A 288358-nucleotide genomic window follows, 5' to 3' on the forward strand; every position below is an offset into this window, starting at 1 on the left:
CAGAATAGTAGATAGAGACATAAGGAAATAGAATATGAGCAATGAATATGGGAAATATTTCAGGAACACTGTTAAAATAGCATTTATTGCTATAAATTTCCCCCCAAGCACTGCTTTTGCTGCACCCTGTAAGTGTTGCTATGCCAAATAGTCATTACCATTCAGCTCAAAATATTTTATAATTTCAATTGTAATTTTGCATTTGACTCGTGGATGATGTAGAAGTGCACAGCTCAGAGTCAAGGAGTGGCATGTTTTGTTCTAACATCTTAAGGACAGAGTATCTATATAAATTACTTGGAATTCTTCTGTAAGGAAGATTTATTTCTTCTTATATCTATCTATCCATCTAATCAGTATTAACTTATAGATAATTAATTTATATTTTGGGATATAATCCAATACTAATTAATTTTGTAGCTTAAATTGTTCCAGTTTCAGTCATTGGAAACTCTTTCATTTGGCTAACTCTTTGACATACCTCCATCATTGTGGGGTATTTTTGTTTGTTTGGGGGAAGGTTAATTTTTTAGCATTTCTTCATTTTCTGCACTACAAGATGCTTCAGGCTCATCTTGTATACTTCCTGCCTCAGAACTAGAAGCAGCCATTTCTCCAAGGAGCTCTGGTTCCTTTTCTTAGAGAATATTATTAGAAACCCAAATTTGGGTACTCAGTGGTGTGCTCAGGTCATTGTTTTTCATATCTCTTACACTGCCAAATGCAATCCCTAAAAGCTACAACCACTTATAACTTTGTGGTATAATGTTGGCCCCAAGTCACTTTTCTTTTGGGGGCCTGAGTTAATCAGGCTTTAAGATGAGAACAAAAATATCTTACTTTCTAGGAAGTAGGTGTCTGGACATCATGATTCCTTGGGGACCCATTCCACTCTTTTTTTTTTTTTTAATAGGTTGATTTCTTTTTTTTAAGATTTATTTCTTTTATTTCTCTCCCCTTCCCCCACCCCAGTTGTCTGTTCTCTGTGTCTATCTGCTGTGTGTTCTTCTTTGTCTGCTTCTGTTGTTGTCAGCAGCACGGGAATCTGTGTCTCTTTTTGTTGCATCATCTTGCTGCAGTCAGCTCTCCGTGTGTGTGGTGCCATTCCTGGGCAGGCTGCACTTTCTTTTGCGCTGGGCGGCTCTCCTTATGGGGCTCTCTCCTTGTGGGTGGGGCTCCCCTATGCGGGGGACACCCCTGCATGGCACAGCACTCCTTGCACACATGAGCACTGCACGTGGGCCAGCTCCACACGGGTCAAGGAGGCCTGGGGTTTGAATTGTGGACCTCCCATGTGGTAGACGGATGCCCTAACCACTGGGACAAGTCCATTTTCCCCATTCCACTCTTAAGACCTCTGTCAGCTGGGTCAGTGCTTCCCTGGTGCATAAGTGTCTTTTAATCCTGGGTAGAGCTATATCTTATACAAAGACATTTAGAGGAATCAAATCTATAGTATTTGCATTTTTCTCTTACAAACAGTTTTGCTCAGTTAAGTATGTTAAGTATTTATGACATCAGAGATAATATTCTCTGACAGTAAATCAAATAAAAAATTTTTAATTGCATAATTTGCCTGGTTGAAATTTTAATGAAAAATTTACTAAGTTTGTGAATGATGCTGGAACATGCATATTAATTTGATTTACCATCTTAGGAAAGAAAGTTGTTCCAGTCATGAATTGATGCAGAACTTTGTGATGCAACATGATCAGTAGCCCTTTCTGGGAGATAATTTTTGATAGACATTAATTGGCTTAAGAAACTCTTCCAAGACCACCCAGTTAACTTTCTGCCTTGCAAAAAACCTCAGGAATTTTAATCAGCGTCTTTCCCATCTTGCAGTGTTTCCCTTGCAAGAATTTTTAAAATCCTGTCTAAAATGATTATCTACTACTTTCCTCCCTTATAAAATGCCCCTACCAAGAGCAAATTCTTTATTTGCTTAGAAAGCTTATTCCCTTGCAACAAAACTTTGACTCAGACTCTGAAACAATTAGTCTGAGAAGTTACTTTGATAATATTTATATTTAAATCACTAGATTTTAACAATTGCCACAGTATCTGAGACTTTTTTTTATCAGCCAGAAAATAATACTTGAAGGAAAATTGGAAATGCTAAATTTAAAAATCAGTTAAAATGTTTCAAGTGGAGTGGTTGTAGCTCACTGATTGAGTGCCAGCTTCCCACGATCAAGGTCCCGGGTTCAATCCCCAGTCCTGGTACCTGCAAAAAGTTTAAAAAAAAAAAAATGTTTGGAATGTGATGGATGATAATTGTAAAGAAGACTGAATAGTTACAAAGGCTCAATTAACACAAAATTTTGTTGATTTATAATAGAAAAATTAGATTTGGAATTTGAATTGAAAGCCTAAGGATGAATTCTGTTTTTGGAGTGAGAGTTTTCATAATTAAATGTTAATTCTTTAAAAAAAAAATTGTCTTGAGGATATTTTTTCTGCACCCAAAGACATCCTTCAAGGGCATCAGAAAATTTAACATTGATCCTACCAAAAACTGCATAAGGAGATACTTGCAAACAAAGTAAGATCAGATTCTGAGAAATCAAAAAAATTAATGAGAGTAGAAAAAGAGATAAAGCAAAACGGACTTATTAAACTATGGCAAAGAGATTTAAAATGGAGTCAGAGGCAGTGGGGAAGTTACTCTTATGTACTTCTCTGTCAGAGATACAAACTGCCAAGGTCTGCAAAACCAAAAGCAACAATGTTTCTGAGGACATCTGGAAGCCATGAAACAACTACAAGGTAAAGAAATCAGCCAACTGTCTAACTTGAAGGACATTTGGAAAGTATCCTTCACTTTATTATATCTGCCAGTCATAATCCTTTATAAACAAGCTATGTGATCTTCTTTTTAAGAACCTTTGCTTGGAAGCCCCAAGGTGGGACACAGTTTGGGTTGCTACCTGAATCTGTGCTCCTGGAATTGCAATTCTAAGACCTCAAATAAATGCTTTTGTTGTCTTGCAGCTCTATCTGTAATTTCTTGGCTGACAGTAGAAATAAAAGTTTTGAAAACAAACCTATCCAATGGACTTGTGCCTTCCTTTTGAAGGATCCATTGTACTAAATTATAAGTTCTGCAGAGAGAGAGCACGACTTTTATTTTCCTCCTCTCCATTGCGTCCCTAGAATCTAGAATACCATAGTCACCCAATAAATACTTGTTGAATGATTGAATGACATGCAAGAAGAAATAGGCAAGAGAGATGCAGTAAACCTGGGATTGAGAGAAATAGAAATCAGTTTCTGGAACAAATAAATCACAAATCCCCACAAATACAAAATGGATGCATAAACATTGACACTGGGAGCTGTCTGCTTTTTGCTCTATTATTAATCATCTGTCCTGCCTGCTGAGGGCATTTTCTGGAAAGCCTGTATGGATGGACCCTAGGAGGAAGCCCAGTGCTTCACTTCCCATGGTCACCACTACACCTCTCAATAGCAAGGACAAATAGTATACACATACACACATTTAGGAGGCATCAGGGATTGAACCTGGGACCCTGCTTATGGAAAGCAGGCACTCAACCACTGAGCCACATCTAGCACATTTTGATGACTTTTGTGATGTGCTTGAAACCACATAGCAAGGGTTGTGCCTGGGCATCATATGAACTTATTGCAGAAGTTAAAATGACTAGGTGAATGAACTGGACTCTCCTTCATCTTTAGCCTTTAAAATTAATTGCTCTCTTGACTTTTGTACATATCAAAGGCTTTAAAAACACATTGCAGCTCAATTTAACAGAGGGATCGGGGACCTTCTAATGGAAGGCATGTTGATCCTGAGAGGCACGTTAGCAGCTGTGGGAGACATGAGCCCAGTGAGATGGTGGGAAATGTAGATATTCTGGGTACCGGTACCATGTTAACTTTCTCTATTTATAAAAAAGAGAAAGTATCTGGAAGGAAGCTAACACCCGCCTGTAGATGCTTAGGACAGCATCCCTGGTGCACCGCTTTGCAGTAGCAGTACAGCCCTTCCTGCGGATCCTAAGTTGAGATCCCTCTCCAAATGGACCTTTCTCTAACCAAGCAAAACTTTTTAATTTTTCTTACGCTGGGATAGAGAGTTAATTTAGAAAAAATCATTTGCCTGTGGCTGTTGGAGAAGCTGAAAAGTGTCTGTCTTTCTGCATAGTGCCCCTCATTGATGACTGCTGATAAAACCTAGAAATATTTTCAAAGTGAAAACATGGAATCAACTATATTTCCAACAAAACAAGATTATAAAAATATGAAACAAGAAAGCAATAGTTAAATGTATCAGATGATTGACCGGCAGGTTCTCAAAACACTAACGTTAATAATAATGGCTAACATTTCCTTAGCACTTAACCTGCCACACACAGCATTGTGCTTTATCTATATTAATTAACATAAACCTCATTATCAATCCACTGATGTTTGTATTATTGTATATGCCATTTTAAAAGTGGATTTACAGAGTCACCAAGAAGTGAAGTAACTAAACCTACAAACTTCCAAGTGCATGAAGGCAAAATCCAAACTCAGGCCGTCAGACCCCAGAGTACCCTGCCTCAAAATTGTGGGTACTTTTTGTATTCTTACTCTGACTTAGTTTCTAGATGGCAGATGCTCAAAAGTGAACTTTTACTATGAAAGATATTATTTCAATTCCCAATTTAAATATCACTCAGAGGTATTAGGCAACAACGGGCATTCACCAAAAAGGAAATTTACTGACATGTTATTAATAACTGTAAACACTTCATACACACATGATAGAAGTAGAAATATTAGGCCACAGAAAATGTTCGATTTGTTAGCAAATGAGAAGTTATACCTTACTATTCATCTCATGTTAAAACATCTTAAATTCCCTTTCTTACTTTAAAGCCAGTAGACAAAGAAAAAAAGATAAAATATTTATAATATTCGAATGTTTATAGTGACTATATTTTCTAACATTTATTTTCTAATGTAAATGAATTCATAAACTACCATATAAATTATATGTTAGTATATTGTATATATTATATGTAAGTATATTGTATATATTATATGTACCATGTCATATGTACCATAAAAATTGTATGTATCTATATTGTCTCAGGTTTCTGAACAGATTGCAATCTCCATGCTTAAAAAAAAAGTATACTTAGTCCTTAGCAAAGTGTTTGATATATAATGTATCTTAAAAAAAGATATTTGAGTTAAGTAAGTTAATAATTGGATGTTAATTATTATTCATAAGACAGCTAGAAAGGAATGCAATGGAACCAACCCTGAAAGCTTTTATTACTATTTTGTTAAACAAAAAAAAAAAGGAAAAAAAGTTGATTTGAGTAAGCATTCAAAATGAAGAAACAGCATTGTAAACTTCAGACCACATGACGGTAACTATTTGAAAGAATTAAGATTTAAAAACATAGAGACACGGGAATATGTAATGAAATGGAAATGAGTTTCTCTGGGTTGTTAGGGATAGTGTGGGGCTACACATTGAAATTTAGAACAACTTGATCCCAAGTAAATATAGTCCTTAAGGAAAAATGTGTTTCTTAAAATAAAAGACATTTTTTACAACTATGGTAAACCCTAATGGGGAATATGGGTGAGCATTGATGTTTTTAGAACATCACAGAATACTTTCCCGGCATATGCCAAAGATAATTATTCTCTCTGACTAAATCAAAGAGTATCGGTAACAGGGAGAGACCTGGTTTCTAAATGGATATAAGGAGTGGGTGTTTGATCCTTCATGGTAAAATATATAATATTTTAGAGCATAAATAACATTCCAATGATTAAAAAGAACTTTTAATTTTTTTCCCACTAGATGTAAAGGATATATGTGTATACATTTTAATGTCATATTCCAATACATACAAATCTTTTTATAAGAGAAAATATTAATGCTTTATGAATCTCAAGTGCCTTACATATATATGCAATTTCCTTTTATATGTTATTTTTGGTACATATTTATGCTCATTTTATTTATTGCCGTTTATGGAATTTCGTTTCTGAGCATGTCAGAGAAAAATTTAATGTCACTGGAGAATTTTTGATAAAACTCCAATAATACTCTTTAATAGTTTGTGTCTTACTGTTTTATTTGCTACCATATACTGTCTCTTCCATCTCCCTTCACCATAATAAAATGGCTTGGATACTTTTCAAAAAAAAACAACTTCTCTTCTCTCAGTTCTTTGAAAAATAAATTCCATCTCCCAACAACACAATCATATTTCTGAAAGAGATGCTCTTCTAGGTCTAGTATTTACGTTTCTAGTTACACAGCAGCCAGCTTGGAGTGGGAAGAATATCTTAAAATTCTACTCAAAAGGTCCACTGAATTAAAACAAACTAAATCCTCATAAGAAACATCCCATTTAAAACCTGGAATGTGATTTGAGAATGAAAATTTGGTCCCCAGATTTCACCCAGGGGTCCATGAAATTACAACCAACTTAGAACACTTACACAATTCCTTAAGAAATATATGCAGGAAATTTTCTTGAAGAAAAGAATAATAGAGGCAAGTGCTTAGAAGTAATAATGAATAACTTTGCCTAAGTTAACCAAGGGTCAAAAACCAGCATCAGTAGGAATAAGCAAGGGCTTTCATATGAGATGCAGGTCCTTGAGTTGTGGGAAACCACTTTCCTTGCCCATTCACAGAGATTCAATGTAAGTGAATTTGGTTCCTAGACAACATAAAATTTAAAATTTTACTAATAATATCTGTATTTCTTCTATTTTCTTAGTAAAAAAAATAAAGATGATGACAAACACCATCTCATAATGTGATACATTGGAAACAATGAACTATTTCTTATAAGAGATTTAGGTCTGATTTCTCAGTCTCTCATGAATTTTAAAATTTTCTTCAAAGTAACATGGCACTTATCTACCAGTCTCTGGAAAGAAGTTTAAAGATTAGGGTTTGTTTGTATTTTTATCTTTAAAATAACTTTATCATACTTTAAATGGCTTAATTTATAAACATAGAAAATATAGAAAATGTATTGAATTAATAAAAATAGCTCAATAATATATTTAGAGACATTAGCAGTACTTTGAAATAAAACAAAAGCAAAACCATTTTCGTAGTCTGCTTTATAACAGAATTTCCCTTTTGTTTTGCTTATAACATAGAACTCAAGTTCTCTTTCATGTCTTATCCTAATTGTCTAGAACAGTGTGATGGACATAGAGTGGTTAACCTTCAGTAAATATTTATTGAATGAATGAAACCCAGAAATAAGAAAGGTATGGAAACTTATGCTGTATACTACAAAGATATTCTTTGCTACAAAATCACAACAGCTACTTCTCTGGCCAAATCACTGGTGCATTTCAGAGAGACCAAAACATATTTGGACTGCTGTTTCCTGCTAAAATGTAATATACCTTTCCCTTCTACTATTAATTGCACTTATTCTCTATCTTGCTCCCATCTCCTCTTTGCTCAGTATTCTACAATGAAAAGAACTTTCGTAGTCAATGAACTCTACCTTGTATTAGTTGTGATTAATGGGTATATTATCTTTCAAACCCTTTGTATTTTAATAGATAAGATCTTTTGTGAACAGTGTTCTAATGCAAAAGAATTCTATTACTAGAGGTAGTTTTATAGGTAGACTCATATTTTATTATCTCTGAAATCACCCAATATATGTAGCTGCCTTTTCTGTGCACTTAAATAACCGTCCATGAAAAGAGAGATTAATGAACAGCTCAGATGCAAGTTCCATTCTCTGGAAAGAAAATAAATTACACATATTTGGATGATTTAATTTTATTTTTAAATGTTAAAAAATTAAAGCAATGAAATGGACTCATCCAGAAATGAAATAGTATATAATTCCTCCTCTGTGCAACTTTCCTTTCTGGTTGATCTGCTAAGACCTTGGGATTTATAACCTGCTTAAAATACAAGATTAATGGTTTATATTAAATTAAATTTGATTGTGAGTTTCTGTTCAAACAACTTGAAGTAGTTAGATTTGAATCAACTCTCCCAGTGGTACCATTATATGAGATGGACATAATAAAACATAGAAGGCGCTAGTGAGCAACCATAGCAAACAGGAACTGAATGGACTGCAGTCCTTAAAAGCAGGGATACAGGGTGTAAGCTCTCTATTTACCCATCGTTTCTTTGAAGGTATTTTCCAGTTCACCTCAGCAGAGGAGAATGGAACCCTAACCAAAAAGAGCATTCTATCATAAGTGACAGAAATAATAGTTGGGGCTGTCAGAGTGGCTAGATACTCTGGGGTAATATTATGGAAAAGGAGGAAACCAGAAGGGATGGAGCCTAACTATCTGTAAATAAACTTTTTTCAAGTTAAGGGTAAACTCCTAATTGCGCATATTTGCAGGGTAAGATTCCAAGAATTAAATGAAAATACTAAAATTCATGGGATCCAGAAAAAGCAGTGCAGAGGAGGAAATGCATATAATAGAAACTAAAGATATAAAATTAGTAAGCTATGTTTCAACCTTAGGAAACTAGAGAAAGAAGATCAAATTAAATCAAAAGCAAGCAGAACAGAGAAAATATGAAAATTAGAGCAGGAACATGTCACAAATCCCACACACTCAAGGGAAGGGGCACTCTGTGGTCACATCACAAAAGAGGGAGAGACCCCATCGCAGTAATAGGTGGTATTTAAGGTTGATAACATTCCGCACATCAAGAGAATTTGAGAGAAGTATTTGACACATACGTAGGACTTCTGGTGAGATCAGGGTGGGCACAAGCAGATCTGGACTGACTTGAGTGAGGCAGAAATGCTTAGAGGGTAGGACTGGGATAAAGTTCTCCTGATCTGTGTTGGGAATTTGCAAGATTTGAGTTTCCCACTGGTGGTGCCAAAGGAGAGAGCATGCCAGCTTTCTCATTGGCTTGCTCAGACATAGGGCAGATGGTAAAGGTGAAGGTCAACTACCAAAACTGGAATTCTACTCTTTATTACAAGGGGATGAGACAAAACTATGAACCAGGGTGCAGGATATTTGGGGAAGGGACAACTTAGAGCCTGTCCATCACAAAACTGAAGCAAAATGATCCTAAATGGGTATGCAAAACTGCAGATAGGAATAAAGAGCATCAGAAAGGATAAATATGAGGGTAGATACGAAATGATATTCATTGTCCAAAACTAAACAAGAATAGTGTCTTATGGTATTTAAAACATATACAGAAATATAATTTATGATAATATAGTACTAAGAGTGGGAGGGGAGTAAATAGAGCTTAATTATTTAAAGTTCTTTTACTTTTCAGAAGTGGTAAAGTTGCTAACTAAAGACATACTCAAATGAGATAAGATATATTTTGTTGTTTCTAGGCCTAAAATAACCATTATAAGAATGGTGCCTAAGGCAAAAATAAAATGTTGAGATGAAAAGAAATAATATAAATACTTGATATATCCAAATGAAGGCAAGAGAAAGGAAATAAATGATCAAGACTATGTGGAATAAATACAAAACAATTAGTAAGAAAACAGATTTTAAACTGTGATATTGGTAATTTTAAATGTAAATAAAAATAAACACTCTAAAAGAAAATATCAGCATGGATTAAAATGGTCCAGTTATACAATGTTTACAAAAGATATACTTTAAATATAAAGACACAGTAAATTAGATGTAGAGTAGGAAAAAAATATTTAGTATAAAAACACTAACCAAGAGAAAGTTATGAATAGCTATATTTATATCAGACATTTTAGATTTGAAGGCAGAAAATACTTCTGGAGATGAAAGTGGGAGGTTCCATAATGAAAAGATCAATTTAAGAAGAAGATATAAAAATCCTAAAATGTAAGTCCCCAATTTACATGACTTCAAAACATATAAGGCAAAAGATATTAATAGAATTAAAAGGAGAAAAAGACAAATACACAACCAGAGTTGGAGATTTTAAGACATCTCTCTCAGGTATGTTATAGCAAATGATAAAACAGCAAGGTGAACATAACTAACCAACTTGACCTTATTAATAGTTATAAAACACCAGGATCAATGACTGCAGATTATTCACTCTTATCAAGTGTATATGTTATAGTTACCAAATTAAACCATCTCTTAGGACATAAAGCAATCTCAACAAATTTCAACAGATTTAAATCATAGAATATTTTAAATCAGATTATTTGGAATTGAAGTACAATGAGTTAGTAGCTGTGGAATGCAGCTAAAGTAGTACTAAGGGGAGAATTTATAGCTTTAAACACCTATATTAGGAAAAAAGGGCTTAAAATTAAGGAAAAAAAAATAGGAAAATAGCAAACCAAGACCAAAGAAGATAGAAAGAATGTAATAATAAATAATAAGAGCAGAAACCAATAAAATATAAAGTAGACCCACAATAGTGGGGTGATAAAAGGATAGAGATGAATAAATTTGCTAAACCTCTAGCAAGACTGATGAAGGAAAAAAAGGAAACACAAGTTAACCATATCACAGACATCACAAAGCAAATAAGAGCATCTTACTATATTGGTTAACTATTGTAAAATAAACTGTACCGTATCTCAGTGACTTAAAATGATAATCTTTCATTGTCACTCATATGTATGGGTCAGCTGGATTTTCTATGATTAGGCAATTCCTAGTTAGGAGATTCTGCCTTCCCACTGCAAGGTATTGCAGCTGTGGCTTACTCTCCTCCATGTGCCTCTCAGCCTTCTCCTGGAATTAGTGGGTTGGCTATGATGCACGTGCTTGCATGTGTGTGTGTTATATTAATAACAAGCTCAGACCTCAAGAATGCAAATGGAACCACAGGAGGCCTCCTAAGTCCTAGCTCAAAATCAGAACCCCATCACTTCTACTCATATGTTGTTGCCTCTGACATGACAGTGAGGTCATGGCAAGCATATGAATGGAGGGATAGAGGAAGAGTTGGGGCACCAATTCAATCTACTTCAATTATGGACAATTTTATGCCCATAAATCTAATGACATAAAAGAAACGGACAAATCACTTGGAAAACACAATCTGGCAAAACAAACATGAACAAATAACCAATCTGAGTATTCCTATACCTATTAAGGAAATAGAGCCTGAAATTATAAACTTTTTCACAGGGGGAAAAATTCTTGACATGGATGGCATCACTTGTGACTTTTTTCCCAGAAATTTACAGAAGTAAAAACAAAATGTTATACAAATTCTTCCATAAAATAGAATAAGATGTATGCCTTTCCATCTCATTTTTGAGGTTTACTCAATCTTGACAACAAAATTTCACAAGACATTGTAAAAAAAAAAAAGATTGCTGGCTAGTACTTATGAATACAGGCAAAAATACTAAGCAAAATTGTAATAAAACAAATCCAATACTTTGTGTGTGTGTGTATATATATTACTTATGGGAAAATATATCACAATCAATTTGGTTTTATGTCAGGAAATATTGCAAAGATTATCTCAAAATCTTGAAATCAATATAGGTCACTACACTGATAGAATAAAGGAGAAACACTCTATGGTTAGTTCAAAAGAGATTCATATTAAAATAAGCAAACTAGGAATAGAATAGAGCTCCCCTAATCTAAAAAATTTAATTAAAAACCTTCAGCTAAGATCATATTCAAGGTGGAATTACTAAACTTTTTCTCCTTGAGTCTGCTAACAAGTCAAGGATGTTAATCATGACTTCTATCAAGAATTTTCTTTAAAGTTTGTGGCAGTGCAATAAAGCAAGAAAAAGAAATAACGTGTTCAAAGATTAGAAAGGATGAAATAAAATAGTATTCACCAAAGGCATTAGAAACACCAATATTATGTTTTAAAATGTAAATTAAGTGCATTCCAAATTAATGTTTGCTGTATGTGGGTGTGGGAAGGACAACTCCCCTCTTAGTCTGAAGCAGTCAGAGAGGACATCACCCCAAATCCCTCAAGACTGAGGAAGGAGCAAACATAAGGGGGAGTATAACCACAGACCAAGGTACATATATTGTTATTGTCGTTACCTTGTGTTAACAGAAGTACTTGTAACATTGATATAAAGATAGTGGTTGTCAGATGTTCAGAAAGGAGGGGCAGTAATGAATAGTGGAACTTGGCATATTTAGGGCGATGAGATTTTTCCCCACGATACTGCAGTGACAGACCCATGACATTATGCATTTGTCAAGGCCTATGGAACTGTACAGCACAAAGTGTAAGCCATAATGTAAGCTATAAACTTCCTCCTATTTATTAATGTAGCAATGATTCAATATTGATTCATTAATTATAACAAATGTAGCACACAAATCGAAGAAGTTAGTAATAGGGGAAACTATGTGTGTAGGTGTTTGTGTGTGGGGAATATATGGGAATTCCCTATACTTTCAGAGTAATTTTTCTGTAAATGTAAATCTAAAACTACTCTAAAAAAAGTTTATTATTACAAAAAATGGGATGATACTGTAAGCTTTAAAAAAAATGAAAATTCACCTTGCAAAATAGACATGGGAATTCACAAGAGGGTTCTGGGAAAATGAAGAAAAAATGCAATTAATAGTGACTAGTTCTCAACCATATTATCATTTGTTTTTAAGGTATAACAATTGAAACAGTTTATAATCTGTATGATGGAAGGATGTCCCAGATATATTAAGTTTAAAAAAATAATGCTTTTTGCTTTCATTTAAAAAAAAAGTTATTCCTTTTCTGCTGGTCTAAGCACACAAACATGTTTTTTTTTAAATAATCATAAAAAAATTGCTTGCAGTGTTCCCTTTGCATAGCAAAGGTAATGGTAATGGGTGAGAGCTTCTATTTCTTATTTTGTACTTTACTGCAGAATATTTATGTTTTCTAACCATGTATATATATTTCTTTAATTTCATTGCCACTAAGAATGGTGCTTATGTGAAATTATGAACTATTATTTAATTTGTTTCTTTATAAATATCAATAAAAAACTAATATGCTTTCTAGTAAAAGAAAGGGGGTTGAAGGACTGATCTGGAATGATCTTGAAACAGCCTTGCAGCTGTGTATCACTAGACAGTCTTATAATTTTAGGGCAGCAGTAGTGGATGTTTTGTGTGTGATACATATTTAAAACAGTAAATAAAATCAATGCTCTTTTTGTTTTGTTTTGTTTTGTTTTGTTTTGTTTTGTCTTGTTTGGGTTTTTAGATTTCAAAAGGAATTTCTTTCAACAGGGCTTTTACTCCTGAGTTCTTTAAGTTTTTTCAGAAAACTTGCACTTTGCTCAATGCTGTCAGTAAGAGCTGAAAGCTCTCTGCACCCAGTGTGAATGTGCTTTTTAGACTGGTGTATAAGTGGAAAACCTTTGAGAATTCTTTACCAAAGATATTAAATTAGTTCATCATTGGAAGGCCTTTGTGCACTTTAGTGTTCCAGCGAATAGCCTGGTAAATGCAGAGGAGTAGAAAATGAATTAAAATCATGAACTGTAATAAACATTTCAAATGAGCTCTCATCTCTGGGCCTGGCTTGTGGCAGTGTGGAACCTTGGCATCTCCTGCCAGAAGAAGTTACATGTCTCAACCAACCTTCTGGCTGCCAGGCAGGAAAGTCGCTGGAATGAGCCTTAATGAAGTCCAAAATAAGAACCTTTGTAAATAGATAGCAGAAGAGTGCTGGGAAGCATGCAAAGAATGCAATCCTTGAACTAAATTACCTAAATGGAAATTATTCACCAAGAAGCTTCATCCTGATGGAAACTCCTGGTCAATTTATGAAGAATTCAGTAGGTAAAAAAAAATTCCAGGCTGAGTATTTATTTTTAAGGATTTATTGTCATGACACTAGAGGAAAAAGATGGCATGATCCTTCAAGAACCATAATGAATTTTATGCTGCTTGTTTTCCTCTTTAAAACATTTTAATACCATTTTAATGACTTTTAGAAAATATTAGTTGAGTCAGAAAGGACCTGATTCAGTCCAAGGTGTTCCACCAGAATAAATCTAGAAGTCTTAGTGCTACCTCTTTTGTCATTTATAGAGAGAAAAAGCATTTATACTTATTTAAAAGAGAAGCAGAAATAATAGTAAAAACAGAGCACGTAGTCCTCATATTACAAAATTACAAAAGCAAGTTCGTCAAAATATATATGAGTCACTATTTGAAACTTGAATCAGTGTTTCTCATAGAAGGAATGTGAAATTGTTTAAGGTTCACAGAAGGAATTGTGTTCTACTATTACCATTACATATTTTATTTTTTAGCATTTGGGAAAATGTATCCTAGGACTCTTAGTCAAGATTCTTACACGCAAGTCACAAAAACTGGCTAGCTGGCTTGCTATGAAATAGGAATGTGTTAAATGGACATAGCTTAGGAATGCAGTTTGTTGTGGGTGGACCCAGATCAGGAACCAACTGTTAACTGTCAGCACCACACTTGTCTCCTTGACCCAGCTTACAGGCTTTTGCTGTTTCAACATATGTGGCAGTCAGTATGTGACCACCCAATACCTCCTAAGGATCATCTAGTCCCTTTGAAGAATCCACATCAGACTCCCCAGACTGTATCTTAGTTCTAATTCCAAATGCCATTTAACTGGTATACTTTGGGCCATGTGTCCATCCAAAAGTTCAGTTGGTTGCAGGATTCCAACCTGTGAGAAAGATGCAATTCTCAGATAAAGAAGTCTTATGCAGTGCAAAAACCCTGAGAAAGGTTTTCCAAAATGAGTTTGAACTCACATCAACTGCAGATGATAGCATGGTCCAAGGTGAGTGCAATGGTATAGCAGGCAATTTCGTTGATGACATGTGGGGACAAAGTCAGCCTGGCTCCCAATAAGAGTGAGTAGTTAAGTGGATATACTCATCCATTCTTCCTATTTATGGAGGAACACTGATGTGAGGTGTTATTGATGGGGGACACATGGTTGGAAGGGCGTTCTCCAGTGCATGTATATAGGGTATATAAAAATGTTCAGATATTCGTGGGGGTATTGTCATAGTAGGCAGAGTTACAAATGATAACTGAGGGAGTGCTGAATTTCTAGCCAGGGGAGCTCTGTCACATTCCCCAATGGAACAGCAACAATTCCACAAGTGCCAGGGCAAAGACCACTGAAGAAGGATGGTCCAATGATGAGCCCTTGGTACTGATGATTATGCTTATGACCCGTGTGCCTGAAATTTCAACTATGCCAAGAGTTGCAGGGTGCCTAAGAGTTACCTCCTGAGCTCCTCCATGTTGCTCAAATGTGGCCACTCTCTAAGCCAAATTCAGCATGTAAATGCATTATCTTCCCCCCAGCATGGGTCATGACTCCCAGGGATGAGCCTTCCTGGCACTGAGGGATTACTACCAAGCACCAGCTGGTGGTGCAACTATAAAAAGATCTTGAATAAAAGGGGGAAATGATAATGACAAATGAGTTTATATGACTAAGAGACTTCAAAATGAGTCAGGAGGTCTTCAGAAGGGTCACGCTTACGCACGGCTCAGCAGGATCCCAGAGACAGTCAAAGTAGATACAACCCCAGGTACTAGTGCTCCTGAGGGCTATGGAGACATACAGGTTCTCTGGTCATGGCAGATGGCTCTGGAGTTCAGTGCCTTGTCAGTGAGCTCCCCTTTGGAATTTGTGCTCTTGAGTGTGATGGAGTTAGACTCAGATATGACCTTTCTACACATGCCTCTTCTGTCACTTTTACTGAACCTGTGGTTGGTACTGGGGTTGGTGTATATTCAGGAGACTTGAATCTCTGGACTGGCCATGTGCCACCTGGGCCCTGAGCCTCAGCAGAGTTGCAGCTCCTACTCTTTAGTTCATTGGACTTACCCATGTCAGCTAAAAGGGAGGTGAATATGGTCAACCACCACACCAGGAAACCAAAAGTGCCTACAACTGCAAGCAGGAGAATCACATCCATCAACCATGTGGGATCTAAGCCCCCTTTCGATTTAGAGGTAGAGTGGACATCACCATCCCAGGGTCTACAGGATGGAGAAATAAAATATGGATTAGAGTGGACTTACTGGTATTCTGCTATAGAACTATTGTGACTAGTAATGGAAGAAACTGTAGCATTGATCTGGAGAAAGTGGCCACAGTAGTTGCTGAGGGCAAGGAGAGGGAAGAAGAAATGTCATGTGGGTGCATTTTTGGGACTTGGAGTTGTCCTAAATGATATTGCAGGGACAGATGCTCCTGCCATATCCTGCCATAATCTACTGAATGTACTGGGGGAGAGTGTAAACTACAATGTAAACTATTATCCTTGTGGTGCAACAGTGCTCCAAAATGCATTCACCAAATGCAATGAATATGTAACAATGATGAAAGAGGTTGTTGATGTGAGAGGATTGGGGTGAGGGGGTATATGGCAAACTCAAAATTTTTAATGTAACATTTTTTGTGATCTATTTTTTTAACAAAAAAGACAATAAAAATGCACTAAAAAAATAAAAGTTACTACACACACAAATGAAAACAGAACTGCACATCACAAAGAGTGAATCCTAGTGTAAACAGTGAGCTAAAGTAATTAACATAAGTAAAATAATATTATTTCATGAATTCTAACAAAGCTACCACACTAATGCAAAATGTTAGCAATAGAGAAGACTGTGTATGAGAGAGGGGGTATATGGGAACACTGTACTTCCACATGATGTTTCTGTAAATCTGCAACTGCCCTAATAAAAAATTGTTAATAATGAAAAAAAAAAAAAAAAAAGAACACACTTTCCCACATGTCTGGTCTTACAGGTCATTCTAAGTGTGTTGAACTGGAGAATAAGGGCCAGGTAAACCATAGTCAAGAAGAACTAGAAATGGTCTGATGTCTCTTCTCTTGTTTGTATTTTATGGAGACATGCTCTTTTGTAGCTGGGGTAGCTAGGCCTTCCACAAAAATCCTTTATGTTTTCCAACTTTATTCAAATGCATCAATCCATTTGATCTCCAAGTAGTCTCTAATAGAAGAATTTTTCTTGCTTTAAAAAGTAGAAAATGGAGAGTTGGCATTAGTGCTAAGGTTGAAAAATCATGATCAGAGACATCTGCAACTTTGTGCAACTTCTGGGAAATCTCATGTAACTTCTGGGAAATCTCATGTATTCTGAACTAGTTCTCCCTTGCTGAAATGTGGAATTTATTTTTTGAAACACCGAAGGTATATTAGGTTTATTAGAATAAGATAGTGACTGCAATCTTCACATAAGACATTTATAAAATAGAGTGGGAAAGCATCCAAGTACAAGATGGTACAAATGGTAGCATCTGATGGTAAGCCATCAGCTGTCGGTGTCCTCCTGCTGTCTCTTCCAACTATCATTGCCTGACTCTTGAAATTTTTGTGCTCAGTCCCTTAGGTGTTCACTCATATTGCCTCACCAAAGCCAGCTCTTTGTAGAATTATTTCATACGGGAACCCATTTTTAATCATCCTGGAATGCACATGGTTTTTTAAGCCATTCTGACCCATTCCAACCTATTTCACATACCAGTCCATAAATGCAAGTCTCAAATACATGTGTAAGGCAATCAATCCAGAACCTTTTGGATTTAATGATTGTGTATATTCTCCTCTAATTAAGTTTCGTGATTCCTTTTTTTTTTTTTTTGTAGTTTACTTCTTTGTCTCTTGTGCTTCAGGTAGGAACTTTTCCTTTGGCCACTATAGATTTATACTGTAAGTAAAACTGCTATGAATATTTTTGCTCATGTGTTTTGATGGACAACTGCATTCATTTTTTCATACATATTTTCTTAGGTATGAAATCACTGAGTCATGGATTAGGCTTATGTTTGGCTTTAGTAGATGGGGCCAAACGGATTTTTCTTTTTCTTTCTTTTTTTAAATTAATTTATACTCCTATATTAGCCAAAGGGATACTGATGCAAAATGCCAGAAATCTGTTGGCTTTTATAAAGAGTATTTATTTGGGGAAAACATTTACAGTCACAAGGCCCTGAAAAGTCCAACTCAAGGTACCATATGAGGTACTTTCTCACCCAATGTCTTTTGACATGTGTTGAACAAGATGGTGGGCAATGTCTGCGAGGGTTCAGCCTTCCTTTTTTCCTTGTAAGACTCCGTGGACCCAGCTTCTCCCTATCTCAGCTGAAGGCTGGCATAAGGCTCGTGTCTCTCCACGGGGCTCCTTTCTTTCCAGGCTCAGCTGCTCTGGTCTCTTCACAAGGTTGGCTGTAGACTATCAGGCTCATTGCTCTTCCTGGGGCCTCTGCCCTGTCTAATGCAGCCTTCTCTCTCTCTCCTCATGTATCTGTCTCTGTGTTTACTTCCATGTGAGAGTGTGCTTTATCAGCCCAAGGGGCTGAGGTTCGATGCTGAGTCATACTCTAATGACATGGTTGGATCAGATCCCTAACCGTAACAGGATTTAATCAGACATCTCAGCTGAATCTAATACAATCAAAGGGTTATCACGCCAGAGGCACTGACCAGTTTACAAACATAACCTATATTTCTTTTTCTGAATTTGTAAATAATAGCAAACTGCTACAACCATTGTCTGTTAATATGTAAGATTTCCATTTGTTCTACCTCCTCACCAAACTTGGTAGTGTTGTTTTGTTTTTTCATTTTTGGGCATTCTCATGGGTTTGGAGATTAACTTCATTATGACTTTAATTTGCATTCCCTAGTAACTAATAATGTTGAACACCTTTGCCTTCAGGTCAGTGGGAAATCCTCATTTGTGAAGTACCTATTCAAATGTTTTGCCCATGAATATTAATTGGGTTGACTGTCTTTTCTCACTCACATGTAGTAACCATTTATATACTATGGATATGAATCCTTTTTCAAATATATGTATAACAATATCATTCGGTAGAAAGTAACTTGCATTTTCACTTTCTCAGCAGTGTTTTTTACTGTTATTGAATTAATGAAGTCTAACCTAGCAAATTTTTCTTTTATGGTTAGTGCTTTCTGTATCCTGTCTACAATTTGCTTGCTGCACCAAGAGCAGGGAAGTTTGATTGTTTCGTTTTTCGCAATTGGGTCTACAATCCATCTAAAAATAATGTTTGCCTACAAAAAGAGGTAGGGGTCGAGACTGAGATTCATTTGATCCAGAATCATCAGGAAAGTGGAGTAGAGAGAGCCACAGGTGGGGGGCCAGGCTGATGGGAGGCCCAGGATAAAAAACTGCTTGATAAAGGAGTTCTCTGTTGTTCAGGAATGGTTGCACTAGTACACTTGCCATGGCCAGCTATCAGCAGGGACCATGTAAAAAGAGCATGGCTTTGGCATAAACACTGCAGTACAATGAAAGTGTGGCAGCTGGAGACTCAGCTCACCACATCTCCCACAGCAAATTTTCCCTTGCAAGATCTGAGTGTTGCGCTTCCTTGGCTGCTGCTACATTGCTGAAAAGTCAATACTTTATAGTTTTTAAACTGTTAGTTTACAGTTTTTTAAACTTTTACATGTTCCTCTCTGATAACTCCAATATCTGAATCACCTGTAGGTTTGTTTCCAGCGTCTACTATTTCCCTGAGTTCTGATGGTGTTATTTTTTAATCAAGACATTTTTTCTTTAATAATGGATTTTGAGTATAAAAATATCTTGTGCGCCTGATGAAGGGTAAATGCATCCACTAGATGTTGAAGAATAGTTTGTAGTTGTAATTAGGCCTGGTCTATTTCAGTGGTCCTCGTACTCCTAGCTCATAGCCCTAACCCCTAAGTCCAGGTTCTTACTCCTTGGGTCTAGGCCCCACTTCATGTAAAGAACTTCCTGGTTCACACAGGAGTTTTTAAAGGTAATTCGAACTTGGCAAATCTTTAACTACAGTCATAGTCTCCCCAGAGCAGGTGAATGCTGGAATTTCTGAGGAACTTTTTAACTTCCTGGCTGTTTTGTTCTTCTTTATAGTCTGAACTCTCACCTTATGACTTAAGAGCTGCCAATAATTTGAGTAAAATCTGTACATAGATTTCAGAGTTATCTTCTCTTAGGAATCTTGCCCTTCAATTCCAAGTCACTTTGGCAGCCTGAACTCTACCTCACAATATTTTCGCAATTTATACAAATATATATTAATGGCATTATAGTGAATTTATTTTTTGCAGGTTGTCTTCTTTTTCCTTCAACAGTAAGTATGTGAGATTCATCTATGTGAGATACATGTAACTCCATTTCATTCATTATATTTCTCAATACTATTCCATTATAGGAAGATACCACACTTGATTTATTCATTCTCATATTGATGGATGTTTAGGTTATTTCACTTTTTATTGTTGCTGACAATACAATTGTGAACTTTCATGTACATGTGTCCTTAGAGTACTCTACTAGAGTTACTGTAGGGTACATACCTGGGAGTCTCATCGTATAAGTATCTTCATGTTTACTGTGTCATGACAGATTATTTTACAAAGTCACCATATTGGAGAACATACTCAACTGACAATGTGTAACAAAGAATTTCCTTTAGCCCATAGTTTTCAAACATTTGATAAAGTTATATGTTTTACTTATTTCCAATTAGATGAATGTAAAATGGAATCCCATTGTGGTTTTAATTTTAATTTCCTGATTAGGAAAGCATTTGAAAATCTTTCTGTATCATTTTTAACTATTAGGTTTACTCTCTTTGAATTGCCTAATTACATTTGTGCATTTTCTATTGGGTGGTTTCCTTTTGATTATTGATTAGAAAATGTATCTTTATTTTTTTCTATTATATTGAAGTTGAATATATGTTCTTAACTTTAAATGAATGCAGTTTGGAAGGTTTTAAAGGCTTTAAAAGATTTGATATTCATTTATAAAATCAAACACTTTCTTCTTACACAAGGCACTAGATGAAGCAATTATTTTCCCAAGGACACTCACACATTCAATGACAGAGCTAGGTTTAGAACTTGTATCTTCTAACACCTCACCCAGGGCTTTTCTAGTTTTATGGAACAAATAGTTATCAAGAGCCTCTGTAGACCAAATATAATCCTATGCCGAAAATGTTGACATGAATGCTATAGCCCAACCCTCATCATCTGAAACTTTCCACCCCCACTGAACTTCTTAATGTGGCAGACAATGCCAGTTACTTGACATTCTAAAATATACAGTGCCCTTCCATATCCTTTGGTTTCTGCATGTGTTTCATCTTTCAGGCAATACTTCTTCATTTCTTTGCCATAGTTTTTTTTTTTTTACTCGTCCTCCAAAATTCAACATAATTATATCTTCATATGTAATTTCCCCCTTAACTACCTTAGGCACTGTTAGACATTTCCTCCAAGTGACTGATATTATCATCTTTATCTTATTTATTTTTAGGTCTACATTCCTGCAAAAACTGTGATCCTTGAGGAGAGGGCCAAACGGGTTGTATTCCCAGGGGCTATAAACATTAACAGTAACAACTGTTTGTTGGATGAGTGCATGATTGGTGGAATTAAAAAAAAGCTGGGGAGTCATATCCTATTCAAGCAACCATGTATTCCAATATGATAAATACAGTAAGTGCTTTAATTACAATGCATGCTACACTGGGCAGGCATAAATATATAACAGAACTATCAATTCTAGTTTTGGAGCCTTTTAAACCCTTTCCCACCCTCTTGACCTGTTACCTTTTAATATGTTTAAGACACATTTCTAATGACTATGATCTATGACCATTTGACTTATTGTCACAAATAGCATTTGGGCAACTGTTAGGTCTGAAAGGCAAGTAATTACTTAAAACTTGTTTCCAATTTTAAGACTTAGCTTAATTTGATAGGTGATCCTTTTGAGGATGTTAAAGACTCCCTCTGGACCCCAAAACAGACATTTTCTCTCCACATGCAAAATACATTCAAAATATATCACAGCATCCCAAAAGCCTTAAGTCACTTCAGTAACAATGCTAAGTTCAAAATTTCACCAAAATTGGGTATGTGGGTGGTCTGTCCTGGAGCACAACTTCCCTCCATCTGTGGACCTGTGAAACCTAAAAAATGAGTTACCTGCTTCCAGTATACAAGGGAGGGATAGGTATAGGGCAAATATTCGCATTCCAGAAGGGAGAAATTGGAAGGGAAACAGGGGTCATGGGTCCCCATCAATTGTAAAACCCAGTAGGGTAAACTCAATTAGATTTTAAGGTCCAAGAGTCACCTATGTATCAATGTTTTGTCCTCTGGCCCTGACTGAGCAACAGCCCCACTCCTTCCAAATGCTTGTGCAGCAGTCGTGCTCTTCCTGACCACAGGGGCGAAGGCTCCACCCTCTCCAAGCCTCAGAATGGCGGCCAGTCTCTCCACAAATGCTGCGATATAGGCCTTGCCCTCTCTAAGCATTGGGTTAGCAGCACTTGCCCTGAACAGAGAAGTGGAAGGCCTCTACCACCCAGCACCAAGGCAAATGGCCTCCCTTTAAACATACTTGGTGGGCACACTCTCTTGGCTGGAGATCTTTTTGGTCGAGACTTCAGCTTCCAGATTTCTGTCCTGAAGTCACTCATCCTTCAGTTTGACCCTGCGTTATTCCTTTCAGTCCAGGCTGGCAGTGTCTATCTATGCATACAGTGTTCACACACACACAAAAACTTGTTGGCTTTGGGTCTAGTTCACAAGGATGAAAACCACCAGACAGAAGGGATTTCAACAGATCCTTCCTGCATAACAGCATTTCCAGTCCTGACTTTCACTGAAATGGTTGACAAGATCCACGTTCAAGTCAAGTAATCCTACACATCGAATGCTATTCTTTTCTTTTTTTTTTTTTAAAGATTTATTTTATCTTTGACAGAAGTACCTTCAGAATTCATATTCCTACCAACAATTTATTCAAAACAATCTACACTTTTTCTATCAAGCACCTCACAATTTTTCTTGTCTCTGCCCATCACTCAGTCACAAAGTTGTTTCCACAGTTCTGGCATTTGCAATAGCAGCACCCCACTCTCCTGGTGCCAAAATCTGTTTTAATTTCATTGGCTGCTCAAGCAAATACCATCAATGCATGAGCTTAAATAATGGGAATTTATCTATTGGTTCACCATTTTGAGGCTAGGAAAAGTCCACATCAAGATGTCATCAAAGCAATGCATTCTTATTGAAGATTGTGACATTCTGGGGCTGGTTCCTGGCATTCCTTGGTCCTTGGCTGAAATTTCTGTCACGTGGCAATGCACATGACAACCTCTCCCGGCCTCTCCCTTCTCTTTCAGGTTCTGTTACTTTCAGCTTCTAGCTGCTTCCTCTGTGGCTTTCTCTCATCTGAATTTCTTTCTGCGTATAAAGGACTCCAGTAATAGGATTAATACCCATTCTGATTGAATTGGGCCAAACCTTAACTGAAGTAACCTCATCAAAATGTCCTACTTACAATGTACTTATGCACAGGAATGGACTAAGTTTAAGATGTATTTTACTGGGGTACATAGTCCAAACCTCTAAAATAACCCTCTACCAGCTGAATCCATTTTCTACTGAAATTGCTTTGGCCAGATGTCTGAAATGGTAACCAAAAAGTGAAATTCATCACCTGCTTTTTATAGCTGTGCTAGGTGAGAAAGTGCCAAATAGAGCCTCAAAAAGATTGTGACACTCTTGATATATATAAATCTTTTTAGATTGCTTTCATGCTTGAGAGTCATCAGGAATATCTTGCTATAACTTATTGTGAAATTGGGAGTCAGTCAATAACTTCAAAGCCAAAATCACTTCAATTCATTTATTGCTTTTATTATATCTAGTATAATGTTGCTAAACATGTAAAGTAGTTTAGAAATTATACGTATTTCCACCAGAATATATTAACTAGAAATAATATTTCCTCACTGTCTTCCTGGTTAAAATGTAGACATTGCATAAACAACTCACTAAAATAAAAAAACAAAACAGTCTCAAATACATTGTTCTTCTAATTGTAAGTCAGAACACCTTTGGGTATGTGTACAATTAGCTGCAGGGTATATGCTTGTAAGCTGCCCCCACCTAACTTGCCTGTGTGACTCAGCAGATTAATGCCAGCCAGCAGGTCAATGCCTCAGTTTCTCTTACCAGACTTACTAGGTTTTCTGTCCCCTTCCTCCTTAGTTCCCTATTCTATCCTGCCTCATAGGGGGTGATTGCACAACACTTGGCAGAAGAAATTAATAGAACTGTGAAAGAATAAAATTAAAAACACTTCAGAGGGAGCACAAGCCTGCTGACATCTTGATTTTAGACTTCTGGCCACCAAAATTATGAGAGAGTAAATTTCTATTTTTCTTAAGCTACCAAGGTTTATGGTAATATGTTATAGCAGTCTTAGGAAGCTAACACATTCATCTGCAAGGCAGAGATAATAATTCCAGACACATGGGATGGGTGTTGTGAGGGTTAAATGAGAAATATATAAATATGCACTCACCAACACATACACGTATACACACAATATCACTAAGCTCAATAAATGGAGCTTAAAAGAAGATCTTAATTTATCCCCATAAAGCTGAGTTAGCTATCAGCATTTCTTAACTCTGCAACCCTTAAGTCCTCATGTACATAACTCACTTTGCATTCATTTTGATTTTACTTTAATAGATAGCCTTTGATCTTTTTCCTGGATATTCTGCTTGTCTATCCCCAAATTCTAAACTAAGGATATAATATATATTATTCTTATTGTAAGGAATTTCTTGTCTGAAAGAGGAGACAATAATATAAGATGGTGGACCTTGTATTCTTAGAATGAATCAAGTTGGTGGGAGAGCAGAGGAGATGATTATTAATTCTGCCAGAGTTTCCCAAAGGAGATGCTGCTGAGCTGGATCTGCCGACTGGCCACTATGACCCACCTTTCCTCTCAAACATTTTTTTTTTTTGAGGTACCAGAGCTAGGGATTAAACCCAGAACCTCATACGTGGGAAGCTGGTGCTCACCCACTAAGCTAGATCGGCTAACCTGAGTTGATTTTGTCATTTGCTTTTCTGCTGTTTTTTTTTTTTTTTTTAAGATTTATTTTATTTATTTCCCTGCCCCCTCCTCCCCAGTTGTCTGTTCTCTGTGTCCATTTGCTGTGTGTTCTTGTTTTTGTCTGCTTCTGTTGTTGTCAGTGGCACGGGAATCTGTGTTTCTTTTGGTTGCGTCATCTTGCTGTGTCAGCTCTCCATGTGGGCGGCGCCATTCCTGGGCAGGCTGCACTTTCTTTCGCGCTGGGCGGCTCTCCATATGGGGCGCACTCCTTGGCGTGGGGATCTCTTACGCGGGGACACCCCTGTGTGGTGCGGCACTCCTGCGCGCATCAGCACTGCGCATGGGCCAGCTCCACACAGGTCAAGGAGGCCCGGGGTTTGAACCACGGACCTCCCATGTGGTAGGCGGATGCTCTATCCTTGGGCCAAGTCCGCTTCCCTATTTTTGTTCTTAGGAGGCATTGGGGATCAAACCAGGGACCTTGTACATGAGAAGCAGGCTCTCAACCGCTTGAGCTACATCTGCTCCCCTTAATCATTTTTGCTAAGGGTACTACAAAGGAAATGGAAACCACTAAATTGACTGAACTTTCCTAAACCTCTAATCTTTGCAAATAAACTGTCTACCATGCTTTGTTCAGTTTTCCACCCTCCACTTTGTCCCCTCACTTTCCTCAGTCCTTACTTCTTTTTTCTATGCCCCAGCACTTCTCCAGTTTTCTTCTTAACTCTTTCATTGAAAAAAAAAATTAATTCTCCCTCCTCCTTCTGCAACATCCCATACACTATGACTTTAGTGTTCTCTTTTGATCTCTATTTTCCCTCCATCCCTCACATCTGTGCTTAAAATAGTCCCGGCCATTTTGGTTTGTTTACATCCTTCCAGCCACTGAAATCTCTTGGCAGAAAGGAGGTTGATGGGAGGACAGCGTGACACTTTCTCTAGACCCAGTCTCTTACTCACAGATCCAGATGCCTCCTGAACATCCATTTGCATGTTCCATTGCAATCTTCAATTTCACGTGCTTAAAACAAAGCTCATTATCTTAACCTTCAACTGCTTCTTCCCTTTCTCTATTTCACTAATGCCACAGTTAATTGACCTTTCGATTAACCTGGTTGAATACCTTAGTTCCATCTGTAACTTTTCTTTGCCCTTTCCATTAGTCATGAAAATTTGTACATCTATCTCCATGTGGCCTTTCCCTAAATGACCAAATCTACTTTCCCCAGCTTCCTTTTCTACTGCTTCAAGATAAAAGGTAATATTTATCTCAAATCTTTGTTAGAGCACATACACATACTAGATTTATCTCTTTTCAAAAACTGAGGCTGGTGTTTCCATTATTCTCAATTATCAGAGGAGCTTCGAAATGTTCCCTCCCCAGTATCACACCTCTAGTAAGTGACATGGCCAGGAAGGGGCCCAGGTCATCTCAGACCACTCTTCCACTGCACTGTGACACCTTCTACCGTTTTTCTAAGCTGCAGCCATGCTCCTCAGGATCCTTTTACCAAGCTATCTTGAATCTCCTTTGGAAACGTTCCCAAGCTCAGTTATTATCTCCAGGGAAAATGTTCTCAACCCCTAAATCCCGGGTGAATTGACAGCTGCTCCATGTAGCCCTTTCCCACTGGAAGAACCACTTCCTGGTAAATATCTACAGCTCTATGTTTATCCCGCTTTCCAGGCACGTAGGATGCATCGAGTTGGAGTTATTTGAGCACATTATACGCTTCCTCTTGTAGCATTCAAGTTCAAATCTGGCTTCTTTTCATTTTCACTTACAAAGGAAATGTCTGTGGCCAAGTTTTGCATAATAATTTTTACAGAGTGACTCATTTCTTGATGGGGTTGGGTTTCTATTTACAAATATTTTTTTAAGTTTTTATTTAAAAAAATAGGAGGTGCATAAATATAAAACAATATAGTACCTACACTTCAATATACTGTCCAGTTTCCAAAACAAACATTGCCAATCATGGTTTATTCCATGCCCCCTACTGATCCACCTACTCTATAATTCCTGAATTTGATGTGTCTCATTCTCATTCATTCAGTTTTTACTTTTTCTACATATGAATGAATCTCTAAACATTCTTACAAATCCATTCCCTAGTAAAAGCAAATTTGCAAGAAAGCCGAAGAAATGAGTGATGCATTTCTTTAAGGCTCACTGAATTTCTTAGATCTGCAGATGGATTTCCCTCGAGATTTGCTGGACTAATACTCACTTGAAGCCTAAAGCAAATATTTATTTTTAGTCTGAAAAATATATGGTCAGCTTCTCAGTCCCCAAGAGGAAAAACAGGAAAATGTCTGTGGTACCAGCTGTTTCATTAAACCTGAGAAAGCATTTTTGTTGTTTCCATTCCTTGCTAATATATTTTTATATAGAAATTTGTATATTAATGTAAAATGCCTCCTCCCTTAGAAATCAAACATATCACATAGTAAAACATTTTTTTAAATGTTCTTTCTCTTTGTAATTTCAGGATATTTTTTGAAAGTATAAGGACATATTTTATGGAATTTAAGATACTATTTATAAAATTAATTAAGTATATGAAGAGAATTTTTGTTATATAGAGTATAATGTAAAGGGAGACTTTTTGAATTGTGATGTTTTATATATATAATTAGAGGGAAATAGTTTCCTTTAATATACATTAAATACTTATACCCATTTAAAATAATATTTTATAAAGAATAATAATAAGATGAATATTGATGAACTCACCATCCAATTTAAGAACTAAATTGTTATTAATAAAATTTATCAACCTGTGAGCTACTTACATTTGACATTTCTCTCCTTTCCATTTTTTTGTTTTTCATTACTTTATTTTTAGAGTTTAGTCACATTTTATTTTTATAGTTTACTCACATTATAATAGTTGGTAGTCATCTAAAACTTTCTTTTGTCACTAAATAGTAAGTTCTGATGCATGTAGCTCTAGTTCACCAAATTTCCTTAATCTATCATATTCCATTTTTAGAATAAAATACCTGATGCATTCCTTCTCCTGTCAATGTAGTTTGATGTTATTTCAATTTTTTGATGGTACAATCAACACTGCTGAGAAATTTTTGATGGTACAATCAACATATCTCTAGTTGCACATGTATTATACTGTCTCCTGAGAACATAATAGAGATTACTGGATTATAAGGTATCCAAATGTTTAAATTTACAAGATAATGTTTTGTTGTGTTCCAAAGTGATTGTACCATTTCATAGTCCTGACAGAAGTGTAAGAGAGTTCTGTTGATCCACACCTATATCAATGCTTAATATTATCAGACTTAATGATAATCAGTAAATTAGTGGGGTTTTGTGGTCTAAATTTAACATTTCTTGATTGCTAAAGAGATAAAACATACATAAACAAATAAATAAACTTTTAAAAAATATTTATTTTATTTATTTCTCTCCCCTTCCTTTCCCGCAGCTGTCCACTCTCCGAGTCCACCCACTGTGTGTTCTTTTTGTCCGCTTCTGTTTTTGTCAGCGGCACGGGAATCTGTGTCTCTCCCTGTTGGTCATCTTGCTGCGTCAGCTCTCCATGTGTGCAGCACCATTCCTGAGCAGGCTGCACTTTCTTTCATGCTGGGCAGCTCTCCCCTCGGGGCGCACTCCTTGCTCATGGGGCTCCCCCATGAGGGGGAACCCTGCAAAGCACGGCACTCCCCTCGCATCAGCACTGCACGTGGGCCAGCTCCACACTGGTCAAGGAGACCCAGGTCCGAACCATGGACTTCCCATGTGGTAGACGGATGCCCCATCCATTGGGCCAAGTCCGCTTCCCATAAATTTGTTTATTTACAGACAATTTATGTTCCCTTTCCTGAGAAATACATGTCGTTATCATTTACTCTTCTTTCTACAGGGTTGTTTTCTTTCCCTCATCCATTTCTAAGAATTCATTATGTATTTTTGATTCTATAACTTAGTTACTTTTAGATGTTGCAAATGTCTTCTCCCAATTTGTGGACAGTCTTTTTACCTTCTTTATGCTGTACTTTGATGAACAGCGGTCTTAATTTTAATATAATCGAATTTATTCAATTTTGCTTTTCTGTCCCCAAGTCAAAATATTCGCCTGCATTTTCTTCTAAAAGTTTTTAAGTTTTCCTTTCATTTCTAAGTGTTTATTACATCAGGAACTTATTTTGGCCTGTGGTGTAAGAATGTAATTTCATAATTTCCATAACCAATGCTCCCAGCAGAATTTATGGAATTGAATATTTTCCCCATTACTCTGTTGTGCCACATCAAGCACATATCAGCATGTATTTATGGGTTCTGTGGCTCCTCTCCTACTTTTCTGACCCCTCCTACTAGAACTACCAGTCAGATTTTGATTAGAGAACATGCTTCCTTAAATGAAGCTGATATCCTCTATATTTCTGTTCTTGGACTTCTGTTTACTTAGTTGAACTCTATGCTATTGCCAGTAGCCTGCTCTCTTTGACCTACAAAAATGGCAATTTCATATACTTAAATAAAATACCTACACCCATTTTAATGCCTTAACTCTAATAATCATTATTAAACTGCAAACATATAATTCTCCCCTAACATGGATCCTTGCCTTCAAATCGAAATTTTCATTTCTTTGCTATAGGCTATATTACACGTGAACTACCGGTACCTCAAACACAACACGTTCAGGCTTTCAGCCATTTTTTTCTTCCTCATCTCTCTTTCAGGCTTAGTCAAATACCATGTTTTCTTTTGAATTTTCTCAGACTGATGCTTTTTAACCTAAGCATTTTCACCCCTCCAACATTACATTTTGCCAAATCCTGTTCATTTTTTCTTTGTACAGTTTTCAATGTGGAAATTCCATCTATTCTTTATATTCCTTTTGAAATCATTTCAACAGCTTATAACTAATTCCAATTTTTGACCGCTCAACAATACAGAGACATAGAGGATTCAGGCAGATAGAGATCAAAATATCAATTGCTACAAGTTTAGCTTTTGATATGGTTAAGTTTTACAAGACTGACCCTACTAAAGATAAAAACCATGAACTTCGGAAAAAAATATTTTTAAAAACCCAGTTAAGTAAAGGCAGTAGAGACTGTACAAACGTAGGTAAATTCAGGAGAGGAGTCAACTCTTAAAAGAAGGAAACAGCATGGGTTGACTTTCCCATTTTTATGACCTTTAGCATGAAGGCAGATGTGGGTGAAATCAGTGACATGTGGGTGAAAAAAAATATTTAAAAGCTACAGTCTTTTTGGTTTGAAATACCAGATGAAAGAGTTAAGGGAAAAGACAGCTCCTGGTGGGTAAGGAAGGTATCTCAGTAAGGCCCAGAGAAAGGGTGTCAAATTTAGTTCATAAACTCCAGCAAAATCTGTGGGTAAACTCTGAATAATTATTACATGGAGAAGAGTCAAAGCAGCCCAGCTAAGGATAAAAGAATTTAACTGAGATTGAGGCTGTCTCTTAAGACTCATTGTTTATAATTTAATTCAACAAAGTGAGTTACCTGTTAAAACCAAATCAAACAAAAATAAGCTCTTTTGAGGATTATAGCATAATTCAATGCCCACATGGAATCCAAAATTTTCTGACATATTAAGAACCAGGAAAATGTGACATAATCCAAGAGAAAAAAAATCAAAAGCAATCAACAAGCATAACTCTAAAAGCACCCAGATGTTGGAATAGTATTCTAGGGTTTTACAGCAGCTGTTAATATTATGCTCAATATGCTAAAAGAAAATATCCTTACAATAAATAAAAAGATAGGAAAATCTCAGTAGAGAATTAAAAACTATAAAAAGAACCAAATGTAAATTCTAGAATTGAAAAATAACATATCGGTCATTAAAACGTCACAGGACAGGCTTATCAGCAGAATGTGGTCAAAGAAGAAAGAAAAGTGAAATCTGGAGTTGAATTAATAGAAATAATATGATCTAAAGGTGCCAGAACAAATTTTTTTTTTTAAAAGTTGGCAGAGTTTCACATATTTGACTACAAGGTCAAAAGAGTGTGGAATACATGTTCAAGGGCTAAAAGAACAAACCTGTTGATTCAAAATTCTACATGCAGCAAAAATATTTTTTCAATAATGAAGTTGAACTAAGAACATTTTAGATAAAAGAAAACTAAGTGAATTCATCCCCAGCAGACCTGCACTATAAGAAATACCCAAAGAAACTCTGCAGGCTGAAGGAAAATGATATCACAGGAGTAAATGGCTATCAGGAAGAGTGAAAAACATCTGAAATGGTAGCATGTGGATAAATATTAAAGATTACTTTTCCATTTAATTTCTTTAAAACACCTGACTGTTTAAAAGCAAAGATTAAAATAATGTCCGTTGGAGCTTATATTTTATGTATTTTAATACACATGACAGATATAGCATAAAGGATAAGACATTAATGGGCTTATACTACTGCAAAGTTTCTACATTTAGCATGAATTGGAACAGTATTAAGTCTAAGTAGACTGTAAAAAGCTAAAGAATGGCTGTTAAAAATAATGTAAATAAGTATAGCCAAAACAGCAAATAGATACATTAAATTGGAGTTCTAAAACTATCCAAATAAACCAAAAGGAAAACCAGTAAAAGAACAAAGGATCAAGAAACAGCAGCAGAACAATCAATAAAATGATAGCCCTATATCCAAGTACATTAATGTTCAAGCAATTATTATGGTCAAAGAATTCTAATTAAAAGATAGGATTGTCAGAGTTATATGCTTCCTACTTAAAATGCACTTTAAAGATAAACACAAGTTAAAAGTAAACAGATGGTGAGAGATGTAGCATGCAAACAGTCTAAAGAGACTGGAGTGTTTATAATAATATCAGATGAAAAAGACTTCAAAATAAAATGTATTTCCAGAGATAAAAAGGGACATTTCAAAAAAGGGACATTTCATAGTGATAAAAAGTTTAATTCTTCTCTAACATATAATAATCATAAATATGTATGGACCTGTATTAGTCAGCCAAAGCAGTGCTGATTCAAAATACCAGAAATTGGTTGATTTTCATAAAGGGTATTTATTTGGGTAGGAGCTTACAGATACAAGGCCATAAAGCACAAGTTACTTCCCTCACCAAAGTCTATTTTCACATGTTGGAGCAAGATGGCTGCCCACATCTGCAAAGGTTCAGGTTTCCTGGGTTCCTCCCTTCCAGGGTCTTGCTTCTCTCTGGGTTTGGGTTCCTCTCTTTCCAGGGTTTGTCTCTTCCTGGGCTCAGGTTCCTCTCTTCCTGGGACTTGCTTCTCTTTCCTCTGTGAACTTACTTCCTGGGGCTCCAGCTTAAGGCTTCAGCATCAAACTCCAACATCAAAATCCTTAGCTTTGTCCCTTTCCATGCCTTTTATCTGTGAGTCCCCATCCGCCAAGGGGTGGGACTCAATTCCCTAATGATGTGGCCCAATCAAAGTCCTAACCACAACTTAATCATGCCCAGATACAGACCAGATTACAAACATAATCCAATATCTATTTTTGGAACTCATAACTATGTTAAACTGCTACAGGACCTAAGAAGAGAATTTCCAAAGAACATGAAGCAAAAAGCAGAATTATAGGGAGGGAGAAACAAGCTCACAAAAGAGGTTCTAACTTTCTTCTCTCAGCAATTGATGGAACAAGGAGACAAAAAAAGTCAGAAAGTCATAGGTAATCTGGACAATGTTATCTGTATTAGTCAGCAAAAGGACTGCTGATGCAAAGTACCAGAGATCTGTTGGTTTTTATAAAGAGTATTTATCTGGGATAAAAGCTTACAGTTACAAGGCCCTAAAGAGTCCAACTCAAGATTACTTCCTTCCCAAACTCTGTTGCCATATTTTGCAGCAAGATGGTGGGCAATGTCTGCAGGGTTCAGCCTTCCTCTTCCCTCTTAAGGCTGCATGGATCCAGCTTCTTCAGTCTCAGCTGTGGGCTGGCATAGGGCTTGTCTCTCTTCCTGGGCATCAAAGCCTTCCCAGCTGAATCTAATACAATTAAAAGGCATCATGCCCAGAGGAACAGACCAGTTTACAAACATAATCAATATCTCTTTTTGGAATTCATAAATAATATAAAACTGCCACATTATCCATCACCTTACTCTTGATATTTTTAGAACACTACACCCAATAATTTCAATGTACACATTCTTTTTTAAGTGCGTGTGATATGTTCACCAAGATACACCATATGTTAAACCATAAAATATGTCTCATTAATTTAAACAATTGAAATCACACAAAGTATTTCTCTTACAAGACTTAATTAAACTAGAAATATATTGTAATAAGATGCATAGGAAAATCATAAATTTTTATGGTAAATAATACTCTTGGGTCACAGAAGAAATCACAAAGGAAATTAGAAAACGTTTCTGACTGATAACTAAGATACAATATTTTGACATTTGTGGGTGAAACTAAAGCAATGTTTGAAGTGAGTGTATACCTTTATATACTTTTATTTGAAAAGAAGAAAACTGAAAAATCAATGACCTTAAGAGACCCACAAAATAAGTATAAAGTAAGCCAAAAGACAATGTAAAGAGAAGGAAATTAATATTAACAATAATAATAATAAAACAAATCAGCGAAATGGAAACAAATAATATAGAAAGCATTCACAGTAAAAAGTTGTTTCTATAAAATACACCTAGAAAATTATTAACTCCTAGCTAGACTAACTAGGAAAAAAAGAGAAAGAACACAAATTACCAGTAACAAGAATGACAAAGGAACTATCACTATATATCTTAAAGATTTTTTTAAAGATTTATTTATTTTATTTATTTCTCCCCACCCCCCTGTTGTCTGTTTCTGTGTCCATTCACTGTGTGTTCTTTTGTATCTGCTTGTATTCTCATTAGGTGGCTCCAGGAACTGATCCTGGGACCTTCTGGAAGGGGGAGAGAAGCCATCATTCTCTTGCACCACCTCAGCTCCCTAATCTGCTGTGTCTTTTATTGTCTCCCCTCTGTGTCTCTTTTTGTCATGTCATTTTGTTGCTCCAGCTCTCCGAGGGGGCCAATACTCTTGTGCAGGGCAGTATTCTGCACAGGCCAGCACTCCACACAGACTAGCACTCCGCATGGGCCAGCTCGCCACATGGGCCATCTTGCCTTCACCAGGAGGCCCTGGGCATTGAACCCTGGACCTCCTATATGGTAGATAGGAGCCCAATTGCTTGAGCCACATTTATTTCCTACAGATATTTAAATAAGAATTAAAAATACAAACAACATTATGCCAATAATTTTGACTATTTAGAAAAAAACAAGTTCCTTGAAGAACAGCACTAATCAAAACAGACATAAGATAAAAAAGGAAATCTATATATCTCTACATCTATTTAATAAGTTGAATTCATTGTCATAAACCCTCACATAAATAAAACTCCTGGCTAAGATGGTTTTACTAGTGAATGCTAGCAAACATTTAAGAAAGAAAGTACACCAACCTTACACAAATTCATTCAGAAAATATAGGCAGAGGGAATATTTTCCAAATTATTTTATGAAATTAGTAGAATAATCAAACCAAAATCTATGAGACATTACAGATATCTAGTCAAATACTCCTCATAAACACAGATATAAATAAATATATAAATATGGCAATATTTCATGACCAAGTGAGTTTTCTCAGTAATGCAAAGTTGGTTTAGCATTCAAAAATCAATCATAGTAAACTACCATATGAGTGGACTAAAACAAACAAACATATGATCATATAAATAGGTACAGGAAAATCATTTGAAAAAATTCAAAATAAAACTGTTCATGATTAAATTAAAACCAAACAAGCAAACAAGGAATGTAATCTGAAAAGGACAGCTATTAAACATTTCCTACAGTTTGGAAAGAAAAGCTATGAAAAGTCTATGGCAAACATCATGCCAAATGCTCTAATATTGAATGTTTCCCCATAAATTCGAGTCTAAGGCAAAGATATCCACTCTCATGATTTCTATTTTGCATTTTAATCGAAATCTGGCTGGTGAAAAATAAGGCAACAAAAGGAAATAGAGGGGAGCAGATATGGCTCAAGCCATTGAGTGCCTACTTCCCACGTGAGAGGTCCCAGGTTTGTTTTCCTGTGCTTCCTAAAATAAAAAATAAAAAACAAACAAAAAAATCTCTAAAAAAGAAACTCAGGGGAGCTGACGTGGTTCAGCGGTTGAATGCCAGCTTCCCACATAACAGGTCCTGGGTTCACTCCCTGGCCCCAGTACCTTAAAAAAAAAAAAAAGGGAAATAGAAAGTATAAATATCAGAAAAGAAAAGAAGTAACATTTTCTATTTGTAGATGACTTGTTTAATTGTCAAATCTTAAGGCATCTACAAATTAACTTCAAAAGCAAATAAAGGAAGTTCACTTGTTTACATGATACAAGGTTAATGTATAAACTTAATTGTAAAAAATTATATATTAACAGAAAACATTTTGAAAATAAAATAAACAATCAGTAACATAAAAAGCATTCCATTTCTAAGGATAATTTTAACAGAAGATGTGCAATACTTCTACACTAAAAACTATAAAACAGTTCAGGAAGAAATGAATGAAGATCTAAGTAAATGCAGAAATCAACAATATTCATGGATTGAAAGGCTTCATGTTGTTAAAGTATCATTTCTTTCCAAATTGATTCTTTCCAATCCTAACCTGCCAGTGTTTATGGTAGAAATTGATAAGGAAATTCTAAAATATGTATGGATAGGCAAAAGAAATAAAATAACCAGTAGGAGGCCCTGGCTTGGCTGAGGAGAGGTCGTATAGTTCTGAGGCGCAGGTACTTCGGGGGAACAAGGCGCGGGGTTTGGAAAACTGAGGTATTCACCTTAGAAGATGGCAGCTTTTCCAAAGAAAAAGAAGCAACTATCTTTGAACTGTGACAAGATTCATCTGGTGGAGTAGTTTCTTCAAGAGAATGTAAACTTGATGAAAGTAAGCATTTTCCTTCAGAGGATTCTCTTAAGGAGAACAAGAAGGCAGTTTCTTCTGAATCCATTGTCTATCCCATATTCAGTGTGTCTTCAGTCAACACAAAAAGATCTCTAGCTGAAGAACTGTCTTCTCTGGGATCCATCATATCTACTAACATCTTGAAACAGACGAATACACAGAAAAATACTAATACCAAAGATACAAATAAAGAAATTAAAGACCAGTTCATCATTGATGCGGGTCAGAAATATTTTGGGGCTACTATGTGTAAGTCTTGTGGCATGATCTATACTGCTTCCAACCCTGAAGATGAACTACAGCATGTTCAGTATCACCAGAGATTTCTGGAGGGAATCAAATATTCAGGTTGGAAGAAAGAACGTGTAGTAGCAGAGTTTTGGGATGGGAAAATTGTGTTGGTCCTGCCACATGATCCAAATTATGCTATCAGAAAGGTAGAAGATGTCCAAGAACTTGTTGATAGTGAATTAGGATTCCAGCAAGTTGTTCCCAGATGTCCAAACAAGACCAAAACATTTCTTTTTACATCTGATGAAAAGAGAGTAGTTGGGTGTTTAATTGCAGAGCCCATCAAACAGGCCTTCCGTGTATTATCTGAACCAGCTGGCCCAGAAGCCCCAAGCTCTAAAGAATGTCATAGGGCTTGGCAGTGTTCAAATTTACCAGAGCCTGCAGTGTGCGGGATAAGTAGAATCTGGGTCTTCAGATTGAAGAGAAGAAAGCGCATTGCAAGACGACTAGTAGATACTCTCAGGAATTGCTTCATGTTTGGATGTTTTCTCAGCACTGATGAAATAGCATTTTCTGACTCAACACCAGATGGCAAATTATTTGCAACTAAGTACTGCAATACCCCTAATTTCCTTGTATATAATTTTAATAGTTAAAGCCAATTTCAATCATAAAACAGTCACTATGTGGATAAGTACAAACATCCCTTTATCACACAAGAAATATTTAAATAAAATAAAATTTGAAAATACCAAGATAGCCCCTTTCACCTACTACCACTCTCCCACCACCCCCCCACACACACCCAGTTTTGTTATTTAGGGATTGTAAAGTCAGGGCTAAATTTGTCTGATTATCTGGGGATTCAAAGAAAGGAACAATCTTTAGATGACATATACTGATTAGCACTCTGAATCCTTAATTATGAATCTTTGTGGCTGTAACTGTAGAAAATGTGCCTCATAAAAGAACATTGATAAAGCAAGATGGTTTTCCCCATAAATGTGACCATTTATTTTTTTATAAAGCACACTTTTAAGCCAGGACTATATCCTGCTCCATCAGAAGTAATCAGGTACCTTTAAACCCAGGCAAATAAGTTACTTGCCCAATTTTAAAGGTAATTCCTGAATTATTTATACTAAAGTTCTCACTTTATAGGCACTTTGCTGAAGCAACTCAATTGGAATGTATTTAGAAAGTGTTTTGAATGTCAAATTTGTAATAAGAGAAGGTGGGAAAGAATAAGTAAGATATTCTAAGCCTTTTATATAGAACAGAATTCTAGAGCTTAATGTTTTAATCTTATAAATCAATCAAATGCACACCTCTCATGAGATTTAATTAAAATTAAACTTAGTAAGTACACAATTGTCATTTCATTGATTTTTGTTCTATGAAAATGCTTATACTTATTATCATTAGTGAACTTGTTACTAGTAAAATGATGTCTTTAATATAATGGATGCCATGTTGTTTTAGATGTTTCCTTTGATTGCATTTAATTTTTTTGCTTGTTTAAAATCCACCCTACTTGTTCTGAGATATCTGGCAAAAGTCCTGACAAAATGTATAGTAACAGGACCAAGGTCAGTAAATATGTCTAGGCAGTGGACAGAGAACATGGTAACATGTAAATAAATGGCAATGTACACACATTTTCCTACTATAATTATTGGATACTTACTTTGAAAAGCAGAGAATTATTCAGATTGTTTTGATTCCAAAAAAATCACTTAACTGCTCCCTGGAAATATGACTCTAGGGAAGTAGTTTTAAGTTTTGTTTTTAAGGTTGTAACAATGTAGAATCTGTTCATCTGTAATCTTTATTTGTTTTTAGGTTAACTTGGGCCCAAAATTTAAAAGCTTACATCCAAAAAAAGTAGGGAATAATTAAAATGTTTACTTACGTAAACATTTGAATGGTGTTTTCTGCACTGCTGTTTTTTAAAGAAATTATTTTAAATATTTTATTTTAAAAATTTTATTAACATTATTTGCTTAATGTTTTTGTGATGACATGATTAAAGTTCTTTTCAATAAAAAAAAAAAAGAAATAAAATAACCAAAGCAATCTTGAAAAAGAATAAGTTTGGACATTTATGCTACTTGACTTTAATATTTTAAGCTACAGTAATCTAGAGAGTGTGACACTGGTGTAAGGATTGATAAACTGATGAATGAAACAGCATAGAGAGATCAGATATAGGCTTGCACATTTACAGTTATTTGAGTCTCATCAATGGTGCCAAAGGAATCCAGTGGGAAAAAAAAGGAAAGTCATTTTAACAAATGATACTAGAATAATTAGATATTCATGTGATGAAAAAAATGAACCTTGACCATCTACTTATAATATATAAAAGAAATTTGAGATTCATCACCAGCTTAAATGTAAAAACTAAAATTATAAAGCTTTTGGAGGAAAACTTAGAAGAATATCATTATGATTTGAGGGTAGACAAATATTTCTTAACAGATCTCACTAATCAATAATCATAAGATAAATGTTGATAACATAGATTTCATGAAATATTTCTTATTGAAGAGATCATTAAGAAAACAAATAGGCAAGCCATGGTTGGGAAAGAATATTCACAAAACATATCTGATAAAGTACTGGTACCCAGGATATATAATTATGATAAACCAACTATAACTAAATAACAAAAAACACATAGAAACCTATAAAAAAATATGAGTGAAAGATATTCACAAAATAAGATATACGAGAGGCCAATAAGCCATAAAATTTTTTTCAAAGCCACCAGTGCTCAGATATATTGAAATTAAAATCACAATTATATAATATTACATAGTTACCAGAAAGGCTAGAATTACAAAGATTGATAAGATCAATTGTTGTTGAGGACATGGAGAAATTGGAATTCACATATTTTTGGTGAGAATGTAAAATGCTATAACTACTTTGGATAAAGTTCTGGCAGTTTCTTATACAACTAAATATACATGTAGTCTGCAGTTCCAATCCTATGTAGTTACCCAAAAGGAATACAAACATATGTTCTCCAAAATACTTGTGCAAGATTATTCATAGCATATTTATTCATAGTAGCCCCGTATTGGAAACAGTCTAGATGTCCATCAATAGAGGAATGGGTAAACTGTGGTATATTCCTACCGCAGAATGCCCCCTCAACCAGAACAAAAGAATGAACAACTGAGAGAGATGAGTCTCAAAAACATTATGCGGAATGACAGAAAGTTTACACAAGAGAGTTCAAACTGTATGGTTCTATTTATATAAAGTTCAAGAATAGGCAAAACTAATCTATGGCAGATGGTGGAAAACATCCAGAACAGAAGTTGCTTCTGAGGGGTAGGGGGAAGAAGTGACTGGGAAGTGACATGAAATAACTTTCTGGGCTGATAGTAAGGTTCAGCAACTTGACAGGGATTTTGATTACCTTGGTATATGCATTTGCCAGTACATAGCATATAAATACTTAAAGCATTTCACGGAATGTTTGTTTTACAGCAAAATGGAAATAAGATGTAATGATGTGCATGCTGAAGGTCTTAGAGGAAGGTTTAGTGTCGTCCTCACTAGCCAGTGACATACCTCAAAAAATAAGATGAATCAATGGATGATAGAGAGATGGGTAAATGGATAGTTACGTGTTAAAACCTAGATAGTAAAATGTTAATAGCATATTGGTATTTGCTAGAAAAATCTTTCATCTTTGCTTTGTATTGGAAATTTTTAATGATAAAATGTTGAAAATGCAAACAAAATTGAAAATGGAGAGATATCTAAAATAAATTTGAAAATTAAAAATTATAGTAAGTCAGCTGATACAGATGTTGAAGAACTTGACTTCATTGTGTTAGCCAGGTGGAATTGTTACCTGCAAGTCTCAGTTTTAGACATCACCACAACCTCTCAAACTTCTCAGGACAATCAGGGGCTTCTTCTTGAGGTGGAGTTTACTAGATGGCTGGAAACCAATCAGGTACATCCTAAAAGAAAGAGGAGGTGGGGGCTCAGCTGCACATTCCCTGTTTTTAATCTAAATTCAGATACTCCATCCCTGGAGACAGGAAGTGAGGAGATGAAGAGAGACCAAAAGAGCACCCTAATTAATCTTCCTTCACATTAAAGGAAATAACAGGAGCGAGGAATAGGGTCCAACAAAAATACTGAATACTTCAGGTTGATGAAGGAGAGCTACTTTATTAAGAAAACCAAAAACATCATTGATGATTTCCCTCATTTGGAGACTAATGGATTCTACATAGAAAGAGTGGACAAGGTTATCCCGACACAGAGCAAGACTGAGCAATATCTTCACTACTATGACGACGCTTTTTCCCTTTTCTTTGAGCATCAGTTTATGCACACATACACTCACACACACCATTCAGCATGCGACATCAGGCTTACAGGCCCTTCTAGCAGCCGGGAAAAGGTTTTGTGGAACTCAGGTTAAGAACTTATGCCTTAAATGATGAATGACTCCCAGTTTCGTTCCTGAGTGGCTTGTGACCACCCTAGTTAAAGCACTAACTTTGAATAGATAGTAAGAAATCTTCATTAAAACTCAAATATGCAATAAAGAAAATGGGATATAAATTCCCAGGCATGACAGGGCAAGTATTGTATGATTTCACTTAGATGAAATACCTAGAATAAGTAGTTATTCAAAGAGGCAGAAAGTGGATTACAGGTTACCTGGGGCTGGGAGTGGGAGAAATAGGGAGTTAGTGCTTAATGGGTGCAGAGTTTTAGTTTGGGATGACCAAAAGTTTGGTAATGGGTGGTAGCACAATATTGTGAATGTAATTAGCATTACTGAATTGTATGCCTGAAAGCAGTTGAAATGGGGACTTTTGTGATGTATATATGTTGTCACAATAAAAAAAATTAATGGATTGGAAGCCATGAGAATAAATCTCCATGAACAAAGTAATTACCCAAAATTAAGCCCAGAAGATGTTTATAATTAAGTGCAAAAGAACTTCCAGGTAAGGGGAAGCAAAAATAGCATAATACCATAGTAGAGACAGTAGTAGAGATTTAGACTCAAACGCTAAGAGAGAATAAGTAAGTATTTATTTAAATAAAACTGCTGGATCAGGTGACTAGAGGAGGTCCTTGGTTACATATAGTGTGCACTCTCCAAAGTGGTAAATGCCAGAAAGGAGAGGCAGAAAAGGCCACTGGTAGACCAGACACGGAGGTGTTGACTGTAGGGAGATTTCGCCTCATTAAGAAGAAGGCAAGGTTAGTCATCAAACTACCTAAATCGATCACCCAACAGCCTCTTAATGAATAGTGAGAGAATACCGCCTTGCAAGGAAAATAACCCTCTGTCAGCATGAAGAAGCTGTTTATAAATAAAAGTACCAAGGGCACCTGGTAGGACATAGCTTACCCAGAGCGCCCCTTTTGTGAATGGAAATCTCAGTCAGTCATCTGTGACTCATTAGGCTGCCCACGCCCTGAAACAGGGCAGACTCGTCCCTTACTGTTTCAGTAAGTTGTTGTTCAAAGGGAGAGGAACGCACACCAAATCTCTATTTGTCGTGACTGCCAGAACGCATTACAATATATAAAGAGGCAGTAAGCTGAATTATAAGTGAATCTTTCTGGGAAAACGGCACTTCAGCTCAGCCTGCCAAAAGTGCTGCAGAAACAGTAAAGGCATGCCAAGGAAGGAGGGAAAACAGAGGGGCCTTCTTTCAGATGGGAAGGCAAGAGGGATTTGGTCCTCAAGTATTTAAACTGAATTCACCTGAGATTTTTAATCAGTGTGATGATTGTCAAGCAGAAAAACCCAAGTAGACACCATAAGGCTGATACATACTTACATATGTTTGTGGTGTTAATTGGGGTGGGGCAGGTGAGTGGGGGAAGACTATATTAATAAAGAACAAAAACAATGTAGCCGAAGATGAACTCGGGAATTCTGGAAAACAGGATATAAGAATATTTAATTCAAACCTTTTATTTAAAGCCTGTTCTATGCAGTTCCTGTGTGGGATGAGGAAGACTCCGTCCCTGTCTTCCGTCACTCATCATTTAATCATGGTGTTGGGTCTTAACCTCTTCAGTTAAGTAACTGTTTAATTGATTATGTAGATAATACCTTACACAGATTGGGTTCACCAGGAAGTGTTGGTTGAGACAGTTAGGAGAGGAAAAGCCTCGCTGGGGAGAAATACCTGTGAAAGACGAGCAGAAGCAGGGCTGAGTGGGAGAGCCATAGGTCCACCATGCCGATTGGCAAAGTCTCTGCCAGCCTGAAGGGGGCGCTCCAGAGCAGAGTTTACAACTGACTTAGAGGTGACTTGCCTCCAGCAGAAATGGCTAAATCCCTTCTCAGTCAGCGGGCACAGTCCTAAGCAGAGTAAGATCAGGCAGATCCTAAAGGAGCAAACAGCTGGAGGATGCCAGCTAACCACAGTCACTGGTTGGTCCTTTTTGAAGGGATTTCTGAGAGGCATGTCTCTGTGTCTGTACAGAACTAGAACACAAATCAGGAGAGTCTGTGTCAGCTCCCAGAGGGCCTGCTAAGACAGTGGGGCTACGGTAGAGCCAACTGTGGCTGCTCACTCCAGAGACAAAAGGAGACTGTGGCCTGTCCCCAGAGGTCAGAAACGAATATGAACTTGACTGATTTCTGGAAGGCCATCACAGACACCACACTGGTTCTCCACCACTGAGAAGATGAATGTGCTGAAGGATGATCATTATTCATTGCCCAGACTGGAGAGGAAAAGATGGACTACCTCTTCACCCTGAGGCAAGTGGGGACAGTTTTAGGGACTAGAGACCTATGGTATAAAACTGTAGGAGTCACCCGTGTCCACTTTGTATGAGGAACCTGGTGGGTGGTGCTTCTCAGGAGGCGAGGCTGTAAATGTAATGCTGCCCTTGGAATATGCAGAGTTCTAGTAATTTCGGGGAAGTCAAGGACACAGGCCCACAGTCACCAAAAAGTGTTCCTGGATCCGCCTTAGGGAAGAGCCCCAGGGACACTCAACACTGAGAATGTGCAGGGCCTGCCTGGTTGGAATGCCAGGGAGGGAGCACTTGCCAGCGAGGGAGCCCTTTCCTTTCAAAACACATTAGCTAGGTACACAGATCATTTACCTTTTGAAAACTCCTAGGTTTAAGCAAATTCTTATTTTGTTCCACCGTTGTTGGAAACATGCTATGTTGAGAGTGCAAGGCCAGAATAGTTCATCCATCATTGGTTCATAATTGCCAAAATTTAAGAAGATTGTAACAGTATCACTTTGAAATATAATTCTTAGAGATGGGACTGATGGAAAATTAGAGGGGAAAAGGGTTGTTATGGGTCAAAATAGCTAAAAGATAGTTATCATGTTTATTTTAAAACTATCAGGCTAATTCTTGATATACATACATATTTCAGAGTTATTAGGGATGAGAAATAGAAATTAAATATTGTATCTACTCTGTTGTCCGTTGACTTTGGGAAAAAAGACATATAAAAAATCACGTGGATTCCAACAGCCATGGGAACTTTCTGAAAGGGAAACATTTTTCTGTTTCACGCTCTTCAAGAGGGTTTCATATTGTGATGATAGAACCTGATCTCAGAAATAACTGCTCCTTTGTGTCATATCTAAATGTCCTCCCTCCTTCTCCTCCTCCTACCCCTGTATCTTCTCCTCCTCCCTCTCTTCTCATCCTCATTCGGTTTCTTCTTTTCCTTCTCCTTCCTTCTCCATCCCCTGTTTCCACGACTTTCTCTTCTCCTTCTTTCTCTTCCTCCTGTTACCTTCTCTCTATTCTTCCCCTTCTGCTTCTTGTCCTTTTCTTTCCCTTTCCTGGGTGCCTTCTCACTGCATCACATAGAGTTTCTCATGAGGAAATTGCAGGGCAGTAAAAGACTCCCACATCTCTTTCCATCATTCCTCACCTCTGTTATTTAGTTATTTTGCTTTTCTTATTTCTCTCTCTTTATAAAAGTGGAGCTACTCAGAACTAATTAAAAATTTGTTTCACTCTAGCAATTTTTATAATATCTTGCTGGCATAGCTTTTATTAAATTTTATTTTTAAAATTATGATGAACATTAGTGAGTGGAAGAGTAATGCAAAACTCAAAATTAGAGGAGGAAGAAATAGAAGAAAAGAGGATGAATTGGTCTGAGTTGAAAGATGTACTCAAGGGAGTTAGGAGCTGGTACAGGAGAAAGATTGGCCAGTGGCCAGATGTCAAAACATACCCCAATTTTAGGACCTATTTTAAAGTTGTTACATAGGTTGCCTGCTAAAATGTCTGAATTCCAATGAGTAGATGCCGAGTGGCTTTAAATCATGAACAAAGAACAAAGAGAAGTGATTCTAATATAAATTTCCATTTTTCTCTATTCAGTGCAGACAGCATGCTCATGCCTTTAAGTTGTGGACAGATGGCTCATTGACAGGCGGTGGGTATTCATATGTGCAGGATTGAATCTCATTACACTCTAACAAGAGGATCATAATGGAGACAATCAAAACCAAGCCTGGCTAATTATATGCAAGAGACACTGTTGTGGTCTTTTTTTTTTTTTTTTTTTAACTAAGGGCAGGGACATTTTCATGCAATCTGAGAAATCTGAGAATGAATGTTACTTTCATTATCTTTTATTTCCTTTGTTCCTTGAAAATCTAAGTAAACCAATGCAATTTAAAACTAATTTCCAATTTTATTATGGTTATTATTTTTATTATTGTGTTTTCCCATAGTACTATATAGGTAAGACCATATCTCCCTGTTGCTTACTGTTACCATTGTTTTTAATTTGTCAGAAGTCCTTTAAAATACCTGTTATAATCCACTCTCTACCACTAAGATTGTGCAATCAAAAAATAGAAAAATGTTTCTGTACAATCTGCCAGTATCATTAACAACAAATTCACCAAATTTCATATATAGTAAATTACACAGGTTTCTTTTTCAGTTTTTAATCAATAGTACATAATATAGCTCAAACTATATTTAAAAAGCATGTATTTATTTATTTTTTAAATGCATTTAAAAGATTAGCAATCTCATATATTCTGCAGAACTCATTTAATTAAGTGTATGTATCAATGCAAGGACTTTTGGGGAGTAGAAATAGGGATATGCTTGTGTTTTTCTTTTTTAAATTATTAACAATTTCAAAAATTGGGCCTGTGAGCATCCCAATAAAAAGAACTAAGCTTAGTAGCATGAAATGCTAATCATTTCAAGTGCTATGCATATAGGTAAAAGAGACTAAATGAATAAACTACAAGATCAGTAAAGGGATAATAAATCTTTTTCAGTGTGACTAAGGGCACACATAGTAAGTGATGTTGGGTGGGCACTGAAGTCAGAAAATATTGTTGAGCATCTATGTACACAATGTGCTGAAGTGGTGGGGATGAGGTTGGAGTTGGTTTAGACAAAACAAATTAACCTGAAAATTATCTTGAGACAAACCCATAGACATGCCAGGTAAAATAATACAAATATTACTATTAATATTATTTTTAGGAGGTATCAGGGATTAAACCCAGGACCTTGTACATGGAAAGCAGGCGCTCAACCACTAAGCTACATCTGTTCCCCAATGAGAGTTGGTTTTTTCATTTGTTTGTTTATTTGTTTGTTTTTAGGAGGTACCAGGGACTGAACCCAGGACATGGGAAATAGGTACTCGACCACTTGAGCTATATCTGCTCCCCCAGTATTATTTTTTAACAAATAACTGAGGTGCTAAGAAGGGAAATCCTTGTGGGGCAGAAACATACCACAGGGGAAAAATATGAGCGGAGATGTAGCTTTTCTCAAGGGGGTTTTAAAGAGGGGCAGTGACCCAAACAGAGTGTTGCTCTGTCACCCCTTTTTGGAGCCAAGTAAGAGGCCTTCCACCTGCATGAATTGGGAAGTTGTAAGTAAGAAAACAGCAGTACTCCCAAGGGAAAAAAAAAAATCCACCTAATTTGTTCAACCACACAGAGAAGATAAGGGAAAACCTTGTCTACCCTTTGCCAGTCTGGGGAGAAAAGTCTTCCCCTGGAAATTCTAAACCCCCAGTCTATATACAGATGGGGTTTGGAGATGGAAAGTTCAACAGTGACATGATCTAGGAGTACAGAGCACCAAAAATTTATATAAAGCCTGTTTCCTGGGCTTGTAGAGACACCACTGAGGCACCTGAAAAAAGCAAAGGCTGGCAGAATTGCTCTGAAGGGAAAGATAGTGACTCTGTCTAGGGCACCAGGGCTCCCAGATAGAGACCTACATAAATTGGGTTCACAATCCAAAATTATAATCCAAAATTCACAATTCATAATTATAAAAAATTATGTTTTATAATTTATAGGAGCAAGAGACTGTATACCCAAATAAGCAGGAGTAGAATCCTGAGGCTTTCCAATAAGATAATAACCCAATAGAAACTGTAAAATAAATAGATTTAAAATAAAGGTACAAAAGGTGTTGAGAGCATAAGAAAGTGATGCTATAAAAAAGTAATTAAAAATAATGAATAAATGTTCCAGAAATCAAAAGAAAACATAGTCATGGTGGTAGTTTGAAATTGTTTTATGAATCCCCAAAAGGACAAAGATTAGGTTTGTAAACTAACCCATTTCTGTGAGTGTGAGCCCCTTTCATTTGGATATGTCAGGGACCGTGACTCAGGTTGAGTCTCCTCCTTCTTGCTGGGACTGATAAATATGGAGATACAGGAGAAGGAAGCCAACATATTTGATCCTGCGATAGGAGAGAAAGGACTCCAGTTTAATCCACAGCTGAGCTGCAAGGAGAGAAACCCCAAAGTGGCTCAAAGAGCTGAGGCCCCGGGACAGATGAGCATATACCTGATAGCTTGCAGCTGAATTCAGGAAGAAAATAAAGCAGCAGAGACTGATAAAGGAGGCCCAGAAAGAGGCAAGTCTTGTGCCTGATTGTTCATAGCTAAGCTCCAGGAACTGGGATCTGGGAGATGGTGAGCCTGGAGGGGAAGGCAGAGACCTTGGCAGAGATTGGTGGCCAACTTGCTTCAGTGGCTGGACAACAGGATCATCAATAGCTGACTTTGGTGAGAAAGCATCTCTGACAGTGCCTTGATTTGGATATTTCATGGCCTTGGAGTGCTAAGCTTTTACCCCAAATAAATCTCCTTTATAAAAGCCACCCATTTCTAATACTTTGTATTGGCAGCCCTTTAGCAAAGTAAAATATTCATGCTAATTAAAATCTTAATGAATGGGTAAAATTGCAGATTAGATACAGCTGAAGAAAGAATTGGTATGGAGGAATATTAATATAAGACAGTATTTTCAACCTTGGCTGCATGTTAGACTATCCTGGAGTTTTAAAAAAAAAATCCCAGCACCCCAGAACAATTAGATCAGCATCTCTGAGAAGGATATTCAGGTATCCGTATTTTCAAGTCTCACAGATGATTTCAATGTGCCCTCAGTTGAGCAACAGCTGCCTCCAGAATAGCAAGGAAGAACAGAAACAACATGATCCAGGAAAGAATACAAAAAATAGGTTTGATTTAGTTCTATGTGCCAGGCAACATCCTGGGCATGGGGATAATAAAGTAAATGATATTCCAAAACTAAGAATTTCAAAGTACATTCTTAAATGGAGTTACCACAAAATCAAAACCTACTAATGTGCTAATTTTAAATAGGAAATTAGATTGCAGTTGAAATTTGGTTATAATATAGAGAGTAGTATATAAAAATAGCATATTTAGGAATCTCAGCTCAATGGGGTATGCATGTGAAATTACTGTGCATTTTTCCCCAGTAACGTTCCCTAACTGTGCCAGACTGAAACACCATCAGGTCACAACCCTCCACAGCTTTGGGTCCCTATGCTGAGGTGGTCAGAGCAGGCATTGAGGCCAATCTTTCCCCAGACTTCACCAGTGAATCTTCTGGGTTTCCCTTCTCAGGGTCAACTCCCTCACTTCTCCATCGCGAGAGGAAGCAATGGTCTCTCCATGAACACTGAACTCATTAAATATCACGACTTTTCCAATCTACCCTTTCTGTGTCTAGAGATGGAGGGAGGGAAAAGGTGGGTGGTGGCTGGTGTTGGGGTCTAACCTGGAGCCTTTAGAGATCTGTGAGAAGGTAGATCAGCCCCATGTACGGTGATTCCATGGTTTGAGAATGAGTTCTCCTCAGCCGTGGGCCAACATCTCAGGCTGGGAAAAAGGGAATTACCTCATTTCACCCCATGCATGGCAATGAGGGGAATGATACTTCACCATCCCAAGATAATAAATTAAAAAGTAATTATTATAAATTAATAAACTGTTTCCTCCAGCCCAATACTTTCCCATAAATATTGATTCATAGTGCCTAATTTTATAAAGCAGCAGCATTGCCCTTGATTGGTATACGTTTTTCATTCATTTTGTAAAATTCTTGAAATATGGAAAAATCCCATTTCAGAATTATTTCCTGGAATTAATTATAGCATAAGGTTTATCTTATTAAATTTCTTAAAATCAGTTGTAAAGTGGTATCCATTTATTCCAACTCCCTAGTTTGCTACAGTTCCTATTGATTCAGTAATTCACATAAAAGATGATGTGAAGAAAACCAGGCACATCTCTCATTAGGTAAACATCTAGAGTGCTGATTCCTATCATTTCCTACATTATCCTGCCGCCCAGTGGCATATTTTATTATAGTATGCTAGCTGGAATCCTCTCTCATTTGCCCTCATCGGTATTGTTATTTAAAAAAAGAAATCACAGTGACAAGTCAGACTTGCCCACTTTCGTGCAGCACTCTGAATATGTAGAAAAAAAAAACTAAGATTATTTTTTAAAAACATAAGAGAAAGGTCCCAATAATTTTATTGACCTTGTTGGATTATTAATAAGGCCAAGCAATATGGTTTTAAGATATTTTGATGAAAATTTATGGAATCAGAGAGGTATATGGGTCCCTAGAAATAATTTCATTAAAGTTGCATCCTATATATGAGAAAACTTAAGCCCATATTATCAACATTTGTTGAAGTCCTCAAAGCTAATTAATAAATTTCAGATTAAAACCCCAGGCACAGTGAGTCACAGCCAGGGCTTTTTCTGCAATTTGGCTTTATTCATTAAGAATTGCCCCACTAATTTATCGGAAAGAGAATCAGGAAGTCATGGGAATAATTAGCAAGATGAGAAAAGCTCAAGCATCATGTTATGGAAAAAATTAAAGGCCACATGAAACAACACTACATGTAGAAAGTGAGGGTTGCTGCCTGGAGAACAAAGGAAAGTCTTCGGGGCCTTCAACTCAGGGCGGTGCTTCAGCTCAAAGGGAAGCTCGTCACTGTCGTAATAACTAACACTTGTCCAGACAAAAGAGACATATTCTAGCTGCTGTGTTCTTTAGTTATACGAAGGGAAAAATATTCTCAAATCCTTAGGTGATATTATACAGAAAAAAGTAAAGCTCCGTTGAATTGTCTCTAGTCTTGATACCTGACCCTGCACTGAAAGAAAAGGAAGAAATTGCCAGGATTGGGCTTTACCTTTTTTTCCCTCAAACCTTTGTGCCCACATCTACATCACCATTTCTTGCTAGAAAAAACCTATCTGTTACAGTTTCTTGAGTTATTAAAAAATTATTGTCTTGTGTTAAATCATGTGTGAAATTGACAATTCCAAGTCATATTAGAAGTGTGATCTGAGCAGTCACTCTACTAGAATAATAGAGAAAATATTACTGCAGTTATTACTTGTCCTTTTTTTAACTTGTGCAGAAAATCCTCAAGTAAAAAGAACAAACAAACAAAAACCTTCACAATCAAATCCGCAACTGGGGGAGACTCTTACTAAAAAATAATTCCAAATTTGTGCCTTTAGGAAGATGAAGTTTCCATATTCCTTAGGATACCTAAATTAGAAGAGAAAATTTAGACTAATGCAAGGCAATGATTGTGGCCCTGGTGGTAACTAGGTGTTATAAAAATAAGATACTTTCCATTAGAAATAAACCTCCTAAAGATAAAATGTGTTAGTATCACTCAGGAGTTTGTTAGAAATGTAAATGGTCAGGCCCCGCTGCAAACCTCCTGAATCAGAATCTTTGGGAATGTCCTTTAGGTGATTCATTTGCATGAAAATGTTTAACAGGGAATAGCTGAGTCCCAGGAGATGGGTTCTTTCTTTGTTCTTTGGATGCTTTATTCCTAACAGCAAAACCTCACTGTTAAAACCTACTATGCGGTTATCAGTTATTGTCTCTCAGCTCCAAATTCACCCTTTCTTGCCCCATTTTGCAAAAAATGGAGAGGAGTCCTCCAACATTGCCAGCTGGCACACTGTTGTCTGTTGTCAGTAGGGGGGGCTGCTGTACTGATATGGGGGGGGGGGGGAAAGGGGCTTCTCTGCCTGGTCTGGAATGCTCCTCCCACTAGGCCAGTGCTGGGCTGACATTTTCCAGCGCCCGGCGGCCAGCAGCATCCTTGGTGCCCATTAGGCATCATCACATCAGAGCACCAGGTACGAGGCAACTCCCCACAAATTGCTTCCCTGGAAGTCCCTTGAGCAGCTTTGTGGTGAGTCCTGAGATGAAGCACATTCCTGATGATGAGTGTTTCCTGGCACCCCAGAGGCCGGATTTCCAGCAAGCTCCACCTTCAGGCCACCTCAGTGACCTCTCTTCATCCAGTCGAAGCAGGCTGGTAAGTTAGGGAATTAATAGACGGATCTGGAACCTGGCAGCGAGTCAGACATCAGTAACCCCCAAGATGGCTGCTGGGAGACCCCCACCCCCAGGATTCTGCTCTCCAGAACAAAGACTTCTTCTGGATGCAAAGAAAAGCCCCGGATGTTCCCTAGGGACTTTATCATTGGGCCCTCACGGGGAATTGACCGGTGGGGTAATCAATCAAAGCAGGAAACAGCTGGAGCCTCTCCCCTTCCATTAGCAAAGGGCTGGAATAATTAATAGTTTATAAAGCAGAGCGTGAGGCCTGAGTGCCCTCTTGCCTCTGGACCCGTTCCTGCCCTCTGTGCACTGCTCTTGCCATTTTTCCTCCGCCATGTGGCCATGCAAGTAAAACCTGGGCATTTATAATCTATAATGGGGAATTGTAGTCTGTAAATCAGTTTTCTTTATCCCTTTTCACCTCCTTTCTCTTTACCTGGAACCCCTGCTCTGTTATTTCTCCCATTTCTCTTTCCCCGCTACCTGAACAAAGTACTGGCCTAACTCGCCAGGTGTGCTCTTGAAATTCATTTCTGCAGTATAGCCAAGATCCTAGACAAAATCTGGTAACACAGTGAGCCCTGGCTTGCCCTCTCCAACAAGGACTGGATCACAGTCCCCAGGCAGGGGCAGGGGATGACAGGGTTGGAGGGCTCTGCCTTGGCTTCTCTCTCAGCCGCAGGAGGAGTGGCTCCTACAAATACTGGCTACTCCTGTCAGCGGTTTCTTATTAGCCTAATGCCCTGTTACAGTTATTAATTCTTTATATTAAACTTTCCCTGTTCAAATTACTGCATGGATTCTGTCTCTCCAAGTTAACCTCAAATGACGCATTTAGCTTTTTCATCGGATCCTTCTAGAATATAGGTCAATTCATGGGTAGTATCAAGTTGCAATTCATGGTAAGCCCAAACAAATCAGTCATATCATTATTTAGATAGATAAATAATTTGACTTTTTATTAAGGAAACACCTCCTGGACAGCAAATCTTGAGCAGCTTTTCCATTGTTTGGATTGATCCATGCTGAACTCCTACAGGCATCTAAGAATAACAATGGTGCCTTATACATAGCGCCTTATAGCTTTGCAGTACTTTGCAGTTTTCAAAACATTTTCCCATTTCTTATATGATTTTGAATGCAATTCTCGAGGTAGAAATAAACTTGAGGCAATAGTTCTGGTAAAGTTTACGATCCAGGAGTGAAAGAGAAAGTTGTATAAGCAATGTGAGCTGCCTCCTGTGCAGTCAATTAATGTCAAATTCATGGCAAGTGCACTTTGTAAATATTCATCCTAAGTACCTGATACTCAGTTACTCTGGACCCTTAATGAACAATTCTAATTGTTATAACATGTTTTTAGGAGAAGCAGAGAAGGGTTATCGATACCAGGGCCCTGCTGACAAAATTCTCGATCTTTATGGGTATTGGCATCAAGTGAAAATATATAGGACGATGACCGTGCAAGCTTGGAGAATCCCTAGGAGATCTGCCTTACCTCATAGTGTCTGCTTCACATCACTGGAATTTTAGGCTTTCAAAATCTCTCAACTGTGTCAGAAAATACAATTTTTGAAATTATCTTCATTTCAGAAGAAATCACTTTTCGCTTGGCAATGTTCCCCAGTCGCTGCTAATCCAGCACACCCTCCCCATTCCCGTGACCAGATAACCTGCGCTCAGCAGCCGGAGTGAGGATGTCAGGCTGCGATCTGCAGACACTGGGGTATGGCTATCAGTTAGACACCCCCAGAGCTAGCTGCCTCCTCCTACCCTTTCTCTAAATGCAGGGCTTTCTTTTTCTTTTTTTTTTTAGATTTATTTCTTTATTTATTTCTCTCCCTACCCTCCCACCCCCTCGTCTGTTCTGTGTCTATTTGCTGTGTCTTGTTTCTTTGTCCGCTTCTATTGTTGTCAGTGGCACGGGAATCTGTGTCTCTTTTTATTGAGTCATCTTGCTGCGTCAGCTCTCCATGTATGCGGCACCATTCCTGGGCAGGCTGCACTTCCTTTTGGGCTGGGCGGCTCTCCTTATGGGGTGCACTCCTTGCTCGTGGGGCTCCCCTACACGGGGACAACCCTGCGTGGCAGGGCACTCCTTGCGCGCATCAGCACTGGGCACGGGCCAGCTCCACACGGGTCAAGGAGGTCCAGGGTTTGAACCGTGGACCTCCCATGTGGTAGACGGACGCCCTAACCACTGGGCCAAGTCCGTTTCTTTTTCTCAACAGCATTGACAGCCATGTGATGTACGATGTCTTATTCTTTTTCCCATTATCTGTCTCTTTACTCTTAAGGTTGCCACCAGCCCAGGTGAAATGTGAATTTCAGATAATCAACAGACAATCTTACGATTTTTTTCAGTGTAAATATGCCCCATGCAAAGTTTGGGTCATACTTATACTTTAAAAAAAAATTATTTGTTGTTTAGCAGAAATTCAAATTTCTCTGGTGGAGGGGCAGAGCCGGTAGGGGTGCCCAGCATGGATGAGGGCAGGCCTGCATGTTCCTTGCTGCATCCCCCTGGCTAGGCCGGCCTCAGTGAAGAAAGAAAGGGGTTGCTCATTTCACAAGTGAACAGAGGCTCATTTCAGGATGATCGGCCACACTTCCCGTGAGCTCACTATGCATCAGGCAGCTTGCGAAGCGTTTTTCTCTTGTGCAATCTCACAGCCACATTCTCCGGGATATGTTATGTCCTCTTTCTTAATGAGGACACAGACGTTCAGAGAGATGAAATCATTTTCCTCAACGTCCCAGAGCTGTAAGTGGCGGAGCCGAAATTCAAATCCAGGCCTGCGGGACTCCAGGCTGCCCCAGGGCGCAGGGCCCATCTGGAAGCCCGTGCCAGGGGGTCTTGCTCCAGCAGCGGTTCTCAGCAGAGAGCGGTGCTCTCCCCAGTGGACAATTGGCAATGCCTGGAGGCAGTTCCAGTTGGCATATCTTTGGGCCTCGCTGCTAAACATCCTACAAAACGCAGGGCGGCCCCCACAACAGAGAATTTTCCAGCCCAAATGTCAATGGTGCAGAGTTGAAGACAGTTTCTCTGTGGCTTTGTCTCCCCCTTTCCACACGTGCTGCCTCTGTTCCTTCCAGCCAGTATCACCTCTTTTTAAGACAGTGGTAGAACCTCCTCACTGATCCCTGCCAGTACTCTACCCCCTGCCAATCTTTTCTCCACACAGCAATCCACAAGCTTTTTATAAACACAACTTGAGTCTTGCCCCTGCTGGTTGAAAACACTTTGCCGCTTGCCCCTGCCCTTGGACTGGAGCAGGGCTCTCTGCCCTGGCTTTTAGGCTCAGCGTGCTTGGGGTCCTGGCCCTCTCCTCACCGCCTTGCCTATTTTCTGCTCCAGCAAAAGCAAACGGGGGTGCTGTTGTGGAAGCAGAAAGATGCAATGATCACGCAGGGAAGGCCAGGACTCAGTAATATTCTTGGGAAGGAAAATTTATTAACGACCGGCCGGGCTCGGGGACTCCTGTTCAAAAACTGGAGCCCGGAATAGGATCTTTGGGTTTCTGTTATACAGAGGATATAGGAGTGGGGAGTCAAATGGTGCTTATATGCAAAAGGACTACTTGTGAGTTTCTTAAAGTTTCAAGTGTTTTATCTGAGTATCAGATAGAGCTTGAATTAACACATACTCTCTGGGTAGGCTTGAATTAATACATACCCCACATTCTGGGTAAGCTTGAATAAACATATTTAGCTTGCACACACAGCCCAGGTTATGTATGAAGAAACACACAGCCCCACCCCCCACCCCCAGCCCATATCATTGCCACCGTGCCTCTTCCCTCCTCTAATCCTTGGATCTACTCGACTGCCCTGTTGGTCCTTCTCTTCTGGCTCCTTGGACAAGTCCTGCTTATTCCACAGAGCCGCGGATTGCAGGGGTGAAAATTGCTGTCTCCAAGGTCGGCTCCAACACTGCCAGGCTGGGGGGGCCTGGGCCAAGTGCTTGGCCTCTTTGGGCCTCACTTTCTGCATCTGACAAATGGGGGTAATGAGAGGGTCGGTGCTGTGGGGCCTGAGGGTGCTGCATGGCCCTGCAACACTCAGCATAGTGCCCGGTACATTCTACGATCTGGGCAAAAGTAGCAGTTATTTTAAATGAGATTAATTTGATTCTAGTGATTAAAAATACAAGCAAAACATTCATGCTGGAGGCTGGGCTTTAGGTCAATTCTGTGATTTGATGCAAAGGTTGCCCTAAAGCAGAAGCCTCCTGCTTTGTGGTGGTCTGGGAGTGGGGGGTGTGGGGCAGGGTGTGAGGAGGGAGGAATGGGCCTGATAAATGGGCGAGGGTCGCCCTCTAGTGGCACCAGAGGGAAATGATGGAGAAAGGAGCCATTGTTCTTTCCCATCGCAATATGCCCATAGGGGCTGCAGCCCAGGCCAGAGTCTCTGGATGTCACTAAACTATATAGGGAAAAGAGCTGGACATGGTCATGGAAGGCTCGTTGTGCTAGGGAAAGCCTCCAAGCTTCTCTGCGGCAGCTCCCCGTTGTCCAGTCAATATCCACTCCTCTGAGACGGAGTTCGAGTCCCCTTGACCCTTCCCAAGCTGAATTGGGTGCACCTCCCTGTGTTTCTAAAGGTGGGAGCAGCTGCTTTCAAAGCCGGGGCATATTTTCAGGGCCCTCTCCAGTACCAGATTCTGCCCAAGGTTCCACTGAAGAGGGAGACTGACGCAGACCCCGCCCATGGCTCAAGTGCTCGCGACGCACAGGACCTCAGGGAAGGCACTGGGCTCCCGCAGCCGGGGGAGGACCGGGACGCAGCCCTGGACTCAGGGCATCGGGAACAAGCCCGAGAGGTGGACAAAACCAGCAAGGCCACGAGGAGGAAAGAGCAGAGCGATCGGGGAGAGAGAAGCCTGGGCAGGAAGCAGGTGCGGGGCTGTGACGGGTGAGTTTTAGAACCTGGAGCCTCTTCAGTCTGTCCAGATTGTCCATTGTTGGCTCCCCAGCCCCTAAAACACACCTTGCAGGTGACAGTTACACTGTAAGTATTTGCTGAATGGCAGGACTGGCTGCTGAAACACTTGACAGGGAAGGAGAGGCAGTGTGTTACAAAGAAGGAACACTTAGCTGGCCTGCCCTACCCCTGGTCTCAAGCCCCTGTTACCGACCTGGACAATGTGGGGCTCAGAAGGGCAGGACATTCTCTGCTAAAGAAATGCTCTGGGAAGAAGGATCGGTTGGAAGACAAAGAGATGGTTCGTTGAAAAAGGAGTTCACAGTATAAATGGATGTGCAGATGATCGGGTGACGCAAGAGACCCAAGGTAATGTGTGGCTTTGCTAGAGAAAGTGGGGCATTTGAGATGGCTCCAGCGACATTTGTTTAACGAAACTCAATGTCAAGAGGATGAGTTGAGTGTCTGGACCAACAGCCTCTTACTCTTTCTATCACAACAGATTTACCCAAAGTGACTTGTGATTGCCTGTCCTTTTGAGAAACCTGCTCCTTCCTTCCTCCCTCCCCTCCCCCCCCTCCCTCCTTCCTTTCTGAGTTAACGTCTATAGATACTTGGAGAAATAACATTCCAAGCAGAGGGAAAAGCAAGGATAAATGCCCAAAGGTGGGGCATGCTTGGTTTGTCAAGGAACAGCAATGAGGCCAGTGTGGCTGGTGCAGAGATGTTTGATCACGCTCAGAAAAGCTTATTGGGGGTCTCTAACTCCTACTCCAAAGCTGCTTCTGTGACACTGATCAAATTAGTGAGAAGATGGAAGATAAATCACTCAGAAGACTGAGTCGAGAGCAAAGAGTAGTTCCTGTGATGACTATTAGGTCAGAACGATAACAAGAAAGCATTGAGGAGAGAAGAGTGTTTGTTTATTTAGTTTTCGGTATTTCTTGAAATAAATCAATTTTATTGATGCATAAAGCATACAATCCATCTGAAATGTACAACCACTGGTATTTGATATAATCACATATTTGTGCATTCATCAATTCAATTTAGAGCATTTTTATTATTCTAATAATAAGAAACAGAAACCAGAGAAACAAACAAAAACCCATCAACTCCCAATGTCTCTATGCTTCCCCTGCCATACGTAGCTGTTATTGTGTTTCTAGATTTTTTAAAATTTTTTATATTGATAGAATCAAGTTATATGTAGTACCTTGTGTCTAGTTTCTTTCCCTTAGTATATTTCCTTTTTTTTTTTAACCCTTACTAGGAGATTATTAATGTATTTCTCTATACCCTGTCAATAGTTTACTTTGGTTTTATTTTTGCCTGATATTAGCATCTTTTAACATTAACATACATTTGTTCAGTTTCAAAGAAAAACAGTCTTATATATGCAATATTACCATATTCCCATTTCACATGAGGTTTCACCATGCTTTACATTTTGCTTTTAATAAGGTCATTTATTTCTCTGGGTCCCTGCGACTCTGGGCAGTAGACTGTCTCTGAAGTACCTCCTGGCTCTGAGCGTGGTACCTGTGGGTACTCAGGTGGGGGGGTTTAAGGAGCAGCAGGCTGGGTGAGAAGCCCTCCCACTCTACAGCACACTGTACCGGAGAGACAGCTGAACCCCACAGAAACATGGTCAGGTGCCAGGACTGTCTTAGTCGTCTGCCAGGACAGCTGTAGTAAAGTACCGGAGACCAGCTGGCTTAAATATCAGGCATTTATTATTTTGGTTTTGGAGCAACAAGTCCAAAGTCAAGACGCTGGCAGGGCCGTGCTTTCTTGTGGTCTGCAGCCTTCTGGTAGTGGCTTGCTGGCAATCCATAACTCGGTCCCTGCCTCTGTCACATGGCCGTCTCTCTCCCTGTCTGTCTCCTATGCCTGAGTGTGTCCAGATTTCCTCTCCTTCTATGCACTCTAGTCTTGAAGATTGGGGTCCAACTTGATCAGGTTTGGCTTCATTCTTAAATGACAAACATCTTAAGTATCCTATTCATGAATAAATCCTATTCACAAATATCCTATTCACATCCATAGGACCAAGACTTGGGATTTGAACATGCCTTTTGGGGGCCCATAATTCAATCCGTAATAGATGGGTTGAGCGAAGACCAAGGCTGCTTCTTCTCTGAAGGCTCAGTGCCCAGCAGAGTGTCTGGCACTGTAGAGGGAGCAATAAAGTAGAACTGAGCAGGACTGGATCGAAGCAGAAAAGAGCATGTTGTTAAACCAAGATTAGACAGATAATCCCGCCAAGGGTTCCCCAGTTCTCAGTTCTAGGCAGGAGTGTCACAGAGGTTTTCTTGTTCTGGGGCAGCCCTGCCTCTTTACACAAGCCTTTTAATACAGCTGCACTTATGGTCATTTTCAACCTGTGCAGCTGAAGTTGGAGGTCTGGAATTCTTGTCCTACCCAGACCTCATCCATGGCCTTGCAGCCCAATGGACTCAACTCCAGTCTTATTCCAATTCCCATAGGTAATGACCAGCAGATGCCTCAAGAAGAGTATTTTAGTTCTCCAGGCTGTTTGAGCAAATAGTATGAAATTGTTTAGCTTAAGCAATGGGAATTTGTCTGCTCAGGGTTTTGAGGCCAGGAAAATGTCCAAATCAAGGCATCATCAAGGCAATACTTCTTCCCTGAAGACCAGTATTCTGGGGCTGGTGATCCTTGGTTCCTCTGTCACATGGTAAGGCACATGGTGGCATCTCTGGTCTCTTCTTTCTCTTCCAGGTTCAGTTTCAGCTTAATGCTTCCTGTGGCTTTCTCTCTCTCTCTCTGTCTTTTTTTTTTTGTCTAAATTTCATTCTTTTATAAAGGACTCCAACAAATGGATGAAGACCCATCCTGAATGAGGCGGTCACACCTTAACTAAAGTAGCCTCATTAAAAAGTCCTACTTACAGTGAGTTCACACCCACAGGAATGAATTAACTTTAAGAACATTTTTTTTTCCTATGGTGCACACAGTTCCAAACCACCACAAAGAGATTATGTGTTTGGTTTGGTAGTAAGCTAAATTGGTTTCTTAGCTTTCCTTTGCCCTCTCCTTCTTTCACTCCTGCAGGAAACCTAACAATCCAACTATGTGTTGGAAAAAACAAGTGCCTGCAAATGGCTTGCAGGTCTATAGTCTATGGTCTGAGCTACCACAGGAAAACTAGCAACAACCACATGAGTTCCAGACTCACAAACAGGATCTTCTTCGCAAGTATAGTTAGTATAAATGCCAGAACAAGTTGACACACTCATATTTGGAATGGTTGGTAAATGTTACCACACAGGAGGTTTTAGGCTTTTCCATTAGAGAGTCATAATGTTTCACATAATTTTTTCCCTTCAAGCTGTTCATGCTGGCTTGTGACATCCGTTTGGCACTTCCAGCAGCACTTGGAGTAATGGAAGGGGGAGTGGGGGGCTCTGCCAGACGGCGTCGTGTTCTGCCTCTACTATTCACAACCTCTTAGCCTTGAACAGGTCACTGAAACTTCCTAATATTCACTTTACTTGTCTGAAAAATGGGCATAATGAGTCTCTACTGCTTTCCCCCCAATGTGGTCTTAAGTGTCTACATGGACACAGGGACTTAATTTTTAAAATTTAATACATTTTTAAAAATTTGCTTGATGTTATTTCTCTGGCTTTTCTGTCTTGTTCCTTTTAAACCTTTCTGGCCTTTTGATTCTTGGTCATATTTTTATCACTGCATAGACCCCAAATGCTTAAATAAACAAAATAAACCAGGGAAAACAAAACAAATATCCCCAAATACTATATATACTATGTATTTATTTAGCAAATATAAATTAAGTAAATCACTAAAATCAAGGTTAAATTAGGGGCCTTTTCTGGGATTCTGTTTCCTCATGTATAAAAAGAAAAAGTTGGATGATGTAACATTTTAAACCTCTTTCGGTGCTAAAATCATCTAGTTTTATAAAGAAGCAGCTACCTGACCCTATCTGCTACAGTTCTGAGCATGCACATCAAGAAATCCTGCCCAGTGTTTCCCAAACATAACCATAAAAGTCACCATTCTTAAAATATAGATGCCCAGGCACTGCCCCAGACCAGCTGAATCCAAATCTTCAGGGATGAGGCCTCAGAATCTTTTTAAGTTGCACACCCCAGGTACTCTCACTCTCAGGTGAGTTTTGGAAATGGTGGTTTTGTTTAGAGCCTCACAGGAATCACATTTCAGTAGATATCTGAGTGCCTTCCATATCCTCACAATCCTGGAAGGAAGATACCATGGAAGCCAAACTTCCTTTCTGCTCACACTTATGGCTCATGTTTCAATTCAGTTTTCCTTTCACCTTGTTTTAAATACATGTATCTTTTTGTTAAAAATATATGACCTAGAACCAGCAAGATGGTGGTGGAGTAAGGAGCTCCTAGAGTCAGATCCTGCAGGGCAGTTAGCACACACCCAGAGCTCTCTGGAGCTAGCTGAAGCACCTGTTAGGGGGCTCCAGGAGACCAGAAGAGCATCCTTCAACATCCTTGAAGGAGTGGAAGGAGGAGATTGTTCATCTACAGAGAAGACTCATAAGTAGAGCACTCCATGCCATGGAGGCTGGTGCCCATCCTCCACGGGAGGCACAAGCCACCTCAGGAGCTGTTCTGTGGCTGGAATTGAAAGCTCCACTTCCCCAAAATGGGGGAGGAAGAGACAGTTGGGCACAAATTTTAGCTACTGATGAGGAAATTCAGTGGGCTACAGTATAATCCTGAGAACAACTAAAGTTTGAGCCTGTCCAAGTCAGAAAAAGTCTGGGAGCTGCCATCTTAACTCTGCACCTGGCACGAGGGGAAGCAGGGCAGACTGAAGATCCCAGTGCTGGGGAGGACCGGCTTCTTTCCATCCAGATCAGATTGCAGGTCTAGCCTAGGCCCCAGTGCCACCTCCAGCAGGGAGGAAGCTGTGGGGACCTGCGCCAGCCTTTCCAGGAAATTACCTGCCAAGTCATGGAGGCAGGTGACTATTGTACTCTGGCAGCACGAGTCGCCCCAGGAGCTGCTCTGTGATGGGAACTGGAAGCTCCATTTCCCAGAAAGAAGGAAGGAGGAGACCGTTGGCTGCTGATTTCAGTTACTGATTGGTAGACTTGGTTGGCTAAGAGATAACCCTGGGAACAGTTGGGGTGTGAACCAGCCCAAGTCAGAAAGAGGCCGGTGGCCACCATTCTGACTCCGCCCCCAGCCGGAGGGGAAGCCCGGCTGACTGAAACTCTCAGTATCAGCAGGAACCAGATTCTTTCATGCAGATCAGCCTGCAGCCCTAGCCTAGGCTTCAACCCTGCCTCTGGCAGGGAGGAGGCTGAGGAGCCCTGCACCAACCTATACAGGTAACTGCAGGGAACTTTGGCTGGCATAGACTGAAAATCAGAAGTCTACCGGGGCAACTGCAGTCATTTTGGACCCGCACTGCATAGACTGCTGCCCACACCTGCAGCTCCATCTCCACCCAAGGCAGGGGAGAAAGGGGCGTGAAGCTTCATAAGTCTCTCTGGGCAACTACAGTCTAGGCCTGCACATGGATTATTCCACACAGCTGTGACTCTGTCCCTATCCCTGGCAAAGGAGAAAGTTGGAAGAAGCTTCATTGGTCCCTAGTGCAATGAGGGCAGCTTGAGCCTCCACACCTTACAACACCAATTACAACCTTGGCTCCTACAGCACAACCATCAAGGGAGAAAGGATAGGAAGCCCTAAATTAAAGAGAAAAACTGCACCCAGAATAAATACTCTAGTAAGCCAGATGCGAAGACACCAACAAAAAATTATAATCCACTCCAAGAAACAGGAAGCTATGGCCCAATTAAAGGAACAAGATAAGCCTCCAGGTGACATAAAGGAGTTGAGACAACTAATCATAGATGTTCAAACAAATCTCCTTAATAAATTCATTGAGATGGCTAAAGAGATTAAGGATATTAAGAAGACATTGGATGAGCACAAAGAAGAATTTGAAAGCATACATAGAAAAATAACAGCTCTTATGGGAATGAAAGGCACATTAAGTGAAATTAAACAAACATTGGAATCATTTAATTGCAGATTTGAGGAGGCAGAAGAAAGGATTGGTGAGTTTGAAGAAATGGCATCTGAAAGTGAACATACAAAAGAACAGATGAAGGAAAGAATGGAAAAAATTGAACAAGGTTTCAGGGAACTAAATGACAGCCAGAGATGTGGAAATATACATGTCATGGGTGTCCCAGAAGGAGAAGAGAAGGTAAAAGGGGCAGAAGGAATATTTTAAGAAATAATGGTAGAAAATTTCCCAACCCTATTGAAGGACATAGATAGCCATGTCCAAGAAGCACAATATACTCCCATCTGAAAAAATCCAAATAGACCAACTCCAAGACAGGTACTCATCAGAATGTCAAATGCCAAAGACAAAGAGAATTCTAAAAGCAGCAGGAGAAAAGCAATGCATAACATATAAGGGATATCCAATAAGATTAAGTGCTGATTTCTCACCAGAAACCATGGAGGCAAGAAGACAGTGGTCTGATATATTTAAGATACTTCAAGAGAAAAACTTCCAGTCAAGAATCTTATATCCAGCAAGACTGTCTCTCAAAAATGAGGATGAAATTAGAATATACACAGATAAACAGAAACTGAGAGAATTTCTAAGCCAGAGACCAGATTTTTCAGGAAGTACTAAAGGGTGTGCTAGACCCTGAAAAGAAAAGACAGGAGAGAGGGGCCTGAAAGAGTCTAGAAATGAAGATTATATCAATAAATGTAACTAAAAGTGTCAAAAGAGTGGTAAAAATAAAATATAACAGATAAAACTCAAAGAGTCAGGAATAAACTTAACCAATGATAAAAAGCACTTATATTCAGAAAACTGCAGCTCAATGTTAAAACAAATCAAAAAAGCCCTAAATAATTCTGGAAGAACACTCCATGCTCATGAATTGGAAGATTAAATATCATTAAGATGTCAATTCTACTCAAATTGATATACAGATCTAATGCAATCCTGATAAAAATTCCACCAGCATTTAAGAAAAAATTGAAAGCATGATCATTAAATTTATTTGGAAGGGTAAGGATCCTGAATAGCCAGGAACATCATAAAAATGAAAAGTGAACCCTCACCTCCAGACTTTAAATCATAATACCTACCTATAGTGGTAAAAACAGCATGGTACTGGCTAAAGACAGACACAATAGACCAATGGACCCAAATTTATGTTTCAGAAACAGACTCTCAGAGGCATGGTCAAGTGATTTTAGACTAGCTTGTCAAACTCACACAGCTCAGGCAGAACAATCCATTCAACATATGGTGCTGAAAGAATTGGATGTCCATAGGTGAAAGAATGAAAGAGGACTCCTATCTCACACCTTATCCAAAAATTAACTCAAAATGAATCAAAAAACTAAAAATAAAAGCAAGAGCCATAAAACTTCTACAAGAAATTATTGGAAAATACCTTCAAGACCTGGTGGTAGGTGGTGGATTCTTAAAGGACATAAGAGGAGGACTGAGTGGACTACAGATGTTTAATGCATGTAGAAGTTTTAATTAGCTTTAATATAAAAGTGTGGAAATGTATAAAGTGGATGGTAACACACAGTGAGTAACAGCTAGTTTATGAATGGGGGTGTGACTGAAAATGGTAGTCTAGGTATGTAAATGCCAATTGACAGAATGCTAGAGAATAATCTAGGAACTGAATAGCACAGTAAACCAAGAGGTGGATGAAAATTGTTGTTGATGGTATAGATGCAAGAGTGTCCTTTGTTAGCTAGAGCAAATGTTTATCACTACTGCAGGGTGTTGGGAATGTGGAGAAGCATGGGAAATATACAGCCGAAGTGACATATGGACTGTGGTTAGTAGTAATAATATAATATTTTTGCATCTATGCAAAAGATGTATTGTGTTGATACTGAGGCAGTATGGAAAATGTGAGCCAAACATACACAATGGACATGGTAGTAATCAGATGATATTATTTTATCTGTAGCAAATGACACACGACATTGTGGTATGTTGATGGAAGGGTGTTGTTTGGGAATTCTGCACATGTGCATGATTGTTTTATAAGTTTACAACTTCTGTCATAAAAAATATATTTAAAAAATGATAATAGGGTGGGTTGGGGGAAAAACACACCAAATGTAAGATAAGTACTATGATTAGTAGTGAGATTTTGACAGTGTTCTTTCATAGTTTGTAACAAACGTCTCATGACAATGCAAGGTGTTGGTGGAGGGTTGATATATGGGACCCCTGTATGATATTATGCATATTTGCTTTGTAAGTTCACAACTTTTACTATACACTTAATTGTTTATGTATGTTCATATATAAATGGTATAAAGATAATAATAATAGGATTTGTTGGGGGAAAATACTTTGCTTAGTAGTAATATTTTGACAATGCTCTTTAATCATTAGTTAAAAAGGTTTAACAATGCAAATTATTGGTGGTAGGGTGAGTTATGAGAGTCCTGTGTGGTGTTAAATATGTTTGTTTTATAAGTTCACAATTATTATTATACACTTATTGTTTGTGTATGTTTATGTATGAGTGATATATTTCAATAAATTAAAAAATATATATATATATGACCTAGAATATGACCAAGTGGGTTTTGTTGTCCAGAAATTTAGAATTTGCCCTGATTTTAAAGGAGAATTAAATAACTTTTGTCTTTCTTTCCTTGTAACTAGCCTCCTTGGAATCTTACCCTCCATCTCTGACAAGATGGGGAAAGCATTCATCATTCTACATGAATGACAGGCATCAAAAGCTAAACTTTAAATAAGTCCCCTCAATTTTGATGTTAAGAAATTCCTGTGGGCAGCTGCATGTGATTTTTCATTTCCCAAGAGCTCCTGGAACTTTGTGTAGAGCTAACAGACCCCTCAGGCAGCCTGGACTAGAGAAGAAGCTTTGCTGCTTATTTACTCTCTGGCTTCGGACAACTTACTTAAACTCCATAAGCCTCAGTTTTAGTATGTATAAACATGAAAGTAGCATCATTCCCTCATGTCCAAAAGGATTATATGAGATATGGATATTTATCAGGTATCAACTGTTTCATGACACTGAAAGCATTCTTTTCATAGTAATCTTATCATTTTAAAACTTACTTATAATTAAATTGTAATTATATATAATTTAATTATATAATTAAATGTACATTAACTTTAAGTGGTATTTGTAACCCATGATATAAATTATGACATTAAGGATATGACTTTATTTCCTTATTCTTTGTCCTCTCCTCATGTTTAAAGAAAATCAAAACCAGTTTTGAAATTCAAGTGCAAGTTTAGCTAAAGAGTAATGTCAGAGCTTTGCCTTTTAGTTTCTCTGGGCAAGGACCTGCGAGCTGACTAAGTCTAGGAGAATGGGCAGGATGTTCTTCCTGCACCCAGGCTGCTGCTCTGGTCTGGCCTAGGACCCCTGAATGTCATCCCCTCCACTAAGAGGATTTTGGGCAGGTCCTTCAGGAAGGCTTCCAAGTCCCACGTGACATAGGAGCCAACACCCGCCCACCCAGACTTTACCTACCCACGACCTGTCACCTCAGGGGTGAGCTGGCCCCAGCCTCAGGTCTCTGTTTCTTTAGAAATCCACAACCTGTCTTCTCAGGCTCACCCATGGGAGCCACTACCTTCTTCAATCTCCAGAGACACACAGCTCCCAACCACCTCCTCCCCTTTGTCACACTCACCCCACCGTTTGGCCCTGAATGTCCCCCACAAAGGCCAGTGCAAGGCTTTCTAAAGAACCACAAAGAAAGCAGTAAGAAGTGACCCCTACTGTGACACCACAAGTAGAAGAAGGGGTGAATGGGGGCAGCGGTTGCAGAGTAGATTGCTCTGACAGAATCCAACAAAACCAACAAAACCCGGCAGTGCACAGGAAAGCAGCTTCATCGGGCTCCTCATACATGCTTTTGCTCCACATCAATGTGTGGGCAGATGAGAGGCTCACGGGTAGACAGTTTGGTAAGTCCTCACCACTTTCTTCCTGTTATCTGGAACTTGCCAGGCCTGTGCCTGTGGAGGAGACTCTCGGGTGTGTCTTCTCTCGGGCGTGTCTACCCAGTGCTGCTGCCATCCCCTCCGGACGCAAGGGGTGTTACTAGCGCATCCTCTTGCCCACGGGTTCCCTTTGTCTTCCCTCTAGTGTTCTAAACCAGGTACTACCTGCTCACTACTTCCTATTATTAGACACAGCTCGTCATCACAAAACTAAAATCGCTAAATGTGACTTCTGATATTATTTAGTTCAATGTCCTCATTGTAAGATGTCAAGTAGTTAAGAGACTTTCTGGGAAGGCAAACGTATTAGCATAGAATAATATATTAGTTTCTTCTTAAAAAAATAAAGTTCATGTGTCATGTTGCATTCCCTATCTTATGTGTACAGATATTTTCTAGTAGGTTTCAATTATATTTACAAGCAGTTTATTGTCATTTTTCCTCCCAAACTAGCTCTTGACATTGCTTGTCACACTACTGCATTTATATTTACTAATTCATCAGTTAAATTCATAACAATATTATTAGAATTTTAGACTGTTTTCAAGTTTGGAGGAATAAATACTTAGTTCACTTTTTCAAAAAGAAGAAAGTGTAAATGATACTAATTTACCTTTGAATTCAGCTTTGGTGATAACCTTGGAATCTTTATGTGAGCTGATATTTAGAGGAGTTAATCTGTAAGTTACAGCATTTTCTTTATTTATCCATTTCCTATTATAAAAATTTCTATTTAAATTACATTGTGGTCAAAATACGTGTTGTACAAGTTTGACAATTGGGAACATTTGAGGAGTTATTTTTCATCTAATGACTTCCAGGAATTACTTGAAAATTTTAAAAATAAGTTGGCAACAGAGTTCAAAGATACAACCATAGATTTCTACTGAATGAACATTATAATTTATATTATACATATCTTCTATGTTCTTGTTTATCTTTGATCAAATTGAATATGTACTAGTCAGCCAAAGGGGTGCTGATACAAAATATCAGAAATTGGTTGGTTTTTATAATGGGTATTTATTTGGGGTAGGAGCTTACAGATACCAGGCCATAAAGCATAATTTTCTTCCCTCACTAAAGTCTATTTTCACGTATTGGAGCAAGATGGCTGCCAATGTTTGCGAGGGTTCAGGCTTCCTGGGTTTCTCTGGGCTCAGCTCCTCTGTTTTCTCCACACGGTCAGCTGTGACTATCAGGTGAATGGCTCTGTCTCTTTCCCCAGGACTCCAGCTTAAGACTTCGGCATCAAACTCCAACATCAAAACTCCAACATTAAGAACCCTCAACTCTGTCCTTTGCCATGCCTTTTATCTGTGAGTCCCCAAAGGGTGGGGACTCAATGCCCTAATGACATGGCCCAATCAAAGCCCTAATTATAACTTAATCACGGCCAAGTACAGACCAGATTACAACATAATTCAATATCTATTTCTGGAATTCATAACCGTGTCAAATTGCTACAAGGACTATTTCATATGAGTCAGTATTTTCTCTATTTTTCAATTTTGCTCATTTATTTTCACATCTTACAAAAGTGATATATGTTCATTTTGGAAAACATGGAAACTAGAAACACACACAAAATATACAGCTTATAATACAAAAAGTCAAAATTAGCCTTTCAGAAGTTTGTGTATTCTCTTTTCCATCATCAGTAACATCTATGTACGTGTGTGTGTGGACATGTATGAAGGTAAGCATGATGTTAAGTAACCTTATTTTTATTCTTGATAGTAGTGAGTTTTTTGTCATGTCATTCAATGTTCCAGCAAGATTGTATTAATTATATTTTTACAAGCTGTGTGTGAGGTATCCATATTCCCATATCTTTGGCTAAATTGGATATTATACTTTTAAAAACCTTATCAATTTAACTGATTAAAAATGATACCATTTTCATGGGCCTATGTGTGATTAATAGTGAAGTTTATCATTTCCATCTATTTATTGGCTATTTTCATTACTTCTTATTTGTAGAACCAATTTTATTTTGCCAATTTTTATGTAAGGATATTCTTGTTTTCCTATTAATTTATAGTTGCTCTTTATATGTGTGGAGGTCTGGTGGGTCCCCTCCCTTGAGGGAAACTCAGCCTGCAGTATGCAGTGGCCTGCATGTGCCAGGACACAAGCTAAAATATAACAGACTCCTCACAGGGAGGTAATGCACAGGTGGTGTCGTGGACTGTAATTTTCTCCAGGCTATACAGTTCCTTCCTACAGTAACATCACCAGACCCAATTTATGTGCTTCATGTAACCCTAGGAAAAACTGTTATGAAATGTGTTTGTTCTGAAACCCTATACATTGTCCCTCATTTTCTCATCTTTTTACTGAGTGTTATCTTCATTCTCCAAACTGCTACCTCCAGAGACCCTCTTCTGTCTGTGAGTCTCAGTAAATAAAGCTCGTGTCTCACACTGTGCTGAGCCCATCCTTTGGTCTTGTCGCTGCCCTGATTTGTGCCATTCAGGAGCTGGGTTGTAACAGTATATAAAATACAGCATGCCAAATAATAGCAATGAATCCTATAAAGCCAAAGCCATCGGAAATACCAACAAAAGCAGACTAAAATCTAAGCAAAGTGTGGGAATTAAATGTATTCTACTCAGTTTTTAAATTATCAGGTAGTAAAAAATAATGGGGCATAGAGGATTTGAATAATATAAATAACGAGTTCCTTATTTTTTCCCCTTCTTCAGAAATATCAACTATTAGTATGTTGGATCTCTGTTGCCTTATCAGAATATCTATTTTTTGTTGTTTGTTTGTGCTCATTTCTTTTTTTCGTCTTCCCTTCCACTTTTAAAAATTTTATTTAATTTTTTTATATCAGTGTTATAAGTTATTCCATTAACAGAAGATAACCACAATAACTATAAATCTACTTTTGTCTGTGGTTACACTCCCAGCTTATTTTTGTTCACTCTTCAGTCTTGAGGGATTTGGGACTCACTCTCTCAGTGGGCTCTGTCTGGGAATATATGAAAATCTATTTCCCCAAAATAACACAGTTACACTCACTTATAATTCCCCTAATCATGATTCTTTCCTTCCATTTTGAAAGAACCTTTTAACGTTGTTCTTTACCTCATTCTTTGGGTTTTCTGTAGTGGATCCCTGTCTCTGAAGCACCTTATACTGTTTTAATTATGTTATGCTATTATTTGTATCCACAAATTTTTTTCTCCTTTTTTTCCCCAACTCCCCTTTCTTCTCAGTTTGCTATCTTATTTTATTTATCTCTTGATCAATAGAGTCTTGATTTCATTCCTTTGAGACACAAAGCAATGCTATCTAAAAATGCTTTTACTTTCCAAAGGTAAATCATAATTCTATTCTGTCTTTCTCATTCTAAATTTCTTTCCTTTTATATTGTAGACTATTTTGAAGTATTATTTTGTTGTTGTTGCTGTTTTTGTTCGCTTAGCCCTGAAGAAAGTCAGCTCGATCTTTACATGCTATTTGACCAAAAGGTAGAACAGACTTGTCACTGCTTTCTGGATCCTGTAGATCATCTTCACACAGCATAAACTGAAGAACAGGAACATGCCAATTGTTATTACTAACCCACTGCTCAAAGGGTCTAAGGTATACTGGAATTAGAGAATTCATCTAAAATTTTTTATGTAGAAACATTGGTGTAAGAGGCTAGTTTCCCCAGATTTGGACTTTTGCTCAGGCTCAACTTTTCTCCACATACTAGTTTGTCTGTATCTGGTTTACCTTCTGATGTTGCCATAAGCCAAGTTGTTAGAGTGTTCAACTCACTAAGGAAGCCCCATCACCTCTAGAAAATGGATCTCCATGATGTAATAAACCTTTTAAGTTAGTGAGAACTTGAATAATATCCACAGCCCAGACTATGAAGTTTGGTTTATACGTAACAGTTCTCAGCCTTCTCACATGCCTCTGCACTCTTTAAACTTTGGCAATGAAAGGGACTCCAACCTGAGTGGTAGTCCTGTGTGGTCTTCATTCCCTGTATTTGCACTGACATCCTTTTCAGCCTTTGCCTCATATTGCAGCATCTCTTCATAGACTTAGCTGCTTTTCTTGTTGTGGTTAGTATTTTCTCCATCTGCTTACTCAACTTAGAATGGAAGAAACACACCCAGGCCTAGCATTTGTCCCTACATAATACTGGAGGAGTTTATCAATCCCATAGTTCCTTTTCATGTTGCAAATTCCCTTTTCTAGATCTAAATCTGGCCTAGGTTGATGAGAGCCCTTCCTTCCAATTGTAACGCACAGGCTTCTATTCTTCTAGGGTACGGCTGTTACTCTAATGGATATTCTCTTGCCTGACTCTTGGGTCCTGTGATGGACCTCGGAAGCCAATCCTTGTTCCTTTCTGAGGAGCACTGTGAAGGATCGGCCTGAGATGGCTGCCTATTACCCCTAACGTGAATCCCAAGCACTGGCTCAGTCCTACAGGACACCACAGGATGAGGCCTCTCCCTGTGTCTCCAATCTCAACACTTGCCTCTCCCCACCCACTGCACTAACCACATTGTGTTCTTCCAGTTTTTTCCAACCACAAGAACTTGGTACATGGCATTTTAATTACCTAGAGCACCAACAAATATCAGAAGAAAAGACATTTCTCCCACTCCTCACACAACTACCTCCTTGTGATTTTCTAGGTCTCTGCCAAAATGTCACACTATTAAAGAAGTATCCTCTGATTACCCTGTCTAAATTAGATCTTACAACTTGTTATTTCCTACAACTTGTTTATTTCCTTTATGGCATCAGTAGCAGTCTGATATAGTTTTGAATTCCAAAAGTATATATTGTATTACATTTGTAAATTGGTCTGTCTGAAGTTTCACATTTACTTAATTAAATTATGATTAGGACTTTGATTGGGTTATGTCAGTAGGGCATTGAGTCCACACCCACCAAGGGATGGGGACTCACAGATAAAAGACATGGCAAAAGAAGAGTTATGAGACTGGAGTGTTGAGCTGGAGCCCTGGGAAGTAATCACACAGAGGAGTGAGGAAAGAGAAGGAAGCCCCAGGAAGAGAGGAACACAGGAAGCCCGAATTCTTGGCAGAGGTCGGCAGCATCTTGTCCCAACACATGGCAATAGACTTTGGTGAAGGAAGTAACTTATGCTTTATGGCCTGTTAACTGTAAGCTTCTACCCCAAATAAATACCCTTTATAAAAGCCAGCAGATTTCTGGTATTTTGCATCAGCACCCCTTTGGCTGATTAATACAGCATCTATCATAATCTGGAAGCACAGATATCCTGTGTGATCTGATCTCTTAGAGATCAAAACTCAGGATCTAAGTAGATTTGGTTTACCAAATTGATATACCCTTTGTACCCAAACTCTCTCTTCTCACTCTTTCAAAGGCAGCAATCATATATTCAGATAAAATAATATCCCTCACTAAAAAACTCATGAATTAAATGGATTTGATACTAAAGGATACTAGTAATTATGTTTCTTGTTTATATTTTGATTTTCTCTCCCTACTGTGAGGGCAAGATCTCTCATTTACTCTTGTGTACCCAGTGTCTTGCAAAATAGATACTCAAATGCAGAGGTGAATGAATGATGCACTCCTAGCACACACTTTTCCCACCACTCTGTTTTCCATATGTAACAAATGAGCCTTGGTTGTCCCATGCCTCATTCTAATTTCTTTAATTATCTAGTGTGTTAATTTTAGTCTCTTTACGCATTATAGAGTTAGCAATGATAGAAATATGTATGGAGGTGAGAGTGTATGGTTTCTGAATAGATTTATTGTACATTTATATGAGTGATACCCATTTTTATGGCCAAAGCAGCCTCTGCATGCTGCTATTAGTATAAGCAGTAGTAATGAAGCAAACTCCTTTTACTAAACATTCCAGGACTATTTTGTTTGCTTCAGAGTTTGATGTATATAGCATGTTGTTCAAGAACATGCTTGGCATCCCATCCCATCAATTTTACAAGAATCAGAAATTCCTTCTGGAATTCAGCATATGGTCTTCTCTTATCCTTATAATCCTGCAAGTATATGTCTTCTTTTTTTGGCAGGATGAAGTATTTAAAAAGAACTCAGAACACATAGATCAGACATATCTAGTGGACATCACACAAGTCCAAAATCCCAGATGTAGCTCTGCATTGAACTGGGTTGAGGGTCACTTTTGTAACCTTATAAATTATTTAGCCTTTCTTATTATCCAATTAATTAACTTCAATAAGCTCCTAGATTGAATAGGAAAGATGAGATGACATGATTCATTGTCAAGGGACACTAGCCAACCACACAGATTAACACTCCCTTTCCATGGTGTGAAGGTTGAAATGCAGATGGAATTTACACACAGCTGCAGAAAAAAGAATGCAGGCCAGCTGGCGTGTCCAACGGACATAGGAAGAAGCCAATTGTCCAGCCCCATTAAAGTTTGTAGAGGCAAAGGGCTATTTGCAATTTTCCTAGACAATAACGCCAGGAGGGAAGGAGAGTCTTGGCTGTTAGATCACAGTGAAAGAAAAATAGAGTGACACTGAAGAAAAGACAGCTCTAAGGGAATGGACATCCTGGTGATCTTTGTAGTCATGAAATGGTGCTCTGGAGTTATATGCAGAAAGACTAGATGTTAAAGCAAAAGGCTTTTATTTTGGTAAACATACATTTTAGAAAAGTGTTGAGTGGAGCTCAGTAGAAGCTTTTCCAAATATATGTGGCAGTGGGATGAAGCATATCTGCAAATCTCCTTATGTGACTTGATATTGGGCAATGGGCTGTGTGACAATAATTGGAAGTTTTGTGCCATCTAGGTTTTCCAAGAAATATTGCAACACAGCTCTAAATTGAGTAATAAAAGAGTCTTGGGAGAAAGGAGGGGAGGCAAAAGAGTCCAGACTGATATTTGCTTCATCAAGAGCAGTTTTTGAGAATTTGTCAGTTTCCTGAAGAAAATCTAAAACAGTTAAATTTGCATTCAGATTGTACAAATTTGGCTATGTAAATAACTGGCTGTGTAAAAGTTACCTGGTGAGAGTGTTTAAAAAATACAGACTCCTGGATCCCATCCAGACTAACTGAATAGGAGTTGTATGGAATGTGTATCTATTATCTGCATTAAAAAAAAAAAATCTTCTTTATGTCACTCTGTTTTATAGCCAGGTATGGAGATCTCTGATATAGGACATAGGGATATGTAAGAAAGTGTTTAAAATAGTAGGTTGTATTTTACTGATACATTTTAATAGAATATTGAAATATTAATATTAATCCTTAAGCTCCCTGAGGGCAAGGACTGACTTATACATCCTTGTGTTTTGTCCACCATTTTCAAACTGACCTTCTTGAACTATTGCCTTTGCCATTTCCCTCCTTTCCTTAAGAGCCTGTCATGATGCTTTCAATTGCAGGCCGTGATGGCAAAAAATTATGCTCTGCCAGAGACAATTAGAATATAGGATAAAAAATATAAAATAATTGTTCCTGGATACTAGATAACATAGAACTATGACTCCTGGGAAAGGAAACAAATGAGGTGGGCTCTATAGTCCTGGATTTCTACCCACACTCATATTCTGGACTGTGGTGCAGGGATGGTGACCACAAGCAGAGCACACCTGTCCTATTGAGTGGGGCAGAGCTCAGAGTTCAGTGAGGCTGAGGTGACTGGAAATTATGGAGAAGAGTTTAGGATAAGAGATAGACACAAAAAGTAGTTTCAGAACTCTCCACAGAGTTCCCTTTGAGTCTTTGGTTGAATATTGAATTACATGTGTGAAAAGTGAACCTTCATGGACCCAGGAAAAGAAAGACTGGGATGCCATCAGTTGAAAAAATTCCAAGTGCTCATATAGGTTGGGTATATATTTGAGCTCTGACAAGCCCAATGGAAATACCCTGCTAATCTTTGGGGCATCAAGTGGAGACCCCAGAAGGTCCATATATTAACAGTAAAGTTAAAATATTCTTAGAGTAAAGGCTACTCTAGACTTGAGCTATTAAAGCTTAAATGTGAGCCTCAAAATGATCAAGTTGTTCTTTAAAACATTGAATTATTTTCCAGGAAAAAAGTCAAACATTCTTTTTGGAAAAAGAAAATCTGGATATTCCATGCATAATATTCAGAATGTCTAGCATGTAATAAAAAAATGCAAGACATGCCAAAAAATGGAAAAATGAATCATAATCAAGGGAAAAATCAGTCAATAAAAATAAACCACAATGGCAAAGATGATGGACTTAGCAAACAAGAACTTTAAAAGATGCTAAAAAGATGCAGTTATTATAAGATGCTAAAAGGATATAGTTATTATAAGATGTTAAAGAATGCAGTTATTATAAGATGCTAAATATAATTAGAATTTAAAGGAAGACATGAATATAATAAGGGGAGAAATGAAAATTATAAAAAATAAATAAAACTTCTAGAGATGAAAATTATAATATCTATTTAAAAAGAAAAAAAAATTAACTGGATGGTTAACAGTGAATAAGGCCCTGCAAAAGAAAAGATCAGTGAATTTGAACACATATCAACAGTAACTATCAAAACTGAAAGAGCAAAGGGAAAAAATTGGTTGGGAAAAAAATACACTTCTGGAATGGCAGTGTGAGGAGTTTCCTGTGGACTCTCATCCCAGTGAAACAACAAAAACTCGCCAAAATTATATAAAAAATAACCATTAAATGCCATTGGAAATTGTCCTATAGGCATACAGAAAGTAAAAGAAAACATTTACTTAGGAAAATCTACTAAATATCAGTAAGAACAACAATAATCTATGTTATTTGAGTGATTACCCAGCCCTTCTTTCCCAGCTCAGTATAAAAAAACTCTACTTTGGCTGGGTTTGGCTAAAAATACAGAACTCCCTTACCCCCAACTCTTAATCTAGAGCTATGGTTTCCTTCCAGGAAGGACAGGCTATTAGCATTTCTGATATCCCAGTTGTCTGTGCAGAAAATCTATTCCAGGAAAATGTGCCCAAGAAGTCTGGGACCCTTTTCCTCCACTCAACTCCTATTCATAAGGAAAAAGCTCTACTGCAGGCAGGCTAAGAATATTGGCCCTTCATTGCCCTTGTGCCAGCTTACTAGTAGGGTAAAAGTTCCACAGACAGAAAAGAAAACCAAGAAGACCAGGGCCTCTCACCCCTGAACTCTGCTCATAGGGTGTCACTCTGAGGGATGCAGATGGTTGCCCTTCCCCCAGCTCTGGAGAAGTGGCAGATAAGTTCTACTCAGGGGGAAGAGGCAGACTGTAGGAACAGATTTCCACAGTTCTTCCTAAGGCGAGTCACTTTATTTCAAAAAGAAAGTGGAGAAGTTCAACCCTAAGGGCACTGACAAAATCAATGGAGAATTTCATGGATAACAATTAAGATAAAAACAAGTGAAATGGTAGACCACCTATATGTTTAAGAGAGATAACCAGGGAAAGGGAGCTAAGATGAGCCCTCCTGAGATCAAAGCAAGCCTTTAGGACTGGACTTCTCAAAGACCACCCATGAAAAGGTGCCCAGTTTTAATTAGATTCAGATTTTGAAGTGCTTTGGACCCCAACAATATAGAAACCAGTGGCAAAATCAATAAAAAACAAAACAATAGAGAAATCAACTTGCAGTTAGTGGATAACAGTTAAGTTCGATAACAATAGAGGTAGAAAATCCAGCAGCTTAAAAGGAATATAAAGGAAAGAGAGACATAGAAAGCCAGTATAAAATCACTGTCAACCATAGGGTGAGGAGAGGTTTGCGGTGACTTTGCATATAATCAAGGATGTGCTCTCTGAGAAGAAAATTGGAAGCTGGGTACTAAAGGGCAAATGGACTTCACTAAACTAAGCCAAATCACCAAACAAACACATGAAAAATACAAGCAAACAACAACAAGCTCTGGTGGGTGCGTGGATCAATATCCAAGCTGTTACAATATATAATCTAAAATGTCCAATTTTCAACAAAAAATTGTGAGATATGCAAGAAACAAGGAAGTGTAACCCATGTAGAGGAGATTAGGCAAGAAATCTCCCTTGAGAGGGTTCATGTGGTAGATTTAGCAGACAAAAGTTTCAACTGAAATAAAAGAAATCTGTATATAGTTGAAGAATTAAAGAAAGGTGTGATGACATTGTCTTATCAAATAGGGAATATCAACAAGGAGATAGAAAGTATTTTCTAAAAATTGGAAATTATGAAGGAGAAAAGTACAATAACCAAAATGAAAATTTTTCTAGAGGAGTTCAACTGCAGGAGGCAGAAGAATCAGAAACTTGAAGATAAACCAAGAGAGATTATACATTCTGAAGAACAGAAAAAAAAAAAAGGATTAAGAAGAATGAATGAAAAAAAAGAAATAATTGCTGCAGGATTTCCTCTAGGTTCTTGGCTAAGTTACAAGAAATGAATTACAAGAGCAAACAGGTTATTTAGGCCAGGAATTTATTAAGGAATGGAGATAACAGAAATGGGAGAAAAGAACAGATTAAAGGTCCCAGGTAGAGAGGAAGGGGCTGAAAAGTGATAAAGCAGGCTGATTTACAGACTACAACTCCCCATTACAGATTATAAATGCCCAGGTTTTCCTTGTAGATCCATGAAGGGGGGAAGAAGGCAAGAATAGGGTCAGTTCAGCCTTTGTTCTTGTGTTTTAAACCATTAATTACTCTGCTCCTTTGCTAATGTTGGGGGAGAAATCCCAGTTTTTTTCTGTTCTGATTGGTTATCCCACCCATCAATCCCCCATCAATCCACCCATCAATATCCAGGGCTTCTCCTGGCTTCTGGAGGAAATCTTGTTCTGAATGGGATTTCTTGCAAGGGTCTTCCAACAGCCATCTTGGGGGCACTGAAGGCCATGTGTTTAATGGTGTGGTTTTTCTGCCAGGTTCCAGATCTATCTATGGATTCCCTAACTAGCCTGCCTCATAATGGCTGAAAGACATCTCAGATATGATGAAAAATATTCTTTATACACCCAAGAAGTTCAATGAACTTGGCAATTTAACAATTGGTAAATTGGACACAACCCAAATGTCTATCAACTGATGAATGTAGGAATAAAATGTGGTACAGTCACACAATTGATTAATATTTGGCAGTAAAAAGGAATAAAGTTCTTATGCATATAACAACATGGATGAACCTTGATAAAATTATATCAAGTTAAAAAGGTCCATCACAACACACCACATAATGTATCATTATCATTCCATTTATATGAACTGGTCAGAAAAACAAATCTATAGACAGGATATTGATTAGCAGTTGCCTACGGGAGAAATGGGGATGGATTGCTAATTGATTTTTGGATCTTTTGAAAGTGATGAAAATTTTCTAAAATTTGGTCATGGTTATGGTGATACAATTCCATGGAAATACTAAAAATCATTGAATTATGCACTTTAAATGAGCGAATTGGATGGAATGTGAATTATAACTCACTAAATTCTTTAAAAGTTTTTAATTTGGTACCAATCATGAAAGCTTTTGATCTATAATTCTCTTTTTATTTTTATACATATATATATATTCCTAGTTTTTGGAATCCAGTTTATTTAATAAGGTGAGATAATCTGATCTTTAAAAATTTGTAGATAAAACTCTTATCTCTTACTTGAAAAAATTGGTGGTATATCAGAATTTAGAGTGGAGATAGAAGGTTTTAGATTCATGCTTTAAGTTACTCAATTGTGAATTATTTCATCTGATTTCTAATTCTCATGAGATTAAATTTGATTATTAATTTTTTCTAGAACATTCTATTGTATCTAGGTTGCAAATTATTAGTAAATAGTTTATATTTTTCTTTTTAAGTTTCCAGTTATCTACAGTTGTAGTACCTTAGATATTCTCATGTTAATTCCTAAAATTGTTTAATTCTCTCAACCAATTTCTGCTTTTAATTTTTTTCCTTCCATTTTTTTCTATTTATTTTATTCTTCTCATTTTCTACTTAATTTCAGTGTCTTGTTCTTTTATTTTTCAGTCTGTAAAGGTAAATAAACACATGACAATACTGAAACTTTAGACCAGCATGTTCTAGTGACTTTAGAATTTCAACTATTTGGGATTTCAAATATCAGAGGATTTTTAAAAAATTCTCTATTCCTAGTTTAAATTTGAAGAAATATATGCAAATTCTTAAAAAAAATCACAGTCAACATTTCTGGATATGGTCAGAAATAAATTGTATCTCTGTCTAGGATTCTACTTTAATTTCATAAAGGAGAGAAAATAAGTGATCTCATTTTTCTCTGACCCTATATCTTCTGCTGCTACATAAGCAAAGAAGGTGTTTTGTTGTTGTTGTTTTTAACCTGGAAAATGTTATTCTGCAAGAAATGGGGGCAGGATTGATGATGGATTCAGTAACTGAGTAAGAATGTTCACGGTTGGCATAAAACATTTTTCAAAAATCATTCTGAATAGGTGCAGTAGGCACTATCTGATTTGGCAAAACATCTTTCACAATAGCTTAGTCCTGGTCCTTGAAGAGCATTAGGATTTCAGAATAGTAAAGCATCATATTTGATAGTTGGCATGGATGAGACATCTTTGGTCCATCTGCAGGTAGAATGCAGGCAGACAGGAAAAGGAAGTCATGTGTCTAGCTAGTGCCTAGATGGGCTCCAGAGGAAAAGCTCACCAGGTGTTAGAAGACTGCTTCGAGTTCCAAAGACTGGGAAAAGCTAGGTGCCAAATTGGAAGAGAAACTGAACTAGTCAAGGAAGTAGAAACAGTGAGGATTTATTCACTCGAGGTTTAAATTTTCCAGTACATAAATAATGTCCTGGCCAAAATCCCCATCCATTAGCTGTCTAAACAAGAATATTAATATTTCATCCTTCTAGTGCTGGAATTCTTTACATGATTGCTATTGATGATGCATTAAATGGTTTAAAATGAAGTTAATAAATTACATGGTCCGTGATCTCAAAATTTGAATCTATCCATAAGAAAATAAAACATTGTATATGGAAAGAAGCATAATTTATTGAGAATATCATGGACTCTGGAGGTAGCTAGCTATACTACTGTTTTTATCTCTATCTGCCAAGTCATTATCTTTCTAAGTTTCTGTTTTCTCTTCTCTATAATGAAAATAGCATTTGATGAATTGCTTTGTAAACTGCTTTGCAAATTTCAGGCAAATGTTAGCTAAGGGAAGCAAATAAATTCCAAAATCTTATTATTCTCAGGCAGTAGATGTCTTCACTTAGGTCAGACTGAGTATCCAAAGCCAAAATCTCAGAAAGGTCCCTCTTTGCAATGCTAATTTTTCAATAACTAGATTCTCATGCAAGAAAACTCTCTTCCTTTCTTCTGTTCCCTTCTCTCTCAGTCTGTGGCTCTGTGGTGGTTTAAAGCTGTATGTACCCCAGAAAAACATGTTCTTAAATCGAATCCATTCCTGTGAGTGTGAATCCATCGTAAGGAGAACCTTTTGATGAGGTTACTTCAGTTAAGGGGTGGCCTAGCCCATCAGGATGGGTCTTAATCCTATTACTGGAGTCCTTTATAAAGCTTAATAAAATTCAGACAAACAGAGAAAACCAGAGGGAGCAGCCTGACGCTGACCATCAACAGAACCTGGAGGTGCTGCCATATGCCTTGCCCTGTGACCAGTTTAGGACCAAGGTTTGCCAGTAGCCAGCCCCAGAACACTACTGGGTTTGGGAAGATAGCGTTGCTTTGATGATGCCTTGATTTGGACTTTTACCCAGCCTCAAACCGTGAGTGAATAAATTCCCATTGTTTAAAGGCCTAGAAAAAAACAGTCACCCTTTTAAGTTCCTTTCCATCACATTACGGTTACTATTATAATCATTGTGTCTTTATCCTGGACTCTGGGAAAGTCAGTTATGACTTTCAATGTCTAGGAAAAATAAAGAATAAAAATAAAAGACCAATATTTAGCTCTTTAATCGGCATGTAACATTACCCAACCCCCAAACTTTCATTTTTCTGAAATACCACATTTGGGATTAGACTTTGTCCTTACATGCAATTCAAACAGCACTTGTCCCTCCTGTGAATTTAGCCTGCAGGCCAATGAGAGTCAATCAGTACCATGGTGCTGTCACCTGCCTGATATTTTTCATCCAGCAGATAGAATATCCTCAAATTGCTTTCCTAATTGCAGCAGCTGTCCTAATTAGCAGCTCTGACATTATGATCTTTCCAGGTCAAATGCACTTTCTGTTAATTTCAATGGTAATATTTAATTGATTTTTAAATAATATTTTTGGAGTATAGGAGAAATACCATGAAAGATCAAGATATTCAGAGAAAGCTTGATGTGCTATTGATATCCAGAAGGGTTATTTTTTTTTAAAGTAGCTCAGAATTTTGGACACAACACATTTTCAGAAAATGATGAAAAGGTCAGATTCCAATATTGTCTTCTATTAACTATTGATGTTTAAGGCTATGTTATATTTTTTCAAAGCCCAGGAATAAGGCATTTTAGTCTTGAGGTCAACTCTTCAACACCAAGGACTGGCTGAACATGACTCTCTTCGTTACCTGACAGCTGATTCAACACTAATTCAGTGAGCAAGAATCTTTAGTGGAGGTCTGAGTATTGTGGCTTCTAGCCTTGCTACTCCAAGTGTGGTTCCAGGAGCAGTAGCCTTGGCATCAACTGGGCACTTGTCAGAAATGCAGAAGCTAAGGCCCTACCCGATCCATTGAATCAGAACTTACATTTAAACAATACCCCCAAGGACCCGGATGCACATTAAAATCCAAGATCTACTGACTTAGATGATGCATGTGCAAATGAGACACCATGGGAAATTCTCAGAAATTTGGGAATAGAAAGGGATCCTCTAGCAAGGGCTGACAGGCTGGAGGTAGATGGTGGTGTTAGGAACCATTAAATATATTATTTCAATTAATGTCGCTGAATTTCAAACCCAAGTGCCCAGTCTCTATGTTTCTCATTTGGAGAACACACATGGATAATGGCATTTAGACTTTTTTTTAAACTCAAACTTAGGACAATTTACTTCTGTTTTTAAAAGAGGGGTTGTGATAAAACAGAAAGAGTAGTACCAAGTATGTTAGTGGGATTTACTCATTTACTAACAATAGCTTATTACGGTCTTACAATGAGTAAGATACAGTGTTAAGCATAGAAAATAATGAACTCAGAGTTTAGTTAGGAAACAAGAAAAAAGAATTAAAATACAGTATCATAGGTGCCCTTCTAGGGGACAGAGAGATTGAAAGGTGATTCCTAAGGGGTATGGGACTTTTCTTTTTGGAGTTATGGAAATTTTCTAAAATTGATTGTGGTGATGAATGCATAATTCTGTGATTATACTAAAAGCTATTCTTTGTCACTTTGGATGGATCATATGATAACTTAGCACATTTCAGTAACACTGCTTTTATAAAAATGGGAGCCCATCTAGAGGGAATCACAGGGAACTTAATTTGAGAACATGTAGGAGGAGTCCTTAGGGTGGGGAGCTTTTTGGGGTCCACATTAAATAGGAACATCATAAGCTTTTAGAGCTAGAAGGGGCTTTAGAGATATGTGATGATATTTTATAATGCAAAAATATCAGGACATATATTTTTCAAGTACTGCTTTATGTCAGGAGACAACACAACAGTGTATTTTCAATGAAGGTTGTCCCTGAAAATCAGATCCCAAATTTCTGAGAATTTCCCATGGTGTCTCACTTGCACGTGCATCATCTAAGTCAGTAGATCTTGGATTTAAATGCATATTACTACACACTGAATTTGGCCCAGTCTCAAAAATGTCCTATATGTCTTTGTCTAGAATTTTGGAAGAAGATAGTGACTTTCTAGATGAATAGAACACCTTAGTCAAAGACAAGGTCTTTGAGAGAATATTCATTCATCCAATTAACCTAACACTTATTGATTGAACCCCTGCTATGTACAAGGCCCTGAAGATCTTTAAGAAAATGGCATCTCTGCTTTCAGGGGGATGTACAAAACATGAGTAAGTGTATAACATGAAAGGTGGTGATATGTGCTACAACATTTTCTAAAACACCAAGGAAAGAGAGAGTTATGGAGGAGGCAGCACTACTTCATATATGGGAGTCAGAGAAGGCCTCCTGAAAGGGAGAAATATAATTGGATGTACAGAAACCTGGAGCAAGAGCGTATGCAAGCAGGAGTTTTCCTGGTGTAGTTGAGGTTCTGCAATGAGGGCTGGAGTGGCATGATCCAAGTAGAGTATTCTAGATGAGAGCAGAGATGTAGCTGGGGCTGGGGAGAGGGATCCGTCACAAAAAGCCTAGCCAGCTATGGTAAGGACTTTGAATTTCACTGTCCTACTCTCAGTGAGAAGGAAGTCATTAGATGGTTTTGAACAAAGGAATGAAATAACCTGTCGTAGGTTTTAAGAGAATGACTCTGTTTGCTATTTGGAGAAACAGAGAGTAGTGGGTCCTAGATGGAAGCAGTGATACCTGCTGTGGTACAAAGTGGGCATGGACTCGCATGTCCTTGGTGCCATGATGTAATTGCAAACAAAGTTTACTGGGATGATTTGGAAGTAGAGGGGCCTTGGACGTGCATGATCCCGGTCCTGTAACCATCTTGTAGAAAGACCTGCTTAGGTGGAATGCAGTTGGATCCATCATATTAAGTGCTCTAATAGAAGGAGCCAGGCTCTGTATTGCTCTACATATTTATAGGGGAAGGGAGGTTGGTTGCACATTGTCAACTGAGTCGTGATGAGGGTTTCTTGGCTGATGGAATAGCCTGTTAGAAATAGGGGATCTCTGGAATCAGACTCTCTTGCCACCGAGTTAATTCAGAGCTGTAGAAGAAGTAGAAGAGGAGGAGGAGAAAGAGAAGAAGGAGCTTCACAAACTACCCATGTCTCTTTTGAACCAGTTAGGAGACTTGTACAGGCAAAAGAGAATAGAAAGCGGTGGACGAAGGAAGGGAGAGATGAGGAACGGGAGGCTGGAATCAGGATGCAAAGGTCCTCGGTTTTCATGCTAAAGGGTTTGGGCTATAGTACACAGAAATAATGCCAGGTTCTGCTGGACAGGGTAGTGCCCCCAGCATCACAGGACATCAGAGCACCAGCCTTTCAAGTGGCTGACAGAGCAGTATCCTGAATTCACTAAAGATATGTAAATGGTGAATTGCTATGCAAGTGCAAGGAATGGTGGCAATGATGATATACGTGATGAGTTTTAGTATCTTGGGTCATTAGAAGTCCCCCACCCCAGATAAAACAACATAAAGAAAACAAACCAATGCTTCCTATTCCTCACCAGTACATTTGGTTTAAACACGGTTTAAAAGGGTATAGCATGTTTAATCAGAAAGGTGGACGGAGGCAATGGGTAGAGAAATAACAGGAACACAGTTTGTTGAAAAGCAGGCACACCCATCAGTGAAAGCATGTATAAAGGCAAAGCCATAGGCTGTGAGTGGAGATGCAGGAAACAGAATGTCCACACAGGACACGACCCAGGTTTTGTAATGGGAGCAGTGGGGGTTAATGTTAGAAAGCTTTTTTGGGTGAAGTAAGTCAAAGAAGGCTGAATGCTGAGAATTAGGGAACCAGTAATAACAAAGTAAAGCTAGAAATCAGCAGCCCCCAAACCTGCTGCTCAAAGACTTAATAGAAAAAATTTCTTGATCTAAGTTGATTCCAAAACTTGTATGATTTCTTAAGGACATCTTACTTTCATGGACTTCTGGCTCTTTGCATGAGTTCTTTGCCCTGCAACATATTATACCAGTTCAGATGGAAAACTTAGCCCCTCCACCAGTTTCACCCATGGCTCAGACTGACACACATACTCTCAAAGGCATTTGTGAATCACATAGAAGTATTTTTTTAATTCCCCCTCCCCTTGTGGGTTTTGCTTGCTGTCTGCTCTTCTATGTCCATTTGCTGTACGTTCTTCTGTGTGTCTGTATTTATTTATTTATTTATTTTAAATTTACTCCTCCCACTCTTGCGGCTTGCTTGTTGTCTGCTCTCTGTGTCCATTTGCTGTGCACTCTTCTGTGATTTTACTTGTCTCCTTTTTCGTTGTGTCACCTTGCTGAAGTTGGCTCTCCACAGCACTTGCAGGCTGGCCGTTCTCCAAGCGTGCAGGCAAGCCTGCCTTCACAAGGAGGCCCTGGGACGTGAACCCAGGGCCTCCCATATGGTAGAAAGGAGCCCAGCTGATTGAGCCACAGCTGCTTTCCATATAGAAGTATTTTTTGTGCATTGCACTGTAAAAAACCTTAAAAACTTATTCTGGCTGGCCATTGTTAAGTAAAAGCTACACCAAAACGTAATGGCTTAAAATAACCATTTACTTAATTCATAATTTTGTGGGAAAAAAAAATTGAAAGTCTATATATGTTTGCATCTATTTATGAACTCTTTATTCTTTTCACTTGACCTATGTGTCCTTTTTATTGTCAATACCACTATCTTAATTACTTAGCTTTATAGTACATTTTGAAATCAGGTAATGAAGGTCATTAACTCTTATTTCCAAAAATTATTTTGGCTATTTTAGGTAATTTCCAATTCCATATACATTTCAGAATCAGTTTATCAAGTTCTACAAAAGAAATCTGCCAGTATTTTGATTGAACTGGCATTGACTCTGTCTTAATTCAAGGAGAATTGACATATTAACAATATGAGGTCTTCGGATCTATGAACATGGTACTGCTCTTCATCTATTTAGTTCTTTGACATTGACATCTCTCAGTAATGTTTTGTGTATTTAAGTGTATGTCTTGCACAGGTTTTGATTAATTTTTTGAGCTTCGTGGAAATGGTGTTTTTTATTATTACTTCCATTTTTTTTTTAGGAGGTACCAGGGGTTGTACCCAGGACTTCATATACAAGAAGCAGGCAGTCAACCACTGAGTTACATCTGCTCCCCAGTGAAAGTTCATTTTTACATTTGTTTGTTTCTTTTTAGGAGGTGCTGGGGATCAAACCTGGGACCTCATACATGGGAAGCAGACACTCAACCACTTGAACTACATCTGCTCCCTTCCAATTGTTTTTGATAGTGTATAAGAATACAATTGATCTTGGTCAATTGACTTTTTTTTTTTTTAAGATTTATTTATTTATTTCTCTCCCCTTCCCCCCCTCACCCTGGTTGTCTGTTCTCTGTGTCTATTTGCTGCGTCTTCTTTGTCCACTTCTGTTGTTGTCAGTGGCACAGGAATCTGTGTTTCTTTTTGTTGCGTCATCTTGTTGTGTCAGTTCTCTGTGTGTGTGGCACCATTCCAGGGCAGGCTGCACTTTCCCTCGTGCTGGGTGGCTCTCCTTATAGGGCGCACTCCTTGCGCATGGGGCTTCCCTACGCGGGGGACACCCCTGCGTGGCACGTCACTCCTTGCGCGCATCAGCACTGCTCATGGGCCAGCTGCACACAGGTCAAGAAGGCCCGGGGTATAAACCGAGGACCTCCCAAATGGTAGACAGACACCCTAACCACTGGGCCAAGTCCGGCCCCCTCAATTGACTTTTTATTTAGGGAAATTGCTAAAATTAACTCATTATTATGAATTATTTTTTCTTAAGATTCTATCAGATTTTCTACATAGTTGATCATGTGGTCTGCACATATAAAGACAATTTGTTTTTTTTTTCTCTTTCCAATCTGAAAACCTGTTATTTCTTTTACTTTCCATATTTGTCTGATGAGGACAGCCATGTGAACCATGTGGTGGGCTCTGCCCACTAACTAGATTCTACTTAGAAGCTATATTCAAGATATCCAGTTCAGATTCTGGAAGGCTGGCAGGTTTGAGGTCATTATTTGTTGACTGTAGGAAGAAGGAAGTAGAAGAAAGTGTTATGTGCAACCTAAGTGTTCTGGGGAACTATGGGAAACACTTTATTCCTGATACTCTTTCCTTCTAGCCTTTCCCCGGTTGAAATATTACCATGCACCTCAAGAGGGAGCAATTATCACACAGTTTCTCACTGACTTGTCTTCCGTTGCAAACACAAGAATAGCATTGCAATTTTCATGTGTTTTTTAAAATTTTCTTTTTCTTTGATTTGCTCCCAAATTCACATTTGGTAAGTAATGTGAATTACTACCAAATTCACAGTATTCATTTTTCTCTCTCCTCATACAAAAACTTCATGAAATAATACTTAAATATGCTATGTGTGAAGAAAGCGGATATTATCTATACTTTGAGAACCTTTTTTTAATGCTAACCTGAATCACCAGATTGAATTCAGAGCCCATTAATGCATTTTAACCCACAGTTTGAAAAACATACTTTAAGCCTGTGTTCTCTCATGTTGTGAGAGGCTAGTTTCCAAGGGCACACATCTTCTATGCTGATCAATCCAGCAATCTTATCAGGGCATGTCAGAGAAAGAGTTACTTGTGTCCCATCAGTCCTCAAGTCAAGCCATGCAGCTTGACAGTATTTTTGTATGTCTTCGTTGAAGATGCAGAAATTGTCAATCTGTGGGAGGAGTCCATGGGTAGGTCCACCTGGCCCAAGGCAGTAGCTGGAAGCACCCACCTATTGGTTTGGAATCCTCTGTAACAAAATGGCATTCAAAGGCACTGTGGTTTTGCTTCTTTGTTTAAAGATATGCCAGTCTTCAAAGAGTATGTGTTTATTTATGTGAGTAGCAGGAGGAAGTGAGGGTAAACCAGGGAGCTTTTGAAAATGTAAAAATCATTATAAGAATGGAAAGTACTGATGAGGCCCTTTTAGTCACATGCAATAGCTATGTAGAAGAAAAGTGGGTTTTAAGATGACAGAATAGCTAAAAGTCTCATGGTCATAGCCAACTGTTCAGCCTCAACTCCAAAGGCCTGGAAGGTGAAATGTCTGAATGACTCTGCCAGCATTAAGGTTCTTGTACTGAGTCACAATAGTGTCAAATAGTAAAATAAGAAGGGGCATCCCATGACTGATTAATAAGGGGGCAGAGAGGGAGGCATTAGAAAGCAGATAGAGGCAAAGAGGGCAGAGGAAGGAAGTTACCTGCATATTGTGTATAAACTACACTCTGCTCATGGGATCCAGAATTGCCTTGACTGCCATATTTTTGAGTGGGAAACAAAATTGTGTATAAATGAAAATTTCAAGTGGCTTCCCTCTGGTAGTGTGACTGAAGCTTCAGCTGACGTAGTGACAAAGCATGTGTGAAACACTTTCACCAGCTCCCCATCCTTCAAGGGCACTAATATAACTGCCCTTTACCACCACCTTCACAAGTGAATTTCAATTTTAAGAAGGGCTAAAGCTCTAATTCAAAGGAGCACATATGTAGTAGGAGAATAAGACCAAGCCAAGGTCCACAGGAAGGAGGAATACGGTAAGGATCAGAGTGGACTTAATGATATTCTATTCATGAACTATTGTGGTTAATAATCGAGAAAATGTGGCATTGATGTGGAAAAAGTGGCCATGGTGGCTGCTGGGTGTAGGGAATGGGAGGAAGAGAAGAGATGTGGAGGCATTCTCGGGACTTGGAGTTGTCCTGGGTGGTGCTGCAGGGACAAGTGCCAGATGTTGTATGTCCTCCCATGTCCCACTGGATGGAACGTGGGAAAGTGTGGGCTATGGTGTGGAACACGGGACATGGGGTGCAGCGATGCCTGGAGATGTACTCACCAGACGCAATGGATGTGACATGATGATGGGGGAGAGTGTTATTGTGGGGGGAGTGGTGGGGTGGGGGCGGTGGGGGCGAATGGGGACCTCATATTTTTTTAATGTAATATATTTTAAAAAAATGAATAAATTGAGTAGAATTTGAAAAAAAAAAGACAAAACCAACATCATCAAGGTCCATTTTAAAATCTACAGTTAAAGAAGCTTATCAATAAAGTGGAGTTCATTCAGGAGAGAGTAGACACGATGCTGAGGGAATTAAAAATCATGTTCTCTGAAGACCTTTTTCCCCAAGGATCTTGGTGTAATTTGCCTGAAGGGAAGACTTGGGAGGGACAGAAAAAATACCTTTAAATGTTTGAAAACGTGTTAGATGGAAAGAGAGACTCGATTTGTCCTTCGGGACCCTAGAAGGTAGAACTAACACCAGGAAGGAAAATTATGGGGAGGTAGACTTCAGTTCAACATGTGGAGGGATTTTCTAACAGTTATTGTTGGACCATGGTGAAACAGCATTAGCATCTCTATGACTTTATTTTTTTATTTTTAAAAAAGCTTTAGATTACATAAATGTTAAATAAAAAATATAGGGGATTCCCATATGCTTCACGCCCTCCCCTTCCCACACTTTCCCATATTAACAACATCTATCATTACTGTGGTACATTTGTTACAACTGATGAACACTTTTTGAAGCATTGCTACTAACTGTGGGCTATAGTTTACATTACAGTTTATACTCTGCCCTGTACAATTTTATAGATTATGACAAAATGTATAATGGCCTGTATCCGTCATTGCAATGTCATGCAGGACAATTCCAATGTGCTGAAAATGCCCCCACATTACACCTTTTCTTCCCTTTCCCTCTCCTCAGAACCTCTGGTGGCCACTGCCTTTATATCAATGATAAAAGTTCTTCCATTGCTAGAATACTAATAAGTCTATAATAGAAAAATAATAAGTCTACTTTAGCCCATTATTCATTCCCCAATCTTGAGGATTTGGGGATCATGAAGCCCACTCTGTTTCTAATTGAGAGGGGGCTTATATCCCATGGGGCAGATGGATAGAACTATCTTTCTTGCAGTTGCAGACACTCTCTTTTCCTTGTGATGGGTGTTGTCCATCATTATCTCCTTGTTAGTTGTCCTGGGTGAGGACAATCAACTAGAGAGTAAGTGTTGAGATTCAGGGCTCAACCAGAACATGAACAGATCAAGGATTTAAGTCTCTGGGACATATATTAAACAAGTATAGTGCTAATTATATGTTCAAATAAAAGGGGCAGGGAGCCATGTGTAGGGAAACTGTAAATGAGTCTAACTCTGTTACACTGGGGAGCATAAATTTCAAAGTAATACTGACAGGGTATTGAATTCCTGAGCTTATCTGTCCTGCTTATAATGTCTGATGTCTCTAGAGTCCTCAGGAACCACATTGTTTGAAGCCCTGTTTACTGTGGCAGTAAATGGGATCTTGCTGAGATATGCATAAGGGTAACCTCTGGAGTGACCTCCTGGCTCACTTTGAAATCTCTTGGCCATAAAAGTAATTTGTATTTAATATTTTCCCCTTTTGGTCAAGATCTTTTCCCAGATGCATTGCTAGTTGGTACTTGGTAATAGTCCTTCTGTGCCAGGGAGGCTCATCCCCAGGAGTCATGTCCCACACCCAGGGGGAAGGTAGTACATTTATATGCTGAGTTTGGCTTAGAGAGGGACCGCATTTGAACAACAAGGAGAATTTCAGGAGGTAACTCTTAGACAATTTATAATATGAGTCTAAGTTTCAATTTCACAAGAAAAGGGTCATAAGTACAATCATCAATTTCAAGGACCTCGTATAATGGTCTGTCTTCCTTTACTAGGCACTGTCCATGTACTGGGGGGTTTCTTGCCATTCTATTAGATAATGTAGCAGTACTCCCCAGGATAGGAATTCAATATTCTTTTGGTTATTGTGTAGGTCTCCACCCACTGAGACAACTCCCGTGAACCTTGAAAATATTCATATGCCATAGAATTATGCCCCAGGTGCACCCCTCCCCACATTCTCCTATCACTGACACCCTGTACCAGTGATTCTCCCCTGCCAGAGTTGTGATTCCTTTGGTGATCAAAAACCTTTCCAAAAACGAAGCCCCCCCCAAAAAAAACCAAATTAAATAAAAAAGGTAATTAAATTAGTAAAAAAACCAAAATACAAAAATAAAACATAAAAAATTTAAAAAATTGAAATAAAATAATTTTTTAAAATACAGTATGTCTTTCATTACTGAAAGATCTGTTATCTTTTATATACAGGGACAATTTCTTCCATATGTTCTCCCAGTGTCTTTTTTTTTTTTTTTCATTTTATCTTTCAAGAAGCTTTAAGTGAACAAAGTCACACAGAAAATAGAGGAGATTCCCATATACCCAATACCTTCCCCCTTACCTCTCTCCCCTATTAATAACATTTTGCATGTGGATGGTACATTTGGATAACTGATGTATAAATGTTGAAGCATTGCTACTAACCATGGTTAATGGTTTACATTTCACACCATATACTTTTATGGTTTTGACAAAATTTAAAATGACCTGTATCTGTTATTTCAAGACCATGCAGAACAATTCTATTGTCCTAAAAGTTGCCATCTCTTCTATTCTATCCCCTCAGAACCTATGGTGACCACTAAATTTCAATTTTTGATGAATACAATTCATAGCTTTTGGGATAATATTGAAGGTTTGACATATTTGTCTGTTTTCCCTTATTAGGCACTGCCTATGTTCTCAAGAAGTTCTTGCCCCTCTAATTGAGAACATAGCGGGACTCCCCAGGACGGGAGTTTAATATTTTCTTGTTTATCTCTGTGGGTCTCCACCCACTGAAATAACACACTATGACAAGATGAACACTTACGTATTCCATAGTGGCATGCCCCAGGGTCACCCTATCCTGCACCAGTAACCCTCCCCCACCATATTTGCTGAAAAAACATTTCCACCATTGTAGCTTTAACCACAGACCTGCAAATCCCCAGAGTTCACCTGCTCCTTCCTCCAATTCTCTCCCCAGTTCCATGGATAGTCCAACCCAAACTCCCCATTCAACTCCCCCTCACAGATGAGCACTGCCCAAACCAATCACATTGCTGCACCACTCTCATGCACATCCACTGCCCAACCACACCCTTATACCTTATCATAGATTTTGTCCATATGGGTATCAGCTCACCACTCTCTACTCCCTTTCTGTTTCCTGTTAATGTACCTTCCAGTCTCTAGCTCTGTGAGTCTGCTCAATTTGCTTAAGTCATATCAGTGAGGTCATGTAATATTTGTAAAAGTGACTGACTTACTTCACTCAACATAAGGTCTTCAGGATTTATCCACGTTATCTTGTGTGTTAATACTGCATCCCTTCTTACAGCTGACTAGTATTCCATGGCATATATATCACAGTTTGCTTATCCATTCATCTGTTGATGGACATTTGGGCTGCTTCCAATTTTTGGCAATAGTGAATAATGCTGCTATGAACATTGGTGTGCATATATCTGTTTGTGTCCCTGCTTTCAATTCTTCTGGGTATATACCCAGCAGTGAGATTGCTAGATCATATGGCATTTCTATAGTTAGCTTCCTGTGGAACTGCCAAAATGTCCTCCACAATGGCTGCACCATTCTACATTCCCACCAGCAGGGGATAAGTGTTCCCTTTCTTCCACATCCTCTTCAACCCTTGAGGTTTTCTGTTTTTTTAAACAGCCACCAGTCTAATGGGTGTAAGATGATATCTAATTGTAGTTTTGATGTGCATTTCCCTAACAGCTAGTGATGGTGAACATTTTTTCATATACTTTTTAGCCATTTGTATTTCATCTTTGGACAAATACCTATTCAAATCTCTTGCCCATTTTTTAAAATGGGTGGTTTGTCTTTTTATTTTCTAGACATAGAATTTCTTTATATATGCTGGATATTAGGCCTTTATAGGATACATGGTATATTAGTCATCCAAAGGGGTGCTGATGCAAAATACCAGAAATCCTTTGGCTTTTATGAAGGGTATTTATTTGGGATAGAAGCTCACAGTTAATAACGCATAAAGCATAAGTTATACTTCCCTCACCAAAGTCTTTTGCCATGTGCTGGAGCAAGTTAGCTGCCAATGTCTGTCAGGGTTCAGGAGTCCAGGTTTCCTCTCTTCCCAGGGCTTGCTTCTTTCTAGGCTCAGGTTCCTCTCTTCCTAGGACTTGCTTCTGTCCAGGTTCAGGGTTCCTCTCTTCCTGGGGCTTGCTTCTCTTTCCTCACAACCAAGCTCATCTGTGTGCTTACTTCCTGGGGCTCCAGCTCAAGACTCCAACCTCCCTTCTCTGCAGTGCTGTTTATCTGTAAGTCCTTGCCCAACAAGAGGGTGGGGATGCAACATTCTACTAATGTGGCCCAATCAAAGTCTTAGTCATCATTTAATCAAGTGAAAGTAAAGCCTCTGAATCAAATACATTCAAATATGCCCAGAGGAAAAGACCAGTTTACAAAGATAATCCAATATTTCTTTTTGGAACTCATCAGTAATATCAAACTGCTACACACCAACCTCTGAAGTCCAAAAAGACATTACAGTATTCCAAGAACCTTAAATCAGTTACAATGCTAGGTACAAAATCATATCAAAATCAGTTTAAAGAAATACCATTTGTCTTGGGGAAAGTCCCATCTGCTGTATACCTCTGAAACGTACAAAACAATTTATCTGCTTCCAATACAAAAATAGACAAAGGATAAATATTTTCATTATAATAAGGAGAAGTTGAGAGGGAAACGTGAGTTATGGGTACAGAACAGATCAGTAAACATACGGGGCATCCTCCATTTGATTTCAAAGTCTAAGAGTCATTCTTAAAAGGATGGTTTCTTCTCCTTGGTACCTCATGAGGACCCACCCTTTCCACACACTTACCAATGGCCATTTTCTTGGTTCCACCTTCATCAAGCATCTGGGTATTGATCAAGCTCTAGACCTCACCCTCCAAGAAAATTTGGGTGATTGTCACACCTTACCTAATCTAATCTTTGGGTTAGAGACTTAACCCCCTAGTACAATGAGGTGAAGGCAACATCCTTCCTAACCTTTGGCATCAGGCTCAACCCTCTCAGAGCAACAAGCTGACCACCTGTCCTTCCATAATCTATGAGGGATAGGCCTATCCCTCTCAGACCTATGGGGTACTGACCTTAACCACCCTAATCCTGGAGGAATGTGGTTCACCCTCTCTGTACCCTGGGGCAGCAAAACTCTCCCTGAACATTGGGTGGAAGCATCCACCCTCCTCAACTGCTAGGGCAAATTCACTCTCTCTGGACACATGGGTGGGGTTCCTCTCTTGGCCCAAGGTGATGTCTTAATTCCAGATCTCAGCTTCCATGGTTTTCATCTGTTTCCCCTTCAATCTCTCTTTTCCATGTCCCTTTTAGTCCAAGCTTACAGTGGTTTTGTTCATACAGCTCTCTCAAAAAGCTTTTTGGTTTTGCATATCCAAGCCATCAGATAGTAAGACTCTCCACAAGTCTTTCTGAGATAACTGCATCTTCAATCCTGATTTGCAAGTTCTAAGTTTAGTTAAGTCCTCAAATGGGGTGCTATCATCTGGGAGTTTGATTTTCAGAGGCTTGGAATTTCCAGAATCAGTTTCTGTTTTCTTTGTGCCTGACAGTTCAGTCCAGCTTATCTCACTCATCTAGCATTTTGCTATTAACTGCAAGGAGAAGCCAAGACATATTCTCCAAATTTACTTTGAAAAGTTCTTCATCTAAATGCCCAGGCTCACCATTTTCAGATTCTGTCTTCCATAAAACATCAGGAGTCTCTTGCTAAGTTCTCTGCAACTTTAAAGCATGGATCACCTTTCTTCCAGTTTACAATAATAGTTTCATCATTTACTCCTAAGGCATCACAAAATGTCTCCTTACTGTCCATATTACTAAGAGTCTCTTCAAAACAAGCTAGGCCTTTTCCATCAAGCATCTCACTATTCTTCCAAAAAAAATACCACTTACCTATTTATAAAACTGTTCCAGCATTTTGCTAATTGCAAAAGCACAATCCCATTCTCCAATACCAAATTCTATATTAGTCAGCCAAAAGGATGCTGATGCAAAATACCAGAAACCTGCTGGCTTTTATAAAGGGTTTTTATTTGGGGTAGAAGCTTAGTTACCAGGCCATGAAGCGTTTTACTTCCCTCACCAAAGTCTATTGCCATGTGTTGGGGAAAGATGGTTGCTGACATCTGCCAAGAGTTCAGGCTTCTTGGGTTCCTCTCTTCCCAGGGTTCCATTTCTCTCTGGGCTCAGCTGCTGTGTTTTCTCCACAATGTCAACTGTAGACTATAAGGCTCTCTAGGCTTTGCCTCTCTGCACAAGGCCAGCTGTAGATTATTAGGTGAATGGATTGTTTCTCTTCCTGGGACCTTCTCTCTTTCCTCATGACCAAGCTCCTCTGTGTGCTTACTTCCCAGGGCTCCAGGTCAAGACTCCCAACTTTGTTCTTTACCATGTTTTTTCTCTATGAGTCTCCACCCAGTAAGGGTGTGGGAATGCAACGTCCTACTGATGTGGCCCAGTCAAAGCCTTAATCATTATTTAATCAAATAAATGTAAAACCTCTGAATCCAATACAGTCAAGTATGCCCAAAGGAAAAGACTAGTTCATAAACATAATCTAATATTTCTTTTTGGATTTCACCAATAATATCAAACTGCTACAGGTGGTTACCAAATATTTTCTCCCATTGAGTAGGCTGCCTTTTCACTTTCTTGACTCCTTTGAAGAGCAAAAGTTTTTAATTTCAAGGAGGTTCCATTTATTTATGTGTTTTTGTTTTTGTTTTTTTGATGCTTGTGCTTTGGATGTAAAGTTTGTGAAACCATTTCCTACTACAAGATCTCATAGATGCTTTCCTATGTTATCTTCTAGGAACTTTATAGTGTTGGCTTCTATATGTATATCTTTGATCCATCTTGAATTAATTTTTGTATAGGGTGTGAGATGGCGATTCTCTGTCATTCTTTTGGATGTGGATATTGAGTTCTCCAAGTACCATTTATTGAAGAGGCCATTCTCTCCCAGTTGAGTGGACTTGGTGGCCTTGTTGAATATCAGATAACCATGTATATGAGGATCTACATCTTTCTACGACTTTTACATTCAGCCTTCGTAAATTTATTCCTTAGTTTTCCCTGAAGATGCTTATGTCATCAGTCATTGCCAAAGTCTGTCCATTGAACAGACTGATTTTATAACTTCTCACAGCACCACCTTGCAATTGAATGTTAAATACTCACTAAGTTGGATCCAATGGAAACCAGATATCAAATAGTATTTTTTATCATTCAGGCAAAAGTTGGTGCAAAGCTGGTAGACTTTTTGGTGTGCAGTTGAAAAATGCAGAGTTTTCTACAAGGTGAAAAGTTTCATTTCTGACTTGCATTTTTGGAGTGATATTCCTTATACCTGAGACCTTAAACAACCTTCCAGTTAAAAACCTGAATCCAGGACAGCATTTTAATAAAAAGTTAACATTGAGTAATTGTTAAAACCATGTGTGTTCTTCCTGAGAGTGAAAATGTATTTTCAAATGTTAATTAATTCAACCTCACAGGAATCCAAACAGGAAAAGTAGCCAGTGCTGCATAAAGCACTGCCACCTCTCCTACCCTGAAAAAGGTTCCTGTGGGAAATGCTAAAAAGGGTTCATTTTATAATGGGCCATCCCTCATCCTCAGTTCTTTAGATGGGGCTGTTTAGTGTATGGTCACATTGTGTACATTTTAAACAGCAGCTCAAAGCAATAGCTTTACATAACAGCACCGATAAGCCTACACTCCAGAACATAAACACAATGCTTCTCAGCTACTGTGGCCTCTGCAAAGGTTTTTCAGATGAAAGCCTTGCATCAAGCCCTTGAATTCCTGTCCTTTCCAGCAAAAAAAGTCACAGTCTATAGCAGCAGGAAGTTTTACAAAGCTTATCTGATTTCCAGTTCAGTGACTCACTATAAAAGGGAGAAAATAAAAAGGACAGGAATCAATCTATTTTGAATAAGGTGAATGCAGCAGACTGACATGAAGGGGATACTGCATGCAGATATTAGACCTGAATCTATTATTTGGACAATCCGATTGATAGCTTCTACTGGGTAATCTATAATGTGTATGTGTATTTTGAGAGTATGAACATAGCTTAAATATATTTATCATATAGTCACATGTTCTATCTACATGATATATATGTGAGCTATAAACACATTCTATCTGTCTGATTCAGAGGCTTAATAAAAACAGTAATTTTGAGCTCAATTATTAAAAATTGCCAGAAGCAAGCTTGAAGTCTTTTTCACTTTGCAAGCACAGTGTATTCCAAGGCACTCTGTCACCTCCTGCCTCCATAGGAAAATCTCAAATCATATCCAACATGATGGTATTTTATGAGGATAACAGGAGGTAAAATACCAAGTTAAGTTGAATTAATACCTCATACATGGTAGTTATGCAATAATTGTACATTTATTTTAACATAAATTAGGCTACATGGATAAAGAGGAATATTTTCCATTTAAATATATCTTTCTAGTGGGCTTCTGAAAAATAATCTCTTAGTTTCTCTGCCTCAACTATATAAAGTCAAGTCTTTTCTATTTTTATGATTTATGACAATAATTTTCACTATTATATAATACCTTACTGTACTAATGACCTCATAATTCAACAATATTATAACAATTACTTCTAAAAAATCCAATTAAAGAACTATGAGCTTAAAATTTAGGCATCGTTCAAATTTGATGAATGATGGTCACCTCTAACATAGACCTGAGACAGTTTGTTCTAAAACTTATTTGAATTCAACATTAAAAATAATTTCTTTTCATTTCCTCTAACATTTTAGATTTTAAAAATTTACACTGCAGTTGAAAATTGCCTTTTCTGATTTCAAAGCATCAATAAAATTTATGCATATAAAATCCAGTCATAGCCCAAAGGATATCTAATGAATACAAGTTAGGGCATCCTGCTTTGGAACCTGAAAAGCAGGCTTCAACTACCGAATAAAGCAATATTAAACTATGATTCAGCAGTGACCTAAAATAGGGCAGCTCTAAGGAAACCATGAGGTACACAAAGTTCTATTTAATACTTTTCATGATTTGTGTCTTTCTCCAATTCAGAAGATCCCTTTCCTTCTCTTTCAAGATCCTCAAATGTTGATACTTTGCCCTTCGAACTAACTACTCTACTCTCAATGAATGATCTAAATTAAATTCCTTTCTACTAAGATTCACATTTCAGATTAGATGCCATGCTTGGTAGTGGTTAAAAGCTCTGCATTTAAATGATTTAGTTTCAAATCCTGGTTCTACTACTTACTAACTGGTCCAATTATGCCTTCTGAAATTATTTAGACTCCTCAAAATGTGCTAATGTAGGTTCTAATAAAGGAAAAGAATGTGATACATACATGGTGATCAACTTTAGCTACCAGGCACAATAAGTTTCATGAGATATTTATTTAAATTGAGCAAGCCATTCTTTCAATCCTTTGCCAGCCACCCAGTTTAGTAAACAAATACTTTGTGGGTGGTGAGTTCACCATATATGATGTTTTGTGGCCCATTGTTGTCCTGCACCTGCAGGAAACTGGGATCCTTGACCAGATGATTTCTAAGCAGAAAGTCCAAACTGGAGGAATATTTTCTGTTTGAATTTTTGATGACGTTTGAAACATTTGCTACCATTACAGGAAAGGAAAACCAAATTCAGAATGAGTATCTATCCCATTCAAAATCTGTCAGTATGCTTCTGGGGCTGTAGGAAATTGGTTGATGTGATCTACTTGCCACCCATGGGTGAGTCTAGATCCTTTATATGCATAGTCCATGGTGTCCTTCAGTCTTTGTTGTCCCCTCAGGATCATTTACAAAGAATGGGTCAGGGCATCGGCTTGTTGGTTCCAGTTCCCTTTCATATGTGGGAGGCGTTTTTCTAATGAGCATTAAGGAGTAAATAAATTCTCTAATGGACTTTCCATGTTCATAAAGTTGTCCATTACATGGGTGGCTTTTTATTATCTAATTATTTAATTCCCATTATCCAGAGCATATTTCTAGTCCTTTGTCTACTACCCTAATTATTGGTATAACATTAAATTTAGTGGAAGTAGTTGTTGTAGTAGTAGCAGCAGGAGTACTCTCTAATTTCTCCAATACTTTTAGTACTCTTAGTACAGACCATTGGGCAGATTTATGTTTCCCTTGTGAGAGAATGTAGCCATCAGTTGACCCCAATATAGCTGCTTTTTGATTAAATTTTGATCTTCTACCCATAAGATACCATTAATAACCTATGCTAATTTTTTTTCTTATTTTCTGATAATTGACTAAAAGTAGATGCCCATTCATTGATGGGAATAAGTACCTCCTCAGGAGACTCAATGGCAGGATTTAAAAGTATCGGTACTACTTGCTTATAAATGTAATGCATGACTCCCACAGTTATCCTTGTCACGTGTTCTTGAATACACTATTTTCATTGAATGTGGATCAAACTTTGTGTGTTTCCCTCCTTTTTAGACTACTGCTCTGATGTAACCCATAATTGGATGAGTATTTCAATTCTCAAAAAGGTTTTAAGTCTTTCTGTTACAAAACACATTTTCAATAAAGGTCCAATAATAATCTAAAAATTGTCTCTCAAAGAGTGTACAACTGGAAGAAGTCTCAGAAAACTTCACAGTCCAGAATCCTAGTGGCCATTGCCAGGTGGGAGTCAAAGACTTTTACCAAATGACCCCAGAGACTACAAGTGAGTTTGGCTGACTCTGCTAATACTATCTGAATATGGAGATTGCACATGAAACTGATTGAGCAATAGCTCTTCAGATTTCCAGTAAAGCCCATTGCTGTTCAGAGCCCAACGTAAAGTTGGTTTTCTTCCATGTGACTTTATGAATGGAAGATAGCAGAATCCTTAAATGTGTAAAATGATCCTCCAGCAACCAAATTTTCGTTTCTGTTTTAGAGTAAGCAGGTAAACAACTTATTCTTGGTTGTTTGGGTGGAATGTCTCTAGTGGCTCCAACCCATGCTATTTCTAAGAATTTCTTTGTTTCTGCTAGGACTTGTGGTTTAGCAGTATGAGTCATTCATCCTTGTAGTGGTCATATAATTAAATAGCATTGTTACTCAGTCTTTGCTTGAGCTTTAGATGCAAATAACAACATTATATCATCAATGTAATGATTGACAGTGCTCTCCAACTGAGTCAAATTCACACACAAAACATTGATAAAGGAAGGATATGAACAGGAGGAGAAAGAAATCACTTTCAGTCCTTAGAAGTCTGAGGCAGCTGGGCCTGAGGTACAACTTCGAAATTTCCTTTTTTGTCCTGTAGGATATGCTTTGTTTTCAGAAGGTGAATTAGCGGGACACATGTGAAATGCCTTGGTGTCAGGAAAAACATAGTCCCATCCTGGGAAAGAATTTTTTATACCCCTCTGATCATGTAGCCAAAAGCAGGATACATGATCAGGTTTGATAACAGAGCTTATGATAACACAGCAGACATTAGGAACAAACCATAAATTTGCATATTTTCTATAAATAGGGTTGACCAGCTTGTACATGCTACCTCTTTGGTATGTTTCAGAGCCCTAGTATGGAAACACATTAATTTCTAGACTGCACATTTCATTCTGGTATAGCGAAGTTCAATACCATGAATCCAGTCATCCTTGGAGATAAGCACAGATTAGAAATACACTAAGATTTATGATGCATTTATACTCTAGCTTTGTGATCTATTACAAATTTCCCAGCTTGGTTGAGATTCAAGTACTCACATATATAAAATAATAAAAATAATGCCTACCCTTATATGATCATTGTATACTTGAACACAATAAAGCATGTAAATTGCTGAGTTCAGTGTCTGGTGAACAATAAACAGATTTTAAAAATAGAAGCAGTGTTCTAATATGTATTGTGCATTTACCATAGTGAAAAAAGCACAAGATCTTAATTTGGAGCAGTGACTTATCTCAGCTCCTAGTGGAAATCAATTTGGAGTGAAAGCAGGAAAGAAATATATAGGAAGTAGAGAGCAGTGATGCTTATCTACCTCATCTCTTCAATCCAATCTTTTGCCCTCCTTGTTTTCCTCCTACTTTTGATTTTATTCTTTTACTGAATTTATTTCCTAGGTATACCTAACTGTCATAGATCTGGCATGCTGTAGAAAGGAAAAATATGTGGGTGGCTCTGATAAAAACAAGACATTCATATTAAAAAAATAGATGTTCTCTTATTTGGAATAAGGGACACTCTCCAAGGACTGCTCTCAAAAGGTATCTGAAGAGAGGTGGGGCAAGATGGCCTCTGAGTGAGTGTACCCTTGTCATCTCTCCTGCAAAAAACTGGCTGAGTGGGAACAGAATCCTGCCCAAGTGAGCAGTTCTGAGAACATACAGAGCAGGAGGTATCTGGAGAGAGTGTGACAAGAGGAGTGCTTGCTCAGGGTAAAATAGTAGGGTTAATTTCTAACACTGGAGCCTGAAGCTGTGGGAAGCAAAACCCTTCCCCTAGGGCTGATAGCTGCAGCATTCCCTGGACACCTTCAGTCACACAGCTGCGTTCCCAAGTCCCATGTTCCCCAAACATGTGATCCCTGAACTTGTGTTCCCTGAACCGCGTGTACTCTGAAACTCACATTCCCCAAACCCCATATTGCCTGTAACCCACATTCCCCAAACCCGCATACCCTCAGCCCACATTCTCCCAAGCCCACATTCCCTGAACCTAGTACTCCCCAAACTCAGGCATTCCCGTAGCCCTCCAGTCTTGGACAAACTCCGAGAGTGGGAGGGTTTTGGTGAAGGATACAGAGGGGCCCGAGGAGTGGAGGTTCAATTGTCTGGTCCCCCCTTAATTTCAAGTTTGGAGGAGCATACCTGCTGGCTTGGAGAGAAGCTAGGAAGAGAGGAGAGGTGAATCTGTTGAGAGATCCCAATTTACCTAAAAGCCCTGGGATAGGGAAACTTGGTCTGGGAGAAGGTGGAGTAAGACAATTAACTAGTGCCGCATTGCACACCTAAGAGTGGGGAACAGTAGGATGCTTTGTAGGTTTCCAATCACATATTTAGGGTTCCTGGCAAGGTGTGGGTGCTCTCTATTGAAGAGACTAAGTCATTATTTTCTGTGGTGAGTTGGTTCACCAGAGTCCTGTTTGAATCTCCAAGGAGAGCCCTCACATAGCCTTCCTGCTGCCCTGAGAGAGAGGGAAGTGAGGAAGTGAGAAAGGGGGAAGGATAGACTCCTAAGAAGTTTATTCAACTGCAAAGAGAATTCCTTGCTTGAAGCCTTGTCTGGTCTTTTTTTGTTTTGTTTTCTTGTCTTTCCTTTCTCTTTATATCCCCATGGTCCGTCCCCCCCCCCCCGCCCCTTTTTTCTTGCTTGCTTTTTTCCTCTTTTTCCTTTTTTCCCCCTTTTCCCTCTCCTTTTTTCTTTTCTTCTTTTTTTCTATTAGGTGCTTCGGGCAGTGTTTCTTATTTGCTGTGCTCCTCATCCTCAATTTCCTTTTTTCTGTGTGTACAGATTTTGGCTACCACCACTATCTCTTCTCTTTTACCTCTTTCTATCTTCCATTGTCTATTGTTTCTCTTACACTCTCCCTCTCTTTGTTTAGCCCCCAATTTTTCTCACTTTTTATTTCTAACACCTCTATTCTATTTTCTATTTTTTACTCATTCGTTATGTTATAGACATTTCTTTTCTCTTTCCCTCTCTCCTGACCACATTGGCCTTTTAATTCATACTACATTCTTCCCTATACTCAGTTAACCATTTCATTGTAGGCACTCCACGTTTTTACTGTAATAGCTCTACACAGCTTACATGAGTTTAATATCCATTCTCCTAGATCTCACATGGTTCTTCTGCTAACATTTACTATCAATACTACTATTATATGTTTTCTTTTATTATCTCTTTTGCTTTCTCTGGCCCTAATATTTTCCTTCAAGGGAACTTAGACAACAAGGAAAAAGAACAAGAAGAATAAAGTGTCAAAGAGAAGGTTTAGCATGCACACAAAAACAACACCTAATGCATAAAAAACAACACCTAATGCACACAAAAACAACACCTAAATAAACCCTGAGACTAGATGGAGAAGCCAATCAACTGAATAAACCCATCAAGATAAATTGATGACCAGACAGCAACAAAAAATTGCAAACCATACCCATAATCAGGAAAACATGGCCCAATCCAATGAACAAGCTAAAAACCAGGAAGAGGAACAGAACATTGAACAACTAATCAAAGCCCTCAAAACATATATCATGGACCAATATAATGAAGTGAAGGAAGAGATTAAGGATATTAAGAAAACAGTTGGAGAGTATACAGAAGAAATTATAAACATACACAGAAAGATAACAGATATGATGGTGATGAACAGCACAATCCAAGAAATAAGAAATGCACTCTCAGCAAATAACAGCAGATTTGAAGAGGCAGAGGAAAGAATTAGTGATATGGAAGATAGTACATCTGAAATCAAACAGTAGAATTGATCAATAAAAAGATAGAAAAAATCCAGCAGGGACTTAGGGACCTGAATGACAATGCAAAACACACAAACATGCTCATTATAGGCATCCCAGAAGGAGAAGAGAAGGGAAAGGGGACAGAAGGGATGTTGTAGGAAATAATGGCTGAAAACTTCCCAAACTTGTTGAAAGAGATGGATTGTACATGTTTAGGAAGCATAACACATCCAAGAAGCATAAATTCCAACAGGCCTACCCAAAGACATATACTTTTCAAATTATCCAATGCTCAAGATAAAGAGAAAATACTGAAAGCAGCAAGAGAAAAGAGAACCATCACATACAAGGGAGACTCCATAAGATTAAGTGCTGATTTCTCATCTGAAACCATGGAGGCAAGAAAGCAGTGGTATGACATAGTCAAGGTACTAAAAGAAAAAAATTTCCAATCAAGGATACTCTATCCAGCAAAGCTGGCATTTAAAAATAATGGAGAGTTCAAAATATTCACAGATAAACAGAAACCAAGAGAGTATGCCAACAAGAAACCTGCCCTTCAAGAAATATTAAAGGGAGTTCTGCAGGAGGAAACAAAAAAACAGGAGAGACAGAGTTGGAGGAGAGTGTAAGAACAACTAAAAAACAAAGAAAGAGAGAGAGAGAAAAAAAGTAGCATAGGACAAACACAAATCCAAAGAAAATATGGCTAATATAAGTAATGCCTTCAGAGTAATAAAACTGAATGTCAATGGATTAAACTAACCTGTCAAGAGACTCAGACTGGAAGAATGAATAAGGAAATATGACCCATTAATATGCTGTCTACAAGAAACACATCTTAGACCCAGGGATTCAAGGAGGTTGAAAGTGAATGGCTGGAAAACAATCTTACAGGCACACAATAACTAAAAAAGGGCAGGAGTAGCTATATTAATACTGTACAAAATAGACTTTAAATGCAAAACTTTGGTGAGAGACCAAGGTGGACACTACATATTAGTGAAATGGATAATCTTTCAAGAAGAAATAATAATCATAAACATTTATGTTCCTAACAATGGCACCTCAAATACATGAGGAAAACACTGGAAAAAATAACTTAAGGAATAGATGTCTCTACGATTATAGTGGGGGGTTTTCATACACCACTATCACCAATGGACAGAACATCTCAACAGAGAATCAATAAAGAAAAAAGGACTTTGAACAATATATTAGGGGAACTGGGCTTAATAGGCATATACAGAACATTACAACCAAATACAGCAGGGTATATATTCTTCTCAAGCTCACACAGATCATTCTCCAAGATAGACCACATGCTGGTTGACAGAGAATGTCTCAATGAATTCAGAAAGATTGAAATCATACAAAATAATTTCTCTGACCACAGTGGAATGAAGCTGGAAATCTACAAGGGCCAGAGCCCAAGATTTGGCACCAAAATATGGAAGTTAAACAACACACTCTCAGACAAACAGTGGGTGAAGGAGGAAATATCAAAGAAATCAGTAACTACTTTGAAACAAATGAAAATGACAACACAGCATATCAAAACGTATGGAATGCAGCAAAAGATATACTGAAAGGGATATTCATAATCATAAATTCATACATCAAAAAAGAAGAAAGAGCTAAAATTGAAGATCTAATGGCACACTTGGAGGAGTTAGTAAAAAATCAACAAACTAACCCCAAAGGAAGAAGAAAGAAAGAAAGAACAAAGATCAGAGCAGAACTAAATGAAATAGAAAATAAGAAAGCACTAGAAAAAATAAACAAAACAAAGAGCTGGTTCTTGGAGAAGATAATAAAATTGACAAACCTTTAGCTAGACTAACAAAGAAAGAAAGAGAGAAGATGCAAATACACAAAATAAGAAATGAGAAAGGGGATATCACTATTGGCCCCACAGAAATAAAGACTATCATAAGAGGATACTTTAAAATACTACATGAGAACAAGAAGGACAATTTAGAGGAAATGGACAAATTCCCAGAAACACATAAGCAGCCTACATTGATCAAAGAATAAATTGACAATCTCAACAAACCAATCACAAGTAAAGAGATAGAATCAGTCATTAAAAACCTCCCAACTAAGAAGAACCCTGGGCCAGATGGCATCAAGGGTAAATTCTACCAAACATTCCAGAAAGAACTAACACCGATCTTGCTTAAACTCTTTCAAAAAATCTAAATAGAAGGAACATTTCCTAACTCATTTTATGATGCCAACATTACCGTAATACCAAAGCCAAACAAAGATACCACAAGAGAGAAAAATTACAGACCAATCTCTCTAATGAAACTAGATGTGAAAAAACTCAACAAAATACTTGCTAATCGTCTTCAACAACACATTAAATGAATTAAACACCATGACCAAGTGGGTTTCATTCCTGGTATGCAAGGATGATTCAACATAAGAAAATCAATTAATGTAATACAACACATAAACAGATTGAAAGAAAAAAATCACATGATCACATCTATAGATGCAGAAAAAGCATTTGACAACATTCAGCATCATTTCTTGATAAAAACACTGCAAAAGATAGGAATTGAAGGAAACTTTCTGAACATGATAAAGAGTATATATGAAAACTCACAGCTAACATCATTTACAATGGTGAAATCCTAAAATCTTTCCCTCTAAGATCAGGAACAAGACAAGGATGCCCACTATCACCCCTTCTATTTAACATTGTGCTAAAAGTACTTGTTTGAGCACTGAGGCAAGAACCAGATATAAAAGGCATCCAAATTGGAAAGGAAGAAATCAAAATTTCATTATTTGTAGACTACATGATCCTATACATAGAAAGCCCTGAGAAGTCTACCACAAAACTTCTAGAACTTATAAATGAGTTCAGTAATGTCGCAGGTTATAAGATCAAGGTGCAAAAATCAGTAGCATTTCTGTACACCAATAATGAGCAATCTGAGGAAGACATCAAGAAACAAATACCATTTACAATAATAAGTAAAAAAATCAAATACCTAGGAATAAATTTAACTAAAGATGTAAAGGACTTATACAAAGAAAACTACAATACACTGTTCAAGTAAATCAAAGAAGAGTAAATAAATGGAAGAATATTCCCTGTTCATGGATAGGAAGACTAAATATCACTAAGATGTATATCCTACCCAACCTGAGCTACAGATTCAACGCAATCCCAATAAAGTCAACATAACATTTTTTAATCAACTAGAAAAACTAACTATGAAATTTATTTGGAAATGAAAGAGGTCCCAAATAGCCAAAGACATATTGAAAATGAAAAATGAAATTGGAGGAATCATACTACCCGATTTCAAAACAGAACTACAGTGGTGAAAACTGCATGGTATTGGCACAAGGATAGACACACTGACCAATGGAACCTAACTGAGAGTTCTGATATAGATCTTCATATATACAGTCATCTGATGTTCAACAAGGCCATCAAGCCCACTCAACTGGGAGAGAATGGCCTCTTCAACAAATGGTGCTTAGAGAACTGTATATCCATATGCAAAAGAAGGAAAGAGGATTACCATCTCACACCTTATACAAAAATCAACTCAAGATGGATCAAAGACCTAAATATAAGAGTCAAGACCAGAAAGACCTTGGAAAACAACGTAGGGAAGCATATATAGGACCTTGTAATAGGAAATATCTTCATGAACTTCTCACCCAAAAGAACAAGTAGATAAATGAGACCACCTCAAAATTAAAGCCTTTTGCACCTCAAAAGGGTTTGTCAAGAAAGTGAAAAGAGAGCCTACCCAATGGGAGAAAATATTTGGTAACTATATATCTGATAGGAGACTAATATCTTGCATATATAAATAATTCCTATATCTCGAAAATAAAAAGACAACCCATTTTAAAAAATGGGCAAGAGATTTGAATAGCTGCTTCTCCAAAGAAGGATACAAATAGCTAAAAAAGCACATGAAAAGATGCTCAAAATCACTAGCTATTAGGGAAATGCAAATCAAAACTACAATGAGATACCATCTTACTCCTATAAGACTGGCAGTTATCAAAAAAACAGAAGATTACAAGTGTTGGAGAGGATGAGCAAGACTGGGAACACTCATCCACTGCTGGTGGGAATGCAGAAGGATCTGGAGGACAGTTTGGTGGTTTCTCAAAAAACTAGCTATAGATTTGCCATATGGCTCAGCAATTCCACGGCTGGGTATATACCCAGAAGATCTGAAAACAAGAACACAAACTGATATATGCACACCAATGTTCACAGCAGCATTATTCATTATTGCCAAGAGTTGGAATCAACCCAAATGCCCATCAACAGATGAATGGATAAACAAAAGGTGGTATATACATACATGGAATACTACTCAGCTATACTCAGTAATATAGTACAAACACATGGAATAACATGGATGGATCTTTAGGATCTTATGTTGAGTGAAGCAAGCCAGGCATTGAAGGACAAATACTACATGACCTTTCCGATATGAAATAAGCAAACCAAGCTGTCTCAGAAAGCTAAAGACTGGATGATAGGCTTACAGGAAATTGGCAGGGAGAAGAAGGTTGTGAGCTGACACCTACATGGGTAAAATCTATGATAAAGTTTAAGTAAGTATTTGTACAGGAAAGGGATAAGATGGGGACATAGGGATCCTTTGGGGTGGGACTTTGCAGGCTTGAGGGGGGCTAGGGTTAGGAGGATGGGTCAGATAGCCCAAGTAATTGGGATGAGGGTTGGGGGAAACAGTTGAACATGGGAGATTGTCGGGTATGTGGTTGAAACTATAATGTTGAGAAAACTCTTTAGAAAATATAATAAGGAAGGATTCTAGGGAGTGTGTGAGTGCTCATCTTGTCATAGTGTGTTTTATCATTGGGTGGAGACCCATACAATGATGGGAAGGTATACCCACATCCCCACATCCTGGGGAGGCCTGATGTTCTCCAACAGAGGAAATAGTGTCTCTTGAGAGAATTGGTGGCTCCCAAGGGGGGAGGACAGTCTAGTATGTCAAGCCCTCAGCATTGTTGCAAGTACTGTGAATTTGGACTTCTAAGCAGTGAAGCTTGATTGTACTTGTGCACCCTGAGGAGAGGGGGAGAGAGTAATAGAATAGATGGAAGCAGGGTAATTGGAGGGCAATGGAAGTGGTCCACAAGATCATGCAATGATTGATATAGGACATGTTAAATTTCACCAAAAATGTATAAAAGTCTATAGGCTAAAATGTAAACCATAATGCAAACCATAATGTAACTAAAATTTTAGAAAATTGTACAGTCTAAAATATATATCATAAGTAAACCAAAATGGAACCATGTTTGGTAGCTGTGTTTCAATATCTGTATATCAGCTGCAGCAAATATAACATGAACATGTAAAAAGATCATTGCTGGGGAAGGGGGAAAAGGGTTTGATGTTGGATATATGGGAGTCTCCTGTATTGTATAAGTGACCTTACTGTGATCTAAAACTTTTTGAAGACAAAATTAAAAATTAAAAGAAAAAAAGGATGTAGACAATGAGGAAGAAATGAAAGAAATTGCCTTGCCATTGTGCATACAGGGCAACAACTATTGCAGTGATGAAAGGCAAAACGTTAAAAACAAAGTTTTATGATATTTTTCATTTTTTAATACTCCAATTTATTTTTACTTCATTTTAGTTTTTCCAAATTAGTAGGTATGGTATTTCTAATCTTTAAATCTATCATTACTATCTTTTTCCTACTAATTGAAATTGGCAATATAATAGGCTTCATTTCTGAAGAAGTTTTGGACCACAGAGGGGTTCAACTATGGCAGGGGAGGAACACTGGTGTGGGGTGTTATTGATGGGGGACACATGGTTGGGAGGGAGTTATCCAGGGCATGTATATAGGGCATATAAAAATGTTCAGATATTCTTTGGGTATTTTCACAGTAGTTACAGTTACAAATGACAACTGAGGGAGTGCTGAGTTCCTAGCCAGGGGAACTCTGTTACATTCCCCAAAGAAATAGCAACAATTCCCCAAGGGCAAGGGCAAAGACCAGTGAAGAACGATGGTACAAATGAGTTTATATGACTAAGAGTCTTCAAAAAAGAATCGGGGGTTCATCAGAGGGGTCACGCTTATGCATGCCTCAGCAGGATCCCAACGTAGATGCAGCCCCAGATACTGGTGCTCTTGGGGCTAGAGACACACAGGTTCTATGGTCATTGCAGTTAGCTCTGGAGTTCAGTGCTTTGTCAGTGGGCCCCACTTTGGAATTGGTGCTCCTGAGTGTGATGGATTTGGACTCAGATGTGACTTTCTACACATGCCTCTTCTGTCACTTTCACTGAACCTGTGGTCGGCACTGAGGTTGGTGTATACCCAGGAGACTTGAATTTCTGGACTGGCCATGTGCCACCTGGCCCTGAGCCTCAGCAGAATTGCAGCTCCTACTCTCCGGTTCATTGAACTTACTTACCCAAGTCAGCTAATAGGGAGGTGAAGATTGTCAACCACCACAATAGGGAACCGAGAGTGCCTACAACTCCAAGCAGGATTATCCCACCCATCAAACATGTGCTATCTAAGCCCCTTCTCAATTTAGAGGTGGAGTGGACATCACCATCCCAGGGCCCATAGGATGGAGGCATAAAATATGGATTAGAGTGGACTTATTGGTATTCTGCTGTAGAACTATTGTGACTAGTAATGGAAGAAACTGTAGCACTGATGTAGCACTGAGAAAGTGGTTATGGTAGTTGCTGAGGGCAGGGAGAGGGAAGAAGAGATGTGATGCGGGGGCATTTTTGGGACTTGGAGTTGTCCTAAATGATATTGCAGGGACAGAAACAAGACATTATATATCCTGCCATAACCCACTGAATGGACTGGAGGAGAGTGTAAACTACAATGTAAACTATAATCCCTGCAGTGCAGCAGTGCTCCAAGCTGTATTCACCAAATGCAATGGATGTGTGGCAATGATGAAGGAGGTTGTTGAAGTGGGAGGAGTGAGGTGGGGTGGGGTGTGGGGTATGTGGGAACCTCTTAAATTTTTTAATGTAACATTTTTTGTGATCTATTATGTATCTTCAAAAAATACAATAAAAAAATAAATGCTCATATGAAAAAAAGATAACTGAGGGAGCAGATGTGACTCAAGTGATTGAGTACCTGCTTCCCACATAGGAGGTCCTGGGTTGGTCCACCAGTGCCTACTAAAAAAAAAACCAAAAACAAACAACAAGCAAACAAGCAAAAACAAAGCAGGGAAGCTGAAACAGCTCAGTTGTTGAGCCCTTGCTTTCTACATATGAGGTCTGGGGGTTCAATCCCTGGCCCTGGTACTTCAAAAAAGAAAAAAAATGGTAACCAAATTTGACTTTTTATGAGGTACATGAGGATTTGGTAATTTCTAGAACCCACTTTATTTACTTGTGCATTAGTTATTTCTCCAAGTTGAATTAACCTCATTGCCAAATAGCATTTGTACATAAAAGGATGCACATCTACGGTGAGGGTCCCTCCTACCTCTCCTGTCTGTCAGACAGAGCCACAGTCGTTCCTTAGCCAGGTGTACTTGAGTTTAGAGAGAAATCTTGTGAATGGAGTGACTCACTTGGCTTTGTGGGCTAAAAGCTTTTTGTTGATGTGGTGACCTGGAGTTATATACCCCAGAAAAATGAGTTCTTTTTTTTTTTTTAATATAGAATGCTTCATGAATTTGTATGTCATCCTTGTGCAGGCACCATGCTAATCTTCTCTGTATCATTCCAATTTTAGTATATGTACTGCCAAAGCAAACACCAAAAAACATGCTCTTAATCTGAATTCATTCCTGTGGGTGTTAAATAGGACTTTTTGATGAAGGTACTTCAGTTACAGTGTGGACCAACTGAATCAAGATGGGTCTGAATCCTATTACCAGGGTCCTTACAGAGAAAGCCAAAGAGAGGGAAGCAATGGGGAGCAGCCTGAAGTTGAAAGTCAACAGCACCTGGAAGAGCAATGTGCAGTCTCTGCCATATGCATTGCCATGTGGCAGAAAAACAAGGACCAAGGATTGTTGGCAGCCAGACTCAGATTGCCACAATCTTCAGAGAGAAAACATCACCTTGCTGATGCCTCGATTTTGGACTTCTCCTACTCTCAAAACTGCCAGCCATTAAATTCTTTTTCTTTAAGCCAACCCACTGTATTGGCACTTATTTTAGTAGCTGGGAAACTAAAACAGATGATATTGGGGCAAATTGGACTGATGTTCCTTCCTTGCCCAACTCAGAAGTGTGCAGTGCATGGCAGCTCAAATATAAATAAACAATGTGATTAAGTAAAAGCTGCACTGGATTCAAACATTTAGAGCAATCATTTTCAAAATTGTATGCTGTGAACTTCTTTTCTCAAATGAACCCTTACATGGAATCCCAGCATATAAAACATATTTAAATGAAACTTCTCTTGTTAATAGATGTGAAGAACACTTGAACACTAACTGCTCAAAGCCTATTCCCACTCAGGAAGACGTAGAACAAGAGCTTTCAGAAAGGGAACCAATGCCCTATTACTTTAAGCCTTGCTTTCAAATATCAGAATCACAGATCTAGAAGGAACCTGATCAGTCATCTAGTCTGGAGTTCACAAGCTCACACACCTCCAGTGCCTCACATGTAATGTAAACACATCTCTCTGTGAGACATAAGAAGGGGCAGTACCTGGCACCTACTGAAGAAGGCATTCATATTCATATTTGTTAACACACACACAAAACATCCATGAACCTAATCTAGTTGCCTGTGTAAGCCCTTGATTAATGCCAATCTCTTCATTTTGTAGATAAGGAAATAGAAATAAAAAGAGATGACATGTTTCACAGCTCTCATTTCCAAGGCCAAATCCAACTCCTTCATCTCATGACCGAAGAAAGGCATCTCAACCTTTTTGTGATGAAGAACCATTTGTAAATGTATATTTCTATTTTCAATCTGTTGCAGATTCAGACTTTGTAAAAAAGAAAGATGAGTCACTTGAAAAATTAAATAAGACCTACAGTGTGGCAGCCCCATTTCAAAAAATTATTCAAGTCAACCCATATAAAATCAATCTGTCAAATTGTTTGGGAAGTTCATAAATGCTTACTCTTAATATCTGTTCTTACCTCTTTAGTGAAGGGGAGCAAATGTCTAAGGACAGACATCAGTCGATGGGCGATGCTTAAAGCAGCACTGATATAAAGGATCTGGGTTTGACCTATAGATTTAATTTAGAATTCCAATGAGGTCTTTGCTTATGCTTATCTAGGAGAGTACAAAATGAACCATTTCATTTAAACAACCATCAGTATCTTCCATTTTTATCTAATAAGTATCTATGGTGGCTTTATGAAGGGATTTTGTAAGAATGTCAGCCTCAGCCTTCTATTTTTAAACTTGTTTAAAATAGACAACAGGTAGAAGGCATATCTTTGTGCTTTAGCAAAAATTACAGGAATTAGACTGCAGAAACATTTAATTGGGGCTTCGTTCTTGTGTTCCCTTTTTTTATATATAGAAACAACTTCAGCTGGTCCAAAGGTTCTTGCTTAATTGGTTGGTATACAGACAGAATAGAATAACTCAGTGAGATTTTCAAAAGTACCAGGTAATACGATAGTGGTTCATTTCTTTATTGCAAAAATTTATTAGTCCCTGTTCTTACATTCAGAGTTAATTTAGGAATATTCTTCACGGTTAACTAGTAATGACATTTTAATTGGAAAGCAAAACAAACCTCAAAAAATCCTTAGAAGAATCTCTTGACTTAAAATTAGTCATTTTAAATTTCAAGTTTTATATCTGATGAAATGTTGACTTGAGGAGATGCTTGAAATTTTATTTAACAGGTGATAAATGTTGGGAAAGAAGAGAAAAGGGGATTTATTAATATTTATTTGGTGGTGGTTCTATTTCTTCTCCTTGAACAAGAGCATATTAATGTGGCTTCTTCTAAGAGAATCATATGGGAAAATCAGTCTCTAATATTTGGAGAAGCAAATCTTCCCATTTCTTAGAATGTGTGTTTTCTTCTAGGATACTATACCTAGAAGATGTTTCTTCTCCCAATTGATTCATTTAGTCCTTCTCAACAAACAGTCCGGTCCTTTAAAAAGACTGATTATTCAATAAGTCAGACTGACATTTGAACAGTATCCTTCCTTTATATGGATGTAACACATTATCTTATCTTCCTAATGAAGAATATTTTAGACAATTGTTCAAAGGCAATGGCTATACTAAATGCTTATGTTGTATTTTACATAATACAATTACTTCTCTTAGAAAACATAAATCTTGAAGTATGTCACGCTCAATTGTAGGTGTGAAAGAGCTTGACACTGGGATCATATTTCCTGGTACACAGTCAAACTGGGTTGACCCAAACTGCCCGTGTATTGTAAATACCAATACAACCAGTGTATGTAAACTTGAAATTAATCCTACTGTTCTAAGTCTACTATAAGGTGTACAATATCTTTTATGGGTCATTTCTACTTGAAAACCTCATCATTTAGCTCAAACTCAACACATTAAAAAAAAATCATCGCCCCCACATACCATACTCCCTGCATTAGGGCCTCCATCAAAAGACCCCCCTGCATAACTCTAGTGTATATCCAAGTCTCATTAAATACTTGAAAACAACTGTCTATTCAATCTCTTTTATTTTTGCATTAGACGTCATTTCTCCATATCTTTACTTGTGGACCTTCTGCCTTGTTTCTTTCCTGGCTTGCCATGAAATCATACTTACTGCCTTTACAATCAATTCTCACATCATTGCCAGATCGGTCATTCTAATATTTAGATTCCAGTTTGGGGCCATATTACCTGTTGCAAAAGCCTTCACTGCCACTTACCATAATTGTTAACTTCAGAGTGAATCTAGTTTCGAGGTTAGAATCCAAAATCAAGGTGTTAACAGAGTCATGCTTTCTCTGAAGTAAGTAGATTTCTGGTGGAGGCTTGCCAATGACCTATAATTCGATCTCTTCCTCCATCACTTGGCTCGTTCTGTCCCTATCTGTCTCCTATCCTGACTGTTTCCAAACTTTCTTTGCTTATAAGGATTCCAGTCATGTTAGATTAAGGCCACACTGATTCAGTTTAGCCTCATCTTAACTAATAGGATCTTCAAAAATCCTATTTACAAATGAGTTTATATCCAGGACCAGGGTTTAAGATTTGTGGGGGACATGATTCAATCCATAATGCAGATGTTCAAATCCCAAAGTTATCTTGTACTGCACATCTTCACAGAGCCATCTCTATTGCTTCTACAGCTAGCATTACAATTTCAGCTCTAGCTTTCTTATTCTTAGTTTACTTTGCCACTGGCAGGAAGAGCTTTAGTCAGAGTCTGCTCTAAAATGAACTCCAAGCAAGCTCTCCATTATGCCTACCTCCAGCCATGGGAAACATAAAGCTTTGTCCCTCATTTCTGCCTTGATATTGTTGGATGCAAGATGATACCTTTTAGATTCCTTAAGGATAAATTTTTGACAGTATGCTTGCAGGGTCTTCAAAAGACCAGCAGACATGTATGTATCAAGCATGTTGGCTGATTTCCTTGAAGTGCCTCTCTCCCTTGCCCTGGCACCTGCGGTGTTTTGAAGCTATATGTATCCCAGATAAACATGTTCTTAAACTTAATCCATTCCTGTGGGTATGAACCCACTGTAAGTAGAATCCTTTGATGGGGACACTTCAGTTAAGGTGTGACTCCCTCCAATCAGGGCAGGTCTTAATCCTATTGCTGAAGTCCTTTATAAAGAATGAAACTCAGAGAGAGAAAGTCACAGGAGACAAGAAACTGAACATCAACAGAACCTGAAAAAGAAGGGAGAGACCAGGAGATGCCATGTGCCTTGCCATGTGACAAGCTAAGGACCATGGATCACCAGCAGCCAGCCCCACAGTCCTTGGGAAGAAAACATTGCTTTGATAAGGCTTGATTTGGACTTTCCCAGCCTCAGCCTGTGAGGATAGAAATTCCCATTGTATCACATGACCCATTTCATGGGTACTTGCTTGAGCAGCCCAGGAAATTAAAACAGTACACTTACCTTTTCAAGTCATAGTGACCTAGGTATTTATATTTTAGCAAAATACAATTGACTTACTTGGGACCTGAGGCAATATAAAATTGTAAGAGTTCAATGTTTATGGTCAGAGTACTGGATTTGTGTTTCTATTCCATTATTTATGAGCTGTATAACTTTGGCAAGTGATAAACTATCTCTATTTGTTTGTTTGTTTTTCCAGTGGCAAAATGGGAATAACCACAGGCTCTATTCCATAGCATTGGTGAGAAGAATAAATGAGGTAATTAAAGTGAAAGAGTTAAAATAGGGTCTAGCAAATAACACTCAACTACTTTTAGTTGTCAATAAAAGTCATCAAAATAATTCTTATTAAAAAAATGCCTAGTCTTCAGAGGTAGGCATTAAATTAAGGCAATTACTAAGCTTTCAGCTAGCTAGCAGCAAGATGCCCCTGGCAACAACAGCTGCAGTGATTTGCAGGGAATAAATACGGAACATATTAATCTGGGTAGCACATGTCCTACTACCCACCATTCTCTCCCAATATTCACATCTTGACCTGACCTCAAGAGACAGACAGGCAAAAAGGCAAAAAGGCAAAAAGGCAAAAAAAAAAAAAAAAAAAAAAACTCCAGAAAGTAAAATGGACAAGTCTTCTCTAAGCATTTCTTTTTGTTTTCCACATTTGCAATAGTAGTGGTCCAATTAAGAGGTCTGCTGGGTTCCCAGTCAACACAGCAAAATCAATGCCTATTTTCTGTGTTCTATGGTAATATTTTTGCCAAGAAGTCTATGCAGGGCTATAAAGAGTATATTACTTGATGACAAATTCCTTTTACCCATTATTAAACAACACAGACTCTAAACATATAGTTTTGATTTTAGAGGTTTTTTTTTTCATTTTTTAAATTATTCTTTAGGTAATACTTGAGAATTACTTTTGTCTGAAACCCGATGCTTGCTTCTTATGTGGTTTTTGAGCTATTGGTGTTGTGGATGATGGTAGAATCTGAAAACTGCTTTTGATATCTGCATTAATTTATTGTTGTGAAGTTCTTAAAAAGTGAAGCTCTACTTCACAGACTCAACAATATAGAAGACTGGAAAATTAAGGTGAAAAGCCTAAGTCCCTCTTGGAAAGATAAATTCACTCTATTCTTCATCTGCCCCAACTTGACCATCAGTAGCTCTGCTTTGGGGCATCTATTGCTAAAGTCCCAGCAAAGCCAAGGGACAGATCATTTTGCTTCAAAATTCGCAGCACTAGAGTTGTATCAAAAGCCCCAAAATGAATGCGTTAAATATAGGTCCATCTCCAAAAATATATGCAATAAAAATATTCCTCATTTCACTTCTAGTGGTCAGTGTTACAAGGTGATTGCTTCTTTACAGGCTTTAGTGTATGGCAGGGAAAGAAATGGAGTAGAGGATAAAAATCTGTGACTTGCTCCCAAACTAAGTTTATTACTACCGATTATCAGAAATGTGGCCTTTCTGACTACAGTGAAATTGATTAGAATATTTAATAAAATATTTTTACAATTGGATATCCATTAGCTGTGTGTGGAGAGCATTATTTTCATTCAGAATCTCATAATACTGTGAACTTTTTAGGGAAACTCAGATTGCTTTTCTCCTTTCCAGTTATCAAAGTAAATACCCACCTATGTGTGGCAAATACTATTTATTCTCTGAAACTTACTTATCACATCTTTTATGTAATACCAAAATATGTGATGCATGAACAACAACAAACAAAAGATAATCTATTTGATGAATCATTAAACATTCACTATTCAATAAGTTTTTATGGATTGCTAGTATGTTCCAAAAAGTTAATTATGTGCTGGGGCTAGAAAAAGAAAGATGTGGTATTTACCCTCAAGGGAATGGCTATTAATGTTAGAGAAATAACAAAACAAAATTAAGGTTTTCAGATAGTCATTTTTCATTGCAATTGTACATTCTACTAAGTGGATATTTGTACATACTTGTCTTTCTCATGGGGCAGCAATTTATTCTTATTATCTACCTATCAATCTATCATACTATACATGTATACATATACATAAGTTCCATGTGAATATATAGGCATACATATACATACAAAATTTCAAAAAGCAAACCTTTTGAATTTTACTCATAACTTCAGAATATGAACAATGGTATGCTGCTAACTTGTTGGTTAACTATACATTTCTGGAGCTTAAACCTCAAATATAGAGAAAGTAAAAGTTAAATGTTGATCAAACTACTTTGAGAAAAACATAACAAAAAACTCAAAAATGTGTTTGGCTGGTAAGACAGTTTCTATAGTGAGGAATAACATCGTCTTTATGACTGGCCCATTCAGAAAATGTAAGCAACTTATTAAAGCATGTTTTTGTTTTTGTTTTTATTTTTAAGAGCTATAATAGATAAATAGATTTGCTATATTTTGTATAGTTGAAGATTCATCCAGATGTGGCATGCCGGGATGGGTAAGAGGATTTGTTCTGGAGCACAAAGCCTGGGCTTGAAACACAAGGCTGGTCATCTCCCAGATGTTGGACCTTGGACAAGTTACTCAGCATCTCTGTGCCTCCATTTTTTTAACTAGGTAATGGAGGTCACTGCAGTATTTACTTCATGCAGTTACTATTATAACTCAATGAGCTGTTGTGGTAAAATGCTTGCATGCATACTGGGCATGCAGTGAATTTTCAGCATTAGTAGAAGGAACAGTAGTAGTAGAAGAGCAATAACAGTGCTAGTACTAGCGGTAGGAGTAACAGCATTAGCAGAAGGAGTAGTGGTTATGGTTGAGGTTATAGCTGAGAAGAAGAGCAATGGCCCTCTGTTTTCATTTTTAGCGTGTAATTCTCAATTTCTATGTGGACAGACCAGAGAGGAAATGGGCTAATGTTGCCTCAGGAGGGAATTGTATTTATTTTATACACACGCTTTGAATATAACCTTCTAAATGAGGTCACTGTGGAGAAGAAAGAGCCTCTCTAAATGGCTGAATGCTGATGTTCAATTATGAGGAAAGTTCTCAAGTAAAGGATGGTGGCAGTGCTGCTTTTGTGGGTCCAGGGGGCAATAATTGGTTATGACAAAATATCTCTTCGATTACTAACAGGAACAGGATGTGAGACTAGATTCCATACTGCAAGGAAATCATATTTTCCTATCTCTCAAATATCCATTTCTACCTTGAACAAAGGGTTTAGCTCTGTTTGCATTTTATCATTCAACTGAAGCTTAAAAATAGGTGAAATATTTCTAAATATAAGTTGTTCATATCTTGAAACCCAACCAGTCAAATGACGATATTTTTCATGTCATTTCTTTGGTGTCATGAAGACACAGACAAACCCTGTTGAGAATATGACTTTTAATATATGAGCGCACTTCTGGAAATTGAGGAATATTAGATGCTAAACTTAGTTTCCGAGGGAGAGGTTGTGTCATCACGTCTAACAGGAATGGAGAAGCTAGGAACATTCTCTATGACAACTTCTAGTTCTAGTCATCTTTCAGTCTATGAAATAAAAAAGTCATTTCCTATGAATATAATTCCCAGTAGAAGATAAAAATTGTTTCTATTGTTATATTACAATTTGCTTTTTGCTTGCTCTATCGTCAGAAAATGAGGTCCCCCAAATTAAGGCTCATGTCTTAACCTATTTTTTTGGCATTACATCAGTCTGACAAATGGCATCCCTGACCACCTACACCCCTGCCACCAAAAAGTTTATTTGATGGAGAAACCTGTGAGTAAAAGAAACGATTAAGACCTTGGATGTTTCCAATCTTTTTTTGCTGCCATATTACGCTATCTGTGTATCTTCCTAAGCAAAGTAAAATAGAAAACTAGAAAATAATCTTGAATATAAGAACTGTTTAATGGGCTGATCTCATTGACTCGATTGAAAGTGAAAAGAGTTTCTCAAATCCCTATTATGCAAGTACCTAAAAATCCTTGCTGTCAAATCTTTCCTCAAAATCTGAGTACATACCTGGTTATGCTTGAGCTACAATATCAACTTCTCTCAGCTCTTGTATGAATTACAACTAAGCCATCTTGCTGGAGAGATTGCATCAATGGAAAAGGCTAGAGAGTCATTCCAATACCAGGCAGCATGTGCGAAAAATTGGGGACAATGTGCTCACCCCTGCATGAAAACATCATCCCAGCCTCAACGGCCTTTAGCATGTTCCAGAGCTGTAAATCTTGTTTTCATTTTCCTTTTTCTCAGTCATTTGAACCCAACATCACACCTTTTTCTATGCAGAATATTATGAGGAAACAGAAGGCATGTTTTTCAAATTTACATGACATGAAACTGTCAAGGATCATAAATGTGTAGTATTTCAGGATCTGGATCCAAAGAAATATTGATGGACAAATAAAAGATTAATAAGATAAAGTCCAGCAATTACACCTGTAAGATGTTTCACTTCAATCCCAAATGAAATCAACTCCATAATTGTATAATGGAGAAGAATTAATTTTTAAAAAACTGTGCATATGGGAAGTGGCTGTGGCTCAATCAGCTGGGCTCCCATCTACCATATGGGAGGCCCTGGGTTTGTGTCCCAAGGCCTCCTTGTGAAGGCAGGCTTGCCTGCAAGCCACCAAGTGCCGCCCAGCCTGCAGGCACCGTGGAGAACCGACTCAGCACGGTGACACAACAAAAAAGGGAGACAAGCAAAAACACAGAAGAGCGCGCAGTGAATGGACACAGATAGCAGACAGTAAGCAAGCTGCAAAAGGGGAAGGGAAATAAAATAAATAAATACAGACAGAAGAATGCACAGCAAATGAACACAGAGAGCAGGCAGTATGCAAAAAGCCACAAGAGGGGGTGGGGATAAAAAACAACAACTGTGCATTTAAGTTTACTTGGACACTTAACTGTCTCCCATCTAATTAACAAGATATACAAGAGCTTACCTTCATTATGGGAGGGTGAGAAAAACAGGAAGTCCTGCACTCCAACAATGTTGGCATTTTATCTCCAACAATAAAGATATAACTTCTAATTTAAAGCTTATCAGGCCGCGAGTGGACTATTTTAGTGGAAATATTAGTATAATTAGTGTAAACACTAGAAAGGAAATTTGGCAAGCTAGAACTTATCTGATTAGGAATTGTATGTATGACTAAAATAGACTGGGAAAGGGCAAATGAAATATGACAATTGATGAAGGAAATGGGAAGGCTTAGCCTGGTGAAGAAAAGATTCAGGAGGAACCCAAAAGTTCCTACTTTTAGGGTTCAAAAGGCAAAAGTAGAGCCAATGGGAGGTTGACTTTGTCCCATCATGTAGAGCACTTTTATGGGAAGTTGGTACTACAACAGAATGAACTGCTTGGGCAGTGATGGGTTGTGAGTTTCCTAAGACTGTATATGTACAAGTATTTGTGGATGGTTTGAAGGCAACTGGAACCTACAAGTTATCACTAGAGTTAATAAATTATAAAAGTCGCATAATTTATCTTCAGACCATGTAATTTTTCACTGACCAGAGACACTTTAGCAAATCAAAGGAGGGGGCACTATTAGTAATTATGCCAGGGTGGTACATGTCAATGAGATTTTCCTGGAAAACTGGGGGTGTCTGAGCATCATAGCCTTGAGCTTTTGTTCATGTCTACTTTTCTATGAGAATGTTCTCAGGAAGCTTCACTTTACAGGCACCTGAGCTCCCTATCAAAATGATTAGCAAATAAGATCTGGACTTCTGAGAAAGGGAGTGAAAAAGACAAATCCAAACATACATGGAAGCAAAAAGGTTTGACTTTCGTCAATCCCTGCAACTTTATTCATAATAGCAAAATCTCCTTCCAATTTCCTTGTCTATCTTTTCAGGGATCATGTTCTAAAGTCCAACTGTCCAATCCCCCACAGCAGTGTACCAAGCATACTCAACTTCTGGTAAGTTTTCTTTACTCCAGTGTACCTCATATTCAAACCCCATTTTTCTAGTTTAATTGGTTAACTAAACTGAAGCACTATTCACTTAATAAATGCATCCACTTCTCTTAACCTTCCAGTGGGTACTTGCATCCAAAACTGGTGTTTCCTCTTATCCTAAGAGAATTATAATAGTTTGCATTTCAGCATGCTCCATAGCAGTGACTTAATCTGCAAGAAGATGGGGATGAGAAAGAACCTGTACCTGTCAATCGTCAATATAGAGAAACTAACTGGGGGTCATTTAGACACAAATAGCAGAGAGGTGGACAGTCAAGATCAAAGGTGTCTACCATGATGTTTCTCGAACTCGGCCCTAATGTGGAAGCTGAATAATAGCCCCTTGAAGGTGTGTACATCCTAATGCTTGGAACCTGTAAATATGTCACAGCAGTAATGGAAAACAAAAACAGACTTTTGGTGCCTGGAATTGTGGTGCTGCTGTAACAAATACCTGAAAATGTGGAAGTAGTTTTGGAATTGGGTAATGGGGAGAGGCTGAAAGAATTTTGAAGAGCAAGATAGGGAAATCCTAGATTGTCTTTGACAGACTGATAGTGGAAATATGGATATTAAAAACACTGTTGGGGAAGCCTCCAGTGGAAATTAAAAACACTTTCTTGTAAACTGGAGGAAAGGAGATCCTTATAAGATAGTAGAAAACTTAGCTGAATTCTGCCCTATAATAATTTGGAAAACTTCTGAAGATGAACTTGCATATCTACTGAAGGTATTTTCAAGGAAAGTGTTGAAGGTATAGCCTGATTTTTTTCTTGCTGCTAATAATAAAATGCAAGAGGAAAGAAAATTACTGAAGGGAATAACTATTAAGCAGAAAGGAACCAGGATCTGATTTTGGAAATACAGATCGCAAAATATGCTAAAATTAGAAGGCTCGCTCAAGAAAGCAGGATCCGGCGAGAAAGCCAAGAGTGTAGTTGGACAACCTTTTGCTACTACTTCAGAAGGATTAAAAGGTCAAAGTATTCAGCCACAGCAAGGGCTCTGAAAAGTTTAGGATTCACTTAGCCATCTCAGCAGAAGCCAGGGACAGAGGGACTAAAGATGTCACTATTCAGGGAAGATCTGCAGAAAAGACTCTCGTGTAATGGAGTGAATTCATGAGACATACTTCACCGTGGCCTGCTCTATTCTGCTTCTTTCATCACTTTGCTTAACCATCTGAATCTTCTGTCACTCTTTTCAACCAAGCAACAGATTTGCTTTTTTGTTCTTTGAAGAGCAAGACGGGCATCCGAAGTAGGTGACTTGGGATGTTATAAACTTTTTGACACCATGCAGCCTAAGGCATTCTGGTTAGCATGGCTATGGGAACAAAGTCCCTTTGCACCTTTGTTTCCTGTAAGATTACTCTGAATTAAAAATAACATCTTTAGAGGATAAGAAGCATGTAGGGATGTAGGGGGCTTTCTGCCTGGCAATACTGGGTAACCAGGACTCATATTGATAGCTTTTCTTTATTAGCTGCCTACTACTTAACTCTTTCCAGATTATATCATGTCATATTTACAACAACCCTATGAAGTAAATATCATTATCCTCTTTCTACAGCTAAGGAAACTAAGTATTTTCCTACAACTGGTTTGTGGCTGAGTTAGGATCTGAAGATTACCAGATCTGTTTAGACTCCCTTTCCAGCTGTGTAACTTCCCTGCAGCAGCGTATTAATTTCCATTGCTGCTATAATAAATTAGCCCAAATCTACTGGCTTAAACAATACAAATGTATTAATTTACATTTCTGGAAGTCAGAAGTCTGAAATGGGCCTCACTGGACTAAAATCAAGGTGTCGGAGGGCTCTGCTACCTCCAGAGGTGCTAGAGGATAATTATACTTGCTTTTCCAGCTTCAGTGGCTGTCCCAGCATTCCTGCATGTGAGGTGGCATCATTCCACTGTCTCCCTCTCTTCACATCACCTTCTCCACGTGTCTGTCAGATCGCCCTCTGCCTCACTCTTATAAAGATACTCGTCATTGGATTTAGGGCCCATCTGAATAATCCTTAAGCACCGACTCACAAAATCCTTAATTAAATACATGTTTTGTCATGGAAGGTTTTAATAGCCACTCCTTTACCACATAAAGTAGTACTCACAGGTTCTTTCAGGGGTAACATTCAGCATACCAGAGTTGGTTATTCCATTACTGCAATATGTTTGCTGCTTGAGTGTATAGAGGTGGGGTTTTTTTGTTTGTTTTTGTTTTAAAATTTTCCTCTGCATCCCTCTCTCTTGCCAATACAACTTAGGTTTGGAATACAGAGGGAAATTTTCTTCTGATATCTCTGGAAGTCTCCATCATTTCAGTGATAAACCCTTCTTCATTAATGGGTTGACACAAAAATCTGGCCCAGTGTCGAGAGACAAAGTGCCTCGTGGACAACTGTTCACTCCCTAAGGCCTTAATTCCTCTCCTCTCTGGTGTGGTGTGTTCTTTTTATTGTAGGAGGCTGAGAAGAAATGCAAAGTAACCTCCCTCTCCTCCCTAGCAAGTTTGCCAGGTTTGGTGTTCTGAGTTTTGGATGCCTTTTTTCAGGAGGAAAAGAAATCTCATTTTGCTGAGCCAAAAGGAGAAGTTGCCAGCACTGGGGCTGTGGCCAGGACTGCTATACCAAACCCCATAAACTGATTGCTGAAACAACAGGAATTTGTTATCTCACATTCTGGAGGCCCGAAGTCCAACATCAAGGTGTTGGCAGGGTCGGCGTTGTTCTCCAATGTTTGTAGCATTCTGAGGCGACTGGCCAGGAATCCGTAACAATCCCCGCCTCCGTGGCACGGTGACCTCTTTTCCCTCCTCTGCCTCCTACTCACTGACTGCATCAGAATTTCCTCCGCTTATAGGGACCTCAGTCACTATTGGATGAAGGCCCACTCTGATTCAGATTGGCCTCAACATCTTCAAAACTCCCGTCTAACAAATGTTCACACCCTCAGAACCAGGGATTAGGACTTGAACACGTCTTTGTAACTGAATGATTTGCTCTACCACAGCCTCCTTTCAGAATGCTGCTCTTCAAAAAGCCTTTGGCTGAGAGAAATGGAAATGGTTTAATGCGGGAAGGAGAGCGGTGTGGAATAGTTTCCGAGGAAGCAACGGGGACTGGAGGTTTCAAGTGTAAGTGTGAGCCTGTGTATGAACGCCTGTGTGTTGCACCAGTATGTGGCAGAGAAACTCGCCCCCAGGACTGGCTTTATGGAGGTGGGATCTATGCAGTTGTTAAAGTTGCAAGTTTCTAGACCTTTACCCAAACATCTGAAATCAGAAGCTTTGGGAATAGGTCTCAGGATTCTGAACAGTTGGCAGTTATAGGAGATGAATGTTGCACACAGCCTCTCAGGGAACGATGGGCCAAAGAGTGCAAAATCCTGCATTCAGAGAACATTTGCTTTTGGAAGGTCAAGCTATAGGAGACAAAAGCACTGAGCCACTTGGATGCCAGTTGCCAGTTTCCCCTTTACTATGGGCTAATTATTTTCTAGGGAGCAAATCTTTTCTCCTATATTTAAAAACGTCTTTACATTGGAAATTGGTCAAACATAGCTAGTAGTATTCAAATATTGATGGAAGATTTCTGGCTCAGGGAGGCTGGTTTCTAATACTGTGGGAGTCAGAATCCACCTATAAACTTTCCTCCTGTGTCTTCCTTGGGCAGATACACCTTTCTTTCTGTGGATCTCCAGGCTTAGGGCACACTCACTTGGGGTTCTGATTTTACGCTGCCAGATCAATGTCAGGCCACTGGCAAACTTGGCTTTAAAATTAGGATTTATGTCCATGCTGGGAGCCGTGAAGAAATCTGCTTCATGGTGTGGCTTGCTGAGCTTTGGCTTCCCTAGATCTCAAATTCCTGCTTGCCTCTTGCATGGAGGCCTCTCCTGGCTTACAGAGTCTCTCCCTGTTAGATAGCAAGACGTCATACTGCATTCATAAGGTCATCAGAGAAGATGCTAAACACGTCATTCTGCTACTTACAAGCTATATACCTTTAGGCAACGTTTCTGCAGCCCTTCCAAGCCATCATATCTAAAGAAAGTTTATGTAATATCATGGCGAAACATAGAAGAACTAATGCATTTAAAGTGTTTATTATAAAGGCTGGCAAAGGAAAGTATCCAATAAATGTCAGCTATTATTTTTGTTATTGTTATTCATTTCATTGCACTGTTGTAAGTGGTGGAGCTGAGCTCAGGCTGCTCTGATTCCAAAATCCAAACTCCTTTTTTAAATCACTATAACAGAGAGTGGGGAAATGGGACTGTACCTTAACTTCAAAATAAACCCTGGTGGTTCTGGATGTCTGCCTGTGTGGCATGGCCATCGTGAATGGGTGTCTGTTCAGTGTGGCAATCAATTCATAACTGTGCAATCTAGGAGAAAACACTGCCTAGAGTTGCTGTGGATTAACAGAATTCTCACAGCCCAGCTTTAAATACCTACCATTATTTTTGTTTTCCTTGTTTACTTTAGCTAAAGTTAAATATTTTGTCAAATAAAGTGTTAGTCGTTATCTTTCAACTTGTGCCATCCATTTTCCTCTATAGAGGAAAAAAAAGGCTGCACTATATTCCTTTGGAATAGATAGCTAAAATCTTTCAAGGAAACCTGTAGTGAAAGAAAAAATTACACACTGATGTGTTATTATATTTCAATCCTAGGGGAACTGTTGAAACCAGTTTTAAACTGAGTAATAATTTTGCAGTGCTTTAACAATGCTTCTGAGGGGAAATCTACAGAAATGTCTTTCAATAAACAATGGGGGTGGACATTTTTTAAAAAACCTTCATATTACACAGCCTATTAATGTTTCATTGTAACATTTTTTTTCCAAAGCAATTTACTCTATTCAAGATGTCTGATGATGCAGAAATGTCTTTTCTTTTAATAAAGAATAAAAGATAACATTTACAAAGTGACTAGTTCCAAAAATGATCAGATAGCAAAATAAAAAATGTTTTCTTCCTTGCAAAAGCCATTTGGAAGAAGACCTTATGTGTTTAATGTCTCTAATATTTCAAATAGGTAAAAATGTATAACATATTTCCTCCTCCTAAGAAATGTGCGCTATTGCAGTAGAGAAGGATTTGGACCACTTACCTCTGCCACTAAGCACTTTGCTCCGTTAGGGGACAGGGGAAGGGATGGTCATTCCTGGAAAAGGATACCCCTTTACCTGTACTTTGGAACATGCCCACCCCTCATCACCCCCAGGAAACACTAACCTGCCATTTTGGTAGAAAATTTGTCAGAGTTTGCCAATTCAGGTAATAGCTCACTAAATGATATGTCATACAGGTCCAAAATTTGCAAAGGGTGCTTTTTATCTGATGAAAATCAATGAAATAAGTTTCAATATTTATCTAGCTACTTATGAGCAAATATAATACATAAAAAATGAGGAAATTTAAACAAAAGATGGCAAAAAATATGGGTCCCAAACAACCAACCTGTACCCCACAGCACATCACCAGTCCATCGTGGCGCTCATTTTGCAGAGTCCATAAAACTTCAGAGTTGTTCTCAACACAGCAGTTTGGCAAGATATTGCCTTTGATCAGTATGGTAGACATGAGGAAATTTTCACCCTCCCTCATACATTTTAAATTTGTCATGTTTTCCTACTTCACTATTTTTGTCTTCACTGTGCCATATGCTGGTTTGTGTTTCCATCTCCACCTACAAGAAATATCTTACCTATATCTCTGGACCCTGCACACATTTCCCTCCTCCAGGAAATCTTCCAAGATGCCTCAATAGGAACTAAGGTCTCCTGCTGTAGCCTGTGTTCCAACAGAGGTTTACCCATTTTTATCTAATGCCAGCCAGCTAGTCCTTATATTTATATAACCTACCAGGTTTTCAGTGCTTCAAGGGATTGTTTTTTGTGACTGATTGGGTGGAGACTTAATACAATCAGGGATGGATACAATGACAAATGAAATTTGTCTCTTCATTTTGGGGAATGGTTGAGAAAGGTCTTCAGTTTTAGGAAGGAGAGCTGCATCAGTTTAAGTAGAAACACAGAGTTGTTTTGTTGTTGTAGGGAAATTTCAAACGTGTGTAGAAAGATGAGTAAGTACTGAGACTGTGCCAGTTATTGATGTATTGCCTTCAGCTCCAAATCCACTCTTTTTTGCCCCTTATTTTTATTGTGGCTGGACCCGGCAGTCATTTCTTCTTTTCCAGCAGGATTTAAGTTCTTTGCCATTAGAGGGCATGAGAGAGACGATGCCAGGTTAGAGCAGAAGGATGTTTCCTTTTTCTTTGGGCCACTGTTTGCCACGTAGCAGCCGGTGGGGGCGTAGCTTTCTGAGTTGTTCAGGCATGGCCACGCCCTCTAGCAAGGTTCCTCTTCACGCTCAGACAGTGTTCTTCTGGGCGGTTCTGAATCCCAGCCTTGGGGCAGGAGAGGGGTCTTCACAATTCTGAGTTCCGTCCTTGTTCTTTTTGCTCAGCCCTAGGAATAGCGCATAGTTCAAGCATTTGATACTTCCGTGTTCGTTAAAGCCATTTAAAAAAAAACCCTTTCAGTAATTAATTCTGTTTTTCTCTTTGAACATTATTTATATTATATTTTTCTTATTCAAATTATTGGCATGTGTTTTTCTGCTAACTGGACCTTGACCGCTATACACCAGGATCCTGACAATTTTCTCTTATGTTTTCTTGTAGATATTTTATGGTTTTAGCTTTTACGGTAGGTCTCTGATCAATATTGAATTGATTTTGGAATGGTAGGAGGTAGGGATCATGGTATATTTTACTCCTTATGGATATCAAGCTGTTTAAATACAATTTATTGAAAAACTGACTTTTCCTTTCAGAATACCTTGGTAACCAGTGATGGAAACCAATAGACCATATATTTGTGGGTGCCAACTTTTGGACGGTTTATTGTGTTCCATTGATCAATATTCTTATCCCTAGACCAATAGCACAGTTTGATTAAATGCCTAGTAGAATTCAGTAGTGAAGCTATCTGCATACAGAGTTTTATAGGAAGTGAATTTTTAGGTACAAATTTAATTTTTTAATAGATTCAAGGATAGAGCCTGGTTATTTTTTCTAGAGTGAGACAGAGTAGTTTCATTCAAGGAATTTATCCATTTCATCTTTATCAAATGTATTGGCATAAAGCTGCTTATACTATTTCCTTATTATACTTTTACTGTTTATAGAATATGCATTTATGTCCCCTCATTCCTGGTATTGATAGTTTATGTGTTTTCTATTTTATCATAAGTCTTACTTGAAATATATCAATTGTATTGAACTTTTCAAAGAATCTCCTTGTTTCTTGATTTTCTCTATTGATTTCTGTTTTTAATTTCACTAATATCTTCCTTTATTTTTATCTTATCCTGCCTTATGCTTGTTTTGAATTTAATTTGTTTTACTTTTCCTGGTTTCTAATAGGGAAACTTAGATTATGGAAATGATCATTTTTGTTTCTTATAAACATTTAACCTATAAATTTTCTTCTAAGTACTGCTTTAGCTGTGTTCAATATATTCTGGATGTTTTGTTTTTTTCTCTTTCAAATAAAATATTTCTTAATTTCCTTTATGATTTCTTTTTTGATCAATAGGTTATTTAGACATGTGGTGTTTGTTTTCCAAATATTTAGAATTGTTAAAAATACCTTTCTATTATTTATTTGTAACAATTCTATTGTCCAAGAGAGCCTACTTTGTCTAATTTCAATCCTTAATTTGTTGAGATTTGTTTCATGGCCCCAATTACGATCTACCTTGATAAATGTTCTATATACACTTAAAAATCATGTGTGTGGAAGTGGATGTGGCTTAAGCAATTGGACTCCCTTCTACTGTATAGGAGGCCCAGGGTTCAATATCCGGGGCCTCCTGGTGAAGGCGAGCTGGCCTCTGTGGTGAGCTGGCCCATGTGGAGTGCTGGCCTGTGCAGAGTGCTGCCCCACACAGGAGTGCTGGCCTGTGCAGAGTACTGCCCCGCACAGGAGTGCTGCCCCATGCAAGAGTGCTGCCCCACGCAGGAGTGCTGCCCCATGCAAGAGTGCTGCCCCGCGCAGGAGTGCTGGCCCTTGTGGAGAGCTGGCATAGTGAGATGATGCAACAAAAAGAGACACAGAGGAGACAACTGGGGTGGGGTGGCCGAAGGGGAGAGAAAAAAAAAGACACAGAGGAGAAACAATAAGAGGCACAGAAGATCAGGGAGCTGAGGTGGTGCAAGAGAGTGATCATCTCTCTCCCACTCTGGAAGGTCCCAGGATTGGTTCCTGGAGCCACCTAATGAGAATAGAAGCAGACACAAAAGAACATACAGCGAATGGACACAGAGAATAGACAGGGGGGAGGGGGAATAAATAAAATCTTAAAAAAAAATCATGTGTGTTTTGATAATGTTGGATCTAGTGTTCTAAAAAATTAAAAAATATAAATTAGGTCAAATTGGTTGACAGTGATATTCAGATATTCTATGTCCTTACTTATTTCTCATTCTCCTTGTTCTAACAATTACTGAGAAGGGAGTTTTGAAATCTGCTTAACTGTTAACTTATCTAGTTTTCCTTACAGTAATAGCAGTTCTGTGGTACATGTTTCAGAAGCTTTGTAGTTCTGTGCACACACACTTAGGTTGGTGGGTGGGGTGGGGGGTGCTTGGTCCAAAGAGTCAGTAGTTAAGCTGGATTTTGGTTTTGTTGTTGTTATAACTACTTTTTCCATGAGCCACGGGCTTCAGGTTCATCCCACAGTTGACTGCCTCAGCCTGTGCTTAGTGGAGACCTGGGGTTCTTGGGGAATTATCTCAGTGCACCTGCTCTACCCTGACCTTTGAGCAGTTCCCGCACACCTGTGCTAAAGAGGGGCTCTCGGGCGGGCCTTTCAGCATGCCAGTGCAGTCCTCACGTGGTGGTCTGCTGCGGCTTGTTACTCCACACCCTGCCCTCGCCGGGAGCACTCGCAGTGCTCCTGGCCCAGCCTCTGCAGGGGTGGGCTTGCTTAGTGTCTGCTCTCTCCCCAAACTCTGCCTTGCTCTGTGCCAGGTCTTAGCTGGGAAATCCTCCTGACCCTCCCCTGGCTTTATATCGGTGCTGGATATTGTGCCCCAAAGGATTTTTTACCTACTCTCCAGGCAAATGGCCTTATTTTCTGCCCTCCCCACAAAGGAGTGGATCTTTGCCTGGCTCTGAGAGTGGGAGCATTTTCTGCCCCTTTCCCTGCTGCTTGTAGGTTTTCCTGCTCTGACATAAAGGGTCTGGGGAAGTAGACAGGGTTGATTCCTGGCCTTCAGCCCAGATTTCTACAGCCTAAGTAGAAGCACCCTGTATTGTTATTTCTTAACAGTGTTATTAGATAAATTGCACATATATAAAGAGTACAATGTGGGAAGTTAGACATTTTTACATGCCCCGAAACCTCCTCTGCTGTCAAGAAGTGAATGTATCTATCATGCCCCAAAGTTTCCTTGTGCCTCTTTCACAAACACAGCCACCTCTAGAATTAATCTCCTCCCTAACCTCTGGCAACCAGCAATCTATTCTCCATCCATAATTTTATCATTTTGTCATCTGTATTGTTTTCTTGCTTGTTTGTTTTTGGGAGGTATTGGGGATTGAACCTGGGACCTCAGACACATGAAGTGCTCACTCAACCACTGAGGTATACCTTCTCCATTGTACTGGTTTTTAAAATCAATAAAAATCTCCATTATTCTCTTCCCATTATCTTTGCATGGCTGACCCAATCCCTTGGACTTTTGTTGGATTCAATCATCAGCAGTGCTGAAGATGCTAAAAGAGTCATAGAGAAGTCTCTTGGAAACCTTTCATTTTGTAAAATTGCCTGTGAAGATACAAGGATGTGAGGGAAATGAGATCAAATTTGATAACTTGGCCATTAATAATCAGACTTGTTCAAATGTGTTAGCCAAAAGCCTATATGAATCCATGTACCAGCTCGGCCATGAACCTCAGCGGAGTTGCAACAACTACTCTCCAGTTCATTGGACTCACCCAGGACAACTAACAAGAAGGCGAGGATGGACAAACACCATACCAAGGAACCGAGAGAGTCTACAACTGCAAGCAAGAGAGTCCCATCCTTCAGCCATATGATATGGAGGCCCCCTCTCAATTAGAGGTGGTATAGGCATCACCATCCCAGAATCCTCAGGATTGGAGAATAAAATATGGACTAGATTCAACTCACTCATATTCTACTATAGACTTATTGTGATTCTAGCAATGGAAGAAATTATATCACTAATGTGGAGACAGTGGCCATTGGAAGTGATGAAGGCAGGGAGAGGGAAAAAGAGGTGTAAGATGGGGGCACTTTTGGTACTTGGAATTGTCCTGAATGACATTGCAATGACAAATACAGACCATTATATATTCTGCCATAACCCACAGAATGGAGTGGGAGAGAGTGTAAGCTATAATCCATGCTTAGTGGCAATGATCCAAATGTGTTCATCAATTGCAATGAATGTACCACGCTTATGAAAGTAGTTGTTAATGTGGGGGGGGGGGGGGAAATATGGGGAGTGGGGCATATGGGAATTCCTTATATTTTTGTGTGTAACACTTTTTAAAATCTAAGTATATTAAAAAAATACGTTAAAAAAAGACTATATTAAAGTAAACATCTAAAACTGTGCCCTATTAAATGTGTTTAATTGAATTAAGTAGAATTATTTAATAGAATTAAATAGTAGCAAAGGAATGGAGAAGCATTATCCCTATAGTGTTTCACTGGCACTCTAACTTGCCTAGGAAGTTCACTTCAGTGTCATCTCTCTGCCTGCCAAGGGGCAACCTTTGCATCTATCCCTGATTGCCTCTCTTCTTGAAAAGTATTGTCATGTACTTTGTGTGTGTCACTTTATTCCTGCAAAATTGGCAGATTCTTATTTTGCTACCCCCAAATGCAAGCAATTAGACCCTATTCTATCTAGAACCTACTGTTTTTTTTTTTCTTTAAATAGGGCAACATAAATTGGTGTAGTATCTTCCAAAGATGCATTTTCTATACTCCTAGACACATTTGATTAAAAAAAAATAATCCATCTTCTTGGTGCCTTTGTGTGTATCACCCAGGATTTAGGATAATTGTGCCCTTACATACTGATGGAAATAGATCTCTATCACTTGAGTTCTGTAGTCTGTGTCTTTGGAAATCCAAAATTGGAGGTTTATCCTCAGAAAACTAGGTCATGCCAAAATATCTACAATGTGCTTCCATCTGCACATGTTCTATCCCACACTTATGACTTGGATGCACATGTATTTATTTCACAGAAAATAAAAAAATATCACCCAGTGAAGTGCTTTCCACTTGACTGAGAATCAACAGTGTCTCTCCACCGTTTTTAACACTGGCTTACACTTACATACTTTAAATAAAAAGTTATTCATATGTAGGAAAAAATAAAGTTAATCACAAATTTACTTAGTCCAGCAATACAAAGTATGGATTAATTTTCAAGGCAAATCTGAATTTCTAAAGAGCAATTAAATATAACATGGAATAAAAATTTTGAATGACACCTATTGTATTTGTCAGCTAAGGGGGGGTGCTGATGCAAAGTGCCAGAAATCCATTGGTTTTTATAAAGGGTATTTATTTGGGATAAAAGCTTACAGTTACAAGGTTCTAAAGAGTCCAACTCAAGGTGATTTCTTACCAAAGTCAGTTGTCAAGTGTAGAAGAAAGATGGTGGGTGATCTCTCTTGGTCTCTCCTTCTTTCTTCCTCTTAAGGCTCTGTGGACCAGCTTCTTCCTATCTCGGCTATAAGCTGGGATGGGCTCATCTCTCAGGGCTTCTCAGCTGTTCTGTTCTCTTCACAAGGTTGACTGTAAACTCTCAGGCGAATGGCCCATCAAACCTCAGGGCTCTAGGATCAAAACTGACAATTTTCTCTCTTTTTCTGTCTTCTTCTGTGTGTCTTCTTGAGTGAATGCCCATTTATATCAGCCCACCAATGGGGTGGGGGCTTAGCCTGAGCTATACCTTACTATAAAAGTCTGTTTTATTGGTTTCCTAAAGGGGCAGGTCTCAACCCTGCGTGCCCTAATGACTTGGTCAAATCAAAGCCCTAATCTTAACATAATTTAATCAAAGACATCGCAGTTGAATTTAATATACAATCAAAGGATATCATACCCAAAGGAACAAACCAGTTTACAAATATAGTCCTTTTTGGAATTCATAAATAATATCAAACAGCTACACCTATGCACTGTCCCTCAATTACTGATGTATAAGTTTAAAGGGTACAAAAGAGTCTAGAGGATTGTGTGCAGTGTATGATACACTATGAAAAGTCTGGTGTTTTTTAAGGTTAATAATATTTCATTTAATTGTTTCAGAAAGCATCACTGCCATATACTCCTTCCATGTCCTGTGTCTATGACAAGTGTATGTCTCACCTCACTACCTGAAAACAGAATGCAGGTGATTTATTTTCTGATCCTGTATTCTCCTGAATGGTTAAGTCTCCTGGTGTAATTAGTACAGTGAAACAGAGACAGAGAACCATATGGCTTGCAAAGTTTTGGAAGACTTTACTTGGTTCTGGTTGCCCACTGGTCACATGTTTTTACCCAAATAGGCATCTGTGTCCTCACAACTGCAAAGAGCTGCTTCAACTCCAGGCCAACTGATGGTGCCTTAAATTCCTGCTTACAAATATCAAGTGGGCAATCCAAAATTCTCTTCAATTACATTTCCTTGAGATATTTGCCTAGTGCACTCTGAAGGGACCATTTCACATTTACCCCATTCCATACCCACTGAGGTCCATTTCTCACTAGACTGAAGCTGTTAGGCAGACCATCTCACATCTACCTACCTACCCACTTTGCACATTCACCATTTCCATTTTTGGCAACTTACAATCAATTCTCTATAAAATAATCAGACATCTTATTCAAACAATAAATAGAGCCCTACCTCTTCTCTAAAACATTCCAGTGACTTTCCATGCACTGAACACAAAAATCTGAACATGGGTTTTCAAAGACCTACCAGAACTTGCCTTTTTGACACTCTCACCACATTCCTCCTCAGCAAATGTGTCCCAGCTATGCCAGCCTTGTCTTGGTTCCTTCACCATGCCAAGAGCCTTCCAGCATCGGGACTATTCACCAGCTTTTCGTGGTACCTGATTTTACATCCTTGGATAGGCCTTTCATGCCTACTTGCTCTAAAGGAACCTCCCAGTCATTCCTTTTGCTGCACCTTCACCAACTGAATGTTGGTCAACAGCACCATAGACAGTCCTCTTGGAGCCTAGGGCATAAGGGAAAATCAGCAATGCGGAGCCTATCTGTTTTAGCTTCCTTAGGTGCTCAAACAGTTTGGCTTAAACAATGTGAATTTATTTGCTCAGGATTTTGATACAGGGAAAATGTCCAAATCAAGGCATCACAGGAATGGATTCAATTTAAGAACATGTTTTCTGGGGTACATGGAGCTTCAAAACCACCAATTTACCTTTATTTAAAATTTTGATATTTTTCATCATGGATTTGTGGCATTCGTTTAGATTTTTTAAAATATTGCATTGAAATATTACTTATCTTGATTTTTGTGTTTCTCAACTCCCCTTGAAATTATTCATGCAAGGTGAGTACCTTATTTGCCTTAACGTCAACCTGACCCTGTTGTTCCCAGCATGCTGTTTATTGGTGGACCATTGTGCTGCCTTTGCTTTCCCAGTTTTACCTACAAGCTGTGGAAATACGTGGACAGTGTTATGGAATATCACATGGGTGACAGAGTAGCTTGTCCATGAACTAAAACTGTAAGAGGTACTTGTGTTCCAGGTGGATGTGGGAAAAGATGGAACCCAATTCCTAGTGCAGTTATTCAAGGTAGGTAACTGTGATTTGAGTGCCTCTGGGGGGAAGCCTCCCTTACAACTCTACTGGAAGCTGCAGATGTCTTCCTACACAGCAGATTTCTGGCCACCCAAGAGGCTTTGATTAGTGCATCAACATGGAATTCTCCCATTTGCAGAGAAGAAAAGAGCAGATCCCTCAAGAAGAGTAGGCTTTCAGTGATGAGGTTGGGGATGCTGGATTCCTCTAGGTTCTTGGCTATGTTGCATAAAAGAATTTAAGAACATGAAGTTTAGTTAGGCTAGTAAAAAGAGTTTATTGTGAAATAAGAGAAAAGAACAGAAGTATACTCACAGATGTGGATGTGGGCTCCTCCAGGCAAAGAGAGAGCATTTGGGGTTGGGAGACTACCTTTATTAAGCCATATTCACTCCTCCCCTTTCCTGATGTTGGGGAGGGGTCCCAGCTGTTTGCTGTTCTGATTGGTTACCCCACCTGATAGCTGTCAGGGGACCAGTGGTGAGGCCTTGTTGTCTGGGACCAATGGGGAGGCTTGTTTGGAGTTATTTGGGACCTCACCTTGACCCTGGAAAGAGGTCCAAATGGGACCTCATGGCCAGGGTCTCAGTGGGATCTTTCTGGCTTATTTTTAGTAGCAGCCTTCCCTGAGGGGTTTCACAGCCATGGTCTCTGCCGGGTCCCAGCTGTGACTCAGGTCTTCCCTCTTTCTCTATACTATACTAACCTGCCTCAGTAGCACATGGAGAATCATACAGGTTAGTCAGGTTGGCGATACAGGTGGAACAACAGTGTAAATTATAACTGGAGGAGTCAATGAACCAGGGCGGGTTCGAAGTGCAGGTCTGGGAGTACAGGCTCTCTCTGAATGTTCTGGTCAGAATTTTGTTTTGACACCCAAGAGTACACTGCAGAACTTCCTTCACTTGTTTTTATTATTATCTTTCTATTATTTAAGGACAAGTCACATTCTTATTGTTTGCACCTAGACAGGCTGTTCCTTCCACTGCACCCTTGATATTCCACTGCTACAATGTAAAAGAAATAAGGAAGATGGATTTTAGGCTCCAGGAAGCTAAACAGTAAGAAAACTGAAATTAGTGTAGGTGCAACAAATTAAAAGCAGTGAGGGAAACTTGGTGACAAATAACAGAGAAAAGAAATAGGCAATGGTATTTATGGTGTTTAAAGAACTCTGCTTCTGTGTAAAGCAATGCCATCCCCAATTAAAAAGAAGAAGAATTAGGACAAGCGATGTTTACATAGCTTAGTATGGAGAAATATAATTTAGGGGCAGTCTGTTTTAGAATTACTTTAAACTTAAAAATACATAGATGGGAATAAAGAAATAAAACAAGAATGATGGATGAAGAAAAACGATGGGAGTCTTTTAAAAAGCAGCAAAAGATGTTTAGAAGGTCACATATAAAAGGAGAATAATGAATGCCAACTCTTGTCAGAGGAGAAATAATCACAGAAGAAGACTAGGCCTCCAGGTTAGCTAGAGGAAATACTAGGAGCTAGTCAGCACTTTCAAGTCAGCCAGAATGGGGGCAGAAAGAAATGAATTACAACGAAAACAAAACTACTAGAACTGCAAAGTACTTGTCTTTAGTTTGAATGAAAAAGAAAGAATATTTAAAACCTTGGAGGTAATAGATCCATGTAGAGTCAAGATTTCAGTGTATATTCCATTTGTGACTGTCCTGGCCACAGGGCCCCCATCCCAAGGAAATAATATGAAATCAGGAGGGGCAGCATGGCAATGATGTATGCAGGACTTAGAAGCTGTATCCTACGTGGTTAGGCCTCAGAAGGAAAACTCAAGCTGTGAAGGACATACATCGGCAATTATAAATGGCTTAACTTGAACCTATACATTCCTGAGACCTTTCTAAGTACAGCTTCCCTGTTGTTTCTCAGACTAACGCTGGACAAGGAAGTGTGGCTGCTTGTCTTCTGTTTAACCCATTAGCGTCACCACTTAGAAGGTATTGAAGTGGGGGATGATGGATTCCTCTAGGTTCTTGTTACTCCAGTTTAGCTAGTCCAGTAATTTATTGAGAAATGGGAGAAAAGAACAGAATTATGCACCTAAAGTGTGATGTGGGTTCCTCTACCCAGAGAGCCTTTGGGGTCTTTGGGTTACCATAATTAAGCCATTATTCTCTCCTCGCCTTCCTAATGTGGGGAGAGGCGCACTAGCTCGTTGCTGTTCTGATCGGTTACCCCACCTGTTAGTTCTCAGGGGACCTTTTGAAAGTATCCGGGGCTTCCCCTTGACCCCAAATGGGATCTCATTCAAAATGGAATCTTGTTCCAAATGGAATCTTGTGGTCAGGGTCTCGCAGGGTCTTTCTGGCTTTATCTTGGTGGCAGCCTTTCCCTCAGCGAGTTTCAAGGCCTTGTGTCTTGCAGTCATGTTTTCTGCCTGGTCTCAGCTGTGGCTCATCTTCTGTCTCCCTAAACTAACCTGCCTCAGTATTATCAATCGGTCCATTCTTCCAGTACCCTGGACATGTATTTTTTATTGTATTGTATTTATTTATCCTCCCCCTTTGCCGCTTGCTTGCTGTTTGTTCTCTATGTCCATTCACTGATTCACTGCATGTTCTTCTGTGTCTGCTTGTCTCCTTTTGTTGTGTCATCTTGTTGCACCAACTCTCTGTGGACATGGGCCATCAGCTCTCTACGAGTGTGGGCTGTCAGCTCTCCATGGGTGTGGGCCACTTGCCTGGGAAGCCAAACCAGGGCCTCCCATATGGTAGACGGGAGCCCAATCGGTTAAGCCACATCTGTTTCCGTGGACAAGTATATTTCTGGGATCAGAGCAACACGGATAGCGTGCTGCTTAGACAGTTTCTTTTGCGCTTAACATCTCCATAGAGTATTGGCTCATAATAGAGAGGTGATGGGCAAAAGAGGCAATACTTATCACAAGACCTATAGTGTGCTCATAAATGTTTAACAACCAGCTCTCCCGCAAAATGAAAGATAATAAATTTGTAGCATTTACCAGTTTCCATGCTGTAAATCTTCCTGCCATGCCCATTTCAATTGACCAATGTGACTTCACCAAGTGCAGAGATAGAAGACAAGTACACCACTGCTCATGGCCCAATTTTAATTGTCTACATAGAGCCCAATATTTTACATTTCTCTTGTTTGTGTTATTGTTTCTTTTATTTGAATGGAGTCACCAACATTTAAGTCTTATTTACTAATATATTAATTACAAGGCATTTAACAGTACTGTCACATAATAGGACCCCATAATTACGTGTATGTTATTGTTTATAATAACTCCTAACATTGTAGAGTACTTACTATGTGCCAGGAATTATTTTAAGTTCCTGAGGTAGACTGTATGACTTGTTCAGTTATCCACTCCTTTTCCCACTCTTGCCATGTATTATGTGTTGAACAGTGTCCCTCCAAAAGACATGTTCAAGCCCCAACACGCAGTCTCCTGAATGTGACCCTATAGGAAATAAGATCTTAACTAATGGTTAAGATGAAGCCAAAGTAGATTAGGGTGGGTCCTAATGTAATTGGGCTGATATCCCTTCTAGGAGAGGAGATTTGAACACAGACAGATAGTCAGAGAAGACAGCCTTGTTATGGAGGCAGAGATGGAGTTATGCCCAAGCCAAGAATGCCATGAATTGCTGGCAAGCCACTGCCAGAATTGCACAGACTGCAGAGGAAGCCTGGCATTGCCGACTCCTAGATCTGACCTCCTGACTCCAGAAGTGTGCAATGATAAATTTCTGTTGTGCCAAGCCACCCCGTTTGTCATACTTTGTAATGGCAGCCCTGAAAAATGAATTAATACATCATGCTTCCCTGAAGGCTGAATTCACATCACCGCCTCCTTGATTTGGGGCTTGGTTTGATGACTTGCTTTGGACAGTGTAATGTGAGTAGGCCTGAATATATTTATGTAAGCAGATGCTTTAAATGTATCTGCATGGTTTAACTCTGCCCCTCTAGTCACGAGAACATCAGGCCCCGTAGTTTTGCTGTTTCAGCTTGGGACTGTAATAAAAGTCATGTGATGGTAAGTCAAATCCAGGTGAGTCAAAGTATGCCTAGTATGGCCCCAGTCTTTGTACACTGTGAGCAAAAAATAAATATTTGCCAGCATAAGCCACTAAGATTTTGGGTCTTTTGTCACCATGGCAATAGCTGACTAATGTAATGGTAAACTCAGTGCTCATTTGATCTTTATAACAACTCTCTGATATAGTTTCTTTTATTATCCACATTTTATAGATGAGACAATTAGCGAACAAAAAACTCACTGAAGTTTTCAGATCTCATAAGTGGTATAGCTGAATTTTAACTCAGGCAATTTGACTACAGAATCCACTCACTTGATAGCATCTCAATAAATAAACAATGGTAGGAAGAGGCAGTGTGACATTTCAATTCTAGTTGAAAACTGTATTTTGATAGATGTTTAAACGTGTTGAAAATAAGATTGCCATATGTCTAATTTTACCATGGATAGTACTGGTTTATACCTATTGTCCTAGCATAATTATTAATAAGCTGCTTTTTTCACTCTCACCATGTCCCAATTTGGAAAATTACTTCCTCACTCTATTTAAAACCAATTCTCTTCCATGGCAACATTTTTGCAGCCTCTTTCCACTTACCTTCTTCTTCTCTTACCTCTCTTTTCTTACCTTCCCAAATCATTTTAACAAGCCACATGTATGACAAACAGCTGGAGCATCTTCAGGGGACAACTGTATCTTATGTGACCTATGCCAATGTCACCCATATCCCGTATCAAGATGATCCTACCTAGGAATCATGTCCTATTTGGCAAATCCTAGGATTCTTATGACCTATGGAATTCCCCATGAACACTGAGGAAAAAACCTCAAGATGGATTCTGTTACCAAGGAACCCTGGTGTTCTCTTCTCCCAGGTTGGGCGTCAGCACGATAAGCAGGTGCCACAAATTTAAGGGAATATTTGTGTGTGAATGTTCTAAGAAAAAAGAAACTCACATAGTCCTTATATTTATGGCCCTGTTGGAAGGTAAAGAAAAATTGAGCAGTTACAGGAGGTCACAGCACCACCACCTCCAGAAGAGAGGGTGGAAGCCGAGCCTCCGTCCCTTAGGTATAGCTACCTCTTGCTCATGCCAACTTCCACCATATTCCCCTTTGAAGCCACCCTAACAAGAGTTAATCTAGAACATTTATGTGAGTTCTAAAACTCTTCAAATATCATTCTCCAACTCAAAGGAATCAACTAGATTTTCATGTTAAAAGTGAAAATACTATCTCATTGCATTTCTACACTGTGTCTTTATAAAACCCAGAGAATATGTCATTCCAGCCAGGCTATTATTCCAGAGAGTTTGAGTTTAATCATTTTTGTTTTATTGGAGCAATGGAAAATTTTCTAAAAAATACTATTCCCCCCTTCACCTTCTTCACTCGTGCCTGTACTACACTTATAAATGTAACTATTGTGGATTATTAGTGAAGAAGATTCAGGCCACATGTATTGTACCAGTATTTGCCAGGCACCCTGTTTTACTGTGTAATCTCATATGATCTTGTTAAGAAATTTGTAACTACCATCCTTCTGTTCTGTGATGCTTTTCTGGTCCCTGCCTCAAGACTCTTGAGCTTATTTTGTTGGATTCAGCAAGACAAGCTGATGCCTTCACCAGTAAGAGAACTGATCTGCAATTCTGTTGCTTATGTACTTTGTTTTCTTTTGTGCTTTTTATTTGCTAAGACAAACCTGATGCTATTCACATTTGTAGTGCGTGGATACCCACATTCACTCTGGGGCACAAACAGCATGAATTCCATGTAGAGAAAAGATGCCATTGTTGTCTGTCTTAGTTTTTGTCTGAATTTCCTTGCAGCTCACTATCTCCAATGCATTGTAACTGCTATTCTGAATGTTTTGCTATTTCTCATGTCTTCAACATCTTTAGTGACATTCTTTTGATTCTTCATATTGGCTAGTTTTATTCTTGATACTTGGTTACCACTTAGATGCTCTTTAAAAAAAAGTTTATGTTTGTCTTTGTTGATACTGTTAAATACTTTTCTATTTTATTATTATATTCTCTTTCTGTTTTCTTTCTTCTACTTTTCTTGGGCTTATTTTGGTCTTCTTTTCCTAAGTTCTTGAGATAGATTCCTGGCTTTCTTTTTGCCCTGGGTACTCCTTTAGCAGCATTACACCATTTTGATATATTGTATTTTCAAAATATTTTCTAATTTACTTTGTGACTTCTTCATTGATATGTAGGTTAAGAGTTTTATCCAAAGCATTGGGGGATTTTCCAGTTTGTTTGTTTGTTTTATTTCTAGCATTGTAGTGAGAAGACATGTGCTGTGTGATTTTAGTTATCTGAAATTTTTGACACTTGCCCTAAGTGGCAATATTGCCAATTTTTTGTAATTATTGCAGAAATGCTTGAAAAATGTGGTTTTGCATTTGTAATGTACAATGTTCTATGTTCCAGTATATTAGTTTGGTCAACGTTCTTAATTGTGCTATTAAACTCTTATAAATCCTTACTAATAATTTTGTGTTTCCTCTAACAATTACTGAGATAGTAGGTTTATAATTCCCTCCTACAGTGTTTATATCTAAAGACTTTACATCTCAGGTATAACCATTTCTTAGAGAAACAAAAAGATGGCTTAGAGAGTAGAGCCAAGAACTGAAGAAAATACATATATTTTATTCCCTATACATGGTAATACCATTTTTCAGCTGGAAATTTGTTCCTTATTATCTAATTACCATTAACTAGACAATATTTTTAGTTATATACACAGAGACTAACAAATTCTAACTCAAGAGAGAATCAACTAATTATTCTTTTCTTTCCTGTCTTATCTACTTTCATCCTTGAAAATAGAGTGCATAAGAACTTTATTTTTAAAATCCTGTGAAGTATATTCCAAAGGACTGAATTGTTACATCATGTTATTTGGAATTTTTCTTCTAGAGGTAAAAAGAAAAAAGTATATTCCTGTAAGCCAGTTATTGAAATATGACATTTTCTTAGATTTGGGGTTATTTATCATTGATAAGCAGCTCCATATATCCAGAATTTGGTGAAATGAAAGTCTTTAGTGGAGTATTTATGACTATGAAAACTTGATCTATTTTATTTTTAAACAACCATTGAATATAAGTTCACATTTGTAAATATGTGTAATACATTAAAAACGGTTTGGCATTGTTATTTAAACAACAACACTTCAATATCATATTTCCTCTTAGCTTCAAGTTCTCATAAATAGTTTAAAAAGAAACATGTTTGGCTGATTTGTCTGGGATCTATCCTTAAGCATATGAGAGGGAGTGTTGGCATTTATTAGTGCCTAGTCTAGACATGCACAATAGGTTTTATTTCCTGTTCTGACTCTGGTGAATTGCCTTTAGAATTTTCCTATGTTCATCATGAAATGATACCATGATGTATTAGCAAACAACTCATGGCTATGGAAAAAGGGAAATAATGCTTACATGTTATTTTTGACATTCATGGCCTACAGGATGCCGTGGAGGCTGTTAAATACTTAATGTGCTAGGAATTGAATCACATCAAAAGCAGAATACCTACCTCACCACCCCCTGCTCCCAGTAAGTGGTAAAATGGAATTTTTACAGTGGGCAAACAGTGTTTCAATTAGAGATTACCATCAGCTGCAAGAAAGAACTCAATTAATGTGTGTATTACTCAGGGTTCTCTAGGAAAACAGAATCAACAAGAAATATCTGTCAATAGTAAGAGATTTTACTAGAGTCTATCATGTGACCACAGGGATGCACAAGTCCAGGTTCCACAGGCAGGCTGCAACCAGGGGCTCCAATGAAAGTCAAATGAAGGTTCTTGATGAGTTCTGGGAGACCTGGCTGTCCAAACACAAGCTGGAAAATTCTCTCAATGCTGCAATAACTTCCCCTTTTAAGGCATTCAACTGATTGGATAAAGCATCACTCATTGGTGATGGCAATCTCCCTGACTGAAGTAATTTTAATCAGCTATCTATGATTTACCACTGCAGGAAAGTCAATGGTGACTAAAGTCCATAAATGTCCTTGTACTACAGTTAGCCCAGTGCTTGCTTGGCCAAACAACTGGGCACAGTTACCTGGCCAAGTTGACACATTAGCCTAACAATCACAGTGTGTGACAAAGAATTCAGGAATATTCTTTTTCTAATACTTAGGAGGTTGTTAGCATCAGTGTAGGGATGAGTTCCTTTACTTCTTTTCTCATTTCCTCAAGATTTCATGGCAGATATGGCAATTCCCACCATGATGTCTACATTGTAGTTAGGAGGGAAAACAGCACTTCCACACTGATGCTTGTGCCTAATGGATAGAACTGAGTTATGTGGCCATAGCTGAAAAGGAGTCCAGGAACTTGACTTTCTGGCTTTCTAGGCTCAGTCGTAAAGAGGGCTAAAGTGGGTATTTGAGTCAACCTATGCTGTATATCATAAGGCCTACATTTCCCCATTAAACTGAACTCCCTTAGGCATAAAATGAAAAATTATAATTTAAAGCAAAGAACTTTCTGTAATGAGAACCAATAAAAATAGTTTTTATAGCATTTTAACATTAACAAAATGCAACAAGCTATTGAGATTGTATCACTGTCCCCATTTTACAGATGAAGATATTAAGGTTCAGAGTTGTTGTACTGCCTACTCATCATTGCACAACTTGAAAGGAGCAGAGCTAAAAGTTAAATTCATTTCTTTATTTGAAACCTGATATTAATTCCACAAAGCAGCACAAAACTTTCAAATCCTCTCATTTACAGTAGAACAAATTTGGGCCTCATAAAAAATCTCTGCAAGATAATTTCTTACCTTTATGCCATTATATAAATAAAGCTATGATTAAACTCTTTATCAGTTGTTTTCCCCCCTTTTCCATCATCACTGTTGCATTTTGGCTAGGAGAAAAGTGAAAAAAAAAAGAAAGAAAATACACAAAATACTAAACTGATATATTATGATGCTTGGTGATTAAATGAACATTGTGAAGTTATTGCTTTGTAGGAATTCAGTTTTGTTTGGGGTGATGAAAAAATATTGCTAACAGCTGGTTGATGATGATAGAACAACATTTAATTGTATGCTTAAAAATACTTAAAAAAGGGAATTTTTGTTATATATATGTTACCACAATAAAAGTTGTTTTAAAAGTACATTGAATATAAGAATTTGTATCATTGACATAAAGGCAGTTGTCACCAGAGGTTCTGAGGGGAGAGCAATGGAAGAATAGGTGTAACATGGGGCATTTTTGGGGTATTGGGAATGTCCTGCATGACACCGCAATGATGGATATAGGCCATTTACATTTTGTGAAAACTTATAAAATTGTGTGATGCAAAGGTAAACTATAATGTAAAATATAGACCATGGCTAGTAGCAATACTTCAATATGTTTTCATAAATTATAATAAATGTATCACACTAATGAAAGATGTTAATGGTAGAAAGTGTGGGAGGGGCAGGGGTATATGGGAATCCCCTATATTTTTGATAAAACATTTATATAATCTAAAGCTTCTTTAAAAACAAAAAAATTTAAAAGTACATTGAAAAATCATAAAAGAAGAAATGAATGTTAATGTAATCCTAATATTAGAAAAGGAATCCTCGCTAATAAAACCATAGGTTGATCCTTGATTTGAGGATTAAAACTGAGTACTTTGATTTATTTATTTAAAAATATTTACTGAGCATTTACTTTGTTCGGTTAGTAAATAAAGATATAAAATGGTCATCAGTAATTCTTGATTATATCAAATAACTTAGAAGCACTACTAAGTCACATACATATTTTAAGTAAGTGTATTAGAGCCAAAGGGGTGCTTATGTAATGTACCAGAAAATCTGTTGTTGGCTTTTATAAAGGGTATATATGTGGGGTGAAAGCTTATGTTACAAGGCCCTAACAAATCCATCTGAAGGTTGATTTCTCACCAAAGTCAATCACAACATCCTGAAGCAAGATTGTTGCCAATCTCTGAGGGTTCAGTTTTCCTCTCTCAGCTCCAGGCTGGTATAGGACTTGTTTCTTTCTGGGCTTTCTCAGGGCTGCAAACTATCAAGTGAATGGCTCATTTCTCTTCCCCAGGGCCACAGGATGAAAATTCTTTTCTCTGCTGTATCTATGGAGTTTTCTTTCTCTTCCTGTATATATCTCTGTGTCTTCTTGAGTGAGTGCCCATTTATATCAGCCCATCAAGGGGGCAGGGACTTAACCTGAGTTATGCCCTACTGACATGGTTGAATCAAAGCCCTTATCTTAACATAATTTAGTCAGAGACATCTCAACGGAATCTAACACAATCAAAGGGTATCATACCCAGAGGAACAGACCAGTTTACAAACATAATCCTTATTTTTGGGGGGTTCATTAATAATCTCAAACTGCCACACTCTACCGTCTGAATCCCAAAAAAGAGATTACAATATTCCAAAAAACCTTAAATCCTTTCAGTTAGCAATGCTAACTCCATGGCATCTCATAAACTATGACTGTCAGAATCACATCATAATAAGTTTATAGAAATATAGTTTGTCTTGGGGCAAAGCCCTCTCTGGCTCTAGACCTTTGAAATTTACAAAAAAAAAAAGTATTTTTTTCCAATATAGAGAAGGACAGACAAAGAATAAATATTTGCATTACCACAAGGAGAATCTGGTAGGGAACCATGTGTCACTGGTCCCCAACAGTTCGGAGGACCTGTGGGCATACTCTATTAGACTTCAAAGTCTGAGAGTCATTCTTAAGAAGATGGTTTCTTCTTCTCCTTGGGGACTCATGGCAGCCCACCCTTTCCACAGGCTTGCCCAACAGTCCTTTTCTTGGTTCCACTCTCATCAAGCATCTGGGTGGTGACTTAGCTCCAGGTCTCACCCTCCAATAATGTTGGGGAGATGGCCACACTTTACCCAATCTCTGGGGTACCATCTCAACCTTCTTAGTATAGTGAGGTGGCAGCAACATTCCCACTAATTTCTGGCATAGAGGTCCTCAGAACAGTGAGGTGGTCATCTGGCCTCCCCTAATCTATGGGGAACAAGTCCACCCCTCTCAGGGCACTGGAGTGTTGACCTCACTCCCCCCAACCCTTTGGAAATATGCTCCATCCTCTCTGTAGCCTGGGGCAACAAAACTATCCCTGAACAGTGGGCTGCAACATACATCCTCTTCAAATGCTGGGGCAAACCCACCCCTTCCATACACATGGTGGGGTTCCTCTCTTGGCCCAAGGAGATATCTTAATTCCAGACCTCAGTTTCCATGGTTTTCCTCTTAAAGCCATTTTCCCTTCCATTTCTCCCCTCCACGTTTCTTTTAGTCCAGCCTGACAATAATTTTGTTCAAACGAGCTTGCAAAAGGCTTACTGGTTTAGCATGCAGGAAGCAGGGGTCCAAACCAACAGACAGTAACATTTTCTACAAGTCTTTCCTGGATAACTGCATTTTCAATCCTGGCTTTTGAAAGCCTTTTTGTAAGCATTTGTTTCAGTTTTTAAATAATATGCTACAAACCATCTCAAAACCTAGAGACTTACAATAGCAAAGATTTACTATTTCTCACAATTGGTTGGAGTGACAATCTGGGTGGTTCTTCTTCTGGTATACCCTGCGAACATTCATGTAGTGGCTCCCATTCAATAACTTGAACTCCAAATGTCCTCACTCATATGGATAGTAGTTGGTGCTGGCTATTAGGTGGAGTGTCTGATAATGTTCTCAACCTTCAGTATGTTAGACAGGGTTTATTTTCATGCATTGTTGTCTCAGGATTCCAAAAGGGTAAAATGGAGGCTGTAAGATCTCTTAAGGACGAGCCTTAGAAGTCGCACACACAACATTATTTCCACTGCATTCTCTTGGTCAAAGTTAGCCATGAGATAATTTCATATTCAAAGAGGTGGGTCAATAGACTTCAAGCCTGGGAGGAAGTCTAATAACGAAGGGTTTGTAAATAGGGCTTGGAGGAATTATTAAGGAAATTCTCAAACAACTTTACCATAGTCCACCCTCTGCCTGCAATCATTCCCAATCTTCCCACACGTCCAGCACACTTAAGTCTTCCACCAAAGTCTCAATTATGAGTGTGCCAACCTACACTATATCCAGATTGTTGAGCCTAAATGTGAATAAGGCTGTTCATGTGTAGCTACCCTTAATTTAGACATCTGTGAACCAAAAACACAAGTTATCAGACCCCCAACTTCTCCTTCCTATCTCAAGTTAACATAAAGGAGAATTGGAAGCAGAATTTAGTCAATGGTCTTATTTAATTCTGAAATCAAGCAGACAAGATATTTCCCCAGGTCTTCCATTCTAGTGACAGCTGATATTCTTTGGTTAAGGCTTGTAGCAGTTTAGTATTATTTATGAATATCAAAAGTAGATATTGGATTATGTTTGTAAATTTTTCTCTTCCTCTGGGTATATTAGATTGTATTGGATTCAGATGTTTCACTCTTACTTGGTTAAATTATGACCAGGACTTTGATTGGGCCACATGAGTAGGACATTGAGTCCCTGCCCACCACTCATAGAAGAAATGACATGGTGGAGGAGACAGAGTTTTAAAGCTAGAGCCCTGGGAAGTTAATACACAGAGAAGCAGATATGTGAGGAAAGAGACAAGGCTCCATTAGACACAGCAGAGGCCCTGGGAAGAGAGATGAATCATTTGCCTGAGAGTCTACAGCTGGACTTGTGGAGAGAGCAGAGCAGGTAAGCCCAGAGAGAAATGAGCCCCAGGAGAGAGAAGAGACTTATCCCAGCCTAAGCTGATATGGGAAGAAATTGGGACCACGGAACCTTAAGAAGAAGAGGAAGGCTGGACCCTTGCAAACGTCAGCAGCCATCTTGCTCCAACATGTGGCAACAGACTATGGTGAGGGAAGTAACTTATGCTTTATGGCCTGGTAACTGTAAGCTTCTACCCCATATAAATACCCTTTATAAAAGCCAATAGATTTCTGATATTTTGCATCAGCACCCCTTTGGCTGACTAATGCAAGGCCTGTTTCTATTTATTGAGAGTCATGTGTTAATCCACTATTCTCTTCAGTTCTTGGCTCTGCCCTCTATGTTTTTAGCTCTGTCCCTTAAGGCATCTTTCTCTTTTTTTAAGAAATGATTCCTGACTGCAGCTGAATAGATTTCTCAGCCTTTTCCTCCCCCGTAGAAAGTTGGAGGTCCAGCCAGCTCTTACCTTTTGTACCGTCTGGGTTTCTTCCCAAGTGAGCAGTGCTTTTGTCAGTTCAACTCTTTAAAACCTTAGAGGTTTTCATGTGTTTACTGTCCACTCCATGTCCCAAAAGCCATGTCCATAATTCTTTGGGACATATCCCAAAAGCCATGTCCATAATTCTTTTCAGGACAGACTATTCTCTATGTTAATGAGATTCTTAGAAGTATAAAAGAAAGGTTTATTACCACCTGAAATCTTTTCAGGTCTTAACAAAGGGTTTTTCATGTATACCCTTGACTCAATCTTTACCTTCAGGTCATTTGCTAACTTTGAGAATGTTTTGTAGCTGAATATACTAAAAATTTCCAACTCAGGATAACCTGGGATCTTCATATGTTCTCTGTGCTTCTTGCCAATTGCATACTTCCTTCTTCAGTCCATCGATCTCTGTTTCCTATTGTATGTAACTAAAAGAAGCTAATTAACATATGAAAAATTCCTCCTGGAAATTTCTACAATTCACTATTTAAACTTTCTTTCAAGTTACCATAGGCCCAAAGTTCTACTAACTGCTCTAGCCCTATATAACAGTGGTTCTCCCGGCTGCGGACTCCATTGTCACATTTCCACTCAGTCTCCTTACTGCACTTCCCACCTCCACTGGCCATTCAGTCCCAAAGGCACTTGTTTTGTTCACCTCCTACTCTCTCCATTGGTGAGAGAGGGATTTCTACCCTAAGGTTATGAGGTTGACTGGCTCTGGATGGATGAGAGTGACAGCAGTTTATTAGTCACATATATTCACAGTCTGGGAAGGAGTTTACCACACACCCATAGGACCATATGAGGATTGCACTCAGGAACAGATTGAGCAACCAGGAGCTGTGGTAGGTAGGTTTCACACTATCATGAGGGTGGGGTGCCCCTTGGTTCCCAGAGGAGGATGTGATTGGCTTGTTTGAGTAGTTTCACAGGCTGACTGCCTACTGCAAATCACTATTCAGAGATAAGCAGGAACTGTGCCTTGCCCTCTTGATGAGGAGGGTTGTTTGATGAGGGAATGCAATCTGCAGAAACAGAGTGGAGAGGGAAACTTGTTAGGACAAGCAAGGCCTTCCTTGTGGTTAGGACATTTGCCAAATGTCAAGACAGCACAAAATATTGGGCCTTCATTTTCAATCTTACATCACACCAAGGTTACATGTTTTTCATTTCTGTTAAAGCAGCAACTCACTTCTAGGTATTAACTCCTGCCTCATTTATCTACTGCTACACAAGAAGCCATCCAAAACTTAGTGACTTAAAACAACAATGATTTCTTATTTGTCATGATTTGGTGGTTTGGATAACTGAAAGTTTCTTTTGCTGGCCTTCCTATGATCTCTCAGTAGTTGAAGTTATCTGGTGGCTTAATGAGATTTGAGACTCCAAGAGACTTCACTACACATCTGAAAGATTGTGCTGGATACTGGTTGGTTTACCCCAACTCTACCACATGTGACCCCTCAGGCACCAGTAGGTTACACTGGACTTTTCGGAATATGGTGGCCTCAGGGCTCCCAGGTGGTAAAAGCAGAAACTGCAAGTTCTCACAGGTCACACACACAGCATCACTCCTATTCCATTCTGTTTGTCAAAGCAAGTTACAAGGCCAGCCCATATTTAAAAGTGTGGAAAACAGACCCCAACTCTTGATAGGAGGCATGACAAAGCTGCGTAGCCAAGGGATATGTGTACAGAGACAGAAGGAATTATGTCCATTCCATGTTTGAAAACAATTAGCACACTAAAAAATCTGAATTATTGATAAAATATAGAGGAAACATTAGAAGTACATAAAACAAAGATAATTTGAAATATTAAGTATGAGCATAGGTATGTTTAATGACTCAATTGCTTATACATATGTCAATGATAATTTAAATTTCAAAAATAACTTTAGGTTTTAGTTAAAGTAAATGTCTAATTTCTTGTGTAGTGTTTTTTAATAACAAGGATAATATTCATGATTTTTTTTAGCAATATTTTTTACCATGTGGACAGTCTGCACTTTAAATATACCAAAAATAAAGTCTACCTTTCAAAATAAAATAAGTGGGAACAAATAATTATATTTCAATAAATTGTCACTTCTTGGTTAATTTCCAGGCCATTCAAGTCAACTCAAAAAAGTATTCCTAGAGCCCCTTCTAGATGCTAATCACTATCCAAGCTAAATGGAAACACAGTGGGGTACTTAGATCATGAGGGATGCAGAAACAGTTGTTCATAAGATTTCATGGAAGGGAAATACTAAGTTGGATCTTGAAGTATGAGGAGTGCAGTCCAGGAAGAAAGGGCAGCATGATTAAAGTTATGGAAGCTTGAATTTGCATAATGTTTACAGGAAACTAGAACCGGATGCTGTTTTATGAGATGCAATAGAGCACAGTGATTAAGCAGTAAAGGACTGCTGGTGCTTCAATGCCACATGTAACATTTACTATCTGGGTAACTCTGAGACCCTATGTCCCTATCTGAAAAAAAATGAAGATAATAATATCATTCACCTTGAAAAGGTCTAATCATTAAATTACCTAACATATTCAAAACACTTCAAAAAGTACCCGATGCATCATAAGCACTCAATAAATGTAAGTTCTTGTTTCTAATAATATAATCCACCTCAGCAAGTAACAAACAGTGAATGACTTAATATATGTGAAGCATTTATAAGAAGCCTGATACATCATAAGCACTCAATAGGTATAAGTTGTTGATTCTGGAGTGTAATAAAGTACATTGTAGTTTGTGATGAGAGATGATACTAAAAAGGCACACAGAGTTTGGGTCATTTAGGCACTGTACACTGTGCTATAGAACTTTTGTTTGTAACTTACGTTGAACTGAGAATGGTGTGGTCATGTTTGCACTTCACATAGATTACTCTAGAAACAGTTTGTAAGATAGAATTGAAGTAGGCAAGACTAAAGACAGAGTACATTGGTTAGGAGGTTAGATGGAAAAATATGATGATTGTCTGCATTAGGGAATGGGTGAGAGGAATGAAGAGGAGGGTTGGATACAAAAAACATTTTGGTGATAGAATAGGCAGAAGTAACAATTGGTTAAAGCTGGAATGATTAACAGATAGAGTCTTGAAAATTAGGTTGACCCTTAGGCAAGAAACCCAGCCCAATAGGTGAGATAATTGATACAAAAGATATGGTAGAGGCTCTGTATAAAGAGAGAGAGGATCAATTTTAGCTGTGCCAAGCTTGAGATATCAGTAACTTATTCAATTGAAGTGGTTTATCTCAAAGATGCATTCAATAAAATGTTTAATCGACACTGACCTGATTGCCACCACTGCTGAGCATTCCACGTCAAATAAAATAAACCAATATTGAGCCCTTGATATGGCAAAATACCCCAAGGAGAACAGTCTTTCACCTAAAAGCAGATTGATTACATTGGACCCTTTTTCATCTCTAAATTAGGCAATTACTTTTCACACAGTTATGCCTCCTTCTATCCTTGCAATGCGTCTGTCCAGAAAAATCATTTGAGTTTTTACTGAATGCCTTGTTTATACTCATAACATTCCACAAAATTTTGCTTCAGACAAAAACCTCAAGAGGCAATGATTCAATGGTCTTTTATACACTATCCTTCAGAAGCAGCCAACCATATAATATGGAGGAGTGGACTACTGATTACTCACAGCACTCTATGAGAAACAACACACTACAGGGCTGTGGTGGGTTGAATTCTGTACTTCAGGAGGGATAAAAACAAAATATGTTCTTAATCTCAATCCCACTCCTTGGGTGTGAACCCATTGTAAATAGGACTTTTTGAAGGTGTTATCTTAAATTAAAATGTGGCTAACTGAATCAGGATGAGTCTTGACCCTATTCCTGGAGGCCTTATGGAACAGCTAGACACCGGGAGGAGCTGGAAGCTGAAGTTAACAGAACCAGGAAGACGAAGGAGAGGACATAATCATGTGACAGGAAAGTCAAGGAACCCAAGCGTTTCCAGTAAGCTAAAATGCTACCAACCCTCTGAGGATGCAAGCCTTCTAGCCTCTGAAATTATTAGCTAATAAATTCCTGTTGTTAAGTCAATCCATTGTATGGCATTTGTCTTAACAGCCTGGAAACTACAGGGCTCAAGAACTTTTCTAGGGAAATGGATGTGGCTCAGTCAACTGGGCTCCTGTCTACTATATAGGAGGTCCAGGGTTTGATGCCCAGGGCCTCCTGGTGAGGGGAAGCTGGCGCACGTGGCAAGTTGGCCCATGTGGAGTGCCAGCCCATGCGGGCATGTGGCCCCAGGTAGGAAACCCACCCTGTGTGGGAATGCCACCTTGTGTGGGAAAGCTGCCCCATACAGGAGTGCTGGCCAACACGGAGAGCTGGCACAGCAAGACGACACAATAAGAGACACAAAAGGGAGAAAATAAGAAGATATAGCAGAACAGGGAAAAGGAGTAATCACCTCTCTCCTACTCTGGAAGATCCCAGGATCGGTTCCCAGAGCTGCCTAATGAAAATACAAGCTGACACAGAAGAACACACAGTGAATGGACACAGAGAGAAGACAACAGGGGGAACAGGGGAGAGAATTAAATAAAATAAATCTTAAAAAGAAAAAGAACTTTTCTAGAGGCTGCAGTGTATATCCTAAACCAGCAATCAATATATGGTGCTGTTTCTCCCTTAATCATAGAACATAGTTCCAGAAACCCAAGAGTTAGAAGTGGGAATGTCCTCTTTCACCCCTATAATCTAAATGCCTATTATTAATTTTCTATTGCTGCTGTAATAAATTACACAAACGTAATAAACCAACTCAAAGTTATTATTCTAGGTTTCTGTAGATAAAAAGAGGTCCAACAGGGATCACGCTGGGATAAAGCCAAGGAGTCAGTAGGGCTGCCTTCCTTTCTGGAAGTTCTGAGGAAGAATCCATTTCTAGCTTCTACGTATTGCCCACATTACTTAGCTTATGGTTTCCATCTCCCATCTTCAGGCCAGAAACATTGCATCTCTTTGGTAATTCTTCCATAGTCATATCTTCCTCTGACTCTGATCTCAGCTGGGAAAGGTTCTCCACTTTTTAAAGACCCATGTGATCATATTGGGCTATTTTAGATAATCCGGGATAATTTCTCCATTTCAAGATCCTTAACCTTAAGCACATTTGTGAAGCCCATTTTGTGGGGAAGGGTAGCATATTCACAGGTTTTGGTGAATAGGAAGTGGCCATTTTTGGGAAGCCATTTTTCTGGCTACCACAACCCATTTACAAAATGCTTACATTCTGACCCTGAGACCTTGGGCTCTGTGGATATAGACATATCATTATCAAGAGAGGGGTAATTACACCAAGAAGCAACAACAATCCCATTGATCTGGTTACTGTTATTGTCACCTCACTGTTCAGGATTCTGAAACAAAAAGCAGAAAAGAGCAATACTATTTCTTGAGCTGATTGAATCAGATTGTCAAGGAGAAATAGGGTTGTTGCCCTACAGTGACTTTAGGGAGTATATCTAAGACCTAGATATTCTCAGGAGTAATCCTAATTTTCCATGTCCAGTAGTAAAAGTTAACAGGAAACTCAAATCCCTAAAGGGGACGTTTGGGTCATTTCACCATATTAAAAATCCCTGACTGGCCAAGGTGCTAGCTAAGGGCAAATGAAAGACGAGATGCATGGTGGAAAAAGGAAGTTAAACATACTAACTATTAATAAGATCACAGTTGTGCTGATGAGGAAATTAGGTCTATAGTAACAATTCATATTTTATTTCTTGCTGTATATAAGCATATGAACCAAATTTCCTGCCCACCCTTCCTCCTTTTATTTTGCTTAATGCACTATAGGGGCTACTAACTCTATAATTTCGTCTTTATATTGCAGGATGCCAAGGTGGAATTATGACCAAACTGAGAAACAAATAAATATCACTGAAAAACAGATACAGTGAAAGATAGGGCTGTCAGTCTTCCTTTTTGGGAGAAGATGAGTGTATTTTTGTTTCTTCAAGGGATAGTTGCATTGCATTAGGTGTGATCATGATTTTTCTTGCTTTTGCTGTTGTTTGGACCTTTAAAGTTGTGTATATAGGTGCTGGCTTCCTCCTAGTAAGAGAGATAAAAAAGCTAAAGACCACATCTCCCAGATTCCCTTACACCAAGAGCTCTGGGTGTGAATTAAGTGGGATGTTTGGAAAAGGAGCAATACAGGGGTTCACTTCCTGTCCCACTGTTGGTTGTTTCTCCTGCAAGCATTTCCCATTGCCCTTAATTCCTTGGGTCTCTACTGAAAGTCTGCAGTGTTTATTAGAACGTCTCCTCCTTGTCAGGTCCAGAGTACTGATTTTTTGTATCATTATTAATGGGAAAAGGCCACGATCTCTAATTAGCTTTTAGGCTATTTATTTCAAAGACTACAAATCTTTTGTCAAACATTATTTAAAACATAGATTAAAAAATTTTTTTTTCTAGTTAGTGAAAATAAATCCTTTCTATTCCTTCTCATACACCCCAGATTTGAATTCCTCATTTTACTGATGTGCAGTTCAAATGAAAATTAGTTGTGATTAAGCAGAGTACTTCCTGCTAAAATTGCTTCCCATTTGAATTGTACCTTTCTTTATTTTATAATCAATTGAGGATGTATTGTTATCTAAATGCCTTATAATTATTTTTCTTTTTTCAATCACTTATTTTCTTCACACTTTTTAAAGTAAGATGACTGTGATGGTTAGTTTCATGTGTCAACTTGGCTAGGTTATGCTGTCCAGTTCTTTGGTCAAGCAAGCACTGGCCTTATTCTTACTGTGAGGTGTTTTGTGATCTTAAACCATTGGTCAGTTGATTTCATCTATGGCTAAAATTACCTACAATCTACAAAGAAGATTTCCTTCATCAATGAGAAAAGTCTCATCTGACCAGTTGAAGGCCTTAAAGCAGGGGTTCTTAAGAAGGAGTCCATGAGCTTGAATTGAAATTAAAAACAAAACAAAACATTATTCTTGTGGGGGTATGTTGGTGCAGGTGTGCTATATTTATTAAATAATACACAGTATAGTATGGACTTAGTAAGTTGTCTGTGGTTTTCACTTGACTGGGAAAAAGGTCCATGGAACAAAAAAGGTTAAGAAACCCTGCCTTAACTGGAGAATTGATGATTTCAGGAGTCAGAGAAAATAAAAATAAAAAAGAATTTCCATCTTTACTTCAGCCTGCCAGCTTCACCTGGGGAATTTATGGAAACCTTCAATGGAGTTCCCAGCTTATAGCCTGCCCTATGGATATTTCTCTGGACAAACTGGGATAATGCAATGACTATCAGAAACGTAAACCTGTCCGTAGTCATATCACAAAATAATAAACATTAATAAATATCCCCAAGGCATGATGGAACCAACCTGATATTGCATAACTCAAAAGCGGACACCTGGGCTTCATTTCCTCTGAAAGTATTTAATGCTCTGCCACTGTCAAAAGAGTTTTGACCCAATAAATATACATAATGGGGTGATTCATGAATCACTGTAGCATGAAAAACATGTTTCTGTATCAAGAGAAATGCAATTATCTGCAGCGTCAGTGATATCCTGGAAGAAAATAAAACAATCTGTGGAAACATTTCTTAGACAATACTAAATTTGTATGAAATTCTCCAACCTCTCTAGCTCACACACATTATTTCATAGAACTCTTAAACATTTGGTCAAAGAGTCTTGCTCTCGATGCACTCTTAACATTCGGTGTTTTATTCTGCCTTCTTTTGAAGGTGGTATTTTAACTTTTAGCTGATTTTTAATTAAAATTAATATTTTATTAATATGTACAACTTTTTAGCCAGCAGCATTGAAGTTTTTCAGGGGCCTGTTGGAAACATAGATTCTCAGACTCGGCTCCAGACCTATTGAAATAGAATCTGCCCTTTAACAAGATCCTTAAGTGATTCATAAGCACGTTAAAGTTGAAGTGCTCATGTAGATTCTGAAGGTGATGGAGCATGAGATCATTTCCAACAATGTCAAGGAGAATTCCCAAAATTTGGTCATCTTAGAGCAGGATTAATTGCTGCAGAGGGGAATGGGGAGGAGGGGTAAGGAAGTGTGACAGTTTGAATTTTGTGAATCCAAGAAAAAGATTATGCCTTTGAATGAATCCATTCCTATGGGTGTGAGGCCCTTTAGGTTGGACTACATCAGCGAGGCATGACAGGTTGAGTTTCTGCCCTTGTTCAGGGTCTGATGTAAATGGAGGCACAGAGAGAGACAAACACATACAGAGGAAAAGGGAGCCGCCATATTATACTGATACTGCTGTGTGAGAGAAAGGATTGCAGGAAAACAGGGAGTCCCGAAAGTCTCAAGGGGTTCAAGAGGCTGAGGCCCAGGGAGAGATGAGCCATCGATCAGATGAGCCTGATAGATCACAGCTGAACTCGGAAAGAAAGTGGAGCAGCTGAGGCCGATAGAGGAGGCCTAGAAAGAGACAAACCCTATGCCTGGCTGCCCTCAGCTGAGCTCTGAGAGATGGTAGATTCTGCACGGGAAGGCAGAAATCAGTAGCCGTTTTTGCCACAAGGCAGGATGCTAGGATCAACAGTAGCCGACTTTGGTGAGAAAGCATCTCTGATGGTGCCTTGATTTGATTTGGATATTTCACAGCCTTGGAACTGTGAGTTTTTACCCTTACTAAATTTCCCATCATAAAAGCCAATCTATTTCTGGTACTTTGCATCAGCTGCCCCTTGGCAAACTAAATCAGGACTTCGGGGTGGTGTTGGTGAGAACTGAGCACTGCTTGCCTTTGCCAAGAGGCTCATCACTTCCTCCAGTAAGGGTCTCCTGGGTGAAGAAAATGACCTGCATGAAGAGAATATGGGGGAGTGAATGCTGATTTCTAGTCTGCTTCTTATTGCCTCATTTATCATTTTGGAGAACATCTATGATACAAGCAATTCCAGAAATCTTCTTGAGTTCTTACATTGTCTTATGGCTATTTATATTCAGGTTTTACCTCTTCTACCAGGTGAACATATTGCCTGTGGGCAATCTCATGTTATTTTAAATCTCCATGTAGCCAAAGATAATACCCTGCCCAGAGGAGACTGTGGTAAATATTTGTTGAAAGCCAGAAAAGAGAAATTTAGTAAGGCCAGAGGACTGAAAGGAAGAATGCAAGGCAGGGAGAGAGAAAGCAAAAGGACCCACATCTGATTAATACCAAGTTTTCTCCATTGAAAACTTTTACAAAGGGCCAATATAGCTAATAAATAGACCATAAAGAGTACCTAAATTGCCATTTAAAGAGCTTTTGCGCTCCGTGCAAGCACTGTGCACAGAGTGCAAAATGAAATGCCATTTATTCTCTACTCTAATCCTGTTAGGTGGGTATTAGCATGAAAGTCACCTAGGGACTCCACCCCATCGTCCCGCCAAGATGACTCCCTCATCTTTTTGCTCATCGTTTTTTGCTCATTGTTTTTGCTTGTTGTTTGCACTCATTGTCTGCTCATTGATTTTTGCTCATTGTCTGCTCCTTGTCTCTTTGATTTTTCTTTAGGAGGCACTGGGAATTGACCTGGAACCTCCCATGTAGGAGGCGGGTGCTTAACTGCTTGAGCCACAGCTGTTTGTTTTTTACTTGTTGTCTGCCGCTTGTTTTTGCATGGCGTCTGCTCATTGTCTGCTTGTTGTTTTTTTGTTTGTCTTCTTTAAGAGGCACCAGGGACCTAACCTTGGCCATCCCTTGTGGGAAGCAGGTGCTCAACTCCTTGAACCACCTCGGGAACTTTTAAAGGTATGTCCCAGAGCACAATTCCAGAACTTTGAACATATTTAATAGATGTTGGATGGAGTGCTGGAGTCTGCATTTTAACAAGCATTACAGCTGATTCTGCTAAACCACACTTTAATGACAGCTTACCTAGACATTAGACTTCTATTTATATTATCTAAGAAACCATTAACATTTCTGGCAGCCATATCACAGCTTTTTTTTTCTCATATTAATCTTGCCATCAATCAGAATCCTTTGGTTCTTTTTATACTAATTACTTGTAAGACAGATACTCTTTTCTGCAATTTCATAATTACATGGGGTAAATTTTGAACAGCAATGAATAACTTTATATCCATTCTTGTCCAATTGCATGTGACAAATGCTGACTCCTCATTCCAGCCTGTTGAAGACTTTTTGGATATTTATTCTGTTGACACATAAATTATCAATCCATCTAAGCATGGAGTTGACACAAATTAAGTTTACAAAAGGAAAAGTCAAGTTCCACATTAAAAAATCATCATTTTCATTCATGTAATGCAGTATGAAATATATATAATATGATTGAGTGTTGTTTAAAATCAATTAGACCTGCAAAGTCATTGTAGCAGTTTGATATTCTTGATGAATTCCAAAAAGAAATATTGGGCTATGTTTGTAAACTGGTCTTTTCCTCTGGGCATATTAGATTATATTGGATTACTTAATCAAGTAAACCTCTTGTGCCAGTGGGGTGGGGACTCACACATAAAAGGCATGGCAAAGGACAGAGTTGAGGGCTTTTAATGTTGGAGCTTTGATGTTGGAGTTTGATGCTGAAGTCTTAAACTGGAGCCCCAGGAAGTAAGCATGCAGAAGAAAGAGAAGCAAGCCCTGGGAAGAGAGGAACCCTGAGCCCAGAAAGAAGCAAGCCCTGGGAAGAGAGGAACCCAGGAAGCCTTAACCCTCGCAGATGTTGGCAGCCATCTTGTTCCATGTAAACATAGACTTTGGTGACGAAAGTAATCTATGCTTTTTGGCATGGTATCTGTAAACTCCTACCCCAAATAAATGCCCTTTATAAAAGCCAGCAGGCTACTGGTACTTTGCATCAGCATCCCTTTGGCTGACTAATACAGTCATTATCCTAGTGATAGGATTAGTACAAGTGTATGTAAAAGAGAAATGCCCCCTAGACAGCACTGATGGAAATTACAACAATATTTAAAACAAGAGGGGCAACCTTATAACTCCCTCTCCCAACATTGCTGTATTTTCAGAATGTGTCAAATATAAGAAGGTTATTCTTAAATTGATCCAAATATACCAATAAATGAAGAAACAAATCAATAAGGTTAAATTTAATTCCAATTTAAAATTTAATAGTCTGCGATTCAATACTAAAAATAAGCCTTAATGATAAAAACAACTAACTGGCCATGCATTTATTGTGGAAAAATATTGTAGTTATTAGTCTCCATTTCAGAACTCTCAGAGCTCTCTCAGCCTAAAGTAGACAACTGTTTTAAAGCTATTTCATTACTGTTTTCTCCTGATTAAGTTTGCACCAATGACACATTTCACATCCAAGTGATTATGTGTATATGTTCACTCAGTATAGTATCTGAAAAATTAATTTAGCCCAACATATTGTAGCAAATAATTCTGAAAATATATTAAATATTAATAAACATTTTCATAAATTCAACTTTGAGGCGGTGGACTTGGCCCAGTGGTTAGGGTGTTTGTCTACTACATGGAAGGTTGGCGGTTCATACCCCGGGCCTCCTTGACCCGTGTGGAGCTGGCCCATGCGTAGTGCTGATGCATGCAAGGAGTACCCTGCCACACAGGGGTGTCCCCCGCATAGGGGAGCCCCACGCACAGGGAGTGCGCCCCGTAAGGAGAGCCGCCCAGAGCGAAACAAAGTGCAGCCTGCCCAGGAATGGTGCCTCACACAGGGAGAGCTGACACAACAAGATGATGCAACAAAAAGAAACAGAGATTCCTGTTCCGCTGACAACAACAGAAGTGGACAAAGATGATACAGCAAATAGATAAAGAGAACAGACAACCGGGGTTGGGGGGGGGGGGGAAGGGGAAATAAATAAATAAATAATGTTTAAAAAATAAGTAAACAAATTCAACTTTGAGAATCTAATCCAGCATAATCATGCTTAAACATAGAATGTAACTTTGTATTTTAATAAATCAGTTTGTTTACAAAAAAGGGGCTGATGAGAGGGCTTGGATATCATCTGGTTGGATTTATTACACAGTTAGAAGGCCAATTAGAAAGTTCATATCATTTTAGTATAGATGTCTATATCAAAGAAGTTAACTAGCTCTTTATATATATATATATATATATATATATATATTTTTTTTTTTTACCTTGGGAAAGCACTATGGTTTTTGAGTCCTATGGTATAGTGTTGGATCTGTGGTATTAGAAGCGTATAGGTTTTTGATAGCCTGTTTACCAGTATAAATTTCTCATCATAGTCATAAGAAGTTGAAGAGTAATATACTATTTGACTGTATATTTTTATTTGGATTCCACATTAAGATTTAGTTAGGGCACTGATTATTATTATTTGAAATTTTTTGTTTTACTTTTAACAAGTTAAAAAATGTTTTTTAGGATATTGATCTATATATAATAGTTACCTGACTAAACAATGATGATAAAAGAAAAATGAAAAAAAAAAGCATTTCCGAAGGATTTTATGCAAAGTGAAGGTGTAACGTGCACTAGAAAGATCACTTTTTCTGTAATTATAGTTTGATATTAGTTTTTCCATAAAGGATTAATTAAAAATAAGGAAAGGGAGATCATTGAATATTGGGCTGCAGCACAACTAAAACCGAAGTAACAGCTGGAGTGCTGGTGAGGTAGCCAGGTTTCTTGGCACCAATTTTGTTATTCATTTAGGAATGTCGTCTAAAAGGTTGTTAATTAGCTACTAATGGGATATAGACTCATTGCAATGCACAAATTACTTCAAATCATGCTGAGTCTATGTTCCCAATTAAAGATACCACGTGGTCTAATGATTATATCAGGATATCAAAAGGACCCTGCTCCTTCATTAGGATCAAATCAAGATTTTCAAACAAAAACATAATCAAATAATCTTAAAGTATTAGATTTGAAAGTGGGTCTGCCAAACTCCCCATTTTATGAGGAGAAAAATGAGGCCCAAGTGCTTAAATAACTTGTGCTCAGTCGTTTACTTGAGATGTGATCTAGGATTCCAAATGTTCTCTTTGTCTGTCTTAAATTGACTACAGAGAAAATAAGACAACCTTAAATATTTGCCCCAATTCTGAATTCTTACAAAGCCAGATTTTTAAAATTTGGTAATCCAGCTCTGCCCTCTGCTCCAATGTAATGAAAAGCAACCACTGGAAATGTTCAAGCAATCCTTGCTTTTCTCACAATATTGCACCAAGATGGTGCATCAAAGTAAGTGCGAGTCATTTTTAAAAATGATAATTATATTGGAATAAGCTACAGCTGAAGTGAGTTGAAAATGGGCAAAATTTTAATGCCATGTCAATATTTGGACAATAAATTTAGACATTAGTCATAGGGAAGAGTTTCTGTCCTTCTAAAATGTAAGTTAGCCATTCTCAGTTTATTTTATGGGGGAACACAAACAATGACCATGGTAATTCCTTCATCCCATCTCATTATTTCTTACCTACAAATTCATGCCATCCCCTTGAGAGGAATTTTCTTTTTCCCTTTCACTACTACTCAGCTCAGGTCTCTGATTTTAATTTCCCCTGCTCAACACAATCTGACTCTTCAAAGACCAAACCATTGGAATAAATGGGAATGTTCAGGTCCAGGAAAGGAAAGCATAACCATTTTGGTGAAAATGATTTTGGTCTTTCCCCTGTTGCCATTTCTGGTTGCAATTACATATATTACAGAATTTAAAGCTTTGTAAAAATGGAAGTTCTTGATTTTCTTTAATTTAGAAAGTTTTAGAAGCAAAACAATTATTCATTTTATTCTTTCCTTTAAATTATAATTTCCATATACAATGAAATTTTGAAATTTTATTTAATGCTATTATTTTATTACTATATTTTAGTTTTTGTTTTTAAAAAATTTTTTTGGAAATTTATTATTTGTTTATCCCCCCCACCTCACTGTTTGTGTTCACTGTGTCCATTCACTGTGTGCTCTCTGTATCTGCTCGTCTTCTCTTTAGAAGGCACTGGGAACTGAAACTGGGACCTCCCATGTGGGAGAGAGGAACTCAATCACTTGAGCCACCTCCACTCCCTGCTTTGCTGTCTCTTTCATTATGTTTCCTTTTTGTGTCTCCTTGTAGTGTCATCTTGTTGCACCAGCCAGCTATCTTGCTCATCTTCTCCAGGAAGCACTGAGAACTGAACTTGGGACTTGCTTGAGCCACATCTGCTTCCCTATTTTAGTTTTTATATATGGATAATTGAAAGTTTGTGCTAAAATGTAGGCTTTTATAATTTTCTTTATTTTTTAAGTGTTAGATGAGAGAGATTATCCATTGTTTTCCATCCATCCAAAATTATTAACTCAATGGACATTGTTTAAAAATAAAAATAAGACATCAAGAGATGTTCAAAAAAGTATTCTGAGACAAATTAAATTATTCAGTAACTTTAAAAATTGTTAAATAAAATCACATGCTTGAATTGTCTTTTATATTCTTGGTCTCCAATCATTTTCAGGAGAAGAGATAACCAAAAGCTAATTGAAGGCTGTAATGCCAAGACGAGTGAAGACTGAAGTCAGCTTTCTCCTTGTGGCTCTTTGCCACACTCTATGAACTTGAACTTCAATTATCATGGCCTCATGAGATCCAGGAATAAGCTATAAGTGCAGGGAAAACTCAAGATGGGGAATCTAATAGGCTACCTCCTCAGTGTAAGGATAAATTAGAAAAACCCTCTCCTTCCTAAATTCAACCACCCAGTCACTCTTAACCTTCTCTCATATACACAACGACCAGAGGACTATAGTAAAAAAGAAATGACCTGTTAAGAAGTTCAGCAATCACTGGATGACTAGAGAGGTTTTTTTGTTTGTTTTTTTTTTTGTTTTTTGTTTTGCCTTTATAATGTGTAACCACACATTCTTACATGGTTTTGTGGCTTGAATTTGTGTTACCTGGGTGGCCCTAAATACCTCAGTTTAAAGTATTCCTGAGCTGGTAGGAATCTTAGGTAGCTAAAGAATAAAGAGTGAAACTTTAATGCAGATTCAAAGAATTCCCATAGATTAACTCCCAGTAATGAAAGAGGAAAAAAGGGAAGAAGGGAGAAAGAAAATGTTGAAGTATTAAAGGAACTAAGGTACCATAAGCAAAAGAACTGAAACAACAGAAAAAGAAAAAGAAAAAAGAAAACAACAGCATAGGTTGCATATATTAATACTAAAATCACTTAATACAGAATAGAAAACAAATGGGTTTGATATTTTTAAAGACAGAACAAAAAAAAGGGATTCAAAATGAGTAAAACACAAAAATTATAAAAGGCAAGCAGATCTGCAAAAGCAAATACAACTTTTAGAAAAGTAAACTATGTATTTAATATGTTTAATTATTTTTTTATTTTATTTTTTCTTTTTTTTAATGTTACATTAAAAAAATATGAGGTCCCATATACTCCCCACCCCCCTCACCTCACTCCTCCCGCAACAACCCCCTCCGTCATTAAGGGACATCCACTGCACTTGGTGAACACATCCCTGAGCACTGCTGCACCACATGGTCAATGGTCCACATTGTAGTCTGCACTCTCCCCCAATCCACCCAGTGGGCCATGGCAGGACATACAATGTCCAGCAGCTGTCCCTGCAATACTACCCAGGACAACTCCAAGTCCTGAAAAAGCCCCCACATCACATCTCTTCTTCCCACTCCCTACCCTCAGCAGCTACCATGGCCACTTTCTCCATATCAATGCTACATTTACTTCCATTACTAATCACAATAGTTCCAGAATAGAATATCAGTAAGTCCAGTCTAATCCATACTCTATTCTTCCATTCTGTGGGCCCTGGGATGGTTATGTCCACTCCACCGCTATAATAAGTTTAATTATTAAATCAACCTAAAAGGTCCAAGTTGCTGCTCCCTCAACTTCATTCAGTGCCCTTCTCAGTGGAGCCTCTCCTTCCCACCTAAACCTCCTCTCCTCTGGACACTCTTTGTCTTTGTCTTTTGTTTTATTAGAATTTACCTCTTGACATGCAATTACTTTCCACATATTTCATTCTTATTTCCTTTATATTTTGTTCATATTTCCCTCTAGAATATCAACTCCAATGGGGTGGGGATTTTTGTTTGCTTCCATTACTGCTCAGGACTTGGACAAGTATCAGCACATGGAAGGGACTTGATAAATATTTACTGAATGAATACAATGATGGTTATGAAAAGAAGAACATAATCAAAATAGTCCAAGTGATATAATACCTGAAGGAGAGCTAGGGAACAAATTAGGATAAAATCAACAGAAAGTCAAACAAAAAACCAAATACTTAAAATAGCAGAATAATGATTACATGATTCAATGATCCACTATTTCCAGCCACTGACTAAAATAAATCTCAGAGAGACTAGAGAAATTAGAGAGTGGGACATGATCAAAGGAATAAAGTGAAAAATGGTTTACATAAGTCATAATAACATTCTAATAACATAAACAGTGACTAATGATTTAAACAAAGTATTCCATAATAACTTTGAAAAGGGCAGAGGAAGGACACGAAGGCATTGAGAGTAAGTTTGATGGTGAAATAATAACTGCAGAGGAAAAGTCAAGAAAAATTAGTTGGAAATGTAGATGAATAGATGGGACAGCCAAAAGTAAAAAATGATAGCCCTTATACAATGAGAATCAAAGGTTGGAAGTTGTGGGATGAGAGGATTGTTATTTTTAGTCATAAACCTTGGGTTGTTATTTGAGTTTTAAAATGTATATATGAATTAATTTGGTAAGGAACTCAAAAAAGAATTGTAAAGTTGCTGCTATGTTTAATAGTAATAAGAACAAACATACTTTCTTTTACCAAGGAAACTGGAGTGCAGAATGTATGGTCACCCCCAAAAGCATTTCTGTGTGAGGATCTAAAATAATTAGAGTGAGCCTGCACTTTTTTCTGCAAATTGGTTTTTAAAATATTTTGTGCCTTTGCAGCATATTGGAAAAATTGGCTTCAAAATATTTGTGTATTTAAGGCAAGTCAGTGCACCTTTAAGTAAGCTGATTAAACAACACACACACACAAACACACACATTCTGACTCAAAGAAAAATATATCTTAACAACAACTGAAAATGCTTATCCTATTTTGGAAAAGTTTAATCCTCAAACTAATATCTTCTTTCCAAAGGAGAAATGTTTATTGTGGAAGCAATGATTTTGGCACTAAGGAGCTTTTGAAATAAAAGGTTTATTGAAACAAAGACTTCAGATGATTTGAGGGAAGAAGTCTTCATTTTCAGCTGCTGTCAGCAAGCAGTGAGCCCTGCCAACTCTGTTATTCCAGCCTTGAGCCACTTAGGAAGAAAGGAAAAGAAAAAGCCTTCCATTCCTGAGTTCACAATCTAACATAAAGGTCAGAATAAAATAATTTAAAAATAGTTAATAAAATAGTTGATGAAATATACCTTCCTGTATTGTTGGCAGCCATCAAAGCGCTTGGTCACCAGTAGGCTACTGCAATTGCACATCATGCTGCAGTAATTTCAAGTACTGGAATCAAGCCTGCTGCCTTTGCAATCTTCATGCTTTTGCTGGTTTTCTTTTAATAAGATTTTTTTAGGGACATAGGGTAGCTTATCTTGGTTTGCTTTATAACTCTGCAAGGATTCTCAGCAATTAAAAAAAAAAAAGAGCTATTATGCACATTAATTTTTCCCTAACAAATATTTTATGAAGCATTGTTTCTTTGAAGGAAAGGCATAATGTATACCTTTAGTGAATAATAGTAGCTGATGTTTATTGATGGCCTCCCACATGCTGTACATTACAGGAGGTATTTTATATTAATGTTCTCATTAATTCTGATAAGCTTGTACGATAGCCACTGCCCATGACACTCCTCAGCTGTGGAGAAAAGACCCTCTTCCTCTCTTCCTGGGAGTGTTAGGCTTAAAAAATAAAAAAAGAGCTATACAGAGAAATTGAGTAGTTCCCAGTAGATTTGTTATCATTTTATATGCCAAGGAGTAGGAATGATAAATGGTTAATGTTATCTCCTGGCAGACAAAAATTCGGGTTATTTACAAATCTACAACTGTCAGTGTGGCTGGGCTTCCTATTGTGAAAACGGCATATTTCTTAATAATTATGGACAATGTGAATTTCACTATTATCAAATATAAAATGACAGCAATTTCTGGTTATTAATATCACACAGTGGTAGTTGATAGTATGGAGAAAGACACAGTTTAAATGGGAGTTTTTAAAGTATTCCCTTGACATCAGATTAAGAAATTGACTGGTTCTTGGATTTGCTAAGGAACAGAAAAAGGAAAGGAGACTAAAACTAAATTGATTATTGGTTGGAGCCAGGCATTTTTGACAAAGAGTGTTTAAAGTATTTAACATCAATTAAATCTGCATTCGCTTAAACGTTGATTTTTCCAAAAGTTGACTTTGATACTAATCATGTGAATTTGGACTTAAATTTCCATCTGTTTTCTTAGTGTGCAGATCTAGTTGCTTCCTGTAAACTTGCCATATTTGGGAGGCAATTTAACATGCTGCTTTATTACTCTTCAGGGGGCTAGAATTCACCAACCCTCTCACCAAGTTCACCATTCTTAAAGAAACAGTCACTAAATTTGCTGTGCTGCATAAAGATGACCACCGCCCCTAGCCAAGAACAATGCAATGACGGCCATTTTGCCATTTGATGGCATTCCTAGTCGCTTTACAGCAAGGATCGCAGTGACCACTTAATGACAAAAGACTGAATGACTAGAGGCCAAGAGAGAAACAGGAAATCTACAAACCTGTCATTGTAGCAGTGTAAAAATCTTACGGTGGCACCTCAGTAAGTCAGCAGAGCCCCAGCATTCTTGCTCCATTCTACAGTAAATGATAGAGCGCAGCTCACCTACTACTTCTAACACAAATCATTAGACTTAGCTCAGCAAGTATGGATGGGTTTTGGACTGCTGACAGCCTGGGTCCCAGCCAAGGCTCTGGGAATGAGAGGTGCTGAGTCCAGAAGGTTCCTGACTGTGGTTAGCAGTGTGAGCATCTGTGAGTCTTGGCTGACAGGCTGATCAACTCTGATTTTAGTAGTCACTTTTGTATCAAGTATATAAAAGTCAAACGAACCCAGTTGTTTATACTTACATTTAAGCAGTTGCCTTTTTAATTAAGTTATTTCCCAACTGATACCATTTACTTATTCTCTTATGATCTTGTTGCCAACACTTGGGAGTAACAGGAAAATTAAAATAAAGATTTTATAAATAAAAAATAATATTTCCAAATTATTGTAAACATATTTATATTAGGGAATAGAAATTAACAAGTTAGTACATTCATTTGATCAAAAGTTACTTAGTTTGCATGAAGAGAGAGAAAAGTAAAATCTACAAGTTCAAAAAATAACAGTTCCTAAATCACTACATTCTCAAATATATGGATACGATTTTTATTGTTCTCTGAGCAAGCAGACTAAAGCTAACTATATATACTATAAGCACAAAATTTTGAATTTTATGATGTCCAAATAATCAAAAATATTCAACCCCACACTTAGCAAATACTCTTGATTTATGGGCCTCATAATTGGATAATGTTGAATACCACATTTTAAATTCATTTATTGAAACTTGGACATGTAAATATATCATTTTACAAAGTGTAAAGACAGACTATTCAAGCTATTTTCAGAATCTCTGCAAACCTGTGACAAACCATTGCCTATACCGGACAATAGGTTCCGATTAGTGTTCTGGTGTTTACTTTCCCAGTGATACACGTTTTGTTACAGAATAAATTTGGATAAATAATATCTCTACTAAAGATATACAGATTTCTGAGATTCAGAATATATTAACTTCTGTATCAGGAAAGTATTTAATGGTTTAAAATAAGAACAGAAGTTCAGGAATATTTTGACCCTTTTGATAAATGTTTTCAAAAGAAATATGTTTTTTTGGACTGGTTTTGAAAAGAGCCATGCTGATCAGAAAAATGACGTGACCTTGAGTGGACTAAATAAAGCAAACATACCCCACCCAAATACCTTCCCATTTAGAAGAGTCAATATCATTTTTCGCTCCCACATGAGCTATCCTAAGCATCCGGTCTTCCGTTGCTCTTATTGCTCACTGCATGTTTGTGTTTCAGATTCACCTGTGCTTGATCCAAAAGAGTCCTTTGTTTATCACATGTACTTCAAGGTCAATAGAATACCGTCAGTTGGCTGAAAGTGGCATTTAAAACCTGAGTTCAAAAATAGATCTTTCACAGGAAATTTTATTCTACTTACCTAGGATTCATTTGGTCTTAGGAAAATATGCAGTACTTCTGTATGAAAGAATTTTGATAACATTTCAAATGTAAGCATCTCTATTATATAGATGCTTTAACTGGGCATTTGGATAAAAAGATGAATGTAACTAGCCAAACACTGTTCTGTACCTCTGCTTTGGCCAAATCTATGAGTATTTGGAGGAAGGGGATATTATTAAATAGGAAAGGATATCAATGCGGCTAATGTGGAAATTGCTATATATAGCCAAATTCCAATTTTAAGTCACCACATTAAGTCCTCTATACTTAGAATTCGGAATGAACTAAATTTTTCAAGTGGCATTCTAGGGACAGACTTCATTTGTCCATACACCGGTTGCACTCCAAATGTTAATGAGGGTAATTTCTATTAATAACTGTTATTTCAAATAAGGTTTCTAGTATATGTATAGGTTCTATAGAGAAAATGGTGATTAACTACATTATTTGCTCTGCCATACAGTTGAACTTCACTCAACTTAAGTAGACACCCATAAGACTTAGAGAAAGAAATGGGATGCATAAAAAATTAAATTCCTAGCTAGAAATACATGTGGTTCAGTTGATTCTTATTGGAATTGAGTAGCATGTAAAAATCATAGGCTGACACCCTTCATTTACTCTTAAAGAAGTTATTTCCAAAAATTTTATAAAGATCCCTATATCCCAGATAACAAGGCCCCCTTTCCAAACCATGATTTTCAAGGAACTAAGCAGTTCTCTATATTATACATTTAGTGAGAAATATTGCACTTAGGCACATAGACAAGTTGTCAAACTACTATTTTGCAGTTTATGAAGTACCAACCATGAGAAAACAGGACTTTTCACAAATCCTTTCTGGATATCTGCATTTCCAATCCTGACTTACACTGAAACAAATGTCTGGTTCCATGTTCAATTTGGTCCTCCATGCAACCTCTCCTCTGGAGATTCATTTTCCAGATGCTTAAAATTTCTCAAAGCATCACTTTCTTGTTTCTTTGTGCCCAGGAGTTCAGTTCTCAATTTATCCTTTTCCTCTCACCTTCCTTCCAGTTTGCAATGATGCAGGCATCATTTTCTGTCTAAGGCCTCATCAGAAATACCTTTACTGTCCATATTTTTAATAATTATCTCTTCAAAGGAATCTAGTCCATTTCTATCAAGCATCTCACAGTTCTTCCAGAATCGACTCCCCATCCATTTATAAAATTGTTCAAACATTTTTGGTGTCTGCATAGCAGCAGCACGCCATTTTCCTGGTACCAATTTCTGTCTTAGTTTGTTAAAGGTTACCAATGAAATATACCAGAAATGTGTTAGTTTTTATAATGAGAATTTATTTGATTAAAAGCTTAGAGTTCTGAGGTAGTGAAAGTGTCACAACCGAGGCATCATTGAGAGATGCTGTGTCACCAAGTTGCAGCTCTAGGAGGTCAGGCACATAGTAGCGCACAATGGTGACTCCAACAGTCTCTTGAGTGTCCTTTCAGAGATTTTCTAAGCATATACAAAAGTGTGTATATGCATGTGTATTTGTATGTAGCCATGTGACCTTAGGCCAACATATGTGTATAGGGTGGGTTACTGGAAGTTTGTGTGAATTTACATATGTGTGCGTGTGTGTGTGTGTATCCATGCTTCTGCTTATGTGTGCATGTATCACAAATGTTCATTCACAGCTTTAGATCTTATTTTCTTTAGTAAGTAATATATTGCAGGGATTATTCCCTAATACTCTTAAAAACTGTACCATTCCTTTCAACTGCTAATATTATTACATGAATTTATACTATCATTTATTTAAACAGCCCCCTTCTTGGACTGCATGTACAAATACCATGAAATTGTTTGGCTTAAACAATGTGGATTTATTTGCTCCTGGTTAGAGTCTGGAAAATGTCCCAATCAAGGCATCATCAAGGCAATGCTTTCTTCCTGAAGATTGGCTGCTGGTGATCCTTAGCTCCTCTGCCACATGGTAGGGCACATGGCAGTGTCTGCTAGTCTCTCCCTTCTCTTCTGGCTTACATTGACTTCAGCTTCTTGCTTCCATGGCTTTTCTCTCTCAGGTTGAGTTTCCTTTTCTTACAAAGGATGCCTGTGAGAGCACTAAGACCCATTCAGGTTGTGGTGGGCCACAGTTTAACTGAAGAATCCTCATTAAAAGATCCTATTTACAAAGGTTCATATCCACAGAAATGGATTAACTTTAAGAACATGTTTGTCTAGGGTACATACAGTTCCAAATCACTGCAAGTATAATATTTATATTGCTTTCCTGACTACATTTCCATGTCGGATTGCAGTTATTGAACTAATAATATCTACGCCAGAAAACTAAACCCTTGTTTAATAAAAGCAACACATGTTTCATATAAAACGGGGGGGTGGGGGGGGAGGGAAAGAGCCAATTGTTGATTTTCAAAAATATCAGCAGTAACCTGTTAATAAAGCAAAGCTATTTATTAGGATTCACTGCAGTTTTAGCAGTGTCTTAGAAGAAGGAAGTCAGGCTGGTTATTTATAGGGCTTTCGACTGTGGTCTCAAGTGTATTAGGGCATGTCTTTCAAGAAGGAATTAGGCATAATTTATGACATAAAATAGTTTAGGACTGGTTTAGGATTAGTGAACATAGTGAAATGAGGTTCTTTAGGGTCCTGATATTTAAATTGGTTTGCTAAGTAAGCCATTTGCCCAGGTGAGCCGAGTATTATTTCATATAAATTGTTTTCCATGGAGTTTCTGACAAATGTTGAAGTTATACATTGCTTTAAAGTCTTATATTCCCTGGATAGTGGTTTCCTGGAAGGAACAACTAAGTTGTGTTGATTCAGATGTTCCGAGTTCTTAGTCCTAATAGCTATGTCATGTTGATGCAGGTGATGGAGTTTTCAAAATAAGGTTTTAATTATCCATGACATTACAATTCAGCTGCTACTATGATGAACATTTTGATGTATTTTTATTCAGTCAGTTTTCAATTATGGTATGAGAACTAAACAAATGCATTTACATTCTGATTTTAACTTAACATTGTATTGTAAACAAATTCCACTTTAAGAAAATGATTAAGAATTTTACTATTAGTTCACGCATAAATTCATTTGGTTCTTTATAATTTATTTCAACTTCCCTATATAGACATTTAAGTTGTGTCCATTTTTTAAACTTTATAAACAATGTTATAATTAACGTTCTTGAATTAAAAACTGTGTGTGTATTATTCCTATTTTGTTACACTTTCCAAGTATAAAAGTACCAATTTAAAGCACAAAGGCATATTTATATATATTTCCAAATGTTCCTCAAAGTATAGTAGTGTTTGAGAGAGCTCATTTTATCATACTTTGCAAAAACATTGCATTTTCACAGGGGATGTTGCAGTTCTTTGCATATTGGTGAGTTTGAACCATCTTTATATAATTATTTGCCATTTATATTTGGTGTGCTTTTGCTTTTTATTTATGTTAATATTCTTTTAGAATTGAAAACAAAGTACAGTTCTTGAGAATCACTATGTACAAGTTGTGATGCTAAAAGAGTATGACTTTCAAAACAATTTTAGGAATTAAATAACTAAATGGTCATATGTTCATGGCTCAGAACATTTAAATACCTTTCTTGGAAGGCTGACTTAGAACATATTAAGGCATGCAAGAAAAGTTGTCTCATTATAAATTTTCTTAATTTTTAACCCTAAATTACATTATGTATCTTTGCCAAAAATCGTATTCATGAGACTTCATAATAAGTAAATTTGGCCTGTTTACAAGGGTCAAAGCTTCTATCAAAGGGTAAAGATTAACAGCCACAGCTTTAGTTATTTAAGAAAGTGTATTGCAGATTTCCAAGACACATTTCTTAAGTTTTGAGAATAATTGTTGTATTGTTGAAAAAAGTTTGCAGCTGAAAGGATGACTTTTTGAAGGAGTCATTCTCATTTTAAGGTATGTTTTGACTCATTTTCAAAGTATAATTTTGTGAATATAATTAACGCTAGTGAATTATATATCTGAATTGGTATAAAGGGGAAATTTTAAGTGGCATATATGTTGCTAGAACAAAAATTAAAAACAAAAATAAGCATACATAGGACTGCACAACACAATGAACCCTAATATAAATTATGCACTATAATTGGTAGTACAATTTTAATAACATCCTCTCATCAACTGTAACAAAGTTGACACACTAGTGCAAAAGGTTAAAATGGGGGTAGGTATATCAGAACTCTGTATTTTCTGCATAATCTTTCTGTAAACCTACAATGTCTTTAATAAAATAAGTAAATAAATATATAAATTGCAGTATCTTACTAAATAAACAGTTAGGTACTGCTATGCATGGGAAGGGGAGTAAATTGTCATCCTGGACATCAAGGTACTTATCAGCCAGTATGACTTTCTGTACTCTTAATTAAATAGGAATGAAATGTTTATCTACCCTTCCTATTTTTACCACTATGTAGGGGAATGCCTAGCTGTGAGAATCCTGGGCAAGCCAATTGGCCTATTGGTGTCTTATGTTCCTTGTGAATAAGATTAAGCAAAACTTATCTCATAGAGTTCTTGTGGGAATTACATGAAATGATGTAAGTAGAAGTACTACAAAGGCTATAAAAATGGCACAAATGTAAGAAATTATTATTTATGAAACTTTCTCATCTCAATTCTCAGATGCCTTGAGATCCGCAGTATCACATTTAGTTACAGTACCAGATACATGGCCTTTAACAGTGGACAATCCTCAAAAGTTTGCTAAATGAGTAAATGGGAAAATCAGAAGACCTCTAATACCCCAGTCTGGAGAGTAAAAGAAGTATTTGTTTTTACTCACCTAATAGCTGTCCTGCCCAGAACATGGCCATGCAGGCTTAGCAGAGCCTGATTTGTAAGGCTATGTGCAACAGCCTGAGAGTGGGCTTCAAATTAATTTAGCAAAGAAATGCATTCATTAGCGAAAGCTAATATAAATATGTATGAATAAAGAGGCCCATCCAAGAATCTTCATGTATATAGATATAACTTTTCTTAAGAAAATGATAAATATATATAAATAATGGACCCAGAACCTGTAAAGTTTCCCTTTAGGAAAACCTAGTTTGTTGTTGAGGTACAAAGGGCAACAAGAAAATCCACATCCTGAGCATTTCTCTTAAAATTGTGTGACTTTGAACAATTTAATTTTTTGAATTCTTAAGTTTCCATATACATCTCGCGGCTAGGGATAGTGATAGAGAGTAACTGCATCAATTATAGGTAAAGTGTCCGAAACATGATACAAGCTACAAAAATTATAGCTACTTTCATTTCCTATACTGTCAACTCATGCACCCATAATTAATTTAATAAATATTTATTAACCACCTACGGTGTTCCAGGAATGCCTCAAGGTGTTGGAGACACTGTCACTAATGAAAAAAAAAGACAATTCTCTAACTTCATGAAGTTTAGATTTTAATATGTGGAGAAAAGAATTTAAAAGTAAGGAAAATATTTAGCATGTTCGAAGGTAATGAGGCCTCTAGAGACCAAAAAAAAAAAAAAAAAAGAAGTAGACAGTGCTGATAGGGATAGTTGAGAGGGAAGGTAAATTAAAAAGAATAAAGTGTGGTCTGGGAAGGTCTTAACCAAAATAGTGAGGTTTGAGTCAATGTGTCTGAACAGACACTTGGGAAGAGCCTTCCAGGTGAGGGGAGCACCAAATTCCAGTGGCAGTGAGCTTGGAACAGTCTGTTGTTTAACTACATTGACAAGACCAGTGCAGCTAGAGGGCCAGTCAAAACCAGAAGTGGCCAGTAGAGATGTCAAAGAAGAGGGGCCAGATCAGACTGGGCCTTTTTGGTCACTATATGAGAGAAAATGGGAACCTGTAAGGTTTGTATAAAGGAGTGAGGTGAACTGACATGTTTTAGCAGAATCGCTCTGGCTATTGATAAAGAATAGATGAAAGTGAAACAAACAGATGTAGGAAGACCACTTAGGAGGCTCTGCCATGATCTCAGTGAGAGAGAACAGTGGTTTGGAACAGAGTTGTATCAGTGGAGACAGAGACAAGTGGTCAGATTTTGGATATATTTTACAGGTAGAATCAGTAGAATTGAATAATGACTTGGATGAATGGTGTGAAAGAAAGCAGAAGGGCAATGAATTTTTTGGCCTTAGCTGCTAGAAGGATGGAGTCTTCATCAGTTTGGAGGAGAAAGCTACAAGGGGAGCCCCCTGGTAGAGAAAGATCAGAAAGTTGCTTTTGGATACAAGGTTTTTAAGACTGTTTTGAGGTATCCAAATTGAGATGGACAGTTGGAGTCTGATATAAGTTTGGAGTCCAATATCAATTCAAAATGGGGCAGATTTGAAAAGAGATTTTTAAAAAATTTTTTTAATTTTATGATTTTATTTCCTTTAAAAGAATACAGTGAAATGACTGTGGAGACAGCAAAGAAACAGGCAAGCCATCTTTATTCTTCATGTCTGGATTGTCCCTGCACTACCCACATGGATGGAAAAGGAAAGTGGCCAACCCCGGAGCCCAGGTGTCACCGTGAATGGAAAAAACAGGAGTTGAAAAGAGATTTAAACAATGTCTTACAAAGTCCTAAAAGGTATATTGAGGAATTATCTTTGAATGCACATTTTTGCCAAATCCTTTAAATACATAATCAGTGTTAGCGAATAAGCCTGTTTTATTTGTGTCATCTTATTACTGATGGAATTAAATTGGTCTATTTTTAAATACATCCTAATTGTAAAGCAGCTGGTTACTTAAAATGACAAATGTGTGAGTCTTCTTTCATCTTCCTGTACTAAAAATCCTGAAAATCAGAGATGGGTGGGAGTTTCTGATGAGAGGCCATCCCTCAAAGGTGAGCCAGAAAACTGGAGAAATTGGCGAAATAGGACAGAAATGACAGACATTTGTTGTTCTGAGTGAAGCAGGTGAGCTTGTTGCAACATGGAAGTGGATCCCAATAAGTAACTATGCAGTATCTGGATGCTATATAAGGCTTGAAAGTTGCACTTACGAGCTGAAAAAATAATATAGAGCAGACTAAAAAATATAAGATCCTGAAGATAGAAGCCCTAATTACAAAAGCAGGCAGTGCAGTCTTGATACTTGGCAATTTTGGGACCCTGGAGAGGATTTAGAGTGATGGAGAGAAGGGTGAGAATAGATAAAAGCAATGTAGAAATGAAGAGCATGGGACAATAGAAGCAAAACAATTTTTCCTAAGATAAACTGGTTTGGGGTCTCTATTTCAGAGACTTAAACTTGTTTGTCCATGGAAATCCTTAAAAAAGCAAAACAGAACAAATGGCTCCAGATGTTCATTATACTCAAACATCATTTTATTCTGGGAGGGGACTTTTTTCTGGGGAAAAAAATAGTCCATGTTTAGTGCCACTGCACCAATTATTCACCAAATGCCTGTGCTTAGCATCTTTAATCCTCCAGAAAAAAAGTACAGAGATTGCAGTTCTTAAAAATTCTTCCTATGTTAGTCAGCCAAAGGGGTGCTGATGCAAAATACCAGAAATCAGTTGGTTTTTTATAAAGAGTATTTATTTGGGTAGAGCTTAGAGTTAGCAGGCCATAAAGCATAAGCTACTTTCCTCACCAAACGTTTTTGCCACATGTTGGAGCAAGATGGCTGCCAATGTCTGCCAGGGTTCAGGGTTCCTGGGATCCCCTCTTCCCTGAGTTCATTTCTCTCTGGACTCAGCTCCTCCGTTTCCTCCACAAGGCCAGCTGTAGGCAGTAACAGTAGCCTTTGTATTAGAGAACATTCCTTCTCTGTTCTTTTCCTAATTAGCTCAGTAAAAGGGACTCTGAGCAACATTTCCTATGGATTCCAATCATTTTTGGCTATACCGCTGCTTCAAATTGACTTTCATAGACAATAATGATAAACACAATAAGAAGAGTCATTTTGTTATCCCCCTTATCACTGCAATTAAATTGATTTCCTATGGCTTCCAAAGATGACTTGGAGTTTTGCTCTATAAAAGAGGATACATAGATAAATACAAAATTCCAGGAGATAGTCCTTTCATCTCTGCCTTATTTCTGTACTTTGATCATCATCAAACATTTTTGACAGACTTAGATCACACTACATGAAGTTGGTAGAAGTTTGACTTAAGTTCCTGGTTGCGCTTAGTCCCTTTACAGCACTTTTCTGATAGCAGACACAAATTCTCCTCCACCCACCAAGGTGATGCCGTTTGTATAAACATGCTTTGAATTACATTGATGTCACCTATTGTTCTAATTCAGGTTAATTCAAATGACCTTTGTTCTGTGCTCTTCATCAGCCCAGCATTTAAACCTCAATAAAGTGAATCAACTGCAAAATTGGATGAGTTTGAGCATAATGGGAAAAATGTTCAGATAAGTTACAAATTGTTTGAAACTTTTATTACCTATGTAGAATATTAAGTATTGAGATTAATTTATTTTTCCTTTTACTCTGAGGGGCTGTTAGTTATTAATCCTCATTTTTAGTTCTGAGATTATCCACAGCCAAAGTAAAAATACAAGGCATTATGAGAAATTCTCATTATGAGAAAGAAATGTAATAGTTATTATCAAGAGCAAAGCTTTCACTAAATCTGAAATTTATCACATATTGTATATTGCTATCTTCAAAGGAACAAAAATGAATTACTTCATTATTTTGAAATGTAAGCTATGAAGTAAAATTTTCAAAGCAACAAAAATACAAGTCCACACTAAGCTCTGGAGCAGTGGTTCTCAAACAAGAATACATTATGGAGTCATGTGGAGGGCTGGTGCAACCATAGACCTGCTGTCGCCACCTTTCCAAGTTTGTGATTCAGAAGGTCTGGACTGGGGCTTAAGAATGTTCATTTCTAGAGAACTCTGGAGATGCAGATTCTTCTGGTCAGCGACCACGTTTTGAGAACAACTACTTTATGGGACTTCCTTAGGTCACAGAGGGCTTCCAAGACATTTTGTTTTCATATAAACTTTATTCATCTAAGCTCGCTATCGATGCCTTTTTACATGCTGTTGAACAATAGCAATTAAACTGGATGGCAGAGCACGTTAGAACCAGTCCTTCCCCTACACCCCTCACCAAAGGGAAAATAGAATAAAATTTTTTCGCTACATTTTCACCATCTTTTTAATGGATAATAAATAAATTCATAAGTAACTCCAATATTTTTAAATTGAGTACCTAATTAGACTATATCATCATCCTCACACAGATTTTATATAAGCCGGTGGTATAGAAATGTCTCATAGAATTAAAATTTGCTGGAGGAAAAAAAACAAACTTAAAACAATAAGGATCTGAACCAGACAAATACTATGACAACAAAGCTTCTTTCTCTCTACCTCCCTCTCTCCTTCCCTCCCTCTCCCTGCCCCCACCCAAACTCCTTTGTGCTTCTTTTAACTACTAACGAAATTCTGCAAAGGGAGCAATATCTATGTATTAGTCTAAAATCAATGCAGTTATCAACACATTTACAGTAAAGAAATTTTCAATTCTTGTAGACTTTAGAGCTTAGCTATTTGATTAGATCTATTAAAAATGAACAACACATATAGCACTTGAAATGTAGCTAGTCTGAATTGAGATGGATTATAAACGCAAAACACACCCCAGATCTTGAATACTTCGCTTGAAAACAAAAGGAATGTAAAGTATCTCAATATTTTTTTTATGTTGATTACATGTAGAAGTAACAATATTTTGGATATATTTGTTCAAATAAAATATATAATGAAGATTAATTTCACCTGTTTCTTTTTACTTTTTAAATGTCACTACTAGAACACTTAAAATTACCTATGTGTCTCATGTTATATTTCTGTTGGACAGTGCAGGTTTAGATCTTTAGTTCATTTTAAGCCCCTCGCAGTCCAAAGCTTTTCACTTATTTTGCCAATGGCCAGGAGCATTTCTGATGAACTGTATCATGGAATTAACTGGGTTAAAGCCAGCAATGGCCCAAGCCAAGCCAGTGTCTGGTGCTTAACAGACAGCTGTTCATTCTCAATGCACTTTCATCGGTCAGAGGAAGGAGTTCTAGTGTTTCTTGTTTGATTAATTATTTAGTAGATTTTCCATTAAAGAAAACTATTAAAGAAAATAAATCTTCTATAGTGTGATCCTGCCTTTGAATTTTTGTCTTCATATTTTTAAGTCATAACTTTTACAATGGGATTTTATCTAGATAGATAATTTTAAATCTTTATTATACCAAGAGCTAAAGTAATGATATTGAAAGTTTCTGGGATTTGGGATAGGAAGACATGACTGTAAACTACAATGTAAACTATAACCCATGCAGTGCAACAGGGCTCCAAAATGTATTCTCCAAATGCAATGAATGTGCCACGATGATGAGAGAGGTTGTTGATGTGGAAGGAGGGTGGGTGTGGAGTGTGGGGTATGTGGGAACCTTTTATATTTTTTAACATAACATTTTTCGTGATCTATATATCTTCAAAAAAATACGATACCATTGACAGGTGATATATGGCTGACAGGGAGCTGTACAGAACATATGTCCAGGGTGCATGGTAATGTTTGGATATACTCATAGTGGCAACAATTAAAAACCACAGCAGGAGGGGTACTGGGTTCCTGGCCAGTGGTGCTCTGTTGTGGTCCCTAGGGGAGCAGCGACAGTCTCCCAGGTGCAGCGGCGGGGACCGGGAGGGAGTGAGGGTTCAACAGTGAGCCCCTGACGCTAATGACTATGCTTGTGAGCTGATAAGCCTAAAATAAGAACAAGGCCTAGAGCAGCATTGTGCCTGGGAATTTCCTCCTGTCAGCCTTCATGTTACTCAAATGTGGCCAGTCTCGAAGCCAAACTCAGCATGTAAATGCAATGCCTTCCCCCCAGCGTGGGACATGACACCCAGAGATGAGCCTCCCTGGCACCGAGGGACCACTATCAACTACCAACTGATGATGCAACTGGAAAATGACCTTATACAGAAGGTTCAATGCAGATCAGCAGAATATCCCTGTCTACATAAAATAACAAGTCTTTAAAATGTTGTTTGACCTAATGTAAGGGGGAAATGGAAAGGAGAAATGAGTTTATATGGCTACGAGTCTCTAAAAAAGAGTCTGGAGGCTGTCAGAAGGATTGCCCTTATGCACAACTGAGCAGAGTCTGAGAGACAGATAAAGCAGATACAACCCCCAGTATTGGTTCTTTTGAGGGCTAAAGAGACCCATGGGAGTTATGGTCATGGCCGATGGGGTTAACTACCAGGTCAGATGGCCTCTCTTTGGAAATGGTGTTTATGTGAGATGAATCTGGACTCAGATGGGATCTCTCTTCATAAGACTTTCATGCTAATGTGCTGGAGGTGCAGTTAGTGTTGGGGTTTAAGATATATTTGGGGGATTTGAATCTCTGGACTGACAATGTGATAGCCAGGTCCTGAGCCTCAACAGACTCCAGCACCTACAATCTGATTTATTAGACTTACCACACTCAGCTAAGATGGAGTTGAAGAAGGACAACCACCACACCATGGAGCCTAGAGTGATTACAACTGAAAAGTGGGAGGATTGCATCCAGCATCCATCTGGAATCTGAGCCTCCTCTTGACATAGAGGTGCAATGGACACAACCAATCCAGTGTCCACATAGAAAAGGTGGCATTGGATTGGGAAAAGTGGACATGGTGGCTGATGGGTATGGGGAAAGGTGGGAGGAGATAAGAAGTGGAGGCATCTTTGGGACATGGAGCTGCCCTGGATGGTGCTTCAGGGGCAATCACCGGACATTGTAAATCCTCACAGGGCCCACTGGATGGAATGGGGGAGATTATGGGCCATGATGTGGACCATTGACCATGAGGTACAGAAGTGCCCAAAGATGTACTTACCAAATGCAATGGATGTGTCATGATGATGGGAACAAGTGTTGCTGGGGGGGGGAGAGGTGGGGTGGGGGGGAGGGGTTGAATGGGACCTCATATATATATTTTTAATGTAATATTATTACAAAGTCAATAAAAAAATACAATACAAAAAAAGAAAAAAAAACAAAAACAAGTGAGAAGCACACTGCCACTGGACATTTTGCCTACAATATTGAATGCTGGAAAAAATTAAACAATTGTTTTAATATTTTTAAGGAAAATCATTTATAAAGAAAAAAACCTGTATCCAACTGAAATAGCCATCCAATGTGAAGGTTTAAAAATCAAAAAACATTGTCAATTTGCAAAAATTTTCTTCCATTTCACAAGGAAGTTACTTGCTAAAAAAAAGGATATATCAGGAAAAAGGAAGATACATGATCAGAGAAACAGTGAATTCAACCCAGAGCAAAGAGGGTTATTACTCAGAAGACAGGGACTAACAATGCAAATTGGAACCAAAAGAGAAAAGGCTTTGGGAAGTGGTTCTTCAGGAATAAAGGAGAACTGACTTGAGAATATGAGAATATGAGAAAGGCAATTTGTGGAATGTTAAAAAAGAACATATCGATCAGTTAGGGTCATATCCATGAACTGAATATAAAGGGGCACCTAGTTTAGGGTTTGGAAAATTTATATTTCTTATATTATTTAAATGCTATTTATAAGCGTTTCATCTTTCAAGGAATAGAATCTGTGGTATGGTGGTATGCTACAATGACAATTTCTGGGTAATCAGTTTGAGATTATTCTCTATGTCTCTCAAAATGAATTTATAGAAGACTTCTCTTCCAATAGTTTTGGATCCCCAAAATGATGAAATAAAATCCACTAATTATTTAAAGCTGGAATTCAAGGTAGGAAATATCATCCTGAATGTTAATAGGGGAAGGTTTTATTAAGTAATCTTTGGGAGAATTATATGGGAAAAAAACCCTGAAATGTGGTCAAAAGGAACAAAATATATATATTATGATTCAGTTTACACAAGCCAATCAGACTGAATCCTTTGTACTTTATTAATACTTTTATGTTAAAAAGTGAAAAAATTATGTATAAACATAAATAATAATTCTAAGATAGTTACTTTTTTTCAAAACAAAAGGTGAGAAGTTCAGATGAAAAGAAATCTTATAGTTAGAATTGTGAAAGGGCTGTTGCTTCCAGGAGAAACAGACTATTGAGTTCAAAAAAAGGGTCTAGCCTAGGCTCAAATAATATCAGTAATAGCAATAGTTAAAGACTTATTAGCATATAGTTACTATAGTAGTATGAGTTAATAGCATGTTCTGCTCATATCATTCTGAAGATGACAAAGGTAACTTTTGGCATAACTGAACCTGTAGTCCACATAAATATGTTAAGTGAGTTGTTAATGTATTTGCTTTGCATAATTATATTCTAAAATACTCTAAAGTGAGACAGCCATCTTTATAGTGAAGGGAGCATATGTTTCAGAACCTACAGGGCTGGATCTGTCGTTTACAGTCTATAACCCCCCTGGGACTTGGACATTTCATGTGAAATAGTTGTCATGAGGATCACAAATAAAAATATAAAGGACTGCATGAGCAAACCCTTAATACTGATAGTAATTGCTAATAATGAAGGCTTTCAATGGGTTTGCTATTAAACTGCAATTCCTCCTCCCTAAAGGACTGATTTATTTTCCAGGGCCTAGGAATTCTTTTGCTATATTTGGTTTCTCTCTAGCTGCACCACATGTCCCCACTTCATTTAATAGTTTCCAATATTGAGTTCTTAGTATTTGTTAATCTTCTGCATTAAAGTAGACTCTTCTAAGGTCAAGGTTTCGTTAGCTGGTCTTTATGGTATATGCTGCTTCCTTTCAAAGGAATCATGTTAGCTGCATATTTATTCTTGTTTCTCTTGTTGATTGACTCCAGGAATCAGCTGAATGATATTTCTCTAAGGCTACAACTTTTGCTGTGTGATTGCTTGGGAGGCTTCATTCTAGGAAGTCTCTAACACCATCATCCTTGTTATCACAGACTTACTGAAGACAAACAACTTTATGCTGTTCATAGATTCTTTTAATATGATTGACTTATCTTACTCTTCTTCTCAGGACTAATCTGTTTTCTTCACTGATTAGAATTTAGTAATAATAAAGCCATACATAAAAATTGGCTTTGTGCCATTGTGTGCTAGAATAATTTAGAGTGAGGAACTTTGCTTCTTAAAAAACTATACAAGATCATGATGAAGAATTCAGACATGCAAACAAAGCCGAATTAAACTTAAAAATTCCACCACCCTGAAAAGCCATCATTAACTAAATGTTATTCGATATCAATGCACAGACAGATGGATAGAAATAAAGATAGATGATAGATTTCATAGATGATAGATAGTAAATAGAATAGATAGATTTAGGTATATAGATAAAAATAATTTTTTACCAACTGAATTCTATATACTAAATTTTAAAAATATACTTATTTTTACTTATACTTTACATATTAAAAAAAAGACTGCAACAGAAAATGAAGTAATTGCTGAACCTGATAGAAATCTTTCATACTCCAAGGAGTTATTATTTCCTGGCAATCCCTCAAGGTTAAGACATTCCAGGGTTTTAAGGATGGAATGGGGACGATAGATTGTGCAGTGGTGGAAGTGACAGGTGATGATGGTTTGGTATTGGTGGAAATGGAAAGAAGTGGACAGAGTTAATATATTTGGGGGTGTGGATCAGCAGTACTTGGTGACTGGCTTTATACGGGGGAGTGGTTTCCCATTCTGTGTGGGCTTATCTGGTTATGTGCATTGGTCTTGTTGCTGACTCTAGGAATGCCTGGGGAATGGGAATGGTGTTTTTCTAACGTGAGCACTTTGGATGTGTGATTTCTTGAGTCGGTGCTAGATTTACTGAGTTAGGGTACACAAGGTAGTGCAGCCTTTGCCGATTATGAGTTTAGCTTTGCATGTATTGAATTTAGTGTACCTATGAGGCCTTCAACTAAAACTATTAAAATAGTGATTGGAATTATACTAGGTCTGCCTCTTTGGAGAGAGATCTTGGAGATTGAAAGATGGAGAGACAGACATGTAATATATGGAAATCAGCAAATCTGTGGCAGTCTAACCAGTCTGGAGAAAATCATCTAGAGAGTGTTGAATGCCCTAAAAGATCAACAGATAACCTGTTAATTAAGGAAGGCTAGCATTTATTCTCAAAAGAGGGAACACCACCTTGAGGGAGCCTTGGGAGTGTCTTAGAAGGGAAGCCGAAAGGGGAATACTTACAAGGGTTAAGGGTTGGAGCTACAGTAGTTTATGGTGGATCTTTCAAGACAAAGTTTGTGTTGTAATAGTTTTGGATTGTGGACACAGAGAAGGGTCTTGAAGCAAGTTAACTGGGGTTGAGAAACTAGTTGTTTGATTAGGTGAACAATCCATAATCTTCAATAAATTGATTTTTGAAAAGTTCATGAAGCAAATGGCTCTATTTTTTTCTGGGTAAACATGTAAATTTTATTGTTATAAATAGTCTACAGTTTTATATAAGCAATTTGGCCCCAGAAAACATCTACATTTCAAAGTAAGATATGAGAAGAGCTTTAGCAAGAAAATGGAAAAGAAAAAGCCAGAGAGTTAGGAAAGAAATTAGGAAGGTTAAATATCTTACAGGCCAATGGAAGAGAGGGATTATTGAACAATGTGAAGATGAGACAGACCAATGCCCATTAAAACATGAAACTTCCTGGCAATCTTAGAGAGAGCCTTTAGAAAGAAGTCAAATTAAAAATAAATTGAGAAGTGAATCTTTGTAAAAGTAAAGATATTAAGTTTTAATTCTTATGAGTTTTTTTAAGTTTTTGGATTTATTTTTTGTTTGTTTTTCATTTTTTCAGATTTATTTTTCAAGAGGTTCTATCTCTCTCCATTTTTTAACTTTTTAAGTGTAATTGAAAATATAGAAATATAAATGTATAGACAAAGAGAATATGAATTCATCTTTTTTTACCTCAATAGGAGGGAAATATTAGGGAAAAAGTAAAGGAAAACTACAAAACTACCATATAACAGCACATGAAAGATTTTGGTTTCATGGAAACAGGTTTACCAGCCCAATAGCATGAAACAACAGGCATGCCACTGGGGGGGGGTTGCTATTAAGAGTGTTATTGAGTCAGCAGTTACTAAGTCAGTAATTCTGTTTTGCTAGAGTTGCACATTTTAAGGCAAGTATGGACACATGGATGTACACAACTGTGAATTTTCTCCATGTAAGTGAAAATTTCACATTTGAAGCTTTTCTGTTTTCCTTTCACCCTTTCTGTTTTTCTCGTTCTTGTTCCATCCCAATGCTGCCAGGGCTCTAGGGGATGTCCAATCACACAGAGCAAGATTCCCACTGAGAAATGACTTTCCTTTTAAAAAGGAGAGCTTTTCCATGAACACACCTGATCTCCATTGAATCCTGGGGTGCTATACCTCCTTACTCAGCAATGGTGGGTAATCCAGGTCTGACATCTGAGGACGCCGTGGCTGTGGTGTGCAGGCCAACCAGGAACAAGGAGAGCAATAGATTATTGAAGAAAGCCCGAGTAATAAAGCCTGGACCTGAGGCACACCGTGAAAACAGACAATTTTCACACCATATCTGAAATGGAAATCATGCATGCACTCTTTTAGGGTGAGGGTCCCGACCTCACTCCTGGCCCCTGACATTCCTTGTACCAGTCCTGTGAGACAGCTCCATGGCATTGGGCTCACCTTCTGTCTCAGGTGTGCCCAAGCCTGCATTCGGAACATCCATATACATAACAGAACTTAAGTGAAATTTAGTACTGCATTTTATGCCTTTTAATTTTTTATTTCCTAAAGGTGATTAACTAGGTGTTTTCAGAAAGAACTTTTTGGGACCTGCTTTGGTTGTTTAATTTTAGGGTGATTGATTGCAGAAAGCTTAGTAGAACTTGTTGCTGAAAATATAAAACTTGATTGCTAAGAAATCCTTAAGTTTACCACAAGTAATTTCTTCTGTGATTAGAGAAGCCCATTAGTTTACTCTGTCCAAAGTACACCATCAACTGAAATGAATCTGTTAGAAACATGATATTATTTTCTATTGCTGCCGTAACAAATGACCACAAAATTAAGGACTTAAAACTACACGCGTGTATTATCTCAGTTCTGTAGGTTGGAAACCTGACATGGAGCTCACCAGACTAAAATCACGATGTCAGTGGGGATGGTTCATACTTGAGGCTCTGGGGAAAAACCCAGTACAAAGCTCATGAGGTTGTTGTTCAAATTTAGTTCCATGCGGTTGCAGGACTGAGGTCCCTGTTTCCTTGTATGCTGTCAGCCAGGAGCCCATCTCTGCCTCTCTAGGCTGTCATGTTGCTTCCACATGTTCCATTAGTTTCTAGAGCCTCTATCAGGTCCTTATACATGGGCCTCTTATACAAATGATTTGTATAAGCCAATCATCAAGCCCTTTCTCCCTTGAAGCTAGGGGTGGGTATGTGATTGAATTTTGGACAATAAGTCATGGTAAGGTTCTGGGAAATTTTTGCTTTCCTCTTATAAGAAACTGACAAAATTGGTCAATCCTTGTTTTCTTCCTATGTTGAATAAGCATGATTGTGATGCCTGGAACAATGACAGTCAATTTGTGACCATGAGGAAAAGGAAGTGAATCCTCTAAATGAGTTTACATGTAATCAGTGCTCTAGTCCATTGCAAAAATTAGAGCTTCATCCTTTACTTTTATTTCCTGTATTTTTATACATATTTTCCTTTCCCTGACAATTTAATATGTCTTATTGAAAGTCGTAGTCATATATACTGTTTAGTATATAGGTAACAGAATATAGAGCTGCCATATTGGCAGCACTAGAGGTATAATGGATCAGTTAGAGAATTTGGACTGAATTTGTGGCTCCATGATCTTGAGTTCAGAAACAATAGGTCTGTAGATAACATCACAGTAGGGGAAGGAATCAGTGCTTCAGGTTTTATTAAACAAGGGACTTTGTTGTGTTAGGCCCGGAGTCATTGAGGATTCATGCTTACTTGTTAATATGTCCAATACCTCTGGCTTCCCCTTCTGTCTGGAAACATTCTCCACAACCTCAGAGGATGTATGATCAAGGCAGGTGCCTAATTATGGTACCTTACTTCCATAGTCATACTATTTCTCCAAATGGGATTAGGGGTAGAGATGGGCATTTATCTCATTTTAAAAACCACTGAAATGATATCTTCTGGGATGTGAAATATTGGCAAATATGCATAGAGAAAGGAAACAGTTCTGAGTTAATTTAGAGTTGATCCAAGACACATCACTCGGGTTCATTCTTTAAGGTCTTCCTTCTCTAACTTGTTCTGCAGTCTCTTTCATTTTGTGTCTGCTCCAACCTATTCTCAGGAAGTGGTAAAACAGATTAAGTTAGCCAGGCTTATATTCTACTGCTGGCAAGCAACCATCCAACCAATCAACAAAAGGAAACAAAGACATCAATAACTGCAGATGGTAAGAAACGTTGCGAGAATATGTATTTATGTTGCTTCTTAAACTATGTTTTGTGGCATCCTAAGATCACTCAAGAATGTGAAGGAGATGGGAGAAATAAACTTGGGATACTAGAACCCACCCCATTCACTCCAAGAATTCCATTTTTAATCTACTTTCACATTGGCATAAAGCATTAACTTTCATTTGAGGGAAGATTTTGGTAAGTAAATTAATAAATACACTAGGGTAAATTAATGAATCATAAAGTAAAGTCTCTTTCTTATGTAACCCAGATTTTTCTGAATACACATTTGAGGCATGATAAAGCCATGAATTGATAGTACACACTTTTACAGAGTGAACACCTTGATGAGAATATTCACTAATCATACTATTTACTGGTTTGTTTGTTAACCCAAATTAAGCAACACAAACAGGAATATGCAGTAGATGTTAATATAAATCTATTTTATCTTTGTTGAGTTCACTGAGTATTGGGAAAAATTCTCCTAAAATGAATTTTTTGGAAAGATTTCATCATAGTTTGAATGAGCTAACATTTTTTGAAGTTAAGAGTTCAAAAACTTGTACTTAGCAGGGAGTAGAATGTGAACAAGTAAGCATGAATGATAGCTAGATTTCTCAAGAAGATTCCAAAGCTTCCTGAAAACAAAAAGTAATTATTACAGAAAAGGAGTGCTGAGTTGAAAATTATATGGCAAGAGTCCGCTATTAGGATGCACACTGATATTTTCTTACTGTGGTCCTGGTATTCCTTTCAAGGCCTTGGGCAGTAAATAATTTTAAATCTTTATTATATTCCTTTGTTCACCAACATGGCCAACTTTTCCTTTATTATGCCATCATATTATCAATACATTTTCATAATAGAAACCCCAAGATATGAGATGGACGTAGCTGTAGAGTAAAATATGTACCTGACTGTCCAGTCTGAGGAAGATCTTGAGTTTTCGGAACACTACTCCCCTTTCCAGTCCGTTAGTTGGCCTATAAACTCATTAGACTGTAGCTGAGAAGAAAGCCAAATGCTGCTGACTAACTCCTTGATGGATCCACTGAAGCATAACACTTCTTTTCAGTCCTCAATACTGAGGTCTAAGGCAATGGCATAATACACATGGCTTGCTATTTGGCATTAACATTCTGATGTTTTAAATTGTTTCTGGAAACATTTTTTTCAAACATGATACAGGTAACTGCAGATATATTTGAAAAGAGGAGTTAAGTTTCAGCTCCTATAAAATCACTCTGAAAAAAACAGTATCCTGATGAAGAAAGTACATGTGCCTAGGGAAATGAGCCAGCCCTGTAGATTTCCTACCCGCATTAAATGAGGCAGTATGGTTTATTGAAAGTAAATGAAGCTTGGTTGTCTCTGTGGGCCCTAAGGGGAAAGGGGAAGTGAGGAAGAGAATGGATGGAAGTGGGGGTAACTGGAGAGCAATGGAAGTGTTCCACAAGTTCGTGCAATGATGGATATAAGCCATGTTAAATTTCACCAAAAATTTATAAGTGTGAAGTCTAAAATGTAAACCATAATGTAAACCATAATGTAGCCAAAAGTTTAGGAATGTGCACAGCCTAAAATATAAACCATAATGTAAGCCATATTGGAACCATGGTTGGTAGCTATGTTTCAGCATCTGTACATAAGCTATAGCAAATATGACATCCACATGTGAAAAATATCATTGCTGAGCAAGTGGGAAAAGGGCTTGATATTGGGTATATGGGAGCCCCCTATATTGTATATGTGACTTACTATGATCTAAAATTTTTTAGAAGAGAAAATTAAAAAAAAAAAAAAAGGATGTAGGCACTGAGGAAGGAATGGAGGAGATTGCCTTGCCACTGTATATACAAGGCAACGTCTATTACTGTGATGAAAGGCAAAACGTCAAAAACAAAGTTTTATGATATTTTTCATTTTTTAATACCCCAATTTATTTTTTACTTTATTTTAGTGTTTCTAAATTATTATATATTCTATTTCTAATCTTTAAACCTGTCAATACTATTTCATTTTCCTACTAATTGAATTTGGCAATATATTAGGCTTCATATTTGAAGAAGTTTTGGATCACAGAGGGGTTCAACTGTGGCAAGGGAAGAGCACTGGTGTGGGGTGTCATTGATGGGGGATGCATGGGTGGGAGGGAGTTGTCCAGGGGAAAAAAAACATTAAAAAAAAGCAAGTAGCAAAGCGGTTACCCGGGAACTGACTTGTGCCTCTGGACAAGTTGCTTTATCATCATGGCCTACTACTCCATCTCTAAAATGGAGTGCTTTGGAGAAGAGGTAACCACAGTAATGTTGACTGACTAGTTGGCCATCAAGAGACCTCGTAGTTTGATGCTAACTAGGTGAATGTTCCTTGACTCAGAATCTGGCACTTGACCATAAACTTGGTTAGTGTCAGAGACACACACAACTAAATATGTACAAGACTGAAAAATATAAAAGGTAATATCTCATTTATAAGACAAAATTATGGGCAGGGAATTGAAATTTGGGTCTTGTTTGCATTACACCATTGCTGAAAGGCATTAGGCTCTGGTGGCCTGATTCTTAGGACTTTACAGTACAGAGAGGCTTACCAACTTACCTCTGATGAGCAATTCTATACCATCAGTTTCAAAGGTAATAATGCCCCTTCCTCGCTGCCTGATGGGTGCCCACCTTTAGGACGTTTGCATTGCAGATGATTCCTCGCCTGGCCCCCTGAAGCTCTCCCATTCCACAGATGCACAATATCATCTTCTGTATTTCCCATCTCCAATATACTTTAGTAGTAATCTCTCCAAAGGGGAGAACTTTACCTTTACAAACACTTGTTCTGCACTCTCTTACTTCCTGAGGAAATAAAGAACTAATTCTGCCCACTGCTCTTTCAGTGATTTTCAGACTGAATTGTTATTTGCATCACTTCCTTTCCTTCAGGATTCAGTAGCGGGGAAGGATGGGTCTGGAGGACACCTGTCAGCAGCAGAAACACGCTGGACTCAGAATCACCCCTCCACCAAGCCGCATAAAACAACCCCTATTTCTTATCTGAGTGACTCCTTATTGGAGTTAATCAAGATATCAGTAAACAAAAATGAACCCTAACTATTTGTGTGATATCATGAGCTAGATCATAAAAACTCACTAAAAGACCTAAAAATTCTCCTTTTTTATGTATTGATTTATTTCAAATGTATGTTCTCCCTTGTTGCATACTTAAGAAAATAAAAGAAAAGTGGGAAGTGTGCTGAAAGATTTATTTAAAGATAGGCAAATGACTTTAGCCAGAACTAAAGCTTGATCTTGGTCTCTCTTGCCATTCCAGAATTATTTCTACTGTGCTGCCTTCAGTAATAAAGAAGAGTCACATACATCCTGCTGCGAGGAATATTTTGATGTCAGTTTGGGATATTTAATATCTCTTTCTCCATAAGTATGACATAAAAACAGATATGAAAAACTGGCATGATTGGTTTTTTAGTGTATTACCATTTTAAATGTTTATGTCATGACCGTGTGCATACCAATGGAGCGTAAAAGATCTTTCTTCTGCTTCCTCATAAATAACTAGACTGTTACTTAAAGCTGCTTTAATTCATTCAGGCTGTTCAACACAGGAAAAAAATCCATATAGCAGTTGATGAGCTTTTTTCAGGGTGTCCTACAGTAAAAGGAGACACTTGGAAAATCAAGGTATTACTCATGGTTGATCCCATGGTTTACCAACATCCATAATACATTAAGTTATATTGGAAAGTCAAATACCTTCCTTCTCAGAGTATATTAATTTTTCCTTGATAAATTCTATTAACTTACATTGTCAATTTACATTTTGAAATTAGGCTTTACATGTTTTTTTTATTTGTATAAATGGTCACATTTATTTTATAAAAAGTATGTGGTATGCAAAATTATATGGTTTAAAGATACTCCTTGTAAAGGTTCTTTAAATTTAGGTATTTTTTTATATAACTTTGCATGCACTGATCCTTAAAGTACCGTTGAATTCACTGAGTACTGGGAAAAATGCAAATTATAGTGTGTCAGATAAGTAATGTGTCTTGATCTCTTATGATAAACTCTTAATTGAATTGAGGCTTTCAAATTTGTAAGTGCCCTTGAGGTGGACACATACACACATTTCTATTTAAAAAAATAGATATATTAGTTTCCTCTTACTGCTTTAACAAATTATCACATATTAACTGGCTTAGAAAAGAACAAATTTATTTTATTCCAGTTCTGGAGGTCAGAAGTTAGAAATGAGTCTGATTGGGCTAAAGCAAAGTGTTGGCAGGGCTGTGTGTGTGCACGTGTTTTCTGGAGGCTGTAAGGAAAAATGCATTCTGTTACTCTTTTCAGCTTCTCAGGCTGCCAACATTCCTGAGCTCATTGCCCCCTTGCAGCTTCAAAGCCAGCAAAGGCAGGAAAGCCTTTCTAACACTGCCTCACTCTTACTCTGACCCATCTGCCCCCTCTTCCATCTTTTAGGGACCCCTGTGCTTACACTGGGCCCAGCCAGATAATCCAGGACGATCTTTTTATTTTAAGGTCAGTTTATTAGCAACCTTAATTTCCCCATGCTGTGCAACATGACATAGTCACAATTTCCACAATTTCCAATTAGGACATGGACATCTTTGGGGGATCATTATTCTGCCTAACACAAGGGGCAACCACAAACTAGAGCTCAATGCTTGTCAGCATGGTCTTTAAAATTCTGGTTCCCAGATATTGGTTCCTTTGAGGGCTAAAGAGACCCATGGGAGTTATGGTCATGGCCGATGGGGTTAACTACCAGGTCAGATGGCCCCTCTTTGGAAATGGTGTTTATGTGTGATGAATCTGGACTCAGATGGGATCTTCCTTCATAAGACTTTCATGCTAATGTGCTGGAGGTGCAGTTAATGTTGGGGTTTAAGATATATTTAGGGGATTTGAATCTCTGAACTGACAATGTGATAGCCAGGTCCTGAGCCTCAACAGACTCCAGCACCTATAATCTGATTTATTGGACTTACCACACTCAGCTAAGATGGAGTTGAAGAAGGACAACCACCACACCATGGAGCCTAGAGTGATTACAACTGAAAGTGGGAGGATTGCATCCAGCATCCATCTGGAATCTGAGCCTCCTCTTGACATAGAGGTGCAATGGACACAACCAATCCAATATCCACATAGAAGAGGTGGCATTGGATTGGGAAAAGTGGACATGGTGGCTGATGGGTATGGGGAAAGGTAGGAAGAGATGAGAGGTGGAGGCGTCTTTGGGACATGGAGCTGCCCTGGATGGTGCTTCAGAGGCAATCACCGGACATTGTAAATCCTCACAGGGCCCACTGGATGGAATGGAGGAGAGTATGGGCCATGATGTGGACCATTGACTATGAGGTGCAGAGGTGCCCAAAGATGTACTTACCAAATCCAATGGATGTGTCATGATGATGGGAATGAGTGTTGCTGGGGGGGGGAGAGGTGGGGTGGGGGGGTGGGGTTGAATGGGACCTCACATATATATTTTTAATGTAATATTATTACAAAGTCAATAAAAAAAATTAAAAAAAAAATTCTGGTTCAATTTCATTCTCAAGGTACCAGTGTGGGGCTTTTCAATTGCATATATATTGCAAGATAAAGAAAAATATTTTTGACAAACATTTTTTTCTAAATGACCCTAGGTATATTCTTATTTTACTAAGAAAGTCCGTAAACACAATTTTAATAATTTTTACATCTCTATTAATCTCTACTTTTTATATTTTAAATTATTTTTAACTTTTTAAAAAAATTTAAGCTATCAATTTCCTAGGTAATGACCACTTAAGAGGTTAAACTGTATGGCCTGGATATATATTTCAGGCTTTGATGCTTGTGTTTCCCTTTATCTTATAGCTATATAAATTCCTTATTTTTAATTTTAAATCAACTCGATGTATATTTTCTTGCCTCAGTAAATTGAACAGTGCAAATACCTTTATGATATTGTCCTATAATCATTTTCTAAAAGTAACTTTAAGAAGCATTAGAAAACAATATTTCAAATTATTAAGAAAAATACAGAACAAAATGAGACTGTAGAGTAAGATTCTTAAAAACCTATTAAAATACAATACCATAAAAACTTAGTAGACACAATACCATACATATCTTTCATAGCACTCATTGGAAATGTACTAAATTCACCTATTTAAAGACTTTCAAATCACAGCAAAAGTCAAAATAAAATTTAAAATGGCATGAGATGCACATCTAACAATAGAAATTCATAATGATAGAAAAGTAAAAGGTGAACAAGGCAAAAGCCTATGATCATGATTGTAATACCCAAATGGGCAGAATTCAAAGTAAAACTTTAAGAAGGAAAAGAAGACTTCTAGGAAGCATGCAGCTTGAAATGATGACCAAAGCCATATCTACATAACAAATAATGTATCAGGAATGGCCAAAACTATGGAAGGAAAAAAAAAGTGAAAGGATTCAATTTACTGGTAATCAATTTAGGTAGATTGACCAAGTGTTGTTATTTTCTTTTAAATTCAGATTTACAGAATTTAACTGATCATACCCTTCAGTTCATAATATACTACCACTACTGGCTGCAAAATACTTCTTTTTTTTTTGTTTTATTTTATTTTTTTCTTTCACCTCTCCTTTCCAATGCCATTCATCTCTTCCCACAGTTACTTAATGCTTATCATTCTAATGCACCTTCTACATGTCAATCTTAAAATACTCTTTATATTTTTGCATGTATTTTATATTTACAGCCACTGAGCCCATGTAACTCCGTTTCTTAACTGTTAAAAATCTGTATGTTCCTGAAATCAATCCAATTTGTTTTATGTAGCTCTAATTAATACCTTCACACCATTCTATCTTATTCCATCATATATATCATGTTTACCTATCTGTTCTTTAGTGATTGGCATCTAGTTGACCTCAATTCTTCACTACAAATAAAAGCACACCTATGATTATCTTCTTTATACACATGCTTGATTGCATCTGTGTGAGAGTATCCAGCTTAAATACCCTGGCCATCCACATAACTAATTCACTAAGCAGCATCAGAATGCTCTTCAAAAGGGGCTACAGCAATTAATATCCTCATCAACAGTGTATGAGGCTTCCCATGTCTCAAGTTTTTGTCTTTGCTGACAAGCATCCATCCAACCATCTGCCAGATCCTTCCCACCCAGAGAGGCTGCAATAGAGCATCCAGGTCTCCGTGCCTCACCCCACCCTTCTTGTGAGGACAAATAGGGAACTGATCTTTCCTTTTGGGGGCAGAAAAATGTACAATAGCAAAAAGGAGATAAAAGTCAATTCATTTCTCAAAAATTCCTGGTTATAGAACACAGCAGAGATGCCAATCCTGAACAAATGAAATCTAGATGGGTACTGAGGGATCCGGGAGAACCCAGGATGCAAATCCATCCACCTGCACATACCTAGCCAATCCATTTCTGTGTCCCATAAGTGTATGGAACCTTGGAAAACAAGTGCTTGTACTTACAGCCCCCCAAAAGTCTATCTATGTCTCCAGGAATGTGTTCCCATGGGAAGCAGGAATTCTTTGCTTAGCCTGGTTTGTCTCCCTAGCTGACACCTCCCTGGTCCTTCCCAGTGCAAAAAGCCTTTCCTAATTTACACAGACCATGGTCCTTTTTTCTCCAGACTCCTGGGCAGCCATCTCCTGGGTGACCACTGGAGTCCTTTTCTCTAAATAGAAGTCTAGAGAGAAAGAAATGCCCAAGGATTCTCTCCAGGTGCTGCTGTGGATAAATGTAATGCCTTCCCTGGGAGTTGCCAACTATGTTCCCTTTGCAAGATTAATTTTCTCTCTTGTTCAGGGAGCCACGCACACAGTGCATTGAAGAGACAGTGTCCACCTTGGTGTTAGACTTTAGTCGAGGCTATAGTTTACGTTCTATAGTAAACCCCTAATTTTCAGCATCATTGTGGTCAAACCACTTCCATTTTCAAGTGGAAAATTACCAGGCTGGAGGTCACCAGGCTATACAAAGAATTACTGTCAATTTTGAGGGAAAAACTCAAATACCCTTAATTAGCTGCATTTAAACCAGCAAACCATGCAATATCCTGAGGGAAAGCGTTGTTTTCCTGAAGACAGGGTTTTACAGATTAAATTTCTTATTATACCACAACACTTTCAGTCTTTCAAAGATACAGCAATGCATTATTTTTAGGCTGAGAAGCAAATATAAAGTAGTAAAAGGCTGAAGTACAAAATTAAAAAAAATAAATAAATGAAAAAAGCTTTTTGTAGGAAGCCAGTGAATAAATAAGTGCACCATTCACATTTTCAATTCCTTCCACTGACCACAGTCCAGTCAACCCGCTTGTACCTTTCACAGTCTTCAGATTGCACAGTATTTTTAGAGCAGGTGAAAGCTAAAAGGAGAAAGAACACATTTTGCTCTCTGGTGAGTGACAATTTAGATTATCCTGATTAACTATATTATGCATCATACATACTAAATATTTTTATCATTGTTTAAGTTGATGAGCAGGAAAACAAGAGACACTATCTGATTTTGAATCCATGTTCTAATGAAGGTGAATAATTTTCAATTTGCTTGATGGCAGAATAATAATGTATTTTAAAATTTATTTTAATTATAAGAGCATTGCATATTCAAGGTATGTATTAACTTAATATCTCTGTCTTATTATAATCTTAATTGCTCAATCAGTATAACCCTCAGCTTGAAACATAGGGACATGATTTTTATGTTTGTTAATTAACTATTAGAGCTCAGTTAAACTTTTAATGTATATTATTTGGTCATGATAATAAATCCAAGGGGAAGGAAAGCAAGGCATCTGTAACCCAAGTGGATTAGATGCTAGTAGAGTAGTAGCTCTGTGTAAAAGTTGATAGTGGCCTTGGAATATTTCAGTCTGAAAGCATCTTAGTAGTAGCAACTCAGGAAAGCACAATGCCACAGGGCAGCAGTGACAAGGGACAGTGAGGTGAGGCAGGATGGAATGGTGAAATGCAGCACGGTGACAAAGGACCACATGGTGGCCTCTGGCAGCTCTCCAGAAAATTGAGCGTGGTTCTAAATATTTAATTACCATGCAGCAGCTTCACGTGAAAATAAATGGACAAAAACACAGCAGGGAAGTGGGTGCCTAAGAGTCGAGGAGAGCTTAAGCATTGTAACAAGGTGGATTACAGGCATCTTTGGACAGTATATATTTGTGGAATAAAACAAACAGGACTCATTGCTTTAAAGATATTTTGTGGGTTGTCTTCTGATTAGAAGAGTAACACATATTTATTATAGAAATATGGAAAATACCTAAATACATTAAAGAAAATTTTCGAATTAAAGCATTGATAAGATCCAAAACACTTTTTTTAAATTTTTTTAGATTTACTTTTTAATTTTTTAATTTTTAAAATTTCTCTCCCCTTCCTTGCCCACCCCCCCACCCAGCTGTCTACTCTCTATGTCCATTCACTGTGTGTTCTGTGTTCGCTTGTATTCTTGTCAGCGGCACTGGGAATCTGTGTCTTTATTTGTTGCATTATCTTGCAGCATCAGCTCTCTGTGTGTGTGGCACCACTCCTGGACAGCCTGCACTTTTTTTGTGTTGGGTGTCTCTCCTTACAGGGCACACTCCTTGCGCTTGGGGCTCGCCTACGTGGGGGAAACTCCTGCGTGGCATGGCACTCTTTGCACACATCAGCACTGCACGTGGGCCAGCTCATCACATGGGTCAGGAGGCCCTGGATTTGAACCCTGGACCTCCCATGTGGTAGGCAGATGCTCTATCCATTGAGCCAAATCTGCTTCCCCCAAAACACCGTTTAGTGTCTGGGAGTTTATGTCTACCTTTTTTTTTTTTTTTAAAGATTTATTTATTTATTTAAATCCCCCCCCTCCCCTGGTTGTCTGTTCTCTGTGTCTATTTGCTGCGTCTTGTTTCTTTGTCCGCTTCTGTTGTCGTCAGCGGCATGGGAAGTGTGGGTGGCACCATTCCTGGGCAGGCTGCACTTTCTTTTGCGCTGGGCGGCTCTCCTTAAGGGTGCACTCCTTGTGCGTGGGGCTCCCCTATGCGGGGGACACCCCTGCGTGGCGCGGCACTCCTTGCGCGCATCAGCACTGCGCATGGGCCAGCTCCACACGGGTCAAGGAGGCCCGGGGTTTGAACCGCGGACCTCCCATGTGGTAGACGGACACCCTAACCACTGGGCCAAGTCCATTTCCCTGTCTACCATTTTTTATTTCAGTCCATCTCCGTCATCTCTGGCATGAACTTCTCTACATCCTGTGTATACATAGAGTGCCACATTTCTTTATTCTCTTGAGAAATTAGAAGCACCCTGGGGTCTCATCCCAAACTGGGGAGAGGTCCTCCATGACCTCCATGAAAGGTCATGGAGATGCAGAATCAGCTTTTTCTGCACTCCTGGAGATGGTGCCTCCCTTCCCCTCAGTGATTAGCTTTACCAGGCCCCTTCCCTCCTGACAGCCATCTCTAGTGACCCCAACTCATTCTCCCTGCTTCCTTGCTGATTTTAGCTCCAGTCTCAGAGTCATTTACTCCAGCGCTAATCCAGCCATAATTCTTGGTGATTTCAATATTCACACAGTATTCCCTCCCCTCTGTTCCTGAATTCTGTCCTCTAAATTCAGGGCTAGGTCTCTCATGCCCACAATCGTACCCTAGATACTCACCATTACTGACAATTTCACCCACCTGCCTTTCCCCGTTCATCTCCTCCAGTACCTCAATGTCAACAATTCTTAGCTCCCCACTGAGATCCACAAGTCATCAATCCTTTCAGCTTGTACTACCCTTCACCCCTCTCATTTCACTCTTTATTCAGCTTAAATTTCATCTATCCATTCATTCATTTATTTCTTCAATAAATACTTATTGAATGGCAATTGTGTGCAAAGACCTATTCCAGAGACTGAACACATGCCAATGAAAGACAAATCGCCCTGTGCAATTGAGCTTACATTCAAGATACATAAATCAGCATGATAAATTAAGTGACAATTCCAAGAAATTAAATTCATACTCTGGTGGTGAGGGCTAAGGGGAAAAATAAAGTCAAGATAAGGATTATCAGGAGAGGTGATGTTGGTGAAAGTAGCCAGGAAAAGTTTCAGAGGGAAAGAAATACAAGTCCAGCCTTGAAGCAGGAGGAGGGAGCAGCAGGCGAATCAGGAGAGGAAACGGGAAGTGCAAAGGCCCTAAGCTGGGAGCACACCTGGAGGGCTTGGGGGGGGGGGGCAGCAAGATGGGTGTGTCTGCAGCAGACTGAGCAAAAGGGTGAGCTGCTGGCGAGCAGGTTCTATAGGTTATGTGGGGGGCTGGGGGGTGGAAGTGATACAAGCTCAATTTTTATAATCAAGGCTTTGAACTCACACTTAATTCCCTGTCCCTCTCTCTTATCATCCTATTCACTTGATTCAACCACAAACCTGGGTAAATGTGACTCTGCTTGCAGTTTTATGACTGAGCTCAGTGGTGACCAGGCTCACTTTAAATTCCTGATAATTCTCCTCCAATGAGACTTTAATGTTGCCAACTCCCTTACACACACACCACATTCATACACACACACATACACATGCATGCACACATAGTCTACTGTACACACCACATGCACACACATACACGCACACACAGTATATACATCCACATCCACATACATGCATGCATACTATATACAACCACCACATACACACACCACAGGTACACATTATATAAATACACAAACATACACACATCCTCCACACACACAATTTCCGTACCCCATGTACTCTACCATACTCAGAGGCTATTCTGCATCTCTACTCTCCTCAAGCCAAATACCTCTCTCCACAGTAAAAGGAAGCAGGTAGGAGGGTGCTGGCTAGGGGCACGTGGGCAGGTAGATGTGGAAGAGCTTGTGGAATTTTTCTTCTGATACCTTCACATTTCTCAGTCAATTGAAAAGTCAGGTGGATACCTGGGAACAAAATGGGGAAGGAAAAGAGGGAAAGGAGGGGCAGAGGAGGGTGTGGGAAGACTGATGCCAAAGGGTGAGTTGTTCTAGCTTTTAAATCCCTGCGAGCAAGGAGAGATTAGTCCTCTCTTTTCTACAGGAAAAACAGCTTGATTCTTTGTCAGGAAGCATCCAGCTATTAGAAATAGAATGTCTTTCGATCTCCAGGGGTGTTAGGGGAGTAAATAAACACCTTCTACTAATTCAAGATGAGTCACTTCCCAATAAGAGATGGCATGATGGAGTGTCATGTTTAGCATGGGGACAATATATATGGACTTCTGATTCCGTTGGGCATGGGTTTTAATTCTGACCTTTCACTTCCAATTGAGTGACCTTGGGCAAATTATGTAAGCTTTCTGAAACTCAAGATATTTACCTGAAAATTGGGGATAATCTCAGGTTGCTTTTTAGAAGGACTGAATGAAATCATGTATATAATCTAGGAAAAAGTATTGTAGCATTGGACCAGAGAAAGCTTTTAATAAATGGGGCTCAGCAGGTACAATTTTCTAAAGCCACATCCTCAGTACTGCAATTTATAAAATGTCAATTGAGTTTTCTAAAGCTCAGTTTCTATTTCCAGGCTCCATTTGCCTGACGGCAGAAAATATAACTTATCAACTCAGTGTAGACCCATCCAACTTCAGTTTCAGGGGGTTCCCCCTCACCCATCTCCTCCCCGAAGTGATATTTAATTTGGTGGGCTTAGGTAGGTAGCATCACATCACTAGGGAGGATTCTGACCTGCTCATGCTGGAAATATCTGAAATGCACCTGTTTCTGGTCTGTCCACATGCACAGGCACTTCCCCACTCTAGTGTCCGCTGTGCAGTCTTCCTGCCAAATGTCCATTCTACTCTCCTCTGAGACACTGCTCAGCCAAAACTCTAGGTATCTTTTTGTTTTAATGTTTTATTGTAGTCACATATATAGGACACAAAATTTTCCATTTTAGCCACTTTCAGGTGTACCATTCATTGGTATTAATTATACTCAGAATGTTGAGCTACCATTGGCAACATCTAATACCCAAGATTTTCATTACTCCAAATAAAACTCTGCACCCATTAAGTAAAAACTGGCTCTTCTGCAGGTACCCCTGCCCCCAACCCCTGCCCCCTGGTAACTTGTAATGTCTCTATGGAATTTGCTAGGCGTTTCATGGAAGCATGTTCATATAATATTTGTACTTTGTGTGGGCTTGTCTCTCTTCTTTCTTCTTCCGTAGTTCTATCAGCATGTCTTATCAACTGTGACTCTAAAGCAATATTCCACATACATCTACATCTACACACTTCCTCTAGCACCACCCTGAGTTGAGGCATCAGCACTGCTGGATTTCCATAGCAACCACTGACTGGTCTTCCTACTTTCCTTCTCCCCCCTACAACTATCCAAGTTTCCACGTTCTCCATGGTGGAGCCACAGGACTCTTTGAAAAGCACACCTGTAGCCTGCCCTTCCTTTTTTACCTCCCAATTTGTCCTCATTTCACTTAATGTGAAATAGGATATCCTTATCCTGATACACAAAGCACTTCATGAGCTGGATCTTGCTTTTCTCTCTGACTTTATTATCATTCAACCAATCATGCATGAGGGACGAAATGGGGTCCCTGTTATGGGACGAGCGGGGGTCCCTGTTGCGGGACGAGTGGGGTCCCGTTGTGGGACGAGCGGGGTCCCTGTTAAGGGACGAGTGGGGTCCCGTTGTGGGACGAGAGGGGTCCCTGGCGTGGGGAAGAAAGCCTCGTACGGCCGCTGAGGCTTCCCTCGGGGGCTCCGAAGGCATGGAGGGCGCACGACCCAGGAAGGAGTCGTGGAGACAGGCTGATGGCACAAGTCTGGTTTATTGCGGAAGGGGATGCAGATTTATAGGATTGGGGAGTGGTGTGGCGGGTTCTGATTGGCTAGGGCAAATGCTGTTTCCATATAAGGCAATGTTCTGGCATTGGGCTAGTGATTGGCCAGTAGAGTATGTGCTGACTCTTGATAGGCTGACACTGTTACTAAGCTGATAGGTGGTTGTAAGCTGTTGCTGGGCAAACAGCGTACTAAGAGATTAGGTTTAAGGGAGGGGGGAGGGGAAGTGAGAGCTGGGCTAGGCGGGAGATAGGAAGGGGGAGGGCGGTGCCGGCTAGCCGTTAGCAGCAAAGGCCTAGTCAGGCGTGGTCACCTTGTCTAGGACCAGTGGGCAGAGGCGGTGTCACCTCTTGCCGCACTGTTTGCCACTGAGGCAAGCCGGGTGCCCCTCCTCCCACACATGCACAATATCTTTCTGGTTCTAGAACACACAAAGCTCTCCTTACCCTATAGCCGCTGAATTAACTATTCCTTCTGCATTGAAAGCTCTCACTCCAATCTTTGCAGAGCTGTTCATTCAGCTCTCAGGCTAATGGTTGCATATTCAGACAGGCTTTCCTTGACTAGCCAATCTAAGGTAGCCACCCATACCATTTCTAACATATCTCCAAAATTCAATTCTCTGTATACCTATTTTCTGGCTTATGTATGTTAATTTCTTTAGTGTTTGTTTCAGTTAAGTAGAATGAATGCTTGTGTTATGTGCAGGAAAATTTTCAGTTTCCTTCATTATGAAATTTCCAGCACAAAAAGGTACCCCTCAGGAGAGTTGTGTGTTTAATAAACATGTGGTAGGTGAATAACGGGATTCCTTTCCAGAGAAGTCATATGAAATTATATATCCACAACCACAGACAATGTATATGTAGAATATTTGCCCATCTGATTGACCACCATTGATGCTTATAGACAGAGCCAATTTGACGAAGAATAGTATTTTCTTGTTTTAATATCAATTTCTTTTATTAACGGTTTGATTTTACCTCTGTTTTAATAGCTATTTGTATCTATGTGAATTTTCCATTTTTTTTTCCCTTTGACTATTCTTCTACCATGAAGGTAATCATTTTTAAACTGTGAAATAATGTATACTGAGCCTATATTACCTTTTCCTGTCTTTATAAATACTTTTAATTAAATTACCACACATCTTAATTTTTATAATAATGTTTGATATAGAAAGTTGAGATTTTATAGATTAAAAGTGCCTTTTCTTTCCAATATTAATTCATTTCTTCAACAAATATTTATTATTGGCTTCTGTATGTCAGGCATTCTAATGAGCAAAATAAACAATAAACAAATGTATTTCCAATAGCAATAAGAGCTATGAAGAAAATATAACAAAAGGGAAAGAGGCTAACATGTGTAGTGTTATGGGGGAATTAGGTGGACAGAGAAAGCAATGCTGGGGAGTTGACATTTGAATTGAGACCCTAAGGATAAGAATAGACCAGTTATATGTGTTTATATGAGCGGGCATTGTATTCCAAGAAGAGGGAAGAAACTAGCTTGGCATACTTCAGGAAAAAGAAGGTCAGTATCTGTGACTGGGTAGGCGATATTGGATGCTGTTGGGGAGGGGGGTGGCATTGGGGGCAAGTAGATGACAGATCATAAAGGACTTTATTTCAGCTGCAATTTGAAGCCATTAGGAGCAGTTTAAACAATGCTTGTTAATGAACAATGGAAAATTGACGATAGGGTGGTTAGAGTAGAAGTAAAAAGCAAGTAGATAATTGCAAATATCCAGACAAGAGAAGATAATAGTTTAGGCTAGGTGGTAGGGGTGGATTAGTAAACAGAGGTAGTAAGAGAAGGTCAGATTTTAGGTGCATTTTATAGGTAGAACCAATAGGAGTTTCTGTAGAGGTTGAAGAGAAGTGAGAAAAATGATCACATGTATGATAGCTAAAAAAAAAAAGAAGGCTGGGAAAGAAATGGATTTGGTAGGAATGGGAAACAGTGCAGTGGTTTGACTATGTTATTTAAAGAAGCCTGTCATGTAACCAGCTGGATTTAATGAGTGGTCAGACAGATATTTGAGTGTTGGGTTCAGAGGAGAACTGCAGTTGGGAGACATATATTTGGGAGCACCTGTATCTAAAAGCTGTGAACGTGCATGTGGTCACCATGTGTGTTAGTTTGACACAGAGCTGCCAATGCAATATACTAGAATGGGTTGGCTTTTAGAATGGGAATTTTATTAGGAGGAAATCTTAACAGTTTCAAAGTCTTGAGATGTCCAAATCAGGGCATCATCAGAGATACTTTCTCCACAAAGTCATACTGATAATCCTGGCATCTTGCCATGTGGCAAGACAAGATGGCAATCAATCTCTGCTGAGGCCCCTGCCAGGCTCGTTGTCTCTCAGAGCTCAACTATGGTTCTATCAGGCATATGACTTAACTCTTTCTGGGCTTCTTCTCTCAGCCTCAGCGGGCCTGCTTTCTCCCCCAGCTCAGCTGTGGGCATATGCCCTGGGTCTTTTCTCCTTGAGCCTCTCAGGGTTTCTCTGTCTTTCTGCAACTGTAGGCGAATCTGGAGTCCTCCCTCTCTTACCTCAAGGTCAGAATGACAGAGCTCCATTTCTCTATTGGTCTCTCTGTGTGTTCTCAATTTGTATAAGACCCAGCAAGAGGGTGGAGACCCAAAATGGGTCACGCCTGATTGACATAGTTCAATCAAAGCCCTAAAGTTATCAGAGGTGGAGGCGCATTTGGGACTTAGAGTTGCCCTGGATGGTGCTTCAGGGGCAATCACCGGACATTGTAAATCCTCCCAGGGCCCACTGGATGGAATGTGGGAGAGTATGGGCCATGATATGGACCATTGACCATGGGGTACAGAGATGCCCAAAAATGTACTTACCAGGTGCAATGGATGTGTCATGATGATGGGAGTGAGGGTGGCTGGTGGGGGAGTGGTGGGGTGGGGGTGGTAGGGTTGAATGGGACCTCATATTTTTTTAATGTAATATTTTTACAAAATCAATAAAAAAAATAAAGTTATCTAATTAAAAGTCATCTAATCAAAGAGTCCTTTAAATGAATCTAATGCAATCAAAGAGCCTCATACCTACAGGAATGGATTAGTTCAAAAACAATCTTTCCTGGGATTCACAAAATTCAAATTGTCACACTATGGGCCCAAAGATAATTAAGAGAAGCCCTAGGACTTAGAAGTGAAGGAAGAGGTATCAAAGATGGCACAGCAATAGCTTTTGCTTACTGAATGCTTCCTTTGCTTGTGGTTCAGAAAGACCTTGTCTGCCTTGAAATAAGATATTTTAAGTGTTTTCCTCCAGTTCTTTTGTGTGATTATTAATTTAACTCTTTAATGTAAATGGTTTAAGATCATGTTATAATATAGAGTTCTACCTTCATGGATTTTTCCAGATATAAAAACTATTGTTGTAGGGCTCTTTATTGTTGAATAATTCATCCATTTCCTTACGCATTTGAAATTCCAACCTCGTTATCAATTAAACTCCTATATGTACTTAAGTATACTTAGGACCTTTCTCTTCTCTTCCTTAGATCTATCTATTTAAACACTGATAATCAACTTTTACTTACAGGAAAATTATAATACATTTTATTATCTGGTAAGAGAAGTCCTTAATTCTTGATCTTTCACAAAATGTTCTTGGACATTTATCTCCATTTATTTGTCAGATTAAATTTTCACATCATTTTGTAGCTTGTCAAAGAGTACTCCATTACATTTGTAAATGATGTTATAAGTTATAAATTACTTTTTAAAAAGTCACATATTTGCAATATTTGCCCAAAGGCAATTTGGTTTGCTTATGGGGAAATTCATTATTATTCAAGTTTTTTTTTATGAGATCAATTATATTGATTCACATAGGCCTTCCACATTTATATTTATTTTTTTTTATATTTATATTTATTTGTTCCCATTCCCAACTTTTATACCATGGAATAAAAACTAGCTTTCTACAAAACAACTCTTGGGGATAGTCAGGCTAAAGAGGTATCTTCAGTATGACATTCTATAAAATCTTGGAATGCAAGGTAGCTCCAAGGTGAAGAAGTTTGTATATTAAAACACTACCATGAAAAAAAGCCATTCTGTGGACAATAGTCCAGGGTTTTGACACAGATTCCTTAAAATGGTGTTTGGAAAAAGCCACCAACTGTTGTATGCCCAGGGCAATGTATTTAACCTTGCTCAAAGCTGGTTTCCTCCTAGGCAAAGTGAGTTTCATTGTGGTAGGTTTTTCCAGGAGTTGCTGCGGATTAAGCAAGCTAATGCACGCTAAGCAAGTTATATGGCCCCTAGCATATAGTAAGCACTCAATAAAGGTTAGTTCTTAATATGACCAAGCTTCTCTGGGACATAGTTGGGGCAAAAAACACTAGAACATTGGAAAAAATGGGTTTTCTTTAGTAGTAATCATTTCTCCTTTTCTTTACATCTTCCAATAACTATATTTTAAAGTATATATCTTTTAAAAATGTTATTCTACCATTGTATTAGTTTCCTGTAGCTGCTCTAACAAAAATTGCCACAAACATGGGGGTTTAAAACAGCTCAATCTATTCTCTCACATTTCTGGAACACAGAAGTCTGAACTTAGTGTCACTGGGCCAAAATCAAGATGTCAACTGGGCCATCCTCCATTTGGAGGCTCTGGGAGAGAATCTGTTCCTTGCATTTTCCAGTTTTTGGTGGCTGCCAGCATTTCTTGGCTTGTGACTATAACACTCCAATCTTCAATACCAACATGTCTAAAACTCCCTCTGTTCTGTCTTCACATTCCCTTCTCCTCTCCATGAGGTCAAATCTCCCTCTGTCTCTCTCTCTTATAAGGATGCATGTGATTGCAATTAGGGCCCACGTAAGTGATCAAGGATCACCTCCTCATCTCATGATCCTTAACTTAATCCCCTCCCCAAAGTCTTTGCCATCCAAGTCTGTGTCATATTTATAGATTCCAGGGATTAGGACATGACATCTTTGGAAGCCATTATTCAACCTACTTCAGTCATGTTCTGTTAAAGTTGATTTAAAATAATATAGAAATACTATGAAAAATTGAAATGGAAATTGGAATGTTCTTGTCAAAGAACAGAAACTTATTTCATAGACTATATTTTCACCGTTTCAAACAAACCTCCTAAGGTTTAAGGAAATTGCTAAGAACTTGGTTGTTCTGATTATTCCTTGGGGGTAGGGAGGAGATGGGGATCTCTAAGGCGCCAGAGCAGGTGGGATTTGAGATCAAAGAAAAGCAAAACCTGATACCACAGTAGTCAGTGCATTTAATTTTTTTCCAATTCCAGAGACTCTGGAACAATCTATTCAGAACCTTTGAAATTAACATAATAGAGTCAGCAGAAAGCAGACCCAGTGTGAGTCATGGCTGATGTCCAAGGCTCAGGTCCCAGATTTCTAATTATTCTGTTACCCGAAGCATTTAGCTTAATGGGAGGTATAGAATAAAAAGGTTTCTTACTGGTTTCTTTGTGTTGATGGATATAACAGAAGAGCCTAAGCTTAAATGTTGTTAAATCACTTTTGGAGACTGTGGGCCCATGAGGGGGGAAGACTGTGCAGTGCAGGAGGGGAATTAGTAAATAGCTTTTGCATTTCAGGTCCACTGAAGGATATTAACAATGATTATACTAGACAGGTTAGGGCTTCAAAGGCTGTGGAGGCTGTAGCAGTTTGATATGGTTATGAATTAAAAAAATAGATATTGGATTATGTTTGTAATCTGATCTATATCTGGGCATGATTAAGTTATGAATAGGGCTTTGATTGCACCACGTTATTAGAGCATTGAGTCCCCACCCCTTGGTGAGTGAGGACTCACAAATAAAAGGCATGGCAAAAGACAAGTTGAGATTTTCTGATATTGAGGTTTTTGATGTTGGAGTTTGATGCTGAAGTCTTAAGCTCGAGCCCCAGGAAGAGAGGACCTGAGCCAGAAGAACATAGAGGAATAGAGATGGCTCCTTAGACATGGCAGAAATCCCAGGGAAAGAGACAGAGCTGTCCACCTGATAGTCTACAGCTGACCTTGTGGAGACAGGCAAAGTCCAGAGAACCTCATAGTCTACAGCTGACCTTGTGGAGAAAAGAAAGGCACTGAGCCCAGAGGAACCCAGGAAGCCTGAACCCTCACAGACATTCCTAGCCGTCTTGCTCCAACATGTGAAAATAGACTTTGGTGAGGGAAGGAACTTATGCTCTAAGACCTGGAACATGTAAGCTCCTACCCCTAATAAATACCCTTCATAAAATCCAACCAATTTCTGGTATTTTGCATCAGCACCCCTTTGGCTGACTAATACGGAAACAATGGCACTGGACCCTTGAAAAAAAGGAAGTGAACAAAGCAAATATGTGTTTTTGATATTTTTAGTCAAAGGAGTATTAAAAATTTAATAAAACCATCATCCTGCTGCACACAATACTCCTGATTGTGGAGCTGGGTGAGTTGGGGGAAGTCTGCAGCTCAGAAAGTAGCAGTAAGGATTTGGCCCATTCTATTGTCACTAGTGGAGAGATCTGTTACAGACTATTCTGAGTGCCCAGGGCTGAGAGATGTAGGGTACCTGGTGCTTACTGACAAATGTATGTATCACAATGGCCACCACCAGAGGTACAGAGCAAAGCACCTTAAAATCCCCTGGAATTCTCCCAGAGTGCTAGAGAAAAGGGAGAGGGGACCTCCCCATGCCAAACATGATTGGGATTGAGCAATTTCCTAACCCTGGTGAATGTGTTTAGAAAAAGTTTTCATTTTATGTAGGGGAAAACAACAACAAACAACAGCCACAAACAATAACAACATCCACAATGTTACATGACTCTTGAAATTCATTATTGTGGCACAAGATCATACATGCTATTTTAGACATGCAAAATAAATAGCAAAACTGGGATCCAGTATGATTGCATTTAAGAAAGTTAGTTATAAAGAAAGATATTGAAACTTCCAATCAATTAAGTTTCAGTGAAATGAAGTCTCTAAAATATAACTTACTAAAAAGAGCAAGGTACAGAACAAGGCATACAAAATTTTTATATTTGTATAAAATAGGAAGAAATATTGATCTGCATTTGCTTGAATATGCATAAGATACCTGTTGAAGGTCTCACATGATATTTATAACACTGGTTTCCTCCAGGGAGGAGAGTTTGGTGGCTGGGTCAGGGATGGGAGGGACATTTTTCAAGGCATGCAATAATGATGTCCATTAGACAAGATCACAGAACCCCAAATGATAATGCCTATAAATTTAGAGCTTACTGCAGGAAAAGGATAAATTTAGAGTTTATGACAGGAAAAAGATATAGCATCAAAGAAAGAATATTTATCAAAAAGCCAAAGGATGCATGCAGCAAGTGGTCTAGAGTGTTTGACTCCAAATTTTAATTGTCCTCTCTTTTTAGGACAATTATTAGACATGCTTTTCTCTCTTGAATGAGAAACTCTGGCATATGCACAGAACACCTCCAAATGCAATCTTGACTGGGACTTTTTAAACCTTGCTGGTCATGGAGGCACATTTCTTGCTATGTAACCAACTCCAATGACAGAGTCCTCTGGGGGTCCATCGAAACCAGATACAGCCTCTAATCTCACTGTCATCAATAAACAATGTTGACAAACTGTGGCAAACCGCCCAAACAACCATGTTTTCAAAGTCACAACATTGATCAGTAAATTCCATGCCTGGATCAGGAGTTGATATCGTGCAGGTACTATACAGCAAAACAGATCAGGCCAATCAATTCCAGACAGAATTAATCCTCCCATTACAATGCACTTTTTTTCACCTGCACTCATATTATTTTATTATTATTATTGTTTTATAATATACTTAAAAAATTTTTAAGATACTTAGATTACATAAATGTTACATAAAAATGGGGGATTCCCATATGCCCCACTCCCTACACTAACACATTTTCCCACATTAACAGCATCCTTCATTCGTGTGGTATATTTGTTAAAGTTGATTAACACATTTTGGGGCATTGACACTAAGTGTGGATTATAGTTTACATTGTAATTTACACTCTATCCCACACAATTTTGTAAGTTATGACAAAATATATAATGGATGGCCTGTATCTGTCATTGCAATGCCAATCAAGACGATTCCCAAGTCCCGAAAATGCCCCCATATCACACCTATTTTTCCCTCTCCCTCCCTTCAGAACCTCCAGTGACCACTGTCTCCACATCAGTGATAACAGTTCTTCTATTGCCAGAGTTACAATAAGTCTATAGTAGAATAACAGTATGTCTACTCTAGTCCATTGTTCATTCCCCGATCCTGAGGATTCTGGGATGGTGATGCCCACTCTGCCTCCAATTGAGAGGGGGCTTAGATCCCATGGCACAGATCAACGGGACTATTTTACTTGCAGTTGCAGACTCTCTGTTCCTTGGGATGGCTGTTGTCCATCATCCTCTTGTTAATTACCCTGGGTGAGTCCAATGAACTGGACAGTAGGTGTTGCAACTCTTTTGAGTTTCAGGGTCTGCTGGCACATGGACAGCCCAAAGATTTAAGTCTCTTGGACATACACCTATCCACTCTACTACTAACTATAGGTTCAAATAGAAGAGGCAGAAGAGCCATGTGTAGGGAAACCAAAACTGAGCTATGTCTGTCACATTGGGGAGCATAAATTCCTAAGTGGGGCCCGCTAGCAGGGTGCCAAACTCCTGAGCTGTCTACCCTGCCTATAGCATCTGGATGTCTCCAGAGCCCTCAGAAACCTGCTATCTGAGGCAATATTTGCTTTGGCAGTCAATGAGATCCAGCTGAGATAGATGTCATAAACATAATCTCTGGAATGACCTCCTGACTCATTTTGAAGTCTCTTAGCCATATAAATTCATTTGTCTTTACCCTTTCCCCCTTTGGTCAAGGTCTTTTTCCAGTTGCATTGCTAGTTGGTGCTTGATAGTAATCCCTCTGTGCCAGGGAGGCTCAGCCCCAGGAGTCATATCCAACATCAGTGGGAAAGTGATGCATTTATTGCTAAGTTTGGTTTAGCGAGAGACCACATTTAAGCAACAAGGAGGGTCTCAAGAAGTAACTCTTAGGCACCCTATAATACTAGGCTAAGTTTCCATTTCAAAAGTAAAGGTTCATAAGTACAGTTATCACTATTAAGGGCCCCTCACTTGTCTATCCTCTTTCACTAGTTATGGCCCGTGTACTCAGGGGATTCTTGCTGTCCATTATAGAATGTGGCAGAGCTCCCCACATTGGGAATTTGAAAGCTTATTGTGTCAATCTCCACCCAGTGTGACAATGCCCCATGAACACTTCAACACATTCATATGACTTATAGGTATGCCCCAGGTGAAACTCCTCCCATGCATTTGTATTTTGAACCATGAGATTATGTAAAATTCAGGGCTCAATCAGGGAAGCAGAACCACCACCATATTGATTATGAAATAAGGCAATCAGAACTTGTGCACTTGTGCAAGAACTTGGAAAAATTAATTTTTTCTCTGTCTGGACAGAGAAATTGGTGGATCAGAGAAAAGCATCGGTGGCTGGACAAAATGAAGGGTATAAGGGAATCTGGGGAAACCAACCATATCCAACTGCTGGAAAGGAACAGTGAAGGAGAGCTGGTAGAGAGGTCTATTGAAGGTCATTGCTTCAGGGTCTCTGCAATTGCTCTTTCCCCTGCCCGGAATAGTCTTCCCTTTAATCACTCACATGCCTTGCTCTACCACTTTCTGTTTAACAGGCCACCTACTTAAAAAAGCATAACCCATTCTCCTAACTTTCCTAAACTCCTTTCATAATTTGTTTTTCTTTGTCAATTGTATTCTAAAATATGAATTTATTTTATTTATGTTTTCTTATGGGAGCAGGGATATCATATATCTGTTGTAATCCCTCCTCTATCTTTTGTACCTGAAATAGTGCCAAGGACATAGTAGGTGCTCAGTAAATATTGCTGGCCTAATGAATAATGAACTTACACAAATTATTTTTCTGCAGCTTTTATATTCTTTGGATAAAAAACTATTTCAATTCCCTTTTAAGAAAAATATAACAGGAGTGTTTATGATAAATTCTTTAGTTTGCACCTGAAAACACATGATTTGCTCAAGGTAAAATTAACAGGCATTTTAATCAACCTGGCTACTTTGTTACCTTTCATTTATTACTAGATAGGAAGTTCTAGAGACATTCTGGTTCTGCAATTTTTAAGACAACCCAGAGGAAGATAAACTAGTGACATGAGGCTCATGTCATTTTTTTCTGGCCCCCATCTTAAAGGTACTGAGAAAGTAGGAGAAAAATTACTAGGGAAAATAGGAACCTGCCTAACTGTGGTTCATCCTGCATAACTTAATTGTGACTGTCTCTGGGAAGTAGGATGAATTATACAAGCGTCGCTTGTATCAGATGTTGCTGGTCTGTAATTTTGTTTCCTTATACAATACTCTTAATACTAGACAGGTTTAAACTGGAGTTTGGATCATGTGAATTATCACAGATAAATTTTCACAGCAACAAATTTGGGTATTCAAAAGGCAACTTGTACAACTCAATGTAAACTTCCTTACTGCGAGTGCACAAAAATCTTTTCAATTTCCTCTTTTGATCTGCAAGGGTATACACCTGAAAGTTCTGCTATGAAGACCCTGACTTCACACCACAGCAAGTGCCACGTGGACATATGTACTGTTTTGAGTCATTTTTGGACCCCAGAAAGTTATGTTCTTAAGCTAACCTATTCTTGTGCATATAAAGCTATTGTTTATGGAGCCTTTTGATTAGATTCTCTTAAGGGATCTTTTGATTAGATCCTTTTTTATTAGATCACTTCAGCTAAGGGCCTTTGATTTGATTATGAGACCTAGGGTGGGTTTTAATTCTTTACTGGATTATATACATATGGAGCCCAGAGAAAGAGAGCTGCCATGTGAGATCCAGGATTGCCTGCAGCCCAGAGGCTGAGCCCAGACCAAGGGATGAGCCATATGCCTCATTGCCCAAGCCAAGCTCAAGGAGAAAGTGAGCCTGGAGAAGAAGACAGAGACTGGCTGCCACTTTATCTTGCCACTTGGATAGCCAGCAGCTGGCCCTTAGTGAGACAGCATCCTTGATAATGCCTTTATTTGGACATTTTCATGGCCTCAGAACTGTAAGATTTTACCCTAACAAATTCCCATTATAAAAGTCAACCAATTTCTGATATTTTCATTGGCAACCCTAAGTTAATTAAAACAACATGTTAGCTTGCTTGCCTAGAGATAAGCTGTTCCCTTTTGGAACTGTCTTGTCCCCTCTCATATCACTTGAGAGGCATGAAAGGCTTGGGATGGAGGTGTCATCTTTTGAGCTTCATTCTTAGGCCCACAGGACAGGTCAGCTTTCCCTGGTGCCCCACTGTGGCCCTGTGACCTGGGGAGATGTGTTGAAAGTCTAGCTTCAAGAGCCAATTAGGAAATGAGTAATGGGGCATAAGTTCTCGTGCCTCTTTTACTCTTATAAAGTAAAAACCTTCTCACTCCTATTACTCACTCCCCAGATGATACCAGGTTGATGAGAGCATGAAGAATAGCCTTTATTCCTCTTTTTAAGCTCTTTTTTATATTCCAAACGTCTCTCCTTTCTAGCTCAGGATTCTTATGAATAAAGGTAAATGTGTGTGGAGCTGAAAGGGTAGGAGGAGGAAAGAAGTGAATTTTACCTTTGCATTTTCTTTCTGGTATTTCTATTATATGCACAGTGGGCTTTTGAACCTAGAAATTATGAAACTGGTGCTTGTTTGTTGTTGTTATTAATTGGTATGTGAACCAATTACTCTCTTTCTGGGTGTGATGGTGGCCCACTGTCTAACAATTTAGCTAGAGGAGGTCAGGGAATTGATTTAATTCTCAAACAATAATTCCATCACAGATTTTAGAGGCTTTTTTTTTTCTGAAATAGATTTGTCCACAATTATGCTAACCAATTTTAGAACCTTAGAATCCTCTGATGCCTTTTCATATTTTGGTTGTTCTTATTTAGAAGAGAAGGGGGGACAAGTAAACCCACAAAAAAAAAAAGGAATATGAGTTATGGAGAAAAAATGTTTCTTCATGAAAACTCATTTTAGTGACTTGATATAAACATTTTCAGGCTGCTTTACAGTAAACCCACAAAAAAGGGAATATGAGTTACGCAGAAAAAATGCTTCTTCATGAAAACTCATTTTGGTGACTTGATATAAAATTTTTTAGGCTGTTTTACACAGAAGAAATGAAGTCTTCTTTATTGACATTTAAAATTGTGAGAATAAGTTTTTAAATGAAAAATAGATGAGTAATTAATTGACTGTGATTGAATTTATGGCTAGCAGGGTGGTGTGGTAGGAAAATTGGGGTAAAATAAGATGGATTAATAGTGGGATTCACAGTTTAACAGATTCGTGATAACACAAGTATAGAAGTCAGGCCAAAAAGCAATACAAGTACCAGAGAAGGATTCTTTATGATGCAAACCTGCCTCTAGAATTCATGTCAGTGGAGAGAGCCATGCAAAGAGTGTGGTGACAGCCCAAAGAACCATGAGTTCTTTTCTGAATGTATGATTCAGAAAAGAATTTACCCTCTATGGAAGATAAAATGTTCTATGAATAATATCTGACATTCAAGAAAACAGTATCAGACATGCGAAAAGACAAAATCCCATGACTACAAACCAAGAGAAAAATAGAAAATAAAAGCCAGGCAATAAGTGATCAAGGCACTGGGACTACATCCATGGTATTTATAGTATTTATAATTAATATTTTAATACACTATAGTAAAAGATGGAAAAATAGTTGACAAAAATGGATAATTTCACTATAGAATTAGGAAATTTAAAACAGAAATGTATAATATGTGTAATTAGGAATCAATTACATTGATTTATCAGTCAATTGGATCCTTTCACTGTAATAAACTGTAACCATGAGTGTAACATCTTGGTTGAGTTCTGTAAATTCTTCTACTGAATCATCGAAACTGAAGGCAGTTACAGGTTCTTCTGAGCTACTGTTTTCTATTGGATTATGAGGGAAGTGTGGGAATGGAAGGATAGGAAATGGGATAGGACTTTTCAGAATATGATTTTCTATAGTGCTCCGATTTGAGAAGCACATTAACATGTTATGTATTTAAAATAAAATAAAAGAATTTTGGTTTCAGCTCCGTCACATAAAGAGCCTGGAAGTTGTGATCCCAGTCTTTACAAGAAAAAGAACTGAACTAACTTAAAATAAATGACTTTTCTTGGATCCTCCAGAGAGCTGAAGTTGTAGGGCAAACCACCTACCTGCAATTTAGACAGGTGAATACAGAGGATGACAGTCAAGATCAGCTTAAGAGGACAGGAGTTGCTGGAGATATAAACTGGTAGGAAATTTAAATGACAAATTTGATGAACTGGAGGAGTGTAGACTACTGTATGAGTGAGAATTTGTGGGGGCTACAGTCTTGGGGGGAGGTAATGCTTTTTGTGTTTTAACTCCAGGAAACCCATTTGGATCTCACAGTGAAGAGCCAAGAAAATGTTTTGTGTTTTTGACAGAGGGAGGGAAAAATAACCATTCTGAAATGTACCAAGGTATGCGCAGCAAAGGACAAGACTTTACTGGAGCCTTTTCTGAATTGGGAATACTGTGTTATAAGGTACCTACACTATCCATGAAGTAGTATAGTGCTATTTGAGAGTGAACTCAGGTTATTTGTAATATGTATTACAACTCTAAGATAATCACTAAAAAGTTTAAAAGACATACCTTTAAATGCTCAGATAGGAAAGAACATAGTATCATATCATATGCCACTTAAAACTAGTGTAGATCAGAAAAGTGGGGAAGAAAAAAGGAAACAAAGAGTAAGTATGACAAGTAGAAAACTAATAAAATAATAGATATTAAGCCAACTCTATCACTAATTACTATAAATGTGAAGTCTAAATGCACCAGTGAAAAGATAGATATTGCTAGACTGGATACAAACACAATATCCAAATATATGTTGTCTACAGGGAATCTACTTTAAATATGGAGACAGATAGATTGAATGTACAGGGCTGGAAAAGATAGCTCCATCTTTTGATATACCTAATCAAAAGAAAGTGGAGTAGCTACATTTTTTTCAGACAAAACAAATCCTCAGGGATAAAGGGGGATTTTTTAATGGAAGTCAGTTCTCCTAAAAGACATAACAATCTTTAATGTGTATGCACCTAACAAAAGTACACAAAAAATACATTTAAATATGTCAGACAGAAATGAATAAAATTGTAAAGAGAACTAGACAAATCCACTATTATAGTTGGAGACACAAAACCCCTCTAACAGTAACTGATAAATCCACCAGTCAGGACATATGCAAAGATATAGTGGAATTGAACAGCACCATCAATCGACTGGATCTAACTGACATTTATATTAATAGAATATTTCACCCAGCAACAGCAGAATATATTCTTCTCAAACTCATATGAAACATATACCAAGATAGGCCATATTTTGGCTTCAATACACACCTTAACAAATTTAAAATAATAGTAATCACACAAAGTATGCTCTCAGACCACAATGGAATTAAACTAGAAAATTTTAAAAAAGGAAAAATAAATGGAAAAGCACAAACCATTTAGAGAATAAATGATACACTTGAGGAAGAGTAAGTCTCAAGAGAAATTAAAAACTATTTTGAGCTAAATAAAAATATAGCTTACAAAAATTTGTTGGATGCAGCAGAAGCAATGCTTAGAAAGAAATTTATAGTGTTAAATGCATATGGTAATGCATTTACATGCTGAGTTTGGCTTAGAGAGTGGCCACATTTCAGCAACATGGAGGCTCTCAGGAGGTAATCTTAGGCACCCAGCAGCTCTAGGTCTATTTGAAATTTCAGGCACACAGGCTCATAAGCATAGTCATCAGTATCAAGGGCTCATCATTGGACCATCCTTCTTCACTAGTCTTTGCCCTTGCACTTGGGGATTGATGCTGTTCCATTGGAGAATGTGACAGAGCTCCCCTGGCTAGGAACTCAGCACTTCCTCAGTTGTCATTTGTAACTGTGACTACTGTGAAAATACCCAACAAATATCCAAACATTTTTATGTACCCTGTATACATGCCCTGGATAACTCCCTCCCAACCATGTGTCCCCCATCAATAACACCCCACACCAGCATTCCTCCCCTGCCATAGTTGAACCCCTCTGTGGTACAAAACTTCTTCAAAAATGAAGCCTATTATATTGCAAATTTCAATCAATAGGAAAATGAAATACTAATTATCCCAGGGATGCGCCTCCCTGGTGCTGAGGGATCACTGTCAATCACTACCTGGTGATTTAACAAAAAAAGACCTTGAGTAAAAGGGGGAAATGGTAAAGACAAATGAGTTGACATGGCTAAGAGTCTTCAAAAAAGAGTCAGAAGGTCATCAGAGGGGTTTTGCTTACACATGCCTCAGCAGGATTCCAGAGACAGCCAAAGTAGATTCAACCATAGTACTGGTACTTCTGAAGGCTACAGAGACACACAAGTTCTACCATCATGGCAGATGGCTCTGGAGTTCAGTGCCTCGTCAGTGGGCCCTACTTTGGAATTCGTACTCCTGAGTGTGATGGAGTTGGACTCAGATGTGACCTTTCTGAACATGCCTCTTCTGTCACTTTTACTGAACCTGTAGTTGGTGCTAGGGTTGGTGTGTACTCAGGAGTCTTGAATCTCTGGGTTGGCCATGTGCCAGCTGGGCCCTGAGCCTCAGGAGAGGTGCAACTCCTACTCTCTGGTACACTGGACTTACCCAGGTCAGCTAACAGGGAGGTAAAGAGGGTCAGCCACCACACCGGGGAACCGAGAGTGCCTACAACTCCAAGCAGGAGAATCTTATCCATCAGCCATGTGGGATCTAAGTCCCCTCTTGATATAGAGGTGGAGTGGACATCACCATCCCAGAGTCCACAGGATGAAGGATAAAATTTGGATTAGAGTGGACTTACTGGTATTCTACTATAGAGATATTGTGACTAGTAATGAAAGAAACTGTAGCATTGATCTGGAGAAAGTGGCCATGGTAGTTGCTTAGGGCAGGGAGAGGGAAGAAGAGATGTGATGTGGGGGCATTTTTGGGACTTGGAGTTGTCCTAAATGATATTGCAGGGACAGTTGCTGGACATTATATATCCTGCCATAACCCACTGAAAGTACTGGGGGAGAGTGTAAGCTACAATGTAAACTATAATCCATTCAGGGCAGCAGTGTTCCAAAGTGTATTCACCAAATGCAGCGAATGTGCATTTGCTGAAAGAAGTGGTTGATATGGGAGGAATGGGTAGGGTGGAGTGTGGGGTATATGGGAACCTTTCATATTTTTTAGTGTAACATTTTTGTGATCTATGTATCTTCAAAAAAAGACTTAAAAATGCATATGGTAGAAAAGAATAAATATCTAAAACCAATAATGTAATCTTCACCTTAATAAACTAGAGAAAAAAAATCTTTAACAAAAATTAATTCACAATGGACCACAGATCTAAATATAAATGCAATGATATAAAACTTCTAGCAGAAAACAGAAGAAAACATATATGATCTTGTGCTTGATGATCAATTTTCGTGTAATTATAAATTACACTTAATGAAAACGTAAAACATCTGCTATGAAAAGGACACTGTTAAGAAAATCAAAAGACAAGCCACATACTGGGAGAAAATATTTGTGAAATACATTTCTAATAAAGGACTTGTATCCATTTTAGGCAAAGAAACTCTTTAAATTCAACAATACAGACAGTAAACTGATTAAAAAATGGGCAAAGGTATAATTGAACACCTCACCAAAGAAGATATTCAGATGGGAAAAAAAGCATATAAAAAGATGCTTATCCTCTATCGTCATCAGGGAATTGCAAATTTAAACAACGAGATAACACTAACCATCTATTAGAATGCCTAAGATGCAAAATCCTGACAATATCAAATGCTGGTATGGATATGAAGTGAACTTTTATTAATTGCTGGAGGGAATACAAAATGCTTACAGACACTTCGGAAGACAATTTGGCCATCTCTGACAAAGGTAAACATAGTCTTACCATATGATTCAGCAATCATGCTCCTAAGAATTTATCCAATTGATTTGGAAACATTCACACAAAAACCTGTATGTGAATGTTTATAGCAGCTTTACTCATAATTGCCAAGAACTAGCAGTAACTAAGATGTCCCTCAGTAAGTGAATGGATAAACAAACTATGGTACTTACATACAATGGAATATTATTCAGTGATAAAAAGATGTGAGCTATTTAGCCAAAAGAAGACATGGAGGGAGATTAAGTACATATTGCTAAGTGAAAGAAACCAGTATAAAAATGTTACATACTCTCTGATTCCACTTACATGATATTCTGGAAAAGACACAATTCTAGAAGGGTAAAATGATCAGTGGTTGTCAGTCTTTCAGGAAGAGTGGGGACGATTGAAGAGATGAAACATGTGGGATTTTTAGGGCAGTAAAACTATTCTGTATGATACTGTAATGGTGGATACATGACATTTGTCAATTTGTAATGGCAGTTCATACATTTGTCAAAATCCATAGAACATAATGGCACAGAGTAAACCTTAATGTTTTGAAACTTAAAACTCATTTAGGAGTGTGGGGGATCCCAGAAGGAATGACAGATTGTAACAAGGGAACCTAATTTTATGACTAATGCATGGAACAACCTTACTGAAGTAGCTGGGGGGAAACAGTGTCAACCTAAGTAACTTTGGAAATGAGTGGAGTATTTATGACTAAAGGCAAAAAGGACTGCACATAAGCACTGTATTCTAGCTTACCATGGGGACACAGGCTAACATTTCTGATACTATTGTACATGTAAAATAGAATGAAGCAATGAAGTAAATAGACGACAGATGGTGGGGACCACCTTTCTCACAGTGGGAGTAGTAGTTTACAGATTAGCGAGGAAAGGAATCTAGATTGATGCACGTGGGTCCCTGGATTAGAGTCTGTGACCTCAGTATGAACTCATGTTTAATTTCATGCACATGCAGGTGGCTACATGTGGAAATATTTATTGATGTGTATATATGCCTGGCTTGGTAAAAACACATATATTCTTTGCTTTCGGGACCTAAAAAAATGACACTTCAGTAATAATGAGTCCACTAAGCATCCAGATCTTGCCTACTAATACTATTCTCCAAGAAAAGAAACTAGAGCTCTTTGGAGAAATTACAAGGCTTGTGAGGCTTGTGAAGGACATGTACAAGATGAATCTGGAGATCTTCTAGTGCCAGAAACTGCTCATAACATGCAGACAGGTGAAAAACAACATATTGAGGTGTGACCAAATGGCACAGGTAGAAAGAACAATTTGAACAACAGCATAAGTGTACCACTATTAAATTACAAGCCAATGTACAAAATAAACATCCCCGAGTCCATACTGATATAAATAAATGATTGAGTAAATTAATTTATCGGAAAGAAGAGGCAAATCTCTCATTCAGAATTCTAAGTAATTTATGTTGATACTCTGCCCTCTGGGATGGGAAGCCTAATTCCCTGTTCCTTAAGTGTGGGCTGCACATAGATACTTCCTTACAAAGATACAGCATGGAAAGGGGGAAATCGCGTAACTACAGTGGAGAAACCTGATAGACATTTTCTCAGACAGATGAGCAAGGCCAGGAGTCACAAATTATGTTGTGGTGTGTGCCCATGATTATGGTGATGTCAACGGCATTGTACCCCTGGGGTCTTCCTCCCAGTGGCCCATAATCCTGGTCTTATCATAAGAAAATTATTAGAGAAATTCCAGTAGAGAGGCATCCTACAAAATGCTTGATCAGTACTTCTCAAAACTGTTAAGATCATCAAAAACAAGGAAAGTCTGAGAAATTGTCACAGCCAAGAGGAGCCTAAAGAGACAAGATAACTAAATGTTATATGGTAATTTGGATGAGCTCTTGGAACAGAAAAAGGACATTAGGTAGAAACTAAGGCAGTCTAAATAAACTATGAATTTTAGTCAATAATAGTAATGGATAAATATGGGCTCATTAATTATAACCAATATGTCATGATAACACAAGAATGTAATAATAGAGGAAACTGGGTATGGGGAACCTCTGTACTAGCTTTTCTATTTTTGTAAACCTAAAATTGTTCTAAAAAATAGCATCTACTAAAATGCTAATTAAAATCAACAAACATTGGAGAAAAAAATACTCTAAAACTGAATGCAAATATAAACAAGTTAACCTCTGTCAAATTGAACAGACCCAAATAAAAGAAATTTTCAAAGTAATTTTTGAGCATAGTTCTCTGAATGCACTCAGTGACATAATTATAAGAAATATTAATTTTAAGTAGGTTGGTGTATCACTGAAATAATTATTAAAACATATTTGAATGGTAACAATGTGAATACTCAAATGTATGAAATGTTTCTCTGGTTCTTCCCTCTGGAATGTGAATCACAACATTTTTCCCTCCAAAATATTTAGACTTGATCAAATATTTTTTGACATGAACGTAAAGAAATTTTCCTTCTGTAGGTAACATTTTCTTTCCTCCCATACTTTTACAAATTTTATATTCTATAATATTAAATTAAATTTACCAGGATATCAATAACTGTGTCTTTTATTTGAACTTGCCTAAAACTCAGTTACCCTTCCAATATGAAAAGTCATTTTTTAAGTTTCAGGGACATTTCACCTATCATTATTGCATTTTCCACCTGCTCTATATATTTTGGAATTCCAAAGATAGTTATATTGATCTTTTGAGTTCAACTTCTGTATCTTTTTTGTTGTGTTTCATAATTCTCATCACTTTATTCTGAGTGCTAAAATTTTGTTTTGCCACTCACCAGGTTGGTATTTTGAAATATCTACTTTGAAATTAATTTTTCCATTGTATTTTAAATGCCACAGGCATATATCATACCCAAGAGATTTTTTTCCTGTTTAAAATTGTTCTCTACTCATGGCTGTCTACCCTTATTTTGCAGAGAGAAGTGCCCACAAATCTCATTGAACGAAAATAGAACTATTTAAATGTTTCTCTTCTTATTATAGCAACTTCATTTCAGAGGAGAGGCTTACTATTTAGGGTTGTTTGCTTTTGTTTGAAAAGCCAAATTTTTTCAGATACCTAGTCAAATGTAAACATTTATTTATTGATGAAATTTTAAATATGTCCTATTTAAATCTCTCAACTTTAGGGTGTAAAAGTTCAGATTTGTTGTATTTGCCCAAACACCAAACTTGTAATCATAACACTGGAGAACATAGTAAGTAGAAGAGATTTTTAACTTTTATTCTTAAGGCAGCAAAGATTTTTCTGGTGCAGGCACTTTATCAAACTGATACTGACTCTTTCAGAGTCAATATTTTCTCAGTACCCCTTTCTTTATGTAGCATACAATCGATTCAGAGTGCATGCTCTTTGTTCTACCTTAAAATCATCCTCTCAGTGGCTTCCATTTCCTGCATAAATCTCAGAAATTGTCAAAAGATCAAGGTACTCTCTCTAGTAACCTTCGTGTGTCTATCCACTGTCCAGCATCTAGTCCTCCACGTGGTGTGGGGAGCGGGGGGTGGTTAGTGAGAGGCCATGTGGCTCGTCCTACTAGTTCCTTGGAAAGAAGTTAGCTTTCTAAATAGTGTATGGTGGGCTTGCCTACAGAGTGTATTGTACAAGTTGCTGATATTTTGGCAGGTAGATATGTGTTTCCCTGGTTTCTGTAGAGGTGTGGTTTTTTCCTATTAAAACAGTCAGAAGGGACATCACCCCAGATCCCTCAAGACTGAGGAATGAACAAACCTAAGGGAGGAGTGTAACCAGTGACCAAAGCAGATTCATTGTTATTGCAGTTATTATCATGGGGTAACAAAAGAACTTGTAAATTGATGAAAAGACAGTGGTTACCAGAGGTTCAAAAGAGAGGGGGAGGGATGAATAGTCACTTTTAGGGCATTGGAATTATTTTGTATGATACTGCAGTGTCATTTATATGACATTGCACATTTGTCAAAGCCTATAAAACTTTGTGTAAACTACAGTATGAACTGTAGACCTTGATTCATAGCAATGCTTCAATATTGGTTCATCAATTGTAACAAATTTATCACACTAATGTAAGAGGTTAATAAATGGGAAAATGTGTGTGTGTGGGGGTGTTATATGGGAATCCCCTCTACTTTTGATGTAATTTTTCCCTATACTTTTGATATAATTTTTCTGTAATCTAAAACTTCTTTAAAAATAGTTTATTATTACAACAACAACAAAAAATCCTTTGTTAATATCAATACATATTCTAATGAGGAATGGGAATTTAAAGTACAGGTTCAGATCACCAAAGTAGACTCAGACCCTGCAACTAATTGTCCCTGTTGTATAATCCCAATAGTGTTGACTCCAATGGTGAGGCTAGTTTGTGGAGGCTCTCTAGTCCTTTGGGCTCATTCATTTTGTCCTTGTTTTGTCATCACTTTATATAGGGATATACTTGAAAACATAGAAAAATTTTTTTTACTCATTTTTAAAAAAATATTACATTAAAAAAATATGAGGTCCCCATTCACCCCCACCGCCCCCACCCCACCACTCCCCACACAGCCACACTCTCCCCCATCATCATGACACATCCATTGCATTTGGTGAGTGTATCTCTGGGCATCGCTGCACCTCATGGTCAATGGTCCACATCATAGCCCATATTCTCCCACGTTCCATCCAGTGGGCCATGGGAGGATCTATAATGTCCGGTAATTGTCCCTGCAGCACTACGTAGGACAACACCAAGTCCCGAAAATGCCTCCACATCTCATCTCTTCCTCCCATTCCCTGCACCCAGCAGCCACCATGGCCACTTTTTCCACACCAATGCCACATTTTCTCGATTATTAACCACAATAGTTCATGAATAGAATATCATTAAGTCCACTCTAATCCTTACTGTATTCCTCCTTCCTGTGGACCTTGGCTTGGTTGTGTCCATTCCACATCTATGGCAAGAGGGGGCATAGAAATTTGCTTACTTGGGGGAAGAAAATATATTAACAATAAATTGACATCTAAAATTACAAAATATGGGAAACGGACTTTGGCCCAGTGGTTAGGGCATCCGTCTACCATATGGGAGGTCCGCGGTTCAAACCCTGGGCCTCCTTGACCCGTGTGGAGCTGGCCATGCGCAGTGCTGATGCGCGCAAGGAGTGCCGTGCCACGCAAGGGTGTCCCCCGCGTGGGGGAGCCCCACGCGCAAGGAGTGCGCCCTCGAGGAAAGCCGCCCAGCGTGAAAAGAAAGTGCAGCCTGCCCAGGAATGGTGCCACCCACACTTCCCGTGCTGCTGACGACAACAGAAGTGGACAAAGAAACAAGACGCAGCAAATAGACACCAAGAACAGACAACCAGGGGAGGGGGGGAAATTAAATAAATAAATAAAATCTTAAAAAAATAATAATAATAAAATTACAAAATAAAGTAATTCCAACATCCTTAAAATGCTTATGTTCAAAATAAGCCACTTTGTCCATATTGCTTTCCTGCCCAGTAAAGCACAATATTTCTAATTACTTAGCTGCAAACATTAGGCCTCTTTACTTTCCCTCACTGTGCTGCTATGTAATGGCCCCAATGAATTGTGCTTCCCTGTATCCGTGCACAAGTGTAGACCTTTGTCATTGACTCTGGGCTTTGGCAAGTGTCCTGCTTTGGCTGGTGGGACATCAGCAAATGTGACACAGCAGAAGCTGGAAGAGTGCTTGCTCATTGGAGCTTAACTACTTAAATGGCCTTGTTAAGAGGCCAGAGCTCATGTGGCAGAAAACTTGGGCCCGAATGACAGTATCATCCCACCAGACTAAGTGTGAGGCACCTTGGACGCATGTGTCCCATTCAAGTAATCAAATAACTGCAGCCATGTGAGTGACCCCAGTCAAGACTAATGGGAAACTGCCCAGTTGAGTGCAGCCCATATTGTTAACTCACAGAGTCATGAGTAATAAAATGGTTGTCATTTTAAACCGTGAAATTTGGGGATAATTAAACAGATTTAGGTAACAGCTACATTCTTTAAGGTACTGGTCCTTTTTAAATGTGTGATGTCTTTATACTTTGCTAATTAACATCCTCTTGCTAGTGTAAGCCCCAAGCTCATCTCGTGGCAGTGATGAGTTTGTCTTTCAGCTGTCTTTTATGGGAAAATTCACTGCAAGGAAGAGGAGATAGCTGACAAATTCCAGCTGCTGCAACTTCAGGTTCCATCACAGAGTTCTTACAGCTCTCCCTGGGCTACTCCCAGGCAATGACTGAGCATGATGGTTTTACTGGAGACAGGCCTTTCCCACCCAATGTGGAGCTCCTGTAATGAGTACTCATTGCTCTGGGACTCCACATTGGCCTGGCTGAGAATTTCACTGAGCTGCTTTGGAGTGCCTCCATTCTTCCTTTCTTCTCTCTTTTTTATAGGTCTAAGACCTGTGTAGTGATCTGAAAGCCGTTCCTGTTTGGGCTTTTATAATTTTAAAAATCAACTTAAAAGTGGTGTTGATTCTTTTCTGTTGTTCTTGTGTTCTGATGAAATGCCCATTGCTATATGAATGATTGAACTGTTGTTTCTCTATTTGTAAAGTACTGTTTTGCTCTAGCTACTTTCAAGATCTCTTTATCTTGCTTGTGATGTAGTTTGTTATGTGTTTGGTTACATTTTTCATAGGATTTATCCTATTTGAGGTTTGCTGAACTTCTTTTTTTTTTTTTTTAAAGATTTATTTTTATTTATTTAATTCCCCTCCCCTCCCCCGGTTGTCTGTTCTCTGTGTCTATTTGCTGCGTCTTGTTTCTTTGTCCGCTTCTGTTGTCGTCAGCGGCACGGGAAGTGTGGGCGGCGCCATTCCTCGGCAGGCTGCTCCCTCCTTCACGCTGGGCGGCTCTCCTTATGGGTGCACTCCTTGCGCGTGGGGCTCCCCTACGCGGGGGACACCCCTGTGTGGCACGGCACTCCTTGCGCGCATCAGCACTGCACACGGGCCAGCTCCACACGGGTCAAGGAGGCCCGGGGCTTGAACCGTGGACCTCCCATGTGGTAGATGGACGCCCTAACCACTGGGCCAAAGTCTGTTTCCCTGAACTTCTTGAATCTTGAAATTTATGCCCTTCATAAAATTTGGGAAATTTTTGGCAATGATTCTATCCAATATAATTTTCTGTCTCATTCTTTCTCACTCTGTCTCCTCTAGAGGCTACAATAATCAAATGTTAGATTTTTTATATTCTCCCACAGATCCATGAGACTGTTCATTTTTAAAAAATCTATTCTTGTGTCTCGTCTTCAGACTAGATTATTTCTATGGATCTAACTTTAATCAACTCTTCTGTCATCTTCTTTCAGTTACTAAGTTCATGTAGTGAATTATTTTCTTTTTTTTTCTTTTTTTACCATTTATTTCCTGAGATTTCCTATTATTTTATTGATTGCCTACAGATTGGCCTTTACCTCATTGACAATAGTCACAATAGCTCTTTAATTGTCTTTGTCACATAATCCCAATATCAGGGTAATCTTAGGGCTGGGCACTATTCATTGTCTTTTCCCTTGATAATTAGTTGCATATTTCCAACATTTCATTTTGGTTTGTTTTATAAATATAGTAAATACTATGTTGAGGAGACTCTGAATTCTGTCTTATTTATCCAAAGAGTGATAATATTTTGCTTAATATACAATAATTTGGGTTAGACTCAAAGTGCTAACTATCGCTCATCTGTGATGACAGCAGCTCAGATCTTATTTGAAACAGCTTTCAGTCTGTTCTGAAAGGAGACTGAGACATGAGCAGAGTGGGAATACAAAGGTGCTTTTTATCTGAATTTCTACTCTTCCCTCACTTCCTGTTGGCACTCATTATCCCAGGCTCTTTCCCTCGGCTCCTCTCTCCAGAAGGATGATCTACTTTCTATTAGCATTTTAACTGTGTGTGTCTGTGTGCTGCAACCGTGGATGGCCTCAAGATGAAAAGCAAGAATGTTCTTGGATAAAAGCAAGAAATTTACCCTGAAATGTTGTTTCTTCCAGGTTTCAATGTTATCCAAAAACTGCTTGTATATAAACTCTCCAGAGCCCTCAGGAAGTTGTCTTCAGTAATTTGTCTGGAGTATATAATGGCTATCTTCAGTACAGTCACTTTTTAGGAGCTTACTCCTCTATAACAGAGGCAGAAATCCTATTTCCTTTGTTTTAGTACACTCATTTCTTTTTCTTGCTATGTCTGTTTTACTTTTGGTCTTCATGAATTTTAGTTAGACTGTATACCAGGTATTTAATGAACAGTTTAAAATTAAGTGAATTATTTCAAGTGTCTCTTTTCTGTTCACCCTGACTGAACCCAGTTTTTCCCTCCAATCTCTCATGTCTTCAATAGATATTTTTGGAGTGCATATTATATCATTTCTTTCCGAATAAGTCTTCAATGGCTATTTTTTGCCTATAAAATATAATGATGAAAGCTATTTGCTTTTTACAACTACCTTCTCTTTCTAGATTTTTAGCACTCTGAATCTATAATATACTTTAAATGTATTTATTTATTTTTTGCTCTTTTTACATAAAATTTTTTGCCCTTTACAATAGGAAAAATACACAGGTATGGTACAACTAAAACCATTAAAGCAGGGTGAAATGAAAACCCAAGAAACGAGAAAAGGAAAAAAAGAATTTTTTTAAAAAGGAAAAAAACTATGGTAAAAAATTATGGCTGAGGAAAGTTAGTGTAATAGAATCCCAGATGTGACTCCTAGTTTCCTCTTAGGCATGGTTAAAAAGTGAAATACGATGGATCACATAGCAATCTTATGGTTGCTGTGGTGGTTTGGAATTGTACGAATCCCAGAAAATCATGTTCTTAAGGCTATCCATTCCTGTAGGTATAAACCCATTTTAAGTAGGTTTTCATGAGGTTACTTCAGTTAAGGCATGGCCCAGGGAGGGGTCTTAATCATCTTACTGGAGCCCTTTATATTGAATACACAGAGAAAAAAAACCATGGAAGCAAGAAGCTGAAAGCAAGGAAACCCAGAGGAAAAGGCAGAGACCTGCATATGCCACCATGTGCCTTGCCATGTGACAGAGAAGTCCAAGACTGCCAGATGCTGGTCTTTGGGAAAACAGCATTGCCTATTGATGCCTTGATTTGGACATTTTTCCAAACCTAAAAACTGTAAGCTTGTAAGCTAATAAATTACCATCGTTAAAGCCAACACATTTCTTTGTATCTGCTTTGAGTAGCTTAGCAAATTAAAACAGTTGCTATTTGGAAAACTATAGTTTTTATGTGGATTACTTTTCCCCCAAACAATCTCTTTGCTTTCCTGAATTTTCTTAACTGAATTTTTACTTGGGATCCCCCATCTCTTAAATTGCTGCTGATCAAAAACTAATGAATCCAACAAGGCCCTCTTAAAACTTGATCTTCTTTATGAAGCTTTATCCAAGACCCTTGGTCAGAAAATATCTTTTATTTTTTTTGACTATCATGTTAATTTTTGCACTTATTCAGATTCTGCCTTTTGTGGTTTGTAGTGGACTCTCTTTTGTTCTGATATCATCCTTCATTTGAATTCCTATTGTTAATCATTGTGATTTAGACAACAGTATTTTCATTGTCTATCCCTTTAAATATTAAAATCCTAGCTGAATTTGAAGGCAGAGGATTTATTTACATTTTCAAAATCCTCATGCCTTGAAAAGAAAGAGAAAAAAGAAGTTTAGGAATAGGTCAGATGTTATGCAAAGATACTTTGCAGAAATTTTATGTTCCTGAGAAGGGATACAATTTCTCTGAAGAATCATTCCCCACTGATTTCAGATTCCTCTGTGACTGGGCTGTGGTGGAAGTGTGTGTTGTGGTGCTGGAGAACAAGTAATATTATGTTCAGTGTTGCCTACAAAATAGACATATTTTAGGAAGGTCAAGTCAAGGCAATGATAGCAGCAATTATTTCAAGCATTGCCTTTCATCTAGGGAGAAGGAATAATATCATGAAGTTTCTAATAAAAAATGCTAAATGAATGGAGACATTCTATGGAAAATAATTTCTATTTTCATATGTAACTATGAAATTCTCATATTCAAAAACCAAGTATCTATAGGAGCAGTTTTCATTTTTTATCCCTGTCACTGTTCTTCTCTGTTCTTTCTGTTTCCATCTCAGGAAGGTAAATCCTGACTTACCTGGTGGGCTCCCTCCTAAGAAGTATCATCACCATCAACCATGTATCTGTATTGTGTAAGTTATGGGGGATTTAAGATGCATGATCTTTACATTTTTATAGATGGTAGTTTACCAATAATAAGCTAATGGTGTAAGTAATAAATTATTCAGTAGGTTAGAGAAAGTTGGTCTTAGATAGGAGGAAAGTAGAGAAAACATTCTGGAATGAAAAAAGAAATAAATTATTAAATACATGTTAAGAAACTAATTTTACGGAATAAAATTATTCCTGCAGAGAAGTAAGGAATATATCATTAAAATACTTAAAGTTAAAGGCAATATTTTACAGAGGCTTCAATAACAGGTAAAGGAGCATAGATTTTATCTTGCAGTGAGAAATCATAAAATGTTTTGAAGAGGAAAGTAGTAGAAGTTAAGAACAATTGGGAAATCACAGATTTTTATTCACCATATGTTGAACAATATTGCACCAAATTGCTTGTAATAGAAAGGTGACTAGATGCACTAACTTCTATAGGCACTTTGTACGCCAAAGGGGGCAAATCATGCTCAAATAACTACAGCATAGTATATTTAGTGGTATAGAAAACATGAACATATTGTCCTTGTTTCAGTTCTTCAAAGTTGCAGCATGACCTTGTCTGATGCTGGTGCTCTCTGAGATCATTTATGTCCAAAAAGACAACAGCATGACCTAGTTGTTAACACTGGACCAGCTACCAACACCACCAAGTCTGAGTTTGGAAGACATGGGCTGCTTTTCCCTTTCCTAGAATAGCTGTTTAAGTAATTAAATACTAATGCAATCATTCCCAAACTCCTAAGCCCTTATTACACAGGAATTGGCATTCTTTTCTAGTCTTGAATACCTAAAGGCACAATTTCCATCCTGGTTTTGCTATTTCCCTGTGTCACATTCCCGCTGTACTTTTTGCTTCTTCCTGGAAGTCACCAGTTGCCTTCTAGACATTTATCAACAAAAGTAGTAATAGCAGGAATGGTACTGGGAATGGTCACACCTTGCTAACTGTAACCTTTTAATGGTACTTATTTTGAAGATTCAATTCTTCTCCACCTAAAGTTGAGGCTATTGTTATCTCTATTTTCCTTTTAAGCATTCTCTTTGGAACTTCTCATTTATGGTCTGTGCTTCTAAGATAGGCATTAAAAAAAGCACGGCTTATTTTTACCCGTTTTGCCCACCCTGTGCTAGGTTGACATCAACCTAACCACTTTCCTTGGCTCTGCTGCTCCACGGCTACCCATCTACTTGGGCCATTGCAGAGGAGTGGTATCGAACTTGTGATATCTCAACCTCCAATTGGTCATGTTGTCACATGGTCAGTGACCTCATATCTGACCCTTCTCACTCAGTCTTCCCTTCAGCTCTACTGACAAGAGCGCAAATTTCACATTCCTAGCAGGGTGACTTCCCATGGATTGATTTTATGTCCTTCTACCTTTTTCTCACTTAACTTCCCAAAGATACCTCTGATCCTTCTTCATGGATTCTGACTTTATAATTCTGAGAAGGGAAAATCATAGTCTGGGCGTGCTTGAAGATTGTCTTAAGGTAAGAGCTGACCCTTTTCTCTCTGCATTTTTATTTCTTTCCTTTAAAAAATTATCTAGTTTTCAGACACTTATAGATGCTGTACTGTCATGGCGTGTTGTTAAGTTCCTAGCATATAATCTTTTTTAACAATTTGTACATTCTTGAATACTTTCTTGCCCAATACCTATCAATTTACATTTGAATTGGCTACACTGTCTGCACAATAATAGCTGGATTGGTGTATGTCAAATTGCAAAATTATTTAAAGTGGAACAAACCATATCATGTTGTGTTTAGATATTTCGCAGAACATTAGAACACACATATACATACACAGAGAGAAAGACCTCAAAAATTAAATTGGGGTAACCCAATATTTAGTGTGGCTTTTCATTGTGAAGCCAGCCTGCTGTGTCTTTATGAAACTGGGCTGAATGTGTGCTTTCTTCAGATAAATATAAATGATTAGAAATTATGTGACAATGTTTCTAAAGGCTTCTGTTTTTGTTTGTTACAGACTCTTATATTGCTTGTTTGGTGACTGGCTGTTTCAGTACACACAGTTCCTTTATTTCTTTCCTGCGTAGTACACTGTAGTAATGCATATTTTTGTTATTTCACATCAAATTGATTTGCAGTTGACTTAATTTATTCTGTTCACTTTCTGTTTATTTGTTTATTTTTCCTCTAACTGTCCATAGCACCAACCTCTTGGAACAAAGCATATGGTAATTTTCTTACAGAAGAGAACTAGGGATGCTGAGAAGTGATTAATTACAGAATAAAATGAAAATTTTAAAACAATGCTGCGTAAATAAGAAATTGCTACATTGACTATAAAAATATTAGAAAAAAAACAATCTAAAATCAGAGGCCCAGAAAACACAACAGGAAGCTTATGTTTCTGGCTATTTTCCTATCTCAACTTCACATTGAACATGGCTTCAGAAAAGACACTGATAGCAGGTTAGTAATGTAGGAAAACATGTTTTCTGTCTTCCGATGCCCAGGATAGCCTTGTCTTTTTTATAATAGATTCAAATTTCATGGTTTGGGTTTCTGTTGTCTTGGCTGTATCTTATAAAAGATGCTGTACACCAGGGAAATAGGGAAGGCAAGAGAATGTATTCATCCTGTCATGTGATACTTACTGAACCTCATACTAGACTGAAGAATGTTTTCCACAGATAAATGCAGAGTTGCACTGGAGAGCAACACTACAGCTAGGTAAGGGTATATGATAGTTTTTAGTCCAAGTGGAAAACAGACAGGAGAGGAAAAATCCTAACAGGTGAGCAAAGGTAGCAAGGGATTTCCTGACATGATGAAAAGTCGAACAGACACCACAATTAAATCCATATATATAAATTTAACACTAGAATTCCAATGTACTCTTGATCTCCAGGGGCATAATTACTTGCCTGCAGACAAAAGTTAGAAAGAATTTTTTTCACATGGGACACTCCTAATGGGGAGCAGACCAAGAATATCACTGTTTAAAACGAGTAATTTAAAGGAATGAATGAGTTTTCATTACATAATTATGCAATATTGTGTAAAAGCTTCAAATGACAATGAATGCAAAGCTGGAAAGCATTTTTTAAGACAAAACTGAGAACCTTTAAAGAAAAGTGAGACAGAATTTATATTAGAAAAAAATTTTTAAGTTAAAACTATTGAAAAGTGGGTTTTAAATACAAATAGACTAGGAAATATATTTTTAAATTACGGAAGAAAAAATAGAAGCCAAAAAAGAGAAACATCTATTCGAGTAAGTGATTGGCATTAGCTCCTGGTGGAATTTAACTGTTCACTGGTTTTAAATTTTATTTGTTCTTACTTTACTGATGACATAATTGTGTCACTAAAAAAGATAGCTTCACACATGCACTTTAAAAGTATGCACTTTTATTTCAGAGCATGTGAGCTCTGTTTGCTATGACTCTAGTCTATGAAATTTCTGCTTTTTTCCTTCATTTGTGAAATACTTTCGAATGGTCTTTTGGTCTTTATTTTTACATAATTTCCCCCACTATCATGTTATTGAAGCATGTATTATCAATTAGGTTTTTCTGTGAAATAAATTACCTAAAAACTTCATGCTTAAAACAGCCAGTTTTGGAGCTCATGTTTCTGTGGGTCACCTGGATGGTTCTCCTGGGGTAGGCCCAGCTGATCTCTGCTGGGCTCCTTCATGGCCCCTGGGTGGCTGCAGGACAGTCGGTGGCTAGATGGTCTCCTGCAGTCTCACTTGCAGGATTTGAGATTGACATGAACTTGGCTGGGAAAACAGGGCAGCTGAGACGCATGTCTCTCTTGTCAGAAGGTTAGCCTGGACTTTTCATGTGGTGATGGGTTCAAGAGCCAGAATATAAAATTTCAAGTTTCCACTTATGCCTAAAGCATTTCTTATTTTTTGAATTACAATTCTTATTGCCACAGTTTTATTGGAAATTCACCTACTTTTTCTGCTGCTCTCAACTATAAATATTATGAATGTACAGCACATATATTGGACTTCAGTCCCATTATGTCACTGCTCTATCGAAATGGGTCTCATGGGTGTTATTTACGTGAAGTAGTATATTACATGTAAGGATCATGTATGGCATTTGTGGGATCTACTATACTCAGTGGAGTTTCCAAAGTCTTTGCAAACTTGGTCCAAAGCGTGCAACAATCTGCGCCCATCCTCCCTTCTCTTCTGTGGCACCTAGAAGGCGGGCACTGGCCATGTGTAGATGGTGCTAGTCACTTAACTGCCATTATTTCATGAAAAGAAGGGAACTAGAATGTAAGATCCTTCCTAGGTCTGGAATTCTCTGGTCCTATGAGGAGATGTATTCCTTGCTGAAGATAAGCAAAGATCAATAGAATCCATTATGGGTCTCTGACAGAACCCATCTCTCAGAGATGATAAGTTCTACATTGAGGCTCCCATTATAAAGGAAATAATTACAATTAATGCTTATAAATCATATCTCTATCTAGATACTGTATATCAGTGCTCCAGGGAGTGATCACACATTCATTCTAGCAAAGACTCAGACTAGGAGAGCTGTCAAACTCTGAGAGTGACCAGTTCTAATACCTAACAAGCCATTGAGCTTTTTTAGCTAAATGATGATTGTATTTGGAATACAAAGACTCACTTAAATAATACTACAAGTATCATTTACTTAACTATACATAGTATGTAAGTAGACTGATATAATAGTGAGTACGTATGTACATTTTCAGTAGTTTTCTATTTGGAAGTGCTATAAGATATGGAACATTATTTTATCAATCCTGACATACATTAGTCTATGAGAGGTCAGCTGAGTATGAGAGGTCAGCTTCTCAGCTGACCTCTTGCCACAGAAAGGAAGAAATGGAAGGATAAAAATGTTAGGAGACTGTCACAAGGCAGTCCATTGGGAACCCAAAAGAGAATATTCCAGGTCTTCGGATTCCTTCTCCAGGGTTGATGGGAGCTGGCTGGTTTTATTCACTGTCTGGTCATTTTTATGTCCTGAGAAAAAGGATATCAGAGTTAAGGCCCCAGTCTTGGTTCACAGGACTCAGCCTGGAATCATCAATCCCAGCTCCACCCCTCACTAACTGTAAGACCTTGGAAAAGTCACTAAATCTCTCTGCACCTCAGTTTCCTCTTTTGCCAAAGAAGGCTATGACTAGCCCCTACCTCATTTGTGACTATTAACTGAGTTAATCTAGTTTGTGCCAAGCATAAAATAATCATTCCATTATTTGAAGTAATGCTATTAATACAAGATTGGATGAAAAATGCTCAAACCAGATTAAAACTGTCTTAAACCAGTCTTAATATATATCATGGTACATAGTACTTCTCATTCTATCTCTCATCACATTTTAATTAATTAATTAATTTTTTAGCTGAAGTAACTTTATCAAAAGCTCTTACTTACAATAGGTTTATACCCATAGGAATGAATTAGCTTTAAGAACATGATTTCCTGGGATGCATACATTTTTGAACTACAATGAGTAAGTATGAGAAAACCCTTTTCTTGTATTACAGGATTCCAGTGATAAATGGAAGAAAAAATGGTCAAGCAACTCTCATTTCTTTAAATGCAGAGACAATGAGCTGATTCATTATCAGCAAATCAGTAACTTTATATGCAAATAGAATATGTTTTCCTTTTAGATTTCATAACATTTATATTATATGAAGTCCAAGACTTTCATTTTATAAAGGCATTATTTCTAAATCATTATCTTAACTGTGCATCCCAATTTTTTTTTTTTGGTCTTTATTTATTTTTTACTGTTACATTAAAAAAATATGAGGTCCCCATATACCCGCTACCCCCCAAAGTCATTAATTTAAAAACTACTTTTTCAGCCTCAAGTATCTCAGATATGTAAAGTCCCTGAGTATAATGATGGTAATTTTGTATTCACAGAAGTATCTTTTATGACTAGTACAATAACTTAAACAAAATAGATGCTTGATAAAAGTTTGTTTGAACTTTATATTTTATAGTTGGGGAATTAGAGGTTAGATAAGCTAAGTGGCATGGCAAAGGTCAAGGGTTAAATGGTCACTGAAGCCACATTGAGAAGCCAGGACAAAGTTGTAAGTCATTAACCATCCTCCGGGTGCACGACTTGGGCAGCCACATCTGGCCTCTCACTCAGAAGAGCGCCACCCTGGGTTTGATGCTCAGCTGTTGTGGTCTTGAAATTCTTCATGATTTTTGAACAAGGGAAACTGCAAATTACTTAGCTGTTCCTAACCATCCTGCAACCTCATCATTCAATCTTAAAAACAGATTTGAAAATTTCAGACTGAAGAATGTTTTCCTCACATAAAGGCAAAGTTAGAGAATCTGCTCTCCTAGTCTACAAGACCAGCAGGAGAAAGGACTGCCAACTGTGCCCAGGATCCTGATATTTCTCTTTAGAGACCTGGCAGGAGAAAGTCTGACTGAATGGCATTGCACTTGAGAGAATTACATTAGCAGCACAGACCTCCACAATGAGTCAACAGCATTATTGCTCTCATCAGACCATACTTGAAATTGCAACATTTATTTTTTATTTTTTTAAAGATTTATTTATTTATTTAAATTCCCCCCCCTCCCCTGGTTGTCTGTTCTTGGTGTCTATTCGTTGCGTCTTATTTCTTTGTCTGCTTTTTTGTTTCTTTGTCCGCTTCTGTTGTCGTCAGCGGCACAGGAAGTGTGGGCGGCGCCATTCCTGGGCAGGCTGCACTTTTTTTTCACTGGGCGGCTCTCCTCACGGGCGCACTCCTTGCGCGTGGGGGCTCCCCCACGCGGGGGACACCCTTGCGTGGCACGGCACTCCTTGCGCGCATCAGCACTGTGCATGGCCAGCTCCACACGGGTCGAGGAGGCCCGGGGTTTGAACCGCGGACCTCCCATATGGTAGACGGACGCCCTAACCACTGGGCCAAAGTCCGTTTCCGAAATTGCAACATTTAGATAATGAATAACATCATCCTGCACAGAAAATTCAACACAATCTTCAGCAATCGCTGCATCCTCCTGTCTCTCAGACTCTATCTCCTGCAAAATGCAAATTCTACCTGGTTTCCCAGGGCCTCATTCTGCAAAACTTTCCCAAGATTTGACCATCTTAGAGAATGCCCCATGTTCCAGGTATGTGCTAACCCCAACTAGTCCCATCAAAATACTTTCAGACTCCTTCTGAGTTACTGGGAAGGCAAACTGGTAGACTAATTGAAATTGAAGTGCTAATTGTTGCAGACAAAACTTGACTTTGAAATAGCAGCACAAGTAGTGATGCACATCAACTTTCTATTTCTGTCCATGTTCTATGATGATTTCTGGCCACAGAGACTTCAGCTGACACCCCCAACCTCAAATAGCTCCCCTAGAGGCTGCCTAATTCTGATATTTTCACAATTTTTTCAAATCATTAGTGGGCTTGTGATATGAATCCATTATCAAATACAAGTTATCAGGGCCAAAGGGCAGGCTAAATTATGCATCTTCCCAGTGGTTTGCACTCTAGTGTAACTTTATTAGATGCTTTCTGGGATCTAGATCTTATAGTGATTGTAGTGATGTAAAGAGGGGAGCAGGGGAGGGCAAGGAAGAGGAACTGGACTTTGTACTTCCCAACAATTCAATTATACTCAGTCAGTTCACTCTTCCTCTCTCTCTAAACACCTATTGCAAATTTACTATACTCTTCTCAGATTCTGCTCTTGCCCCGCCATACTGCCTCTTCTGGCTCATTTTCAGCAGAATACTGGGACTTGTTTTTGTCAGGGTAAAGACAAACTAAAAGGTCGATCTTTCTGCTGCCCAGCATACAAACCAACCTACAACTTCACTTTGCATTTATAATGCAGGAAACTATGCTTTCTGATGAATTGTCAGGTGTTCCATCTGGAGATTTCATATCAGCATTTAAACATGTTCAGGACCTTCCAATCTTCAAATCAAAAACAAAACCAGACAAAACTTGTGGCAACTGCACTCCCACCCCAAACCATATGGCATTAACTCTATCCTTCACAGTCAAATGTCCACTCAGTCCCCTTCCTCTCTCCCACTGACCATTCAGCCTATTTGAACAACATACCATCTGGCTCTTCCTCTAAACACCAGTAAGGTAATCTCCATGTGAGTCAGTAAACAGGACGCTTTTCAGCTTTCATTTAACTTGATTTCTGGGCCACACTTGACACTGACAAGCAGACTCCTTGAAATATTCTCTTCCTTGGGCTTATATGTTCCCAATTCTCTGGCCAATTCCTCAGGTCCTTTTTCACGTTTCACCTCCTTGTAATGAATAATTTTATATGTCATCTTGGCAAGGCTACGGTGCCCATTTGTTTGGTCAAGCATTAGGTTAGATGTTGCTACGAAGGTATTTTGTAGATGGGACTAACAACTATAATTCACTGACTTTAAGTAAAGAATATTCCCCTTATTAATATGGATGGGCCTCTATCCATCAGTTAGTAGCCTTAGAGCAAACCCAAAGTTTCCTGGAGAAAAAGGAATTCCTCATCGAGATGGCAGCATAGAAATACTACCTGCATTTCCAGCCTGCCAGTCTGCCCTACAAATTTCCAAATAGCCAGATCCTACAAGTGCGTGAGACAATTACTTAAAATTAATCTCCTAATATATATACCATATATCCTATTGGTTCTGTTTCTCTGGAGAACCCTGAGTGATAGGTCATCTATACAAATTTGACATGTTTGGAGTATTTCGAGGTTTTTTCTATACTTTTTCTGTTACCTTCCCACATCCACTTCTGTGGCTTCACACATATTTACCTTAGTCTGTACTGCCATCATTTTCACTTTACCTACTGCAGTAGCCTCTCGTTGACATCACACACACAGTATTACCCCTCCAAGCCAATCTTCACTTAGAATCAGGTGGATGTTTTCCAAATACTCATCTTCTGACACTTCTCAACTCAGAAACCCTTCAGGTCCTGTTACTTTGGATTGTGGTCTGAAAAGGAGAAAAGGGACCCAGTGCTTGCCTCATGTTGTGATACTCCGATTCTCTATGCTCTAATCATGGTGGAGTCTTGAAGATGCCCTGCTTCTCCTTACCCAAGAGACTTTGCCATCCTGTTCCATTTGCCTGGAAATCTCTTGTCCCTAATCTTCATTCTGCTAATTTTAGATGATGCCACCTAAATTCTGCATCCTAAAAAAAGGCCACCCAATCCTCCATGCCAGGCCCTTGCTATATAATTTTACATACATGTACTTCCCCATTGAGTAATAATCATTATTTTAATTATTTGCATGGCATTTGTCCCACTCCCAACTCTGCCCCTAGACTCAGAGCTCCATGAGTCAAGGATCATGTTCCTGTCATCTCTACAAAACTCATACTTAGCCTTGTATTCTGCACAAAGTAGAGACCTACTAAATATTTTTCAAGTGTATGAATGGACAACTGCATGTACTAAAGTTCTACTCTAGAACTTTGTTAAGTTAGACTAGGGTTGTGTGTAGGCTGGACCTTGAGCTCCTGGAAATAACAGAGGAAGGATTGTGCATACCTAGGAAAAATGAAAATATAGCTTCATAACATTTTGTCAGCTTAGAAATGGTCCTGGATCTGTACTTTAAAAGTACACAGTTGTGCTAAGGGACCCCTCCAAAGACATGGCTATAATAACTTCATACGGCTGAGATAGCCTCTGTGATGCCGTGTGATTTGTTTCTAGGATTTATTGGTTTGTTTTACTTTTATACATTTCAGGAAGGCAAATCCCAGGGCCTCACAGGCTCGGAATGTACCACATGGAATCGTACAGAGGAGTTACGAGTCTTCTCATATATAGTGCTTCCACTGATAACATGTATTTCAGCAAGCTATAGAGCTTTTCAAATAATTTGTTGGTATATGTCATTTTTCTCTTTTATTTAGAGATTAGAAGCCATAATATTTCCATTAATTCCAAAATGTACTAGTAGTAAAATATATATTTTAAAGCAGAAATACTTCATTTCATAAGATCAGATGTTTAATGTACCACTCCTTCTTTGTACTTCATGATACTTTCTCAGAGGATTAATTATACATAATTTGGGGAATTTGCAGGTTTAAATGGATCAAGTTGCTTTCTCTGTTGCAATTATAGTTAAAACAATACTAGAGAAATATAGTAGTTTATAGTAATGCTTCTCCTCCAAAAGTGAAAAAAAAGTAGAATATACAACATATTTTCTTGCCCTACATATACAATATCTGTTCCCAAAGCAGTAAACTATAAATTAACAAAAATATAGTGTGAGACCATGTATGTCTTTCTGACAGTTAATTTAGACAACAATGCTTGTTCCAGGAAACTGCTAGTAAATATACTTGACAGACATACCCACACAGTTTATTATCATTAGAGGACAGAATGCAGCAGCTTTATTAACATGATTTTTCTGCTTCTACAACCATGTTTGTTTCTCCTTCTATTTAATGGAATGTTTCTTGTTTACAATCATTTGTTTTCCAGCTGTACTAGTAAGTTGTTTCCAACTCAGGCCAAAATATTCCATTCTCAATTGTTTATATCAGTGCTGCTCATCTTCCTGGAAATACTAAAAAAACATGTTGGTGTTGACATTGATCCATGAGGGTTTATAGTAGTTTTAGCTTTTCTCATTTCTAGGTAGAGATGAGATGTTACACATGTTCTTAACTACAGTTGCATCAGGCATTTGGCTGTTCCCTCCAAATGATACTGAAAAATCTTGAGATAATTTCTTACAGCACTGAAGGCACTAAGGAATTATTTGCACATTCTATTGTATTGTATTTTTTTTTTTTCCTCATAGAAAGCAGAAAAATGGACTATGGACAAGAACAAGTAATTTGTAAATGAAACAACACAGGAAAACTATATGTGTTGAATTGATAATTACACTAGTAATAAAGAATTGCTGGTTGGAATTAGATAACATTTCAGCCATTTGGTTAAAAAAGCATTAATACAAATAAGGGGAAAAATTAGATAAAAGACAGGAATTCTGGAAAGATCCAGAGAATGCAGCAATTTTCCCTCCATAGTCAATAAGAATACATCCTGGCTATCTGATCAAATGGCTGTGGAGATAGGATATTTCTGGGTAGGAGAGAAGTCTTTCACTCTAGGTATTGAAGCATGCCTAGGGAAAAAAAAACTCGTGAAAGGCTTTTTTTCTGTGGACTTGTTGAAATCCTGATTAGGGAATCCCTGGGCAAAGGTCAGAATTGGGAGGCTGTTGAAAAGAATTTGGGCTGCAGAAATCAGTGGAACCCTGGGGATTTGGAGGGGTCAATGTTAGCCCCAGGTATGTGTGCTTGTGTGTGTGTGTGTGTGTGTGTGTGAGCCTGGGTGGGCCTGGGTAGACCTGGTCTCCTTAGCCTTCAAAAGACAAGCCACAGGGAAGTGGACTTGGCCCAATGGATAGGGCGTCCGCCTACCACATGGGAAGTCTGCGGTTCAAACCCTGGGCCTCCTTGACCCGTGTGGAGCTGGCCCATGTGCAGTGCTGATGTGCACAAGGAGTGCCGTGCCACGCAGGGGTGTCCCCTGCGTAGGGGAACCTCATGCGCAAGGAGTGTGCCCCATAAGGAAAGCTGCCCAGTGCGAAAGAAAGTGCAGACTGCCCAAGAATGGCACCGCCCACATGAGGAGCTGACACAAGATGATGCAACTAAAAGAAACACAGATTCCTGGTGCCGCTGATAAGGATAGAAGCGGTCACAAAAGAACACACAGCAAATGAACACAGAGAGCAGCAGGTGGGGGGCGCAGAAATAAATAAAAATAAATCTTAAAAAAAAAAAGACAAGCTTCAGCAGAAAGGTGAGCTGAATTCTTATTCCTGAGGTAGGAAACCAAGTCATGGGTAAGATATTTCCTGCTGCCCTCCTATTACCCCTTTAGCTCACAGAAGTAGACACTGGTTTGACTTCTAGCCATTCTGAGAATCCCTCCATTTAAAGACTGATCCCCAAAGAGATCACAAAGAAAAATAATCATACATTTGAGGGATCCAAAGAGCCAGCAAGAAAAGATTAACAGAGCAGACATTAGGTAAAATAGAACCTCTAGAGGAGGCAAGTGAAGATCAGCCGACCAAAGCATATAATAATAAGAATAATAACATGGCATAGAACAACTAAGAAGAGTTTAGTTCAGCACAAAACAAGACTTTCTAGAATAAAAACCAAAATTTTGAAGAATGGAAACTCACTAAATGTATTGAAAAATGGAATGATCCCTGTTACAACTGAAATCAGTGGCCTGAAAAAAACAAGAGGAAGAATATTAAAGTGCAGAGCCAAATATGAAGAGCAAAAACAGTTGAAGGGAAATATATGAAACATGACAGAAAGTTTCAGAAATTTAATATCCAAAGATAGGAGTTTCAAAAGGAGAAAAGGAAGCTGACAGAAGAATCATAGTAACTAGTCTAATGATTGAAGAATGTTTACCTGAGATTTCCTGGAATTTCAAAATTCTTGACTGTGATTTCAGGCCCCTCCCTCAAAAAGTATTCTTTATCCCATGCTCCAAGATCTCCTTCTGCTGCATCAACAGCAGGCACTTATTCTGGTAGGTAGCATTAGCTTTGTTTATGGGAAACCTAGCTTTCACAACCCTTAAAAGTTTCACTGCATTTTTTTCTAGACTTGGAAAAGTCTATCCAAACCACTTTTATGCTAAGATGGGATGCTGTCCCCTAGTATAAAAGTAGTTGCTGGTCTTCACTTACCAAAAAAGACCTCATCTCTTTCTGGAATTAGTTTATTTAGGCACATTTTCATCCATAGCTTTTCCATGTTTTGAAGAAAAGAATGATTTTAAAATTCTATGTATTGTTTTCTTGGTGTTACTATAGGAACAGCAGTTTTTATAAACTGAAGTTTCATCATTTACATGTAACTTCTTACTATATGTTTTTATGTGGTGGATTATAGTTTATTTTTTTTTCCAAAGATCAAACTTCAATGTTCTAGTAAATACCATCCCTGCACTGGTTATTAGCTATTTATTAGTTTCCTTACTGATTTTAGAGATGATCTTAATTCTATGCCATATATTTATTTGTGTACATGGATCTGTTCTTAAATTAAATATTCTCATCTACTGGTCTATTTTATCCTTTTGATCATACCATATTATTTTAATGATTATGATTTTAGATATTTTTAAGTAATTGGTAGAGGGTACTCTTCCCTTAAAGATTAACTGAGGAAGTTTACACCAACTGTCGTAGTTAGTATAGTGAAAGAGGGAAGGTAGCTGAGACGCGCAGACAACATGGCCAGCAGACAATATGGCTGACAGACAGCATGGCTGGTGGACCACATGGCTACAAGACCCTGCCTGGAAACCTCCTGAGTGATCTCACAGGAACCTAGCCATGAACCTATTTGGGATCCATGGAAAGCCCCAGATACCTTCAAAAGGCCTTACCATTGCCCCTCTGAGAACTGACAGGTGGGACCACCAATCAGAAAAGCAAACATGTGGGGCCCTTCTCCAACATTATGCAGGAGAGGAGTAAAAGTCTTAAAAGGCCTAACCTGGGCCTCCCACATGCACAACTCACTCTGCAGCAGCCTGTGGTCCATGCTTTGGACCATGTACTTTTCTTGTTGTCTTGTTTCTTAATAAACTCTTACCATGTACTTTTCTTGTTGTCTTGTTTCTTAATAAACTCTTGCCTATCCTATGGCATGTCCTTAAATGCTTTCATGCAACATAAGCCAAGAACCTAGAAGCCCAGAACCCAGAACTTTCTCCTAACATTATTTGGTAAGCCAGCCAGGAGATAAAGAGACCAGTAACCCTTCCCAACCCTGGTGAGCCTAAACTACGAATTATAGCATGGATAGGCTTCCACAGGACATAATATTAGGCCTGGGGCAGGGGCCCGGGCATGAGACCCCGCCTTGTCTGCGCTGCATGTCCAGGCTTATTGGACCTGGTGCTGCCTAAGTGCATGAGGGCACAGGCTGGGGGTAAGATTAGCACCCCACTGAGACAGGGGTTCCCAGGCCAGGCTTCAGGGACAGTAGGACCACCTTTTCTGACCTGTGTGGGATGTTCCCATTCTAAATCCCCAGCTTTTTAGCAGCTGGTCTCATACCTGGTGCTGGTGGTCACTGCCTTCTTCCACCTTGGACAGGTAGGTGGCCATGCTGCTGGTGCCTCTTTGTGGTCAAGAGTCTGCAGGAAGCCTAACCCCTATCTGCTGTTGTCCCTCCACAACCCATGGTGGTGGCAGCAGTGGCAGCAGCAGTGGCGGCAGAGAGCTGGGGGCTTCTTATGTAAGTTGATCATGTGCTTCTCCAGCATCCGCACCTCACCAGCCTACCTTCCTTCCCAATCCACCAGGGAGCTCCTGGTCTGGGAAGGGGTGGGGGAGAGGTGGAGGGCAGGGCCAAGGCGAGTGCTGGAGGGCGGCCTGTGTTCCCTTTCCCAGGGCAGTCAGGGCCCAGGGGGCTGTGTCTGCTTTGGCTCCTGCCCACCTTTAATCTTCCAACTATTGTTCCAACTACTGTTGTCCTCATTTTGGGTCAATGAGATGCTTTGGAATGTCTTAGAACAAACAAGACTGAGCTGCCAAGGAGAAGGTGAGGAGCCTGGAAACAGGCTCCCATTTTAACTGCCGCTATTAAAGGCACAGTCACCTCGGGGTTACCTGAATCCAGGTTCCAAAGCAGTAGGAACCTGGCCCCAAGCTCCCTCACCGTGCAGACCGCTGGGGCCCCTGCCCCAGGGATGGACAAAAGGGGATGAAGCCATGCTTGAGCCATCAGCCAGGAGGCCTCAGGTAAACCCTGACATGGCAGGTAGGACTGTTAATTTCTTAATTAAAAAGGGAGCCAATTATCCAGTCCTAGCTGCACTCTGGACCTCTCCCAGCCTCAGTTGTGCCTAACAAGCGGAGTGAATGGGAAATCAAGATCTAGGCTGTTTACTAAACGTCTCTCCTGTAGAATAAGGAACCTCCTCAAATGCCATCAATTAAGATTAAAAAGTTCCTGGAAAATGGCTTCAGTCAGATCTTTCCCTATGCTCAGTGTGCAATATTCTCTCTTCTCTTCTAATCTGTGCTTAACTTTGTGTTTAACTATTTCAGTGTGTGTTTAACTTCTTAATCTGTATTTAACTTTGTCAGTCTGCTCATGCCTGGGAAATTGGATTTGGGGTTCATCTGTTACAAATTGGATAACAATAAAAGGTAACTTAAAAATGAGTCTCTAAATGTGAATACTATCTTGTAATTGGATTTGATGGATTTGATGCATAATTCATAAGCAGAAGTAGTTCAACTGCTGGAAAAGTGGGTAAACTTAGCAACGTTCTTATTAACAAAATTGTTTTCACTGCTTAGTTAATAAGCAAAAGTGCCCAAATTGTTTTTAAGTGGAAACTTATGAGAAACTGTAATTAAGAGTTAAGATCATTATATAGATGCCTTTATATTTACAAAGCAGCAAAAGGATAATATCTAAAATTGCTGCAACTGGGTCATTTAGCCTAGAACCTGTTATGGTAATTATAAACTGAATTTACCTGTATTTCAGACCTAACCTTACCTGGAGTATTCAAAACTGAGCTTGCCTCAGCTAAGGGTTATATCATGATAACTTCTGTCCCTCATGGTTCAGGGGAAGGCACATTTGAGACACTCCTGTCTCCCATCTTTCCACTGATGTCACTAATCCTGCTTTCTCTCATGGTTATCTGAGTGTGGACTAGATTGATGCCTGGTAGAATTCTTGACCCTCAGGATTGGACACGGACTCTTCTAGTCCAGTGGCTGCCAGTGTCTTGTTATCTCTGAGGATTGGGGAGTGGGGGAGCCTCCCACCTCAAATGTTGATGTTCCTAAAAGCAGCAAGTCATGAGAAAAATCAGGCTTCCCTGAGACTTCAGTGACCTCAGTGAGTATATACTGGAATTAGAGTTGCTCATCCGAGGTCTGTCAAAGTCAAGATGGGAAATAAGCAAAGCTCTGAAGTAAAGGAAAATGGTGTAAACTATATTTTAACACATTGGTTACATTTAGGTTATAAGCCAATAATTAAAGGACAAAATTCTTATGCAAAACCATATGGACACAGTGCAGATTGATTAGAAATAGACTTCAAAGACATCTTTTAAATGTTATTTTACAGTTAACCTTATTTTGTAAGAGAAAGAAACTTTTAGGTAATATTAGTGAGTTATGTGTTTCTGTGTGTCTCTATTTGTGTCTGCCTATTTGTTCAGTGTGTATCTTCATACATTGGGACTAACAGATGAAAATTCTTAAGAGTTCTAGTCAAATTATTAAGAAGTAAATAAATGCTTACTATGCAGGGGAATTAAGAATCATACCTTGTCCTGTAATTCCCCAATTCAAACCTTTAAAATGAGGGTGGTTGGTAATCCAATTGTCAAATTTCAGTAAGTAAAGGAAAAGTCCTTGAAAGCTATGGAAAGGACTTTTCTAAATTATTATTAAAACAAATTAAGCAATTTTAATCATTCCAGAACCTAGCAGTCAGTATGCCGTTTTAAAGTTACTCACAATTTTAGCATTTTACTGAAGAAAAAAGGTTTAGCCTTCTATAAAGGCAGGAAAAAAAAAACAGTCCTTGCATAAACTATAATGATTTCAATTTTATTTAGTTTGTGAGTTATCTCCCTAGGTTTATTGAATACTAATTAAATAAAGTAGCATATATGTATTAAATCGTTAAGATAAAAAGTTCAAGTTTAATGAAATATGTATCTGTCCTAAAGTGAAATGGCTGGTTTATACAGAACAGAATAAGAAAGGTAAGACAGGACATTTAAATGGATAGAGGTAGATTTCATTGGTGGCTAATTGTAATTTAATTTGCTTATTTAAATATGGGTGTTAGTCTATGTGATTATGGTTGATTATAGGAAGTATATAAAAGCATTGCCTAATCTGAAGTACTTAAATGGCTAATTACAGGAAGCCATTATTAAATAGAAACCTAAATTAATATTTGTAACAAAAAGCAGCATCATAACAGAGGAACTTGTCAGAAGCCAGCGTAATAACTGAAAATGCATTTGCCAATGAGGCTTTGATCCCACCCTTGGTAGCACAGGGAAGTTTTGTTCCTTCTCAGCCCTTGAGAGGCCCTAACATTGCCTCGGGTTCCCCAAGACTGTTTGCTGGCAAGGTTAAAACAATTAATCTCTAATCTCTTAATGGGCTTTTAATGTCTGGTTTAACTGCTAAATTCCCTGGCATTTGCTATAATATGAGACTGCTTAATAGGCAAAAAGAAAAAAAAAAGGTTTCAAGCCAGACTCTTTTCTATGAAGAATCAAGTGCATGGCTTGGTAGCTTCAGTTCGGGACCTAGGTCCAAGTGTCTCCCAAATCTTGGTCACCCTGGGGTGCTCTGTGATTCCTGGGATGCTGTAAACCAGAGAAGTAACTCTAAATGTCCCCCAGGACTAAAGTGGCCTGGGCACTTTAGTTTGGGAAGTAAGTTTTGAGGGGCTTGGGTGCTTCAGTATGGAGGGTAAAAGTTTAGCCAGACTTGGAGTCTGGGATACCAGATAGGCTGACAAACTCTTCTCCATTTTTCCTAGAAATATGGGTGTGGGCTCTAGCATACTGTACCTTGCCCACTAAAGGGTTGAGGAAAGAGAAAGTGTTCTTCTGGAACACTGCATGGCCACAGTACAGCATTGACAATGGCCAGCGATGTCCTGCCAATAGCACTCTAAATTATAATCGTATCTTAAAGCTAGACCTCCCGTGTAAAAAGGAAGGGAAGCAGTCAGAGGCTCCATATGTCCAACTCTTTGAGGCTCTATCTCATGCATAGCTAGTCCAGCAGAAGTCACCAGAAGTGGGGCATCTTTTCACCCTACCAGGGCACCCAAGATTAACCACCTATCCAGTAAGGGAAGCAGAAAATGGAGATGCAAAAACAATTAGAATTCATTTTCCCATCCCGCTGACAGATTGAGCTCAATGTAACAAACAGCTGGGGAGATTTTCAGAGGACCCAGCTACATTTACCAAAGAATTCCATTGGGAAATTCCATTGGAAATCTTAAATTTTCATAAAATAATGGAGAAAGTAGTTTTCCTGTACTGCTAAAGTAAAATACCTATTAATGAACATAATCATGGTAAAAGTTAAGTTTATTTGATATGCTATACATTGCACTAGAAGAGTTTAGAAAATGTGTAAAAATTAAAAGCGATACACTTTGGTATTGACAAACTCTCTTGTGCATTCAAACCAAGCTCAAATACCCTGCATGGTGCCTCTCCATTTGAGTTATTGGCTAGATTGGTCTCTGACTCCTAAAACAATGAAAGTATCTACCACGTCTCTGGATATGCTACTGAAGTGAACGGAAAGTACATTGCAGTTCTGGACTCTTGCTGCAGCCAGCAATGGCTTGATATGACCAGATTAACAATGGACATTGCTTCCAGACTGGCTCTGATTCTTGTGCTGAAGGGCACTATGCACCAGGCTGGTGAAATACTGGAGCCTGCTTTCCTAGTTTCTCTCCAGGATCAACAGTGCTGCAGCATACTGGCTGTGTGTGGAGGACATACTAAGTGGAGAAATAATTACCAGACTAATGTGAGTAGAATTTTAACAAACACAATTGGCATTATGGCCTGCTCCCATGGGGAGATAACATGTATGGTATTGCAAACACAGAGCTTAGATCTATTAACTGCAGCTCAAAGAGGAACTTGTGCTTTTATTAGTACTAAGTGCTGTACCTATATGCCTGATAAATATAATATCTCTTCTAGATCAAATGCAAAAGGATTTTGAACATGTTTTATGTCTTGGTAAACTTAATTCATTTTCTAAGTAGTTAATGAACATGCCTATAAGATAAGGGTATGGCTCTCTGAAGTACTGTCTTTATTTTTCTTGTCATAGGCTTGTGTTACCTATATTGTATTTGTGAATTTATGTCTTGGGCAGGGCCTCTCTTCATACCTCTCCCAGCTGCCCTAAGTATAACCACCATTGTGGGAAAACTGGGACTGGCAATTTATACCAAACCCAGCAGGTCTACCACAATCTCTCCTTAGATTTAATCAAAAGCATAAAAGAACTCAAGGAAGAATGCTGTTTCCCATAAAATTTGGGAGGATGCAGTTTCAGAAGGTACCTGGCCTTTCTCACTCTCATGGTCCTGTGTGTCTTGGCTGGCCCCCTTGCTGCTTACCACTGTCTTCTTTATCCTTTCAATAGGACCATGTATCTTAAATTCTAATTAAGGTTATTTCTTCAAGAATCGTTGCCTTATTAACTATGCAATGATTTCATCCAGCTTCAACCAGAGTGCCAGACTCGTCTTCCCTCAACTGCAATAGAATAGCCAAAGGGTTTTACACCTTTTCAGGTAGGGTCTACTCCCCCAAACAGCAGGAAATAGGTACAGAAGGATGACCATTACACTTCAAAGGCCCCTTCAGCACAAGAGTGTAAACTCTCTGAGGGGGCAGTTGAGGTAGGTTAGTATAGTGAAAGGGGGAAGGTGGCTAAGGCCTGGCAGACAACATGACCACAAGACAACATGGCCAGCATACCACATGATTGTGAGACCTTGCCTAGAAACTTCCTGAGGGATCCGTGAGACCCTGGCCATGAACCTATTTGGAGTGATGGGAAAGCACAGGATATCCTCAAAAGGCTTTGCCATAGGCTTACTGAAAAATGACAGGTGGGACAACCAATCAAGAGCAAGCAACTGGGGTTCCTCTTCAACATCATGCAGGAAAGGAGTAAAAGTCCTAAAAGGCCTAACCTGGGCCCCCCACATGCACATCTCACTCTGCAGCATGCCTGTGGTCCATGCCTCAGACCATGCACTTTTCTCTTTTTTCTTTTTCTTAATAAACTCTTTACTCCCTTGCCTACCCTATGTGCGTCCTTAAATTATTTTCTATGACATAAGCTAAGAACCTAGAAGCCCAGAACCCAGAGCTTTCTGTTAGCATAACTATATTAGGTACTTTTTATGATTTTATTTTAGGGGGAGGAGCATGTGACCTTTAAAAGCTATTTGAGATCTTCCTGGTTCCTGGTAAGACAAGTAATTTTTTATTGAAACCTATATATGTTTGTATCATGAGACTCTGGATATTATTTAAACTTTTTGTTCTAGTTGACTTTCTCTAACACCACTTCAGCTGAGAAAAGGACATGTACAGACTTGTTATAGCCATGTGTGGGTAGAAGTCCAGTTTTTCTACTCAGCCTTGTTCCTTGAAAGGGGGATTTATCACTACTTCCAGGCAGAGGTAGGAATTCTGTCAATGGTCTCCCCTGACACCCTGGGGGGATGTCCTTATTATTGGATGATGTTGAAAGTGCTGATTTTTCTCAAGGCCTCATCAGACACCACACCAGTGAGGAGGGGGAGGGGCACCTTGTGATTGTCCCATTGGGTAGAAGCCCCAGCTCCTCAAAATGTTTCCACTGATACCACAGGAAGAGGAGCCCAAATAAAGTGTGTGTGGGGGGGTGGAGGTCAAAGTTCCAGCTTCCTACTTAGCCACTGAGACTACCCTAGTGGGAGTGTGTGTGTGTCAGGGGTGGGTGGAGTTAAGGAACCCCATTACAGTCTCCTGGGGGAACTTACCACCATGTCTTTCCTTGGGTTCCGTGATCCCTAACTGTTCTGCCTTCTTCTCTCCAACTTTTAGTCTTTATATTGAGGTAGAGAACTAGATATAGATGATACAGATATTGATATAGATATAGATAGATGTAGATATAGGTGTAGATATAGATGTAGACATAGATATAGCTATAGATACATACACAGATATAGATAATATGTGGGGTTTTTAGTAACAGGAGGAATAGGGAAAAGTAGGTCTACTTCATCTTCCAAGAAGTACAAGTCCATATCTTTATTTTAATACCTTTTAAGCAGTTACTAAAATTCCTCCATCTTTGTTCTTTCTCAAATTGTTTTGGCTAGTCTATGTTGTTTCAATTTCTATATAATTTTATAATCTGCTAGACAATTCTATACAAATGCTTTCTGGGATTCAGTGATGATTCTGTTGAATCTATAGATCATGATTGGGGGAAAAAGGCATCTTAACATTATTGATTCTTTTTATATATGGATATGATATTAATTTACGTATATCTGTTTTGACTTCTCTCAACAATGTTTTGTAATTTTAGTATACAGGTCTTGCATATTTGTTTAAGTTTTTGCACAAATAATGTTGGTGCTATTATAATTAGAAAGTTTTTTTTTAAAATCAGTTTCTTAATGCTTGTTTCAATTATATTGAAGAACGGTCATTTTATTATATTAACCTTTTATCCTATAAACTTGCTAAATTTACTTACATTAAGTAATATTTGGTAGATTCATAGAATTTTCAATTTAGTCAATCATTTCGTATGTGAAGAATGACAGTTTCACTTCTTGCTCTCCAATTTTGATGTTTTATGTTTTATGTTTCCTTTTATTGAACTGCCTTGAGTCTCCCGAAAAATTTCCTAGTACCCAATCTCAGGTGGAAAGCATTTAGTCTTTTACTTTATGATGTTGGGTTTAATATTTAGCAGATATTTTTTATGAGTTTGAGAAAGTTTCTTTCTATTCCTAGTTTATTCATATTTTTAATCATGAATAGGTCTTGGGTATTCTTTGGGGGAAGGTTTTTAACTAAGAATTCAATGTGCTTAATACATGCAGGAGTATTATCTTGTTTTTTTTTCTCCTTGAGTAAATTTCAATACTTTGCATCTTTCTAGCAACAAACAAACAAACAAAAAACAACTATTTTTTTAATATTTATCCTGCATTGGGTTAATTGAATGTCTCAGTTTTGTGAATTTATAGTTTTCATTAAATTAGAAAATTTTGGCCATTATTTATTCAGATATTTTTTTTTCCTGTGCTCCTCTCTTTTTCCTCTCCTGGGACACTTGTTGCAAGTATGTTAACTGATATTCTTCCATAGGTCACTGAGGCTCTGTTAATTTATTTTTTTTCCTTGTGCTTTACTATGGATTACTATACACTGAATTATGTAAAAATGTTGAAGTCCTAATTCCCAGTACCTCAGAATATGACTTTATTTAGAAATAAGGTCATTGTAGATTGAATTAGAAAAGATAAATGAGATCACACGAGAGTAGGATGACACCTTAATCCAATATGACTCGTGTTCTTATAAGAAGGGAAGAGAAATCAAAGGCCCAGAAAGAAGATAGCCATGTGATGACTGGAGGCAGAGACTGAGGTATGCCATGCCCCCAAGGAATGTCAAGGATTTACAGCTGCTGTAGAAGTCAGGGGACAGAGATGGAACAGGTTCTTCCCTACTGACTTTATATAGACTTTGGTCTTCAAACGCCTGGATTTCAGACTTCTAGCTTCCCAAATTGTGCCACAGTGCCTTTCTTTTTCTTTAAGCTCCTCGATTTGTGAGCAGCCCTGGGAAACTGCTCAGAAAATCACAGAAAGGTCATTTTCCAGCCCTTGTTTAACCCCTCCTTTTCTCCTTTTGCTTGATTGCATAGAGATGTTATCACGTTTCATTATGTTTCCATTCTGCTTCCAGGGGAGACATTCGGTCTAATGGAACAGGTCGACTGTACCTTGAACCTGAAACTGGAAACAAACAGCCCAGTTCCTCCTCATGGTGGGACTCTGCACAAAGGTTGTTTAATACATTCTTTTTGCTCAGTGACAGGGCCCCTTCCCCCTGGGTATATAAATAATCGTATTTCTGTCAACACAGTTTTCTCCCTCTCCAACACGAAGTGGGGTATGCAGAACTGTTGTCCACAGACCTATCAAGAGCAGTTGGCCTCCCAATGGGATGAGCCACAATGAGATTTCTTCCCCTACTCTTTTGGATCTGTTGTGCTGTCTAAGTAATAAAGCAGTCATTTGTCATTGACCTATTTTTCTTCTGCACTGTTTAATCTGGTACTAATCCTACTTAGTGTACTTTTCATTTAAACATTGTATTTTTCACTTATAAGTTCCATATGGCTCAATTTTATAGCTTCCTATTCTCTTATTAAGTTTGTGTTTTCCTTTACATCTTTGTTCATATTTATAAAATTCATAAAAGCTGTTTTACCACCTTTATCTGCTAATTGCATCATTCTTGTCAATTTTGACCAGTTTATTTATTTTTTTCATTTTCTCTTTGCTATGGCTTATACTTTCTGGTTACTTTGCCTGTCTATCATTGTATGCTTGATGTGAATTTTGTTTAGATGCTAGATTTTGTGTTATTCCTTTAATAGTATTGGATTTTGTTGTGGCTTGTAATTTCATAACTTGTTGATGAAGTTATTCCTTCTAAGGTTTTGCTTTTAAATTTTATTTTTATGATTCAAGATCAGTCCTAAATCTGAGACTTATTTAGCCCAAGAACTAAGGTGTGACCTTTCTGACAACTTTACCTGATTCCCCAGGTATTACAGGGTTTTTCCATCCTGGTTGGTGAGAACAGAACTATTCCCAATCCTATGTGACCTCCAGGAATATTTCTGCCTTCTTTCCAGTGGTGTTTGTTCTGCCTTGGGGCCTCCTCTAATTCATGTGCAGATCAGTCCCCAGACACAGCTATGATGGGACTTCTGATAATATCTCTGAAGCTTTTTGTACAGCTACCTCTTAATTTTCTATGGAACAAATGTCAGCTTTGTTGGCCTCACATAGCTCCCATCTCTGTTTCCCTTACCTAACAAGGCAGCTGGGCTCTGTTTCAGTTTCTCCTCCCTTCATTGCAGTCTGGAAATTCTCTCTAGACAGTAAACTAGCAATTATAAGGATCACCTCATCTGCCTCTCTTTTCTCAGGGATGATATTCCTTTGCTTTCTGTTCTTCAGTGTCTGAAAACCATTTTTTCCTATTTTACTTGGAAATTCTAGTTCTTTGTAGTATAAGGAAGAGTAGTTCCCATTTCTATTAATCCTTCATTGGCAAAGCATAAGCCATTTTATAGTCTGAAAACAGTTAAACAAAAATATGAAATTGAGCCAAACACTTTTGGAAACTCTGAATCATTTTCTTATAAACTAAGATTTCTACTGTGCAAAGTTTAACTTCTGCTCTAAAACAGGACAAATCTTGCTAATAATCAAGTAAAAATGATCTTGTTGGAATGAAAGGCAACAGTATTCAGAAAATATATTCCTGGATCAAAATCTAAGGCTTAAAAACTACAAATAAAAGTACATTGTCTGACCTCAAAAGCATGTAATAAATGCATTTGATATTAATATATTTCTTGCTTTTAGTTACTCTTTTCAAATTGTATTGTTATTGATATTTTTGAAGGAAAAAAGATATGGGTAAAGGTAGAGCATCTTTTTCTTTAGAGTGAATTCTCTAGAAAGTTAGAAGTTCACCTTTGAGCCCATTTCTAGGGAATCACAGAAGTAAGTTACAACAGAATCATATTTTAAGATAAATCATATTTTATTAATCATATTTTAAGATAATAATAATTAGCATTTCATTAACTTTCATCGAGTACTTGTGTGACAGTTGTTTTACACGATTATTTCAACTACCTATCCAAATGCCATATGAAGACATTAATATTATTACTATTTCTAACTTTTTTCGGAGTTAGAGAACCAAGGTTTAAAGAAGATCGTGAAATTAAGGACAAAAATCCAAATTTAGGGTATGGAATACTACAGAGCCTAGCCTTAACCACTGTTATACTGACCTTTTAAAAGCAAGCACTATGAGCGTCTTTTCAAAAGGGAACTTAGGTAAAGTGTTTCATTTCCTTCTATATACATATTTTTTTAGCATATGGAATCATGATAATTGTAGAAAATAAGCTAATAATCCTTCAGCCACAGAATGGTTATACTTATTTTTACAATCCTGTTAGAAGTGTTTAAAAATGGCCATCTTAAGTTAAGATTAAATATTATTTTGTTTTAATCTTGCCAATTTTATAAGCAACAGAGATCTCATTGCTGTATTGCTATATTTATTTATATTTCTTTGATAATTTATAAAGGTGAACATTTAGGAATGTTTATATACCATTTCTATTCCCTTATCTGTTTCTTGTAGTATGTGCTTTTGCTTTTTATTCTTTTGTGATCTCAAGGTTAATCTCAATAATTAATTGAATGTTATAAAACATTAAGCCTTAAATTTTAATTACAGTTAATTTATCCTTCATTTTTAAAAAATAATTTTTAAAGTGTTGATGTGTTAAAAATTCATACATTTGTAATATTCCTGTTATTATTTTAATTTTTAGTCTTACAAGAAATTTTTCCACATTTATTTAATATAGTTTATCAGTTCATTTTTGCCTTAAATTACTAAATATATCTGGAAATTATTTTGGTACATGTTAGGGTGCTAATATGATTGTTGTCCCAATATATACATTTCCAAAACTGCTTTTTGAATACTGCTTGTTTTTCTGAAGGATTTGTGATTACCTGTTTATCACTCAATAAATACTATACATGTATAAATATGTGTAAAGACAATATATGTATGTTTTAAAAAATGTTTTGATAGCTTATATGACAAGACGGCTTTGATTCTTTTGCAAAATTGTTTTGGCTTTTCTCACAAATAGATTCTTTCTGTTTGTAGCAGTTTGATATAATTGATGAATTCCAAAAAGAAATATTGGATTGTGCTTGTAATCTGATCTGTACCTGGGCATGATTGAGCTATGATTAGGGCATTCTGTCCCCACCCCTTGGTGGATGGGGACTCACAGATAAAAGGCATGGCAGAGAACAGAGTTGAGGATTTCTGATGTTAGAATTTGATGCTGAAGACCTGGGAAATCAGCACCCAGAGGAAAGAGAAACCAGCACCAGGAAGAAAGGAACCTTGAAACCAGATAAAAGCAAGCCCCAGGAACATAGGAACCCAGGAAGCCTGAACCCTTGCAGATGTCGGCAGCCATCTTGCTCCAAACAGACTTTGGTGAGGGAAGTAACTTATTACGTTTTATGGCCTGGTATCTGTAAGCTCCTACCCCAAATAAATGCCCTTTATAAAAACCAACCATTTTCTGGTATTTTGCATCAGCACCCCTTTCGCTGACAAATACACTGTTGAACATTATGTTTCCAAATTCTAAAAATAATTTTAATTAATTTGGAGAGATTTTAATTTTTTTTAGGTGCATCTGAGAATGTTTTTATTTTGTTTTCATTTTGGAAAGATAATTTTGCTGGATATAAGATTCTTGATTGACAGGCTATTTTTCCCCCTTCCCCAGCATTTTAAATTAATTCTTTTATTTTTAAAGAAGATTTAGATTACATAAATGTTACTTAAAACATTTAAGGGATTCCCATATGCCCCACTCCCTACCCCTCCCACACATTCCCACATTAACAACATCTTTCTTTAGTGTGGTACATTTGATACAATTGATGAACACATATTGAAGCATTGCTACTAACTGTATAGTTTACACTCTGTCCCGCACAATTTTGTAGGTTATGACAAAATAAACAATAGCCTGTATCTGTCACTGCAGTGTCATTCAGGACACTCCAATGTCCCAAAAATGCCCCCATATCACACCTATTCTTCCCCCTCCTTCCCAACAGAATCTCTGGTAGCCACTGCCTTTATATCAATGATTCGAGTTCTTCCATTGCTAGAATAATAAGTCTATAGTAGACTAATAATGTCTACTTTAGTCCATTGTTCATTCCTTAATCTTGAGGATTTGGGGATGGGAGACTTGATTTCTTTACAACATTAAATCATCCCCTTCAGAAGTATGGCATTGTCTGTTTGCTCAGATCTACAAACCGGCATTTTCCAAGTTAAAGGATTCTTCTATTGGGTAATATGTCCATGACTTGTTAAAATCTCTGCTCCCTGTATTCACGTTTTAGTTGGCTAAAGGCTACCAATGCAATGTACCAGAAATGGTTTGGCTTTTGTAATAGAAAATTACTAATTTAGAAGCTTTCAGTTCTGAGGCTGTGAAGATGTCCAAATCAAGGCATCACGAGGGATGCTGTCTCACCAAGGGTCACCTGCTGGTGATCTTGAACTTCTGCCATGTGGCAAGGCAAAAATAAAGCAGGAATCTGCTTTCTCCTCCAGACTCGCTTTCTCTCTGAGCTTGGCTGTAGGTAATCAAGTGCATGTCAGGGCAAACAGCGGGGTTGCTCCTCTCTCCCCTCCCCTCCAGGCTTTGATAATCAATTTAAGAAAAGGGAATGATGTGGCAGGAGTGGGGTGAGGGGGGAGGGGGGTATATGGAGACCTCATATTTTTTAATGTAATATTTTAAAAAAAAGAGAGAGAGAGAAAAAAGTTAAAAAAAAAAAAATAAAGGAATGAAATGACTCCCCAATGTTTTTCACGTTTATGGCCTCTGATTCTCATGTAGAAAATAAATCACTATCTTAAGGGAACCCTCTGTATAGCGTTTATATGGATTTTTTCAGCCACTTTCTGCTTGAAAGAGAAAAGAGAACCTGAAACCATAAAGGAGATGGTTTTAAAAGAATAGCAGTGATGAGAATGTCATTTCCACTATTACTGTAAATGCATCCACAATTCATGGGGCTTTGTTCATAATAGCAGGACATCAAGTACTTTTTATTAGGATTCAAATGGATTTGAGAAATAAATGTTTGGAACAAAATGAGAATATTTTAAAGCATATTATACTTTATAGTTGGCAAAAATACAATGTAGGTGTAAAACTAATGCTATGGAAACATAACCCATTATGTTCAAAGCAAGCAGCTGCTTCTCATCCTGCTTCCATTTCCCGCAAAGTGGAACTCAGTCAGTGCGACAGAAATGCACCTTACCTGAGCTTGAGTCCCTGTTCTGCCCCTTACTATCACTGTGGATTTTAATAACAATGTTATTTTCCTGGACAGTTTTCCTTCTTTGTGAAAAAAGATTACAGTGAAGAGTGAGATATTATTGGGCCTAACAGAGATGTGGAGGAATGAGCAATACTTGTGAAGACCTGAATTAGTAGACCTCTATGATGCATCCTAAGAGGTAAGCCAAAGAAAAAGGACTATTGGCCCCCATCCTCTATTTTAATATAATGCATTTCCTAATTGATCAGTATTGTCCCTCAAAGGCTATGCAGTATTTTAGTGGGGAGGCAAATGAACAAGCTATCAAGAATAATTTCAGTATCACTTATACACAGGGATAGCCATGGGAAGGCAATAAGTTATTCTGAATAAATGTAAAGGATCATTTTCTTATCTACCAAGAACTTGACCCAGAAATTCCACCATAAATTCAGATAAGCTTGCTTATATGCATACAATCAAATTACAAATGTGGAAATCACTGCTGCTTTGTGAATAATAGTAAAAAGCTTTAAGTGAGCTAAATGTTCACCAATAGGCGACAGCTGAAATTAGAATATGTACATGCAGTGGAGTGCCGTGTAACTATTGAAAAGATGAACATATGTGTACAAACATAAAAACACCAAAATATATTAAGGAATAAAAAAGAGAGAAAAGCAAGGTATGGAACATTGAGTAGAAGGTTATAACTAAATAAATAAATGTATTTATTTTATTTTAAAGCTATATGTTCTCCAGCAAAACATGGTCTTAAAAGTAATCCACTCCTGTGGATGTGAACACTGTAAGTAGGACCTTTTGGTGAGGTGACTTCAGTGAAGAGGGCGTGGCCCCCTTCATCAGTGATGAGTCTTAATCCTGTTACTAGAGTCCTTTGTAAGAGAAGTGAAATTCAGATAGAGAGAAAGCCACAAGAAGCAAGAAGCTGAAATCAAAGAAACCAGGAAGAAAAAGGAAAGACCAGGAGACTGTCGTGAATCTTGCCATGTGACAGAGGAACCAAGGATTGCTAGCAGCCAGCCCCAGAAGGCTTCTCTTCAGAGGGAAAGCATTGCCTTGATGATGCTTTGATTTGGACTCTCTTGTAGCCTCAGAAGTGTGAGCTAATAAACTCCCATTTTTGTTTGAGTCAATCCATTTGACCAGTCAATACTATGAAACTAAAGTACCCCCAAAATTAATAACAGTAATAGCCTCTGGGAGAGAATCAAAGCTAGGATGGATTGTGTTTCACTGTATATTCTTTTGCTAATTTTGAATTTTTACTTTGTGCAAAAGGCAAGTTTCCTGAGGAAATTCATATTATCCATCATGAATGAAGCCAGAGCTGATAATAAAAATAATTGTTGTCAAAAGAGCAGCATGCCATTTCTAAAAGTCTATTTTGGGAAGTGGACTTAGCCCAGTGGTTAGGGCGTCTGTCTACCACATGGGAGGTCCGTGGTTCAAACCCCAGGCCTCCTTGACCCATGTGGAACTGGCCCACATGCAGTGCTGATGCATGCAAGGAGTGCCATGCCATGTAGGGGTGTCCCCTGCGTAGGGGAGCATGTGCAAAGAGTGCACCCCTTAAGGACAGCCACCCAGTGCGAAAGAAAGTGCAGCCTACCTAAGAATGGCACCGCCCGCACAGAGAGCTGACACAACAAGATAATGCAACAAAAAGAAAGACAGATTCCCGCGCTGCTGACAACAACAGAAGCGGACAAAGAAGATGACGCAGCAAATAGACACAGAAGAACAGACAACCGGGGCAGGGGGGGTGAGGGGGAAGGGAAGAGAAATAAATAAATAAATAAATCTTTAAAAAAAAAGTCTATTTTAAATACTAGATGTTTATTACATTTTTTCAAAATATATTAAAAATATATCCATGTATCAGTCACTTTCTACTCTTTAGAATCTTCTCATATTCCTTTTTAATAGCTTAATCTGTTTAAACCTCAGTTTAAGTCAGCTTAAATATGATTGTAGGGTGTGGAATAGTTAGACTGCCATATTTAGAAGAAAATGGCCGTGGGTAAGGAAAACAAATTTTGAAAAAAAGTTTTGAATAATTATTTATATTTACACAGATATAAATATAATTATTTATTGGCAGTTTTGGGTCATTGCTTCTGTGACTAAGAAAAATCTTAAGCATGCTCAGCAACTACATTGAATTAAAAGAGTAAGACTGCTGTAAAGCCCTTAGACAGTGAATTTCATTAAAATCATATTGTAATTGAAAAACATTCTCAGGGAATCCTGCATGTATCAGCTCTCCAAGGAAGACTGGCAACAAAATACTTTTTTCTGAGGCAAGATGACATAGTCATTGGCATAGCGAAGACTCTGGAGCCACCCTGCTTGGTTTCAAATCCCAGCACTGCCACTTCTCCTTATCAGTCTTCTGGCAATTTCTTTTTTTTTTTTTTAAACCTATGTTTCTTCATCTATTAAATTCAGGTGTTAATAGTAGATTCTTGGTAGAGTTGTGAGGTCAACAATGTTGTGGGTTGAACTTATAAAATTAAGCTGAAAATACTTCTTAAAGCTCATGTGTCTATCATACTAATAAGTAGAGACAGTGAATTAAAGAAACAACAACAATACCGATTTGTCATCAGAAGCTTGAATTGCTTTCCGGCTTTGTCATTTCTGGGTATGTGACCTGGTGCATGTCACTTTGTTTCTCTAAATCTCTCTCTTCTTGACTGAAAAATAGGGCTAACTCAAGGGAGTCTCCTGATAATCACATGCAATTTTATGTAAGAGTTAATATTGATGTTGAAATATTATGTTAATATGATGGTGGGTGATAGTATATACGTAGATATAATAGGAATAGAATTTTATATTAATTATAGGAAAAAAGAAAAGCCTAAGGAAAGAAAAAAATATCTTGTCATAATGCCAGCATTTAATAAAAATTTTCTGAAGTAGTTTAAAACGTTGCATATGCTTTTGTGTGTGTGTGTGTTTTAAACATTTACACAGATGGCATCACACTATGCATAAACTTTGGCAAACTTCTTTTACACTTACACGATACTTTTGGAGATTTATTCAAATTGATAACTACAGATCTAATTCATTCATTTAAAAACACAATATAGAATTTTATTGCATGAATAAACTCCAATTTATTTATTCCTGTGCCTACTGAGGGACAGATTTGTATTTGACTATTACAAACTGTGCTGCAATGAATATACAAATATCCTTCAGCATATATGTATGAATTTTATCAAGAGTAATTCCTAGGGATGGATTGCTAGGTAACAGGCTGTATTCACAGAAAGTTTTATTAAATACTGTCAAATTGCTCGCTGAAGTGGTCATAAATTTTTTTGAGAATAGCAAACAGAAATATTTTAAAGCACTATGATTTTTTTGTTTATTTGTCCTTGAATGAAAGGGGCACTGCCAATGGCATGGACTGGTGTATTTTACACATCCCCCTTCACTCTGTTTAAATTTCCCAAGGTTTCTCCTTCAGATTTACCTTTTGAGTATAAGATGATTGACGCAAACTCAAGCCAAATTTCCAGCTTCCACATCTCCCAGAATTATTACTCAAATGGTCTCCCAGGACATTTTACTTAAAGTGAACTCACTAAATTGGTTATAAGTTTCCTGAGCTCATATTCTAATACTCTAAGCCAATTTTTCTCATATATTTTGATCTCAGAAACTGTTTATGTTCTAAAATGTATTAAGGACTCCAAAGAGCTTTTATTTATGGGGGTTATTTCTATTTACAACATTAGAAATTAAAACTGATATATTTTGAAAATATGTATTCATCAATTCATTGAAAAATAGGAATAATAAACCCATTACATGTCTTAACATGAAAATATGAATAACATATTTTTATGAAAAAAATATTTTACAAACTAAAGAGTTTATGGTAAGAGGGGCATGGCTTTACACTTTTGCAAATATCTTTAATGTCTGACTTGATAAAAGAAATCTGGATTCTCATACCTGCCTCTAAATTCAGTGTGTTGTTCTATATTGTTTTGATTGAAGGTTAGGAAGGAAATCCAGTCTCACAAAGATGTGTAGTTGGAAAAGAGAAGAGTATTTTGATAGTCTTTTCAGATCATTGCAGGTATTCCTCTTTGATACTTAACCTAAACTTGACAATTGGTAGTTTCCTAAAGGTGGAATGTGAAACCATTACAATGAATCGCTTGCAGTCTATTACATGAAATGTGTTATTCTATCTTGTACACAGATTGGATCTTTTAGTCAATCATGATTTTGTAACTTGACTTTGAAGGCAAGAGTTAATATAGCAGGCCTAAGGTTATCTTCATAAGGACCTGCCTGCAGGGCTGGTCCTTTTGTTATCTTGAATCTTGACTTTCAAAATGCTTTCCGTGTTGAAGAGACTATTTTGCCCTCCTACCAGCAGCTTTCTTTATGGGAGCCTGGGATTTGGGTAGTTGCAGTTTATTTTTGTGCCAGTGTGACCAGAACTCAGTGAAAACCCTGGGGTCTGATTCTCAAGTACACTTCTGTTGGCAAAAACACTCCACGTGTGTTTCTGCACTTCCCTCCTGGAGGGAAGAGGGCGTTCTGCGGGAAGCCCCTGGGAGAGGGCGATCCATGCGAAGCCTGCTCATGGATTCCTCCAGGCTGTTTAGAGGTGACTTTTTCCTTGCCGACTGCCATCATAAACCCTAACTTGCTTCTGTGTTTTAGAAGAACTGTAGTGGATCACTAAACTATAGGTATAGGTAGTCTTGGGATTCTCAAAACAATGATACATTGGTCACATTGAAAAATACTCATTCAGTGAGATATGCAGATCTTCCAAAGCTGGCACATTTTATTAAATATTTTATCAAAATCACAATCGAAAACCTCTCCACCAGTCTCTTCAGGAAAGTCTTCAAGTATGGAGAGGCCATCAGACTCACAGCGGCAGCTAAACATTTTATAAGGTTCTGATTTTTACCTGAAGACTCAACTTTTCCATTAGCAACAAATACGCTCAGTTGTTTTCCTTGAATGGCTCATATAGGTCAATTTCTAGAAAAGATCTGCTGGATATCTGTGTCTATATAGCCATAGTTTGTCTCTCAGTTTTTTGTTTTTTTATCTCCCCCTTGCAGCTTTTTTTGCCTGCTGTCTGCTTTCTGTGTTCATTTGCTGTGTGTTCTTCTGTGTCTGCATTTTATTTATTTTTTATTTATTTCCACCACCCCCCTTGTGGCTTGCTAGCTGTCTGCTCTCTGTGCCCAGTTGCTGTGCATTCTTCTGTGTTTTTGCTTGTTTCCCTTTCTGTTGTGTCACCTTGCTGAGTCAGCTCTCTGCAGCGCTTGCAGGCCAGCAGCTCTCTGCGCCGGCATGTGGACAAGTCTGCCTTCAGAAGGAGGCCCCAGGACGTGAACCCAGGGCCTCCCATATGGTAGATGGAAGCCCAACTGATTGAGCCGTAGTTGCTTCCCTCTCAGTTATTTTTATAAGTAAAAATCCTGTTCCATGAAAAGGGGGTTAGCTCAGGCTGCAATTCAAACAGTCACACAAATAGTCTTCCTTGAGATAGACATTATGCTTTGTCTTGTGACAGAAGCACTCTATGTGCTCTTTTCCTTTCATCACACATTAAAAAGATGTATATTCAAAGTTTGATAGTTCATAAAGTTAATGTTTATTTTACTATTTCGTTAAGGACATTCTTAATTGAAACTGGCTTTTTTATTAACTGGTGAGTGCTTGGTGGTAAAGAATTTAATGAAAACTAGAACAGTTCCTTATGTCAACATAGTAAAAAAGACATATAGTGACTTAGTATCATTTTGAAAATAGTTTTGAATTCACAGATTCCCTGGAAGGGTTTCAGGTACCCCAGGAATGAGCCACTCTTTGGAAACCATTTCTGTAAGCCCTGGTGCATCTTGAGATATTTACTGACTGAATAGTACTAATGTGGGTGGAGTGATGGTTGGGATTAGGATGTCAAGATTCTGAGCACCTGAGAAAATCTTCTTATATAGTAAGAACTAAGCCTTCAGTTTTCTTACTGTTGTAGATCCTGTAACCCTGAGTGAGGATCAGACAATGAAATAAATGAAGACATTTCCATTCTTGCTTCTCATTGTCACAAACTCTCATTCAAAGGAAGGAAAACTCATAAGCTTGATTGTGTTTCTTCTAGTTCCATCAGCTGTAAATGGAAATGCATCAAGCGTCTGATACATGGTCATCCTTTGATTAGAGTCAGTATTGTGAAGTTTCATCTTTTTGAATATCATTAAAAACATGTACCTAGACATAGAAAAAAATACATTTGAAGCTCTACTATTAGTAGGTTAGATGGAAATATGAACAATAGTAACAGAAGTAAAGTGTACAATGTTTTGGGGACAATATTGGATCTCTAAAACTTTACAAAATTTTATGATACAAATTTTCATGAAAGAGACCAATAATTGTAACTTTCAGGAAACAGCTGATGTAAAACAACAATAAACACCCCCCCACACAAAAATTATGAACTATTTATAACATACAGAAGATTTTGTATGGGGAGATTGAAGATGAGGATTACCTCATATTGTGTACAGCATTTTATTGGAAAACTAAATACATCTTTTCCCTTCTGTCTGTCTTCGCAGCCACACAGTCAGTTCTCCCCTTTCTTGAATTTCCTTCCAGTGATAACTTTCCCTTGCCAGATTTTCTTCTTTGATTCCTCTCCCTTCCTTGTAGAACTCAACTGTGCTCCATCCCTGTTTCTGTCATCAAATTTTCATACTTGAGCAATAATTATTACTGTCAATAAATCAAAAGCCATTATCCTGAGGACAAAAAATTGTTATATGAAAACAAACTATTTCCTGTTTGTATGAAATTAATGGTAGGCCACAAATATTGTTTTTGTTACATTCATATGTAGAAAATAAGAGAAGTTATCACATGCACTATGAAGAAGGGCCTCCAGTTTCATCAGGTGGTGACAACAGTGAACTGTATTTGGCATCATACATGGACATCCACTACTTGGCCCGCTTTTCCCTCTGATTTCTTTTAGTACCCCTTAAGGATTTGTGCCCTAAGTAGGTGACAGCTCAGCTTCCCCTTATTATAATCATTATATAAAGAGATATGTATCATCCATTCCAGGTCAACAAATATTATTCTATTTTGCCTTACATTTTAAACCCTTTTTGTCCTTAAAACATTGGAGAGTCAGAACCAACCATGATAGCAATGGTTGTTTCTCATATTTCCTTCTCATATAGACAAGGTATATTTTTAATCTAACTTAACTCACAAGAGCTTGAGTGTTTTGAAATTTCATTGAAGAAGTACCAAGACAAAAAAAAATGCAAACCATTTTTTAAAAAATGTAATAAATAGCAATAGGCAAAAAAATAAATAAATATGGCATTGTTGGTTTTAGATGTCAATAGAACTCTTTTAGTAAATTTTGATTAAGCTGTTTCTTTAATTATTCCTCCTGAACACACCTAGAATATTTTTTAAAGTTAAAAAAAATTGAAGGCAACATTAGCACAATAGTCATTCAAAAGATTATTCTTTAAAACAGGCTGGAAATGCAGATAGAAATACTCGATCAAGTACCATTCATTGAGAAACATCTTTGACAAGTCTATTACAGGAAAGATTAATGTGGAAGGCATCACAATACTGCTCTGCTTCTTAAATTATGGAGATTTTGAAATGGGTATAATATTTTGTGATTATTCTGTGCTCATGTGGCCCTTTCTATAAAATGAGTCATGATCCTTTAGGGACATAACTTCCTAATAAACACTGTTTTATGCGAAAACCAGATTTAACTTGCATCATTTCACTTTATGATACCTTTTATTAAAGGATTTTAATCATCTGTAAGTGTGACAAATTTCTGTAGCTAGAAAATATCCAGTGAATGTAAAGAATGCAAAATAGGTAAAGGAATTAGAAGTTATTCAAAATCCACTAAAATAATGAACTTGAACTAAAGTAACTTCAATAACTAAACCAGATATAATAATACTCAAAAGAATTAATGAGATTTTTCCCCTTTTCTTCCTTCTAGTGATAAACAGAAAAGGCTAGGTTACAGCCTTTGCTGGTGATGCTACCATTTATTTCAATACAGCCCATTTTTTCTTGATTGACATTGCAGTAATCAAAATCAAATATTACCCTTCAGTTGCAAAAATTACTTTCCTGTCCATGTTCCTGGATCCTGTACACCTGGCAAATATACAGACTGATTCTGAACACAGTTATAAATGCCTGGGAAGTTCTACAAAGGAGCGGCAAACTCACCTGTTTATCTGTTTTTGGAGCAAATATTTGCTTTGTAGAACAGAAACACAAGACATCATCCTTAAAGCAAAATCTGCTTTTTGGTGGATATTTATTTTTGTTTCAAGTTTCAGGCATTTCTTTGTCACTGTTCCATTAGGTCAACACAAAGGAAGACACACTTATTAAACACAGACTCCGTGTTAGACTATGTCAGTCAGGATTCCAGCAAGAGCCAGAAGGCACATTCACACAGGTAACTGACAAGAGTTTACAAAGAAACTAATTACACAAATGGGATAGGGTTAACAAGAGCCATCAAGGGTTGAGGAAGCCAGAGACAGTAAACAGAGAGGATTGATTTTCATACTTGGGCCTGAATGGGCGAAAGAAGGGCTTAGGTACCAGTCGTAGTTGTAGAAGAGGACCATTCTATAAGAGCTTTGTCCTTCTGTAGAGAAACAGTCCAGCCACAATGGGGAGAAAGCCTGCGGTATAGATACCCCAGCCTCCTTCTTCTCTCCTATAACTTTCTGCCAGTGTCTCCAATTGGCTGAATATAACGAGACATAAAGACAGCCTGTTGATGAAGATTATAAAGTTCAGCAGGGATGGTCATGGCAGATGGGATTAACTGCCATGTCAGATGGCCCTTCTTTGGAGCTGGTGTTTATGCGTGATGAATCTGGACTCAGATGGGATCTCTCTTCTTAAGACTTTCATGCTACTGTGCTGGAGTTGTAGTTGGTGTCGGGCTTAAGATATATTTAGGGGATCTGAATCTCTGGACTGACAATGTGATAGCCAGGCCCTGACCCTCAACAGACTCCAGCACCTACAATCTGATTTATTGGACTCACCTCACTCAGCTAAGATGGAGTTGAAGAAGGACAACCACCACACCACGGAGCCTAGAGTGCCTACAACTGAGAGTGAGAGGATTGCATTCAGTATCCATGAGGAATCTGAGCCTCCTCTTGACATAGAGGTGCAATGGACACAACCAATCCAATGCCCACAGAGAAAAGGTGGCATTGGAGTGGGAAAAGTGGACATGGTGGCTAATGGGTATGGGGAATGGCAGGAAGAGACGATATGTGGAGGTGTCTTAGGGACTTGGAGGTGCCCTGGATGGTGCTTCAGGGGCAATCACCAGACATTATAAATCCTCACAGGGCCCACTGGATGGAATGGGGGAGAGTATGGGCCATGATGTGGACCATTGACCATGAGGTGCAGAGGTGCCCAGAGACGTACTTACCAAATGCAATGGATGTGTCATGATGATGGGAATGAGTGTTGCTGGGGGGGGAGTGGTGGGGTGGGGGTGGTGGGGTTGAAGGGGTCCTCATATATTTTTTTGTAATGTAATATTTTTACAAAATCAATTAAAAAATTTTTAAAAAAATAAAAAAATAAAAAAATAAAGTTCAGCAGGGTTTGTATCTAGAAGGTTGACAGTTCCAGCACATAAATCATTTACAGGTTGCAAGCATTCTTATCCTTTTCAAAAGTCTCATATATATCCTTTTTTGTTAATGACTTCGCAAGGATGGATGGATGGACAACAAGGCATAACTGGTTATGCCTCTAAAATTGTTATTTTTAAATATAAGTATTACCAAATGGCCCTTGATTACCTAGAGAAAAATTCAAGACTGATTAAATAAGCATTCAACATCAGGCACTTAAAATTATACTTACTGGGTAAAGTGCACACAAAGGAAAACAGGAAGCAGCACCACAATAAAATAGGAAACAAGATATAACTGGCCTTTCTTTTCCAAGGTCATTAAACTGAAACTAGATCTTTTTATTATCTTTAGCTTATTTATAATTTATCACATTTTGATAACCTGGATATTAATTAGAATTGATTTTACTGCATTATTTAGCCTTGGGAGATATATTAGGTAATAGTCAACATATTCTTGCTGACACTACAATGTTATATCTGATGCATTTAAACTAAAACATACTCAACTTTGAAACTGAAATGTATTCAGCATAACTCTCATATTACTTTCCCAGAACTTGAGATAAACTTAGCAATATTAGGTATAATACTTCATAATAAAAAGGTAGAAAATTATATTAATGTGGGATTGAACTGAGGAAGAGGAAAATGAATGGTTCAATTTTAAGATTAGGTATGTCCTTATAAGGCAGCCTTAAAATACCATCTGTGTTTTAAAACATATTTAATACCCAAGTATTTTCATATTCATTCTTCAGTTAGATATGTGATTTGGCCCAGACATTCAATATTTATGAAGCATGATAATACATGCATAATATTTGACACAATATTTTCACTTCCAGAAATATATATTAAAATCAATTAAGTCTTTTAACTGATGTTTATGTACAGTATTCATCTTTAGTGAAAATGGACAGGAGGAAGTTATCATAGAAAATATACAAGAGAATTTTCAAGGTTTGAAAGGAATGCTGAACAGGATATGAATGACAATGATGATACCTAGACACACCATCATGAATTTTCACAGTTTCGTAGATGAAAATAAAATCCAAAAATTTTCCCAAGAGGAAAGATTGCTGTCACCTGAAAAGGGTTAAAAACACTGAATGGGGAGCAGATGTGGCTCAAGCTCCTGCCTCCCACATGGGATATCCCAGGTTCAATTCCGGTGCCTCTGAAAAAACACAATCAAACAACAAGCAAAAAAAATTTAAAAACCAACTGAGGGGAGCCAGTGTGGCTCAGTGGTTAAGTGCCAATTTACCACATATGGGGTCACAGGTTCAGTCCTGTGTTCTCAGTACCTCAGAACAAATAAACAAACAAACAACTACAAAAAAAACCACAAAACACTGAGAGCTTGAAACAGTAGAGTGGTAACTTGACAATTCTAAGAGTATGGAATTCTCAATCCACTATTATATACAAAAATAAACTTTTTAATCAAAAGAATATAATTGGATGAGTGGTTGTAAAAATGCCTTGCCTCCATTTTGTGATAGTCAGAATCTTGAATAACACTATATGGAGGAGGGAGAGCAGAAACTCAGGCTTTGACATTAAACTGGAGATGATGAGTAAGAAAATCCTGAAGTGTCACAGTTTATCTGGAAATGACCACACTGATGTCTCTGTCAACAGTTACAAAGGAACACAAGAAGGAATTTACATTCAATTATAAAATAATTTACTTTTTTTCTTTGTTCCTCTGAGAATGTGACTTCTGAAATTCATAGCTATTAATATGACTATTATTAATAACTATTTTTTCTAAATGCTGCTAACTTCCAGGCACTTTGATAAATCTCCTATATATATAACAATCGAGGTTCATAAAGCTGATGGAAATTAGCATTATCTCCACTTTATGGATGGCAAACTAAGGTTCAGAGAAATCAAGTAACTTTCCAAAAGTTATACACTGAACAAGTGATCAAGTATAAATTTAGAATTACAAGCAGGTTTTTCTGATTCTAAAACCCATTGTTTTAACCATTATACTAAAACCTGACCAAGGTCCAACTGATTATTCTTAACGAACAATAAATGAAACTTCCTTGACCTCCCAAGAATTCAGTGCTTCCTTAGTAACCACAAATTTTGTTGACAGAAATAATTAAAATCTTTTAAATATTATAACTTTAGGAACTTTCTCTAGTCTCTTTTTAACATTCTCTCCCAAAGCTACATGACTCATCTCTTCAAATCTCCCCTTTACTGAAACCTAGCAGAAAAACTCTATTCAATTAGCCCAAACATTCCCTGTTATCTGCTGATAAGATTGTATTGAATAAGCACCTGGGTAGGGGCATTCAAAGCTGGCCAAATTCATGTCCAAGGGCATCTTACACTACAGAAACCTTTCCAAAACTCCTGGAGACTAAGCTGAGAACAAGCATTAGGAGTACAATTGTAAGTATTAGTGGAAAAAGAAATGATGAAAGAATACTTCAGGGAAAGAGAAATAGCATTCTTTTCTGCTACTACAAGCAAACAATGAGCTTCTTAGAGCTCAACACAAGTCTAAAATTGATTTTAGGCCACACCTGGTTTTTATCTTATTGTCCATGAGTATTTAAATAATAGCTAGATCACCTTCCCTTCCCACCTTTACCCATCTCCTCATACCTCATCCCCATTCCCATCCCCAGCAAGCTATAGTAGTCACAGGCAGTTTTGTTAGGATTTCCTTTAATGGAAAAAACTTGGTTCCACAGGTATTAATTTGAAGCTCAAGTTTATTGGTGATCTTATGTGGTCTGAATGCCTTAAAACTAAGTCACGAGCTGAAGCTTGCTTATTTCATCTCGTTATTTATTTTTTAAACATTTTTATTACAGATTGTTAGAAAAACAATCATGTACATGTGTGGAATTCCCATACAACACCCCTTCAGCAGTACACCACAGTTATGTGGAATATTTGTTAAGGATTATGAGATAATATCATTAGACTATTACCACTAACTATGCTCCATAGCGTAAATTTGGCATATTTTCTCAATACACCCCTATAATTAACACAGCATATCTTTGACATTAATGCAAGATTATTACAGTGTTGGTGTTAACTACAGTCCATAGGTTACATTACTTATATTTTCCCATGATTCTCCACATTCCCACTATCCTACATTAGTGATATATATCCATTCTAGTTCACAGAAGGACATTCTTGCATTTATACTATTAATTATAGTTCTCATCCACCTCTGGGATCACTGTATTATTCAGTCCCTAGATTTTTCTCTAGCTTTCTTTCAACTGATATTTACATCCCTAGACTACTCTTTTCACCCACAATCCTATTTATAAGCCACCTACTACTCACTATATTGTGTTATCATCAACTCTATTCATTTACACATTTTTACAGTCAAAAACTTCTACATACATTAAGTATCAGTAATCCTTTGCAGCTGTGGAAGTTTGATATTGTTTATGAATTAAAAATAGATATTGGATTATGTTTGTAAACTGGTCTCTTCCTCTGGGTATATTAGATTATATTTGATTAGGAGGTTTCACTTTTAGTTGATTAAATAATGATTAAGGCTATGATTGGGTCATGTCAGTAGGACATTGAGTTGCCGCACCCTTGGTGGGCAAGGATTCACAAAGAAACTGCACCACAGAGAAAGGAGATTGGAGTTTCGATCCTGGAGCCTGGGAAGTAAACACACAGAGAAGCAGATACATGAGGAAGGAGAGAAGTCTTCATTAGACACGGCAGAGGTCCCAGGAAGAAGGACGAGTCGTTTGCCTGATAGTCTACAGCTGGCTTTGTGGAGACAGTAGAGCAGCTGAGCCTGAAAAGAAACAAGCCCTGGGAATAGAAGAACCCAGGAAGCCTGAACCCTTGCAGATGTCATCAGCCATCTTGCTCCAACACTTGGCAACAGACTTTGGGAGGGAAGTAAATTATGCTTTATGGCTTGGTAACTGTAAGTTTCTACCCCAAATAAATACTGTTTATAAAAAGCCAACAGATTTCTGGTATTTTGCATCAGTACCCCTTTGCCTGACTAATAAAGCAACCATCTTCTTACCTTCTAATAACCTCTACTAATATTTAGTTCATATTAGTGAGACCTTGCAATATTTGTCCTCTTGTGTCTGGCTTATTTCACATCTTATAATGTCTTCAAGATTCATCCAAGTTATTATATGTGTCCCAGTTTCATTTCTTCTTACAGTGGCTAGTATTCCATTGTATGTGTATACCACATTTTGTTTATCCATTCATTGGTTGATAGACACTTTGGTTGTTTCCATCTTTTGGCAATTGTGAATAATGCTGCTTTGAACATCACTGTGCAGGTGTCGGTTCATGTCACAGTTTTCAGTTCTTATGGATATATTCTTAGTAGAAGAATTGCTGGATCATATGGCAGGGCTATATTCAGCTTCCTGAGGAACCGCCAAACACTTCCACAGAGGCTACACCAATTTACAATCCCACCAACAGTGAAGGAGTGTTCCTATTTCTCCACATCCTCTCCAGCACTTACTGTTTTCTGTTATTTTAGTAATGGTCATTCTATGCAGTGTGAGATGATATCTAATTTTTGTTTTGATTTGCAATTCTCTAATGGCTAGTGATATGAAACATTTTTTTCATGTTTTTTGGCCATTTATATTTCCTCTTTGGAGAAATGTCTAGTCTTATGCCTATTTTTTAATGGATTGCTTGCTCTTTTATTGTTGTGTTGTATGGTTTCCTTATATAGAATGGAAATCAAACACTTATCAGATAGTGGTTTCTAAATATTTTCTGCCATTGAATGAGCTGCCTTTTCACCTTCTTTATGAAATCCCTTGAATCACAAAGGTGTTTAAGTTAGAGGAGGGCCCATTTATCCATGTTTTCTTTCATTGCTTGTTCTTTTGCTGTAAGGCTTAAGAATCTACCACTTATCACCTAGTCTTGATGACCAACTTCTAGGAGCTTTATGGTTCTAGCTTTTATATTTAGGTCTTTGATCCATTTTGAGTTAATTTTTGTATAAAGTGTGAGATAGGGGTCCTCTTTCTTTCTTTTGGATATGGATGTCCAGTTTTCCCAGTACCATTTGTTGAACAGATGGTTCTGCACAAGCTGGGTGGGTTTGACAGGCCTGTCAAAAATCACTTGACCATAGCATTGAGAGTCTGTTTCTGGACTATAAGTTTTGTTCCATTGGTCCATCGGTATATCTTTATGCCTGTACCATACTGTTTTTACCACTGTAGCTAGTAATATGATTTAAAGTCCAGAAGAGAAAGTTATCCAACTTTGATTTTCCTTTTTAAGATGTTTCTGGCTATTTGGGGTCCTTTACCCTTACAAACACATTTGATAACTGTGTTTTCCATTTCTTTAAAAAAAATGCTGGTAGAATTTTTATCAGGATTGCATTGATTGTGTATCTCAATTTGAGTAGAATTAACATATTAATGATGTTTAACCTTCCAAACCATGAGCTTGGAATGTTCTTCCAATTATTTAGGTCTATGTTTTTAAAATTTCTTTCAGCAATGCACTGTAGTTTTCTGAATATAAGTGCTTTTCATCCTTGGTTAAGCTTATTCCTAAATATTTTATTATTTTACTCATATTGAAAATGATAAAATTTCCCTGCATTTCTCTTCAGATTGTGCTTTATTAGTTTATAGAAACACCACTGATTTTTGTGTATTGATCTTGTATCCTGACACTAATGAAATCATTTATTAGCTCTAGCAGCATTGTTGTAGATTTTTTTGAGACTTTCTAGATATAGGATCATATCATCTGTGAATAGTTTAAGTTTTATTTCTTCCTTTCCAATTTGGAAGACTTTTATTTCTTTTTCTTGCCTTATTGCTCTAGCTAGAACCTCTAGTACTATAGAGGTTGTGACAGTGGGCATCCTTGTCTTGTTCCTGATCTCAACAGGAAAGTTTTCAGTTTTTCACCACTGAATACACAGTTAGCTGTACATTTATCATGTTGAGAAAGCTTTCTTCAATTCCTATCTTCGCAGTATTTTTATCAAGAAAGGATGCTGTATTTTGTCAAACACATTTTCTGCTTCAATAAATAGTATCATGTGATTTTTCTTCTTCGATTTATTAATGTGGTGTATTATGCTGACGGATTTTCTTGTTTTGAACCACACTTGCATGCCTGGTATAAAACCAACTTGATCATGATGATTAATTCTTTTAATGTGTTGTTGGATTCAATTAGCAAGTATTTTGTTGAGGATTTTTGCATCCATATTCATTAGGGAAATGGATATGCAATTTTCTTTTTTGTAATATCTTTATCTGGCTTTGGTATTAGGGTGATACTGGTTTCATAGAAAGAGTTTGTTAGCTTTCCTTCTTGTTCAATTTTTTGGAAGAGTTTGCATAAGATTGGTATGAAATCTTCTTTGAATGCTTGACAAAATTCACCTGTGAAACCATCTCATCCTGGGCTTTTCATTTTGGGGAGTTGTTTGATGACTGTTTCAATCTCTTTATTTTTGATTGGTTTGCTTAGATCTTTTATTTCTTCTAGGGTCAGTGTAGTTTGTTCATATGTTCCTAGAATTTTTTTTCCATTTCTTCTTCATTGTCTAGTTTGTTGGCATACAATTTTTCATAGTGTCCTCTTTTATTTCTCTGGGGTAAGTAATAATGTATCCATTTTCATTTTTTATTTTATTCACATCTTCTGTCATTTTTATTTGTCAGTCTAGCAAAGGGTTTGTCAATTTTGTTAATCTTCTCCAAGAACCAACTTTCGGTTTTCTTAATTCTCTCTGTTATTTATTTGTTCTCAATTTCATTTATTTCTGCTCTAATCTTTGTTATTTCCTACCTTCTACTTGCTTTGGGAATAATTTGCTCTTCTTTTTCTTAGGTCCTCCAGCTTGTATTTAGGAAATTTATTTTAGCTCTTTCTTATTCTTTAATGTAAGTGTTGAGGACTATAAGTTTCCTTTTCAGCACTGTCTTTGCTGCATCCTAAAGTTTCAGAAATATTATGTCTCATTTTCATTCATCTTAGATATTTATTGATCTCTCTTGCAATTTCTTTGACTCACTGATTATTTAAGATTGTGTTGTTTAATCGCCATATATTTGCAAATTTTCCCTTTTTCACCTCTTGTTAATTTCTATCTTTATTCCATTATGATCATAAAAAGTGCTTTGTATGATTTCAGTCTTGTTAAATTTATTGAGCTATGCTTTGTGCCTCAACATATAGTGTAACCTGGAGTAAGATGCATGAGCGCTTGAGAAGAATGTATACTCTGCTGTTTTGGGTGCAATGTTCTGTCTATGTCTCTTAGGGTTAATCCATTTATCATATTGTTCAAGCTCTCTGTTTCTTTATTGATCCTCTGCTCAGGTGTTCCATCCAATGCTGACAGTGGTGTATTAAAGTCTCTAACTATTATTGTAGAGACATCTATTTCTCCTTTCGGTTTTGCCAGTGTTTGCCTCATATAATTTGGGGCATCCTGGCTAGGTACATATACATTTATGATTATTATATATTCCTGGTGAATTGCTCATTTTACTATAGTGCCCTCCTTGTCTCTAATAACAGTCTTGCTTTTAAAGTCTAGTTTATCTGATATAAATATAACTATTCAGGCTTTGTTTTAGTTACAGCATATGTGGAATATCTTTTTCTAGGATTTCACTTTCAATCTATTGGTATCCTTGGGTCTAATGTGAGTTTCTTATAGACAACATATGTTATCTATATGAGCCATAAATGGCTCATATTTTCTTATCCTTTCTGCCAGTCTGTGGCTTTTGATTTAGGAGTTTAATACATTAACACTCAATGATATTACTGTAAACGCAGTTCTTATTTCACCCATTTTAGCCCTTGGGTTTTATCTGTCATATTTTATTTTCACGACTCTTTTTACAATTTTAGTTACTTTTACTGATATAATCTTCATTTCTAGACTTCTTCCAAGCTGCTTTCCTGTCTTTTCACTTCAGACTGTAGTACTCCCTTTATATTTCCTGCAAAGCCAGTCTCTTGGATCAGACTCTCTCAGTTTCTGTTTATCTGTGAATATTCTAAACTTGCCCTCATTTTTGAAAGATAGTCTTTCTAGATATAAGATTCTTAGCTGGTAGTTTTTCTCTTTCAGTATCTTAAATATATTATACCACTGCCTTCTTGCCTCCATAGTTTCTGCTGAGGAATCTGCATTTAATCTTATGGGTATCCCTTGTATGTTATGCATCACTTTTCTCTTATTACTCTTAGAATTCTCTTTTTATCTTTGGTGTTTGAAATTTTGATTAATATGTATCTCAGAGTTGGTCTTTTGGGGTTTATTCAGATGGGAGTACATTGGGCTTCTTGGACACAGTCCTTCAGTAGGGTTGGGATATTTTCTATCATTATTTCTTCTAATATTCATTTGCCCCTTTCCCTCCTCTTCTCCTTTTGGGGTACCCATGGTATGTATGTTTGTATATCTCTTGCTGTCATTTAGGTCCTGAGGCCTTATCCAATTTTTTCCATTCTATTCTTCATTTGTTCTTTTGTATATTTCCTTTCAGAGGCCATGTCTTCATGCCCACTGATCCTTTCTTCTGCCTCCTCAAATCTGCTGTTATATGCTTCCAAGTTTGTTTGTTTTTTTCAATTTCATTTATCATGCTAACAAATATGCTCTCTTTCTTAGTATGTTTTCAAATTCTTCTTTGTGTTCTTTGTGTTCACCCAGTGTCTTCTTAATATCCTTAATCTCTTAGTCATCTTATTGAATTTATTAAGGATATTTGATTAAATATTTATGATTAGTTGTCTCAACTCCTTTATGTCATCTGGAAGCTTATCTTGTCCCTTGAACTGATCCATAGCTTCCTGTTTCTTGGTGTGGATTGTAATTTTTTTTTGGTGTCTTAGTGTCTGGCTTACTAGATGTTTCTTTTCTGGGTGCAGTTTCTCTCTTTAGTTTAGGACTTTCTTGCTGTTTCTCCCTTGCTGGCTGTGTAGTTGGAGCTGAGGATGTAGCTAGTACTGTAAGCAATGGAGGCTGAAGCTGCCTGTATTGCCCCAGGAACCAATTAAGCTTCTTCCACCCTTCTTCTCTGCCAGGCATAGGGACAGAGTCACAGCCATGTATAATAATCTAAGTTGTGTGAACCAAGACAACTGTAGTTGTCCCAAGAGACTCAAGAAGCTTCATGCCCTTTCCTTCCCTGCTGGGGGAGGGAATGGGGCTGCAGGTGTGGGCATCAATCTATACCATCGGTCCAAAATGACCACATTTGCTCAGGTGGACTGATGTAGCACCAGTTCCCCCCTTCCCCTTCCAGGGTTGGGGACTGGCCCTCCAGATTGCCCAAAAATATAATCCATATGAGCCAAATGTGTCCACTGTTGCCTGAGAGGCTGAGGGAGTACTCTCCTTCTGTCCTTTTTGGAGTGAGGATGGAATTACAGGTGCCCAAATGTTCTGTCCATGTAGGCTAAAAGTGCCTGTTGTTCCTAGAGAGGCTGAGGAAACACCAACTCTCCCCTATCTTTTTGGGAGGTGGGGATGGATCCACAGGCATCCAACAGTTGAATCCCTGTAGGCTTAAACTACCTGCCATTGCCCAGAGAGACTGAGAGAACACCAGTCCCCTCTTATCCTATTATTGTTTGGGGTGGATCTGTAGGCCCCTAGCAGTCCCATCCATGTAGGCTGAAAGTACGTGTCATTGCCTGGAAAGATTGAGGAAACACCAGCCCCCTCATATTCTTCTATGGCATGGGAGTGGATCCACAGGCACCCAACAATTCAGTTTGTGCAGGCTGAAAGTGTCTGCCATTGCCTAGAAAGGCTGAGGAAACACAGCTCCCCTCCTATCCTGTTGTGGGATGGGGATGGAGCTACAGGTGTTTGAGTATCCAGTCTGTATGGGCTGAAAGTACATGAAGTTGCTGAGATATGAGACACTAGCCTCCTCCTATCCTATGGGGGTGGGGGTGTGGAGGTGGAGTCAAAGGCACTCAACAAACCAGTTCTGTGGGCTGAAAGTGCCTGCATTTGTCCAGCAAGGGTGAGGAAACAAAACTCCTCTCCTATCCTATTGGGGGATATGGATGGAGCCTCACATGTCTTATTATTCAGTCTGTGCCAGCTGAAAGTGCTTGAAGTTTCCTGGAGAGGTTGCTGCAGGTCCTCCCAGATTCTTCCCTGCTGAAGTTGGGGCTGGAGCCTAGGTTAGAGCTACAGTCTGATCTGGGTGGAAAGAAGTCAACTCCTACCTTCACGGTGACTTTCAGTCAGGTCTGCTTCCCCTCAAGCTGGGGGCAGAGTTAAAATGGGGGCTACCATCTTCTTTCCAACTGGACAGGTTCAAACTGAAGCTTTTCTTAGGATTATACTTTAGCCAGCCAAAGTTACTAATTAGAAACTGACATCAGTGGCCAACGGTCTTTTCCTCCCCTTTTTTTGGGAAATGGAACTCCCAACTCCAGTCACAGAATAACTCCCAAGGCAGCCTGCACCATCAGTGGAGGATGTACTAGCCTCTGTGGCATGGAGTGCTCTACTCACACAACTTCACTACAGATGGTCAATCTCCTTCCGTTCTTTCAAGGCTGTTCCAAGATGCTCTTCTCGTCTCTCGGGCCCACCAGTTGTTTAAGATAGCTCTGGGGTGATTACTAACTGCCCTATAGCATGACCTGACTCGTGGTATGCCTTACTCAGCTACCATCTTGCCCCCATCTCTATCTATTTTTTAAACTAAGATGATTTAAGTGATCTTTCCTAATTATAAATAAACTAATATTATAAATAAATATAAATATTTGTAATTGTATGTAACCAAGAAACAGTAATTTTCTTTTTATACTTATTTACATATTTATTTAAATATCAAGGCATATGTTAAGATGACCATTTTGACATTTAATGGCTCTTCTTTTCATTTTCTAAGCTCCTTACTAATGTGAACCTTACACTGGTTTCCCTTCCTTCTGGTTGTTTGCTTCTTAATCTTCTACAAGATTTGCTTTTTCCTCATCAGATTTAAACTCAGCTTATCCTCTACAAAAGGGCACAAAGTAGACCACATGTTCCCTGATCTACTGTTGTACTATTGGATCAGAGATAGAGAGGTCAAGGACAAAAGGTACACTACAAGGGATCCTCAGGAGCTCAGAAACAAATTCTTTCTATGAGTTGTAGAAAGTTGAGCTCAAACATTAAGTAGCTATGTCCATGTGTCTGAAACTCTTAGCCTATATCATTCCCACAGAGTCACTAGATGGGAAGGGATTTGAAATTTCTTTTACTTAAGAACCATTTGATCCATGGTATTTCCTTATTGGTCTTTGTCAGAAATAATGTCAACTTTGTGTTCTATAGTTTTATGTAGCTACCAGCTAATGCACCTGCAGAGGCCTTCCAAAGTAGGGTACTCCAGAAGTCTCTTATGTGTCCCCTGAAATGAGCCCAGGAAGTTCTATGCTTCATTACTACTTTCCATTCCTTGTTTTTCTGGCTTTTTATCAATGTCATCAATGTTCCCAGCCTTTTTTCCATCTATGGAGCATTATTGTGGCCTCCAGGAACTGCTTGGCCATCCAGCAGCCCTAACTTTGCTTGAAGTGCCACCATTTTTGCTGGTTCATCAGTGAACAAATATTTATGGAGCTCCTACTATGTGCCTACTAGCACAAGTGTACATGTTGGTGATGAAAGCAAATATCCCTGCCTCTGTGGATTTTATATTTCAGTGAAGACACAGGAAACTAGTAAGTGGATAAAAAAATGAATAAATAAAGGAATGGATGAGTGAACATGTTTAAAAATCAGGAAATACCAAAACTGAATTTTTATTAAGAAAATAAAATAAGTTAATGTGGTTACATATGTAGGTTAAGTAGAACATCTAGGGCATTTGACCGGAGGTTGGAAAGATGGCAAGACCATGTGAAATTTCCAAGCAGAGAAAGGAGTAAGAACCAAGTCTCTGAGAGAGAAACAAGACTAATTGCTCAATGGACATACAGAGGCTACTATAAGGTGCAGTAAAAACTAGGGAGAATAAAGGGAGATAAAGGAAAGGTAGGTTGGGGAAAAATCATTAAGACTTTTAGACCCTGGAATGGGACTTAGATTTTATTCTGTTTGTAGGGGAGTATTTTAAGCAAGGGAGTAAACTGGCCTTATATATGCTTTAGAAAGATTCCAGGCTGCTGTGTAGTCGATGAACTGTTTGGAAAGGTTGATGGTGGTTGTGGATACATGTTAGGAAAGGGTGGAAACAGAGAAACTAAGAAACTGTTGTGAAACTCCAAACAAGGGATGAGGTTGCTAGGACCAGGAACGCAGCAGGAGATGGTGGGCAGTGTAATAGGTTTGTGATATATTTAGAACCAAAAGAACTCATTGATGGTTTAATACACTACATCCCATTGGGTATGAGGTAAAGAATGGAGTTAAGCATGCCTTCTGGGTTTCCAAACTAGATTTGAGAAGAGAGAAGAATCACAAAATGCCTATTAGGCATTCACATGGCAGTGTTGAGTGAGAAGTCTAGAGTATCTTAAATTTCCTGTCCCAGGCACTAACTCAGCTCAGCACGAGAGTACCCTAGATACCAGGGTGGCAGAATGCTCTGCTACCCAGTACATGATGGACAAATATATTTTTGTTATTACCCTCCCCTTATCAGGTTCCAGAGCTATGTTTTGTGTGTGCGTGCCCCAATATATGAATGAATCTGAATTACAACCACTAAGTCACACTCAGAATCATTTGCCTCTTTGTACCTGGTTCAAGCTTGTTTTGCCACCTCTCATTTTCCTTCTTGGTGAATTTTTTTACATTAGGTCCCTCTATTAGTCAACTATTGCTGCAGTAGTAAATTTCTACAGATTTATTGCCTTGAAACAAAACCTGTTTGTTATTACACAGGCTGATACTCTGCTCTGGGTTTCACAGGCTGAACTCAAGCTGTTGGCAGGACTGTGGTCCTTTCTGGAGGCTCTGGAGATGAATCTGTTCCAAACTCATTCAGGCTGATATAGAATCTAGGTCTATGGGGTTGTAGGACCAAGGTCCCCATTTGATTGCTGATTGTGAGCTTGGATTCAAGTTCAGCTTCTGTGGACACTCTCATTCCTTGGCTTGTGGCAAACCCATTCCTCCATCTTCAAGCAAACAATGATGAATAAGAGCCCTTTTCATACTTCAAATTTCTCTGACTTTTCCTCCTGCCTCATTTCTCTTCTGATTACCTCTTGAAATATGCTTTTCTGGAAAAAGTTAGAGAAATTTCTCTATTTTTAAGGTCTCACATTGCTAGAGTGGTCTATCTGGATATTCCAGGATAATTTCTCTATTTTAAGGGCCCATGTTTAATACCAATATCAAGAAAGAATGGCTAGTAGATATTATTTTAATGTATTAAAGTTACTGGTAGTCTGGAAATTGAGACATTTTTACTATCGGAAATTCCAACTTCATTTTCAGTTAGTCTGAATAGAGAAACATTAATATGTTACTTTTCCTAGACTCTTTGACATTATCTGATCAGGAATTGGAGAGGTAACACCTCCCTCTCCACAGGCCTCTTTACTCTTACCCCTAAGGTCTGCACCATCAAGTTTACTTATCTGCAGATCTGAGCTAGAAAATAGTATATACTCTAAAAGGAATTTGGACCTTCAGATATCCAATGGATACGTAGGAGATTTATTTTGCAAACAGCAACAACTTCTAAAATCTCAAAGGTAGAGATAAGTGGATTTGGAAAGGAATCAGTAGTTTGTGGGGTGATCCTGGGCCTAGTGAAAATTCTAAATGAAGCAAACTTTTGAAAGAGCTAATGGATGTTTGGTGAGGAGTTGGAGAAGAAAGAGAGCTGTTCTACTGGGAGAGCCCCTGATTTGAGTCTGGAATTGGAGCACATTCCCTGGTGGGACAATTCTCATTCCATCCTAGCCCCCATCTATCCCTCAGCAAATAGACAAATGCATCCAAGCTACTATGCTATTCTTCTGTATACAAGTGGTGCCATATACATCTCACAAGACAGACATATTAATTTAAAAAAACAAACACACAAGTAAATCTGCTTTTCTACCTCAAAGGGCAAATTGGTAAGGACTAAGAACAATTCCACCACCCTGCTTTCAATCTAAGGAAGGTCAATTTGCCTACATCTTATATTTTATATCAAAGACTATATTCTTTTGGGTTCCTTGAAATCACCCAAACCTAAAATTAGGACCTATAAATAATGGAACCTAATAAACCTTGAGAATAGATTGATAAATCTGATCTAGACTGGCTGAATAGTATTTTTGACTGTTTTTAGTGTCATATATATAAGACATAATTCACTAATAGTAAAGAGGAGGGATAAATGGGGGGCGGGGAAGGATGTCCTAGTTTGCCAAGTTCCTGTGACAAATACCACAAAATGAGCTGATTTAAACAACAAGCATTTATTAGCTCACAGTTTCAGGGCCTAGAAGACTGAAGTCCAGGTGTTGGCAAGGCAATGCTTTCTCCCCCAAGTCTCTAGCCTCTGGTGCTGGCTTGCCACAGTCTTTGGGTTTCCTTGGCTTGTGTCTCTGCCTCCCATCCATGGTGATCTTTCTCTCCTTTGTCTGCTCTTTTGGTTTCTGCTGACTTCTAGTTTCTTCCTGTGGCTTCTCTAATTTAGAGCCTCTAGTTGCTTCTATCTGTTTTCCAGGAATATGGATTACAACCCAACCTGATTCAGCTGGCCGTACTTTAACTGGTAATAACAACTTCAAATTAACCTATTTAGAAATAAATTCACACTCACAGGATCACGGATTAAAATTAAGAAAAGCCTTTCATTGGGGTACATAATTCAGCTGGCCACAGGAGGTAAAGGAGGAAAAACATCTCTGGGCCTCTGGAGGTATTTTGCTTTAACAAAGAGTGGCTATGATTGCTTTACTGCCTGCCTGGGAGGTAAAGGGCCTTGTGGAGTTCCACTGTTATATCAGTTCTAACTGTGCAAACTTTTGCAATGATGAGCTGTTGAATTTATAGTTTTTAGAAATCTTAGAAAATTCCCTGCCCCTCTTCACCCCAACCCTTCAAAATCCTTTTCAATGAAGGCAAAGTCTGATAAAGATAACTATCAAATCATTTCAGCAAACACTGATTAAGTCTCTACTAAGTCCCAAGCACTATTTTGAGTTAATTCTAAAGGTTTAGATCATACCTTTGAGAAGGTGGGAGAATCTGCACTGAAAAACAGAAATAACCCCTGGTGGTTTGGTAACTGCCCTGGGTCTGTATGGCCATGCTAACACTGTGTTTCCTTCCATATATCTCTCTCTAGACAATCCTTCTAGAATTAACAGCAATCTTCAGATTTGGTAAAAGATAAGGAGATTCCAAAGGTAAATAATTAATAATCTTAATGTTCATAGATGGTGAATTGATGTGTTTCCTTGTATTAACATTCTATAGATGCATTTATTTATTTAAGAAGAGTGGAAGAGAATTATGCTCTTCTTTATCATTAGCATTGAACCGACTTTGTAATTATTAGAGTTCTTGCCATACGACCCCTGTAATAAAGGTTTGATCACCTTTCATACACTATTGATTTGTTATCCAAACTCAGGGAAAGGCTCGTGCTACCAAATAAGATAGAACAAAATGCTCTGTGTACTTCTGTTTCTCACTGTTTTCTTTCTCTTTTGCTGCACTAAAAGTTGTACTCAAGAATTCTTACAAGTTAATAGAAAGAAGCAGTTTCAAAGTGGTGAGTAAATGTGGCTCTGTAGCGTATATACACAGACATTACCTAGGTTATCCTTTATGAATTTTACTTAAGCTAAATTATAATGAGTTCATTATTTGGGATGGGAGAAGAAGCAAGCAAAAATGAAGCAGTAAAGGAAGGTTTGGTTGCTTTCGTGTTTTTTGTTTTGTTTCATTTTGTTTTCGTCTCCAAATATTAAACTCTTCTTTAGCAATAGGAATAAGTGAATAACTCTTCCTGAAAAAGACAGAAGTGAGGTCTGCTATATGCCCACTTTAATATCTGCCCTTGTGGTAAAAATATCTGGAGTACACGTCACCCACGTAGGAGGAGTGTAGTCACCAGTTTATTCACAGCAAAGGAGAGTGATATTTTCTAATACCCATAAACTCTCCCCACCAGCATTAAACTTTCAGGATTTGAGTCTAGTAAGCCACATTTATCAACTTAGAAGAAAGGGCTACACCCCAAAACTAAGGCAAGGAGCATTACACAGCCTCAGGACCTTTGCATGTATTTCCAAATGCAAAATAATAAAAAATAATTTCTCCTAGTAACCAAATGCATATTGTAATTGTGACTTTTCCTACCATTTATTGACTTCTGACTCAAAATAATTACTTGTACTTGTTCACTAAGATAAACTAAGGTAAGTATTCTACATTCCAACAGAAAAACTCTACTAGGGGAAACATGAGAATATTGTTGCTTGGAACCCCATACCTGAGAGTTGCTAAAGCTAAATTAGAATTAATAAATGCTACAGAAGTCTGGAGAAGTGCATAATTGCCCAGAATGGAAGGACCAGAAAAGCTTTCATGAAAGAGAGGGCAGCAAGTTTGAATCTTCTTTTAAGGATTGACTCATAAAATGAGGAGGAGGCTAATGAAGGCATTCTCAATCTTGAATTAACAATAGCAAGATTGAAAGGTGTAAAAAGTACTTGATGTGTTAGGAAATTGCAGGTGTGGGGAGTTTTATGTGGAAGAGGAGGAATTGTGGAAGAGGAAAATGGGAAATATGCTAGAGTTCAATTATGTATGACTAGGGATTCTAGTATAAGGAGCCTACTCTATTATTTGGCAGAGTGAATCCAGTCAGAGGATTCTGAGCAGGGGATTTTGAATGAAGAATGAACACTGTTGGTATTCTAAAGAATGATTTTGTAAGGGGCTGATGAGAAATAGAAAAATTAGTAACAGTTTAGTTGCTAATCAGTAATTAGTAAAAGTTTAGTTGGTGGAGAGCCCAGGTCAGTGTATTAGCTTCTGGGAAGGAAAGTTAGCAATGGTATTTTCAAAGGTTTGGGGCCTTCAATAACACTTTATAGAACACAGTTATTTACTGGCAGCACTTCAGTGTAATTTAGGGATTATGGGTTTTGCAGAAGGGACATATTGTGAAATTATTACTGCCAGGCCCACTATTATAGTTCATTTGGATTGTTCCAACTCACATAATAGGAGAAATTCAGCCTCCTGAAAGTGTCATCTATGTATTTTTCACATGGGCCTAAAATCCAGTCTGTTACTATTAGAATCAGCTGTTGTTTCTATCTCTTTTTTTTCCCCCACCTGTTTTCCACCCAACTTCCTCAATTTAAATCCTTGCTCAAAAGCTCACTTCAAGAAGCCAAATTACCACTGCCCAGCCTGAGAAGACTAATATCTGTGCCAAGGGTGCTACCTCTGTTTGCTCTCAGTTTAGAGTCCTTGGGGTACCAAAATGACATGCAGGTCCAAGCAGGGAAAGGAAGCACTGCTTCCCCAGCTCATTCCTCCCCTCTGTGCTATGAAGCTATGGCGGCAGAAATTCACAACCCCCTTGAAGAGATTGGTCAGCTCTGCCTCTTATTCTTATCTCCAAGATGCCCAATACCATTCCCATTTATTCAGGAGGGACTTATGGAAGAGTTTTGAAGCCATTCCTTCTCTTTCCTCCTCTGCTTCCTCCAAATCTAACCCTTCCCCCATCAAAATTCTTTTTTAATGTAGATAAAAAATAATTGGGCAATGTAGCGCTGACTCCACATTTTGATGTTTGGCTATTGAACCTTGAAGTCTCATCCTTGCCTCATCCCCTTCTGCCCATATATGGGCAAACTGGTAAGAACCTCGATGCTCCCCCACCTTTGGTGCTGATGGGAAGTTCAAAGCACAGCCTGGCCCTTCACTCCAGCCCCACGCTGAACCATCCTAACCCTAACCCTGTCTCCTTTCACTGCTCTCTCAATCCACATTTGGACCAGCTTAGGAAGCCTGCCCTCATCACCCCAGAAAGCCTCATTATGTGAATAGTAAACGTTTTCAGACCCTCTTCACATAGTTATGGTGTCATCAGTCTTAAAAACCAAATCCAATTTGGGGAGGGGCTTCACCCATCTGTGCAAGCAGTATGGGCAAGACATATTGTACATGTTTCTCCATCTGCAGCTGGACTGAAGTGACATGATCATAGGAACACAGAGTGACAGAGATGGAAAGAAAAAGATCATCTAATCTTTATTTTTAGCAAATTAAATATAAATGTAGCTTAAAATCTCAACTGGATAAAGTTTATAATGAAAAAGAGACCCAAGTAATATTATGACTAATTTTTATTAATTAACTTAATTAATTAGCATTTGCTCTGTTTCCATTCTTTCTCTGAGACTTCTATTAAATATTATTGAAATTAATGGACTGCCATTTAATTTTCTTGTTTACTTTTCTGTTTTTTACATTTTTTTCCCTTTGTCATTCTTTTTGTTTTATGTTTAGAAATATTTCTTTAGGTACATCTTCCAATATGCTATTGATTTTTAAAATGTAATTTCCAAGTATACCCTCTCATTTTCTATCTTCAGCTTTTATATGTTCACTTTTTAACATCCTGTTTTAGTTTCATAGATGTGATATATTTGAAAATATGAATTATTTTCTTATATTTTAATATTTAAAATCTTATTTACCCCTTTGTCACTTTTAGTGTCACTCAAATTAATAGAGATATACCTTTACAAGAAACTGCTTAGTAATAGATTCACCAGTACAAAAAATAACATGCTTATTAAATGAAAAATTTTATCTTTTTTGGGGTTTATTTTTGTTAAATTTAATGTGACACACAACCAAGCAGTGAAAAAGTTTAGTATTTTTATGAAAGAATATTTAGTGAGCTACACAGTTAAGAAAAATCAACTTTAGAGAAAAATGTCTTTGGCAATTGATTGGGATAAAGGATTCAGTTATGAGTTATGTCTGCCAGAGAAGGATAATTCAACCTTTTAAAACATTAGTAACTCAAATCTCATAAGGGGAAGTGGAAATAATACCCAGGTACTACCTGTAATTGGAAGCTCTCATCAAAAGTGTTATGAGGCCTTCAGTGGTTACATTTACCAGACATTCCTCCTTTGACATGGGACAACAAGGATGCATTAGGTGACTTACCTGCTGTGCACAAGGTAGGAGCTGAGGGCACAAGGCAGTCATTGAAAATGCTATTTGCTCAACCTTTTGTGACTCTATCAAGGTCTTTTCAAATGGTAACAAACTGATGTTATTTTTATCCCTTATTTTCTTCAGAACAATACTAAGTAATTACTGAAGGAGACCAAAATGACAACTGATTTTTAAAAAATGGTTTTCAAAGCAACGAAATAAAAAATGTACAGAAACAGGAGAGGAGACTAACATTTACAGAGCAACTAGGTAACAGCATCTAGAACTAGACCGTGATCTCCATTTTACAAATGGGGCACTGCTGTTCAGAGGAAGGGAAATTGGCTTGTCCAATATTCTGAAGCTATTTAGTGACAGGGACAGAGATTTAACCCAGACTGCCCTACTACAAAGAGTGTCACTTTTTTTCACATTTAAAGTAAATGTGTCTGCATTTACAAATGTGAAATAATGATTAGATATATTCAACATTTTTGAATTCTGCTTAGCCCATCAATTGTATTACAAAATGTTATAATGCCCCTGGCTTTGATCTTGGTATTACTAACTGTCTCAAAAATTAAATTGTAAAAATGTAAAGTGTCTCCAAACCCAATACAATAATAGCTCCTGTTTCATTGCCTGCACATTTCCATAAACTGTGCCACTTACAAAGCAAATTCATACTGAATATCTCATGTAAAATTATTTTCAGCCTTTTGGGATTTCCTTAGAATCCAGTGACTCATCTCTAACCATGCAAAAGTACAATCTATTCTTGGTATTCCTGCATCTATCCCTATGTCAACAGGGATAGATCTAGATAATTTTTTATTGGATAGTGAAAATTATCTCATGAGTAAAAGTGAAATCTGTAGAAAAGTTCTCAAAATCCAAACTGAACAAACTTTCAGTTTGTTACATCGTTAATGTAAGAAATAGAGTTTGGGTGGCAGAAAACATATTCCTTAAAGTATAATAGGAATAAAAATATCAGACTTTGTGGAATAAACAAACAAGGATGATCAACAAGTGAGTAACGAGTTAAAAACAGAAGACAAAGGAACCCAGAAACAATGATCAAGGAAAATCTAAGCTTATTATCTAGGGGCTCATTATACTAACAAAAGAAGACAAATTAGGGAATACTGTTTTTATTCACTCATTTCCTAATTCATTTACTTATAACCATTGCTGTCTGCCTACCCTCACCAAGAGATTTTTAACATTGTGAGAGAAAAATTGCAATTATTAGTAACTGCAATTTCTCGAGTGCTTTATATAGAGTAGGACTTACAGAACACATTCCGTGAGCAAGACCCCATTTAATCTTTACCAGAACCCTGATAAAGAAACTATTACTAGTTCCATTCTACAGGTATGGAAACTGAGGCCCAGAGATAGTAAGAAGGTAGCACAAGGTCATACAGCCTGTGAGTTAATGTCAGAATTTCAATCTAACTAATTCAGAGAATGATACTGTACATGATCAGTGGTATGATGTGAGTAAGAATGGTGGAATTCACGGGTTCTATGGTCATGGCAGATGGGGTTCACTGCCATGTCAGATGGCCCTTCTTTGGAGCTGGTGTTTCTGCGTGATGGAACTGGGCTCAGATGGGATCTCTTTTCACAAGACTTTCATGCTACTTTACTGGAATTGTAGTTGGTGCTGGGGTTTAAGATATATCTAGGGGATTTGAATCTCTGGACTGACAATATGATAGCCAGGCCCTGAGCCTCAATAGACTTCAACTCCTACGCTCTGATTTATTGGACTTACCCCACTCAGCTAACATGGAGTTGAAGAATGTCAACCACCACACCTTGGACCCTAAAGTGCCTACAACTGAAAGCAGGAGGATTGCATCCAGTATCCATGTGGAATCTAAGTCCCCTCTTGACATAGATGTGCAATGGACACAACCAATCCAAGGTCCACAGAGAAAATGTGGCATTGGTGTGGGAAAAGTGGCCAAGGTGGCTGCTGGGTACGGGGAATGGGAGGAAGAGATGAGATGTGGAGGCATTTTCGGGACTTGGAGTTGTCCTGGGTGGTGCTTCAGGGACAATTACCGGACATTGTAGATCCTCCCAGGGTCCACTGGATGGAACGTGGGATAGTGTGGGCTATGATGTGGACCATTGACCATGAGGTGCAGCGATGTCCAGAGATGTACTTACCAAATGCAATGGATGTGTCATGATGATGGGGGAGAGTGTTGCTGGAGGGGGAGGGGTGGGGTGGCGGCGGTGGGATTGAATTACATTTTTTGAATGTAATATTTTTAAAAAATGAATAAAAAATAAATTAAAAATAAATTAAGTAAGCATGGTCTGAGCTGAAGCCTGAAATAAGGGAAGGAGTTGTGCAGACTTTGGTGTCAATAAATATAAAGAGGGAAGTGGACTTGGCCCAGTGGTTAGGGCATCCGTCTACCACATGGGAGGTCGGTGGTTCAAACCCTGGGCCTCCTTGACTGGTGTGGAGCTGGCCCATGTGCAGTGCTGATGTGCACAAGGAAAGTCATGCCACGTAGGGGTGTCCCCCGCGTAGGGGAGCCCCACGTGCAGGGAGTGTGCCCCATAAGGAGAGCCGCCCAGTGCGAAACAAAGTTCAGCCTGCCCAGGGATGGTGCCACACACATACAGAGCTGACACAAGATGACGCAACAAAAAGAAACACAGATTCCCATGCCGCTGACAACAACAGAAGCAGACAAAGAACACGTAGCAAATGGACACAGAGAATAGACAACTGGGGGGGGGAAGGGGAGAGAAATAAAAATAAATCTTAAAAATAAATAAATAAATAGAAAGAAGCCAATAAAAGACAATGAATTTTGGTGATGATTATTATAATACACAGTTGATAAAACAGAGTTTTTAGGATAAAACTGGATTAATCTGGAACCCATAACCCTACATGAAGCATAACTCATTTTTCAGTACTAGTTTCCAACACAATATATTGCCATTTACTATTCAAAATTCAAAATTTGCATTTGCACATTTTTCATATTCTACTCATCACAAGGCATTTATTCCAATGTATAGTTGGAAGATTGCTGTATACGGTATTTTACAACCTTCCCATGTCTATACAAAGGAGATTTAGATTTAAAACAGTATACTTAACTATCCATTTTATTTGATTTTTTATTTTTTGTTTTTTAAACTTTTTTATTTTTATTTTTTGGAGATACATAGATCACCAAAAATGTTACATTAAAAATATAAGAGGTTCCCATATACCCCACACCCCATACCCCCACTCCTCCCACATCAACAACCTCTTTCATCATTGTGGCACATTCATTGCATTTGGTGACTAAATTTTGGAGCACTGCTGCACTGCATGCATTATAGTTTATGTTGTAGTATACACTAGTCCATTCAGTGGGTTATGGCAGGATATATAATGTCCTGCAATATCTTTTAGGACAACTCCAAGTCCTGAAAATGCCCCCACATCACATCTCTTCTTCCTTCTCCCTGCCCTCAGCAACTACTGTGGCCTCTTTCTCCACATCAGTGGTACAGTTTATTCCATTACTGTCAAAATAGTTCTATAGTAGACTACCACTAAGTCCACTCTAATCTTTATTTTATTCCTCCATCCTGTGGACCCTGGGATATTTCAAGAGGGAGCTTATGTGTCTCTATTTTATTACTCAAAATTAATCAAAAAGATAATTATATCTTAGCTATATAGGAACAGAAGACTAGAACATGTAATCCCTTGAGTTCCATTCTGTTTCAAGCCTTTATGTCATCTTTTATTTGTTATTTATTTTTCTGGGAAATTATATGCATTTGAGAATTTTTACCTATATTCATTAGTCTCTGTTTTTCCCATTGATAGGTAAACACAAAGCATTGATTAGAATGAAGTACCTGCATGAAAAAATTTAGTAAAGTGAGGAAAATATGGTCCAACCCAGGCCAAACCAAAGAACTGAACAGAATATTAACACATTGTTCTTGTGATAAATTATATTAACAAATGTTATAAAGCTGTTCCAACATTCAAAACAAACCTCTAGTTAGTTTTGACATATTATTCTTTCAAAATATTCCCAGACTTTTTTGTAATAGATTTAAGATTTATCTCATCAGCATTAATAACTATTTTTATTCATAAATTCTACCATTAGGGTTAGGAGATTTTTGTTTGTTTTCTACCTTTCAAGATTTAGAAATAATGATAATCAGTTAGTATAGAGAGATGACAATTAATTTAAATATTTTTTAAACTATATTTTATGGTAAAAAAAAATGACATAATACTTTGCAACTACCTTCACTCCACCAGTGTAAACTAAGAGTTTAAGCATAGTTTACTTACTCCTATTTTACACCCTACCTACAGATTTCACCGATTTATCTAGAATTTTAATTTTAGAATATTATTACTTTTATCTTTACATTCAAATTCAGAGAGTTTACATTTTTAAAATTAATATAAGGAAAATTTTGTAGTTTGAAATAAGATGTGCTGATGTTAATTTTCATGGCAGTTTATTCTATCATTTT

The 288358-nt window shown here is 38.1% G+C and overlaps 1 protein-coding gene, 1 long non-coding RNA gene and 1 other non-coding gene across 3 annotated transcripts; 1 reads left to right on the top strand and 2 right to left on the bottom strand.

Annotated features, from left to right (window-relative positions):
* Nucleotides 1-2153: 2153 nt before the first annotated feature.
* LOC139439275 (uncharacterized) lies at nucleotides 2154-165961 on the bottom strand. Its single transcript, XR_011649154.1, has 3 exons — nucleotides 165868-165961; nucleotides 39946-40057; nucleotides 2154-2227 (listed from the first exon to the last, which is right to left on the bottom strand). It is a non-coding gene; the product is annotated as an uncharacterized lncRNA (long non-coding RNA).
* LOC101418416 (N-acetyltransferase ESCO2-like) lies at nucleotides 14614-36861 on the top strand. Its single transcript, XM_012524066.3, has 2 exons — nucleotides 14614-14719; nucleotides 35775-36861. The coding sequence occupies exons 1-2, from the start codon at nucleotides 14614-14616 to the stop codon at nucleotides 36728-36730; spliced, it is 1062 nt and encodes a 353-aa protein (XP_012379520.2). The 3' UTR covers nucleotides 36731-36861.
* LOC111763423 (U6 spliceosomal RNA) lies at nucleotides 109616-109722 on the bottom strand. The gene has a single exon (XR_002796299.1). It is a non-coding gene; the product is annotated as a U6 spliceosomal RNA (small nuclear RNA).
* Nucleotides 165962-288358: the final 122397 nt, after the last annotated feature.

Source organism: Dasypus novemcinctus, chromosome 7 (assembly GCF_030445035.2).
Source record: "Dasypus novemcinctus isolate mDasNov1 chromosome 7, mDasNov1.1.hap2, whole genome shotgun sequence".
Taxonomy (NCBI): domain Eukaryota; kingdom Metazoa; phylum Chordata; class Mammalia; order Cingulata; family Dasypodidae; genus Dasypus; species Dasypus novemcinctus.

What these genes read in the sequence shown, in the direction of transcription:
- LOC101418416 (XM_012524066.3), top strand. Translation starts at nt 14,614, where the DNA reads ATGCAATTCTCAGATAAAGAAGTCTTATGCAGTGCAAAAACCCTGAGA. An exon ending in AGATGATAGCATGGTCCAAG is followed by an intron (nt 14,720 to 35,774) that starts GTGAGTGCAATG and finishes AACTGTGACAAG; the next exon opens with ATTCATCTGGTGGAGTAGTT.